This window comes from Trachypithecus francoisi, unplaced genomic scaffold (genome assembly GCF_009764315.1).
Source record: "Trachypithecus francoisi isolate TF-2019V2 unplaced genomic scaffold, Tfra_2.0 Lachesis_group16, whole genome shotgun sequence".
NCBI lineage: Eukaryota > Metazoa > Chordata > Mammalia > Primates > Cercopithecidae > Trachypithecus > Trachypithecus francoisi.
The window spans coordinates 4360379-4602469 of record NW_022681461.1 but is presented as its reverse complement, the minus strand read 5'-3'; the positions used below and the strand labels follow the sequence as shown (position 1 = coordinate 4602469).

The 242091-nt window shown below is 52.5% G+C and overlaps 4 protein-coding genes across 24 annotated transcripts; 2 read left to right on the top strand and 2 right to left on the bottom strand.

Annotated features, from left to right (window-relative positions):
- The first annotated feature begins 3650 nt into the window (after window positions 1–3650).
- Window positions 3651–17431, top strand: LOC117098322. Of its 4 annotated transcripts, none has more exons than XR_004443343.1 (2): window positions 3651–6333; window positions 10299–10600. XR_004443343.1 is itself a non-coding variant. In XM_033236727.1 (2 exons), exons 1-2 carry the CDS (start codon window positions 5866–5868, stop codon window positions 17332–17334), a joined length of 747 nt encoding a protein of 248 aa, XP_033092618.1. In that variant the 5' UTR covers window positions 3655–5865; the 3' UTR covers window positions 17335–17431. The 4 variants fall into 4 exon arrangements, 1 of the variants encoding a protein (XP_033092618.1); XR_004443341.1 differs by lacking the exon at window positions 10299–10600 and adding an exon at window positions 6767–7653 and having other exon boundaries at window positions 3655–6333; XM_033236727.1 differs by lacking the exon at window positions 10299–10600 and adding an exon at window positions 17056–17431 and having other exon boundaries at window positions 3655–6333.
- NINJ1 (ninjurin 1) lies at window positions 7150–20280 on the bottom strand. The gene is made up of 4 exons (XM_033236728.1): window positions 19849–20280; window positions 12078–12306; window positions 10595–10758; window positions 7150–7878 (listed from the first exon to the last, which is right to left on the bottom strand). Exons 1-3 carry the CDS (start codon window positions 20278–20280, stop codon window positions 10604–10606), a joined length of 816 nt encoding a protein of 271 aa, XP_033092619.1. The 3' UTR covers window positions 7150–7878; window positions 10595–10603.
- Window positions 20281–71240: 50960 nt separating this feature from the next.
- WNK2 (WNK lysine deficient protein kinase 2) lies at window positions 71241–213168 on the top strand. 18 transcript variants are annotated; one of them, XM_033236717.1, is made up of 31 exons: window positions 71241–71488; window positions 72031–72713; window positions 117637–117809; window positions 118822–119042; window positions 125590–125747; window positions 129632–129720; window positions 131115–131334; window positions 139147–139438; window positions 144096–144295; window positions 147893–148048; window positions 148531–148722; window positions 150499–151092; window positions 153339–153632; window positions 154192–154241; window positions 155085–155253; window positions 155373–155489; window positions 159162–159332; window positions 159436–159481; window positions 160040–160159; window positions 181320–182152; window positions 182511–182580; window positions 185184–185272; window positions 185366–186054; window positions 190156–190370; window positions 191375–191566; window positions 192359–192457; window positions 199026–199070; window positions 200554–200810; window positions 210121–210232; window positions 210474–210505; window positions 210629–211805. In XM_033236717.1, exons 2-31 carry the CDS (start codon window positions 72033–72035, stop codon window positions 210761–210763), a joined length of 6711 nt encoding a protein of 2236 aa, XP_033092608.1. In that variant the 5' UTR covers window positions 71241–71488; window positions 72031–72032; the 3' UTR covers window positions 210764–211805. The 18 variants fall into 18 exon arrangements, 10 of the variants coding, with proteins under 10 accessions (XP_033092608.1, XP_033092611.1, XP_033092610.1 ...); XR_004443333.1 differs by having other exon boundaries at window positions 181320–182017; window positions 185187–185272; window positions 210121–210505; window positions 210629–210744; XR_004443332.1 differs by having other exon boundaries at window positions 181320–182017; window positions 210121–210505; window positions 210629–210744.
- Window positions 210787–235064, bottom strand: CUNH9orf129 (chromosome unknown C9orf129 homolog; the record flags this gene model as incomplete). Its single annotated transcript, XM_033238794.1, has 5 exons — window positions 210787–211769; window positions 213495–213611; window positions 227450–227734; window positions 227950–228047; window positions 235003–235064. Coding segments are annotated over 4 exons (528 nt in total), but the record flags the coding sequence as incomplete, so codon positions are not given.
- Window positions 235065–242091: the final 7027 nt, after the last annotated feature.

The window sequence follows — 242091 nt, the reverse complement described above, 5'->3', positions numbered from 1 at the left end:
GGTGTGACTTGTCCCTGGAGAGTGAAGGAGGGGTCTCCAGGGACATTAACATTCTATTACTGCGTCAGCTGAAGGCAGAAAACTTCCGAGGCAGGCAGAGCACAGGCGGGTGTGTGGCCTAGGCAGGTCCTAGGTGGCCCGGCCGGAGGCGTGGAGCACACACACCTCAGGGCTGCCCTGACTCCCCAGGCCCCGTGGACGGTGTCATCCCTCAGCGAGGGCTGCCTGGCCCCAGGACCGCTGCCTTCCCTGCCCATCTGTGTGCGCTCACCGCCCTGCCCCGAGGCCCACATCAGCCAGGTCCTGAGCCCCACTGTCCTTGGACTGCCCTCCCAGCGCCCAGCTACCCCCAGCTCCATCCCTGACCAACTGGACTCAAGCCTGGGTCTGAGTCTGTGACGTCCCTGACCACCAACCAGGCCCACTCTTGCATCTGCCGCCTCCCACCTGGGGGTTGCCCCACCCTTTGAGGCTGGAGCCTGGAGGAGGGAGAATGATAGGCACCCATGTCTGGGCCTCAGCCACCCATCAGGCCCAGCCCGGCCAACCAGTTCCTGTGAGCAGCAGTGAACTAGGTCCCCAGGGAGGGGAAGGCACCCTTGGGCAGTGAGGCCCTCCTGGCTGTCCCGAGTCCCTGCTTCCACACTACATCCACAGATGGCTGTGTCCTGTGCTTCCACACCTGTGCTGTGGGTGTTCAGGCAAAAACCATGCTGCTCCCTCAGCTTGGGACTCCTTACCAGCTGTGCCCATCAACTCATCCTTCAGGAATGCCACCTCCTCCAGGAAGCCCTCATGATACCCTAGTAAGAAGAGCAGTTTCCTCCAAGCTACCCCACCTGGACATGGGATGTTGTTCTCACATTCAGAACTGTGCGGGAGCTGGTAGGAGATGCTGGGGTCGAGGGAACTCCCATGACCAAAGCTTTGGTGTGAGGGAGGGGTTGTGGGAGAGCTGGAGGCGAAATGCAGAAGGTTGTGAGGGAGTGTGAGTGAGGGAAAGAGGGGGTATGAGGGAGGGGGTGTGAGGGATGGGCTGTGGATGAGGGAGGGAGATGAAGGAAGGGGAATGACGGGGTGTGTGAAGTAGGTGAGGAAGGAGATAAGAGGGGTGAGATGGGGTGAAGAAGGGGTGAAGGAGGGGTGAGGGAGGGGTGAAGGAGGGAGGTGAAGGGGTGAGGGATAGGTGAGGAAGGAGTTGGGGGAGGGAGGGGTGAGAGGGAGCGAGGAAGAGGGTGAGGGAAGGATGAGAGAGGGTTAGGGAGAGGTAAGGGAGGGAGGGGTGAGGGAGGAGGTAATGGAGGTGATGAGGGAGGGGTGAGGGGGGATAAAGGAGTGAAAAGAGGGATAAGGAAGGGGTGAGGGAAAGGTGAGAGGGGTGAGGGTGAGGGAAGGATGAGAGAGGGGTGAAGGAGGGAGGTGGAAGTGGGTGAGGGAGAGGTGAGGGAAGGATTTGAGGGAGGAGGGAGAGAGTGAGGGAGGGATGAGGGTGGGGGTAAGGAAGGGGTGAGGGAAGGGTGTTGGGGGGCGCCTAGGATGGAACCCAGGAGTATATTTGTCACAGGTCAGCACTTGAGCTCAGAGCCCGGAAGTATAGCTGGGTCTTGCACAATCCACGGTACCGGTCTGCAAGACATGACCCTGCTGACTACAAACACAGACTGGGTTTTGGGGGTGCTGACGCGGCTTTCTTGTGCTGTTGCTTCCAGTTCTGCCGGCTCAGTGTCTTGTGACCGGGGCCAGCGGCTCCTCCGCAGAGGGCTCACAGGCGTCCTGCCCACTCAGTGCCTCTCACACCTCTGCACGAACCTGGGTCTCAGCAGCCACAGGGTTCTGGCCTTCCTTGGGTGAGCCCTGGACACCCCCCCTCACGCAGACAGGTTCAGAATCTGGGAAGGGGTCCAGCCTCTTGTGTGCCCTACTGTCCCCCGCACCTGAGGGGCACTCGGGAGATGGAGTACGAGGGGCATGCTGTTGTCACCACGGCCTGCTGGGGTCATGTCACAGCTCAGAGCCTTGGATCCCCCAGCTGTAAGGTTAGCATGAGCATGGCAGGTGAGGAACACCCACCCTCCCGCAGCCTGGCTGGGCAAGTGCTGGATGGGTTGCGGTGGGACCCCAAATCTTGATCAGATCTGAGGAGGGGACCCTAGCACTGCCTTGCAGAGGGGCGAGGGAGCGGGGGTGGGTCTCCACAGACCAGGCTGCAGCCACAGGTGTGGAGGGAGTGGGCTACACTGGCCTAAAACTGGCCTAAAGACAGCTGGTGGGAGAACCCTGCTGTCCACTGGCTGGAAGGACGAGGACGTGCTGGGCTGGGGGCCAAAGAGGCTGCAGCTGGTGGGGGTGGGGCAGCTTCCTGAGGTCACAGCAGGGCAGCAGCACCTGGAGTTAGTGTTTCCTCTAAAGTAAAGTATTTGACAGAAAGGGAAGAAAAATATGAAAGCATTCAGACCCCTAATTTTTTTTTTTTTGAGACAGAGTCTTGCTCTGTCGCCCAGGCTGGAATGCAGTGGTGCGGTCTCGGCTCACTGCAAGCTCCACCTCCCGGGTTCACGCCATTCTCCTGCCTCAGCCTCCCAAGTAGCTGGGACTACAGGCACCCGCCACCATACCCAGCATTTTTTTTTTTTTTTTTTTTTTTAGTAGAGATGGGGTTTCACCATGTTAGCGAGGATGGTCTCGATCTCCTGACCTAGTGATCCGTCCATCTCTGCCTCCCAAAGTGCTGGGATTACAGGCATGAGCCACTGCGCCTGTTTGTTTTTGTTTGTTTGTTTTTTGTCTCGCCCTGTCGCCCAGGCTGGAGTGCAGTGGTGCGATCTTGGCTCACTGCAACCTCTGCCTCCCGGGTTCAAATGATTCTCCTGCCTCAGCTTCCTCAGTAGCTGGGATTACAGGTGCCCACTACCACACACGGCTTATTTTTGTATTTTTAATAGAGACGGGGTTTCACTATGTTGGCTGGGCTGGTCTCGAACTCCTGACCTCCTGATCCGCCTGCCTTGGCCTCCCAAAGTGCTGGGATTACAGGCGTGAGCCACCGTGCCTGACTTTTTATTTTTATTTTTTTTGATACAGAAATCTCTCACTCTGTCTCCCAGGCTGTAGTGTAGTGGTGCAATCTCAGTTTGCTGCAACCTGCGCCTCCTGGGTTCAAGAAATTCTTGTGCCTCAGCCTCCTGAGTAGCTGGGATTACGGGCATGTGCCACCACACCCAGCTATTTTTTTTTTTTGTATTTTTAGTAGAAACAGGGTTTTGCCATGTTGTCCAGGCTGGTCATGAACTCCTGAGCTCAGTGATCCACCTGTCTTGGCATCCCAAAGTGCTAGGATTACAGGCATGAGCCACGGCGCCGGGCCCAGTCCTCTGATTGTTAAGAATAATGCAGTATAAAAAAAAAAAAAAAGAGGCCGGGCGCGGTGGCTCAAGCCTGTAATCCCAGCACTTTGGGAGGCCGAGACAGGCGGATCACGAGGTCAGGAGATTGAGACCATCCTGGCTAACACGGTGAAACCCCGTCTCTACTAAAAAATACAAAAAACTAGCCGGGCGAGGTGGCAGGCGCCTGTAGTCCCAGCTACTCGGGAGGCTGAGGCAGGAGAATCGCATAAACCCGGGAGGCGGAGCTTGCAGTGAGCTGAGATCCGGCCACTGCACTCCAGCCCGGGCAACAGAGCGAAACTCCATCTCAAAAAAAAAAAAAAGAATAATGCAGTGAAGAAACAAGCACTCCACTCTGATTGAACACAGGTGGAAGTGGAGGTCCCTAGGAAATGGAGGGGAAGGCTGGGCGTAGTTCTGTCACAAATGGCCAGCTCCTCAGTACACCCGGAATCATGGGCTCCTCCCTGCCTGGCCCTACCAGGCCTGGGCCCAGCACCTTGCATGGAGGCCCAGTTGCCTCCCCACTCATCTGACATGAGCTGCTGTCGTCCTTCCTCTGCGCATGTGGAAGGAATGGGCCAGGTCCTTCAACGATGAACCAGACAGGAAGCACTGCCCTGGGAGAGGGAGCCTGTAGATCCAACAAGACTTAGAAGACACTTCCAGTGCTTTTAGGTGGGCAGGCATAAGCAGTGTCAAGGACATGCACAGGGCACCTAAGCCATGAAGAGACTCGAGCGAGGGATCCCTGTAAGGGAGTGAGCGGCCGAGGCTGGGCTTCAGGCTGGCACAGCGGTACCTCTTCACCTTGGAACAACCCACTGAGATCTACACCTGCCTACGTATCTATCTTCCATCCATCATCTATCAAACTATCCAATGTCATCTATTTCTCATCTGTCATCCATCTATCAATCTTTTCATCTTTTCCATCAAATTAATACAACAGCTTCTAGCAATCATCTCTTTCTAATCATCTATCTATCCATCATCTATCTATCTATTATCTATCTAATCTATCTGACCATCCACCCATCATCCATCATCCATCCATCCGTCCGTCCATCCATCCATCCATCCGTCCATCCATGTATCTACCATGTATCTATCTAATAATCTCTCTATTATAGGAAAGAGGTTAGGAGACCCTCCCATGGCACTCTGCCCAGTTGGTCATCTCCACCTGTATGTGACTGCCCCTACCTGCTCCCACACCTCACTGCTTCCCCAACAACAGCCCAGCTCACAGGACTTGTGCACAGGCTTCCTTGTCCTCAAACCTTCTTCCCAGACTTCCGCATGGCCCCTTGCCATCATCCCAGGTCACCTACTGACCTCTCTGCCCACCCCTCCTGAGCTCCCTGTGTGTCCCTCCTTGTCCCCCCCACCACCCAACTTGGTGGGTACATCTTGTTGACTTTCCAGGTCCTTCGTGAGAACAGAGCTGAATCCACGGGCAGGACAGGCTGGAGTGGATACATCAGGTCCTAGGATCCCACAGGGGCTGTCAAACCCTCCCAGAAGCTAGCTTGGCTCTCAGCAGCTCCTGGGCCTGTTTTTTGTCTGTCCCTTGGCTGCTGTGACAGGTGCACAGGGCCTAGCACAGACAGGCAGGTGAGTGGGTTCTGCCCCAGATATTTACTGAGCACCGAGCACCTACTATATGCTGGACAGTGCTGAGGACACAAGCTGCAGGTAGGTGGTGGCATCTGGTAGGAGTGCCAGGTCAGACCAAGGATCCTTAAGTAGGAGAAGCACAGACAGGGATGCGGGTGCCAAGCCCTGCCCCGCTCCTGCAGAGCCCCTTGGCCCTTAGGAGACCCAGCGGGGAGAACACTCATTCTAGGAGTGCCCGCCCTGGACTTGGGCTGGACTCAGACACCAGCTCCAGGGGGAGAGTCCACCTGGCCACACTGTCTCTGGCAACGTGGACAGTGACTCTCGCCCAAGGCACCAAAGCATAAACTGCAATGGGGCCAAGACAGTGATCAGGGAGAGGCAGCATCAGACTGGTGAGGAAGGCCTCTGGAGCAACCTTAGAGCCAAGCCCCGGCCAGCCGATGGGGGCCTGGAAGGACGCTCTTTGGGGGCAGCAGCACAGGCTGAGGACTCAGATGGGAACCCCAGAAGCCGGGGTCAGAGCTGGTGGAGTGTTGGTGAATGAGCCTGAGAGTTGCTGGGCGGGGAGGTTGGGGGCAGCCAGCATGGGTGTCTGAGTAGGTGAGGCCACCTTGGCATGGGGACCGCAGGGGGTCAGGGTGCACATATCCAACTGGGGATGGCCCAGGGCCCAGCACAGCCATCTGGGTTTGCCCCTCCCCCTGGTGAACTTCCTTTCCTGGCCAAAGGAGGAGCTAAGACATGTGTTGGCCAACATCCGGCTGCTTGTGTGTGAGGCCAGGCACACAGGGGGCCTTCTCTCCTGCCGGCCCACACCGCAGGCCACGGCCAAAGCAGGGACCGAGTGCTGGGCGGCATGCATCTCAGTCAGCCCTGGCCACGCAACCTGTGGCCAACGTCACATCGCCTCCTCTTAGGACACATTTCGCACCCACCCTATATCTTCGCAGCTTCCTTTTCCACTCAGCACATCTCAGAACCCATTCCCGTATCAACTGCTTTTCAAACCCTCTATGGGACAAACACGATAGCGGAGAGAGCAGTGCCACGAGCTCAGCTGCTCGGCATCCACGCAGTCCACCCACTCAGTAGTTGCTGTTGTTTGCCCCGGGAGTGCTTTCGAGCAGAGCCCAGGTTAGACCCCTTCACTCAGGAGTGCTTCTGCTTTCCGTCACTTCAGCAATGGGGCTGTGCAGACCCGATGTCAGCCCAGACACAGGACTGCAGGGTGGGGGCCGCTCATCCATCCGAGGAACCGGGAGCTGGAGCCTCCCCAAGTCATGGGGCCCAGCCCAGATGGGGACAGAAGAAAAGCGATGAGGAAGTAACTGGGGGCCTTGGCAGTGCTGGAGGCCTCGCCCCTCCCCTGTGCCCCTGGAAGGCTGCTTGGAGGAGGAAAGGGCAGAGGCTGGCAGGAGATGCTCAGGTACCACAGTGGGGACACAGAAGCAGTGTGGGATGGAGGATGGGGCAGGCTGGCCCTACTCCCACCTCAGGCTACCAGATGCTCTGCATCCAGGGAGATGAGGGGCTGGGGCTGGGAGGGCCAGTGGGGAGAACAGAATGGGTAGTGGGGGGTTGGGGAAGGACAGGGGACCAAGGAAAGGAGAGTGAAGCACCAGACACTGGTGGCCCGGGAGCCAGATTTCCACTGGGTGAGGGGTCCTGTGGGGCAGGTGGGCCCTGCGAGTGCAGGGCCTGGTCCCGGCATGGCTCCCAGCTCCCCTCTGCCCAGAGAATGTCCCCGCTGATCACAGGCATCACTGGACGCCACTGTGGGGAAGCAGCAACTTCAAACTTGGCAGAGAGACCCAGGGGCAGGACCTCAAGGCCTGGCAGCAGGCGGGCAGGAAACAGTGCTGGAAACGTGAGGGGCAACACGACGCTGCTCCGCACCTGACCCTGCCTGGGTCAGAAGTCACCAGGGGCTGCTGATGCCAGTGACCTCAGACTTCCACCTCTGTGCCTCCAAACCTCACCCCAGGAGATGTCAGGAGCCAAAGAGCTCCCCAAGCCAAGATTCTGGAGAAGGCGGCCCTGGCCAGAACCGTGTGCTCCTGACGCCCCTGCAGGATAGCTGGAGAGGGGACGGGGAGGTCAAGGCCGGTCCAGCCCTGGGAACAGGGAGCTGGCACATGGAGCCTGACAAAGAGCATGGGCTTTATTGGTCATTCATGATTAGAAAAGTGGGTGCTGGGACCCCCGTGGAGGGGCTGGGCTCTGCCTGGTCACTGCTGGTGCAGGGTATATACAGGGTCTGTGGCCCTCGCAGGCCTGGCTGGCTCCCTCTTGATGGCCACCAAGCCCAGGCACTTGAGACCAGAGCCAGTGACCATTAGTAGGGCCAAAGGCAGTTCTGGCTGTGCAGAGTCCCTGGGTTAGGAAGTGGATAGAGGCTGCGGTCACCATGGCAACCCGGACAGGGCCCACGGGAGGTGGGGACGCTGGTGCTTCGCGAGAGGCAGAGACATCTCCTTGTCCTTCTGGAATGTTCTAAGACAGAGGCTGGCCCTGCTCCCTCATCCAGCCCATCCACGGACCTGCTGTGTGTCCTTGGGTGGGTCAAGACCCTTCTCTGGGCACGGGTCTCTGTGGCATCCAGTTCTGACCCTCTGGGCTATTGCGGCCAGCCTCCATGTGCCAGGAGGGAGCTGCCTCCTGGGAACAGCCGCCGAGAGACAAGAGTGGCCTCCTGCATGGCGCTTGGTCGCAGTCAGAGCAAGGGCTGGTCCGGGGACATGGTGCAGATGAGGCCGGCCTGGGCTCTGGCAGTCTGGGGAGTGCCACGTGCAGGGAGGTGGACACCTCACAGGTACGGCGGCTCCTGGGGTTGGGCAACTGAGTTGCAGGGCAGGCAGCATCCAGGGTCCTGGAAAGGAGAGAGAGGAGAGGCTCTGAGCCTGGAAGTAGAGAGAAGAGAGGCTCTGAGCCTGGAAGGAGGGAGAGGAGAGGCTCTGATCCTGGAAGGAGGGAGAGGAGAGGCTCCGGGCCTAGGCCTAGAAAGAGGGAGAGGAGAGACTCTGAGCCTGGAAGGAGGGAGATAAGAGGGTCTGAGCCTGGGAAGGAGGGAGAGGAGAGGGTCTGGGCCTGGAAGGAGACAGAGGAGAGGGTCTGGGCCTGGAAGGAGGGAGAGGAGAGGGTCTAAGCCTGGGAAGGAGGGAGAGGAGAGGGTCTGGGCCTGGAAGGAGGGAGAAGAGAAGCTCTGAGCCAGGCTGTGACCAGCCCCAAGTGTCGGGGCCATTTGGACACCCGGACTCAGGAAGGAGAAGAGCCTGATTCTGACATGAGAGGTGTCAAAGTACTCCATGCCTCAGTTTCCCCTCTGAAAATGGAATGAATATAGCATGGCTGGGTTACTGCCAGGACTTAAAGGCCTGGCCCACCATGGGGGGCTGGGGCTGGGCAGCTGTGACCATAGCCACCCACGAAGCCTGAGACCTCTCTGGCTGCTCCAGGCAGGACACACAGCAGCTGTGGCCTCCGAGCCTCTGAGGCCAGCCTTCAGGTCCACTGCTGGGTCCCCACATGGCCCACAGGCCCAGACCCTCTTCCCGGCAGGCAGATAACTGATGTTTGGGAGAGTTAGGGACTGCATTCAGCACACACAGCAGGTGGTTAATAAATGGCCTGGCCACATGCCCCAAGCCAGGGAGCAGCTGACATCTAGGTGTTCTGGAAGGGGACAAATACCAGCTGGAGGCAGCATCTCAACAGTGACTCGGACCCCACATGGGGCCACTCAGATCCGGGCCCTTTCAGAAAGGTGACTTCAGGCTCCACGGCCGGGACACTGGGGCTGGTGTGACCCCACTGGGGGAATGGCCATGGGTGTGGTAGGGGAGCATGGGTCACCATGAGCCGCAGCCACTCCTAGCTGGCCCCTGTGTGGGGAGGGGCGAGGCCGGGTGGATTCGGGGCGTTCCCAACCCAGCTGCTGGCCCCAGCACCCCACCTCTTCCTCCACTACGCCCTCTTGGGGAATTTTTTTTTTTTTTTTTCAAGACAGAGTTTCGCACTGTCGCCCGGGCTGGGGTGCAATGGCGCGATCTTGGTTCACCGCAACCTCCACCTCCCAGGTTCAAGCGATTCTCCTGCCTCACCCTCCAGAGTAGCTGGGACTACAGGCAGGCGCCATCACGCCCGGCTAATTTTGTATTTTTAGTAGAGACGGGTTTTCTCCATGTTGGTCAGGCTGGTGTCAAGCTCCCGACCTCAGGTGATCCGCTCGCCTCCGCCTCCCAAAGTGCTGGGATTCCAGGTGTGAGCCACCGCGCCCGGCCTGGGGAAATTTTTATATATCCTTGACACACAGGTGCTCTGTCCCAAGCACACTGCTCCTGTCTACTCTGCCGTGGGCCACCACTGGTGGAGAGATGGCCACCTGCCAGGAGTGCCCACCCCTCCCTTGGCAACTCACCTCCACCTCTGCTACAAACCGGAGGGGTGACCCCTAGGCCCGAAGTTGCAGGGACTGTGGTGTGTGGCCCTGGCCTGGCTGCATGGACTGTAGTGTGTGCACCATGCGGCCCTGACCATGGCTGCATCCTAGGCCTTCCTGTGGATCCTGCTCCTAGGCTGTGTCACTGGGCAGACGCTCACCCCCTCCGAGCAAGGACACAGGGAGAGGCTGTGTGTGGTGTGGGAAGTCTTCCTACATTGGGTGCCTCGTCCTGTGGGGACAGCCTCCGTCTGCATCCCGCACACAACCAGGGTCCAGCCTAGGGCAGGCAGCTAACAGGCTCTGTGAGGCCCGGCACGGGGCAGACTTGAGGAGTCACAGGGGCTCATGTGACAAGATCCTGAATCCCACCGTCCTGATCAGACTGGCACAGTGGGGTGGGCATGTCAGGCAGGCGGTTATACCAGGCCCCTTTTTCTCAGATGAGGGCTGGAAGCTTCGCCTGCTAAGTGGAGCTGATAAGGGGTGCAGAGCCCCTGACTTACCAAGAGAAGCCAGAAATCTCTGGGTTTTGGGTGTTTTTTGGAAAGAATCTCACTCTGTCGCTCAGGCTGGAGTGCAGGAGTACGATCTTAGCTCACTGCAACCTCTGCCTTCTGGGTTCAAGCGATTCTCCTGCCTCAGCCTCCTGAGTAGCTGGGACTACAGGTGTGTGCCACCACACCCGGCTACTTTTTGTATTTTTAGTAGAGACAGGGTTTCACCCTGTTGGCCAGGCTGGTCTCGAACTCCTGACCTCAAGTGATCTGCCCGCCTCAGCCTCCCAAAGTGCTGGGATTACAGGTGTAAGCCACAGAGCCTGACCCAGAAATCTTTTTTTTTTCAGACAGACGTTCTGAATACATAGAAATCTTATGTTTAAGTGAGTTCTCCAGGATGTTCAAATGGTGGCTCCTACACACATGCCATCTAAACACTGTGACCACAGGACCCCAGGTGGCCAGCACCAGTGGCAAGGCTGGCCTCAAGACAGCGGCCAGGCATTGGCCTTGTAGGTGTGGACAAGGATGCCCATAGCCTAGGAAGGTGTCCAAGGCTGGCCAGCCAGGGACTCGCCACACTGAGAGAGCCTCCGACAGCGAGCAACCCCAGGACTGCAGGCCTCGCGACCCATCTCCCAGCTCACCTGGGTGCCCTATTGCTGGGGCGCCATGTCCATCAAGGGCTTCTGGACCCCGAAGGCCGTGATGAAGATGTTGACTACCACGATGATGAACACCAGGCCCGTGGCCAGGTTGTTGAGGAAGTCCAGCTTGGCGTGCTTGGCCGGGTTGTTAAGGTCGTACTTGACTGTGGGCGAGAGAGGAGTGGATGGTGCCAAGGGCAGCCCAGACACAGCACCCCAGCCTGGGACAGTGGAAGGGGACCCACCCCAGTGGTCAAGCTGTCCTGGGACATGACAGGGCCCTCAATCGCATTTAGGATGAGTTTTGTCGCCCAGAGAAAAATACACGTTTTGCTAAAACACTGACAACAGCATCCCTGGCTTGGGCAGCCCCTTAGTCTGCGACCCCACCTTCTGTAGCCCCCGCACTTTCCTTACAGGAATTGAAGCTATGGACGCCAACCAAAGGCCAGGTTTGGGCAAACGCACGGAGCCCTCTGCGGGCCTTAATCTAGTGATTCCTGCCACAAACCGCAGTTCTATTATGATGCCTGTTCTATAGGTGAGGCCTGGGAGGTTCAGCCACTTGCCCAAGGTCATGCAGTCACAAGGAGGACCCTGGGCCCAGGAGGTGAGGACTGGCATGGCTGAGGCCATCTCATGGCATCGGTCAACAAGAACCCAGTGAAACACCTGCCCTAATGCCCACAGGCCAGGCCCTGACCCCACTCTGTGCTCTTTCAAAGTGCAGGGTGGGGCCAGGCACCGTGGTTCATACCTGTAATCCCAGCACTTTCGGAGGCTGAGACAGGAGGATCACATGAGCCCAGGAGTTTGAGACTAGCCTGGGCAGCATAGCAAGACCCCGTGTCTAACAAAAAAAAAAAAATTTAGCCGGCATGGTGGCACATAGCTGTGGTCCAGGCTACCTGGGAGGCTGAGGCAGAAGGCTCGCTTAAGCCTGGGAGGTTGAGACTGCAGTGAGCCATGATCAAGACAGGGAAAGACCCGGTTTCAAAAACAAAACAAGGCTGAGCGTGGTGACTCACGCCTGTAATCCCAGTATTTTGGGAGACTGAGGCTGTTGGATCACTTGAGCTCAAAAATTCAACCGGGCAACATGGTGTAACCTCATCTCTACAAAAAATACAAAAATCAGCGGGGCATGGTGGTGAGCGCCTGTAATCCCAGTTACTTTGGGGGCTGAGGTGGGAGGATCGCTTGAGCCCAGGAGATGGAGTTTGCAGTGAGCCGAGACTGCGCCGCTGCATTCCAGCCTGGGTGACTGTTTCAAAACACGAAACAAAACGAAACAAAAACCAAAGTGGAGGGCGTGGGGGGATGGGGTACCACTTCCTGGACTGCATGTCTGGGTGATGAGGGCCAGGGACTCGGCAGCTCCTTGAGAGCCAAGTGTGCAAGGTGGTGGGCACCTGTCCCAGGGGGTGCGAGCAGATGCCAGCAAGGCGAGCAGGTGGCCCGGCTGCCCCACCCAGGGACCTACCGAGGAAGATGAGCAGCACCCCCACACCGATCTGCAGCGCGAGGGAGATGGAGATGAGGACCACCAGGGGCACGTAGAAGGCGAAGCTGGGGCCCTGTTCCACGACAGCCTTCAGCTGGGACGCGTTGGCCATCAGCAGCGCGATGTCCAGCATGCTCTCGGCCGCGCTCTTCTTGTTGGCATAATGGTTCACATTGATGGGCCCGTGCCTCCAGCCCCAGCGGGCCGGCTGCGGGGAGGGGGATGGTCAGCAAGGTGGGTGGGGGAGGGGCAAGGGCTGCACCTGAGTTGGGCTCTGGGGGTCGCTGGGCCCTGCAGGTGAGGGCTTCCCTTGCCCCCACCCCTGGTAAGTGCTCAGTCAGAAGTGCTTATTACCCTAAGGAGAGGCTGCGAGAATGTGCTCGGTCTTTATAAAACCTCCCCTAGGAATACAGTCCAGGAGAGAACGGAAATGACATAGCAGCCCTAGTACATGCACTCTGGTTTTCCACTGGAAAGCGTTGCCCGATCCTTGCCCTCCTGCCATAGGCGCGGCTGCTCCTCCCTGCCTGCCCCTACCCGTCTGTGCCCCCGGCCTCCTCTCCCCCCGCCTCAGAGTCTGAGCTCCTGATGCCAGGAAAGGAAGTGACGTGTGGGTGGACGGATCTGTGCACACTGGCCCAGGCAAGAAACGAGTCTTCCTGGGCCGGACTTAAGGGCTGAGATCGCCCCTGCCACCTCCCAACCTCCCAGACTTGGGGCCCGACAGGCCACTCAGCCTCCAGGCCTCAGCACAGGCCTTGCAGAACTATCTGGCCATCAGCAGCAAGCCCTCACTGAGGTGGGCCACCCAGAGCCGGGCCCCCACACAGCCGAGGCTCAATAGATGCCTTGGCATACGACATACAGTGGAGCTTAGCCTCCACATTACTTCTCAGAGTGATCAAATGGGAATGCCAGTTCTGATGGAATCCTCTCTGCCTTAGGAGCCCATCTGGGAGGGGCCCCCTACAGGTCTCTTGGAGCCCCCAGTGCCTTTCCCTGTTGCCAGATACTCTCAAGCTCCAAGGCCCCACACAGAGGCCATTGCTTCCAGGACGCCTCCCAGGACTTCCCCGGCAGGACATGGCCCTCTCTCCTGCCACAGGAAGGTCCTCTCTAGCGCTGGCCCTTCATTCCAAGGCAGCCCTAAGTATCCAACCTCCTCTTTCTCTGGAGCAAGAGTCTGCCCCTCTCAAGCTGCCCTGGTGGGGCCCCTCTTCAGTCACTCAGGACAAACCTGCCAGCCCCTTGGCCCAGCCCTTTATCCGCAGGCGCCCCTGAGCTGCCAGGCCCTGGACCACAGCCTCCCAGGACTGGTCACCTGCTTGGAGGCAGCTGTGAGAACCCACTGCTGGCAGCTGACCTCCTGGGGCCTGCTCTGGGAGATACTGTTTCCAGACTCATGAAAGATGCAGGCCGGGAGGCTGGGGTGCTGCAGGGCCACAGGGAGGGGCGGACACGGGCATCCATCCAGGCCTTGACTTTCTGCAGGCTGGAAGCATGCACAATGAAAAATACATGAGGCAGCCAATACAGAACCAGCAGAGGGCAGGGGCCTTGCTTTCATGCTGTGCGTTTTCAATTTCATCTAAAATTATGTGCCCAGGAGAAAGAGACAGTGGGCGTCAGGGGACACCAGCGGGCTCTGCTGCTTACACCTGGGCCTGGGCATTCCAACAACCTGCCTTCAGCATCTGTCGCTCTCTAAGTAGCAAGTTCACGTGGACATGGGTGTGCACAGGGACAGCCGCCTTTACCTGGGCCAGCCAGCAGCCCTGTCCCTGGGGCCCTGGTGTGCTCTCGGGTCACTCCATGTATATCCCAAAGCCACTATGTGGTCTCTACTTCGCCTCTCCCACCCTGGGCCTGACGCTGCACTCCCTGGGATTCCCCGAGGCCCCAGCACAGGCAGGGCACTCACCGACTGGGAGGCTGTGTTCCTCTCCCATTCTACAGACCAGCAGATTGCAGCTCAGAGGAGGTTTGCCCAGAGCCACCTCCCAGGACTGTGTGTCCCTGTCCCACCATTGTCCACTTAGAGGCTTCCTCCCAGGCTGCCCGGGGTCTGGGTGAGGACGGCCCAGACGTAAAGGCCTGTGCCTGGCACTGAGGTCGTCTCCAGTTCTGCTCTTGCGAAGCTATCCAGCGGGTCACACCCCATCACACGTGTGCTCCGTGAGGTGCAGTGTCGAGGGGGCTGCTGGCCACAGTGGGCAGGTGCTCCTGTTTCACAAACCTCAAGTGCCAAAGTGCCTTCCTTCAAGGCCACCCTAATGCTCATCCGGGTCTCCATCCCAGGACTTGTGCTGGGAGAAGGCAGCCACGTGTAGACCATGTGAGGATTTCCACCTTCCGGGGGCATCTACACAAATATGTGCATGTTCCTAGTCACACAGGCACAAAAACACACATCCCCCAGAAAGACACACATAGGCACGTGAGACAGGTGCACACAATACAGCACACACAAATACACATGCACATACATACACAAACTACACACACACATGCATAAACAGACACACATGCCCAGGCTAACTGTGTTGGCCTCTGGGCAGGAGGAAGAATTCCCTTTTTTCTGAGGAACGTTTAAATATTTCACAGCCATGCTGTCACGAGGAAGACTCAGATCCATTAAAAAGGACCGTCCGCGCAGAGCCCCCAGCTCCCCAAGCCTCAGCTCTCAGCAACCCCAGCCACGGGGAGCCTGTGCCCCTGCTGTCCTCATGCCCACTTAAGGTGGGTAAATGGAGGCCCAGCAACGGCGGTTCCTTACCCAAAGCCACATAGCAAGTAAGGGCTATCTAGGATTTGCACCCAGGCACCGGGACTCAGAGCTCTGGTAGCTGACGCCAGTGTCCCCTTGGGGGCTGAGCTCCCAGAGGCTCCCTGCTTCCAGCTGTGTCACTTCAGGACAACTAGCCCCACTTTGTGCCTCAGTCTCCCGTGTGTACCAGCAGGCTGTGGAGCAGATGCCCTGGGATGGCCTCCAAGCCCCGAGTGGCCAGCACATGCCCTGACCACATACCCCTGCTGCTGAAGGGCACTTCCAGCCCATCCGGCCATCTGCTTCCTGTCCAACCTGCAGCTAAGGGAGCGTCTGCATGCAGGTCAAGCCCTGGCTCAGCACAGCCCAGCCCGCGGCCCTGACACAAGCTCCCCTCCGTTGGCCTCAGTCTCCCACTCCGTATATCTAGGGTTGCAGCCTGGAAGCTCCCACTCACCGAGGCAGAGGCTGTGCTCCCCTCCATTCTACAGACCAGCAGACTGCAGCTCGGAGGAGGTTTGCCCAGAGCCACCTCCCGGGACTGTGTGTGCCAAAGCATAGGGCTGCCCCAGGATACAGCGTAGCTGGCAACCACCCCGGGCAGCAGGCCACACTGGGAGTGTCATGTGGAGGGGAGGGCAGTAGGGCCGGTCTGCTTCCCTGTCCCTAACCTCGGTGCTCTGGGCCTTGGAGCCCTGGAGCTGACCACCGCACAGGAAATCCCAGGGAGGACGACCCCCCTCTCCCCCAGTCCTGGGCACTTGCCTCTATGTTGGGATGGGTCTTAGGGTGGCCGGGGGACCCAGCTACCACAGGTGAGGGAGCCCTGTGGTCCTGACCAGCCAGCAGGAGCTGCCAGGAGCTGAGCCCTGCCGAGACCTGTGCCTACAGCTTGGACGGGGCAGGAAATAAACACCCTGGTTAATATATTCCCAGGACCAGCGGGACTTCCCCAGAACCTCAGCAGCACCCGGGGCCTGGGGCCAGGCCAGATATTTTTCCTCTGAAAGTTAGGAAGGAGGCTTGGTGAGGAGGGCAGCTCTGTGCAGGGGTGTGGCTGGCTCTTCGTGCAACCTTCTGTGGACAGTCAGCCTCCCCACTGCAGGCTGCACGTGTTGGGGCTGGGCTACACGGTGGGTCCCAGGGCCACTGCAGTGAGCATCCTCAGCTCAGGCAGGAGGGGCTGGCACAGAAGTGGGATATGAACCAGGCTTGCTGCATCCACGGGCCTGGCTCTGGCCATAGCATAATGGATGCTCCGGCTCACCCAGGGCTTGGATGGGCAGAGACAGGGTCGGGGTCTGTGGGTCCACAAATGTGGTGATGCATATCATCCACCCCTTCCAAGGCCCTGTGAGAAGCAGGGCTGGAAGCTGCCACAGCACCTCCTTTACCTCCCCAGTCCTGCCTCAACACTGACCACTCTATGCCTCAGTTTCCTCATCTGTAAAATGGGTAGACAAGGATGTGGAGGCAACTGAATGGGATGGTCTCAGAGGCCCCATAGCTGGTGGAGCACATGGCAGTAGGTGGCAGGGCTGTTCTTCCTTGATGCCTGGCTCTCACTGTTTTGAAAGGCTCTGCCTCCCCAACCAACTCCACTGACTCAAAAGCAGCTGAACAGGCTCACATAACAGTCACACGGCTAAGAAAGACAGCCTGGGGCACAGGTTCTCCTGTGCTGAGCAGGACCCAGTGGGACAACAGGGATGAGGTGCCTGCCCTGGGTGCCTGGGGGGTCCTAGTCTAGACCTTGGCTGCTCGCAGCCTGTCCTGCTCACCGGCCCTAACCTTGGACTCAGCAGGCATTGGTAGACGGTGGGGGGACCTGAGAATCAGGCAACCCCTCTTCTCCCCTACCATGTGCTAGGACCTGCCTGGGGCCTCTGGCATCCCTTGTCTGACCCACCAGTAGGGGCATGAGCTGCTGTGCCCTTCCCCAGATGCCACACAGACAGGCGGGGACTGGCACTGGAGCCCTGCACCGTCTCCTACCGGCCAGCCCAGGAAGCAGGCCCCGAGAGGGTCTCCCAGCTCCACGTCTGTGTTCCTGGCAGGAAATCCCCAGCAAGATAGCAGGAAGTGCTGGGAGGCGGGGTCGCCACCGCAGCTGGGCCAAGCAGACCCACTTACTGTGGACTCAGCACTGACCAGGAGTGGCCCTGAGACCATGTTAGGATTGCCTTTCAGAACTTGGCCCAGACCTGTCAGCCTCAGGATCTGCCAGGAAAGCAGAAATGCGAAATAGAGCAAACCTCCCGCTGCGCAGCTGAGGCCATGCACGGCCCAGACGGCAGGTGTACCGGGCACAGCTACCTGCCTCCGAAGACCATGGCTCTCGGCCCAGATGTGGCCCCAGGAACCTTCAACCTGCGGGCCGTGAGGGTCAGGAAGGTGTGGCTGGCACCAGATGGCCATGGCCCAACCCAGTCCCCACCACCTCCCTGCCTTGAGACGCCCTGGGGATAACAGATTCAGGCCATTTTCACATTGAAATTGTTGTTTACTGTTCCTTCTGCTGACAGCCACAGTGAGCTGACTCAATCCCTGGACACTGATGGGGGCCCTCACAGGAAGGGCCACAGGAGCACAGGGCACACGGGGTGGGGGAGACCTGAGAGCTTCCCACGGCTGTGGCCCAACAGAGCCCACCCAGGCCGGAGTTCCACGTGCGGCTCCTCCCTGAGCCTCGGCCACCCTGGGAGGTGAGCACTTGTGCCCCATTTTACAGAAAAGGAAACTGAGACTCTCCTTGTGCCCCACGCTGGGCAAAGCACTGCCCTCTCCAGGGGTCACCACTGGGAGAGGGTCTCCATGGCAGGCAGAAGTAAGGATGAGGGCGCTGAGTGCTGGCCTGGCTCTAAGCACTTCATGTACATCAGCCACTGAGTCCTCACCACCCTCTGTGGCAGGCACCGCAATCATGCCCATTTCACAGATGAGAAACTGAGGCACAGAGTGCTGACATGATGTGCCGAAGAAACGGAGAAGCAAGGTCTTGAGGGTGGGAAGAGGAACAGGTGTGTTGGGTGGTCCTGGGCCTCCAGGCTCGGTGAGTAGAGCAGCCCTCGAAGTTTTGACCCTTCAAGAGGAAATGTGCTCATCCTCACACTGGCTCATCGCCCTTCCACAGCTCCCTGGACACCAGACCGCGATCAGGCCTGCAAGGCCCCTCCCATCGGCCTGGCTTCCCATCCCCCCACCTTCTACCCAGCCCTCATGTGCTTTGTGGTCCAGCCTCTGAGCCTTTGCTCCCGCTGTTCCCTCTGCCTAGATGCCCTTCCACACATCTCAGAGAGCCAGATCTGCCCACCCGTCTTCCCCACCCTCCAGGGCTCAGCGCCAATGTCCCCACCTCCACAGAAAGCCTTCCCTGACCACCATGCCCCGCCCCCCACAACGGGCTGCCAGCCCCTAGGGAACCCCACGCTTTGCCTTGGCCTCTCCTGCCCTGTCTGGGTTGGGCTGCTCTCCAACCGTGCGTGGTGGGGTGGGGCTGTATTTCCCTCCCTCTAGTGCCCAGAGCCAGGACAGTGATCCGGGAACAAATCCAACCCAATCTCCTCTGGGCCTCAGATGCACTCATCTCAGGAGGCACAGCCCATCCTGCTGCCCGCAGAGGTGAGCAGAGACTGCTCTGAGCGGAGGGCACTGCCCAGGCAAGGTCAAGGGTGGGGGAGCAGGAGTATCCCTCCCTTTCCAAGGCGCTTCCAAGCCACTGCCCTGTTTACTACCTGACTTGCTTTCCCCACTTCCCTGAAGGCAGGTGGGAGCCTCTGTTCTGTCTTTATAAAACCATGTCTAAAAGGCCCAGCGAGGTGCGGCAACTTCCCAGGGACACACAGCCAGAGAAGACCCCTGCCTATTGCTCCAAAATGCTCACACACTGGGGTAGAGGCAGGTCCCTGGGGCCCTGCACACCGGTCAAGTCCTGCAGTGGGACAGCTCCTCTCAGCCCTCAGTTTCCTCATCTCTAACCTAGGGACAAGTGTCCATGCAGCCCCAGGGTCATCCTATCCCGGGACTCATGGGGCCTCACCTCCCTGAACATGGCCTGTCCCCACAACACCAGTCTAGGACTGTTCACCAGCAAGTGGGCAGAATGTCTTTGCCCCCGTCTGATCCACGCCACGGAGAGGCCTGGAAAAACCCACAGGCTGTTCCCTGCCCCCATCCCTGGGGGGATTGGAAAAGGAAAGAATGTCCAAAGTAAACAAGTCATCAGAGGGCCATGCCAGGACCTTGCAACAAACACAAGGTGCTCAGTAAGTGCTGAGTCCTGGGATGAAGAATTCTGAAGCAGAACCATTGCCAGGGCCTGCCCCTGCCCACAGTCCTCCCAGGCCGGGCAGGGCAAGCTCTGGAGGGCCTGTGGGGACATACACTGAAGGTTGTGTGACGTTTCTGTTTCTCAAGGCAGGTGAGTGGAATAGGGACCACAGCGGGCCCCAAGTTCCCCCATCAAGGCACGCATCAGATTGTGTCGTCGGCGTGGGGTGACGTAAGTGTCTGCATGCCGCTGGTCTGGAGCCCGGAGGCTGTGACTCCTCTCCGCCCACGCCGGGCAAAGTGCGCTGAGGAGCCCGCACGGCGAGGCTGAAGTTAGAGGGGGCCGCGCGGGAGTCGGGGGAGGTCGGGAAAGCCGGGCGCCCGCAGTCCTTAGCCCGAGGACCTGAGCCCAGGCCCCCTCCGCCGCGCAGCCAAACGCGGGCGCTGCTTAGTAGGGCTGGGGACGCCAGCCCGCCCTGCGCCCCCACGCCCCCACATCCCCCCCACTTGCCGGGGGTGGCTGGAACTCCCGTGGGCATCGTTCTGACCCTGATAGGGCAGGAGGGACTTGGCCTGGAGCGGGACGTCCCCCACCACTCTGCAGTGCGTACGCGGCGCGCACTCGGCCGGGCGCCCACAGGTGCCCGGGGAGCCGCGGCGCCCGGAAAGGACAGGGCCGGGCAAGATCACGCAGCGGTGGGAGGAAGGTCTTACCGAGGCGTCCGGGGAGCCGGGTGTACCCGGCGGCAGGCCGCCGTTGAGCTCGTACTCCTCGGTCCCCGAGTCCATGGTGCGGCCGCCCAGGCCGCCAGGATCCGGGCCTGAGCGCGCCCGAGCCTCAACCTCAGGCTCCAGCTGCGTGCCCGCCCCCGGCCCGCCCCGCGGCGAGCGGCTGCCCCAGACTCCGCCTCCACCCGGGGCGGAACCGGGTCTAGAGGCCGTCCGCTGAGAGCGAGCGGTTCGGGGCCACTCCGACCTCTCCAGCCTGAGACGCTCCCCCGGGACCCCCCCAAGGGCGGGGGCGCGACGCCGATGGCCCCAGAGGACCCTGCGCTGCGTCTTGCTTTGAACCTCCGTCGCGGACACTTTTAATACACAAAATGAGGCCAAGAACAGACCTTTCCCTGGCCACCAGGCAAACTGCATGAAAGCTAGCGGGGGTTGCCGCTGGCGCCCACGCTGGGTTTTTCCCAGGCGGGGTTCGCTCTGGGAACCGCAGATCGCTCCAGCACAGCGCCTACTGCGCCCCTAGTAACAGCGTCAGAGAGTCCGGGGTCCCCTGACTGCGGGTCACGCGGGCACGGGGCTTCCCACTCCCTGACCTCAGGCTTTCTTGCTGGGAAATGGGGGTTATGAGGGCACAGACTCCTGAAGAGGTGGGGGGGGGGGGGGGAGGCACAAAGGGGATGAAGGTGCCCTGAGTCTCAGCCCCTCCTGCGTGATGGAGCCGTCTCTGCGTCCGGGGGCTAGAGGGAGCCTGACTTGCCCTAGGGTGGCACTCTGTGCCCAGGCTAGTCACGAGGGGCTGGGCAAAGTGTGTTGGAGCTTCCAGCCCTTGGTTCAATCGGCCCTTTTTTCCCCAGGACGTGCTGGTAAGCCTCTTCCAGGCTGGAAAGCCAGGTGAGATGCAGAGGACATTATTTCCCCTGGTGGCACTGGGCTGCAGGAGCTTGGGGTGAAGGCTGGGGTGCTGTGTCCAATCGGGCGAACCTGCCCCCGATAATTCAACATTATTTCACGTAGGTTATTTTCTATTTCCCTAAGTGTTGGCCAGTCTGAGAAATAAAGGGAAAGAGTACAAAAGAGATAAATTTTAAAGCTGGGTGCCAGGGGAGGCATCACATGTCGGCAGATTCCATGGTGCCCCCCAAGCTGCAAAATCAGCAAGTTTTTATTAGTGATTTTCAAAAGGGGGAGGAGTGTACGAATAGGGTGTAGGTCACAGAGATCACAAATATCACAAGGCAAATGGAGGCAGGGTGAGATCACAGGACACAGGGCAAAATTAAAATTGCTAATGAAGTTTAGGGCACGCATTGTCATTGATAACATCTTATCAGGAGACAGGGTTTGAGAGCAGACAACTGGTCTGACCAAAATTTACTAGGCGGGAATTTCCTGGTCCTAATAGGCCTGGGAGTACTATGGAAGACCAGGGCTTATTTCATCCCTTATCTGCAACCATAAAAGACAGACATTCCCGGAGTGGCCATTTTAGAGACCTATCCCTAGGAACACATTCTCTTTCTCAGGGCTGTTCCTCGCTGAGAAAAAGAATTCAGCGATATTTCTCCTATTTGCTTTTGAAAGAAGAGAAATATGGCTCTGTTCCTCCCGGCTCTCAGGCAGCCAGACCTAATGGTTATCTCCTTTGCTCCCTAAACATCGCTGTTGTCCTGTTCTTTTTTCAAGGTGCCCAGATTTCATATTGTTTAAACAATTTGTGCAGTTAATGCAGTCATCACGGGGTCCTGAGGTGCCATACATCCTCAACTTACAAAGATGGGATTAAGAGATTAAAGTAAAGACAGGCATAGGAAATCACAAGAGTATTGATTGGGGAAGTGATAAATGTCCATGAAATCTCCACAATTTATGTTCAGAGATTGCAGTAAAGACAGCCGTAAGAAATTATAAAAGTATTACTTTGGGGAACTAATAAATGTACATGAAATCTTCACAATTTATGATCTTCTGCCATGGCTTCAGCCAGTCCCTCTGTTTGGGGTCCCTGACTTCCCGCAACAGTGTCTTCTACTTCTGGCCTTGGCCTTACTCCCAGATCCCACTGCTTCATAGCCACCCACCCCTCCAGGACCCACCCAAGACGTGCATTCTCTCACCGTGTCTGCTGGTGCCTCCACTAAAGCCTCCAAAACAGTGAGCGGACTCTTGACCCCCCAACCTTCCTGGGGAGGTCAGATGGGGGTCACCCTTCTAGGACTCTACATCCCAGAATTGCCACTGGTAGTTATGTGGGCTCAGGCAGGTGGCTTAACCTCTCTGCATCAGCTTCCCTTTCGGTGCTATTAGCATTAAAGGAGGAGACCACCCCTCATATTGTCTTATGCCCAATTTCTGCCTCCAAAGAAAGAAAAAGTAAAAACTAAAAGGCAGAAATGAAATCCACAGGCAGACAGCCCAGCACCACCCTGGGCCTGGTAGTTAAAGATTGACTCCAGACCTAATAGGTTATATTATCTATAGATTACAGAAGTTGTATAGAAATGCACTGCGAAAATCCCTATCCTGTTGTGTTCCCATCTAATTACCGATGCATGCAGCCCCCAGTCACGTACCCCCTGCTGGCTCAATCGATCACAACCCTCTCATGTGCACCCCCTTAGAGTTGTGAGCCCGTAAAAGGGACAGGAATTGCTCACTTGGGGAGCTCGGCTCTTGAGACAGGAGTCTTGCCGATGCTCCCCGGCCGAATAAACCCCTTCCTTCTTTAACTCGGTGTCTGAGGAGTTTTGTCTGTGGCTCATCCTGCTACAGCGTAAGGCTGGGGTTTGGTCAAGGCTGTGTGAGCATGATCCCTTCTCCCTGCCTGTAAAGAAATAAGAGCAGAGAGAGGTTAGGTAGCAGTGTGCGAGATCACCATGCAAATCCTCAGGGCAGCCTGGGGCCCAGCCCAGTCTAGAGTTTCTTCCTGTAAGTGAAAGCCTGCTCCTGTGGCACCGATGGGGTCCGACAATGAACAAGAGGCACACAGACAGCTGCGTCAGTTCTTGTTTTACTGTCAGCCCTCGAAAGTGGGCATCCCCCCGAACCTGACAGGGGAGGAAACTGAGGCACAGTTGGGGAGAGCCCAGGAGGGAGCCCTCAGCACCGGAGCCCCTCCTCAGAACTCCTGAGGAGGCTGTGCTGTCCTCTAGGCCACAGCTTGCCTGCACTGTCTCCTGCCTCATTGGACGTTCCCTAAGGTTAGGTCTGCTCGGCCCTCAGGCTGCACAGGCGGCCACCCAGCCAGCATTGGAACCCAGTGCCTGCCTCGCCTGTGTGGGGCTCCCATTCTCCCCTTGATCCATGCCTCACCCCTGCTGGGGGAGGGGTGAGTTTTGTAAGTGGGGAAAATGCAAGTCACCATGAGCAACTTTTCAGGAAAAAAAGGATCTTCCACTCCACCCTGTCCAGGCCTTGCTCCTGACTCATGGGGACATCTGTGCCACCTGTGGCAGGAGGTGGGCTGGGGGCAGCACAGTGCCCAGAACACTGGCCAGATGCCAAGCGGGTCCCCACCTATTGTATGATTGAAGTGGTTGCTTGGCCTCTGTTTCTCCATCTGTTCATTTCTCAGCACTGTGCCCACCTGGGGGCCCTGGGGTTGACAGCATGTGAGGGCCACCCTGGGAGGCCAGGGGAGTTCATCCTGACCACAGCATAGTCAGCATGCGGCAGCATGGCCACCCTATTTCTAGAAGGGCAGAGGAAGGAAGGCCAGCTCAGACCCCAGGCTCCATCCGACCAGGCCGCCAGCGGGACAGGAGGTAGGAGTGTGTGGGCATGGGCAGGGCAGCAGGATTGCGCTTGTCTGGCTCCTCCCAATGGGGTCATCCCATGAAGGAGGAGCTGTTGTTGGCCCACTTCAAAGCAGAGAAACTGAGGCTCAGGCTGTCACCGTCCCAGCTCTGCCTCCGAGGGGATCTGCAGGACAGGGTCTGGCATGGTGACCCACAATGGGGATGGTTGCTGTTGTTCTCGCATAATCAGGATACTGTTGGCACACCTGAGTGTTCACCAGCAGCTGGAAATCCAGCACCATCCACACAAAAAAGTGTCTCGTGGCTCAAAACTGTAATCCCAGCACTTTGGGAGGCCGAGACGGGCGGATCAGGGGTCAGGAGATCGAGACCATCCTGGCTAACCTGGTGAAACCCCGTCTCTACTAAAAAATACAAAAAATTAGCCGGGTGCGGTGGCGGGCGCCTGTAGTCCCAGTCACTCGGGAGGCTGAGGCAGGAGAATGGTGTAAACCCGGGAGGCGGAGCTTGCAGTGAGCTGAGATCCGGCCACTGCACTCCAGCCTGGGCGACAGAGCGAGACTCCATCTCAAAAAAAAAAAAAAAAAAAGAGTGTCTCACAGTATGGGACAAATTCCTATTCTGGGGATAGTACCGGCCCATAAGGGCTCAATTCCTGGAGGGGCAGGAGGTGGGGGACCACAGAGAAAATACGGCACACCCAGAAAGGGCCCTGGGAAGGAGCCCTGAGACCTTGGAAGGCCAAGGGCGGGTGGAGAGGCCCTGAGGTGGGAGGGGTTGTGGGAGGGGTGGTGGGAGGGGTTGGTGGGCGGAGACCCCATCCTGAGAATGTTCCTTCCTTCTGGCCATGTGGCAGCTCCTGCAGTGTGCTTCATCATTCCCGCTGTTTTTTGTTTGTTTGTTTGTTTGTTTTTGTTGTTGTTTTTTTAGATGGAATCTTGCTCTGTCGCCAGGCTGGAGTGTAGTGGTGCGATCTTGGCTCACTGCAACGTCCACCTTGCAGGTTCAAGCCATCCTCCTGCCTCAGTCTCCTGAGTAGCTGGGACTACAGGTGTGGCACCACCACACCTGGCTAATTTTTGTATTTTTAGTAGAGACGGAGTTTCACCATGTTGGCCAGGCTGATCTCAAACTCCTTACCTCAGGTGATCCGCCCACCTCAGCCTCCTAAGTTGCTGGGATTACAGGCGTGAGCCACCGTGCCTGGCCCCATTCCCACCTTCTAAGAGGAAGCCAGGAGGGTCGCAGCGCCAGTGACATTGGGAAATCAGCCTCAGGGTTTGTAAACCTGCTCTGTGCTGGCCATCCAACCCTCTCCCAGCCTCAGTTTCTTCAGCTCCTGGGGCTGCTGGGAGGACGTGTGGGTGTCAGGGCTCAGGCAGGCTGCAGCGCCCCGGAGTCCCTGTGTCTGCTCTGTCATCCTCATTTGCGTAAGTAGTGTCTGTTTTCTCCACTGTGCTCAAGGCTATTTACCCAACTGTTCTCTGCTGGATCCAACCCAGGACAAGTCTTAAAGGCACAGTGTCCCCCGTGTCCCCTTCATCTACTTTTTTTTTTTTTTTTTTTTGAGATGGCGTCTCGCTCTATTGCTCAGGCTGGAGTGCAGTGGCGTGATTTCAGCTCACTGCAACCTCTGCCTGCCAGGTTCAATGATTCTCTTGCCTTAGCCTCCTGAGGAACTGGGACTATAGGCGCCCACCACCACACCCAGCTAATTTTTTTTATTTTTAGTAGAGACGGGGTTTCGCCATGTTAGCCAGGATGGTCTCGGTCTCCTGACCTTGTGATCTGCCCGTCTCAGTCTTCCAAAGTCCTTGGATTACAGGCGTGAGCCACCACGCCCGGCCCATCCACCTACTTTCAAGTTCTCCTGGAGACCATGAGTGCATGAGCTGTCCAAGACCAGTTTCCAGTTTGTAGATGCTGACCCTGAGCTGAGGGACACGCCCCCATGAGAGACACAGAGGAGGGCTGTGGCTGGGAGGAACGGGCTGGCAGGTGCTCAGGCAGAGCAGGCCCATGAGTGGGCACGCACACACAAACACTGTATATGCACGAGGGCCCCAGGCCTCCGCAGAGCCGTCCACGGGGTATTTCAGGACGCCCCTCTGGTGCCCAGGGAGGCGCGGTGCATCCCTCTCCCCATCAAAGACTGGGGGATTCTTCCGGGGCTGGTGTTGTGTTGAGTTCAGATCTTCGCCCTCTGGCTTGGGGTGCGCTTGCTCATATGTAAAGTGGGTATATGGCAAGATGGCGTGTGAGGACCATGGAGGCGTCACCTCAGCCCGCTCCTCACAGTGCCACCTCAAGCAGGTGACTCCATCCCGCTGACCAAGAATGAGACCCCAGTGGGGCAGAGGACAGGCACACCGGAGGCCTGGGCCTCCCACTCACCCACTGTCCCAGGAGCTGGGACTGAGCCCGGTCTGAGTGCCCCCCACCGCCTGCTGTGGGGAGTACCGTTGTGTCTCTCGGACCTGGGTAACATGTGGTGAAAGTACCAAGCTGTTGAAAGGTCAGTGGGTCAGACGGACCATGTTTTCACCCACAGAAAGCCTTCAGAAGCAGCCAGTCCCGGGCCGCCTCCACCTCGGAGAGGCTAGCAGGCAGGGATGCCATTTCCACATCACCAAGGGAGAAAGCGAGTTTGGCAAGGTGGCGTGGCATGCCCGAGACGACCCAGTTCTGCATGCCCGCCTGCCCGCCTGCACATGCTCTTGCTAACGTGAGTAGTGTTTGGACGAACAGAGGCAAGATGGCGCATTTCCGGGTTCTTCATCACCAACTTTTCCCATGTGCGCGAAAATGCAGCTGGCACCCGGGAAATGACATCACCAGCATGCGCCAGGTGATGTCAATCCGAAGAGACCAAGATTTCCCTGGTGGCACCTGCGGAGCCCCTCGCCCTTCCCGACACGTCCATGCCCCATCTGTTGCCCTTCCACTCCTAGAAAAGCTGCTCCCGGCAGACACACGGGGCGGGCTTCCTCAGCCCCCACCTTTGTTGGGACTGCATTAGGAACTCTGCCTGAGAGCTCTACCAGGTGACTCTCTCCGCCTCCTTTGCCGGAGGCCAACAGACTTCACCCCCATACCTTTTTCCCTGGAGCTAGATGACCAAAGAATAAATTTGCAGTTTTGCTTTTAGCCTTTCCTACTCGCTGGTTCTTTGGTGCTCGCTCTGGTGGTCTTAGAAAAACAAATCAAGTAGGACGAGGACGGAGCTGGCAGTTGGCTCAGGGCAGTGGCAACTCCCTGGAAGCCTGTGGTATTGCCAGCACCAGGCATGGCCCATCCGCTCCCCACCCACCTGAGGGAGCCGTTACCTGGCATCAGGGTGGGCTCAGAGTCTGCATTTCTATCAGGCGGTCCCCGGGGACCACAGCTCCCACCAGGTCAGTGGACAGAGCAGGGAGGTAAGGGAGGCGGGTGGGCAGCACAGCCACCCCATTTCCAGAAGGACAGGGGAAGGAAGCCCAGGCCTGTGAGGACTGGATGTGGCCATGCCATCATCCCCACACTAAAGATGGGATGGCAGAGACTCGGAGAGCCAAGGGACTCACCAAGGTCACCAGGCAGGCCTCAGTGGGAGGGGGTGCACAGCCAGGTCAAGGATGATTAGGGGCTAGGTGACAGGAGATGAGCACCACACAGGTATGACAGCCTCTCATGCTGTCCACCACAGAGGAGCAATGTGTTCAGGCTGCACAGCGAGGCACAGCTGGCCCTAGAAGGCCACATAACAGCAGAAACAAAGTGGATGTCCACCACAAGGGAGTAGCTAAGTGGATAATGGCCATCTGCATTCGGGAATGGGATGCTTCGTCTACAGAGCAAGCGAGCCCAGGCCAGGAGACGTAGAGGGGTCCAGCCGCACTGCGGGCAGAGAACAGGCAGGAGCAGGAGGCTGGCCCCGCTTCCTCTGCTGCGCCCTGACACACTGCTCTGTTCCTGCCTGTTTGTGCTTCCGTCTCTCCCACTGGGGCTCCCAGGGGCCAGGCTGGAGCTGATGCCACTTTGCATTTATGGACATCTGTGCCCAGCAAAGCTCTTGTCCCCAGCTGCCACAGCAAAGTGGCAGGGAGAGTAGTCATCCCCCACTATCTGTTCTCTTCTTCCCCCTCAGTCACAGGCTGCTGACTTTCAGCTGCACCAGTGGCTTCTCAGAATCAGAGCTTCATTTCCATCTCCCCTGCAGCTAGAGATACCCTTATGGCTACATCTGGAAATGAAAGTGCTGTGTGCAACATCAGGGAAGGGATCCTAAACAGAAGGGGTGTGCCATTCTTTATTACTTCCTCTATCCTGCGGGCTGGAAAGTGGATGTAATGGCTGGAGCTCCAATAGCCATGTTGGACCATGAGGAGACCTTGACTGTGGGAGCCTCAAATAGTGGAGCCGAAGACAGAAACAACCTGCATCCACAAAGCCTGCAGCACAGGCCCCCTGGGCTGCCCACCTCCAGACTTCTTAAGTGTAAGTAAGGAAAAAAACACAAAAAACTATCCTATTACAGAGGCTATTGTAATTTAGTTTTTTTTTCTGATAGAGCTGATGTCAATCCTACTTTGGAAAAGTGAATTACATTATGTCATTGACCAGCTTAAATCTCCCTGAAGGCTCCCCGTGACCATCCTTACCCCTGGCCCCTGCATACTGAGCCCCCACATTGCCCAACCCCCTGCCCTCCCCTCGCCCGCTCCACACTGGCCATCCCCTTCTTTTGTTCTGTTGACTTTTCTCTACCTCAGGGTCTTTGTCCTCCCCATTTCCTCCACCTGAATATCCCACGCCAGATGGCCACATGACTGGCTCCTTCCCATCGTCACCTGAGTGCAGAACATCTGTCTACACCTGGGTCAGTGCCGGCGCTTGTGTGAGTGTTGTCTGCCCTCTCCCCAGAAGGCTAGCATCTCCCCAGAAGGCTAGCATCAGTGGCAGTGGACCCAGAGGGAGGGAAACCCACTTCAAAGCCCCCAGGTGCTGCCGACCGTCCCCCACCACCCAGGTGGTTGCCCGGGGCATGGCCTGGCCACGTTCTCTTTGTCCAGCCTCCAGGCACAGTTCCCAGGCGTCCCTCTGTCCAGCCTGCTCGGCCCAGCCCATGCCCAGCAAACCACTAATGACAGGGGCCGCCCAGGCTTCTTATTCTTGGTCCTGACATCGACCGCTGACTCAGGCCACAAAGCCACGGGGCCGGAGAGCATGGGAGCAAGGATGGGCCTCTGGCGGGGCAGGTGGTCTGTGGTTTGGCAAACAGACATCCACCTGCAAATCAGATTCAGTCTGGGTACCTCTCCCTTCCTCTCCCAAGAGCCCAGGCCAAGCTCTGAGCTCCGAGCTCAGCCTCATCTGCTGGCCTTGGCCCATCCAGGGAGCCAGCTGGGCTGAAAGCCCAATCCTGGGGCTACAATTAGGTAACATCTCTTTAGTCAACTGGGTCTCAAAGCTCAGTGCCTGGCCCAGGGCTCAGTGCACAGCCATTAACGGGCCAATGTGAGCTCGTATCAGATGGTGGTGGGGCTAGTGCACCCAGCCAGCAGGTCCGGTCTCTCCTGCCTCCTCTGCCGGGGACCAAAGTCCCCCTTCTCCAAGACTGGGGCACCTCCTCCAATAAACCCCCAGATGCCCCTGAGGGCATCCTCTCTGCACACACGTGCCCCCTCACTAGGTCCACTGGGGCCCACAGGCTTCCCTTCCCACCCTCAGCTCCCTCCGTGGACTCTCCATACCCCAGGAGGTTCAGAGGGATGAACAGTAGCTGTTTCCCTCTGTTAGCACCCAACAGCCTCCAAGACATTTTCCCACCCGTCCCAGGCTGTTGGGGTGTCCAGAGCTATGAGTTATGGCTGTTTTCCTAAAAAATTTGAGGGCCAGGCACGGTGGCTCACACCTGTAATCCCAGCACTTTGGGAGGCTGAGGTAGGTGAATCACTTGAGGTCAGGAGTTGGAGACCAGCCTGGCCAACATGGCAAAACCCTGTCTCTATTAAAAACAAAAATTAGCTGGGCATACTAGCGGGTACCTGTAATCCCAGCTACTTGGGAGGCTGAGGCAGGATAATCGCTTGAACCCGGGAGGCAGAGGTTGCAGTGAGCTGAGATTGCACCACTGCACTCTAGCCTGGTGACAGAGCGAAGCTCCGTCTCAAAAAAAAAAAATTGAAAGAGTGATGAGACCGCCACCACTGAGAGGCTGAGTATGGAAATGTTACCGAAACATTTCAGGGTTCTGTCTAGGTCCAGCTTCCCACCGCACACAAAGCTAGTCACTGAGACAAGTATCGCCAAGGAAGAAGCTTTAATCAGGTACTGCAACTAAGGAGATAAGAGCTCAGTCTCAAATCTGTCTCCCTGACTGACTAGAACTAGGGGTCTACAGAGCAGGGAAAAAACGTAACAATGTGTAAGAAAACAGGAACTAGAGAAGGACAAGAAACAGTCATGGTGAATCAGGGGTCGGGCATCTCATTGTCTGGTTGTGGTGATTTATTAAAAAAAAAAAAAAAAGGAAGGTGGGGGCAGTGGCTCACACCTGTAATCCCAGTACTTTGGGAGCCTGAGGCACGTGGATCACTTGAAGTCAGGAGTTCGAGACCGGCCTGGACAACATGGCAAAACCCTGTCTGTACAAAAAAAATTAAAATGGGGCTGGGCGTGGTGGCTCATGCCTGTAATCCCAGCCCTTTGGGAGGCCGAGGTGGGCAGATTACCTGAGGTCGGGAGTTTGAGACCAGCCTGACCAATATGGAGAAACCCCATCTGTACTAAAAATACAAAATTAGCCAGGTGTGGTGGCAGGTGCCTGTAGTCCCAGATACTTGGGAGGTTGAGGCAGTAAAATCGCTTAAACCTGGGAGGCAGAGGTTGCAGTGGGCCAAGAACTCACCATCACACTCCAGCCTGGGCAACAGAGGGAGATTCCATCTCAAGAAAAAAAAAAAAAAAAAAAAAAAAAAAAAAAATATATATATATATATATGTATAGAAGAGAAAAGAAAGCCTGTCTATGAGACTATGGAGTGGGTTTGAACAGCAGTCACTGCTGAGCGCGCTGTAGCCCAGGTGTGGTGTGCATGATCTCAATATGGGGTTGTGTCCTTTCTACAGATGGGGAAACTGGGGCTCTGAGAGCTGAGATTCAAACCCACATTGCCTGAGTCCACACTGCACCCTCTGCCTACTTTGGCTGGGTGCCAGGAGCTACCTTGCAGCCAAGGCAAAGCCCTTTCCTGTCCTGCCTAGGGAATTTCAGCCCACCTCAGGCCCAAGGCTGCCCCTAGCTTCCTTGATGGAGACCTCTGAATCTCACAAGAGCCCACGGTGGGGCGGGGGCTTCAGGCTCAGGCTGTGGAAGCCTCCGGTCCCCACTCCCTCCCTGTGCTGTGGCAGGGAGGGCACAGAGGTCAGCCTGCAACTTCTGAGCACGAGCTCACACCAGTAGAACACCATCACTGCCAGCCTGGAGGGGCTTGTCTGGTCCTGTTTCTGGCTGGGCCCGTGGTTTTCAAACTTGGACGTGCCTCAGAACCCCAGGAGAGCATAGCTCACTGGGCCGAGTCCCAAGGGGCTGGTGCTGCTGGCCCAGGAACCCTACACCAAGCCACTGGGCACGGCTGTCCCTGGAAGTCCTGAGGTGGGGATGTGGGCCAGGCTGAGGACTGATGCAGGGGCACGGGTAGGGGAAGGCCTGCTTCTGAACCACTGCCCCCTGTAAGCCTGGGGTCCAGTGCCTCCCACAAACCCTCCCACTGTCCGTCAGCGTGAGGCAGGTGTCCCCCCGCTGTGGAAAAGTCAGGAGTCATCAGTGTGGCATGTTGGAAACAAACATACTGTAAACATGCCATTTTTAGTTATTTTCCTTGCATAAATCCGTGAAGGGACGACGAGGCCTAAAGAGGATTCCGTCCCAAGCCCGAGAGAGTCAGCCCACATGTTTTCATGCTAGTTGGGATCACTGTGGTCAGGCCAGGGATGTTCTCGCTGGGTCAAGTAGAGGGTTGGTGAGCACGTTCAGGCCAGCAGGAAAGCGAATGTCGCCTTCATTTTGCTCAAGGATATGTCATCAGGGGCCAGGTGCGGTGGCTCACACCTGTAATGCCACCACTTTGGGAGGCCGAGGCAGGCGCATCACTTGAGATCAGGAGTTTGAGACCAGCCTGGCCAACATGACAACACCCTCTCTCTACTAAAAATACAAAAATTAGCTGGCGTGGTGGTGCACGCCTGTAATCCCAGCTACTTGGGAGGCTAAGGCAGGAGAATTGCCTAAACTAGGGTTGGAGGTTGCAATGTGTGGAGATTTCGCCACTGCACTCCAGCCTGGGTGACAGAGTGAGACCCTGTCTCAAAAAAGAGAAAAAAAAAAAAGATATGTCATCTGGGACAATAACCTTGAAAAGCAGGGGTCCCAGATGACCTTATTTGCAGAGAATGTAACTGCAGACAGCAAGCAGTGGGCTTGACTTTCACCATGCCCTTCGTTCTCTGTCCTCTGCCCTCTGCCCTCTGCCCCAGCCACTGCTGGCCTCATCTGAAGGCCATCTGTGCCTCACGGTCTGAAAACACTGGTTTCCACAGTTGCTTCTCCTTCCAAATTTCCCTGGAATCTTGCTTTGGCGGCGAACCTCTGGTTCAATCCTTCCTTTTAACTGAAGTCTACAGGAAATATTTGGAAGTTGAAATATCCTAGTCCAAGGAAGTGGACGTGAAGTTCTGGGGACGGTGGGCTGCCAGGTAAATGGCACTGTGCAGGGGACGGCCCCTGGGACCCCCTGGTTCCTGTCAAGGGCAGGTAGGGGCCGGGCGCGGTGGCTCACGCCTATAATCCCAGCACTTTGGGAGGTCAAGGAGGGTGGATTACCTAAGGTCAGGAGTTCAAGACCAGCCTGGCCAACATGGTAAAACCCTGTCTCTACTAAAAATACAAAAATTAGCTGGGTGTGGTGGCGGGCACCTGTAATCCCAGGTACTTGGGGGACTGAGACGGGAGAATAGCTTGAACCCAGGAGGCAGAGGTTGCAGTGAGCTGAGATTGCACCACTGCACTCCAGCCTGGGTGACAGAGCGAGACTCTGTCCACACACACACACACACACACACGCACACGCAGATCAGGTATGATGTGAGGTGTGTCCTCATGGCCAGGCATGGGGTGGCTGGGGCCGGATGACCACAGGGACTTGTCCTGTGGCCACTGCTGCTCAAGAAGTGGATCGCAAGGAGCAGGGTCGCCAGACCCTTCAGTTCCCAGCTCCACATTTAAGGCAGGTCTGGCCATGAGCCAGGCCTCTGCCTGGGACCCGGGGCCTCACTGAGGCGTGGCCGCCTGTCCCGCCTGTGGGTGTTGCCTGTGCTGTGCAGAAGCCACACAGCCTCCGGGGCGGCTCCTCAGAACGCCACATTTCCTGTCTCTGGCTCTGATGGCGTCTAGGCTGGCAGGGGGCCCAGTCCCAGCAGGCCTGTTGCTGGGCAGAGCCCAGGGCCACGTGCAGTTGGGTCTGGCTGAGAGCATCTCATGGGTTGGTGAGAACCCTTCCAGCACAAAGGGGCATTTATCAGACGGGGATGGCATGTCTCGGTCTGAACACAGGAAACACAGAAATAGCCTTTCACAGAGCGCCCGCAGGGCTGGGCTCGCCTGCTGTGGAGGGTGTCGGCTTTCCAACTACTTCTCCAAGCTGTGCCACCCATCCATATTCCCCAGCGAGTTGTTCTGTCCCCGACGGCACTCCCTGAGAACGGTCCTGCTGCAACTGGAGGGAGAGAGGCAGGGAGGGGAAAGGGGAAGACTTGGGGGAGAAGGAGGAAGGGAGACAGATGGAGACAGACAGAGGGAGGGATGGAAAAAATGAGAGCGAGAGAGAGGGAGGGAGGTGGAAACGTAGGTGGTCTCCGCTGGAACAGTCTGCCTCCATGGTTCTCCGTGATGGGAATGGACTTCATGTCTCACCTGACAGCAAGGGTCTCCACAGTATGGCGTCACCTTCTTTCTCTTAGTAAGGCAAGAGCAGACAGGCACACACTCCGGGAAGTGCCGGCTGTGTCCCTGAAAATGCCTGTCTTCCCCAGCTCGTGCAGCTTTGCTTGTGTTATTTCTTCTGCCTATAATGACTCTCAAAATACCCAGACTGAAAAAGAATTAAGCCCCACTTGACACCTATAAATAATTTCTCTCATTGTGATATGCTCAAAGAAAACAATGATAGTAAGGTTTTGGAGAGGTAAGAAGCAGTCATGGTGCTAGTGCAGAGATTGAAGATTCAAAGGCTTCACTAATTACGATGTGTTTGTCGCTCACATGAAAAAAGCCTGGAGACAGGCAACCTAAGGTCAGCACGGTACCCCCATATATATATATATATTTTTTTTATTTTTTATTTTTTTTGAGATGGAGTTTCGCTCAGGCTGGAGTGCAATGGCGCAATCTCCACTTACTACAACCTCTGCCTCCCGGGTTCAAGTGATTCTCCTGCCTCAGCCTCTCAAGTAGTTGGGATTACAGGCACCCGCCGCCCCACCCAGCCAAATTTTTTTGTATTTTTAGTAGAGACAGGTTTTCATCATGTTGGCCAGGGTGGTCTCGACCTCCTGACCTCAGGTGATCCACCCACCTCAGCCTCCCATGGTGCTGGGGTTACAGGCCTGAGCCGCCGTGCCTGGCCTGTTTCTTTTGTTTTCATTTTTTGAGACGGAGTCTTGCTCTGTCTCCCAGGCTGGAGTGCAGTGAGGCAGTCTTGGCTCACTGCAACCTCTGCCTCCTGGGTTCAAGCGATTCTCTTGCTTCAGCTTCCTGAGTAGCTGGGATTACAGGTGCCCACTACCATGCCTGGCTAATTTTTGTATTTTTAGTAGACAGGGGGGTTTCACCCTGTTGGCGAGGCTGGTCTCGAACTCCTGACCTCAAGTGATTTGCCCTCCTGGGCCACCCAAAGTGCTGGGATTGCAGGCGTGAGCCACCATGCCTGGCCCCCATAATGTTACTGGGGATCCTTCTTTTCTGTTTGGCAAAGTATATAAATTCCATCCTCAAAGTAGCCTCATGGTGCACGAGGCCTGCTGGATAGCCAACCGTCACAGCAGGAGGCAGATGCTGGGAGCACAGGAGGGCTCATTTCCAGTTGTCTGTCCCCTCTTATGGAGCTTTCCAGACGACCCACTCAATTAATCCTTCTTACATTTTATTGCTACAACTATTTACAAGGTAGGCTAGGTACAGTGTCCCTCAGAATAAAATCAGAGCTCATTTGCTGTGGAACATGAGATGGGTTATCTGCATTGTCTGCCTCAGTCCGGCACCTGTAAATACAGCTGGTGGAGAGGGGCAGTGGCTAATTCTTCTGGATGGCAAAATTTAAAATATATGCCAAGAGGGATTAAAATATTCATTTCCTCTCATGTAGTCTCAAGTGTGTAACTTTATGGGTAAGAAAAGAAAATAATTCTATTGCCCAGAAATAAAAACTGTCCATGTTTTGATATTGTATCATCAGTAACAGCAGCCATGAATCTCAGAGGCAGCCAAGGGTGAGGATTTATGTCTTGCTCTTGTACCTGTGGGTTGGTTGGCATTCGGCTAATCTTGGTGGACTTGGTCCCAAGCTGTGGCCTTGCTCTGTGTGTCTCTCATTCTCCTGGGCCCACCTGGTTCTTGGGACATGTTCCTCCCATATGGAGAGTCAGAAGCTCCCAGAGAGGCAAGCGGAGCATACAAGTCAACTGATGGCGTAGTCTCAGAACTGGCCATGGATACTGCTGTCCACTTTCCATCGACCAAAGCTAGTCCAATGTTGTGGGAAAAGGTCCCTTACCCACAGTGGGAGGTGAGGGGTGTGGACACTTGCTGATTGATGACCAAAATATCCCAGGTATATACCCTTTCACACTTTCCCTATGCTTTTTAAAATAAAGACACTCTTTACCAATCAGAATCACTCTACATATTATTTTGCCGCTCAGTTATATGTACGACTATATCTTTTTATGTCATAAAAATTCTTCTGCAACATGTGACTGCTTGCAGTTCTATTTTGTGGTCATATCATGATTTATTCAACCTGATGGACATTTATCTTTTCCTTTATTTATTTATTTATTTATTTACTGAGACAGAGTTTCACTCTTGTCACCCAGGCTGGAGTGCAATGGCACGATCCCAGCTCACTGCAACCTCCACCTCCTGGGTTCAAGCGATTCTCCTGCCTCAGCCTCCCGAGTAGCTGGGATTACAGGCATGTGTCACCATACCCGGCTAATTTTGTATTTTTAGTATAGACAGGGTTTCACCATGCTGGCCTCGAACTCCTGACTTCAGGTGATCCACCTGCCTTGGACTCCCAAAGTGCTGGGATTACAGGCGTGAGCCACTGTGCCTGGCATCCTTCTTTTACTCTTCTGAAAACAATGCTATAATGACCATCCTCTCTGGTATATAAATCTCTGCACACATACTTGAATGATTTAAGAATTAATTGCCAGCCTCAAGATGGCCCACAATGATCCTTGCTTCCATATTCATAACCAGCGTAGTCTCCCTTCCCAGTAAATCAGGGAGAGTGCATGTGGCCAATAAATTCCAGCAGAGGTAGATGGTGTGTGACATCTGAGGCTGGGTCATAAAGCACATTGTGGCTTCAGACTTTCCCTTCTGGACTGCTCGTTTTGGGGGAAGCCAGTCACCATGTCATGAGGACAAAGCAGCCCTGAGGAGAACCAATCCCTTGTGGGGAGGAGCTCGGCCCCCAGTCAGCAGCTGATACCAACTTGCCATGTGTGAGTGAGTCACCTTGAAAGTGGATCTGCTGTCCCAGCCAAGCCTTCAGATGAGACCACAGCTCTGGCCAACACCTGACTGCAGCCTCATGAGAGACCCAGAGAAAGAACCATCCTGTTGAGTCTCTCTTGATTTCTTGGCCCGTAGAAATTGCTAGTGATAGTAAATGATTCTTGTTTTTTTTTTTTTTTTGAGACGGAGTCTCGCTCTGTTGCCCAGGCTGGAGTGCAGTGGCCAGATCTCAGCTCACTGCAAGCTCCGCCTCCCGGGTTTACGCCATTCTCCTGCCTCAGCCTCCCAAGTAGCTGGGACTACAGGCGCCCGCCACCTCGCCCGGCTAGTTTTTTGTATTTTTTAGTAGAGACGGGGTTTCACCGTGTTAGCCAGGATGGTCTCGATCTCCTGACCTCGTGATCCGCCCGTCTTGGCCGATTCTTGTTTTTTAAACCACTAAGTTTTAGGTTAACTTATTACACAGCAGGAATGGTAACTTAAATGGTAACTATTTTGGTCAAAAGAGGCCAGACTCTGCTACAATATCAAATAAACCACATCTTGATGGCTAATACGATAAGGCTTATTTCACCCTCACTTACGTCTGATGTGGGTAAGAGGGCTCTCCTGTTTGGCACTCAAGTCCCAGGGATAGTGGATATTTTCACCTAGAAGCAGGACACTTCTTCTCACATTCAGGTGGTGAGAAATCCATGTTATCACACCCAGCAGCATGGGGCCAAGAAACATAGTTTAGTTGTATGCCCCACAATATAACTAGATAATTTTTTAGTATTGCGTCTGCCACAGTGAATCAAGAGAAATAAAAGTGGCTACTATGTATTTGAAAAGTAAAAATTCCCAGAAGTACAGAAATGCATATTGAAACTGATTCACAGTGTTTCATTTCCTATGACATAAACAAAACTCCCTTTTTGAAATCTGAGAATACCCAAACTTCCACAATTGCTACAGGATAAACACTTCCACACACAGCTGATAGGAACAAGAATGGGCTTGACTTTTCCAGATAACAAAGTTGCAAGATTTATCAACAGCCTTTAAAATATTTATATTCCTTGACCCAAATAATTTTGCTTCTGGGAATGCATTCTAGGGAGATATTTTTTAATAAGATAAAAGCTTTATGCATAATTCACCATAGCATTATATGAAATAAGGAAAAGTTGTAGGCAACTTGGATGTATGCCAGAGAAAAGATAAATTATGGCACCTCCCTGCGATAGAATATGTGCAAGCATTACAGGAAGTACAGTGGAGCCCGTCAAAGCTGACGCTACAGCCTCACTTGGAAAAGACTGCAGAGTTGAATAATCAGCAATGATATAAATGCAGACACATAGGAAATAAACATTGAAATGTTACCAGTGGTGTCCTCTGGGTGGTGGGATGAGGTTTGCCTCCTCTGCGTCCTTGCTGTCTTTTCCCAGTTCCCCCAGGGGGCGCATGGCACATTTGTAGCCCTGCTGGTTTTTCTCTGTCCATCTGTTTATTTGTTAGATAACAAAAATGTCCTTCTTCAGAGGGTTTGCCTCTGGTGCAGTGCCATATGTACTTCCTACATTATTATCATTATTATTATTTTGAGATGGAGTCTTGCTCTGTCTCCCAGGCTGGAGTGCAGTGGTGCGATCTCTGGTCACTGCAACCTCCACCTCCTGGGCTCAAGCGATTCTCCTGCCTCAGCCTCCCGAGTAGCTGAGACTACAGGCGCCCGCCACCACACCCAGCTAATTTTGTGGAGACAGAGTTTCACCATGTTGGTGAGGCTGGTCTTGAAATCCTGACCTCAGGTGCTCCACCTGCCTCAGCCTCCCAACGTGCTGGGATTACAGGCACGAGCCACTGTGCCGGGCACAGAGGTTCCTTTTGATTCAGTGTCCTGGATCGCAAATGCAGGCAAGTGAGGTCGTAGTGGGGCCTCACAGTTGTGCCACGATGGGTCAGGAACATGGGGTCTGAGTATGGAAAACATCGAAGAGCATAGAGTTCTTGGAAAGCTTCACAGAGGAGGCCAAAAACGAGAGTGTGGAGAGAGAGAAAGAAGAGAGTAGGGAGAGGGAGGAGGAGAAAGGGTGACGGGGGCCGAGCCCACCCCATTTCTCCCCCACCCAGCACGCCTGCATGGCCTGGCTGTCCTCTAAGGCCACTGCCCACCTTCTTGCTGACTTTGCTCGGGCTGCAGTGACCATGAGCTCCCTCTAGCAAGTGGAGCTGTCCACGACCCGTCTGCCCCTGTCTGCAGTGATTGGCTTGGGCCCTTGCCACATGAGGGCTCGCTTCCGGCGGCCTTGCAACAGTTATCCTTGGCCAGGATTGGCCCCTTTCCTCTCTCCCAGTGGCCGTTGGACACGGGTGTCCAGTTTCCCAATTAGGGTGGCAGTTCTGGCTTTGGTACAGAACACATCATCACCAAAGGCCCGTAACCACCATCGTCACCCATCCCTGCACTCAGAGTTTGAGGTGGGGGCCACCCGTGGGGTGAAACACCAGCTCACAGAGGCCTTGCAGGTGGCAATACTATCTCCAGCGGCTTCTAACAGCTGCCCTCACTCCCTGGGACTCACTGCTGTCCTTGGGGTGTGGTGAAAGGCAGGGAGGAACTGCGGTCACTAGGATCTGCCTACAGGGTCTGCCCTTAACCCTGGTGTCCACAAGACCGTAGGACAGAGGAGTCAGAAGCTCTTTTCTCTGTTAAAAATTCTAACCGTATTAGAAAATAGCAGCATTTACTGCCCTCCTTTCTCCCCCTTTGTTTCTGTGAATTTGCGTTAAACATAAATGTCAATTCAAGTGGACTCCGATGATCATTTTTCTTCCTTCTCTCCTTACTGGGCTCATGTGCTGGCCCAGCTGGGGATGAGGGAGGCACCCATTCGCCCCGAGATGGGTTTCAGAAGCCACATGAGGCCTCTGTTCGTGGAGACACAGAGGTAGATGAAATGCTTGCGCTTCACCTCCGGGCCAGGTGAGAGTGAATGTTTTAAAGGCAGCATCACAACTTATCACCAAATGTGCGTCCTCCCCTCTGGTGTCCAGTCTGACCTTGGGAGATGGTGGCCCGAGAATTCATCCTTAGGTGCGCTACCAGAGTTGGTCTATAAGCTACCCATGTCCGTCCACTAGGAATGGGATGGGGCTTCATGTAACAGAAAGAAAATTTCCTCCCATCCATCACTACAGCAGACCTGGGCAGCGACTGTCTTGCTCAGAGGCTTGCTGTTGTGTGGGCCTCATCTCTGGGATGCTGTTGGCCTTCTCCTCAGGGTTGCTGCCTACTGGTCACAATAGGGCTGCTTGAGGTCCAGACAGCATGTTTGTGTGCAGTCCGAGGAGAAACAGGGAGGAGACCACAAGCCACATGGGCCCCGTTTTCTCTTGAAAGCAAAAGCCCTAAATTTCCCCAGTAGACTGCACCTTAGGTTTCAGAACCACCCTTATCTTCGAGGAAGGCTGGGAAATATGGAACTGAATTGGCCGCATCTTGACCTGTCACCTGGACTGAATATGCTGTCCCCTGGGGCAAAGAATGGATATATCCAGTATCCAGTATCCATTCTTTCATTCTTTTTTTTTTTTTTCCGAGATGGAGTTTCGCTCTCGTTGCCCAGGCTGGAGTGCAATAGCATGATCTTGGCTCACTGCAACCTCTGCATCCCAGGTTCAAGCGATTCTCCTGCCTCAGCCTCCTGAGTAGCTGGGACTACAGGCGCCCACCACCATGCCTGGCTAATTTTTGTATTTTTAATAGAGACTGGGTTTCACCATGTTGGCCAGGCTGGTCTCAAACTCCTGACTGCAGGTAGGAGTGTTACCTGCAGTCCTACTCAGAGTGCTGTGATTACAGACATGAGCCCCCTCACCCGGCCACAAAATGTTTTTGAGGCTCATCCATGTTGTTACCTGGATCAGCGGTTCTGAAGTCCTTCTCCCTGCTAACCAGCACTCCTCTGCTGGGATGCACCCCAGGGTGTTTACCCATGTACCTGGGGAATAGACATTCGGGCTGTTCAGCTTTAGTTGTTACAAATAAATCTATTCCTTAAGACACTGGTGTATAAGTACTTGTTTGAATAAAGGTTTTTATTTCTCCTGAGTAAACAGAATGAAATTTCTGGATTATATAGTAAAAGTATGTTTAGTTTTATAAGAAACTGACAGACCATTCTCCGAAGTGGCTGTGTGTTCCATTTGCTCCGTGTCCTAACACTTGATATTTTCTGGCTTTTGAGATTTTAGCCATTACAATGTGTTTGAAGTAGGAACTCATTGAAGTTTTAATTATCCCTTTCCTGGTGACTAATGGTACTGCATACAAATTCATGTTCATTAACTCTTCATATATTTTCTTTTGTGAAGTGTCTGTTCAGGTGTTTGGCTCATTTTACAATTCAGGTCCATCTAAGACATTTTTGCTTTAATTAGCTGGGCATGGTGATGCATGTCTGTAGTCCCAGGTACTCAGGAGGCTGAGGTGGGAGGATCCCTTGAGTCCAGGAGGTCAAGGCTGCATGCAGTGAGCTGTGATCGTACCATTGCACTCTAGCCTGGGCAACAGAGCAAGACAGCGTCTCTAAAAAATAATAATAAATTTCAGGTTATTCATTTTTTTTAGCATTGGCTTTTAAAAGGAGTTCTTTATATATTATGGATACTTGTTCTTTTCTTTTTTTTTTGAGACAGAGCGTTGCTCTGTTGTCCAGGCTGGAGTGAGGTGACTCGATCTTGGCTCACTGCAACCTCTGTTTCCTGGGTTCAAGCGATTCTCCTGCCTCAGCCTCCCAAGTAGCTGGGACTACAGATGTGCTCCACTATGCCCAGTTAATTTTTGTATTTTTAGTAGAGACAGGTTTCACCATATTAGTCAGGTTGATCTCAAACTCCTGACCTCAGGTGATCCACCTGCCTCAGCCTCCCAAAGTGCTGGGATTGCAGGCATGAGCCACCGTGCCTGGCCTGGATACTTATTCTTTTTCAGGTATAGTTGTAAATATTTTTTCCGGTTCTATATCTTGTCTATTATTTTCTTAGTAGTGTCTTTTGATAAGCAGAAGGTTTAAATTTTGAAGTCCAACTCACCAAATTTTACGGTTACTTCTTTTGGCATCCTGTCCAAGAGGTCTCTTTTTTCCTCTAGGGTCACTGCATCTGTTCACTACCTCTGAGCTCCAAGTCACCCTTCCGTTCCTGCTCTGGGATAACATTTCTCCCTCCCAGTGAATGCAGTGCCAGCCTTTTGCTATAGAGGGCGCTGGGGAGCACTGCATGAGGAAGGGCTCTTTTGCCAACTCCGGACTCCCACAGATGCAGGGTGGGTCCATGGTGTGGGGTGATGGTGCCTGGTGCTGGCCATGTACTACAAATGCGCATCCCCTTTTGACCCTGGCTGGTGACTACATTTCCATGCCCTCTTGATCTGGAATTCCACATGCTCCAGGCCTGCCTGCACCCAGACTTGCTGCACGCCTGGCCAGCAGGGCCCCAGTTCCACAGTGCCTGCACCCCACCAGCAGCGGCTGCAGACTAGCCTGGCCCAGGCAAACCCACGGACCTAGCAGCAGACAATAGCACATCTAGTGAGCCTCAAATACACCTTCTCTGTGGAGGCCTCCTTCCACATGGGCCTTCCTGGTGCCTCCCTTGGCCCTCGAACACCTGAGTTTTCTTGTATCTTCTCAGTGTGTTTCCTATCCCTGATGACACAGTCACAGAGTTATTCCTCTGTGTCTTCCTCTGGAAGCTTTAGGTCTATGGTCAATGTGACATGAGTTTTCTTTTGCCATTTTAACTGCTTTTTGTTTTTGAGACAGAGTCTGTCTCTGTCGCCCAGGCTGGAGTGCAATGGCGTGATCTCAGCTCACTGCAACCTCTGCCTCTCGGGTTAAAGCAATTCTTCTGCCTCAGCCTCCTGAGTAGCTGGGACAACAGGCACATACCACCATGGATAGGTAATGTTTGTATTTTTAGTAGAGATGGGGTTTTGCCGTGTTGGCCAGGCTGGCCTCAACTCCTGACCTCAGGTGATCCACCCGCCTCGGCCTCCCAAAGTGCTGGGATTACAGGCATGAGCCACCACGCCTGGCCTTAACCATGTTAAGTGTATAGTTCAGTAGTCTAAGTATATCCAGATTTATGAAACAGATCTCTAGACCTTTTTCATGATCCCAAACTGAAACTCTGTCCCCATTCAACACTGACTCCCCATTCCTCCCTCCCCCAGGCCCTAGCAGCCACCATCTGACTTTCTGTTTCTATGAATGCAGCTCCTCTGGGTGTCGCATATACATGGAATCATGCAGTATGTGTCCTTTCATGATCAAGTTATTTCATTTAGCATAGTGGCTAAATGATGAACCTCAAGGTTCATCCGTGTGTAGCATGTGCCAAAATGTCCTTCCTTGTTGAGACTGAATAACATTCCATCATATGGAGACACCACATTTTGTTTATGTGCTCGTCTGTTGCTGGACACTTGTGTTGCTTCTGTATCTTGGCTCTGTGGCTAATGCTGCTGTGAACCTGGTGTGCAGGTGAATGCAGCAGGTAGCAATAAGGAGATGACTTCCCCGTGCCTGCTCAGTGCTAACGCAGGGCAGTGAGGCTCAGGGCATGATGGGGGAAGGGTGCCAATGGAGCCGTCCAAAGCCTGCACATGGTGTTTAGGATTTAGAAGACAAGCAAACAAGTGCAGCGCGGCCTGAGACTGTGCTTTTTCTGCGCTGGTCATGCTGGGATGAACCCAAGAGGCATTAGTACTGTGCTATCCGCCTCCCTGCCTCCCCTCCATACTGTCTCTCACACGCCCCTCCCCTCTTAGTTGACCATAAACCTATTTTCACAAGTGTGCAATGTGAGAAGGGCTCTTGACTAAGTTAAGGCTCAGGCACTGGGTTTGGAAGCAGCTGAGTGCCCAACCCCGTGTGTGGGACCGCTGCCTGCGCAGAGGGGCAGCCCAGCATGGGGCCTCCGCAGAACGTCACTGCAGCCTTTGTTCACTGGCGTCTGTGGAGCCTTTTCCATTCTGGGCTGCCATCCCTTTGGCACCCAGAGGACTTTCCTGCCACCCAAACAGCAGATGGTCAGGAAATGAAGACTCACACTAACATCAACCAGAGGAAAATCTCATTCAATTGGCAGAATCTGCAGTGAGCGAAGCAGGCGGCTGGACACGTCATCTTCTTAGGGCAATGCCCTCTGCCGGTGGGACAGTAAGTGCTAGAAACCGTGGGCGCTGTGGCCTTCGAAGGCCGATGACCCACAACCAACCGCTGGGCAGGTCAGGGCTGGGGTGGTGGGACTTTTTGTCCTCCTCTGGGTCAGCTTGTCTGCCAGGCTCACAGGAATCACTGGGCTACAGGACTGGGTTCCCTTCTCCCTGCTGCAGACATGGGGTTACTGGGGGAGGCTCAGCTGGAGCACCTGCCGTGAGTCAGGCCCTGAGCGAGGGGTTCTATATACTTTGTCACTCAGGGCTAAGTGTCACTATGAGTGACACCAACCGCAAAGTACCAGTTGCTTAAACAAGACAGACATTTGTTTATTACACAAATGATGTCTGGAGGCTGTACAAGGCTGGGGTGGCAGCTCCACATTCTCCGGCACCTGTTTTCTCCTAGCTTCCCACCCTACCGTTCTCTACTTAACAGCTTCCACCTCATGACCTAAGATAGCTGCTTGAGTTCCAGTCATCAAACTTGCATCCCAGCTACCAGGAAGGAGGAAGGGAGGAAGAAAGGTGCGCTCTGACCCTCCAAGACACTTCTCAGAGCTTTCTGGACACATTCACTCACGTGTCGTGGCCAAAACTTCACCACGTGGCCACACCTAGCTACAAGGGAAGCAGGGAGATGTAGTTTCTACTCCAGGCAACCATGTTCTCAACTAAAGTTCAGGGTTTCTATGCCTGAGGAAGAAAAATAGAATGAATAGCAGAGGACACTTAGTCATCTCAGCTACACACACCTAATTTCTATAAGTTCTAGTAATATTTAAAAGTTGAAACCTTATGTATATATTTTTGTTACAGACTAACCACACAGTATGAAATTCAAAATGGTGAATGGTTAACCTTTCCTTCCTTCTCCTATCCCCAAGGTGCCCAGTGCTACCAAAGGCCATCTAGGCCAGCAGTCCTCAAAGAGGATCCCAGGACCACAGTGCCAGCATCCTTGGAAATGTGTTGGAAATGCAGATTCTCAGGCCCCGGCCTCCTCCACCCCACCGATTTAGAAGGTCTGAGGGTGAGGCCAGGAGTCTGTATTTTAGCAAGCCCAATGGAGGGGCTCTGCTGCCTGCTGAAGTCTGAGCACCCCCGGGCTGAGCAAAATCAGGCTGATACATGTAGCTGCAGGTCTCCCTGGCCCCCATCTGCACCATTCCCACACTGCTCTGCCTGAGCATTTCAGGGAACAACGTTCAGCACTGTTCGGTTTCCCTTTCCTATTTATTTATTTATTTTTATTTTATTTTATTTTTTGAGATGCAGTTTCACTTTGTTGCACAGGCTGTAGTGCAGTGGCAGGATCTCGGCTCACTGCAATCTCCACCTCCTGGGTTCAAGGGATTCTCGTGCCTCAGCCTCCTAAGTAGCTGGGACTAATTTTTGTATTTTTAGAAGAGATAGGGTTTCCCCATGTTGGCCACGCTAGTCTCAAACTCCTGGCCTCAAATGATCCGCCTGCCTCGGCCTCCCAAAGTACTGGGTTTACAAGCGTGAGCCACTGCAACTGGCCCCCACTTCCTTTTTAAACAGCTTTAGTAAGATATAATTCACATACCATACAATGCACCCGTTTAAAGTGTGCGATTCAGTGCTTTCTAGTATATCCACAGACTTGTACATCTATCACCACAATTTTAGAGCATTTTCATCATTCCTATTTATTTATTTATTTATTTATTTAGAGACAGAGTCTTGCTCTGTCGCCCAGGCTGAAGTGCAGTGGCGTGATCTTGGCTCACGGCAGCCTTCGACTCCTGGGTTCAAGCGACTCTTCGCCTCAGCCTCCCAAGTAGCTGGGACTACAGGCGCACACTACCATGCCTGGCTAATTTTTATATTTGTAGTAGAGACAGGGTTTCACCGTGTTGGCCAGGCTGGTCTCGAACTGCTGACCTCAGGTAATCTGCCCTCCTCGGCCTCCCAAAGTGCTGGGATTACAGGTGTGAGCCACCGCGCCCGGCCCCTTTTTATTTTTAATTTTGAATACTGATGTTTAACTATTTACATTTTCAAAAGGCCTCCCAGCCATGCCTGTCCCCACTGCCCCACCCAGGTAGCCATGGTTATTTATGTATTTAGGTCTTCTGTTTCCTTCTAGAATGTCTTTTTGTAGACGTGTGAAGCAAACACAAACTTAGGCTGTCTATCCACACAGATGGACGAGGGTAGGGGCCCTCCTCTCAGCCCTGCACTTTGCTTCTTTCTGTAACTCTTCTGTTTGGTAACAGAACCACTAGGTAGGCCCCTGGAGGGTCGGGGGTCACCTTGGGCAACAGGTTCTGCTTGCAGCAGGATCAGGACCACAAAGCTTCCAGTCCCTACAGTCAGACATCAGCACAGGGCTGTGGGATCCAGGAAAGTGACATCCCTTCTCCCATACTCCCCCCACAGACCCCCAACTCTAAACTCCAGAACCTGGCTCCTGGCTCCTGAGGGTCCTGCCTGGACTTCCCTATGGCTATTTTATTTTATTTTATTTTATTTGAGATAGGGTCTCACTCTGTGACCCAGGCTAGAGTACAGTGGTGCCATCTTGGCTCAATGCAACCTCCACCTCCCGGGTTCAAGCGATTCTTCTGCCTCAGTCTCCCAAGTAGCTGGGATTACAGACGTGCACCACTATACCTGGCTAATTTTTGTATTCTTAGTAGAGATGGGGTTTCACCCTGTTGCCCAGGCTGGTCTCGAACTCCTGACCTCAAGTGATCCACCCGTCTCGGTCTCCCAAAGTGCTGGGATTACAGGCGTGAGCCACCGCACTGGCCTTCCCCTATGGCTCTTGTTTGTTGTCTGTTTCCCAAGACTGTGAGCTTGCCAGGACATGGTCTCTGTTTCTCTTTACTGCCACCTGCCTGGGCTCAGCAGGGGGTCTGTGTGAGGTACATCCTCACAAACGTTTGTTGAAGGAATGAATGAATGAGTGAGTGAGTCAGTCAGTTCCTGTTCTAGAGTTTAGTAACCTTAGAACTTTGAGCACTCACTTCATTTCCTGAGCCTTGGTTTTCTCTGTTGAATGGGGACGAGAATCTTGACCTCACAGGGTGGGGGTAGCATGAAATGAGGAACGGCTGTGATCCAGTGCTGGACCTGGCAAGGGGAAATGTTTTCCTTTCCTTCCCTTCCTGGGAAAATGACAGTAGCCTTGAGCACAGATGCTGGTCTGTCAAGTTTATCACTTCTAACTCCCATGTTCTCAGAGCCCCTCATTAAGCCAGTCGGCCTTGATAACCAGCCTGCGTGGACAGGGAGGGCAGCAGGCACACCACCCAGGACTGGGACGACACGGTTGGAGATGCCTGCAGCCGCCAGCAGGGGCCGCAGCGCACCTGGGCTCTGAGAGCAGGCCTGGTGTGGGAGGGGAAAGGAGGTGACCAGGGGCCCAGAGGGGAGGGGCAGGGACTCGGCCAGAGTGTGGCAGATCTAGCTGAAAGATTGATGGCACAAGCAGCCAAAGAAAAACAATAGATCATCTGAATTTCATCAAAATTAAAAACTTGTGAAAAGACAACCCACAGAATGGGAAAAAATATTTGCAAGGATCTTATATCTGATAGGTGACCAGTATCCAGAATATAAAGAACTCTCTTTTTTTTTTTTTTTGAGACGGAGTTTCGCTCTTGTTGCCCAGGCTAGAGTACAATGGCGTGATCGCAGCTCACTGCAACCTCTGTCTCCTGGATTCAAGCGATTCTCCTGCTTCAGCCTCCCGAGTAGCTGGGATTACAGGCGCCTGCCGTCATGCCTGTCCAATTTTTTTCGTATTTTTAGTGGAGAAGGGGTTTCACCATGTTGGCCAGGCGGGTCTGGAACTCCTGACTTCAGGTGATCCCCCCCGCCTCGGCCTCCCAAAGTGCTGGGATTACAGGCGTGAGCCACCGTGCCTGGCCCATAAAGAACTCTTAAATCTCAACAACAGAAAGACAAACAGCCCAACTCACAACTGGGCAAATAATCTGAATAGACATTTCTCCAAAGAAGAGATACAAATGGAGAATGAATACGGGGAAGCTGCTTGACATCGTCAGCCACCTGAGAAAAGCATACCAAAGCCACAGCACGATTCTGCCCACAACCTCCAGCATGCCGGCGTTAAAACCAACAGGCAGGCCGGGCACAGTGGCTCATGCCTGTAATTCCAGCACTTTGGGAGGCCAAGGCAGGTGGATCACAAGGTCAGGAGTTCAAGACCACCCTGGCCAATATGGTGAAACCCCGTCTCTACTAAAAATACAAAAATTAGCTGGGTGTGGTGGCAGGTGCCTGTAGTCCCAGCTACTCAGGAGGCTGAGGCGGGAGAATCGCTTGAACCCAGGAGGCGGAGGTTGCAGTGAGCCAAGATTTCGACACTGCACCGCAGCCTGGACAATAGAGCGAGACTCGGTCTAAAACAAAACAAAACAAAACAAAAAAACAACAGGCATAGGGCAGGTGACACCCTCCAGTATGCTGGCTTTAAAACCAAAACCAACAGGCAGGGGGCAAGTGTCGGCGAGGACCTGCAGAAGCTGGAACCTCACACATTGCTGGTGGGAATGTAAAACGGTGCTGCCACAGCGGAAAATCGTTTTGGTGGTTTCTCAAAAGGTTAAACATAGAATGATCTTTTGATGGCTGGGCATGGTGGCTCACACCTATAATCTCAGCACTTTGGGAGGCCGAGGTGGGTGGATCACCTGAGGTCAGGAGTTTGAGACCAGCCTAGGCAACATGGTGAAACCCGTCTATACTGAAAATACAAAAAATTAGCTGGGTGTGGTGGTGGTGAACACCTGTAATCCCAGCTACCCAGGAGGCTGAGGCAGGAGAATCGCTTGAACCCGGGAGGTGGAGGTTGCACTAAGCCAAGATCACGCCACTGCACTCCAGCCTGGGTGACAGAGTGAGACTCCATCTCAAAAAAAAAAAAAAAAGAATTACCTTTTGACCCAGTAATTCCACTTAGGTTTGTACAAAAACACAGTAGATGAGTGTTTATTGCAGCACTGTTCACAATCACCAAGAAGTGGAGACAACTCAAATGTCTACCAGCTGGTGAATGGATGAACAAAATGTGATTTATCCATTCCGTGGAATATTATTCAGCTACAAGAAGCAATGAAGTACTGATGCAGGCTAAACACAGATGAGCCTTGGAAGCAGCTCAGATGAAAGAAGCCAGACACTGAAGGCCACATACTGTATGATTCCACTTACATGAGATGTGCCGAATTGGCAAGTCTATAGACAGGCAGTAGATTAGTGGTTGCCAGGGGCTGGGGAGGGGGTGATGGGGAGTGACTGCTAATGAGTACAGGGTTTTTAGAGGTGATGAAAATCTTCTGGACTTAGTGGTGATGGTTGCACAACTTCGTAAGTATACTAAATCACACTGAATTATATACTTTAAAAGGATGAAACTTATGCTATGTGAATTATGTCTTGGTAAACTGTTGTTCAGCTTGAGAATTTTGTAGCGGATGGTTGGGCATTTCCCTGCAACACTGGCCTCTTGGCAACCTCCAGGATGTTGTTATGCATTTCTGCCCAATTTCCAGACCTTTCGACCTTTCTAATTCATGTTCTCATTCATTCACCCCATCATTCTTTCTCTGGGCTGGAAAGTAATGGCCCATCTGGTAGTCAGCAGCATGTCCAGGGACGCACAGCTGAGGGGCCGGGCAGTGCAGGTGGGGGCAGGATGACTCACTGATCCAGGGCAGTGACATGACAGATGTGAATGCAGTGAGGCACCTCTGGGCAGACACCTGTCAGAGACGTGGGAGGGGCTTCCTGCATCCACTGGAGGTTGGACCTGACCATCCAGACTTTTTGTGTCACGTACAACTTACGCACATTTTCAAAACAATTCCAAAGTTACAAACGATATCTCTTGGTAAATTAACGTATTCAACAGAATGGCAAATTAATGTTGTGTTACAAGTGGCCCTCCTGCAAAACTACCCAAAGCTATGTCCCTTTCAGTGAGCTGCTGGCAGTGAGCTGCTGAGCCGAGATCACGCCACTGCACTCCAGCCTGGGTGACAGAGCGAGACTCCATGTCAAAAAATAAAAAATAAATTAAAAAAATAAAATAAAATTGGAGGATGATTCAGGCAGGGCTGCAAGCACAGATGAAAGTCACCAGAGAGCCCTGCAGGAACCTCTCCTCTGTGCAGAGGTGACTTTTTAGTTGGGATCTGACTGAGGAGGCAGAACCACAATTGAGTACTGAGGACAAGGGTGTCGGGAGCAGGGAGGGAGACAGATCCAGAGTCCGTGGCTGGGCTCCTGGGGTCCTCGGTGTCCTGCTCTGCCATCCAGCTTCTCCCTGGACACTCTGGCGATAGGGCAGTGGGGACAGGGAAATGGGCCCAGTTGAGTTGGGGAATGGCCAGGGCCAGGACAAGCCTTTTGCACTGCAGAGCCTCACCTTCCCCTCGGTTAGCCGCAATGATCGGACAAATTTCTGCCGCCGGGCACCGCCGGACACTAACTCTTCTCTACATCTCCAGGAGGAGGTGCCGATGTTGTTCCTGCTTTCCGGTGATGGAGATGGCGGAACCCAGGTTTGAGCCCAGTGGTGGGCAGAGAGCCTGGCCTGTCTTGGCTGTGGGAAGGTGCCATGTCCACACCATGTCACACATGAGCTGAGAGCAGGCTTGTGTTGTGGCTGAGGCTCTCCCCTTCCCACGACCAGATACTCAGAGGCTGGGAGGCCTTGTCCTGACAGCCATGCCATCATTCAGGTGTCCCCACACTCAGGACTCATGTTGGAGCTCTGGGCCCTTATAATGGGGCAGGAAGTTGCCAGTCCCTGTGTGGGCAGTTGGCAGAAAAGCAGTAAGAATGACCCCTGACCCGGCCAGGTGTGGTGACTCACTCCTCTAATCCCAGCACTTTGGGAAGCTGAGGTGGGTTGATCACCTGAGGTCAGGAGTTCAAGACCAGCCTGACCAACAGGGTGAAACCCTGTCTCTACTAAAAATACAGAAAATTAGCCAGGCATGGTGGTGGTTGCCTGTAATCCCAGCTACTCGGGAGGCTGGGGCAGGGGGATCACTTGAACCCAGGAGGAGAGGTTGCAGTGAGCCGAGATAGCACCACTGCACTCCAGCCTGGGCGATGAGAGTGAGATGCCGTCTAAAAAAAAAAGGCCCCTGACCCATGGGAAGGCTGCTGAGCCTCCCTTGTAACAAGAGACATGGAAATTACTGCTCTTCTCCTCATCTCAAAGTCAATTAGCGCTCTCGGTGGGAGAGGCCGCGGAACGGAGGCTCCCCTGCCTCAGCTGCAGGGGGTGCGAATTGGTACAGTCTCTCTTGAGTGCAATCTGACAAAAGCTATCAAAATTACAAATGCATACACTTTTCGACCCGATAACTTCACTTCTAGGAATTCATCCTACAGAGGGGCATGACACGAGCAAGTCACAAGCTCATTGCAGCCTTATGCGCAAAAGCAGAGTGGCCCGGTTACATAAACCACGATCCCTCTGACCGGGGGAGTGCCACACAGCTGTCAAGAAGAACAAGCACCCCTCCTTGTAGGCCGTATAGAAGATCTCTGAAGCATAGCGTTAGCCTGACAAGGAAGCTCTGAGGGGCGGCTTCTGCAGGCTCTTCTGGTGTGAACAAATGAGGAAATTTAAGCACCTGCACTCTTGTTTGTGTGTAAACTTCAGAAATGAGGGTTGGGGTTGTCTGCCAGTGGATCTGTGCTGGGGAATCAGGTAAGGGGTGTGAGAGAGGCTTTATCTTTTATACCTGTTTATCCTTTTTTTTTTTTTTTTGAGACAGAGTCTCACTCTATCTCTCAGGCTGGAGTGCAGTGGCATAGTTTTGGCTCACTGCAGCCTCTGCCTCCCAGGTTCAAGTGATTCTCCTTTCTCAGCCTCCTGAGTAGCTGAGATTACACACATGTGCCTCCTCATCTGGCTATGTTTTTAAATTTTTAGTAGAGATGGGTTTCTCCACGTTGGTCAGGCTGCTTTCAAACTTCCGGCCCCAAAGTGATCCACCTGCCTCGGCCTCCCAAAGTGCTGGGATTACAGGCGTGAGCCACAGTGCCTGGCCATACCTTTTCATAACAATAGTAATTAAATATCTAATGACAATAATAGTTAAAAGATTTCTCACAGCCTCTCTTGGGTCTTGGGAAAGTTTTTTTTTTTTTTTTTTTATACTGACTTTCGTTCTGTCCCCCAAGCTGTAGTACAGTGGCACAATCTCAACCTCTGCCTCCAGGGTTCAAGAAATTCTCATGTCTCAGCCACCCAAGTAGCTGGGACTACAGGCGTCTGACACCACGCCTGGCTAATTTTTGGATTTTTAGTAGAGATGGGGGTTTCAACATGTTGGCCAGGCTGGTCTTGAACTCCTGACCTCAGGTGATCTGCCCACCTCGGCCTCCCAAAGTGCTGCAATTACAGGCATGAGCCACTGCACTTGGCCTTGGGAAAGTTTTATAGCAGATGTCCAACACAGTGCATTACTTTTGTTATCTTTATATTAAAAAAAAAGGCCAGGCATGGTGGCTCACGCCTGTAATCCCAGCACTTTGGGAGGCCGAGGCAGGCGGATCATGAGGTCAGGAGATCGAGACCATCCTGGCTAACATGGTGAAACCCTGTCTCCACTAAAAATACAAAAAAATTAGCAGGGTGTGGTGGCGGGCGCCTGTAGTCCCAGCTACTCAGGAGGCTGAGGCAGGAAAATAGCGTGAACCCGGGAGGCGGAGCTTGCAGTGAGCCGAGATTGTGCCACTGCGCTCCAGCCTGGGCAACAGAGCGAGACTCTGTCTCAAAAAAAAAAAAAAAAAAAAAAACCTTTAACATTTATTTGTTGTTTGTAATTGCTAAAGTCACATGGTACAGCTGTAGCTGTCCGTCTGAAAATACCAGAAAAGCACCAAGAAAAAAAGAAATAATCGCAGATAATATTTGGTATAGTTTCTTGCAGTACTTTGTCTGAGGTCATTTCTTTCTTTGATCTTTTTTTTTTTTTTTGAGATGGAGTTTTACATTTGTTGCCCAGGCTGGAGTGCAGTGGCACAATCTCTGCTCACCGCAACCTCCACCTCCCAGGTTCAAGCAATTCTCCTGCCTTACCATCCCAAGTAGCTGGGACTACAGTTGCATGCCACCACACCTGGCTAATTTTTTGTAGTTGTGGTAGAGACGGGGTTTCACTGTGTTAGTCTGGATGGTCTCGATCTCCTGACCTCATGATCCACCCACCTTGGCCTCCCAAAGTGCTGGGATTACAGGCATGAGCCACCGCGCCTGGCCTATTTGATCTTTTAATAATTGTTCATTGAGTTTCTATGATACACCCAACTCTTGTAGTGCCAGGAACCCAGTGCTGAGTGTATCAGTGAACATTTGCTGCAGTAACAAACAATCTCAAAAATCTCAGGCACTTAGGATAACAAATATTGACCTTTCATTCAGTTTATGTGAGGGCTTTGTGACAGCTACACTCTGCTCCCTGTACCTTCCCATCCCACAGCCAGAGTAGGCAAGGAGCAGTCACCACCTGGAGGAATACAGGGGCCAAGAGAAACTGAAATCTTATCTGAAGCTGCTGCCAGTGCTGATGCACAGCCTTCTGCACTTGGGACTCTAGGCAAAGAGAGTCTCCTTGCTGCTGCTTTCAGTGGGTGAGCTGAGGAGCATTTGCCCCAGGCAGGAACAGCTGAGGACACATGACTAGGAGGAATATATAACCTCCCTACAGTGGAGGGGATAAATGAATGGCAACAACATTACGACGACCTACCTCAGGGAGCAACAATTAATCAATGTAGCACCTCTTCCAAATAAAAAGGTGAAATTGTTTTACAAGCATTTCTCCATGCCTTTCACAATTTCCTTACAACCATCCTCAGCCAGCGATTCCATCTGTTATGGAATTGGACATGTCCTGTTCTCAGCCCTAGGCCCTCTGGCCAGAACCTGTGACTGCTTTCAATCTTTTGGACCTTTTTTTTTTAATGGAGTCTCACTCTGTCACCCAGGCTGGAGTGCAATGGCACGATCTTGGCTCACTGCCACCTCCACCTCCCAGGTTCAAACGATTCTCCTGCCTCAGCCTCCTGAGGAGCTGGGACTACAGGTGCGTGCCACCACTCCCAGCTATTTTTTGTATTTTTAGTAGAGACAGGGTTTCACCATGTTGGCCAGGATTGTCTCGATCTCTTGACCTCGTGATCCACCCACCTTAGTCTCCCAAAGTGCTGGGATTACAGGCATGAGCCACCGTGCCCAGCCTAGAACTCTTGACCTCAAGTGATCTGCCCACCTCAGCCTCCCAAAGAGAGCCACTGCGCCCGACCTCTTTCGGCCTTTTGAATAACTCTTAGATAAACAACTTTATCCTTCAATCTCTGCTTTCCTTGGGGTAAATTCCTAGAAGTAGATCAAAGAGTAGGAAAATGTGAGAGACTTTTGCCAAATTGCTTTCCTGAAGGATTCTGCTGACTGGCCTGCCCACAGCAACGCAGAGGGCACCCGTCTTGCCAGCCCTCTGCCAACTCTGGACTTTATTGGAACAAGCTAAACTCATGTGTGAAGACATCTGTTTGCCTTCATTGCCTCACAGTTGTTCCCAATGAGACCACACGGTTGTCTTCTGGGTTTGTGACATTCTGTGATTCCTCCTTTCTTTTGGGAGCTTGGTCTTTACTGTGCCGATCCACATGAGTTTCGTGCATATTAAAAATGCCCTCTTACATTTCATGTCGTGTTCTCAAATCTATGGCTGCCTTCTAATCTCATTTCATATTTTTTAAATAGGTCAGATGTACCTTTTCCTTTTAAAATCTCTCCCATCCTACCCCCATTGCTCTTGTGTTCAGAGACACTCCCCAAATCTGGCCGATGCTCACAGATAACTAACTCCCTCTGGGTTGGCCGCCCAGGAGCCTAGAGACCCGGCTCTTTGGTGACCTGCTTTCTGGGGGCCCTTGGGCAGTTCTCTTTTCCTCTCTGGGCCTTGGTTTCTCCACTTGTCAAAAGAGTAGAATGTCCAGCCCAGGCATTTGAGGAGAGCCCTGGGAGAGGCTGAGGCTCCTTGCTGCCTCTCACCTCTGCAGCCAGAACACCCACTGGCTTTCTCTTTCTGACCCCTGGACTGGTCTGACCTCTGGCCTGGCCCGATGGCCACTCCTCAGCTTTAGATCCAAGACCCCCTTTCCCCCCACCCTCCGAACCCACATCATCAGAGACACGGACCAAAGCCCTGTCCAAGCCCCACAAAGCACAAGCGAAGCCTGCGCCACCCCATGTCCCGTAGCCTCGTGGGCTGCAGGGCTCTGCCCCAGCCTGGCTGTGATGACCCCGTGGGAAAACGCCCAGGGGCCCAGGCAGCTGGGGAGTAACCTGCTGCCGCCCTGCAGACATCACTCTTTTTCAGGTCTTTATTTAAAACAAAGAAGCCTTCTGGTCTCACCAAACCAATTATCTTGCAAAACAGCAATTCTTTTCTAAGATCAATATGTATTTGTTCATCAAAAGGGTCATTGCTGTGGTTTATTGATCAGTGACTTCCTTGAGCAGTTCACATAAAGCCTTTTAGAGAAACACAGGTTCCCATTCCAAAGACCACAAGAGAATGTGATTCCCTTGCAGGCATGTGCTGAGCACGGAGCTTGGGAGGACAGGGCTGGCATTTGATGGGCACTTCCTGTGTGCCAGATCATCTGGGGGTCCTCCCACGACCCTTTCCACAGCCCTATTAAGTGAGCTATTTAACAGACTAGCAAACCGAGGCCAATAGAGTAAGAGTCATGCCTGGGAACCCCTGGGAATTAGTGGAGACCTTCAAGGTGAGCCAAACAGCCTCCCCAAGATCAAGGTCATGGGAAGGTGGGACAGCTGACCTTCCCCCTTCTTCTGGGATCAACCCCTATTCCAGCACCCTGCCCTCTGTCCCCAGGTGCATGTGACCCAGTCTGCCAAATCAGAGCACTGCAGCCCTGTTCATGGTGATTGGTTTAGGGATGAGCAAATCCTTAAGTCAGCCAATAAGATTCCACTGCACGGCTTTTCCTTGACTGCAGAGACCAGGCCAAGAAGGTCATGTGGGAGCTGCTATGGTCATGGGTACCCCTCTAGGGGGAGTTGGACCAGGCATGACACCTTCATGAAAGGAAGTGGAGGCTGGGCACAGTGGCTCACGCCTGTAATCCCAGCACTTTGGGAGGCCAAGGCAGGTGGATCACCTGAGGTCAGGAGTTCGAGACCGTCCTGGCCAACATGATGAAACCTCATCTCTACTAAAAATACAAAAAATTAGCTGGTCATGGTGGTGGGTGCCTGTAATCTCAGCTACTTGGGAGGCTGAGGCAGGAGAATCACTTGAACCCAGGAGGCGGGGGTTGTGGTGAGCTGAGATCGCACCACTGCACTCCAGGCTGGGCAACAGAGTGAGACTCCGCCTCAAAAGAAAAAAAAAAAAAGAAAGAAAGGAAGTGGAGCTGAAAGAGGGAAAGGAAGCACTTGTGTGCCTGGATCAAGCCATCCCTGAAACTATTACTGCTTACCGGATTTTCCACTCTAGGAGTCAATGAATTTCCTTTTTGGCTTAAGCCAGTTTGAGCTAGCATTTTGTCACTTGCAAGCAAAAATGCTGAGATGTGCGCTAGAGGGAGGACACATACTAGAATCAGCAGTGTCTCCACATTTGAGCTCAGAGTTTTTGAGCGAAGAGAGGCTGGCCTGCAGCTGTGTGCAGGTCACTCATTAGGGGAACAGTCCAAAGGACGGCCAGGGACACACAGAGGCAGAGGCAGTGGCACCTGAAGGCAGTCAATGCAAGCAGCAGGGAGAGAAAGCAAAAAGCAAATGTGGCAAAATCTCACAGTTTTTCTTGTGGGTTTGAAACTCTTCAAAATAAAAGTTGAGCCAGGCAAGGCGGCACATCTGTAGTCCCAGCTACTCAGGAGGCTGAGGCAGGAGGATCATTTGGGCTCAGGAATTTGAGGCTATAGTGTGCTATGATGGTGCCTATGAAGAGTCACTGCACTCCAGCCTGGGTGACACAGTGACCCCCCTCTTTATATGAGACGGTGTCTCACTCTGTCGCCAGGCTATAGTGCAGTGGCATGATCTCGGCTCTCTGCAACCTCCGACTCCCTGGTTCAAGCAATTCTCCTGCCTAAGCCTCTGGAGTAGCTGGGATTACAGGCGCGCAACACCATGCCCAGCTAATTTTTGTATTTTTACTAGAGATGGGGTTTCACCATGTTGGCCAGGCTGGTCTCGATCTTCTGACCTCGTGATCCACCTGCCTCGGCCTCCAAAGTGCTGGGATTACAGGTGTGAGCCACTGTGCCTGGCTGACCCCCTCTTAAAATTCAAAAAAAAAATGAAAAGTTTAGTAAGCAAAAACAACTCCGCTGCCAATCTCATTCTGGCTGACAATGGGGAATGTCAGAGGTGCGGTGTCAGGAGCTCTGCCCCACCCTGCTGGGCACCTTTGATTCTTGGAGCTCGGCCTCCTGATCAGTGAGGCCTGGCTGAGGACCACCTGCCTCAGTTTGCACATACTCCCCAGGTACCAGCACATGACCTTGGGCGGGTGACTTCGACTTAGTGTCTCAGAGCCTGGCTTATCTGTAAACCCAACTCTGTGGGAGATCCTTCGCAGTGCACTTTCACACTCTCTCATTTTTGCCAACTCAAGAGGTAGAACCTGGCATCATGAGGACTCTCATTGTGGTTTCAATTGGCAATTTTCTCTTCATGAGCAAAGTTGCGCATTTTCATATTGAGAAGCTGTTCGTATTATTTTTCTGAGCAGAATCACAGTTCCTACTTTATAGGGTCACTGTGGGATCTTAAATCAGCACATGCACATCGGGCGTGGACCAAGCTGGTCCAGAGGGTGACAGTTATTACTATGGAGTGTTGGAGGGGCATGTCCCGTGACTGGGTGACTGCCCTGCGTCTGCCCTAGACCATCGGGCTGGGTGGCACGAAAGTTACCTGTGTGTCTGATCTATGTGGACTCTCTGTGGTCCGCACCTCACATGGGGTCTATAATCTGCCAGCACTGGGTAGGAGGTGGGAGGGGGTCATGGTGGGAGGGGGCATGCCTCACCCAGGCCTCAGCAGAATGAGCTCACAGCAAGAAGGCTTGGATCTAGGACCCGCCCCTGCCTAGGCCCCAGCACCCATGCTATGGTCCCCTCTAGGCCACTGCCCTGTGGCTGGGACTGGTGATCCTGTCAGAGACCCCCTGCAGGGGATGCCTGAGGCCAATGTACTGGCTCCAGGGAAGGCTGCAGTCCTGCCCACCCACCCTAGGAGTCAAATGCCTGGGGCCTTGCTCCTCAGACTACTGAAAAAGAGATGTGAAGATAACGCAACCCCTGCACACAATAAGATGAGCCCTACAGCAACATGAGGGAGAGACAAAAGGCAAGTCACTCATAATTAAATAGTCTGTCCTTGAGCCTATAGAGCAAGCTCTTGGGGAAGAACCCTGCCTGGGAGACCCCATGCATTTGTGACTTTCCTTAACACAAACAGTGGATGGCTGCCCCCAGCAAAGCATGGGACAGCCTGTCCCCACGGCCAAGCCTCTCAGTGCACTTTCATGCTTCCTCATTTATGCTAGACCAATAGGTAGAACCTGGCGTCATGAGGGCTCTCGCTATGATTTCAATTGACAATTTTCTTTTCATGAGCAAAGTTGCACTTTTTCCTATCTAGCAGCCATTTTTATTGTGTGTTTGTTTGTTTGTTTGTTTTGTTTTGTTTGAGATAGAGTCTCGCTCTGTCGCCCAGGCTGGAGTGCTGTGGCGTGATTTCGGCTCACTGCACCTCTGCCTCCCAGGTTCAAGCAATTCTCTTACCTCAGCCTCCGGAGTAGCTGGGATTATAGGCACACGCTGCTATGCCCGGCTCTCTCTCTCTTTTTTTTTTTTTTGTATTTTAGTAGAGACGGGGTTTCACTGTGTTACCCAGGCTGGTCTCGAATGCCTGAGCTCAGGCAACCCACCCGCCTCGGCCTCCCAAAGTGCTGGGATTACAGGTGTGAGCCACCACATCTGGCCCATTTGTATTGTTTTCCTGTTAATTCTCTACTTACATTTGTCCCTTTATTTTCTGGGTTGTCAGTCTTCTGCATTCTATTTAGTGCCACATTTTCTGGGTTTTTGTTGGTGATTTTGCTGTTTCAAATGGCTGCAGGCACTGTGCTGAAGAGCTGCCCTGTTTTTTCTTTGTTTTTTGTTTTTGTTTTTGCTTTTGTTTTTTTTGAGACGGAGTCTCGCTCTGCCGCCCAGGCTGGAGTGCAGTGGCTGGATCTCAGCTCACTGCAAGCTCCGCCTCCCAGGTTCACGCCATTCTCCTGCCTCAGCCTCCCGAGTAGCTGGGACTACAGGTGCCCGCCACCTTGCCCGGCTAATTTTTTGTATTTTTAGTAGAGACGGGGTTTCACCGTGTTAGCCAGGATGGTCTTGATCTCCTGACCTCGTGATCCACCCACCGCGGCCTCCCAAAGTGCTGGGATTATAGGCGTGAGCCACTGCGCCGGGCCTGCCCTGTGTTCTGAAGCGTAGAGAAGCTGTGATGTGCATAGGGGAGAAAAAGTGTATTAGAGAAGCTTCCATCACATGTGAGTTCTGGTGCTATCAGTTCTGGTGCTATCAGTTCTGGTGCTGTCAGTTATGGTGCTGTCAGTTATGGTGCTGTTGACTGAGGTTCCCTGTTAGCGAATCAACTGCTCATCCACAAAGAGGAGAGGAAACGTGCCGGTCTGTACATGGAGCTGATTGGAAAGTGTGTTGTGTTTTGCTGGGACACAATGGTTTGGGATTCGCTAATTCAGTGTTGGAAGAGACTACAAAGCATGACTTCCCAGATCCAAGAATCGACTGTATAAGCTGTAGATCCAGCTCCTGGATTGTGTGGCATTCTCAGAAAGCCCTCCCACTTGGATCCTCTAAGAAATGACATTGTCTTATCATCTTCTTCTTCATCTCCTAATCCTGGGTTCCGTGCCCCTTGTCTGGGCAGCTTCCCGGCTGTCCCGGGTGGATGAGGCCTCTCACGTGGTCTGTCACATGCTACAGTCATTTTCCAAGGCAAGCACTGGGCCATGTGCACAGTAGGCCATTTAATAACGGCCTCATGTCCACCCAGGCACACCTTCAGTCTGAGTGAGCCAGGCACTTCCAGGGACAGGCACAAGCAACCTGGACTGAGTCTGCTGGAAAAAAACAGAAATCAGGCAAGCAAGTTCATCAATAAGTGGAAAAAACCCTCTTCTATATTCATATGGAGAATGATGCGGCCCTTTGGGGGTTCTCAAGGGGACGTGATCGGCTCCAATTGCCAGGCTGCCTGGGGCCCCACTGGGTGCAAATTGGAAACTCTGGGCAGGAGAGACCCCTGCCAGTCCCAGGCCTGAGTCAGCTCCCCCAGCTGGGAGGACAACCTGGCCTTGGCCATGGTCAGAACCTGCCTGGACAGCAGGTGTAGACTCTGGTCCGAGGACCCCCCCAAGCCCGTTGGGTGGGGGCCGAAACTGGTGGCTGCCTAGCTCCTTCTTTCTGCTCTGTCCACACAGACTCCTGCTGGCTCTGTGGTCTTGACACACCTGTTGCTGTGTTCCCTGAACCCCTGAACCTCTGTGTCCCCCTGTGGAAACAGAGGGGAAGACCTGCGCCCAGGCAGATTGGAACAGGTGGCCATTTCTCTCTCTGTGGGCAGGCACTGCCGGCAAGGCGAGGACAAGGAAGCTGGGGGTCCAAGCCAAGGCCTGAGTTTGCCCAGAGTCAAGTGGACAGCAGTAGCCAGTTTCCCCAAGCTGCCCCAGCACACCTGATGGCCATCTCTGCAGCCTGCAAAAGCCAACACATCTGCCTCCTTTTGGGGCTGCTAAGACCTTCCCCAGGACTCTCTCACAACCAGGGATGAGGCACCTCCATTGTCCCTTTGACTAATGAGGAAACTGACATTCAGATAAATTAACAAGCCAGTTGAAGGTCATGGCCAGAGGGCGTCGCCAAGGCTGAAATCAGAGCCAGGAGCCTCCAGACCCAAGCTTTGAGCTGCGTTCAACACTCTCTGCTGAGCCCCCTCCTTCATCTCATGGTCTCTTTGGGGGTCTGTCAGCACCCCCCGTCTTAAGACACAGGCGGAACTGCCTCTTGTCTGACGTACAGACGTATGTACAAGAGCAGAAGCATTCACTGGCAGTGCTTTGGTGTATTTCCTTCCAGCGTTTCTTCCTGTGTGTTTTCACTTCACAGTATCTCTAATCATTACACAACTCCATGAAGAGCATTTAAATGGCTCGGCCTTTTTTTTTTTTTGTAGACAGAGTCTTGCTCTGTTGCCCAGGCTGGAGCTGGAGTGCAGTGGCACGATCTCAGCTCACTGCAACTTCTGCCTCCCAGGTTCAAGCGATTCTCCTGCCTCAGGTTTTCGAGTAGCTGGGATTACAGGCACCCACCACCATGCCTGGCTAACTTTTGTATTTTTAGTAGAGACGGTGTTTCACCATGTTGGCCAGGCTGGTCTTGAGCTCCTGGCCTCAAGTGATCTTACTGCCTTGGCCTCCCAAAGTGCTGGTATTACAAGTGTGAGCCACCGTGCCCGGCTCGACCATATTTGATTATGTAGGAATAGCACTGTTTCCTTAACTATATTATTCATAATGTTTTATTACAAATAATCCTTCAGTGAACATCTTTATACAACACTATCTGCATTGCTGGTAACTTTGTTAGTGTAAATTCTCCAAAAGAGAATTACTAAATTAAAGGGTCAGAACAATTTTTAGACTCTTGCTTTCAGAAAGCCTGTACCAGTCTACACAAGTGATTCGATTTAAAGGCAGCAGGGGCCGAGTATGGTGGCTCATGCCTGTAATCCCAGCACTTTGGGAGGCCAAGGCGGGTGGATCATGAGGTCAAGAGATCGAGACCATCCTGGCCAACATGGTGAAACCCTGTCTCTACTAAAAATACAAAAATTAGCTGGGCGTGGTGGTGCGTAACTGTAGTCCCAGCTACTCAGGAGGCTGAGGCAGAAGAATCCCTTTAACCTGGGAGGCGGAGCTTGCAGTGAGCCGAGATTGCGCCATTGCACTCCAACCTGGTGACAGAGCAAGACTCTGTCTCAAAAAACGAAAATCAAAACGAAAACAAAACAAAAAAGACAGCAGGTATAAGACAGTGGTTGTAGGCTGAGCTGGGGCTGGCAGGGATCGTCAGGGCCAAGGGGGAAGGCCAAATTCAGGGCCTTGGCAGGCAGTGGTTATGCTGGAGGGCAGTGAGCACACAGGGTTGGGCCTGGGGTCAACGTAGAATTAAAGGAGGGTCATGACTCAACTTTCTGTTTGTAAGAGAGGAGTCCCCAGAGAGAAGCCTCGAGGGAACCTAGGACTTGCCACAGAGGCCTGGGGACAAGCTGGATGGCAGCTGCAGGATGGAGTCATGGGCAAGTCCTCCTGGGCTCACCTCCGGGCTGCACGACCTGCTGGGTGTGGAGCTGTCATGATGGGTCCCCTCTCCATGCTGCATTTTCATCTCTGAATGCTGCCACATCCAGGGGCTCCTGAGGGTGAAACGAGAGCATTTTTGCAAAGCATTAGCTCAGCACCTAGCACACACTGAGTGCCCAAGAATGGTGGCCATTATTATCATTATTTCAGCTGTAAGACTTAACTGGGGTTTCACCACTTACTGGGCTCAGCAATTCACCTCTAGCTTCTCAGGATTCCTAGTTCCTGTTCCTGGTGCAGTTTGCCAGTGTCTGATCAGAGGAGGCTGGGAGGCAGTGATGTTCTCCATGCCCAGGGGCTGGCCCCCCTTCAGCAGGAGTCCTGGTCAGGATCTCAAATACCTGCAATCCCAGGATGTTTGAGGGGCTAAAGCAAAACAGAAAATATGACCTTTTATCTGGTGTAAGCCTAATCAAGTAAAATTAAATAATAACTCTGTAGTTAGAAGAAAAATGTTCAATCACATTCATTTGATCTGCACTCCTGTGTGGACAGCTGCACACAGATGTGTACTTGCCACAGGGGCTGTGGGGGAGATCATGTTGAGGTAGTGACATTGTGCACAACTTAAAACACTTTTTTTTTTCTTGAGGCAGAGTTTCGCTCCTGTTGCCCAGGCTGGAATGCAGTGGTGCGATCTCAGCTCAATGCAACCTCCGCCTCCCAGGTTCAAGCGATTCTCCTGTCTCAGCCTCCTGAGTAGCTGGGATTATAGGTACCTGCCATCAGAACCAGCTAATTTTTTGTATTTTTAGTAGAGACGGGGTTTCATAATGTTGGCCAGGCTGGTCTCGAACTCCTGACCTCAGGCAATCTGCCCACCTCGGCCTCCCAAAGTGCTGGGATTACAGGTGTGAGTCACTGCGCCCGGCCTAAACACTTTTGTTTGGACTTTTTCTATTTCAAAAGTTTTTTTGTTAGACAGAGTCTCACTCTGTCGGCCAGGCTTGAGTGCAGTGGTGTGATCTCAGCTCACTACAACCTCCGCCTCCCGGGTTCAAGTGATTCTCCTGCCTCAGCCTCTCGAGAAGCTTGGATTACAGAGGTGCACTACCACGCTTGGCTAATTTTTTTGTATTTTAAATAGAGACAGGGTTTCACCATGTTGGCCAGGTTGGTTTCTTTTTTTTTTTTTTTTTTTTTTTTTTTTTTTTTTTTTGAGACGGAGTCTCGCTCTGTCGCCCGGACTGGAGTGCAGTGGCCGGATCTCAGCTCACTGCAAGCTCCGCCTCCCGGGTTTACGCCATTCTCCTGCCTCAGCCTCCGGAGTAGCTGGGACTACAGGTGCCCGCCACCTCGCCCGGCTAGGTTTTTTGTATCTTTTAGTAGAGACGGGGTTTCACCGTGTTAGCCAGGATGGTCTCGATCTCCTGACCTTGTGATCCGCCCGTCTCGGCCTCCCAAAGTGCTGGGATTACAGACATGAGCCACTGCACGTGGCCTTATAATTTTTTTATAATGAATTTATGCTCTTAAAAAAATCAATCCAGGCCGGGTGCGGTGGCTCATGCCTATAATCCAAGCATGGGAGACTGAGGTGGGTGGATCATCTACCTGAGATTGGGAGTTCAAGACCAGCCAGAGCAACATGATTAAACCCCATCTCTATTAAAAATATAAAAACTTAGCCTGAAGTGGTGGCGGGGGGCTGTAATCCCAGCTACTTGGGAGACTGGGGCAGGAGAATCCCTTGAACTTAGGAGGCGGAGGTTGCAGTGGGCCAAAATCGCGTCATTGCACTCCAGTCTGGGCAACAAAATGAGACTCTGTCTCAAAAAAAAAAAAAAGAAAACAATTCAGTCCGTATATCCAGACAATGGAATATTACTTGGACCTAAAAAAAGAATCGCGGCTGGGGGTGGTGGCTCATGCCTGCAATCCCAGGACTTTGGGAGGCTGAGGTGGGTAGATCACCTGAGGTCAGGAGTTAGAAACCAGCCTGGCCAACATGGCAAAATCCCGTCTCTACTAAAAAAAATACAAAAATTAGCTGAGTGTGGTGGCAGGCGCCTGTAGTCCCAGCTACTCGGGAGGCTGAGGCAGGAGAATTGCTTGAATTCCAAGCATGGGAGGCTGAGGTGGGTGGATCATCTACCTGAGGTCAGGAGTTCAAGACCAGCCTGACCAACATTATTAAACCCCGTCTCTACTAAAAATATAAAAAATTAACCTGACGTGGCGGCAGTGAAGCAAGGTTGCAGTGAAGTGAGGCAGCACCACTACACTCCAGCCTGGGTGACAGAGGGAGACTTCACCTGAAAAAAAAAAAAAAAAGAATTGCACCATTGCACTCCAGCCTGGCAACAAAGCGAGACTCCATCTCAAAAAAAAAAAAAAAAAAAGAATCCAAAGAAATGAAATTCTGATACATGACAGAATATGAATGAACCTTGAAAACATGATGCTCCGTGAAATAATACACAAAAGGTCACACGTTGTATGATTCCATTTATGTGAAATGTCCAGAATAGGCAAATCCATAGAGACAGAAAGTGGACCAGTGGGTGCTAGGGGCTGAGGGGAGGAGGGAATGGGGAGCGTCTGCTAGCGGGGACAGGGATTCTTTCTGACGTGATGAAAATGTTCTGGAATTAGATAGAGGTGATGGTTGCACAACGCTGAATGTACTAAAAACCTCCTAATCGCACACTTTACGAGAGTGAGCTTTACGGTACATGAATTACATCTAAATAAAGCTGTTATTTAAAAATCAAAGTGTTTTGATATTTGGGAGTAAAAGAAATGTTACATAATTTTTTAAATTATTAAAAACAGAGAAATAAGGACTGTGTTCTAGAACATTGCACCTCCTCCCTCTGCCCTCCAGATCCCCATCTCTGACTCTGGTGGCCAGATGTCCCTAGCAGCAGCAGGGAAGCAGGCCAAGCCAAGTTCACCATCCCCTCCCACAGCACACCTGCTCCAGAGCTCCCTCTGGCCTTCGCCAATGGCCCCACATTCTCCCCCATCTCTCTAGGCCCCGATGTCACTCTCCCCTGTGGGCCCATGGGGGACATGTGGTAGCCTAGGCTTCGGGTCAATCAAGGAGATGTGGCCAGATTACCCCGGGAAGGTCATACCCTGAAGAAAGCAAAATCCTGACACTTCCTTGGCTTGCCCTTCACATGAAATGCTGTGCTCTGGATGTAAGCCGAAAGCAAGTGTCACCCTGGCTGGTTCTGGTCCCCAGTGAATCCAACCTTGGGTATTTCCTTGAAAATGTCAGCCTCAACTTCCTGCAAACACAGCCTCATTTCCAATTCTTGCCAGCTGTGCCCGATGATTTGTTGTGGCCACTGGGAATACGTCACGCCGGAGGATGCTGCTGGTTTTCCACCACGAACGGGCTGGCGTCAATTCAGCAATCATGGTATGTCAGTTTTTGGCCAGCTATGCCTCTTAGCTTTTCTCAGGGCTCTGTCCTCTGTCTCTGAGGGACTGGTGCCACCCAGTCCTGCACCATCAGACAGGCTACGGGTGTGTCCTCGTGCCTCAGGTGGCCACTGCCCTAGGGCTGCGGACTGCATTGCTTATTTCCTCCTGGGGGCATGGAGCCCCTCCCTCCATAGACCTTTCAGTCAACCCTGAACTCCCTGAGGCTCTGCTGGACCCTGCACCTCCAAGAACAGAGGAACAGGATTCTTTATTTTATTTTTTATATTTTCCTTTTTTTCCTTCTTTCCTTCCCTCCCTTCCTTCTCTCTCTCTCTCTCCTTCTTTCTTTCTTTCTTCTTGACAGAGCACAATCTCAGCTCACTGCAACCTCCGCCTTCCGGGTTCAAGTGACTTTCCTGCCTCAGCCTTCTGAGTAGCTGGAATTACGGGCATGAGCCACCACGCCCAGGTAATTTTTGTATTTTTAGTAGAGATGAGGTTCCACCATGTAGGCCAGGCTGATCTCAAGCTCCTTACTTCAAGTGATCCACCTGTCTCAGCCTCCCAAAGTGCTGGGATTACAAGCATGAACCACTTCACCCGGCCACAGGGTTCTTTAAATAGTGGGTACTCTGCAGCCTCTCCACCCCGCTGTGGAGCCTCCCCCAGGGGGCCAGAGCAGCGAGGCCCCCATCATCCGCCCTTTGAGCCACATGAGCTGGCTTAGCTGGCCTGACCCACAAAAACGGAATAAAAGCCTGGGTGAGTAGGACCTGCGGCCTTTTCCAGGGGCAACAGGTACCTGCGTGCCCCTCAGGGCCACCTGGGAGCCGGGTGTCAGCTCCAGGAGCCGAACTTTCACTCCTCCCCTGAGAGAAACAAGCAACCCCAAGAGGCCCATGGCATGAGGCCGCTCTCGGTGAGCACGGCAGAACGAGATTTGTGGCCAGAGAGTGAAGTGGAGGGTCTGCTCTGTTGCTCTTTCCATGCAGGTGTGCCCCCCGATGCAGGCAGCTTTTATTGAGTGCCATGGTGTGCCAGACCCTCGTAGCACGTGGAGTCTCCGCAGGACCACCTGGAAGCTTTCAAACACCTGAGGCCAGGCCCACCCCATCCCACACAGCAGAATCTCCAGGGGGTGGGGCGCACCTCAGGCCTTGGAGATGCTGCAGGGTAGCTGTGTGCAAGACTCACTCGGCGTGAGACAGGGTCATGCAGGTCTGACAGTGACTCCTACCAGCAGCTGAGATGGCCCAGCGGGTCCCACACTACAGATAGAAAAACTGAGGCCAGAGGAGCTGCGGGGGAGGTCAGGGTGACTCTGCCTTCCTCCCACAACCATGCACTCTCTTTTCCCCTGTACTTGCAGTTTTTCTTTTCTTTTCTTTTCTTTTTTTGCGACGGAGTTTTGCTCTTGTCGCCCAGGCTGGAGTGCAATGGTGTGATCTTGGCTCACTGCAACCTCTGCCTCCCAGATTCAAGCGATTCTCCTGCCTCAGCCTCCCGAGTAGCTGGGATTACAGGCGCATGCCACTGTGTGTGGCCTCTTTTGTTTTTGTTTTTTGTTTGTTTTTGTTGTTATTGTGGGACACAGTCTCACTCTGTTGCCCTGGCTGGAGTGCAGTGGCACAATCTTGGCTCACTGCAACCTCTGCCTCCTAAGTTCAAGCGATTCTTGTGCCTCAGCCTCCTGAGTAACCAGGATTACAGGCACACACCACCACACCCGGCTAATTTTTTTGTATTTTTAGTAGAGACAAGGTTTCACCATGTTGGCCAGGCTCGTCTGGATCTCCTGACCTCAGGCGATCCGCCCGCTTCGGCCTCCCGAAGTGCTGGGAATAGAAGTGCGAGCCACCGCACCTGGCCTACTTTTAGCTGTATACTCTGCCTTACCAGAACTGAGCATTACCCCAAATCTCACCTCTCCGCTACAATCGCAAACAAAGTCCTACATAGTGAAGTGTTGACTTAGGAAACTGGGGGTTGTTTTCTGATTTGTGTGTCACACTTCAGAAAATTTCTAATGCAACCCTGTTGTTGGAAGGAGACAAGTTCTTCAACCATTCATCCGTCATAGCTGAGCCAGAAGCGTTGCATCATCCCGTACCAGCCGACCTGCCTACCTCAGGCCCTACCCACCGGGAGCTTCCATCCGGCTGGTTGTCCTGAGGCTCTATGACCCACAGCACGAAGACACTGCAGCCTGGTCATGCCCTTTCCATCCTCTGACATCATCTTCCAGGAGTAGGAGCCCAAGCTTCCACAGCCCACCTGCTCCCACCTACTGCCACCTTCCTGCCACCACACACTGTCAGGCCTTTGTCCTGTCCCCATACCCCTCCTCAGGTCACAGGTCTTCCTGCATTCCCCCAAGCCACTTGCCTGGCCTCCCTGGGCTCTGCTCTTCCAGCACTGTCCTCCCCATCTGATGCTCCTACCAGGGTATCCTCCCCATGGTGTGACCCAGGGGGCATTCAGGCAAGTGGCCTGGCCACACTGGACCTGCGCACTAAATAGGTTGCCTGACTCCACTCAGAGGCAGACCTACCCCAGGGGCCAATTGTAGACTGAGCTCCTGCTGGGCATGGCCAGACCCTGCTCTTCCTTCTACCCAGTGACCCTCGACGGGCCCTGATGTGAGCAGAGGCAGTGGGGCTGGCCCCATTTCCCTTCCTCCCTTCTTTCATGAGCATTTGTTGAATGCCTTCTGTTGCCAAGACTGTTGGGCATGACCATTATGCCCATCTCACAGATGAGATGAGCAAACTGATACCATGGTCCTCTTGCTTGCTGGGGCCCAGCTCCTGGAACTGCATCTGCATGGAGCAGGTGTGTGCCTGCACGTGCCCACTGACTGGGGCAGGCTGGAGCACAGCCTGGACTTGGAAGAAACTTGTTTTACCAAAGGGGCTCCCTGGCATTGTGGAAGCTAAGGTGATAGCTGTGGGTGGAGGTCACTGCCTCCACTCTGAGGTCTTGAGAAAGTTACTTAAAGTTGAAAAGTCTCTGGGCGAGACCTCAATGTACTCATCTGTTCTAAACATCGAAGACAAATGCTGCCCCATAATCCTGGCACTTTGAGAGGCCGAGGTGGGAGGACCACTTGAGGTCAGGAGTCCAATACCAGCCTGAACAACATGGTGAAACCTCATCTCTACTAAAAATACAAAATTAGCCGGGCGTGGTGGTGGGTGCCTGTAATCCCAGCTACTCAGGAGGCTGAGGCAGGAGAATTGCTTGAACCTGGGAGGCAGAGGTTTCTGTGAGCTGAGCTGAGATCCCGCCACCGCACTCCAGCCTAGGCAACAAAGCGAAACTCCATCTCAAAAAAACAAAAACAAAAATAGAACACAAAAAGCAAACCTCCAAAAGACAAATGCTGGCATCATGACCCTGGATCATGCAGCCTCAGGACGCCCAGCAAAGCAGACTACAGTACGTACACTCCCCGTCGCAGCAGCAGGGAGATGGAAGCTCAGAGATATCTAGTGACCTGCCAAAGGGCGCATAGCCAGTGCTGTGAAGTCCTGACTTCCAAGGTCGGTCCAAGGATCCCTCAGGCTCCATCTGCCAGGATGCTGAGCTGCTCCTGAGACCAGCCTGAGATTCCTTGCAGAGGAAACTGTGACCTGTCCACTACTGACTTAGCTGTGTACTCTAATGGTCATGGGTTGGCAGAGAGAATGAGCTCCACCGTGGGAGGTGTGTAAGCAGGAATGCGTGAATTCACCCCTAAGGGCTCAGAGAGCACACAGTACTCTCTCAGGGACAGGCTGTCCCCCACTCCCCACAGCCTGGGCTGTTCCCTTGGGTGTAGCCATCTTTTCCCATGCATATCTACAAGTGTGGGTGGGCAGCAGCGAGGGGTGCTGATGAACCTTCTCCAATGCTGGCAAGTATTTTGCCCACACACTGCCAGTGTGGCCTGTTGGGAGCAGGAGGAGGCCAGATAGGTGTGTGCTGGTCTCAGAACACGCTTAGCTCTGTCCCATCCTGGTTTTCCCTTGGATAGGCTTGAACACATCCATCATGAACAGGTCTGTGGACATGGTGCCCTTCCTAGATTGACTGAATCCACAAGGAATTGGTAGCCTTTTAAGGTGGGCAAGCAGGATGACCAGCCTGCTCTGCAGGGCTGGATACTGAGGCTCAGAAAGGATCAGGACTTGCCCAAGTTCACTCAGCTGGTTAGGGGCAAGGTTAGGGGGTCTTTAGCCTCCAAAGGGAAGACAGAAAATATCCTTTTCCACCCCGACCTCTACCTGGAAGACTCCTGCCCCAGGAGGTGCAACTTAGATCCCTGTCCCTCAGGCCTCTCCGTCCTGCAGAGCTGGCATCTGCTGTTTGGCCTCCTCCTTGTGTGAGCTCTGGGCTCATGCCAGCGGACTTGAGCCCCGGAATGAACGCCTGTCTCACAAGGTAGATTGAGGATTAGATTATATAAATAACAGGCAAGTGCCAAATGCATAGCCCCACACCTAGCACACTGTTTAACCACTGGCTCTCTGGGGAGAAAAGTCCTGATTTGAAGTGTTTGCCAATTTCCATAGTGTAAATACTCCCAGCATTGCTGACTTCAGGCTACAGGGTAGCACTGCTCAACGCAGAGCTGGGAAGGCATGTGCACTGTTGCCCCTCACAAGTTAGTTTCAGCCAGTGCCAGTGTCCAGCAGGGCTCCAGGAAGTCCTGCTTCTCTGGGTAACAGTTGGCTTGGCATATTCTTCCCTCTACATTGTGAAGGTGAGATATCACCTCTGCTGGCTTTTATGCCACACGAGTTACTTTGTGCTAGGGGCTCCAGGGCCAGCAGCCCACAAGCATCTTTTCATCTCTGAAAGTGTGTGTGTATCTGATGGGGGTGTCAGCCCAGGGAGATGGGGACTGACATAAGAACACTCTGGTATCTCCCTTATGCCTCAGTTTCCTCACCTAGGATCATGGAGGCTGGGGTGAGAGTGAGGTGTTAGCTCAGGGCATTGACTGGAGCAGGGCTCAGAACTTAGCAGTATGGTTACTGACACAGGTCACCTGCTACATTATGGCCAGAGACGCCCAAGAGAGGGCTTGTCCGTGGGGGTCTAGTGGAGGAAGGAGAGAGAGATCATGGAAGACTTCTTGGGAGAGGTGGCATCTGGCAGAGGTGGGAAGGAAGAACATTTTGGGTCAAGGGGCTTCTGGAAGCCTCTCCTTATCCCATCCAAGGCATTCCAGCTCAGCCTCGGTCATGGAAGTTCTGGGATTTAGAGCATATAACTTCTGCCTTTGGCGCCTCAGTTTGCTCTAGATTGTGAAATGGGCACAATGGTCACCAGTGCCTCCCTGGGTGATGATGAGGTCCTCATGGTTCCTGGTGGTGAAGTGAGGGCAGGAAATGACATGGCTTAGCCCCAGGCTGGGCTCCTGAGGGTGGCTGTATCCCTGGTCCTTTTCTTCCTAGCCTGCCCATTCTGTCCTAGCACCGGGCCTTGAGGTCTGGCGCGCCGGGCTGCGGCGAGCTGAGGCATTGAGCCTGCTGCCTCCTCTCAGGAACAAATGGGGTCCTCTGCAGCTGACAGCCCTGCGGAGCGTTCCAAAGAACTTCAGAGGCCAGGAGCGCTAGCTCTAGCAAAGAGCCACGGATGGGATCCCAGGTAGCCGGCCCGCAGGTGGCCGCGCGCACCCGCCCGCCCGTCCGCAGCCAGGTGGGCGTGCCAGACCCAGCCCCCTGCGCCGGCCCGGGGCGGGGCGAACGGAGCCCCGCCCTCCCCGCGCGCTGGGTCGGAGCCGGTGCGGGAGCGGAGTCGCGCGAAGCCGGCAGGAGCACGCGGGAGCGCGGCCCCGCAGTGGCCCGGCCCGAGAGAGCAGCGCGCAGGAGCCGGAGCGGCGCAGCGGCCCCCACCCCAGCGCAGACCTCGCCCGGAACTCGGACCCCGGCCTCGAAGCGTGATCTCGCCCTCCTCGCAAGCCCCGGCCGCCGGGCCGCGGGCATGGACGGCGTCTGCTCGCCCTGTGAGTGCCGAGCCTCCCCCCAACGCCGCTCGCCGCCTTTGTGTGCGCGCCGCGGCGCTGCAGCCCCCTCCCCGCGCGCCCCTCCCGCGCCCAGGGCCCGCGTTCTTTGTGGAGCCGCCGCCAGGCCGGTGCCTTCCTCCCGTCCCCGGGCCTCTCTATCCCCTTTACAGCTGCCTCCGGGACAGCCTAGCAGGACCCTCCCGGGCCGGGGCTGGGCAGGGCGCGAGATCCCTCTGCCGGCCTCCGGGGCCCTCAGAGACACCCTAGCAGGTCCTCTCTCCCAGGGTTCCAGGGACACCACAGGCCGGTCCCTCTCCGCAGCCTGGGGCTGAGCGGGGCACGGACCCCTCCTCCCCAACCCGAGCCTCTGGTCCCGTCTGCAGCCCCCCTTTCCCAGGGCCCCCAGAGACGGCCCCCGCAGGCTCTCTCCGCGGTCGGGGCTGGGCAGGGCGCGGACCCGGGGCGGCGCTGTCTCATTCCGCGGCCTGGGCAGGTGCGGCAGGGCCGGCGCTCACGCGGGCCTGTGTGTGCTTGGCCCACAGAGATGGACGGCGATGGCGGCCGCCGAGACGCCCCCGGCGCGCTGATGGAGCCCGGGCGCGGCGCGGGGCCCGCGGGCATGGCGGAGCCTCGGGCGAAGGCGGCGCGGCCGGGGCCCCAGCGCTTCCTGCGGCGCAGCGTGGTAGAGTCGGACCAGGAGGAGCCGCCCGGCTTGGAGGCGGCCGAGGCACCGGGCCCGCAGCCCCCGCAGCCCCTGCAGCGCCGGGTGCTTCTGCTCTGCAAGACGCGCCGCCTCATCGCGGAGCGCGCCCGCGGACGCCCCGCCGCCCCCGCGCCCGCAGCGCCGGCCGCGCAGCCCGGAGCCCCCGGAGCCCCCACGGACGCCGGCCCCGAGCCCCTGGGCGCGCAGGAGCCCTGCCCGGACCCCATCGCAGCGGCTGTCGAAACCGCGCCTGACCCCGACGGCGGCCCCAGGGAGGAGGCGGCGGCGACCGGGAGGAAGGAGGATGAGGGGGCGGCGGAGGCGAAGCCTGAGCCCGGGCGCACACGCCGGGACGAGCCCGAAGAGGAGGAGGACGACGAGGACGATCTCAAGGCCGTGGCCACCTCTCTGGACGGCCGCTTCCTCAAGTTCGACATCGAGCTGGGCCGCGGTTCCTTCAAGACGGTCTACAAGGGGCTGGACACGGAGACCTGGGTGGAGGTGGCCTGGTGTGAGCTTCAGGTGAGGGCGCCCCAGCACGCAGGGGGCTTTCCGCAGGGTCTTTGCGCGAGTCGTCCTTGGGCCCGTCCTTGCTCCTGCGCCTGGCCTTAAGAAGCCCTGGGGGCGACGGAGCTCCATGTGTGTCGCCCTCTGTGTGGGTGGCCGGCAGGATGCGTACCAGGTGTGCGGACTGCATGTGCGGCCCGGCTGTGTCTGTGCGCAGGTTGGGGTTTGTGAGTCAGCTGGTGGCGAGGGCAGGCCTCTGGTGTGCTTTTGGTGTAAGTGTGCGCGCTGTGGGCATAGAGAGGGCCCTGGAGAGCGGGCCCCGGAGGCTGTGTCTCTTAGGCGGCTGCTTCTCCAGTCCTGATGACCTACTTTAATGACCCAGGGAGTCTGGACTGTTGTGTCTTTGCAAAACAGTGTGGAGGCTTCAAGGCCCGGTGTGTGCAGTTATAGAGTGGTTTGGGGGCTCTGAGCTGCTCATAAATTAGTACTTTCCTGTGTCCGGCAAGCTGTGGCTGCCCCAGCAGGGACACCTGCAGAGACTGCTTCTGACCCTGGGCCTGTGACCCAGAGGTGGTGCCTGGTAGAGTTCTGGGGCCGGCTGGGCAAGGCCTGGAAATGTGGTTAGTCGCCTCTGCTGTTCTGAGAACTCCATTTGTTCACAAAATGGACGTGTGAGAGGTCTTAAAACCGAGTCATGCAGAATGCGGTTGGGGGTTTTCTTGGCTGCAGAGGCTCTGGGTATGCATTTTTCATAATCCTGCCATCTCGGTGGTGTCAGCCCCAGCCCTGGAAGATTATATAAACAGCCACCCTAGCTGTCTTGGGCCAGCCTTGGAAGCAGAGGCCATGCCTGTCCAGGGGGTGTTTATAGGCCTCCCTCCTTGGAGGAGGGCAGCTGTCAGGCGTGAGCCAGTCTGGGAGAGTGCCGGCTGGAGGTGTAAATGTACTTCGTTGGCCTGTAAAGTTAGCTGGCCATCCAGTCCAGGCCTGACACGGGGCTCGGGCTAGCTGGGGCAAGCTGTGTTCTAGGGCTGCTGGCCACACTGCAGGACGCTTATATTTTTGGCTCAGAAATGGGATTCAGTTGCTATATCCTCGGGCCCCTACAGGGTGGCCTGCATGTGTGTGCAAGTCTGGCTGATTCGGTGGGTGTCGACCTGTCGTCAGCCTTTCTCCCAAGACAAAGAGCTCCAGAGACCTGCCTCTCCACCACCTCTTGGTTCTGCCTTGGAGATGTGGCTTTTCAAGGCAGGGGTCAGTGGCATTGTGTGAGGTCCTTAGGAGGGACTGAGCAGCTCCCCTCTTTCATGGTCCTGCAGGTTCCGATGGTACGGGAAAGGCGGTGGGTGGGGCAGCGGGCTGTGATCTGGGGGTCCTGGGGTGTGCTGGGCATTCCTGCTGCAAGGGAAGACAGAGAGAAGAGAGGTCCTGAAAGGGGAGATGACTCTTGATTCTGGTGAGCAGTCTTCCTGCTCTTGCCCACCGACCCGAGCACCCTCAGGTGCTGCCTCCCAGGGCTGCCTGTGCAGGCTGGCGGATGGAGCAGGGGTGCTGCTGCAGACTGGATTTGAGTTAGATCTCAGCAGCCAGAGCCTGCTGATTTGGCTGGGGCATCTCAGGCGCATGTGACTCTTGGAGCTTGTTAGTTCCCATTCCCTTTAAGGAAAGGCAAGCAGTTCTGTCTCTGGGTCTGTCTCCTGCGGGCATGGGGTGGAGCCTGGCCTCTGTCCAGGGGTCTCTTGCTCCATGACTCTAGATGGGAACAGCAACCTAGAGGTGCTTCTGGTCTGTATGCTTCTTGTCTATATGTTGATGTTCCTTGCCGGGATGTTATTGGTGCCCCAAGCTGGTGGTTTCCCTGAACCTCCCCCAGAAGAAATACCTCCAACATTTGTCCCTGGTCAATGTGTGTCATTTGGGATCAGCTCCCTCTGTCTGTGCTGATCTGAGAGGGTTTTCCATGAGAGGGAGTCTGGACCCACTTAGAATAGCCCCCTTTGCTGAGAACCTGGTGTGTTTTGGGGCTGTGCTGGAAGCCGCCTCATCACAAACTGTGAGGACTGAGGGGAACAGCCCCCAAGGTCGCCAGTGAGGAGATGGCAGGGCACTGTGGGATCAGGGGAGGAGGGTCCCTGCCTGTGTGTAGACTGGTACAGGCTGACTTTGTGCAGAGCTATTGGAGGGACTGATGCGGCTGCCTGTGTGATGTCGTGGGTGTGGGCCAGGGGCTGGTGGGCGTGTGGAACGGAAGAGGGTCGGGTGTAGGGCTGCAGGGAGATCAGGGCTGTGGGAGGGACGTTGGACTCCGCAAGGGGAGTGTGCTCCTGGGTGGGATGCGGGGTCAGGTCTCACTGAGCAGAGGGGCCACCCTGCCAGGGAAGGGCGACAGATGGCCGCTCTTTCTCTAGGTGTGTTGGCTTTGTGCCGGGAGGGGCTCTCTTAGTCCACAGTGTGGAGATGCCATCCGGCACATGACCCCAGCATTCTGGGCATGGAGAGGGTTCCTGGGAGTCACGCTTTACACAGCGGAGGGAGGGTCTAGGGAGATGTTGCCTTCAGCCAGGAGCCCTTCTTGGAATTGCTCTTGGCCTCCATCCCTTTATTCCCCTACGCCTGCAGCACCTGCAGTCTGCCCACGTGCCTGGGCTCTGTTCCCCTTCCTGCCCTCCGCAGGCTGGGGGGCCTCCCTGGAGAACTGAGAGGCGCTAGTGGGGCTCACTTGTGTTTTTCAGGGTTCCTTGCCAGACAGGGGAAATGCCTTCATGTGGACCTAGTAAGTCTGGCTTAGAGGACATCTGATTTCCTTTGATAAATTAGCGTTGGAAGAGCTCCGTAGAGAGGGTGATATTTATTTATCTCACATCTAAGGGCAGTGAGGTGTTTCACCTTCTGAATTCTCCAGGTGTGCAAAGCTGGAACATGCACTGTTTTTTGTGGGAGAAGCCATTTAAAAATACCTCCCTGTCATTCTTCTCTTGAATAAACTTTCATTCTTGGCAGCAGAACACATTACGGTAACAAAGAAGGAAGTAAAACACCAGAATCCCACCGCCTTCCTCCTTGCCCACACGTCCTGTGTTCCTGTGGCCACCTTTGGCCAGCCCTGGTTCCCCCGCAGACCCCTGTGCTGTCAGACAGGGTGTGGGGTAGCCTGGGGCTCCGTGTCGGCTCTGGGAGCATCTGCCACCTGCCATAGCCGGCTCAGCTACACTGGGGATGCCCATCTGGGTTCTGGGTCACTGGCCTGACCTTCTACAAGACCCTCCTCTAGGGGGTGGTGAGGCCACAGTACGGCACAATGAGGAGGTGCCTGGCGTGGTGCCGTGGCCACCACTTGCTCTGCCACCTTCTGTTGGGTCAGCACAACCTTGTTCCCTCCTCGTTTTGGTGTTGAACTTTTGTGACTTCCTTGCCCTTCCTGGCTACCCAGGTTGCTGGACCAACACTATTCCATGTGGCTCAGGGCTCCTGCTCTCACTTGCCTCCACCTTTGAGCTGGCCATAGGTCCCCAGGTTGAGAAAAACTAGCCAACTCAGACCCAGGGAGGCAGCCTGTTTGCCTTTCCTGGACCTTCCTGTTTCTGCTGTGTCTCCCTCGGGTACCTGGAGTAAGCTTGGTTTTCACCCCCTTTAACAACACTGACCCCTCCCTGTCAGTAGCTCCCTACTTTTGGGGACACAGGGTCTTAGGACCTCAGTGGCGATGCCTCTCAGCTGCTGTGGCAGGGCTAGAACCTGAGTTTCCCGAGTTGGTGCTGGGGCCTGCACCCAGCATGGGGGTCTTTCTACTTCATGGAGACGTGCATTCCTTGATCCTTGGCTCAGAGCACTTGCTGGGCCCTGGCAGAGCAGCGTGAGGCCTACAGAGGACTAAGGGTGGAGGTGCTGCTACTAGTTCCAGAAAGTTACAAAGTAGGTCTTGCTGCTGCTTGGTGCTGCCCAGAGGGGGCAGGAACGACGTGTCCTGCCCAGCCGGGTGTCTCAGTGTCCTGTCCATCTTTCTGGGTCTGGGAGTGGATGATGCCTGTGGAGACTCGCTGTGTAGAGCCTGTGCCAAGCGGGTGGTCCCCCCCACCATCCTCCAAGGACAGCCCAGCCACCCGACAGCCTCTGTCCTAGCCGTGAGCAGCCCCGCCAGTGCCAGTGCTGAGCTGGCCCACCGTCCCCTGCAGGTGGGATCCTTATCACCTTTCTAGGCAGGCCCTCTGCATGTCATGGGCCATGCAGCCTCCGGCCAGGGTTTGGGGCACTGGAGAGCCTGCGTGCTTTGCACCGATGGCCTCTTGTTGGAGGCCAGCCTCACCTGTTTTCAGCCCTGACCCAGCTGACATGGGGAGAAGGGGAGACAAGGGGGTGAGCTGGTGCTGAGCACAGAGGAGGTGCGTGGCACTCACTCACTGGGGCAAGACAGTCAGAAGGCTTGACCCGATTTGGCTGCTGGTCACCCCTTTTTAAAATTCTCTGAAGTGCTTAATTTTATTGGGAGAGTTGTAATTTGAAATCATTTGGATGCCAGCACTGAATTTGTTTTCCTGGGTGAGATGTTTTCTGCGCCATGCTGACCATGGTTTTGGTTTAGTTGGCAAAAAAGGCTGGCGCTAGCTGCCTGAAAGGCCTGTGCAGACGGGCTTTCCCTCCCTCCCACCAGGGCAGAAATGTGGGCACCGAGCTCTCAGTGGTGCTTCTGTCCCTGAGTGGTGGCGGCAAGGTGTGTGTCAGCAGCGATGACAGACAGCAGCCTGTGCAGGTCACCGTCATGGGGGACACGTTGAGGCTCAGGCACCACAGCTTGTTTTCTGCAGAAGCAGGTGCTTCCATGGCTCCACGGTGCCTCGTGGGCGCCTGGCTGAGCTGAATCAGGACCAGGCCGCCATGGGACTTGAGTGTAGCTGTGCTGCTCTCTGAGCCCTGGAGGGAGGACCCCAGCACTGGCTCAGATGTGTGGAGGGCCAGCCCCCACATGCTGCTCATTTGATTTGCCTTTGCCAAAGCTTGTGTTTTCTCATTCCTCATCAGCGTGTTAGGAGGTCTGCCAGGGCAGCTGGACACGCCCTCCTGCAGCACTGGAACCTTCCGTGGTGGCAGAAACATCCTGCCTCTGCATTTGTGTCCGCAGGCCCTGCGGAGTGCCTGGGATGTGGCTGGGGCAGCTGTGGGTCAGTGTTCTTATTTTTCCTCACATTAAACGTGGATGCGAATGTCCACACCTGCCCTGGCTGCTTCACGGGTCACCCGCGTCTCCAGGCTTGATCTTGGGCCTTCCTCTAGGCAGCTGCTTTTCCAGAGGATAAAACAGACCCAGGTGACCTAGAGGTGGCCTCTGGGATACCAGACAGACCCAGATGGGGACAGCTTATAGACCACCTCACAGCAAGGGAGATAAAGGGGCCGGGACACATCAGGGCTGGAGAGGCCAAGGAGGCATGAGATGGGGCCTGCTGGAGACTCCCGGGGAGGACAGGATTGGGGCACTTGGGCTGTGAGGAACCAGACTTGGTGACAGTGCCATGACCATGTCAGGCTCTGGGAAGCAAGTGGCCACCAAGTCCAGGACAAGCTCCAGGTCAGCGGGAGGATCTCGTGGGCCCTGAGAGTTGCATCCCCCCACCCCTGCCCTGTCATTTCCTGGGATAGCTGGGGGCTTACTCTCAGGTTGGGTAAAGCTTTGTTGATGGACAGCTAGACAAAAGAGATCATCAAGAGAAGGAGAGGGAGCAGACGTTCCAGAAGGTTCCAGAGGCCTTTGCCCGGGTCTCAACAGTGCAGACTTGTGTGTACATTGACTCAGTGAGCATTTGTTGAGTGTGTGTCCTGGTTCTAGGCCTGGGGCTACCGTAGTGAGCAGGACAGGTCACCGCCCTGGGAGATAGAGCCTGTGAGAGCCGGAAACGTGTTGGGCAGGTTGGGGAGCTCTGAGGGAGGCTGGAGGAGGGGCCGGAGTGGAGTAAGGTTTTAACAGGATCTCTCTGGCCACCTTGGGTACAGTTGGGGATGAGGGTAGAGGCAGGGGACTAGCAGGGAGGTGACTGCCACTGTCTAGGTGTGAGACTACAGGGCTGGTACTGGGTGGGATAGAGGCAGGGAGGGGAGAAGCATCAGATTCGGGGTGCAATTGAAGGTGGAGAGCACAGGATTTACATCAGATCTGAAGGTAGAGAAGGTAGGAATCGTCTGGGCACGGTGACTCACGCCTGTAATCCCAGCACTTCGGGAGGTTGAGACAAGTGGATCACTTGAGGTCAAGAATTCGAAACCAGCCTGGCCAACACGGTGAAACCCCGTCTCTACTAAAAATACAAAACAATTAGCCAAGTATGGTGGCGGGCGCCTGTAATCACAGCTACTTGAGAGGGTGAGGCAGGAGAATCGCTTGAACCCAGGAGGCAGAGGTTGCAGTGAGCCGAGATTGTGCCACTGCACTCCAGCCTGGTGACAGAGCAAGACTCCGTCTCAAAAAAAAAAAAAAAAAAAAAAAAAAAGGCCGGGCGTGGTGGCTCACGCCTGTAATCCCAGCACTTTGAGAGGCTGAGAGGCTGAGGTGGGCGGATCACGAGGTCAAGAGATTGAGACCATCCTGGCCAACGTGGTGAAACCCCATCTCTACTAAAAAGACAAAAATTAGCTGGGCGTGGTGGCGGACGCCTGTAGTCCCAGCTATTCGGGAAGCTGAGGCAGGAGAATGGTGTGAACCCGGGAGGTGGAGCTTGCAGTGAGCTGAGATTGCACCACTGCACTCTAGCCTGGCAACAGAGCCAGACTCCATCTCAAAAAAAAAAAAGAGAGAGAGAGAGAAAAGGTAAGTAGGAATTATGGTGGCAGCAGCTTTGGGCCTGGCAGGATGTGGCTGCTGTCCTCGTGCGGGAGGAGGAAATGTGGATTTGGGGGAAGGGTAGGCCTTGGCTTGGGATGTGCTTAATCTGAGTGCTTCGTAGGTGGCCAAGGGTGGTCCTCGTGGGATTGGGATCTCCCAGGCTGATCCTGAGTTGGGAGCCTGGGTGGGCACCCCAGGAGTGCAGGGATGGGCCAGGACTGTGTCTCAGGGGAGTCTGGAGGGAGGAGCTCATCACCGTGCCCAGAAGGGCTGCCCATGACAGGACAGGAGGGTGCTCCAGGATGCCAGCACTGTTTCAAAACATGATTAATGCAATGGGCAGCAGATTCTGAGTTTTAGGTGCTAAGACAAAATTGGGAACTCTACTGTACCTTAAAGACAACTGTCCCTTCCCTTGGGAGTTACGCTTCTTCCCACCGCTGGGCCCTGCTGGCCACCATGAGTCCACGGTCTGGGTGGGGCTGGCCAGTAGTCCGGGGCTGGCTGGGCTGGCCCCTCACCTTCCAGGACAGCTGGGACCTGCAGCCCTTCTATGCCCACAGGCATCTTGTAGGTGTCTGTTGGGGCCTGTGGCTTGGGCCTGGCTTCAGGCTGCAGCTGGAAGATACCCAAGGTGATGGCATGAAGCTTTAGGTCACCTCGTTGATGGAGAAGAACTTGACCTGGCCCAGCAGAGGTTTGGGCCGTGTGTCTGGGTCTCCCTTGTAGTCTGCCCTGGCTGTGCAGCCACGATGGGGCATCAGCATCTGCCTGCCATGATGGGAAGCGGGGTTTGGGAGCCTCGCAGCCAGGAAGGACATCACCCCAAAGGTCCCGGCCACCCTGCGCTGGTGCACACAAAATACTTCAGGGTTAGGAGGGCCCTGCCATGTTCCCAGTGTGTGGCCATGGAAAGGCACCTGTTTTTGTGAGCCTTGGTTTATTTACCCTTTTGTGCAGTGCAGATGGTGCTAGCTGCCCTCACGGCTGGGGGCACTATTGAGAGAAGTGTGTTTTACCTGAGCACACAGGGTCCTCAGGGCAGCCTCTTTTCACCCCTCTTGCTCCCTCTGCAAAATAAAGTTTGTCTCCAGTAGAGATGTGGAGAGCAAGCCGAGCCAGCAGGTGGAGGCTGGTTCCTGAGGCTGCCTGTCTACCCGCCCAGGAGCTGTGGGCACCCATGCCGCTGTTGCCTTAGCGCTTGAGCTGCCGATAAGGAAAAGGGTGTGAACAGCAGCAGCTGGGATTTTTGAAAAGCAAGCTAGGATCTGCCTCTGACCGTAGACAATTCAGGGCTGCGTTTTGGGGAATCCCAGCTGGGTGGAGAGGCCTGAGCGGGGATGCTGGAGGTTGGCAACCTGAACACTGTCTGCAAGTTTTCCTGCTTCTGAGAGTTTTCACATCCAATTCTCTTCCCTGGAGCATTGAATTCTAAGGATTTCCCAGAATACTTGATTACAACTTCTAATTTAAGTTAGCTCTCATTAAATTATATTAACTTTTTTTTAAAAGAACAGAAGAAAAGTAGTCAAGGCAGTGCAGTATTAGTGAAAGAACAGACGAGTTGATCAATGGAGTAGAATAGCAAGCCTGGAAATAGACCCTCATGAATAAAGTCAACTGATCTCTGACAAAGGAGCAAAGGCAATAAAATAGAGACAAGATCATCTTTCCAACAAATGGTGCTGGAACAACTGCACATCCACGTGCAGATAAATGATTCCAGACATAGACCTTACATCCCTTGCAAAAAATGAAATTGGCCATATGCCTAAATATAAAATCCAAAATTATAAACCTAGTTTTGGCAGTGACTTTAGATGTAACACCAAAGCCACAGTCCTTGAAATAAAATAATGATAAGCTGAACTTGATTAAAATTAAATGCTTCTGTTCTGTGAAAGACACTATCAAGAGAATGAGAAGACAGGCCACAGCTGGGGAGAAAATATTTGCAGTGACCCATCTGCTTAAGAACTGTTGTCCAAAATATACAAAGAACTCTTAAAACTCAACAATAAGAAAACAATCAGCTTAAAAAAAAAATAGGCCAAAGAGCTGAACAGATACCTCACCAAGGAAGACACACAGATGGCACATAAGCATATGAAAAGATGTTGCCCATCATAAGTCATCAGGGAATTGCAAATTAAAACAGTGAGCTCCCACTGCACACCTACTAGAATGGTCAAAATCTAGAACACTAACACCAAATACTGGTGAGGATGTGGAGTGACAGGAACTCTCATTCATTACCGGTAGGATTGCAAAATGGTACAGCTATTTTGGAAGGTCTTTTGGTAGTTTCTTATAAAACTAAACACACTCTTACTATGCAATCCAGCAACTGCGTTCCTTGGTATTTACCCAAAGGAGTTAAAAACTTAGGTCCACACAAAAACCTGCACACGGATGTTTACGGCAGCTTTATTCATAATTGCCAGAACTTGGACGCAGCCCAGATGTCCTTCAGCAGGTGAATGGATGAACACACTGTGGCACATCCAGACAATGAAATCTCATTTAGTGCTAAAAGAAATGAGCTATGAAGACACGAAAACACAGAGAGGAACCGGAAATGAATATTTAAGTGAAATAAGCCAAATCTGAGAAGGCTGCATATTGTATGATTCCAACTAGATGACATTCTGGAAAAGGCGAGAAACCATGAAGACAGTTAAAAAAAAAAAAAAAAAGGATCAGTGGTTGCCAGGGATTAGAGGAAGGGAGGGATGAAGAGGCAGATTTGCAGGACAGTGAAGCTGTTTTGTATGATACTTTACTGGTGAATACAAGTCATTATACGTTTGTGAAAACCCATAGCATGTACAGCACCCAGAGTGAACCCAAGCGTAAATGGTGGATTTTAGTTATCGTCAGTATTGGTTTATCAGTTATAACAAGTATACCACACTAATGCAAGATGTTAATAATAGGGGAACCTGTGTGTGGATGTGAGGGAGTGTATGGGAACTCTACTTTTTGCTCAATTTTCCCATAAATCTAGAATGTCTCTAAAAATAGTTGATTAATTTAAGCAACACAACAGCTACATTAAAGATGTTTGCAGAAACGGGCCGGGTGTGGTGGCTGATGCCTGTAATCCCAGCACTTTGGGAGGCCGAGGCAGGTGGATCACCTGAGGTCAGGAGTTTGAGACCAGCCTGGCCAGCATGGTGAAAACCTGTCTCTACTAAAAATACAAAAATTAGCTGGACGTGGTGGCGGGCGCCTGTAATCCTAGCTACTTGGGAGGCTGTGGCACTAGAATTGCTTGAATCCAGGAGGTGGAGCTTGCAGGGAGCCAAGATCACGCCATTTGCACTCCAGCCTGAGCGACAGAGTGAGACTTCGTCTCCAAAAAAAAAAAAAAGATGTTTGCAGAAATGAAAAAAAAATCACCCATAATCCAACTGAACACAACTGCTTTTATGTTTGAATAGGACTTTCTAGGTCTTGTTTACATGTATATATCATTTAAAAATAGAGCTGCAGTTCAAGGGTGTCACGACTTAAAATCGGTCTCTGGAGTGTCTTTAAAGCTATCGTTTTGCAAGAGGCCATGGTTCTGAGGTTCATTCCTGGTCTTAGTGCTGTTTTGAACCCTTTGTTGAGGCTGGCTGCAGAAGGGGTGCTGTCACTAGATGTGTTTGGGGAGTGGTGGGTCGGGCAGGTGTTGCTGTTAAGGAACTTCTCAGAGCCTTTACAATGCCCACTGTGTTGTGAAGCTCTTGAAGTGTGCGAGGGGGAAGGTGTTGGGCTGCGCCTTTTTTTTCTTTCATTTGACAGTTATCTTATAAGCCAAGACTGGCTCGGGGAGGGGCATAACAGGCTGACTGGTGGTGGAGGGTCACTGGGGCTCCCTCTGGCATCCACCCCCCCTCCACCCCTCACCCCTGCTTTCTGGGCACTGTGTGTGCCTGCTGTCTGCTGGGGGAGATGGGACGGTTCTCAGCTGTGAGCTGACTGTGGGAAGCAATGCTGACCTTTGATCCTACTCCGAATCGGGAATCTGGAGATGGCCAATGTGACAGTCCTGGAGGTGGCTCAGCAACATCAGCTGGGACATGGGGCTTTCTCTCTGTTTCTTCTGTCCTCATCCATGTTGGCATTTTGTCCCTAGTCTTCCTTGGCCTCATGGCTACAGTAGGGCTGCCACAGCTCCAGGCATCACAACCACATTTGATGGCGGGAAACAAATGGGTGGTTAGGTGGGGGCCAAGCAGTCAAAAGGTCAATTTCTCAAGTGGCTTTGTTCCTATTTTAATCCATAAAGAGAAATATTTAGCAGGGATTCTCTGGTCTCCTTGGTTAGCATGGGTTTGTGTGGCCCACGGTAACTGTGCGTGTATCTGGGAGAGGCTTGATCGGTTTAACAGGTTATGATCTGTTCCCTAGGGCATAGTGAGTTTCTGGGTTTCTGTTGGTCAGGAGGGGTGGCAGGCTGTGGGTGGAGCGTGCCTGCTGTATCTGTCTTGGTTACCTTGTCCCTTCAAGACCGTCAGTGTCTGTGTGTGCTGGAGCCCTCCTCTACCTGGGCCTGCAGAGAACAGCACAGCACACATGCCTGCTGCATCTGCAGGCTCCTCCCTTCCCACAGCTCCCACACCCAGGCATCTGTGGACCCTGATGATTTTCCTTCCCTCCTGAGTGGCCACCCCAGCTCCCTACCCTCTGTGCCAACCCTGGCAAAGCTTTTTCCTCTCTGCCAACAGTCTAGTTTTCATGTACCCCTAGTGTTTTGCTTTGGGAAACTTTGGAAAAACCAACAGAGAAGTTGGAGTTACCAGTTGTTGGTGTTTGCCACTGTCCTGTGTATCTGTGCCTGTGATTTCCTGACCCATTTGCTGTTCACCCCTGGGTGCTTCAGCCTGTGTCTCCTGGTAGGAACGAGGATGCTCCCACATCGCCTCCACCCCCTGCCATGCTCCAGGCACTCCAGGATAGGACCTGAGGCGCTCAGTGAGGTCTCAGATGGGTGGACTGCGCGTCCCAGGGAAGGGATCCGGGAAGTCAAGGATCGCGTGTTGTGTCTGGTTGTCATGTCAATTTCAATCCAAAACAGTCCCTCCGCCTTTTATTATTACTGTTCTTAAATCTGTCAGCGGCCGGGCGCGGTGGCTCAAGCCTGTAATCCCAGCACTTTGGGAGGCCGAGACGGGTGGATCACGAGGTCAGGAGATCGAGACCATCCTGGCTAACATGGTGAAACCCCGTCTCTACTAAAAAATACAAAAACCTAGCCGGGCGAGGTGGCGGGCGCCTGTAGTCCCAGCTACTCGGGAGGCTGAGGCAGGAGAATGGCGTAAACCCGGGAGGCGGAGCTTGCAGTGAGCTGAGATCCGGCCACTGCACTCCAGCCTGGGTGGCAGAGCAAGACTCCGTCTCAAAAAAAAAAAAAAAATCTGTCAGCATTGTCTTCTGAAGGCTTAGGGCCAGTGGTCTTGCATGGAGACCCCATCTGGATCTGTGTGGCATTTCTTTTTTTTCTTGAGGGAGTCTTGCTCTGTCTCCCAGGCTGGAGTGCAGTGGCGTGATCTCAGCTCACTGGAACCCTCTTGGGTTCAAGCGATTCTCCTGCCTCAGCCTCCTGAGTAGCTGGGATTTATAGGTGTACGTCACCATGCCCAGCTAAGTTTTGTAGTTTTAGTAGAGACACAGTTTTACCATCTTGCCCAGGTTGGTCTCGAACTCCTGACCTCAGGTGATCCGCTTGCCTTGGCCACCCAAAGTGCTGGAATTATAGGCGTCAGCCACTGTCTGGCCCTGTGTAGTGTTTCTGTACGACCGTGTGAGGTTGTGCATTCCTGGCTCGGGTGCTGCGTGTGCAGGTCAGAGCCGGCTAGGCTGTCCCTGTGGGGGACCTAGAGGAAGTCAGAGTGCTGTTATTAACACAGAAATGACCATGCTCACGTCAGTGGGGCACCCCTCTAGAGGCATATCTGCTCCCTGGGAGGGAGGTGCTGTGATTCCCCCCTCAGTAAAGCTTCCCAGTTTACTAAGGAGGAAACTGAGGTACAGGAAAATACAGGATGTTGTCCTGTACACCCAGGTAGCCAGGGGCTGAGTGGGGACCCGCACAGCCTGAGGGGTTGTGGCACAGTCTGAGGAGGGTGGACTGCAGGCTCAGGTGGTTCTGGGGTTCAGGGTCGCCCGGCTCCCTCCTCCCTTTAGGTGCCTGAGGCACCTGAGCTGGTTGAGTGGTTGATGCTACCAGGACTTGCTGTCAGCCTTGAGGGAGCTGAGCAGCTGCAGGTTCCCCAGGCAGGAGGGGCTTGCTGGCAGGAAGAGGCTGATGGGAACTCACCTGTTGCCCATCCAGCTGCTTTGTTTGGGTGGGGCCCCTCCTCAGGCTTCACAGGGCTGTGTTGTTCCTCCCACCTGCCAGCCCTGGACCAACTCTGTTGAGTTGGGGGAGGGTGCCCGGGCATTGGGTTTCATGGGGATGGGGGGGATGGCCACTGTGGAGGGGTGCTTCCTAGGGAAGATGACATGATGGACATGGAAGCCTGACAGAGGAGGAGCTGTCCACAGCCTCCGTCCTCTGACATGGCAGTTTTCACTCCGGTATGTGCTCGTTTTTTATACTCTTGGACATTTTTGCTAAGTCATGATCATAGCATCTGTGCTGATATGTGCAGTGACAGTGAATAGACCAGCCCTCCTCTGGGCCCCCACTGCCAGCCCAGCCCTAGACCTGCTGCCCCTCTGTCCAGCCCTGCCCTCTTGCCCCATTGTCCTTCCACCCCGTCCTTGCTGCCGGAGACCTGGAGTTGAGCTGGGCAGCTTTGGTGCAGTCTCAGGCTTGGGGCCTTCTCAGGTGTGAGTCAGGCCTGGGTCAGACCCACTAGTCATCCTCTCACTGGCTCGATTCGGGGTGGGTGGAGGTCTGGCTCAGTCCCAGCCTGGCCCCCTCCAGCTGGACCCAGGCTCTCACACACCCTGCATACCTCCATGCTGTCCCCTGTGACTGGAGGTCCTTGTGTGGACCTTAGACGTGTGGGCAAGTCCCCTTGCCCTCTGTGGAGTATGGCTTCTCAGCCTGGTGGTGCTGGGATCACACAGGCCTCCCAGAAGGAAGATGACCGATGCCTGGGTCTGAGTGGGCCACCTCTCTCCCATTCTGGTGGCAGCAGGACTGAGCCGAGATGCCCCTGATTTTCTTGTTTTCAGGCTTCCCCCAATGTTGAGGACAGTCCTGAGCTCTGGACCTCGTGACCTCCCACTGTAGCCCTGCCCAGGTTGGTGACTCTAGGCTACACTACTCCACCCGGTGGCGGCTGGGTTTGTGCGTCAAGGCGGTGAGAGATGCCCTGGGCCTCCTGTCTGGCCTTGTCCTGTGTCTTCAAGTTAGGCAGCCATCTTCCTGGGTCAGCCAGCTGCAAGGCTGTTGACATGTGCCCAGACAGGTCTCTTGGAATTTCTTGTCTTTAATTAAGAGGTTCGAGCAGTGTAGTGAATTTGTGTTTTGGAAGAAGCATTGAAAACACAAAGCTATGGGCCAGGCGCGGTGGCTCAAGCCTGTAATCCCAGCACTTTGGGAGGCTGAGGCAGGCGGATCACGAGGTCAGGAGATCCAGACCATCCTGGCTAACACAGTGAAACCCCGTCTCTACTAAAAATACAAAAAAATTAGCCGGGCATAGTGGCAGGCGCCTGTAGTCCCAGCTACTCAGGAGGCTGAGGCAGGAGAATGGCGTGAACCTGGGAGGCGGAGCTTGCAGTGAGCCAAGATCGCGCCACTGCACTCCAGTCTTGGTGACAGAGCAAGGCTCCATCTCAAAAAAAAAAAAAAAAAAAAAAAAGAAAAAGAAGAAGAAAAGAAAACACAAAGCTGTGGAGAAGAGCTAGGAGGGGCAACAGTTGGGCAGGTTGTGTGTGTGTCCAGGGCAGTCCCAGCCCAGTGCTCCATCCCCTCAAGGGGGGCAAGTGGTGGGCCATGCTGAGCAGGCACTGCATGGGGATGCTGCCTGGCTTAGTCTCAGCCTCCCCTGCCCTTGGCCCCACCTGGGAGTGCACACCATGAAGGGCTGCAGGAGTTAAGGTGCTGAGGGGTAGAGAAGGTCCATCAAGTGGAATTGTTGACTCTGACACCCCTGGGGACATGGATGGCTTATGGGGTGCCTCCTCAAGGCCTGGCCTTGCTCTGGCCCCTCGAGCCAGATGTCCAGGGCAGGTTTGTCTGATGGGCTGTCCAGCCTGTGTCTGTCACTGTTGCAGCAGGTCCTGGGGCAGCTGGATATGGCTGGGTGATCTTTACAGGAGGGAGGCCCGAGGCTGTCTGTGTCTGCCCAGAGGAAGGCACGTTTCTGCATGTTCCCTGGAGAGCCAGCGGTGGTGGGAGAGCCACAGTGTTGGGGAGCCCAGTTGCCGGCTGGACAATGATGGCCTATTGTCCCCTTCAGCCTCTCGTCAATTCGACGCCTACCCTGGGCTGCCAGTGCTCAGTTCCTCAGCCTGTCAGTCCCTCTGGTGCCCTTGGCTTGGTGTGGTTGGACGCAGTGAACTGGGCCTCCTCGTTTGCGGCTGAGCTTGGGGAAAACGGAGCCCAGAGGATGCCAGAGCACGGCCCTCCTGCTCTGGGTACCTCTTGGGCCTCTGGATTGGGCGGCCGAGAGGTGAGACGGCCACATGGGCTCAGGGTGTGGTGGTTATAGACGGGCTTCGTACAGACAGCCACCTGTGCCATTTGTAAAAAGAGGGTTAAAAAGGGAGGCGTGAAAGCGGATAAACTTGGCTAGGCGCATTTATGAGAAGGATGAAATAGGGTTAGCTGAGGGAAAAGGGCCAAAACCTTTAAAACAGCTATAAACGAAACAGAAGAAGATGAAAAAATACATGGAAATAGATTTTAAGATAGAAAGGGACAGGTGAGATTTTTTAAAGGTAAAGGAAAATAAAATGCTAACAGCAAGGGGCCTTGCTTTTACTGGGATGGATTCTTAGGGACAGTTAGTGTGTGTGCAGCCCCTCCCCAGTGAGGACCTAGGCGTCCCCTCACGGCAGAGGGTCCCGGTACCACCGATCTTTTGCATCCTGTGGCTGTACTCTGCCTGCTTTAGGGTCCTGCTTGAGATGAGTCTGTGCTGCTCCGGCTCTTAACACCCCCTCTGTGTGGCCGAGTGCGTTTCACTGTCTGCTTGTCTCTTGCCATCTGTGGACACCGGAGCTCTCTGGGCTGAGACTGTCCCAAGCAAGGCTGCCTAGTGTTCACACTGGGCTGGAGGAGCAGGGGGAGTGGAGACGGGTCCAGGTGGGCTGCCGACCTGGCCTTCACGGCTCGAGGCCCCTGCGTGCCTTCCTAGGTGGGGTGCTCACGCTGCATGCTCTTGGCAGCCTGGGAGGTGGAACGTGGAGAACACGTGCCTGGCCACGCGGCTCATTCTTCCTGCTGCAGAGCTTGTGGGAGCAGGGCTGGGGTGTCAGCCCGGCCTGGCCTGTTTCTAGCTCTGAGCACTGTGTGCAGAAAACTAGCGCCTAAGCCCCAGGTGAGGCGTGTCTGAGGGCTACGGACAGGTCCTGCAGGGAAGGCCCTTCCTTCCCTTCCCTGCCCAGGGTTATATGCCGGACCATGTGCCTCCCAAGTGCCCAGGACCTGCACCTCCCTCGTGTCCTGAGAAGAGCCCTTTTGGCTCATATCTGGCCTGTCTGAAATGGCCTGTCAGCCTCTGTAAATATTTGATGAAGGCAATGATAAAAAGACAAAGGCATGCTCTGTTCCCCCGAGGGGAGCGAGATGGTGACATTGGAACGTTCCGGCCCTGCTGGCCGCTTCCCTCAACTGTTTATGGATGGGGTTTAGGCAGGCCCTTTGTGTCCGCGCTCCCACTCACCGCAGGCCAGAGTGGAGCCCCTTGGGGCCTGGCAAGGCTGAGCAGAGGCAGCTGCCAACTTTCCACCTGGAAACCAGGCTGGGCCGGTGAGGGTTGCTGGCTGCACTGGAGGTCACGGGGGTCTCACGCTCTGATGCTACCTGGGACATACATAGGCCTTGGCCTCCAGGTGGGCTTAGAGAAGTGAGGGGTGACTAAGGTTTGGCGTGGGACCCTGACCAGACAAGATGGCTCTGTGCCCAGATACCACTGGGCCCTGGTGGGGCGGCCACTCAGCACGGTGCAGGCCACCCCCACTCATGCCTCACTCCATGGCTGACCCCAAGCTCCTGGCCCAGCTGCGTGTGGGGGCCTGGTATGCTTGTCAGGGCCTCTGCTGGGTTCCGTGTGCGCGCGCGCGCGTGTGTGTGTGTGTGTGTGTGTGTGTGTCTCGCCTTTGGCTTGCTTGCCGGGGAACAGGCCCGCCCCTCCGGTGCTTCCGTGGGAATGAGGAGCCCTTTGAGTTGACCTAACTAAGGGGCCACCTGTCCCGTGGGCAGTCGGCCCGGCCCTACCGGGGGAGAGGACACTTTCTGCTTGGGAGGGGCAGGAACTGCTGGGAGCCACAGCTCTCAGGGAGGGGTGGGTATTTGCACGGCTGATGGCCTTTCCACAAAAGGTTTCCGCTGTGTTTTCTCGCTGGGGGAGGGAAAATTACATGTGGGTGGGGCTGGGGCAGGTGGCGTGGTGGGGGCCGAATCAGGAGGGTTGGAAAGACCTTAGTCTCCAGTGTGATTCTGGACACTGCAGCTGGGGCTCAATGTGCCGCCCTCACTGAAGCCTCCCTGAAGCCCCTGGGGAGCTCTTCCCTGGGGTGGGAACACAGAGGCACACATAGCTTGTGCTTGCTGGACACTTGTAGCTGGAAGGCCTGCTCGGAAGGGCTAGGCTGCCTTTGCAGGGGTGGGGATTCTTGCTGGTGTAGACATCACCCTTTTTCCTGCAAGGACCACGTCTAAGGCCATTTGCAAGCCACCCAGGCTGGTTTCCACGTGGCAACCATTGGAGGAGAGAGGCCTCTGGGGTCTGTGTCCAAGTGGGTGACGCTGGAGGGTGGGGGGCACGGGATGCTCAGAGCCCCACAGGCCATGTGGGGTGGGGCAGTGATGCTTTTGCTGGAGGGGTAGGGCCCAGAGCTTTTTGGGGGGTGCTGGGAAGGTCCTTCCTGGGGGCTGCAGGTGTGACCCCAGTAGGGGAACCCCAGGTATCCTTTGCTGAACTCAGCTCCAGGACCTTGAGCTGCAGTGAGGCCCCCTGGGGCCTGGTGGGCCAGGGGTTTGGCCCAGGGAAAGATGTGGCAGTCAGGACCGTGGCTGGAGTGGACAGTGGTCTGAGCTGGGGGCATTGATGGGGGTGGTAGCAGAGGATGCAGAGGAGTGGCCACCCAGGTTGGGGAGGCGTGGCACAGGGTGGGGTAGGGGACTTGGGGGGGCGCCTGCCGAGTGAGGAGGTTTTGGGTTTTCACTGAAAGAAAAAGCAAATGAGAACAGGCAGCCCCGGGGAGCTGGGAGACCCTGGCCACAGAACAGGTTGGGAGGGAGCCTGTGAGGGTGGCTGCGGGGGCTGGGTGACGAAGGCCTAGTCCCTGCAGCCTGTGGACGTGCCACTGCACGCGGCAGAGGTGACTTTGCAGATGGGATTAAGTTAAGTATCTTGAGACTGGGAGATCGTCCTGGGCTGTCAGGGTCGGCCACATGTCGTCTTCAGGCTGTCCTAAGTGGGAGGCAGGAGCTTTTGAGACAGAGAAGGGGATGTGGGTGTGGAAGAGGGAGGAAGGGACCGTGGGACAGGGAACGAGGCATCTCCAGCTGTAAGAGAATAAAGGTGTTGTTGGAAGCCCTGTGTGTGGTAATTTGTTACTGAAGCCGGGGGAGGCGGCTGCAGCCTGATCACGGATACTGGTTACCCATGCAGCCCTGTGGACATGGTGCAGCCGGGGCCAGTCAGGTGCCCTGTGGGAGGGATGTCCTGAGGGCTTCCTAGACAAAGCTCCCTGAGCGGGGCCCGGAGGCATTGATGGGGCGGCGGGATGACATCCTTGGGAACGAGTGTCAGGGAAGGCTAGCTGGTGTGTGTATGTGGTGGGGATGAGGGTGTATTCTGGCAAGTGCTGGAGAGGAGAGGGCTGACATAAAGCCACACTGAGGAAGTGTTTTAACTGCCTGCCTGGTCAGTGGGTACTAGGGAACCACTGAAGGCTCCTGGGGGAGAGTATATGAAAACCATTCAGAGATACAGGCTTCACAGATGTCTATGAGGTGCCGGGAGTGGGAGAAGCAGAGGCAAGGACAGCCTGGGTGCTCAACATTTCTGCTGGGGAGGCAGACGAGGGCGGGCAGAAGAAATGATGGCCTCTGTCAGCTGCATGGAATGGAGAAAGTATATCAGGTTACAGCTTCCAAGAGTCAGGCAGGCCCAAGCACCTGCAGGTAGAACTGCCCGGGTTTGGAGTGGAGGCCAGAAATGCGGGGCCAGCCCTCGGGACTGTGGGCCCCAGGGGGACTCAGGGTTCTAAATATACTGGGAAGCCCCACTTTCCCCCAGCAAACTGTGGTCGGGTGCCCAAGGTGCCTGGCATGGGGGATGCTGCAGGAACAAGCTGCTGGCTCCCACTGAGGGGCAGGGATGGGGAAGGGTGCTGACTCTGAGCCATCGCGGTCTGGGTGTGCAACAGGAAGGGACAGAGTGGGTGTTTGGAGGCTCTGTGACATGGCTGACATTCAGTGTCCTGCCTGGCTCTGATGGGAATGTTGCAGCAGATTGTGAGCACTGTCCGGGGCTCAGGGAGGCTCAGAGAGTGACGGATGTCTGAGGACGCCAAGGAGGAGCATGGGTGTGTGTGGGGGGTGTGGGGACCCCCAAGCTGGGCAGGGCTTTGGGGCTGTGTGTCTGGTGGCCCTGGACTGACCCTGTTCTGCCTGGCCCTGGGTGAGGACAGAGGAGGCCTGAGGCCAGCAGGGCTGGAGAGCGTGTCATGCTGGAAGCCACAGGCCAAGAAGTGAACTGAGCTTTCAGGGGACAGCTTCAGGTCAGAGGAGGCCAGTGGATATTGGAGTTAGGCACTCTGTAATATGTTGAACGTGTTGGGCTCAGATCAGAGCTATGTTAACATCTGTGGGAGGTCCTGCTTTCCTCCATCCATTCTGGTACAGATTTTCCAGTTGAGCATACTGCCTCCTTACTCCTTCGTTTGTGGATCAGTGTTACTGGTGACTGGGAGGCTTGAGGAGCCCTGGGCTGGGACTCTGCACTTTGGTAGCACCTTACCCACTTCCTGAGCTCAGGGTGTCTGTCAGCACAGATGTGTCAGTGAGCAGACGGCCACTCTGTGGGAGGGTCAGCACCAGCCTTCATGGGGAGTGGGCAGCCTACGTGCAGGTGGGAGCCCCTGGACCCCCCAGGTCTGGAGTGGCCATTGACCCCAGTGGGTGGAGGCTGGCACTAAGGCTTAGCCCTGTCCTGGGCCCCCTTGTTCCTGGGGGCCCACCCTGCTGGCCAGCCTCGGTCATCTCCCCTACCCTGCTGGTCAGCCCCTGTCCGTCCCTACACCCTGTGCCCGGCCCCCACTCTGTCCCTTGGCCCGCCCCGCGGCCGGCTGTCTGGAGCCTGATCTCCATAGCAACAGTTGCTGCTGTGGAAGCTGGCGCCCGCTCAGCCTTATCCCGTGGGGAGGTATTTTTGGCACTGCTGAGGGATTTTATTTTATCTTTGGTGTTGACTTTTACTCTTTGAGTGACACAGACGGAGCTGGGGGCAGCCTTTGAGAAGCTTCTCTCTGGGGGACGTGGTGTTGAGGGCCTTTCTTCGTGGCCACTTGAGTGCAGGGTCCTCCGAATGTCTTTCTACTGGGGACACTGGCTCCGTGTGACGCCAGTGCCTTCTGGCAGCCTCTGGGCCAGTGGGTCTCAGGCTCCAGACATGCTGGGGGCTTTGGATGGCAAGAGGAAAACCAGGGGTGGGTTTGAGTCTCAGGTAAAGCCAGCAGTTTGGTGGGGATACCCCTGGAGGCAATTGTTGAGTGCTGGCTGTAGCCTAGACCCCGTGCGGAGCCTCGGGGTGCAATTTTATGGGATCCTCCTGCCCACAGCCCATTTTGTAGTTTAGGAAACTGATGCTGCAGAGGGTGGTGCCTGAGGGGCATGCGGGGCGCAGGGCATCGCTGATGTCTTCTCTCCTCCCTGCCAAGGCCCATGTGGACAGTCTGGAGAGCATGTCTTTTCTCTAATATGTAGGGCCCCATTTCTTTGGGGTTTGGGGCTGTTCCTTTTGAGCCCTCTGTTGCTGGTGGACAGGCCAAGGTGGGCACAGGGAGTTGCCAAGGGTCACCTGCGGTAACATGGGCATGTGGACCTAGGGTGCTGGGGGAAACCCCCACCCCTTCACCTCCCTGACCTTCGTGGCTGAGGGCACAGCATTTGGCATGCACTTGCCCTGGCTCCAGTCCCTGCCCGGGGACCCAGGAGACCCTGAGAAGCACGTGACTTGCCCCACCCTAGCCCTGGATGCACCCGGGAGTTCTGGCTGGGGGTGGGGGTAGATTTCTAGGCAGCCATATTTAGTGCCCTTGGATGGGACAACACCGTGGAGGGTGGTAGCTGCGTGACTGGGGGAGGTGGGCGGGCCTGTCCCAGGGGCCAGCACTGGGCAGACGCGTGCTTGGCCTGTCCTTGAGGTGTGAGTGTTGACCATGGGCCCCAGTGCTCCTGCTGCCATCAGGGCCCCGAGTTTGGGGGATGGACGGGAGGAGGCTGTGCCCTCTTGGGGAGGGCAGCCAGAGTCCAGGCCCAGAGTGACACTTGCTTCCCCGAGGCAGGTCTTGCCTCGTGTTTGTAGGTTTTTCTGGGGATGCACTGTGACAGCGACTGGGTGTGCAGCAGCCTGGGGTTACTGAGAGCTGGACGTGGAGAGGGGAGGCAGTGTGTTTTGTTCTGGTTCTGCCACCCCCTGGGAATGTGGAGGACTGCCTGGCCCTGTCTCTATCTGCTGAGTGCGGGGGAAGCTCCCAGCTTGGAGGGGCACCTTGGGGCTGCTTGTGATGCCCACCCCTGCCAGGCTTCCTTGGAGAGCAGAGAGGCTGCTCCCAAACGTTAATATCCTGGGGCATCCCGATGAGAGGCCAGGCCAGCTGTGCAGGAAGCTGAGACCAGAACCCCCAGGCATTGTTATTAACCCGTTATCATGGGAACGTGCAAGCAGACCGGAAAGTAGAGGATGCTTGACAAACCTCACGTTCCACCCCAGTTAGTTATCGGGGTCTCCCGTATGTCCTTTACCTTGTTCTAAAATGCTCAGGCTTGGATAGCGCTCCTAAGTTGCAGAGCCGTGGTTTGACCTGCCCCAGATCTCTGGCGGGGGGCCTTGTCCACCATTCCCCTGCAGGCAGCAGACCTTCAGCTCCCCACCAGCTCCTGAGGAGGGTGCGCATCTGTCATTCATGACTTCCCGGTCAGCGTGCAGTAGGTGTCCAGTGCATGTCCGGGGTGATCAGGCCAGCCCCTCCTTTTTTGGACCCTTCAGGAGGAGCCCAACAGGCTGGTGGAAGCTCAGGCAGAAGCATTTGGGGTTTGTGAGCTTTACAGAATTGGTAATTCTGTCTCCAGTGAGTGTATTTGGTGCAAACCCCAAAGCCATTTATAGAACAGATGCCAGAGGGAGCACTTGAGGAAATTAAACTCCATGGTAACCTCACTGTGGAAATGAAAATAGCCTCACTGTCAGTGCTCTGCTGCTGGCCTAAGTCACGGGCCAGGATCGCAGTGCCTGCAACAGGGAGGCTCGCTTGCTGCCGGCACCCACGCCCTCTCCAGGCGCTGTCTGTTTTTAGTTTTGTGAAGTTCAGTAGATTGCAAAGAATTTGGGAAATACAGGAAAGAAAAAAAAAATTCCCGTGGGTTCAGAGAGAACACAGCCACCATTCTTGTTCCCAGTTCCATTCTCATGCCTGTGGACTTGAGGGGCACAGCTTCGTGTCCCACCCCTTCCACGTGGCACCTGGATGCCTGCTCCCTTCCTCCTTGTCCAGGGGCTTCGTGACTGCCCTGAGGACCTTCATCTCCTCCCCAGGCCCTGCCTCCAGTGCCTGGCTTTTCTTGCTATTATAAATAATGCAGCAGTGACGATTCCCAGACAGAACACATAAGTATCTCAGTTTTGGTTGGTTTCCTGGAGGAGGGGACGTTCCCAGGTCCAAATTACCGGCTTTGGAGATGGGTGTCCCTTGTCACGTCACCCTGCTGGAACCGGACGTTTCCACTGAAAGTGGAGTTTTTGTGTTCATGTTGTCTACCGCCCTCTCACTTTATATTCTTCTGAGAAATATTTTGAAAACAATAGAGGTAACACGTTTTTGTAGAGAAAGGAGAACCACCCACACCCTTGTCACTCAGGCTGAAAGGGAGGCCTCATTTTTGTGTGTCCTGCCATTTGGCTGGTTTCTCTGTGTGCACGTTTTCTGTGTGATGTGTCTCCGTGTATACATGTTCTCCATTTGCATGTGTTCTGTGTGTGCATGTGTGTTCTCGGTGTGTACATGTTATGTGTATTGTGTGTGCACGTTCTGTGTGCATGTGTTTTGCACATGTGTGTGTTCGGTGTGTTCTCCATGTACACGTGTCCTGGGTGTGCGTGTTCTGCGCATGTACGTGTTCTCCATGTGCACATGTTCTGTGTGTGCATGTGTTCTGTGTGTCTGCGTGTTCTGTGTGTTTTGTGCGTGTTCTCTGTGTGTGTGCATGTGTTCTTGTGTGTGTTTTGTGTGTTTGTATGTGTTCTGTGTATTCTTTGTGTGTGTATTCGTGTGTCACTGTGTTCTATGTGTTCTTTGTGTGTCCATGTGTTCTGTGTATGTTCATGCGTCCGTGTGTTCTGTGTGGTCTTCGTGTGTGTTCTTTGTTCTGTATGTTCTTTTGTGTGTGTGTTCTTCGTGTATGTGTTCTGTGTGTTTTGTGTGTATGTTCTGTGTTTTTTGTGTGTATTTTGTGTGTGTGCATGCTGTGTGTGTGTTCTGTGTGTTCTTCGTGTGTGTGTGTTCTGTGTGTTTTGTGTGTATGTTCTGTGTTTTTTGTGTGTATTTTGTGTGTGTGCATGCTGTGTGTGTGTTCTGTGTGTTCTTCGTGTGTGTGTGTTCTGTGTGTTTTGTGTGTGTCTTCTGTGTTTTTTGTGTGTATTTTGTGTGTGTGCATGCTGTGTGTGTGTTCTGTGTGTTCTTCGTGTGTGTGTGTTCTGTGTGTTGTCTGTGTGCTCATGTCCTCTGTGTGCATGTTCTGCGGCTGTGTGTGCTTTGCTTGTGTATTCTGTGTATATGCATGTTCTTCGTGTGTGTTCTGTGAATGCGTGTGTCCTCCGTGTGTACAGGTTCTGTGAGTGTGCATTTTCTACAAGTTGTGCGTGTTGTTTGTGCATTCACATGCCTGCAGCAGAGCCCCTCCCTCTGATGGTGTCTTGGTGACCACAGCTCCGGGGGTGCTTGGTGCCCTGGCAGAGCAGCCTCATTCTTGCGATTTTCCTTTACGACCGGACCAGGATGTTGCAGCTCTCATGGGAAACTGTGGCCTGAAGATCCTTAGGAATGGCTTTTTTTCTTCCAAATGATTTCCTGGAAAAACAACTGCTGAGCAGAAGGACATAGACCTTTGAACAGGGGAATGTGGTGGTGGGGCCAGCTCCACCCCGGTAGGTGTGAGCACCTGGTGGCCTCCCTGGGGTACGGAGTCCATGGCAATCTGGCGTTGTACGGCCACAGGACAGGCCTGTGGCTCCTGAAGGCACACTGGCGCAAGGCTGGCACATGCTGGTCTCTGTGCCTGCTCCCCGCCCCTACCCACCGCATGTATAGCAGGACAGCTGTGGGCTGGGGCTGCTTGCTCACCATTGGGGTGGCCCATGGAACACCTCAGCCCTTGTGTACCTTTGAGATGGGACAGGTCTTGTAGCCTGAGGTGGACCTCAGTCCCTTCTCCCTCGTGTCCAAGACCCTGGCTGAGGCCTCAGGAACCTTAATTTGGAACATCTGGGATGATTCTGGTCTTGGTTTCTTCTTACCACTTCAGAGGGGGTTCTGTAGGGTTTTGGGTGCTGTTGAGGAGGAATACTTCAGAGGAGAAGGGGCAGCTCCCAGGGCTGTGCTTGGGTGGAAGGAACAAGCTTGCATGTGGTGGAAGGGGGCTGGCGTCTCTGAGCCAGGCCTGCTGGTGGCACTGGCTGTGTGGCCTCTCTGGGTGCCTCAGGGCAGGGTGGAGTGAGTGCTGAAAGTCACCATTGCTGATGGCCCAAGCCCGCCCTTCCCCCAGGATCCCAGGGAGATTCTCCATGTCATCCGCCAGGAAGCACGTGGGGCTGGTCTATCAGGTTCACATGGTGCCTGTGTCCCCACTTTGACTGGGGGATTGGTGGGACACCCCCACAGCATGGCCAGGGAGGAGCCCCATGCCTGTGGGCACCAAGATCACGACCTCTCTGTGGACAGGTGGAAGATGCATTTCCATGCTGTGGTGGGGACTTGGGGGTTCCCCTCTTTGGGGCCCCACTGTGAGGATGGCGGGGTTGGGCAGCAGTCCCACGGCCTGACCCTGCCCGCTTGGGTGAGCAGGGCCCATGGCTGGTGTGGCTGATCCGCCGACGGCCTCATGCACTGTCCCCACGTGAGTGACTTCCCTGCCTCTCTGCAGTAAGCGTTCCCACGCCGGGGATGTGGGCTGTGGTGCTCCTGAGATTTGGGGAGGACAGTGGGGTGTTGAGGGAGATGGGGCTGTTTGTGCTGATGGAGGGGTGAGGGATGGGCAGGGTGGGCAGGGATGGGGGACTAGGGCGTTGCTCACTGTTGGGCCCCTGCTGGATGACTAGGGGCGCTGGCCACAGTATGAGCCTGGGGCAGACCACTGGCTGCCAGGCTGTGGAGTTGGGTCAGGGGTGGCTGTCACGGGAGCGAGTGGGACCCCACTGTCTGTAGCTGCCTCTGGGCCCATTGAGCCCAGGTGCTGGGGGACTCGCCTTTCTGTGCACATGGGTGCTGGGGCACTTGAGCCTGCCCTGCATCAGCCTGGTGACCTGTGCTCTCACTCAGATCTGTCCACCTCCTGAGGCTGCTGAGATCATACCAGGCCCCTTCCTTGTGAGCCCGCAGGCTCCACTCTGCATCCCTGAGCAGGTGAGGGCTCTCTGCCCTTTTGGGCCTCAGAGTAGAGAGCGAGATGGGCAGGCCTGCTGCCTGAGGGCCGGTCTCTCCCGCTTCAGGCTCCAGGGCACCATCATGGTCATTTGTTCTCCAGATGTTTGTTGTCTCTTTTATGTCCCAGGCTGTGTGAGGCCAGCACAGACACAGACCGCTCTCGAGGGTGGTCCAGGGCTGCCATGGGAGCCCCAGGGACTTCAGTGGCTTCCAGGAGAACATGTCCCAGAGGATGTCTACCCTCATGTGCTCATATCATTCACTCATTCATTCCCTGCCTTCTTCACTGACTCATTCACTCACTCACATATTCACTCATTCATTCACTATACATTCACTCACACATTCCTTCACTCATATATTCACTCACTCATCCACTCACACATTTACTTATTTACTCACTCAGTCATCCACTCACTCAGTCATCCACTCACTCACTCATCCACTCACTCACTCATCCTCTCATCCACTCACTCATACATTTACTCATTCACTCACTCATCCACTCACTCACTCACTCATCCACTCACTCACTCACTCATCCACTCACTCACTCATCCACTCATACATTCACTCATTCACACACTTACACATTTACTAATTCACTCACTCATCCACTCACTCACTCACTCATCCACTCACTCACTCATTCACTTACTCACCCATTCAGTCATCCACTCACTCATCTACTCACTCACCCACTCATCCACTCACTCATCCACTTACTCACTCACCCACTCACTCATCCACTCACTCACTCATCCACTCACTCATCCACTCACTCACTCATCCACTCACTCACCCACTCACTCATCCACTCACTCACTCACTCATCCACTCACTCACTCACTCACTCACCTACTCATCCACCCACTCACTCATCCACCCACTCACTCATCCACTCACTCACTCATCCACTCAGTCACTCATCTACTCACTCACTCACTCATTCATTCACACACTCACACATTCACTCACTCATTTACTCATTTGCTCACCATTTAGTTATTCATCTATTCATTCATCATCTGTTCCCTCACTCATCATTCCTCACTCATTAGTTGTTTATTCACTGGCTCATTCATTCATTCACCTAATTTTAACTTCAATTGTGGGAGGTGCCCCCAGACCCTGCAGGAAATTACACGATGGAGAGATTTCATTCCCTTTCTTCCCAGGCTACTCTAGGTTTCAGCAAAGGCAGCAGCCAGCCATTGGGATAAGGATAGGTTAGTCATACAGCTGGGCTTGGTGTGGCTTGACTGCCTGGTGGAGTCACAGTGTGTGAGTGGCCCCCCAGCAGGACAGCATCCCAGAGAGGCTGGCCCCAGGCCCACCCATCTGGCTGACAGATGACTACTCACCCTGCCTGCTCAGAGGCTCCTATCTTGAGTTTTCCGGGATCAACCTGGCTGTGTTGTTTCAGCCAGGCCTTCCTCTCCTTCCCTGTGGCCCCCAGAGTGGCCTCTGGTCAGGGGCACATGATGGGGAGGCAGCCAGAGTCAGGCTGCTGAGGTTCAAGGTCCGGCTTGCCCCTTGCTAAGCTGCTGAGCCTGTCCTAGTCTCCACTTCTCTCTGTAAAATGGGAGCAGCATGGACATGCAGGGCTCATAGGACTGAGCCCTCAGGGCAGAAGTCCTGTCTCAGCATCACCTTCATGGGCCCAGTGTGTGGCTGCCCAGTAGGTCGTGACCATCGGCAGATGTTTATTTAAGGGAGAGAGAGAGAGGAAGGTGTGGAGGAAGGCGTTTCTTGATCTCTGGGTGTGAGTGAGAAAAAGATAGACTCTTCAAACTTGGGCTCCCCAGGGTATGTGGTCTTGGGATGTTTGGACTCAGAATTTTGGACTCCGCCTTGGGGCTGTTCCTACCTTTTGAATGTGAAACGTCATAGGTGGAGGTGGAGAAGTCCCCGTGGGCACCAGACCTGAGCTTTTCTAGTCTCAGTCGAGGAGGAAAGATGGCTTTCCTATCATTTGTGTATCAGCCTACTTCCAGGGAGGGGGCATCGACGGAGCCCTGAGCTCGGTGTTGTACTGTTGATCCTCTTCTGATCTTGGGAAGGGTTACAAGAGCCGTCTTCCCAGAGTAGATTGGAGCAACAAGGATGGTTGTGCTTCCGCAATGGGCAAGTCTGGGAGGCCTGGGCTCTGAAGCTGGATAGTTGAGGAGGGCAGGGTAGCAGGTGACAAGAGGGCAGGGGTGGTGGGCTCTGCGAGTTGTGTTCATTCCACCTGTCATTTTATTTCACTTTACTTCCTAATTTTTGGTCATTATTTTATCACATACTCATGTATCCATGTTGGTAATTTTTTTTTTTTTTTTGAGACGGAGTCTCGCTTTGTCGCCCAGGCTGGAGTGCAGTGGCCAGATCTCAGCTCACTGCAAGCTCCGCCTCCCGGGTTTATGCCATTCTCCTGCCTCAGCCTCCCGAGTAGCTGGGATTACAGGCGCCGCCACCTCGCCCGGCTAGTTTTTTGTATTTTTAGTAGAGACGGGGTTTCACCGTGTTAGCCAGGATGGTCTCGATCTCCTGACCTCGTGATCCGCCCGTCTCGGCCTCCCAAAGTGCTGGGATTACAGGCTTGAGCCACCGCGCCCGGCTGTCATGTTGGTAATTTTAACAACCAGTGTGTATTCTCAGATGTGGCTGCCCTGTAATTAGATGAGCTATTCATGAATCTTTGGTCAATTTTGAGTTTGCACTTACAAAGTTCTTTGTAGATTTGTTTATAAATTTTTAGTTTTAACTGGGCATGGTGGCTCATGCCTGTAATCCCAGCACTTTGGGAGGCGGAGACCGGTGGATCACCTGAGATCGGGAGTTCAAGACCAGCCCGGCCAACATGGAGAAACCCTGTCTCGACTAAAAATACAAAATTAGCCAGGCATGGTGATGCGTGCCTGTAATCCCAGCTACTCGGGAGGCTGAGGCAGGAGAATCGCTTGAACTCAGGAGGCAGAGGTTGTGGTGAGCTCCATTGCACTCCAGCCTGGGCAACAAGAGCAAAACTCCATCTCAAAAACAAAGCAAAGCAAAAATGTAGTGGTTATGCTGGAGATTACAACATGTATCCAAAGTTATTGAAGTTTAATATAAACTAACACTTTTCCCACATCATGGGCCGTGTGAGCATCTTAAGACATTTGAACTCCATTTACCCACTCCTCTTACCCACCCCTGCTTTTTGTGTACTGTTATGTAATTTAACCCCCCCGTCTTTTGTATCCCATATGCCATTATTAAATTGTTCTTTTGTATAGTTAATACTAGCAGAGAGTGACAATGACTGGTGCATTTCTCCTTTCTGTTGCTTTCTGTTCTTGTGTTTCCGTCTCATACCACTTTCCCTTTACCTGAAGTTTTCCCCTTTGTATTCCATTTAATACCCATTTGCTGCCGCTGCTATCTCTGTCTAAAAGAGTCCCTATTCTTATTTAAAGAATAATTTTGCTGGATACAGAATTTGAGATTAATAGTTTTCTTCTTCATCACTTTTTTATGTTTAAATTTTATTTATTTATTTATTTTGAGATGGAGTCTCGCTCTGTGGCCCAGGCTGCAGTGCAGTGGCACAGTCTCGGCTCACAGCAACCTCCGCCTCCCGGGTTCAAGTGATTCTCCTGCCTCAGCTTCCCAAGTAACTGGGATTAGAGGTGTGGGCCACCATGCCTGGCTAATTTTTGTATTTTTAGTAGAGACGGGGTTTCACCATGTTGGCCAGTGTGGTCTCAAACTCCTGACCTCAAGTGATCTGCCCGCTTCAGCCTTCCCACCACGCCCGGCCTCTTCATCACTTGAAGATGTTAGTCATCACTTGAAGATACATAGTCATTTTCCATGGTTTCTGTTGAGGTCAGCTGTCAGTCTACTTGAGGCCCCTTTGACGGTAGTGCCCCTCCCCCACCCTTTGCTGAGTTTAAGATACTCTCTTTGTGTTTGATTTTTAGGAGTTTTATACTATAATGTGTCCAGATGTGGCTTTCTCTGTATCTAATCTGCTTGGGGCTTTTAGCATTTCTTGAATATGTGGGTGTCTTGCTTCAATTTTAGAAGATGTGGGGGCATTATTATTATTATTATTTTAGAGATGAGGCCTTGCTTTGTCACCCAGGGTGGAGGTCACTATAGCCTAGGACCCCTGGGGTCCCATGATCTTCCGATCTCAGCCTCCTGAGTAGCTGGAACTGCAGGCATGTGCCACTATGCCTGGCTGTTTTAATTTTTTTGTGGAGGTGGGGTCTCACTATGTTGCCCAACTATGTTGCCCAAGCTGGTCACAAACTGGGATATTATTTTTATTTATTTATTTTTTTATATGCTGATTTTTGCATATTTAGTAGAGACGGTTTCATCATGTTGACCAGGCTGGTCTTGAACTCCTGACCTCAGGTGATCCCCCACCTCAGCCTCCCATAGTGCTGGGATTACAGGCGTGAGCCACTGCACCTGGCCTTATTTTAAAAATAATGTGTTGATTTCATTGTTTATACCCTCTTTTCCAGAACCTCATTTACACATAGGTTGGACTTTCTCCTTTGTCTTCTATAAGTTTTTTATTTTCTTTTTCATATGTGTTTGTCCATATTTCAGTTTGTTTATTTTACTGCCTTCCAGTTTGCTAATCTTCTTCTCACCTATGTCTAATCTGCTGTTGAACTCAATAGATGGGTTTAATTTTACTTTTTTAGTTCTAGATTTCCATTTGATTCTGATTTCATAGATTTTAGTTCTGGTGAAATGATTTGCCCTGCTATTTTTTGGACCATACTAATTTTACACTAATTTTAATTTTGCACACATTTTAAAGTCTGTGTCTGATAAGCGCAATATTTGGATCTCCTGGGAATTTGTTGTTATTGTCTATTGTTTTTCTTCTTTTATTTTTCATTATTTGGTCTCGTCTCCTGATCTTCTTGGTCCGTTTTTATTGATGTATTTAGAAATTATGGACATATTTGAGGCTCTGGATGATTTTGTCTTTCACTAGAGATTCACTTTTTACTACCTCTAGTAGGCCGCAGAATAAGAGCAAATCATCTTAGTCCAGTCTGGAATTGAACTGATTCAAAGCTGTGTTTGAGCCCCTCTGAGGGCTGGCTGGTCTGTTCTGTTTTATCTAGGCTTCTAGTATACAGCCCTCCTGGAAGGGCTAATCTGAAAGCCTGCACGTCTACCAAGGCCTCTCTTCCTTGGCAGGCTCTGGGCTCTGATTGCTGTCTTCTTGGCCCTGTTAGGCTGCCGAAGTTCTGCCCTGCTTCTCTGCTTTTTTTTTTTTGAGACAGAGTCTCGCTCTGTGGCCCAGGCTGGAGTGCAGTGACCGGATCTCAGCTCACTGCAAGCTCCGCCTCCCGGGTTTACGCCATTCTCCTGCCTCAGCCTCCCGTGTAGCTGGGACTACAGGCGCCCGCCACCTCGCCCGGCTAGTCTTTTGTATTTTTTAGTAGAGACGGGGTTTCACCGTGTTAGCCAGGATGGTCTCGATCTCCTGACCTTGTGATCGCCCGCCTCGGCATTCCAAAGTGCTGGGATTACAGGCGTGAGCCACCGCGCCCGGCCTCTTCTCTGCTTTTAATCTACTGCTTAGTGGCGATGCTCCGAGGCATTGCTGTCCTATAGAAATGTCATGTGAGCCACAAATGTGAGCCATGTGTGCAGTTTTCAGCTTAGCAGCCACTTTAAAAGTATGAAAGGAACAGGTGGAAGCCAGGCGTGGTGGGTCACATCCGTAGTCCCAGCATTTTGGGAGGCTGAGTTTGAGACCAGCCTGGGCAACATGGCAAAACCCCGTCTCTACAAAAAATACTAAAATTAGCTGGGTGTGATGCTACTGGGGAGGCCGAGGTGGGAGGATTGCTTGAGCCTGGGAGGTCGAGGCTGCAGTGAGCCATGATCACACCACTGCACTCCAGCCTAGGTGACAGAGTGAGACCCTGTATCAAAAAACAAGAAACAAAAATTAGCCAGGCGTGGTGGCGAGCACCTGTGGTATCAGCTGCTTGGGAGGCTGAGGCTGGAAAATCGCTTGAACCTGGGAGGCGAAGGTTGCGGTGAGCCAAGATCGCACCACTGCACTCCAGCCTGGGTGACAGAGACTCAGTCTCAAAAAAAAAAAAAAAAGACCTAAAAAAACAAACAGGTGGAATTAAGTATATCTAAAATATTATGTTTTTAATGTGAATCAATATAAAATTATCAATAAGATTCAAAAAAATCTTATTTATTTATTTGTTTTTATTTATTTTTTTGAAACGGAGTCTTGCTCTGTTGCCCAGGGTGGAGTGCGGTGGTGAGATCTCGGCTCACTGCAACCTCCGCCTCCTGGGTTCAAGTGATTGTCCTGCCTCAGCCTCCCAAGTAGCTGAGACTACAGGCGTGCACCCCCATGCCCAGCTAATTTGTGTATTTTTCGTAGAAACAGGGTTTCACCATGTTGGCCAGGATGGTCTTGATTTCTTGACCTCGTGATCTGCGTGCCTCGGCCTCCCAAAGTGCTGGGATTACAGTTAAGAGCCACCGCGCCAGGCCCAAAAAATCTTTTAAGAAGATACTATGTCTCTGCAACGTACTGTGCACTTACAGAACATCTCAGCCTGGACTGGCCTCATTTTAGGTGCTCATTAGCCACATGTGTAGCTGCTGTTTTGGGCTGCACAACTTTACTGGGAGAAGCAGTGCTGAGTGTGGGGTTTTCTTTTCTCCAGAAGAGTCAGAACAGTGGCATGAGGATGAGTGGTGCTGAGGTTTATCTCAGGTATAGGTGCGCTCTGCACCTGCCGTCTCGGTTGTGGTCCCCAAAGCTCTTGCTGCCAGTTCTGGGAGGTACTGAGGAGTCAGTTAATGGGATTGGGGAGCAGATGTGGGCAGGGGGGTCTAACCTCATCCTCATGCTGCTTTACACTTCCGTGGTCCTCCTGTGGCCCTGATCTCTTGCTGCTGGGGCCATCTGTTGGTGCTCCCACTCCCCTGCCAAGCAGCCTGGTGCCATTCCTGGCTGAGAGGTACACCACAGATGTTTGTGCCTGGGTGCATGTTTATTCAGCAGACATCTCGACCTGAGGCCAACACCGGCCTTGAGCCCCAGTAGCCTGGCCTTCATGATCATCTTAGTTCTTGGTGATAGCTTGGGCCACCCAGAGGCTCTGGGGAGGGAAGGAAGTGAGGCCTAGGTGACTTCATTCTGGGTGTAGGCATAGAAGACTGAGCCAGAACCAGGGCCTTGTACAGTAGCAGGCACCAGAATGCCCAGCCCTTGCTCAGTGCCCAGAGCTACAGGTCTGGGTATTTCCCTATGTTGGAGGGATGGGATGGGGGGAAGGGCCTGTCTTTGAGGGTCCACAATATTCTACAGACTGTTAGACCCTCACCCACTGCCACCTTGGGGTGCCCTGAGCCTTTGAACCCTGTGTGGGGGCAGGGCAGCCACAGGGATGACCCCAGTAGCTTGGCCTCTGCAGCTGTCTCCTCAGAATTCTGTGGGACGCCGCAGGATTCCACATGCCTTGCCCTGGGGCTGCCCTGCCTGCCCCACCCCACAGGAACTGTTCTTGATGATGGAGCTGCTAACCCTGCTGACCTGTGTCCCTGGTGCTATCCAAATCTATCTTTAGGTGTCCCTGCGGGAAGTGACCATGGGGTGGGGCTGGCCCTTTCTAGAAACCAGATACATGGTGCAGTCAGATGCAGGAGTGGCCACCTGGCCTGTGCCCACCGGGCTCCCAGTTACCTTGGGTGAGTGCCGATGTGTTCTCCTGGGGAGGAGCCAGGCCTGCAATCAGGAAAGTTTTTGGGGTGGGATGGCCCCATGGGGATTTCTCTTCCCCACTTGTGTGCCCGCTGGGCCAGCCCCATTTTCATTTCATCCTGAGGTGGTTGAACCACTTGCTCTGGTCCAAGGCTGAGGGTTCGAACAGACATTTCCCCATCAGGAAGTAATGTCAGTGTTCCCTTGAGAACAGGAAAGGCCTCCTCCTTTGGGGCTGGCCCTGCACAGTGTGTGCTGCCTGCACAGCTGCCTGTCCATGTTGTGGGGGTGTCTGGGGTTGGCCCTGCACAGTGTGTGCTGCCTGCACAGCTGCCTGTCTGTGTTGGGGGGGGTGTCTGGGGCTGGCCCTGCACAGCTGCCTGTCCATGTTGTGGGGGTGTCTGGGGCTGGCCCTGCACAGTGTGTGCTGCCTGCACAGCAGCTGCCTGTCTATGCTAGGGGGGTGTGTCTGGATTGTCTTGCTCTTGGGGCCAGGGCTGCCCCGGCTCCCTGGGGTTTGGTTGTCCTGTGTTGGCTGCACCCCTCTGCCCCAGGGACAGCTATGCTGGCTCTCCGTCTTCCCCTGCGTCCGAGGGAGAGCGGATGGGTGTGGGGAGCCTGGACGTGAGGGGTTGGCTCTCAGGACTCACACAGGGCCAGGGCAGCCTGCTGACCTCTGGCCTTGAAGAGGGGGGTGGCCACCCAGTGACACGGCACCAGGACTTGTGGCTGAGGCCAGGGGCCAGGACTGTGTCCCTCTGCCCCTCACCTGCCCGTGTCAAGCCCATCTGTAGGCAGGAGAGAAGGGCACCTGCATGTCCCTGGAGGGGAGGGGCATGGGTTCAAGCTCTCTCCCTCCCTCCAGCCTGATGGTAGGTGCCCTGGGACGAGGTGGCACTCTGACAAGGTAGGTTTCTGTCAGCCGTTTCCCCCAAATGTGAATGGTCTGTTTCCACCAATACCCCTAGTCCTATTGGTCAACATGCCGTGGGCAGGGCTGGCCACTGTCCTGGAGGGCCTGAGGCAGCCCTGGGTGATGCTGGGCTCGAGTCCCTCCTGCTCCTGTCTTTCAAAAAGTGCACACAAGGACAAATGCTCATCAGTTCTTCTGACCGCAGTAAGGATACCTGCGTCCAAAAGTGTGGATATGGACCCCAGGGAGGAAGCCCTTTCCCTTTCCCCTCAGAGACCCCCTAACTTTAAGGATGAAGTGTGGATCGTTTCCAAGTTTGTCATTGGCTTCATTTAAGGATGCCAGTCCTTGGGAAGACCGCCGTCCACAGAGGGCTGGACAGGTGTCTGCTCGGGGCAGTGTGGGCCAAGGCTTAGCCCGTCTGGGGACCCGCCGTGCTGAGAACGGGGGCGCTCAGGTGGAAGAGGCTGTGTGGGGGCTCCTTTGCTTTTATGGAGCTCTAGGTCAGCCCTGCAAACTTTAAAACTTTTATTTGGAAATAAAACACTTGTATGCCATGTGCCCAGCTCCACCTGTTGCCACCAGCTAGCTCACCTGCTTCCTTGCTTGGGCTCTGTCATTTCTGATCCAGCTGAGCGCAGGTGCAGATGGTGGCGCTGGCCTTGGTGCCCTGCCCTGGAAGCCTGGAGAGTGCAGGCGTGTCCAGGCCCCACCCTGCCTAGTGCCCGGCTCCTCTCGGCTGGGACATCACGTGGTGTCGGAGGCCTGGGACCAAAGGGGATCCCCTCTTCCTCCAGGACAGGGTTCCCTGGCTGCTGGGTTGTGGGGAGGGAGTCTTGGTTGTTTGAAGTGTTCCCCCAGGGTCTGAATGAGCATAGGTCCTGCCTGCTTGATCTGCAGTGGGCCAGGCCTCCCCTGGAGGCAGGTGCACTACCCAGAGCCCGTGAGGGTATATGCAGGGTGCATCTTACTGGCTGAGGGCTGGACACTGTGGGGGACGGGTGCTGCTATCTGCCCAGTACACAAATGGGGAACTGAGCTGAGAGGCAGGGTCAGTGCCTGAGCCTAGGTTTCACCCCGTCTCTCTGGTTGGAATAACCTTTCCTGTTCTGTCCACTCTGCCCAACACCAGTGCAGGATGGGGCATGGTAGGGAGGGGCCGAGGGTGAGGGCTGCTGTGGCAGCTGTGGTTGTGGGCAACTCCACCTGTCAGCACAGCCTTGCACCAACGCTGAGGAGACCTCCGACCTTTCCTGTTTTGTGAAGGGGGATGGGGCCCAGTGAGGTAGAGCTGATGACCCTGCAGCCCAGCCAGGAGCTGATGGGCAGAGGGACTAACTGGACGGCATGTCACAGCTGCTGTTGGGCAGAGGGTTGGGTCTCCCTGAGGCCCTAGCTGGGGAGACCTCCATGGGGTGGCCCGAGGAGGGGGCTGGGGGGCTGCCCAGCCCTGGTGAGGTTCATGTTGGAAGAAAGGACCACATCTTATCTGTGGACTCTGAGGCTTCAGGTCCCAGGAGAGGCTTTGTGGGTGTGGTGGGCCCAGGGAGTGGGCACCTTGGGAAGGCTCCTGCCTGCCTGTGCTGCCCCAGCATCAGACCACAGGTGGCCCACAGTCCTGTCAGCGGCACTCTGTCACGGTTTATTGCCTCAGGGTACCTGATGTGTCTGGGCCGCCCAGCCTGGGTCCCCCTTCTGTCCTCTTCTTTGTCTTGGCCTTTGTGGCTCCATTCTGTGGTCCTGCCCTCTTCTTGGACTGCCCACGCATTCCTGCCACATGGTGACAGCTCCACTGGCTTCCCACAGTGGCCCTGTCTCTGCTCACAATGGAGGGTAATGGGTGGGCCTGGGATGGAGAGGGCTCCTGCAGCCTGCCCTGTGACCAGGGCCCTGCGGTGGAGAGGGTGGGGCCCTGCACAGAGGGCCTGGCCCAAAACGGACCTGCTGTGCTCATGCTGGGCATGGGGGCTTCCTAACAAGCAGTTGGGTGGGGACCCCTGACCTTCCCTGGATCTCCCCTTGCTGCTGGCCCTTGTGCTGGGTGCTGGCATGGGGGGCCTGTATGGACCGGGCACCACCCCCATTGCATGTGTTCAGTAAAACCTAGAGGAGTCCCTGGCACAGCTGCCAGCTGGTCCCGGGGAAGGACAGCTGGAGTTTTGTACGTGCTCGAGCGAGCGTGGCGAGTTCGTGATAAGGCCATGGCAGACTGCCTCCACCCGTCTACTGGCTGGCAGGATCAGGCCTTCTCAGAGTTCAACATCCACACACCAGAAGGTGGACAGAGCGATGCTGGGCCTGCCTCCTTCTAGACATGATTTAAGAGTCACCCACAGACGTCCCAAGTAATTGGCACAAGAGCTCCATCTGGCTCAGTAACGGAGGCACTTTCAACAAAATTAGTTATCTCTTCGCTTTGGTCAACTATGCACTGCTAATTTATGGTAGTGATTCAGTCCTGAAGAAAATCCTGTGGGCCTTAGAGTCTTATGAACTAAGAAAAGCTAGATTCCAATAGGAACGATGTGATGGCAGGAAAGGGTGGCAGGGCAGTCAGTGGGAGGCTTTTGGGAAGAGCCACGTCGTGTCCATCAGCGCCGTGGGAATGGAGGTGTGTGTCCTGGCTGGAGCTGGAGACGTGTTTGTTCACGTGTTTAGAAACAACTGGTGAAGGGCATCAGATTGCTGACAGTTGGGTTCCATGGGAAACATTTCAAAGAACATTTTTAAAAAGTCAGTATTTATAAAATGCTGGAAATGACATCTTTTATAACTGTTTGAACCTATGATGACACATTTTACATCCCAGCTTGGGGCAGGCAGGCACCTATTTCTTTCTGTGTGTGGGTGACAGGGTGAATACCGGTGTGTATGTTGGGGGGCAGGGTGCCAGGTGGCCTTGAAGAGAGTAAAGCTCACTTGGCACCTCCCCCTTTTCCCTCTGCCCCTCCCTGCCCCCTTTCTTTGAGGCAGGGTCTTGCTCCATGGCCCAGGCTGGAGTGCAGTGGCAGGATCTTAGCTCAGCTACACCCTCTGCTTCGGGCTCAGGTGATTCTCTCATATCAGCCTCCCAAGTAACTGAGACACCAGGCGTGTGCCACCACACCCAGTTAATAATTCCTCCCTCCCTTTTCAAATACAATAGTATGATTTACAAAAGCAACCAGGGGCCAGATATTCAAGCTCCGGTTTCTGCCTCAGAGAATTATAAACTTCTTGGAGCCCTTGACAAAGAAGACTGAATGTGGGAAGAGCCCAGTGCCTCCGTCTCACCCCCACTGAGCACCTCCTTCTCCGGCTGCACTCACCCAGATGGAGGTCAGCATCTGGGACAGGTCACCGGCATCAGGGACCCTCTTCTGCGAACATTCTGGGGCCATATCAGCCTCTGTGACTCCTTGGCCACTTTTATTTGGTGGTGTCAGGAAAAATGTTCATCTTATAATGATGTTCTTTTTTTTGAGACAGAGTCTCACTCTGTCACCCACACTGGAGTGCAACGGCGTGATCTTGGCTCACTGCAACCTCCGCCTCCTGGGTTCAAGTGATTCTCTTGCCTCAGCCTCCCGAGTAGCTGGGATTACAGGCACCCACCACCATGCCTGGCTAAATTTTGTATTTTTAATAGAGATGGGGTTTCACCATGTTGGCCAGTCTGGTTCCAACTCCTGGCCTCAGGTGATCTGCCCACCTCGGCCTCCCAAAGTGCTAGGATTACAGGTGTGAGCCACCGTGCCCAGCCATGATGTTCTTTTTAAAAACATGAATTAGAGAAAACACACACTGGCGCACCTGTCAATACGGTTGTGTCATTTTGTTGCTCAAGATGAGGTTAAAGAGGGAACTTGGCTTTAAAGGAAGTGAGTTTGTTTTAAGACCAGCAGAGAATGTTGGAGGCAGCAGGTGGAAGAGCTCTGTCAGGCCTGCCCTTCGCTGGCCGGTGGTGGGTGTGTGCTGTTGATATCAAAATGGCTCCACTGAGCCCACTGACCACTCACTACAGAGCAGGCCCAGCGCCTGCCTCTTGTCCAGGTGGTGCCCTGTTGCCTGGTCCTGTAGTGACGTAAACCGCCTACTGCTCAAACATCATGCCTGCCCAGAGACGGCTTCCTCCAGGGCCCCCAGACCTGCCCATGCCTTAGGTGGGGTGGGGGGGTACCCTCCTCCCCAGGCTGCCTGAAACTGGAGCTTTTCCTCGGGGCCAGGGTTGCCCTGACTGGTAATTTCTGGCACAGTGTGTAGTTGCGTATTTATTGGTTTTCTCATCTGCTGGCTGCATTCCCATGGGGTTGTGAACAGCCCTTTCCACATACCCAGAGCCTCCGTGACTATCTGAGCAACTCCAGACAGAGCATGGGGGATGGTGTGGCTTGCTCTGCAGCAGCCATTCCTGTGCACTTGCCAAACCCTGACCTCCTGGAACCAGACCCAGACCCTCTCTCCACTTCGTGATGGAAGGGCAGGCAGGAGCCTGCTGGCCCCCAGCTTGGGTCCACTGGTTCAAATCTTCGGGACCTGGAAATAGCAGGGAGGCCCTTCCCACCAAGAGGGTGTGGGGTGTGTGGGGATGCCAGGCCTCCTGAAGCAGTGGGGACACCCTCCCGGGGGTGGAGGGGACAGAAGGGGACACATATATGGTGGAAGTCTTATGCTGTCTTCCCAGTGTGTCCCTGTGGATATCATGGCTTTTGGGTGTGAGCATTTAAGTGACAGGGAGGTGAGTCCTTGGTTAGGCCCAAGCTCTACCAGAGACCTGATGCCCTCCCATGCTGCACCTAGGGCCTCTGTCCTGGGCCAGTTCTCCGTGCATGGGACTATTGTGGACAGAGATGCGCCAGGCTTCCTTTGGTTTTGATTTATGGCCCCATGGAACTGGAGCGAGTCCCTGCAGCCCTTGTCTTCCGGGGCTCAGCCTTGCTGGTTCTGGGCACTGTCCTCTGCCCGAGTGTGTGTGGGGTTCACCTCCTGGTGGGACCCAGTTCTGCCCCTTCAAGGGGTTGGATTTTGGGGTCCTGCCTAGCTGAAAGGGGGATGCCATGGAATCCCAAGTGTGCCCCTGGTAGGTCTGACATCTCCAACCGTTGCCCACTGGGGACTGTTCTGGCAGAGTAGCTGGCCCTGAAGTGTCATAGGAGAGGGCTGCCTGTAGACACCCTGGCATGTTCAGGGCAGGAACCTCTGATGCTCTCAGTCAACACTGAAGGCAATCCCCGGAGGTTTCCCAGGTATCCTGCGGGTGCTGGGAAGGCCCGTTGGGACCAAGAATCTTCTGACCACCCTGACTGTGTGACTTGTGCAGTCCTGGAGGGGCTTTGCTGCCTGGCTTGGAGGGCGTGTCCTGCCTTGCCTGTGTGTGACCCACAGGGCCTTTTTCCTAGAGCAAATAAGAGCTGGCATTGTCCCGGAATGCCTTAAATCTGTTGTCGTCTGATTGATTTTCACCACTATGAGGGAACAAGAGCCGTGAATTTGCATAGCACTGGGAACTTGGTAGGAAGTAGATGGGTGCTCATTGACCTTACCCTCCAGTGTCTGGGAGGGAGGAGTATCATGTTGAGTGAGCAGCCAGGAGCCCCCTTGCCCCTGACTCAACACCAAACCTTGAAACACCATGTGAGCCTGGCAGGATTTGGGAATCGTTTAGGGATCAGGTGCATCTTCCTGCCATGGCTGGTTGACTGTGAGCCTTCCTAGTAGGTTAATGAATGAGTTCAGCCCACAGATGTTCATGGAGTTGCTCCTGCAATGCAGGCCAACCCGAGATCAGCAAACAAGTGATGAGGATATGGACAGGCTCTGTGGGGGGCAGCACACCCTGTAGGTGGGCTCCGGGCAGGGCTCGGAGGGGGGCACACTAACTGACCGTTAAAGTACCAAGCAGCCTGGGCGTGGTGTCTCACACCTGTAATCCCAGCACTTTTGAGAGGTCAAGGCAGGAGGATCTATTGAGCCCAGGAGTTCAAGAGCAGCCTGGGCAACATAGTGAGACCATCTCTAAAAAAAAAAAAAATTAGCCAGCGTAGTAGCATGTGCCTGTAGTCCCTGCTACTCGAAAGGCTGAGGTGGGAGGGTCACCTGAGCCCAGGAAATTGAGGCTGCAGTGAGCTATGATCACACCATGGCACTCCAGCCTGGATGACAGAGTGAGACCCTGTCTCCCCTACCATAAAAATTACCAAGCAATGTGTCATGTTGATTAAAATAGTCGTGTGGCCTGGAATATAAAATGAGATCCTCTTCCCTTCCAGGCCCACCTCTAAGAGGCACCATTGTTAACCATTTCTGACTTTCGTGTCTTAAATTTATCAACTTCAGTAGGTAACTGCTGTGAAAAACAAAGACTGTAGTGCATGCAGGGTACGCCCCCCACCTCCTGTTTTTTCTTAGTCATTTAGAATGTGAACATTTTGCTCTGAAACTACAATGAGATCTTTTACACGTTACTGTTGGTGCTAAAACACTGGCAAAAATAACTTGTGCTATAAATGATTCTTTGAGTTTCTCCTAGAATCAAGGAGTAAGCGCACTGAAAGGGAATCGTAAACGGACATGCTGTTTCCCAGAGAAGGCCTCCTGGGCGAACTGGCCTAGCTGAGCACTGCCATCTCCTCTCCAGCTTCCTTCACCCCCAGGGACCTCGAGGGTCACCCTGGGTGCATGTTCTTCTGTTGTGTTATGTTGTGTTGTGTGTTGTGGAAACATTTCTTCCAGGAACTTGTTCCACCTAGACTGCATGGGACGTTAACTTTGAGCTCCTACATGTCTGAAAATGAGTCCGGACCGCCTGGCTTCGTGTCCATTTGGCAGGGTATAGAATTCCGAGTTAGCACGTTGAGGACACTGTCCCCGCCACCTGCACCCAGTGTCTCCTTTTAGAGTCACTGCCTATCTGGGCTGTCTTTTGTGGATAGGACTTGCTTGGGGTGCTGACATTTCACTAGAACAGCCTGGAGGTGGGCTGTTCATTTACTCTGACCTGGCCTTGGTGGGCCATTTTATTCTGAATCGTTCTCTTTCCAGCTCGGGGAAATGCTATTCTACCATCTGTTTATACTTCCTGATTCCTGTTCCTAGAACCCTTTGACATAGTTTGACTTCCAGGCAGTTCTTCCATGTCTCTTAGTGTTTCTCTTCTCTTTTCTTTCTTCTACTTCTCTCATTTGGTCTTTGGATTTTTTTCCTTTTTTTGTTTTTACATATGAAAAATTGAAGGGTAATTTGTATATAATGAAACACACAGAACTTAAGTGTGCAAGTTGAGCTCTAGACAAATGCACATAGAGGTGCAGCCCACGTGTGCTGTTATGATGTGGAACATTTCTCTCTCACCCCCGACCCCAAGATCTCTTGGCTCCCACTTCTACCCACCCCAGAGGCAACCATTATTCTCATGGCATCCCCCAGATATTAGTCTGTCTTTTCCAGGGTTTCACATGAAGATGGGGTCCTACCGGACATAGTCTTTTGTTTGGCTTCTTTTGTTCAGTGCAATGCTTTTGGCCTTCCCCTCTGCTGCTGAGAGGCAGGAGTGTGCTCCTTTTCACTGCTGAGCCATGACCCCATTTGGATGGGTGCAGCACGGTTCATTCACCTGGCCCCAAACGTTTTTGTGGTTTCCAGGTGGGGCTATGATGAATTATCCTGCTTCCAATATCAAGTCCATTTTTTATGGACTTATGTTTTCCTTCCTCCCAGATGGATCCCAGGAGGGGAGTGGCTGGACACAGAGCAGGTGTGAACCCTGCCAAGCCCTCCTCTGAGGGCTGCACCACCTGAACTCCTGGCAGCAGTGTGCCAGGTGGGGCTTGCTGTTCCCCAGCCTCCCCAGCAGCTGGAAGTATCCATCTTTTTTTTTTTTTTGAGATGGAGTCTCGCTCTGCCACCCAGGCTGGAGTGCAGTGGTGCGATCTTGGCTCACTACAAGCTCCGCCTCCCGGGTTCACGCATTCTCCTGCCTCAGCCGCCCGAGTAGCTAGGACTACAGGCACCCGCCACCATGCCCAGCTAATTTTTTGTATTTTTCGGAGAGGCGGGTTTCACTGTGTTAGCCAGGCTGGTCTCGATCTCCTGACCTCATGATCTGCCCGCCTCAGTCTCCCAAAGTGCTGGAATTACAGGTGTGAGCCACCGCGCCCGGCCATATCCGTCTTTTAATGTAGCTTGTCTGGTGGATGTGGGGTGTATCTCAATGTGGTCTTTGTTGGCATTTTCCCAGTAACTGATGATGCTCAGCCTCTTTCCGTGTGCTGTTGGCCATTTCTGTGTCTTTGGTGAAGTATCTGTTCACGTGTTTATTATTGAATTTCAGGAGTTCTCTATACATTCTGGATCTGAGCCCTTTGTCAGATATATGTATTGAGAATAATTTTTCCCAGTTTGTGACTTGACTTAAATAAATAACCATTTTTTTGGAGATGGGGTCCCGCTGTGTTACCCAGGCTGGTCTCGAGCTTCTGGGCTCCAGCCATCCTCTGCCTCAGCATCCCGGGTAGCTGGGACTCAGGCGTGAGCTACTGCACCTGGCTTAAAGAGTCGTTTTTGATGAGTAGAACATTGTTTGCATTTTATTGTCTGGATTAAACATGAACTTTTTTGTACGTAATATTTCATTGGATTATGGAATATCTTATTTCTAAAACACTGAGCTTCTTAGGAAGGGCAGTCCCCATCCCTGTGTTGTTAATTTGCAAGAGCTCTTTCTCGAGTGTTTCTTTCTCAATAGAAGCTTGATTTTACTTACTTGTGTCAACTTCTTGAGTCTTTATGGGAACATTAATTAGATGTTTTTGGGAGTTGCCGTTGGTCTCTGAATTCTTTGTTTTCTGGGTTGCCCCCATCATGACAGTGGCTTCTCTGGGTATTGCCTGGCCCTGTGGTGATAGTCACCGCAAAGTGCCATACTGGAATGAAGGGGCGCATGAGGGTTCTTGCTGTGGGGAGGGGTCTGGCGGGTTGATGGAGAAAGAAGGGTCTCATGGGCGCAGCTGCATTTGGGATGTAATTTTTTTTCCCAAGATGACCCTTGTCATGATCCTGCTGCCCACTTCTCCTCTCTGCTTTGGAGTCTGGCTTGCTTGATGTTCTTTGAACCTTTCTGGAAGGATCCAGGGGTCTTGGCTTGCCTTTACTTTCACTCTGATCTCTCCCCTCATCAGTCCAGATTTACTTGCTTTCTGTCTGTTTAGAATTCCCTGGAATTTTGCTGTTCTGTGTTCAGTTATGTTTCTAGTTTCCTTCTGAAAATACACGTTTCTTTTCTGACGTTCTCATGGGAATGGTGGAACGGAGGCAGGCATTGCTCATTGGGCTCACTGGACCAAGACAAGGAGTTGATCCCGGGGGCAGGACCTCGGGTGGAGGTGAGAAGGGCGTGGCATGTGTGCAGCAGGAGGAGAGTCCTTGACTGGGCCTTTGGACATGGCTGTCACCTCCTGAGGGGAAGTTGGAAGCACATGGAACCTTCGGGACCATGCGGGCTCCCTGGATTTATTCTGAGCCCTCTGTGGAGAGAATCTATTGAAGTATTTGGGGGAAGGGAAGGGCCAGGATCCAGGGGGATTGCAGTGAGGGATAAGGTGGGAGACAGGGTGGCGAGGGATAGGTGAGCTCAGGCGGGGTGATGGGAGTCAGAGGGGAGAGGCGGAGGTTGGGCAGGCGGCGGGCGGGTGGCCGGTGCTGGGGCATGTTTGAATGTGGTGCCCGGGGTTGATGGTCCCCTTGTGGGATGGTGGGTGGAGCGGGAGTGTGGGGCATGCACCTGACCAGGGTTCCTGGGTGATGGTGGTGGTGTTTGTTTGCTGTTTTCTATTGTAAACTTAGGTCAGTGATTGGTTCTGCTGGCTTGTGTGGACACAGTGGGCCAAGGGTCTGGGGAGGTCATCTGCTGTGTCCCTCCTGCACTGGAAGGCCTGGGCTGCCCTCTGGGCTGCTGGCTGGTCAGTTTGTCTCTGCTGGGGCTTTTCACTTCCCTCCATTCTCAGCTGTTGTCTCAGTCACCTGTCCACGTCTCCTCTGTTCTAATCTACTGGGCCCTGAGCACTTCCTCCTAGTTGTGTATACATTAGAAGTAAACTGATGGTTCATTCTTTTCACAGACACGCAGAATGTGAGTGATTGTGGAGGAGGCAAAGGCCTTAGAGGTGTATTTTTGGAAGAAGTGCTCAAGTGTGGCTGTGTGGATTTACGAGACCTTTGGCTTCCTAGGATGTCTTTTTGCTGAGGTTCCTTTGTGGGGGCTGTGTCCAGGGTTGTAGGGGCCTAGGAGTCAGCAGTTATGGTGCCAGTGTCTGCGTGCCCCTCTGTTGTAGCCGCTCAGCTGCCTGTGGGTACAGAAAGGTCTGGTCCTACTGCGTGGTGCCGCTGGGATGTGACGCCGCCGTGTCCCCTCCTGTGTCCCATCTCTTGCTCACTTAGCATGTCTCTTGCCCTCTAGGACCGGAAGCTCACCAAGCTGGAGCGGCAGCGGTTCAAGGAAGAGGCTGAGATGCTGAAAGGCCTGCAGCACCCAAACATCGTGCGTTTCTATGACTTCTGGGAGTCTAGCGCCAAGGGCAAGCGGTGCATTGTGCTCGTGACCGAGCTGATGACCTCAGGGACGCTGAAGACGTAAGCTCCGCTTCCGGACGGCTGGGGCGGGTCCTGGCATGGGTGCAGGGCCACCATAGCTGGGGGTGAGGTCTTGGGCTGCTGGGGCAGTCCTGGCTGGTGCCTGTGGGAGGCTGTCCCCTCTTTCCTCTCCTGTGTGGGATGCCAGGAAGTGCTTTACCTCCCAGGGAGATGGTTGATGTGTCTGTGGTGTCTGGGCCTTGTTCCTGGCTGGGGTTCTGTTTCTGCCTGGGAGCCAGCCCGGCACATACTCAGGCTCAGGACGCAGGCTGGGCAGGGTGCACAGTGTGGACTGTGGGATTCAGAGGACATGCAGGTGGTTAGTGAGGGTTGGGGAGTGGGGAGTGGGGTGGCCACGGCAGCATGCTGCTGCTCACTAAGGCCTCAGTCTGCACTGTGGGGATGGGGGCTCCCCGCCTGGTGCTGTATCCTGGGTCCATCTGAATCGTTGGGCCCTGCAGCCTTAGGCAGGGCTTCAGTGCCCCTCAGCCAGGCAGTTTTCCTCACAGGTGGATGTGCTGCAAGGGGAGAGCCCTTTTCTCAGCTTCACCCACCACCTCCTCCTAGGGCACAGCTCAGGGCAGGCCACACAGGTGGCCAGTGGCAGGAAGAGCCCCACCCAGCCCCTGTGGTTCTGACAGGCCCTGGGGTTTCATAACCCTCACCCCCGCACCTGAGCATCTGCTGGCTGGGGCTCTGTCCTGCCTTGGGCAACTCGTAAGTCAGCCTGGCACCGTCTCCCCGTGAGGTCAAGATGGAGCTTAGTATGAGCTTTAGCAGCCAGGTCCTTGGCATGAGGGGAGCAAGAGGGTCATGAGCCCACCCTGCTGCCTGCTCAGGGGCCTGGCTCTAGGGCAGAACTGTCGGGCCTTCCCATCTCCCCCTCACTACCTGTCATGGGTGTGCGCCGTGTGCACTGGAATGGACTTCCTGAGCAGTGCTAGGTGGGGGCTTTGCTAGGGGGCCGCTGCCGGCGAGCTGCTTGGTGAGCTGTGCCTGTGCACCCCTGCAGGTACCTGAAGCGGTTCAAGGTGATGAAGCCCAAGGTTCTCCGCAGCTGGTGCCGGCAGATCCTGAAGGGCCTGCTGTTCCTGCACACGAGGACGCCGCCCATCATCCACCGAGACCTGAAATGTGACAATATTTTTATCACCGGACCAACTGGGTCTGTGAAGATTGGCGACTTGGGCCTGGCCACTCTCAAAAGAGCGTCATTTGCCAAAAGTGTGATAGGTAAACCTGCTTCTCCTCCCCAGGCCCTGGGAGCCCATGAGAAGCCGGGCAGTGTTCAGGGCTGGCGAGCATCCAGTTTTGTTCAGACCTGGTGCAGGAGACCCAGTGGGAGGAGAGTCTGGGCACGGGAGCCTCAGGCCGGGGTGTCTGGGCTACGCCGCCAAGCCTTTGGTAGCTCAGCTGGAGGGCCTGCCCACTCGTTGGATTCCCAGGCCACTTGGGCTGGGACAGCTGACTTGGCTCCCTCCCTCCCCTGCTGCCCCCGCCTTGTCCGACTCTGGCCCCAGATGGTCTTTGTGTTTCCTCCCTGGCTGTGGCTTGGGTGCCAGCTCTGATTGTCTAGCAGGGGAGGTGGGCTGGGTACCGATGCTCGCGGTATGTGTGGGCGCTGTGGGCACTCGGGAGAGGGAAGCTGCCCTGACCACAGAGGAACTTGGGAGGTTTGTAACCAGTGATGCTGGAGCTGTCTCAGTGGGCAGGGAGGGGCCACCCAGGCTGTTAGGCCCAAGACAGTGAGAACTTGGAGTATCTGGGGAATCCACATACCTGCGGAGCGGGGCACAGAGCAGGCGTTGTGCACAGGGGAGCAGGGCGCTGAGTGAGTAATTCAGTTTGTTGGGCATTTCAGGCCTCGGTGCAGACGCCCCTCCTGTGAGAAGCCTTCCCAGCCTTCTTCTGGGCTGAGATGCCCTCGACCCTGCAAGGGGACAGCTTCTTTGCAGAGAGCAGGGGTCTGCATTGTGCCATGTGCCTGGTCCCAGGTGTGCTCCTGGCACAGTGGGTGTGAAGTGTCCACTGGTCCTGGGTGGGGGTCTCCATGGGCTTTGAAAAGATGCTTGGGTGGCCGTGGTGCAGCTGTTTCTGGGGTCAGGATGATGGGAGAGCTCCAACATGTGCAGGGCAAGCAGCATGGGTCAGGGCTCAGGAAGCCCAGAGGGGACCCGATCGGATTCGATTGGGAGAGGCTCCCCGATTTTAAGACCCAGTGTGCCCCTAATGTGAGGGCAGGACAGTGAGCAGTCGATCTTGGGGCTTTGTGAATTCTTAGTTCTGCTGCATGTTTGGGGACAGACTTGGCAGGTATGGGGAAAATGAGACTCCAGAGCTGCTTTGGTTTGGGAAGTGTCTTCAGAATGTGACATCTGGGGGAGGGTGGCTGCCTAGGGGTGGCCCTGTGAACACAAAGCCTCTGGCATTCTGGGGGAGCTGAGTGGTGGGGCGTAGGGGCTGACCCAGGGTTCAATTTCCCCATCTGTGAAATGGGTGTATGGGTGAAGGGCTCCACTCCCTCCTGGAGGGGCTGAGAGCAGGGGCCCAGGACCATGGAGAGCCCATTCCCCAGGGCTTTGCGCTCTGCACACTTTCTGGGCAGATTTTGCAGATTTGGCCTCGGAAGTGGTAGGAACCCAGGTCTCAAACCCCGGGCGTGGTCGGTGGCAGGAGGGAGGCTTGGGATCTCCCACTCAGGAGTCACACTCCTGGAGGAAGAAGCACAGCCCACTGGGAAGCGGCCGCCCTGGAGAGCCCCTCGGCTTCCCCCGGCTGGGTGGCTCTGTGCCCTCTTGGAAATGAGGTTTCGAGTTGCTGGATCAGGTTGAGATGAAGGCCAGGTGTTTCCAGCAGGCACACTGGGGAGACCTTGTGACCCGCATGGTTGCCCAGCTCTGTGGGCTGTCCCTCGTCACCCCAGCTTTTGCTCAGCTGGAGTCCAGGAAGCTTTGGTTAGAGAGGCTGCAACCAGGAGTGTCCTCAGCTGCTCAGGCTCCTAGAGAATGAGGCTCTGTTAATGTGACACCCCGGGGCTCTGGGCAGTAAGGCCAATCTTCAGCAAGGGGCCAGCAGCTGGCGGGGGTGGAAGTGGGGGACTGTGGCCAGATAGGGGGTTCTCCTTAGGCCCTATTACCTAGGTGTCCCCCAGCTCCTATGAATGGGAGCCCCCAGGTCTATTTATAGGAGGCCCCCAGGCCTGTTAGTAGGGCCCCCCCGGCCTGTGAATGGTGTTGGCTTTGGCAACCCACAAGTGCTGGCCCTGGTGGTAAAGGGGTCCAACCCTCCTGGGGTCTGTGTCCTTCTGGGATGCATGGTCCTGTTGGAAGGACAGCCTCAGGCCATAGGCCCCTGTCTCCTCAGGAGGAGGGCCCTCCCTGCTCACCAATGAATGCCCTTGGGGCAGTTGGTGCTATGGGCCCCTTTCAGCTGAGGCCCTCAAGGTCTCCTCTTGCAGATAGGAGAGGAGAGCAAGTAGGCATTTGGTTTGCACTTTACATGTGGCCTGTGCGAGGGACCAGGGTCAGCTGCCAGCTTCCTAGGGCTGCTCTGGGAGGGACCTGGATACATTGAGGGAGACAGGGTCCCTGTGCCCGATGTCATTCTCATTGTGAGGGCCCCGACCATGACCCCTGGGCCTAGCCATGTGAATGAGCAGGGTCTTGCGTGCCTCGGAGGTGCCCTGCCCACCTGGGAGGGCTTCCTGGAGGAGGTGATGATGGAACCAAATCCAGTGGTGAATGAACTGAGGAGGGGCCAACGTGAACCGAGGGTGGTTATTGTAGAAAGAGCCACCGGCTGCCCTGGATGATGGGAGGAGTTGGACTGTTGAGTGGCTGTGGCCCTTTATCCAGGCCCTCTTTGCAGCGTCTAAGAAGCACTCGGGGGGCTCCAGGCAGTGGAGCTGTTGCTGCCAGCAGGTGCTGCCTGCTCACCTGCCCCACTGAGAGCCAGGGAGGTGGGTTCTGCCTGTCTGGTGAGAGGAAGGATAAGGGCCGTCTGTGTTGGTTTGGTTTTAATAGAAATGGTGAAGACAGTTAGGGCTAAGGAATCTTTTGATTTCCCTAAAGAAAGTCATTTGTCTTCCGTTACAGATCTGGAAACAAGCAAACCCTAATGCAGGGTGGTTTTCAGGGGATACAAGGTGATTTTGGCATGAGGCTGGAGTGGGTCCCTCCCTCTTATCTGGCCAGAAGCAGGGACCCCACCCTCCAGGAACCGAGACTGCCTAGTAACCACAGAGGGCTGAGCCATAGCCGCTTCTCCTTAAAAAGAAGGGCCATTCCGCCAGAGCCCGTATCTGCCTGCTGCAGGAGGGGTCTGGGGAGGGGGCTCTGTGGGGCCCACACTGCCAGTCGGCACAGGCAGGCTCTGCCCCGGCTGAGGGAGACGGAGCCCTGACATCCTGACTTTTGCACAGTTGTTTGCAGGGACTTCAGGTGCAGATGAATGTACAGAGGGGGCTGCGGGCAGGGGTGCCCCATTGGGTGGCTCTGCAGCTGATGGCTGTCCACGGAGTGGGGGGCAGTGGGTGAGACTGTCCACTGGACACACACACACACACCCATTTTTAGAATTCAGATTTAAGTGACTGCAGTTTGAGGGAAAGATAAAAAGAGTCTGAGTGCATCAGTGTCTGAGCACCAGCGTCCGAGCATGTGCAAGAGTGGGCTTCATGAGGGGGTCCCTGTGCCCCCACTCAGAGCTGCCCCTATACCTGTGACCCACCCCTCAGAGCCAGGTTGTCTGGGGCCTTGGAGTAGTTCCTACAGAGCAGCATCCTTGGTTCCTGAGGGTCTCAGAAGAGCTGGAGCCCAGGGACACTGTCACCTCTGTCAGACCCCCAGTGCTGTGCTGGCAGCCAGGCCACTGGGGTCCTTGCAGGTGCCAGAGAGTGGCTGGCTCAGCTCCTGGCTTCCTGCGCAGCAGCCCTGGGGTTGGGGCTCCCTTTAAGCTCTTTCCTGCATACAGATATGGCTGGGCTGAGGGCCTAGGATGTGGCTGTGGGGCTCCCCGTCATACCCTCCTAGCAGGAAGGAGCTTTGTAGAAGTCCTTCTCTGCAGTCACAGGGCTGGGGTATGGGTGTCATTGTGGACAACCGAGGTGCCTCTGGAGAGTGAGTGCTTCCCACCTGTGGCTTGGGGCTTTCCCCTGAGTCAGCCGTCACGTCTCCCTGTGTGCCCGCTGCCATTAGGAGGGCCTCCTTGGTGGCTGTGGCGGGTCCAGGCCCATGCAACAGACAGTGAATCCCTTCAGGTGGCTGCTAGGGGACCCCCCTGGACACATCAAGAGAGTGGGAGAGGACAGGGAGCAGGTGTTCACATTGTGGTCAGGCCAGGCTCCCAGCCACAGCTCAGGCCACTTCTCCTGTGGCCTCCCGTCTGGGGCTTTTGTGGCATTTTTGCTTCCTGCTCCAACAGGGCAGCTATTTAGTGAGAAGCTTAGGAAAGGAAAGAAACTTAAAAATATTAACTTAAAAATTATCAGTACAGGGCCTGGCACAGTAGCTCATGCCTGTAATCCTAGCACTTTAAGAGACTGAAGCAGGAGAATTGCTTAAGCTTAGGAGTTGGAGGCTAGCCTAGGCAACGTAGTGAGACCCCTGTCTCTACAAAAAAAAAAAAAAAAAAAAAGAGAAAGAAAGAAAGGGGAAGGAAGGAAAAAGAGAGGGAAAGACAAAAAAAGAAAGAAAAATAAGATAAAGAAAGAAATTAGCCCAGCGTGGTGAATACCTGTGGTCCCAGCTACTTGGGAGGCTGAGGTGGGACGATTGCTTGAGACTAGGAGGTCAAGGTTGCAGTGAGCTGTGTTCATGCCACTGCACTCAAGCCTGGGCAACAGAGCACGATCCTGTCTCAAAAAAAAAAAAAAATTGCTAGTGCAGCAAATTTTCAGTATAATCATGTGGTTAAAAAACCCAAAAGGATAAAGGTTCCCAGCACCGGGTCCCTCCACGCAGCCTCTGTTGTTTCTCATGGTTTCCTCCAGAGTTCTGTGTGCATAGACTGAAATCTAAACGACATTCTGGTCCCAATTTTTATCCAAAATGTTAACTTTAAAAAAGAGTGGCCAGGCACGGTGGCTCACACCTATAATCCCAGCACTTTGGAAGGCCAAGGCAGGCGGATCGTTCGATGTCGGGAGTGTGAGAATAGCCTGCCCAACGTGGTAAAACCCCATCTCTACTAAAAATACAAAAAAATTAACTGGGCATGGTGGTGGACGCCTGTAGTCCCAGCTACTGGGAGGCTGAAGCAGGAGAATTGCTTGAACCTGGTGGGTAGAGGTTGCAGTGAGCCAAGATCGCGCCATTCCACTCCAGCCTGGGGGACAGAGCGAGATTCCGTCTCAAAAAAAAAAAAAAAAAAGTAACACATTTTAAATTGAAATGACGGGTAAACAAAAAACATGTGCTTTTAAAACGCACTAATTAGTTAGCATGAGCTTTTAAAAAGAAACTAGAACATTTTGAAGACCTTCCCAAGTCAACAAATACCCAGACGTTAAAAACATCCATACTGAAGTCTCTAGTCGCCTTTCTTTGCATTCAGTGTGACAGACACGCACCCGGACTTGTGTTAATAAAAAGGCCTTTCCAGTTGCTGTGTTGTGAAAGCAAAAGCTTATTATAGAGAATAGAGAAACCCCAGACCAATATAAGTAAAAGAGAAATCAGCCCTCGCCCCCCACAGACGTCATCTTGCCCTGGGAGTTTGGTGTTGCATAGGTGAGGCCAGCCAGCACGTCTAACCTCATGCTCATTTTGCTCAGCCTATCATAACTTTGCCACGTCCTTAAAAATTCAGTCAAGACACTGTTTTTGCATCTCTTGTGTTTAAGAGCCACGTGCAGTTCCCTTCTTAGCAACTCTGTGGTTCTGTCAGGTGGGTACCATTTTCTTTCTTTTTTTTTTTTTTGAGACGGAGTCTTGCTCTCCCACACAGGCTGGAGTGCAGTGGCCGGATCTCAGCTCACTGCAAGCTCCGCCTCCCGGGTTTACGCCATTCTCCTGCCTCAGCCTCCCGAGTAGCTGGGACTACAGGCGCCCACCACTTCGCCCGGCTAGTTTTTTGTATTTTTTAGTAGAGACGGGGTTTCACCGTGTTAGCCAGGATGGTCTCGATCTCCTGACCTCGTGATCCGCCCGTCTCGGCCTCCCAAAGTGCTGGGATTACAGGCTTGAGCCACCGCGCCCGGCCATGGGTACCATTTTCTACCCCACCCCCATTTGGGGCGCTGTCTTCGGTGATGCTGATTGTTGTACGTGCTGCGTGATACTATTGTGGGGGTGGGCTGAGTGTACCCAGCCTTTCCCCATCTTGGGACATTTAGGGGTTTTGCGGCTTTAGGTAGCTCTGTAGTAACCCAAGTTCTTTCTGCTCCAGGGTGTCTGAACGTGGCTGCGACTGAGCCTGTGGCAGGGTCACAGCGTCCACAGGCGAGGGCGTGCTCAGGGTTTTGCCTCCTTCCAGGATCAGACCCCGTCCCCTGGGAAGTCGTAGTCTCCCAGCTTATGAGCAGGGGATGGCTCTGTCACCTGATTTCTGACTCTGGACTCCTGTGGTTCCAGGTGGAACTTTTGGAATCCCTCCATCTATAAAGCACACCTGTGTCCCAAGTGAGGGACAGGGCTGGCCCTGGGGTCCAGGTGTTCTGAGTGTGCCATGGGATGTGGAGGGGACATGGGGCTCTGGGCAGCCAAAGCTCCCGGGACACTGGCTCCAGCTCTTCCTGGGCCTGTGGCCAGCTGACCACTGCGTCTGTTGCTCCCGGGCGCAGGTACTCCCGAGTTCATGGCGCCCGAGATGTACGAGGAGCACTACGATGAGTCCGTGGACGTCTATGCCTTTGGGATGTGCATGCTGGAGATGGCCACCTCGGAGTACCCCTACTCGGAGTGCCAGAACGCGGCCCAGATCTACCGCAAGGTCACCTGTGTGAGTCCACCTGGCCCCTTGGTTAATTAATAAGGACACGGAGGCCTCGGGCCGTGCCCTGGGCTGGGCTCCATGTGCCTCTGTGAAGCCCCCCTGGCAGCTGTGTAAGGAAGGAGATTAGCCATTTTACAGAGGGGAAACTGAGGCTTAGTAGGGGGTTGGTTACTCAAGGTCTCCTACCTGAAGTGATGGTGGTGCATGGGGCGCTGTGGGCAGTGCTGAGCCATGGAGGCTGTTGCTCTCACAGCAGGGAGGTGGGGAGATTGAGGCGTGCCCAGGCCACCCATCCCCAGCGCTCACAATCTGGACTGCCCGTGGCTGCCTGCTTTCCTATCTTATTTTGAAACAATGGTTTGATTCTTTTTCAGCTAAACCAGTCACCCCTACACCAAGTGTGTCTCTAGGCAGTCGTCAGCACCGGGCAGCTGGGAACATTAATCCCTGTTTTGCTGTCGCTGTGATTTTTTTTCTTTAATCGGACGGCTTCAGCTGCATAAACAGATCTGTCTTGTCCTCCCTCTGTGGTGGCCCCACTGGGTGGAGGGAATGCAAACAGAACATCTGGAAATGGAATGGCCAGGCCGAGGCTTTCTGTGCCTGTTTTCTGCACCGTGCGTCTTGTCGTAAAGCCCAGGGGCCTGCAGAGCTGTTCCTGACACGTGGTGTCCACACTGAGGGCCCAGGCTGCCCTGCTCCCTGCAGTCCCTGCTGTCTCCACGTGCCGCCTGACTGGATGGGGCCGCGCTGCCCCTCAGTGCTGCTCTGCGGCACCGTGGCTGCTGCTGCAGGTGCACCAGGGGCTGTGGTCCTCAGCAGCTGCGCAGCCTCACCCTGACCCATCCCTCCATCCTGAGCCCTCCTTGCAGATTACTTGCATTTCTGTCCCTTGGTTGTTGTAAATCATCAGTCACTTGGTTGTTCTGATCAGGCCCCTCCTGTGTGCCCTTGAGAAAGTGGGAGGGCAGACAGAGTTCTTGACTCACTTGTGGGCCTGGGTCAGAAACTTCACAGACAGGTGCACAGTTTTCCGTGGGTGCTGGAAGGAGTAGGGACCTGCGGGCTGTGTGCAGCGACCCTCCAGGGAGGCAGGGATGGTCTGCAGCAGGAGGAAGTGGGGCGCTCCAGAGATCAAGAGCTCCATTTGCCAGGACTTGGGGTGCTGGTGTGGGATGGGAGAGCCACTGGGTTCACTGTGGAGGGTGGATGGTGGTCTGTCCCGAAGCCATCCCAAGGGGCTGGTGGTGCTCCTTGACCCTGGGGGTGTACACTACTGGACAGAGCCCTTAGGTTCTTCACTCCTGTGTTTGCCCCAGGCTGGGGCCTCCAGCAGCCTGGGCAGGTGGTCGTGCCCCCACCGTCCTCCCTGACCTTGGGAAAATTTATGTTTTATATTCTGTATATTAAGAGTCAGGTGAAGCTTTTGAAGGCTGAATCATGTTGAAGGAAGAAGAATGTAATAGTTGGTACCCTCCACTGTGTTTAAAATTTTTAAAAATTAGTCGCTCATACACCGTCTCACTCCACTTCCAACACAAAACAACCTAGCAGATTGCAAGCGGCACCTGGCCCTGCCCTGCTGCTTCTGAGGTTTGAGTCCAGTTGCAGGGCTTGCCCTCTGCTCCCTTCATGCGCAGCCATCGGCTGGGCGAGGAGCCACCATCCCTCAGGCTGTCACCTGCACCCCCCTGCAACAAAGCCGCATGGCCTGGCCCTTGGCCAGCAGCAGTGACCACAAATACTGCTTCTGCACACTCAAGGAGGAGGTGTAGGGAGGAAGCCCAGGCGTGGTTAGAAAGGCCTGGCTCTGTGGGAGGCGTCCCATCTTCCGCATCATGGCGCTGCCTCTGCCAGCCTCCTGGCACAGGGGCCCTCATGGCCCTACTTGGGAGGCTCGGTGAAGCTCTGATCAACACCTTTCCAGAGACTGACTGCTGCATTTGAGGTATTAACCCCAGTATCAAATTCTGCAGCTTAGGTGGAGGTGTGCAGTCTGTTGTGGCCAGGGTGATGGTGGCTTTGACAGACGTAGGGTGACCCAAAAGGTTCTAAATGGTAGGAGACCAGGCTCCTGGCTTCAAGCAGGGCTCGTGGCTCCGCACAAATGAGGATGAGGAAGGTCCTGGGGCAGCTGTGCTGGCTCTGCCTTGCAGGGAGTTACCTCTGTCCCGGTGCTGAGGTCTGGGCCAGTGGCAAGGATAGGAGAACGTTTGGATGACCTGGTTTTGATGTGATGACAGCTCAGGAAGGGCAGGAGAATGAGACGCTCTTGTTCCTTCCACGAATGTGTTTATGCTTGGTCAGTGCTGGGGGGACAGGGTACGAGGGACTGGGGAGCCGTGTCAGGAGGCCAAGTGCTGCAACGACGGCTGAGCAGCAGAGGGGACATCAGAGCCGGCTCAGTGCTGATTCCAGTATGGGTGGTGCAGCCTGGGGAGGGGCCCAGAATTCTATAGGAGCAGTGTTGCTGCCTCCGCCGGACCTCATGGCCTTCCAAGGGGAGACCTTGGAAGGAAACTGCAGTGGTTTCACAGAATTCTCCAATTTATTCCCTGCTCTGCTTTATCTTGCTTCATCTATGGGCATAGAGTTTCCATCAAAGTTGTGAAGTTTTCAGCCGTTATGTCTTTATGTCCCCTTACCCTTTTTGGGATTCCAGTTTTATGGATGTCCTGTGCCTATGTGACCTTGGTAGCATTCCAGATTCTGAAATGAACGGAATAGAGCCTCATTGACCATCTTTCTCTGCTGCAGCACATCTTCAGGTTCACTCGTCTTTTTCTGCAGTGTGTAATCTGCTGTCAATCTGCTGCGGTGAAGTGTTCAATTCAGATGTACTTTTCATCTTGAGTTCTATTTGGTTCTGTTTTTATCTCTCATTTTTATATGTTCATTTTCCTTTACTACTTGTATGTATCTGTAAAGAGTTTGCACCTCCCCGTTGCAGCCCCTCTGATTTGTAGGTCTCTTTCTGTTGGCTGGCTTTTCCGCAGGCTCCTGGCTCACGTTTTCTTGCATCTCAGCATTTCTAGTAATTTTTTTTTTTATTATTATTATTTTTTGAGATGGAGTCTCGCTCTGTCACCCGGGCTGGAGTGCAGTGGCCGGATCTCAGCTCACTGCAAGCTCCGCCTCCCGGGTTCACGCCATTCTCCTGCCTCAGCCTCCGGAGTAGCTGGGACTACAGGCACCCGCCACCTCGCCCGGCTAGTTTTTTGTATTTTTAGTAGAGACGGGGTTTCACCGTGTTAGCCAGGATGGTCTCAATCTCCTGACCTCGTGATCCGTCCGTCTCGGCCTCCCAAAGTGCTGGGATTACAGGCTCTAGTAATTTTTGATTGGATGCTGTACATTGTACACATCCTGACCTGTGTGAACTCTGCAAACTGCCCTGCTTCCAGCTGCCTGTGGTTCTTTGCCCGGCCCTATGGCGTTGACTGTGCACATGTGGTTTTGTGTTCTGGTCCTCCGCAAAGGCTGGAGGGGACCCAGGTGCAGATACTTCGGGCTCTTTTTTTTTTTTTTTGCTGTATGCGCTCTTCTTTCTGGAATTCTGCCTGTGGCCTCCTCAGCCTCCCTGAACTCAGCTCTATCCCTCAACTCAGGGGGACCACAGGGCTCTGCTGGGTTATGGTGCCTTGTTTGGGAGTTGCTCTGGGCAGTGAGCTGGGGCCATGGGGGATTGTGTCCCTTTCTCCCAGAGCGTGCATTTGGCGCCGCCCTGTCATCTGTTTCGCATATTTTGCCCAGTTTTCTAGTAGTTTGTGCAGGTTAAGTCCAATGCCCATGTCCTGCTGTAACTGGAAGTAGGAGCTCCTCCCACTGTGGCGGAGACCTCACCTTCAGGTGGCCGGTCGGGTCAGGTAACTCTGCTCTCTCCCTGTCAGGGTATCAAGCCGGCCAGCTTTGAGAAAGTGCACGATCCCGAAATCAAGGAGATTATTGGGGAGTGTATCTGCAAAAACAAGGAGGAAAGGTGAGTTCCCCCAAAGGGTTGGGTTCTGGGGTCCATCTCCGGCTGAACTCATTCCAGCTGGCATTGAGAACTGTGTTCTTGATGAGAAGACTTCAGGACAGACAGGCTCAGGCCAGGGTGTCTGGGGCATGTCAGCAGGGGCTGGTGGGCACGTCGGCCCTGAGTGCGTGTGGGCGATGCCAGGCCAGGAGTCCAGGCCTCACGTCCTTGTCGGTCATCTGGGAACCCGCTCCTTGGCTTTGGGGACAGTCCTGTCCTTGGCTGGCTGCTCCTCCAGGACCCAGCCTGTAGTGTCTGAGCGCCTGGGGCTTCCCCAGCCCCTGTGCTCCTCTCTGCATGACTCCCATGCCAGGGGCTCTAGGCGCGGGCCTCCCTTTGGATCCCTGACGTGTGTTTCATGGACCTGGTTGGTTGACCCTTCTCAAAAACAGCAGGCCTGGAACCGCTCCACAAAGCCGGCTCCCCACCTCCAAGCAGGGTCTGTCCTTCCCAGCCAGTCAGGCGGAAGACTGGGGGTGCTTCCGCAGCCTTCCCTCCCCCTCACACTGGAGTACACCCACCATCTGATGTGACACCCCTCAGCAGTAAGCAGAGATGGATTGTGGATACTCGGAACCACACAGGTGACTCTGGAGCACACACAGAGGAAGCCAGGCCCCGGAGTGCGTGCTGTGTGGTTCCATTCCCAGGGTAAAGGGGGTTAGGTTAGTGGTTAGGGAGGCTTCTTTGGGTGGCCAAGCCCTGCAGAGCCCGGAAGTGGTCACAATGGCAACACCCTATGGTTCACCCTCCTGGATCCCTGCATAGAGCCTTCGAGGCTGGGTCTGGCTGGGGCCCCCCGGTTCTGCAGGTCCTCTCCTGCAGCTCGCCCTCTGCCCTGCTCTCTGTCAGCTGGCCAGCATCCTGAAGGAAGCCCCCTTGAAAAGGTCACTGCTTCATAGCACTGGGCACAGGGAGCTCAGAGTGTGGGGACTCTGCCTCTGTGTCCATTTTAGACCTACCCAGGACTAACACTGAAATGTTTCAGTTGTCTTCTGGCAATCGAAAACTGGCTAGAACATCCACAGGGGCTGTACTGTATTTGCATAATGGGAGGCCTCATGTTTTTCCAAATCCTCTTTTGTATCATTGAATCTTTTATGCGCATGTTTTGTTTGTTTGTTTGTTTTTATTAATAATGACGGGGAATAAAGGAAGTCTTAAAACACTATGTGTTAATAGTAAGACCAGATTCACTGAAATCTTTCCTTCACTCCTGGGAGTGCTGAGACGTGAGGCCTGGCCTCAGGCACCTGCAGGTGTGCCTGTCCTTGCCTTGGTGTGCGTGGCCACAGGAGCCTGGGCATGGAGGTCCTGGCACCCGTGCCCCTGCCTGTCAGCTGTTCTCCCTCCAGGTACGAGATCAAGGACCTGCTGAGCCACGCCTTCTTCGCAGAGGACACGGGCGTGAGGGTGGAGCTCGCAGAGGAGGACCATGGCAGGAAGTCCACCATTGCCCTGAGGCTCTGGGTGGAAGACCCCAAGAAACTGAAGGGAAAGCCCAAGGATAATGGGGCCATAGAGTTCACCTTCGATCTGGAGAAGGAGACGCCGGATGAGGTGGCCCAAGAGATGGTAAGCGGGACTCAGATGGGGTGTGGTGGGTGCAGGTGTTCGCAGCTCATGGCTTCCAAGGATGAGAACAAAAGTGGGCTGAGGGGACTTGCTCCGGAGGGGACTGTGAGGCCAGCAGGTGTGGCGGTGCCGTCCAGGCAGGTGTGGGCAGCTGAGGTCTCACAGCCCGGTCACATCTGCCTGGGGTCTGCACAGGGGTGGCCTAAGTGGGAATCCCCTCAAGGGCACAGCACCCAGAGGATTAGCAGCTCCGAGCCAGTGCAGTGCAGGAATTCAGGGTGGGTGTGCAGAGAGCAACCCAGGACCTCTGACTTGTCAGAAAGGCCTTGCTTGCTTTGCTGGACTCTTGCTGACTTTGTGCCAACATGGTGGCTTTGCGTTTGGGATCTTTGCCTTTCCTTTTGTTTGGGGCACTGTTGTGTTGGGTTTCTGGGATCTGGGACTTTTCTTCCTAGAAGGGCGGGTGGGGGGGTACCTTTCCGCCTCTTCTCTTCCTCCTTCTCCTCCCATCATCTTCAGCTCTGTGGATGAGGAGTGGGTTGGGCTGGGCAGCAGAAGTGCCCCTTTGTGCTAGGGCGTCATCTGGGCCTCAGTGGAGGGGCACTGAGCCGGCTGGAATGAGAGGCAGAAGAGACAGAGCCACAGGCACAGGCAGAAAGGAGTGGGAGTGGGAGGAGAGGCCATGCTGGCGATGCCAGGGGGTCAGTGATGGAGTGGGACTTGTGTGGGATGTGGGGACAGGCACAGCAGGTGGGATGGATCTAGATTATTCTGACTTGATTCTCAGGTCTCTGCCATCTAGTAAAATCACCACTGCCCACATGTGCTATTAAAATATAAATTAATTAAAATTTAAAATCTACTTTCTCAGTCCCACTGGCCACATTTCAAGTGCTCAGTACCCAGTGTGGTTAGTGGTTCTTGTCTTGAGCAATGCAGGACGTTTCTGGCCTGGAATGTTCTGTGGGGCACTGCTGCCCTGGGCCGGGGGCTGTTAGAAGTTCTTGGACAAGCGGGCATTGGTCACATCCCTGCAGATAGAGCATGTTTGCTGAGCATTGGGCAGTGGATGCCAGAGAGGGACAGTGGTGGGAGCCTGGCCTGGGAGGGCCCCAGGGCCAACACTGCCTCCTGAGAACCCTCATGCAGGGCCTAGAGACAGACAGAGACGTCTTTGTTTTTGGTTACAAAACATGAACAAATGTTGACATTAAGTCAGACAACTTGATACGAAGGACAGGAATGTCTGCACCGGAACAGGTGAAAACAAAGTCACAAAGGGGAAGACCAGTGGGAACGAGAGACTGGGAAGAAGGCAGTTAGTATTGCAGGGTAAGAAAGTTGTGCATTTTCAGTGAACACCCGAGCAGAAAGAAATCCAGTGTGCTCATGGCGGAGAGCCCTCGGCTCATGTGTCCTGACCACAAAGGTGCTCGCCCTTTTTTCTGTCTTTTAAATAAGCTTTTCCCTGAATATGTGACGTCTGTTGAAAATGTCCGTCAGTCACCAGTTCCAGGCTGATGATTCTTCCCAAGCTTCACTTCTTCAGGCCGGGCTGGGTCTCAGTAAGGGGAAGTGGATCAGACCTGGAAGGGGGTTGCACAGAGGTGGGAGGGGCGGCTGCTCTGGAAGGTTCCTGCGAAGGTCTCACTCGGGTGCAGAAACTGAGGCTTGGCGGTGCCATGAAGGTGCGCGGGCCCTCAGAGCCAGGAACGCTGGGGTGCAGTGAGCTGTGTGTTTGTCACAGACAATGCTCCTCCTGGCAGCTCCTTGTCCATGGGGGTCCTGGTGTGAGGTGCATGAGGGGTTCAGTGGGCCACATGGCATAGGCTACGCCGTGAGGTCAGTGCAGGGAGCAGCGGTCTCTCGGCTGGACTTCCTGCAGCCGTGACCCCCGAGGAAGGAAGCCGGTGGAACGGGGCTGCTCCTGGGGCTGAGGGCTTTGGGCTGCATGAGCTAAGGTCCTGCTGGGGTCTTGGCACGCTTCCTACTGCTCCAGCCTCTCCACAGCTATAGGATGAGGTGCTTCGGGTGTGGACCTGAGAGCAGGGCCTCAGCACCGGGGACTTGGATTGGAGGAGATGCCTCCTCAGGCTGCCAGTGCCTCAGCCAGGGCTCTGCCTTCCCCTGCACAGTGGCCCGTGTCCTGGGCTGTGATAGCACAGTGAGGATGACTACAGCGTCCCACTGTGGGGTGACGCCCAGGCTGGCTTCTCTGTGGGGCTCCTGCAAGCTGGCTGCACCATCACCCCAGATGCTGCAAAGTGGCCACCTGTGTCCCCACCTGGCCCACTCTCATCAGGCTTGTCTGTGGTCACATCCCTGACCCAGACACAGAAGCCTCTGCTATGAGCAGATCTAATGGGGTTGATGAGCTCTGTGCTTCCTGAAGGATCTTTCATGGCTCTCCATGACTGTGTGGTGCACAGAGGTACATTTTCAAATTGAATTGCTACAAGTTTGCTGTGAATTACTTTCGGATAATTACCAGCACATCTATCCTGTGACTTCAGGTGCACCATTTCTCTGCTGATGTAATACAGCTGTCCCTTCACACATTCGATGCAAATAGCAAGTGCTGAGTGAGGTGCTGCACAGGCTGTGTACAGCCTGCAAGCTGAGGATGTTGGCTGCAGGCCAAGAACATCTTTCTGGAGGCACCTGGCTGGCCGCTTGGTGGGAGGGCTGAGGTTTTGAGAGGACAGAAGATGGCCTTGAGGGACGATGAGGATGACCTGTGGGAGTCTCACACACAAATGAGGATGAGGAAGGTCCTGGGGCAGCTGTGCTGGCTCTGCCTTGCAGGGAGTTACCTCTGTCCCGGTGCTGAGGTCTGGGCCAGTGGCAAGGATAGGAGGACGTTTGGATGACCTGGTTTTGATGTGGTGACAGCTCAGGAAGGGCAGGAGAATGAGGCGCTCTTGTTCCTTCCACGAATGTGTTTATGCTTGGTCAGTGCTGGGGGGACAGGGTACGAGGGACTGGGGAGCCGTGTCAGGAGGCCAAGTGCTGCAACGACGGCTGAGCGGCAGAGGGGACATCAGAGCCGGCTCAGTGCTGATTCCAGTATGGGTGGTGCAGCCTGGGGAGGGGCCCAGAATTCTATAGGAGCAGTGTTGCTGCCTCCACCGGACCTCATGGCCTCCTTGCCTGTCTTGGGTTCTGTCCTAAGGTGGCAAAGCCTAGAACCTGCCCTGGGCCTTGTCTAGCTGTTCCCGAGACAGGCGAGCAGGAGGAGACTCACAAGACTCCGACTCCTCCCTGCTTTTCATTCACATGGAGACTCGGCCTCCCTGGCCCCGCCCGCCTCCTGCAGGGTCATTGAGGATGCAGCTGTCCCTCCAACCTACAGCACCCGTCACCATGCAAGTCCCCACCCCAGCAGTTGGCTGAACTCTGGGGCTGTGTTCCTGTGCCAGTTCACAGCAGAGGCCCCTTGGCCCCAGCATCTTCACCCCCTTCTGCATCTTTTATATTTTCTTCATGGTGAGACGCGCCTCCTGTGAAATAGAGCATCCAAGAAGAAGGGACACGACCTGTGCTCAGCTAAAGCACAACAATAAACAGCACCCACCCCACTCTGCTAAGAACAGGGAAGGCAGCACTTCAAGAGCCGCCTGACAGCAGCTGGAAGCTACGTGCTCCCACCTTGGGTCTCACTCCCTGGAAACAGCTTGTGTGCCCCGGCAGGTCGACACTGGGTCCCTATGGGGCCTTTCCAGGTTCTAACCTCACACTCCTCCTTCCCACCCGATTTCAGACACCGGAGTCCGTCACTGGCCTCCCTGGGGTCCTGACACCAGCCCTGCCATGGGCCCGAGACTGCAGGGGCCTTGCCATGATGCAGTGAAAACAGCTTGATGTCTGTATATCTGCTGAGGCTAGAGAGACACTAGCACCTGGCTCTGAGGCCGCTCTTGTTCCTAACATCTGAGATTAGGCTGGGTGCAGTCACTCACGCCTGTCATCCCAGCACTTTGGGAGGCCGAGGCAGGAGGATTGCTTGAGCTTAGGAGGCCTTTGCCGTGAGCCATATCCTGCTGCATGACAGCAAGACCCTGTCTCAAACCAACAGAAGTCCCTGAGATGAGCAGGTGTTGGGTCTTAGAGATGTTCTGGAATCCAGATGAGACTTCCTTCTGGAAGGACCCTGAGGGTGGGAGAGCATTCGGATGGGGCAGAGCTCTCTTTCCCCTGAAGTCACCTCTCAGCAAGTTCCACTGGGCGGATGGAAGGGGCCAGATGGAGCTCCCCAGGGAGAGACAGAGGAAAGAGCGGGCTCTGTGGGGCCTGGGCCAGCTTCGATCTGGAAGGGACTCTGGGAGTCGACCCCCAAGGGGATTCCCAGCCAGCCCTCCCCTCCACCTTCGTACTCTCCTGAGAATGTGATGCACCCGTGGGGCACTCACCATGGCTGAATGTTTCCCTGTTTGGGGAAAAAAATAGAAGAAACACTTTAGAGAGGAAGGCTGGGGTGATGATGAAGACAGAGTCGCCGGGGAAAATGGGCTGCGGGCTGCGGCACCAGCAGCAAATAGTAACGGCAGCAGGAGGACGTGGCCTCGGCAGCCTCTGGTTACGTATCTGGGCCAAGGTGGGCAAGGGTGGGGCCGCGCCCTGGATATGACCCCGAGGTTACGTGGAACCTTAGGAATGGCCTCACCCACATGCTCACTAGGAGCAGAGGCCTGGGCCAAGCAGGTCTGGCAGGCTGTGCATACCTGCCCCTGGGTGCCAGTGACAGGGACACCTGCCTCGGCCTCCCTGTGAGACCCCCTAAGGTTGGAGCCCGTTCTCTGGGGCTCCCTAGAAAAGAGTCCGCTCTGGACTCTGAGCCAGAAGAGAACCTGGTGCCTCGTTTCTCCTCCTTCCCAGCTGGGCTACCCTGCTGCTGAGTGGCCTTGGGGCTGGTTTGGGGCCAGTGGCGACCCTGAGTGTGGGCGGGTCCCACTGACTGAGCTGTCAGCCTCTGTCCCACCTCACTGACCCCCCTCCCCTGCCCCACTCATGTCTCTTCTGAGTCAGGGGAGACTGACCGCAGCTGCTTTTGTTAGGGAACGTCATTCTGTGGGAAAAAATTGTCTTTTGAAACAAAGATTTTTGAATAATCACAAACACTGAAAAATTGCAAGGACACTACAAAGAACCATTTATTTTCCACAAACCGTTTGAGACTAAGTGGCTGACCTGATTCCTCTGAAGCCCTGAATACTTTCATGTCTGCTTCCTGAAACTAGGGCACGTTCTTGCATCCAGAAGTACCGTCAATCCTCAAGCCCATCCTCCCATCCTCGGGCCACTCAGGTCCCCAGTTGTCCCAGTGACACCATCACAAGGCCTCTGGGCCCCTTCTGTGCCTGACTTCCATGTCCTGTCCCTAGGGACGGGCTCAGGCATCCCTCTGTGGGTGGGTCACAGTCAGGTCTTGTGTCTCCACAGGAATCTCGTGGGAGGGGCTGAGTTTGCATGTGTTTCCCAGGGGTGCACGGCTTCACCCGCCGGTTAGGCAGATGCTGGCTCTGAGCTTGGTGCAGGGCGCCTGTGGCTTCTCTAAGTGGAGCTCCTCTCACTTTTCGCAACTGTACGTGTCTCATGGAGAACGTTTGGGCACTGGAAATATCTTGTGTGTCGCCAAGCTTCCCACTTACTTCTTTACCTCTCTGTGGCCTCACGGTTTTCTGTTTTACTCAATGGGTCCTGCTCCATGGATGAGCTGTCCCGTTGCTGCCTAGTGAGTCACTCGAAACGCCCTGGCCCCAGCCTTGGAGGTCAGGGATCAGGTGCCTGGGCTCAGGGCCCCAGTGAGGTGGGATCGGGTGTTGGCCAGGGCTGCAGTCTCAGACCCTGCCTCAGAACTCAGTTCTGTGCCAGGAGGGCCTCTGCATAGGGTCATTTGTGACATGGCTTCCCCTAGAGCAGATGATCCACAGGAAAGGGAGGGAAAGAGACTGGGTGAGGGAGCCACAGAGGAGAAACAGAGGGAGGGAGAGATGGAGGTAGAGAGGCCACACTTACCCGCCATCCCCCACCTGATACCAGCAGTGACACCTCATCCCTTCTGCCACCCCCATATGCAAAATGCATGTCAGAGTCTGTGGACTTGTCCTTCAAACCATCATTGTGTTACTGTTCATTTTGTTGCTCAAAATGCCCCAGATTTGCCAGCGGGAGGCCCTCAGCACTGGCTCCCGTGCCGTTTTGCACGTCCCTGTCACTGAGCACGTCCTCACTGTCAAGCTCATCCTGTCCTTGTCCTGCCCAGCCGTGAGCTGCTGCTTCGTGGAGCCTCACTGCGTTCCTGTCCTGGCTGAGCTCCGCGCGCTCCTTGCTGTGGGTGGTGTTGCTCCCAGGCCCTCCTGGTGAACTCAGTTCACAAGTACACGTGTCTGTGCATTTACACCACGAAGGTGTCACGAGTCTGCCTGTGCAGTCTGTCTGTGTTTATTCACGTCTGTTGTGCGCTTCACACCAACAGCTCCAATTCTCACCCAGCGAAAAGGTTCCTGTTGAAAATGTTTGCCTCTCCACTCCTGAGGAGCCTGGCGTCCACTACTCCTATATATTTTCTTGTTTGGTCACTTTTGCGGGGTCGCCAGCCTCCAGTGGTGCTGTCACCACCTCTCCTCCCCCACAGCTGTGACTCCCTCTGCGCCTGGCACTGCCCTGAAGCCAGGATGCCCTCCTGCATGGGCACCGCCGCCCTACTGCAGAGGCCTGGCTGGTCCAGCCTGACCTAGCGCGTTTAGGACTGAGGTGCTCAGGAAGGGAGGGGAAGCGCAGGTGGATTTGGAATCTTTGTTCTCCCGTGTTTTCATGTGTTTGGGATCACTACAACTGCAGCCTGGCAAGAGCAGGCGCTTCCAAAGGGATCTCTTTCATCAGAAGAAAGAAGGTAGTTACTCCACGAATATTCTCTGTGAGCTCATGATGTTTCCTGGAGACCTTGGGGCTCTTTTACAAATGCCCTCAAGGTTCTGCTTGGTAAATCAGTTTTAAAATTTGCCAGGTGGCCGGGCGTGGTGGCTCAAGCCTATAATCCCAGCACTTTGGGAGGCCGAGACGGGCGGATCACGAGGTCAGGAGATCGAGACCATCCTGGCTAACACGGTGAAACCCCGTCTCTACTAAAAAATACAAAAAACTAGCCGGGCGAGGTGGCGGGCGCCTGTAGTCCCAGCTACTCGGGAGGCTGAGGCAGGAGAATGGCGTAAACCCGGGAGGCGGAGCTTGCAGTGAGCTGAGATCCGGCCACTGCACTCCAGCCTGGGTGACAGAGAGAGACTCCGTCTCAAAAAAAAAAAAAAAATTTGCCAGGCATCAGTGCGTACCTTACTGGTCCCTAATTACAAAACGCACATCCTTCCTCCATCCACAACTCGCGTGTGGCCCCGTTCCCCATCTTTGGGCAGCCCCAGACTCAGAGACGTTTCAGGAAAATGCTAGCCCCAAAGCTCCTCGTCACCACTTCTGAGCGTAGAGACAAGCAGGAGCCCCTTCCCGTCTGCCACTAGTCCCGGGGTGGCTAGGAGCTCAGGGAGCCCTGGGGTCCGGTCGAGGGGCTGCTCTGCTTCGCTTTTGGTGCGGACTCTGCGGGAGGCAAGTCAGGCCTGCATGGTGGTGGTCTTTGCCTTGCCTGGCAAACCCCTGCCGTGCCACCTCTGAGCTGGCCCCGCGGATTTTACACTCAGTGGCAGTGGGGTGGCGAGTGTGTCCTATGTGGATGAGCCAGTGATGGGAAAGCACTTTAGGTAAGGGGTATGGGCCGGCGTGGGCTGATCCCCTGCGATGCTGACAACATGACTGCCTTTACAGATTGAGTCTGGATTCTTCCACGAGAGTGACGTCAAGATCGTGGCCAAGTCCATCCGTGACCGTGTGGCGTTGATCCAGTGGCGGCGGGAGAGGATCTGGCCTGCGCTGCAGCCCAAGGAGCAGCAGGATGTGGGCAGCCCGGACAAGAGCAGGGGTCCGCCGGTGCCCCTGCAGGTCCAGGTGACCTACCATGCACAGACTGGACAGCCCGGGCCACCAGAGCCCGAGGAGCCGGAGGCCGACCAGCACCTCCTGCCGCCTACGTTGCCGACCAGCGCCACCTCCCTGGCCTGTGAGTGCTTACGGGTGGGGTGGCCATGGGTACCCCTCCCACCTAGCCTGCAAAAACCAGCTATTGGGCAAAGAAAAATGAAGTCCTCTCCCTTTATTGGAATGCTTTGTGAGGAAGGGGGTCAGCATAGCGTCCCCTCGGAGGAGACACGGTCCAGCTCTGAGCTGTCCTCACATAGCGCGGGTGATTGCTTTAGCTGTAGGTGGTTCCCGGGAGTCCTGGCTGGGTGCCTGTGCCCCATGACAGGCTTGCCTTCTGCCAGCACCCTTGGTGCCAGGGCATGTCGTGAACTTCATAAGAGAGCAACTTTCAGGGTGGTGGGGCCAGCAGACCCAAGCACTGGGATGTCCAGGGCCTGATTCTGTGACCAGCCTGGGGCCTGCCCCCCAGCCCACCATGCAGGGTGTGGACTCTAGGTATGGGTAAGCCTCGTTTCAGGAAAGGGACTGGGGCTTTCTCAACATTTCCCAGTGATCTGTAACCAGAAGGAGATTAAGGCTCACTGAAATCCATGTTCTCAGGACAGATGGGGACAAATGGGCCCTGAGCCAGCGGGGTCTGGTACAGCCAGTTCAGTCCCACTCTCTGCTACGGATCTGTGGACTGGGGGCAGGTTGCTTAACCCGTGTGAGAATGACAGTTCTGGCCCCTTGGGGGGAATGTGAAGGCTAGGTGAGGTGGTGGCTGCGGCTGCTTGGTGGGACATCTGTCCTGGGAACAGAGTGTGCTGCTTGCTGGCTTGGCTTGTGGTTGCCACGGGGATCTGCCATCCCCAGTAGTATCTCCCTTCTAAGGCAAAACCTTTAGGACCTTTTGTATATTTTCAGCAGGGTGTTACTGATGAATTGGCAGGAATCACTTTGGATCAGCCTTCATCTAAGGCCATTTAGGGAGAACCTAGCGTCTTCTGCACATACAGCAGGAAAGTTCCTGCCTGTGCCCTCCACATCCCAAGAATTCAGCAGGGAGCTGAGGACCGAGGAACATGGCTTTGTTCATTCTGTGAATACACATGGGACAGAATGACAGAGCCAAGGGACCTGCCCGGGCCAATGTTTCAGATCATTCATGTGCAAAGACTGAAAGAGTCTGTTTAATTTATTTAATACGCACGTCCTTCATTTATCATTGAAATGGTTAGTTCTTGAAAGTAGGCTATTTAAACTCAAACAAGCAGTCATCATGTCGAGACCGTTTGCCTACTATTTATGTCACTCAAACCTGCGCAGGTTTGCTTTGGAGAATAAAATTGGTACATTATTGCTCCATTTTCTGATACATCTAAAAAATTAAAGAGCACAGACTTTTTGTAAGAAAAAATTCTTCATGTCCGACACAGCACGACACACTTTTAAATCATAATTGTGGGTTAAACAATTTCTGGGATGGGAGTTTAAAAATCTCCTTTTTTCGAACTTTGAAGAGACATAGTTTGAGGATATTTCTATATGTTTAGCTTGTGGTCAGATAGTCTAATTCAGGTTTGATCCACTGTGGGAAAATCGGATGGAGACATTGACTGACTGATGATTGCAGTTCAGGTGTGGGTGTTCTCTCTGCAGACAGGCCCACTTCCAGACTGAGAAGGATTCTGTGTGTTTTGTGCAGAGGCCATGGCCGTGCCTCTCAAAAACACTTTTTTTTTTTTTGAGACGGAGTCTTGCTCTCTTGCCCAGGCTGGAGTGCAGTGGCACGATCTCAGCTCACTGCAAGCTTTGCCTCCCGGGTTCACACCATTCTCCTGCCTCAGCCTTCCAAGTAGCTGGGACTACAGGCTCCCGCCACTATGCCCAGCTAATTTTTTTGTATTTTTAGTAGAGACGGGGTTTCACTGTGTTAGCCAGGATGGTCTCGATCTCCTGACCTTGTGATCCGCCCGCCTCAGCCTCCCAAAGTGTTGGGATTACAGGTGTGAGCCACCATGCCCAGCTAATTTTGTATTTTTAATACAAAATTTTGTATTTTAATACAAAAATAATAATACAAAACAATAAAAAAAGTAGCCTACCACACACATAGAACACACACAGGCACACATAGAACACACACAAATACATAGGCATACCTACATATGCACATACATGTGGACACTCACACATGAACACCTGCACACAGACGTGTGCCCCATGTGTGTGTACACATGCACACCCACCCTGCATGCACATGGACACATGTATGTATACATGTGAATACCCCCACAAATGTGAACACATTCACATGCACACATACATGCACACATGTCTGCACTCATACGTGAATATGCACTTGCACACTCACATCCACATGTGTGCACACATGTACACCTTATCCCCTTCTGTTTCATAATGGATAGCACCCCACATAGCCTTCTGCACCTTGCTCTCAGATGTGCCAGGTAAGAGCAGGAACCCCATAATCCAAGAAGGACCGGGTCTGTGTAACAAGATTGGCACATAGACACACGTTAGTGCATTGGAAGATGCAACAGTATGTCAGTTATTAGTTTTCCCTTGTGTTTTCTTAAACTGCCCATCAAGTGTCCTGACCAAGCGGGGCTTCCTTGGTGACTCCATTTAAGCAGCTGATGACTGTAGTAGCACATTTGCCAGTAGTTTCAAAAATGTCTTCTAAAATGTTTAATTGTGTAAGTAACCTGGAGTGCAGTGGCGCAATCTCAGCTCACTGCAACCTCTGCCTCCCAGGTTCAAGTGATTCTCCTGCATCAGCCTCCCTAGTAGCTGGGATTACAGGCATGTGCCACCATGCCTGGCTAATTTTTATATTTTTAGTAGAGACTGGGTTTTGCCCTGTTGGCCAGGTTGGTCTTGAACTCCTGACCTCAAGTGATCTGGCCACCTCAGCCTCCCAAAGTGCTGGGATTACAGGCATGAGCCACTGTGCCCGACCCATATTCACTTTATTTTTTATTTTTTTAATTAAAAAAATTTTTTTTGAGACGCAGTCTCGCTCTGTCGCCCAGGCTGGAGTGCAGTGGCGGGATCTTGGCTCACTGCAACTGCCATCTCCTGGGTTCAAGCGATTCTCCTGCCTCAGCCTCCTGAGTAGCTGGGACTACAGGTACGTGCCACCATGCCCAGCTAATTTTTTTTGTATTTTTAGTAGAGGCAGGGTTTCACTATGTTAGCCAGGCTGGTCTCAAACCCCTGACCTCGTGATCCTCCTGCCTCGGTCTCCCAAAGTGCTGGGATTACAGGCGTGAGCCACTGTGCTCAGCACATATTCACTTTAAATATGTAAAATGTGGGCTGGGCGTGGTGGCTCCTTTTGGGAGTCAAAGGTGGGTGGGTCACCTGATTCCAGGGGTTTGAGACCAGTCTGGCCTACATGGCGAAACCCCATCTCTTCAAAAGATAGAAAAATTAGCCAGGTGTGGTGGTGTATGCCTGTAGTTCTAACTACTTGGGAGGCTGAAGCAGGAGAATTGCTTGAGCCTGGGAGGTCAAGGCTGTGATCACACCACTGCACTCTAGTCCAGATGACAGTGAGACCTTGTCTCAAAAAATAAAATAAAATAAAATAAAATAAAAATAAATAAATTAATTAATTAAAAAAAAAATGCTACACATATGGTTAGAATCGCTCTGCTTGAAACTTGTTGGGTCCATACATGTTCTCCCCTTCCTCCCCATCCTCCTTTCCCCTCCCCTCTCTAAGTGGAAATGACCACTTTAGTGACCACTCAGCTCATTAACAATCAGAGCTGCCTGTCTGATTGGTTTTGCATAATTAAACCTCAGCATTTCTTATGTCTTCCTAGGTTACAATAAGTTGTATCCATTCCTGGGAAAAGTAATTTTAATCCCAAGCCAATGGGATTTCCCCTTTGTTTAAATTATAAATGGACACAATAGTCTGAAATGCAGCTCCTCGCGAAAATAGCGTGGTGTTTGTAAGTGGTAAATTCTAAAGTTTCTGTAGCTTTTGGCTTCTGGAAGCAGTAAACCCAAAGTACCGTTTCAGACAGGTTTTCGTTTTCCCCTCGGCTGGCATGACCCCACAGGTGAGGATGTTTCCAGGCACACTGGGGTCCTGTCTGCGCCGCTGCTCGCGGGCGGGTCTGTTTGGGTTTGATGGGGGCCAGGCCAGCCTGAGCCGTGTGAGGCCTCTGGGGGAGCTCAGGCCGTGGGCGCTTGGTGCCACCCCTGCCACTGCATCCACTGCACCGGGGAATGGTGGGTGCATTTCCCTCTCAAGGCCTCTCTGTGGGTGTTCGGACACCTTGGCCCCATTTTCCAGCCAAGTTAGTTCTGGTCCCATGACCTCAATCCCACACAGTGAAGACATCAGCTTTTTCTTACCTCGGACATTCCTTTGGCCTCCCAAGTCCCTTGTTCCCCTAAGAGCTGGAATGTGTGCTTGCTGCCCAGGCCATGGCGGGCTGGTTGTGGGTACCTGCCTCGTGGGAGGGTTGGCACGATATACCTGCCCTGACATCATGCTGGCCAGACGTGGGCAGTGTTGGAGTGAGGCACAGTGACAGCGTCCCAAGTATAGTTCTGTAGCAGCCAATTGTATAAATAGTATGCACGGGTTATTTATGTGATCTGGAGAAACAATCAAACTTTTATTTTGCAGAAGAAACTATGCAGATGAGCCAGTGTTTATTCATGTGATATTTGGAGATGTCCACTCTAAGTCCTGCTTTTGTCCTCCCCAGCGGACAGCACCTTCGACAGTGGCCAGGGCTCTACCGTGTACTCGGACTCGCAGAGCAGCCAGCAGAGCGTGGTGCTTGGCTCCCTTGCCGACGCAGCGCCGCCCCCGGCCCAGTGTGTGTGCAGCCCCCCTGTGAGTGAGGGGCCCGTCCTGCCGCAGAGCCTGCCCTCACTGGGGGCCTACCAGCAGCCCACAGCTGCAGTGAGTCAGAGCGCCACTCCCACCCCCTTCCCCATCCCCACTATCTGTTCTGAGGGCCCTGAGGGCTCTAAATTCTATGATGGGCTGTCCAGGCTGCACTGCACTGTGGTCAGCGTTAGAAGTGGCCTGTGGTCAGTGTCCAGTCACCCTTCCCCTGGGGAGACATTCAAAAGCCAGGCCCAGAGGAAAGCCCCGTCCTTGCTGCCACCTGCGGAAGTGCTGGCCGAGTAGCCCTGATGTTCCTGTAAAGACCTACTAGAGGCCGGGCGCGGTGGCTCAAGCCTGTAATCCCAGCACTTTGGGAGGCCGAGACGGGCGGATCATGAGGTCAGGAGATCGAGACCATCCTGGCTAACACGGTGAAACCCCATCTCTACTAAAAAATACAAAAAACTAGCCGGGCGTGGTGGCGGGCGCCTGTAGTCCCAGCTACTCAGGAGGCTGAGGCGGGAGAATGGCGTGAACCCGGGAGGCGGAGCTTGCAGTGAGCTGAGATCCGGCCACTGCACTCCAGCCTGGGCGACAGAGCAAGACTCCGTCTCAAAAAAAAAAAAAAAAAAAAAAAAAAAGACCTACTAGATAGGAAAGACACCCTATTGGAAAACAGATCCCAGGACACCCAGAGTTTGGGAGGCTGTGATAGAGCTGAGTGGTTCCCCCTGGGGGGCGGGCACAGTGATAATGGTGACACCCCACAGCCACAGTCACGATACCCATTGACTTTGCCCTGGGTCTGCGACATTATCCCAGACTGTTCCACAGATCACGGAAAAGCATCATTTGTAAGAAGGAAACCTGAGATTCCATCTCACTGCCCAGCCTCCTGAGGGGCTCCTGGCACTTCTCTCCCACATACTGTGTAGCGGTTAAAGTCAGAGCTATGAAAATAGGGCGGGGCTGAGGGGAACACCTGCAGGGAGCACATGTGGCGAAGGAGTGATGGAGCCTCGGGCTGTGACGACGCATGTGGGATGATTCCCATGGGAAAGACTAAGATGAGTGGGGTCACATTCGGCATGTATTTTTTTATTTTGATTTTTTCAAAACACTTTAGAAAGCAAAACATGGTGAAACCCCGTCTCTACTTAAAAAAAAAAAAAAAAGGCAAAACAGTTGCTCTTTGCAGTCCCAAGTGCCCAGCCACGGAGGGGTTGCCCATGAGCCCCAGGCAGTAGATTGGTACCCTCAGAGGGTAGTTTGTTTGTTTATTTATCTGAGACGGAGTCTTGCTTTGTTGCCCAGGCTGGACTGCAGTGGCACAATCTCTGCTCAGTGTAACCTCCACCTCCCGGGTTCAAGCAATTCCTCTGCCTCAGCCTCCCGAGTAGCTGGGATTACAGGCACCCGCCACCACGCCCAGCTAATATTTGTATTTTTAGTAAAGACGAAGTTTCACCGTGTTGGCCAGGCTGGTCTTGAACTGCTGACCTCAGGTGATCCTCCCTTGTCGGCCTCCCAAAGTGCTGGGATTATGGGTGTGAGCCACTGTGTCCGGCCTCTGGGGGTGGTTTATGGGGTGGGCTGTTTCACCTCCCGTGTGAGCCGAGAAGCCCAAGCAGGGGCATCACAGGTGCAGCCACTGTGTACTCTGGGCCAAGCTCCTTCTTCCCTAGCGAGCAGCTCCTGCCTGGTGCTTTGGCTATGCTGGTTGTCACTCGCACACTCAGCACTGTGGCCCGTCTTCTTGATGCCATCTGAGCGTGGGCACATGGGCTGTTCTGGCCGCCTCTGTCCTGCTGGCTGCCCTGCTGCACCCTTGCATGTGGGATTGCCCTTCCCAGGTCTGCTCAGTCAGAAGGGTGTAGAAAGGCCCTTTGGAAAAGCAGTTGAAGCTGTTTGCCGAGTCTGCCTTTGCTGACTGCAGCCCCAGCACTCATTTGCAATTTGCATTTGCAGTTTTCTTCATTTCACAAAATGAAGTGAAATACAATATTAAACAGCAGAAAGACCTCATTTAAGGAAAGGTGAGGCTGGATGTGGTGGCTTATGCTTGTAATCCCAGCATTTTGGGAGCCTGAGGCAGGAAGATCACTTGAGCCCGGGAGTTCCAGGCCAGCCTGGGCAAAAAACCAAGACCCTGTCTCTACAACAAATTAAAAAAAAAAAAAGAAAAGGCTACTTGCTGCTCCAGAGTGGTGGTTCTTGGCTTTGAGGATTGGCTGAACTGGGGCTGGACTGGAATGTTCTGCCTGGCTCTCATTCCTCCTCAGCCTAGGTTAGGGCTTCCCATGCCATGTGATGGATGCCACAGGAGGCACTCCTGGCCTGGGCTCCCACTGGTTCAAGTCCCTCTCCTGTGGCCTGGGTGATGCTGCTGGTCTCAGCAACAGCCTGGAAGCCAGGATACCTGAGCAGGGCCATCGCAGGTACAGTCACCTTGGACCAGGGGCCCGAGTCTCAATCTTCCTACCTAGTGACACAGAGACAACTTATTCAAAAAGGATGAGGCCTGGAAGGAGTCCCCAGGTGCACTGAGGGCTCTGCCTACCAGGTACCCTGTGCCTTTCCTGGGATGGTTGCCATGGTGATGTGCCTGCAGCGCCCAGTGAAGCAGGAGAAACAGCCAAGGAGAAGCAGCCGCCATGGGGCTGCCAGGCCGCTCTGGAGGCTGTTGGGAGCATGCGGCCACTTGCTCCTAGACTGCCAGGCCCTGCCCGAGCTCCTGGGCTGCGCACAGTGCTCAGAGCTGGTAGACAGATGGTCCGACCCCGTCAGGCCCATCCTCCACTCCCTGGCTTCAGGTGAATCCAGAAGCCCAGCTCTATCCCAGATACACTTGCTCCAACCACTCACACCACGCTGCCTTTCATAAAGGACCCACCGCAAAAGACAAGTGAGGAGAGCAGTTTCGGGCATGTTGTCACTCACGTGATCCAGAGAACCCCACGGGAGAGAACGTCTGTGGCAGGGTGGAGCAGCCACCATCCTCTAGCCCCGCCTGCTCCTCACATTCTCATTGTTTTGAAGTAAATCCCAGACAGCAAGACACTTCCCCTGTAAGTGATTCAGCCTCCGCCTCTGCACAATAAGGACTCTTAAGAGAACAAAGCCCAATCCCATGATTATACCAACAAATTAACAAATTCGCAGCAATTCCTCCATGGCAGCAAACACCCATTCTGAGAGCTTAGATTTCCCATTCTTTTGTGGTCTGTGTTCGCTCCGCTGCTGGACTGCCCACACGCTGTTCCAGGGCCCATTTCTCTTCATATCGTCTGTGAGTTGTGTATATGTTTTCATCTGACGTAGTCACAGTCATAGGGACCGTGCGCTCCCCCAGTTTAATGTCCTTGGGAGCCTTTCTCCAGGGTTCTGCAAAGCCTCTGTGCTGGCCTTTGTTGCAGTTGTGTAATGCTCTGTGGGGCTGGCGTGCCCGGGCGCCCCTGGGCTGGGGCCTGTGCTGTTCCTGGCCCTTCACTGCTGTGAATGATGCCCAGGGCTCCCTCACTGCTTCTGCTGTCGTGTTTCTGGGAAGAGGGACCCTGGTGGGGACCAGGCACAGGGATGACACGAGGCTACCCTGCCCCTGCCCAGGAGGGGACCTGGTGGCTGAGAGCTGCTGCTGAGTGTGGCCCTGGTGCTCTCTGCTCTCTGCAGCCTGGCCTGCCGGTGGGCTCCGTCCCAGCCCCCGCCTGCCCTCCGCCCCTCCAGCAGCACTTCCCGGATCCAGCCATGAGCTTCGCCCCTGTGCTGCCGCCGCCCAGCACCCCGCTGCCCACGGGTCCAGGCCAGCCAGCGCCCCCCGGCCAGCAGGTGAGTGTGGCACCTCCTGTGGCCACTGTCGCTCTAGGCAGGCAGTCAGCTCTGCTGGCCCCTGGGCCCAGGTCTGTGAGCACTTCCCTCAGACCCTTCGCTCACATCCTCTGTGGTTCCCCCAGGTATTCGGTGTGGCCGAGGGATGGGGGAAACTCTCGTATGTGCATGTGTATATGTGTGTGTGTACGTGTGTGTGTGCGTTTGCGTGCGTGTATAGTGTTTGCAGCACCCTGCACATGGAAGGCTCTGTTCACTCAGAACATCTCTGCAAGATCTGCTGTGCCGTGGCTCCAGGCTGACTGGAGTTATCTGAATGTGTGTATGTGTGATTGTGCAAGTGTGTGTGCAGGTATGTGTGAATGTGAGCGTGTCCGTGTACATGTGAGGTTGAAGGTCGATATCCTGTCATGTGTAACCAGTGGGGTGCGCTTGTCTGGGCAGATTGGTGGTCTAAGAGGAGCTACCTTCTCTTCTTCCAGCCTCCTCCGCTGGCCCAGCCGACACCTCTGCCGCAGGTCCTGGCCCCACAGCCTGTGGGCCCCCTCCAGCCAGTGCCCCCCCACCTGCCACCGTACCTGGCTCCAGCCTCCCAGGTGGGGGCCCCTGCTCAGCTGAAGCCCCTCCAGATGCCACAGGCGCCCCTGCAGCCGCTTGCTCAAGTCCCTCCGCAGGTACTTATAGGTTAATGGCTGCCATCAGTGGTGGTGCACGCTTTGCCAGGCTCTGGCTGGTGCACCAGGACACCCACAGAGGGGGTTGTCTGTGCATGTGACCTGTGACCTGGGGTCGGGCTGGCCAGGGAGTTGGGGCTGGGCTGGGCAGCGTGGGCTTTGTGCACAGTCATGCACCAGGAACGCTCCAGGGACCCACACAACCAGCCACGTATCCCTTGGTGGGTGGCTTGGCTGCTGTCTCCTGCCCTCCAGCCTCACCTTCTCTCCCAACCTGGCAGGCTGCTTTTGGTCCTTCCAGGCCATGACACCTCTGGGCTGTGAGTGTCAGATGGGACCCTTCAGGGAGGGCAGGCAGCCCAGCACCCCATCACCCGGCACCCTCCCAGCAACATGCCCATCTGCCCTCAGCGTACCCATGTGCCCAGGCTCATCCAGGATAGGAAAAGGCTTGTTAGCCCAAGGTTGTGGATAGCAGTCTTGAGGTGGTTGCTGGGCTGGCACAGAAAGCAGGTGAATTTGCCTCAGAGGAGCATTCTTCCTGGGGAGCTCCCCCAGGGCCGTGCGGCATGTGGTTCCTTGGAGTTCCAGAGCCAGCCTGTGGCATTGCTGACTGCAGGGAAGCCCAGCCAGCAAGGCTCGACTCACACAGCAGAAGTGACTTCTGCTGTCTCTCTCTGGGGACACTGTCCATCACTTGAGGGACCCGACTGCATGTAACTGGTGCAGAGTGATTCCGGGGCCAGGGCACCGTTGCCCAGGTAAATGGCATGGAGGATTCTAGGTGTTCCTGAGGCCTTCGGTGACCCCGACTAGAAGTGTGCTTCACTCCGAAGATGGGGCAGGCGAGTGTTCCCGTGATTCTCGAGCCCCATCTGGAAGATTCTTTTGTGTTGTCTTACCCTGCTCAGGCCCAGATGTCACCACAGGACGTTAGGCAGCTTCAGAGTCTAGTGAAATCATGATCTTGCTCGTTCAGACAGACGGGAGTTCATGTGCATTTTTGCTGCCTCTTGACTGCATGGAGGTGTAGGCCGTGACACACACCAGCATGCACGAGAAGGCTGTCAAAGATGGAAATGCTAAGTCCACGTGGCCGGGCGTCAGCCACCCCCAGGAGGCACATGCATTGCTGAGAAGTATAGGCGAGGTTTCGGGAGTCCCTGCTGTGGGAATGCTGGACAGGATAGGGGTGTCCCCGGAGCCAGCTAAGGTGGCTCAAAGATTTGCTTTCTCTGAGAACCCTCTGAGAAGTTAGGTTTCAGCTTGAATTTGTGCATGTTGCAGGGATCAGGCTAAGGTGATTTCAGATGCTCAGGGCCAGTCTGGCGGCTCTGGCAGTCCCAGCCCTTCCACATGAAAACTCTCCAGAGCTCTGAAGTCACTCCTCTATGATTCATGGCCACTGCTCCTGCTGCTCACACTATGTGCGCTGCCCCTGACTCCCTCAGAGCCCCCAGCAGGGCTGTCGCGAGTGTGGACACAGGGAGATCTCCCTGCGCTGGACCGGGGGTGATCTAGCAGGTCGTTCCCAGCCTGCCAACTTTCCTTTTCTATTTGAAGAGCTTTACATGGTTGGGATTTCTGCTTCTGTTGGGTTTATCTTTGGGTTCCCTTCAACAGCAGCTACACAAAGGTGTCTCGGAGGGAAAGGGTCATGCTGTCTTCATCCCATGTCCCCTCGTCCCCAGTGACTGTGGCTGTCCTTGCATGCAAGTGCCGTGGTCAGGGACCCTGGTTGGGGCCCACACTGACACACTTCTGTGTCTCTTTCAGATGCCCCCGATTCCTGTTGTGCCCCCCATCACGCCCCTGGCGGGAATCGACGGCCTCCCTCCGGCCCTCCCAGACCTGCCAACCGCGACCGTGCCTCCCGTGCCACCACCTCAGTATTTCTCTCCAGCCGTGATCTTGCCGAGCCTCGCTGCCCCACTCCCCGCTGCGTCCCCAGCCTTGCCTCTGCAGGCTGTGAAGCTGCCCCACCCCCCTGGGGCACCCCTGGCCGTGCCCTGCAGGACCATTGTGCCAAATGCACCGGCCACCATCCCCCTGCTGGCCGTAGCCCCACCGGGCGTGGCCGCCCTGTCTCTTCATTCTGCTGTGGCCCAGCTCCCGGCCCAACCTGTATACCCAGTGGCCTTCCCACAGATGGCACCCACCGACGTCCCTCCTTCCCCCCACCACACGGTGCAGAATATGAGGGCCACCCCTCCCCAGCCGGCACTGCCCCCACAACCTACGCTACCCCCGCAACCCACACTGCCCCCACAACCTGTGCTGCCCCCGCAGCCGGCACTGCCTGTGCGCCCTGAGCCCCTCCAGCCCCACCTTCCTGAACAAGCTGCTCCAGCTGCTGCACCAGGGAGCCAGGTAATCACCTGCTGGGCAGGGGCTCACCCTCCCAGCATCCGGGGACCCTCAGGACCCAGAGATGCAAAGGACTCTTGGCTACTCTGTCCTCCCGCTCCCTTCGCTGGGCCTGTGCTATCCCTGAGCACCTTGATTGAGGGGCAGCTGGGGGCCAGGCAAGGAGACAGCTTTGCCCGGGGTTGCCTCTCTCAGGAAGAGATGTGTGTGAGATTGAGGGAGGTGGGGGCTGGCGCCAGTGCGGGGCATCTGCGTTTCCTCCATGTTCTGAATGCTCAGGAGATGCAGGAGTCTGTGCCTGATAGGTTCTGTGTCCCTCCCTTCCCACGGCTCTATGGCCCCTGCTCTTGTGGTGTCTTTGTACCTGCCCTCACCCAGGCCCGGTCTGGCAGCCTTGGTGTGGCTGGCATTGGGGCACAGGGCGTCTGTCTGAGGTCCGCCCTTCAAAGAGCACCTTGTCAGGATGAGGCAGGGTGACAACCCCATCTTAAGGCGGGCGAGGAAGCGAGGCCAATGGTGGGGTGGGAGCTGGGGGCAGATGGCACTGCTGGCTGCAAGGGTGGTCATGGTGGGACCTGGGGCCATGTCCTGGTGTAAGGTCAGGTGGATACCTCGTGGCAGCATGCTGGCTGGCTGTGAAGGGGCGCTCTGGAACACAGGATATGCACCCCGCTGGTGGGAGGCCTTCCCACAGGGATCTACACCCCTACCCAGTCCACTCACGTTTTGGGGCTTGCAGACTATTCTGTTCCAACTTGAGTGAGGGGAGAGGGGCTGGCGTGGGAGCCTTCCCACCTGGGCATTCTCGCACCTGGGCCTCCTTACCTGGGTCCCATCCTTCCTGGCGTTTTCCCACCTGGGCCTCCTCACCTGACCTCCTCCTACCTGGCTCTGAGCCCTGTCAGTCCTGTAACTGTGGCACAGCCCTGCCTTTTGAGCCTCCGCCTCTGCAGGAAAGTGGCTGGCGTGGCCCTAACATGAAGGGGTCTGGGGTGAAGCATCCCTGGTGCCAGGTGCCCCCCAGCTCTCTTAGTGCTGAATCCAGTCTGGAGTGAGCTGCGCCACTGTGAACCGTTCCTCCTGGCCATCACTTCCTGCTGTCTTATCTCCAGAGGGCTTTGTGTGTAGAGAAGGAAGGGGTGGTACATACTGGAGAGCAGGGTGGCGTTTGATTAGACAGTGAGTGGGAAGAATCGCGTCCGTCCTGTAGCCCACCTGAGTAAGCACTGTTGGTCCCAGCAGGTTCAGTGGCAGCTCAGAGCCCGCTGGTTCACAGTCAGGTCTGTTTCTCAGAAAGCCGAGGGTCACAGCAGGGAGCAGGAGGGGGACTTTGCTGTCTGGGCCTTCCTACCTGAAGAGCCTTTCTGGCCACAGTTAGTGGCTACAGAGGGGTGCCCTGTGACATGTGAGGGTCACTGCCAGACTCAGTGGCTGACCCTGCTGTTTGGCTGGGGAAGGATCCAGAAGTCTGTTGATGAGCTGGGCTGGCCACCCCGTGGGGTCCCCTGAATGCAGCAGCTGGGGTGTATGTCCAGGAGGGAAGTGGCCACCGACCAGGCTGGGGCTTGGTATTTCTGACCCCGCCACTGGCTGCCAACAGAGGGTCTCAGGGCCAGCAGGCCCATGAATGTGGCTGTTCCTTCCAGCCCTAAGAGGTGAGAAGTTCCTCTAAATTTTCAGCCTTCTCAACTCCAAAATGGGGCAGAAGACAGAGGGTACTTGCACTTTCCAATCCATGGTTCCTCTTTCCCCGCTTGTCTTACCTTTTACTGCCAAAGAGCTTTTAGAGGGAGATGAGAATGGTGAGAAGGCCAAGCCTAAGCCGCCGTTGCCCTCCAGAAGGCGGCAGGTGTCGGTGCGCACTCTGAGGCCCTGTGCGTGCTCTGACCAGGGGGCCAGTTGGGGCAGGCTGCCGCAGGCCCCAAAGGGGTCATGGGGGCCTGGCTTTGATGCTTTGTGTGTCCTCTGACCCTTCAGCCAAGCTTGGCAGGTTCATAGAGCCCTGTTCCTGACCTTTCCACACAAATAGACTCTTCCACAGAAAGGGGCGTGAGAATGCCTATTTTTGTTTGCTTCTGCTCACTCCATCGGCTAAATGTGCTCTGAGACAGGGACTCCCCTTGGGGAGGGTGTGGACTGGAGAGGGGCGTTCCCATCTTGGCCTGGGTGTTCCCAGATACACCTGGGCACGGCCCCCTCAGTGAAGGCAGCGCCAGCCCTCACTTGCATCTTGTCCCCTGTGCCCCCAGATTCTGCTTGGCCACCCAGCTCCCTATGCTGTGGATGTCGCCGCTCAGGTGCCCACCGTGCCTGTGCCACCGGCTGCGGTCCTCTCCCCGCCTCTGCCGGAAGTGCTGCTGCCCACCGCCCCTGAGCTCCTGCCTCAGTTCCCCAGCTCCCTGGCTACGGTGTCCGTCTCTGCGCAGAGTGTGCCCACCCAGACCGCCACGCTTCTGCCACCAGCAAACCCGCCACTGCCTGGCGGGCCCGGGATCGCCAGCCCCTGCCCAGCTGTCCAGCTGACGGTGGAACCAGCCCAAGAGGTGTGTGCCCCTCCCCCCAGCTTGTCCCATGACTGGGCGGTTGCGGCCACCGGGGGTCCGCACAGTGACCTGGGGTCTTAGTCCTAGAGGTTGGGGTTGCTTGGCTCTGGGACAGTCACCCAGGCTCTGTTCTCACCTCTCCCTAGATTTCATACTTTCTGTAAGCCACATCAAGACGGAGGGTGTGATTTTTATAGACACAGGTTTAGAGGATGCTTTCCCTGGGACAGGATGCCAGAGACTGTGAAAAGCTTTCATAACACCAATGTGTCCTTTTTGACGGATGATCAAAGCGGGTTAACATTTCTGGAAAGGAAGTCGCTCCCAGCTTTTATTAATCCACTTGGGTCCAAGCGTTTCAACAAGATAAAAACCTCCATGCCTGCTCCCGTTGTGATGCCCCCCGGGTCGTACCCACCTGGCTGCAGAAGAGACAGGAGAAGGCAGGGGAGCAGGCTGGGCCCAGGAGGTGGGGAGGGAGAGCTGACTGCGCGGCTGTGCCCACGGGGAGGCAGGAGCCCGCATGACCCGTTCTCTTTTCTCTGGGTTTTTATTTCAGGAGCAGGCCTCACAGGACAAGCCGCCCGGCCTCCCGCAGAGCTGTGAGAGGTACTGTGGCCCAGCCTCGACCTCGCAGGACGGGTGTGGGGGCGCAGGCCCATACAGCCACTCAGCCTGGCTCCTGCCGCTGCTTCACCTGGAACCCACTGCAGTTAGCCCTGATGCCGTGAGGGGTTTTTGAAACCTGACCTGGTGGAGCCTCAGGGGCCTTCTCTCTGGGTCTTGCTGGCTGTTGTTGGAGTTTGGTAGCCAGAGGCCCCTGGCTGGGCTCTCGGTCCCTGCTCTGGTTTGCAGTGCTGAGAATGTTCCAGAACGGAGAGGCTATGGGCGGAGTTGGCAGTGCCCAGAGGCTAGGAGGGGGCTGGGAGGGTGGCTCCCTATGTACAAGGCTGAATCCAGCCCAGATCCTGGGTCTCCTGGCCTCCTGGGCTGTGGACAGAGGAGTTTCAGAAAATGAACTGTGTCCTTTTTTGAACTGTGACCATTTGTTCCACCCTTCTGGGGTTCTGGGCACTGCCTGTACTTGGCATTTTGCAAACTGCAAAATGAATTGGCCTCACAATAGTGGTGGATGTGTTTCTGTTGCTGTGGCACAGATGGGGAAACCGAGGCACGGGGCAGATTCACAGGTCAGGAGACTGAGAGGACCAAGGTCACGCAGCTAGTAGGAAGCCTGTGCTTCCCTCTGCCCGTGCCACTGGGGTGCAGCAGGGAGCTGGGTGAGGGCCCGGAAGCAGGCTTGGTGTATTCGCACAGGACAGGGGCTGCCCCTGTAGGTCACGAATTTGGGCCCTGGAGACTCCAGACTGTTCCGAAGAAGTTGACTTTCCCCACCATTGCCGACGTGCTGGTTGTCCTTTGGTGCCATTAATGTTCTTGGGTTTTGCTCAGCTATGGAGGTTCTGATGTCACTTCTGGAAAAGAGCTGAGTGACAGCTGCGAAGGCGCCTTTGGAGGGGGCAGGCTGGAGGGCAGGGCAGCCCGGAAACACCACCGCAGGTCCACGCGCGCGCGCTCCCGGCAGGAGAGGGCCAGCCGGCCCCGGCTTACCATCTTGAACGTGAGTGGGCGGGGCACGTGGGGGGGCGTGGCGCGCGGGGGCGTGGCGTGGGGGGGTGGGCGTGTGGTGGGTGCGCACGTGGGTGCGCGCATGGCGGGTGCTGATGGCGCCCCTTCCAGGTCTGCAACACTGGGGACAAGATGGTGGAGTGCCAGCTGGAGACGCACAACCACAAGATGGTGACCTTCAAGTTCGACTTGGATGGGGACGCACCTGATGAGATTGCCACGTATATGGTGAGGCTGAGTCTGGGTGGCTTGCCTCCTGGTGTTCCTTGGGCACGTGTGGGCCTGAGCAGAGCGCCACAGGTCACATGTCAAGCCTGGCCTTGTGTGGAGGTGTCAGTTGGCCCAGGGGCTTTTCGGGCTCTTCCCCACACTGGGCGGAAACCCCTTGGATTTGGAAGAACAACTTGAAGGATGTTCTAACCATTCTAAGATGCTGCTCCCTGAGGGCTTCCGGAGCATCTGAGCCCTTCCTCCGAATAAAAGGAAGCCTTGTGGGTAGGTTCGTTGAGTGAGGCATGGGGAGGACATCCCGGAGTCTAATGTCCTGTGGTCCTTGCTTAGAGCTTCCTCCAGCCTCGCCAGCTGGGGTGCGGGTTCTGAGCCCTGACCCATGTCCCATATCCCCTCCCAGCTCTGCCTGCATCTCCCTCTGGAGCCACCTTCTCCCTGCCTGTGCAGACCAACCTGAGTCCCTGAGCACCTTGTAGGCCTTCACAGCCCCACACCTGTTGTCCCCAGCACCTGAGCCAGGCTAGGAGTGGGGATGGTTTTCGGGCCCTCAGAAACTCTCCATCTGAAAGCACAACGAAGAAACATGGAAAGGATGCACATGTGTTCCTCAAACTGCCTGGTCCATCCATGACTGCCTCCCAGGAGGACATTCTCCCCAGACCATTATTCCTGCATGAGTGAGGTTTAGGGAGCCAGGTCCTAAAGGGGCCAGCAGCACACTGGACAGTGTTGTAGCGCTCACTCCAGATGGCCACCAAGTGCTTGAAGTGGGCCGGCATGAGTAGGGAATAGAATATTCCATTCAAGTTAATAAGATAGATTGCCCCATGTGCCTGCCTGCAGCTGCTGCATTGCACATCATCAGAAAGCTGTCCCCATTGGGCTACATCCCCTTGGCCACCCCTGCCCTGGCTTCATGAAATCCTCCTGTGGGCTTTGCAGGGGAAGCCCCTGGCTTTCTGCTCCTAGGAAGCAAGTCCTTCCCTTAGTGTCTGCTTTGCAGAGACACCTTGGACAAAGCCCTCCCAGAGCCCAGGCCCAGGGCATAGTCCCCTGCAGCGTTAGAGAAATTCTTCTGACACTTGCTACAGTGGTCAGGAAGACTTTATTCAGGACTGTGGCAATAGGCGAGAGAGAATGAGTTTAACTCCGAATGCAGCAGAGACCACAGGGGATTGGTAGCAGAGGAGCAGCGTGGTGATGGGTGGCTGGAAAATAGCTAAGAGGAGACATCATGGTTGGGGATTCTGGAGAAACTCTCATAACAGGATCCGTGCTGGGGGCAGGTGAGAGACTTTGTTGAACCTCAAAGGTGGGAGATGAGGAATATGGTCAGATACAAAGGCTGGGAATTCTTGCTACAACTGGCTTAGGCTGAAGACATGATGGGGCCTAGTCAAGCCTATTTGGAGAGTCAGAGGCGCCAGCTGTGCTTCAGTCGGGGCGGAGTCTTTGTCAGCAGCAAGCAGCTGGTTCGTCAGTGCAGCGCGAACACCAGGTCCTCCCTGGGCCGCTGAAACTGGAGAACATGTCTTCTCTCATCTTACCGTGTTTTTAACCTGTGTCTGGTATTACTTTATACACATGTGCTTCAAACAGGATCGAGTGTAATGATAAGTGCATTCCTGTGAAGTTATCACTCAGCCACCGGCTGATGCTGCGTGTGCGGCTGATGCCTCCAGCCCCTGCCTGCTGGAGCAGGAAGCCACACACGCGACATCAGCCACATGGGCCTGTGTCATATCCATTGGCCCCCTGGTTTTCAGTCTTCTTGTGTGTCTCTGGTGTGTGAGTCTTTGTGAGCTGCACACATGTAAGTCCTGCACAGTAAGCAATGTGGCTATCTTTAGCTGTGTGCTTTGTAAAAATAGCATCTTCTCAAGCCTTGTTTTTTTCACTCAGCACTCGGATACTCCTCTCATTTTATTGCTTTTTCTGTCATCTTAGTAAACCAAGTCACCTAACATACCTGTCTGAAGCAAGCATGCTACAGATACACAAATTTGGTCTGTAAAAACAGCCCAGCAGCCCTCCTCCTCATAGTCCGTTCCTATCCCAGGGACAGACTGGCTCCAGGGACTCAAGTTGAAGGCTGGGTATGTGGCCAGCGGGACAAGCTTCTGCCCGCCCTGTGGACTCTCTTCCTGTGAGCGTGAGGTACCAGCTGTCCTGAATGTCCCATCAGTGGTTAGAGGTAGCAGGCCTTGGATTCATCATTCTGACCATGACGACCTTGCCAGCCCCTTCATAAAGGTGGAACTGCAGAAGTGTCATTGAATTGGCGTGGATTCTAATGCCAGGTTTTACCTGGACCCTGTATTTTTAGATTTTTGTATTGTTTTCAAATTAATTTTATTCTCAACATACTTAAAAAGAAACATAATAGGAAAACATTTTCTAGTTGCAAAGGGGTTCTAGTTCAGTTTTGTTTAGTGAAAGTTTCACAAAATTGGAACGTTGCTTAAATTCTCGCATGTGGCACTCCAGTCACAGCTGGCTGGATGCTCCAACTTTGGCCACAGTGTATTCCTCTTAGACAACGTCGCAGTCACATGCTACACTAAATTAAGCAGTGAATCACCGAACACAGCACAAGCCAGCACTTTGTCTAGGGGTATATGCGGGTGGTGCTCCTGGGGTTGGGGTCTGGGGTGCCAGGGGAGTGTGGAGCACAGAGGAGCTCTGCTTTGCAGCCAGCTGGTTATAGTAGGGCAGATGTGTCCATCCCAGAAGGGATCTGAGACCACGGATGCCCCAGGCAGGGCCTAGAGCATCTTGGTGACTGCAGAGGTGAGCGCGTGGGAGGAGGTACCATGGCAGGAAAGGGGCAAGGTCTGGACCCCACTGGGTGGTGGCACAGGCTGAACTCTTTCATTGGTATGGCTTTATGAGATGCACAGCGTTCTCTCTGCCTGAGTGGCCAAGGATATAGCCAGAACCGGGTGTGAGCCCGGGATCACGTGCCCATTGTGAAAGTTGGGGACTTGGACGTGTCCTGAGTCCCTGGTCTGGAGGCTTTGTGGCATTCAGGCTATGGTGTGGGACCTCCTCTCAGCCATGACAGGAGCTGCTCATTTGGACATCAGGCCACGCTTGCCTGTGTGCTGGGGCCGTAGTTGAAAGTCAAAGCCTGGGGCTGGGAGAGCGGGGGGTGCACAGACTGAGAGGTGATGTGTGGCCACCCTGCTATAACCTTCCCATCTCCCTGTTGTTTTCTGTCTCCCATAACCTCCTGCTCTCAGGAGCCTTTGCCTTCAAACCCACCCTGCTTGTCTGTCATGACTGCCTGGGCACCTGTGCCCAAATGGACCCCTTCCCCTCTTCCCAGTCCCCATCCTTGGCCCCCTCCATCTTATGCACTCACCTGTTCTGCAGATGGCTGGGTCGGTCTCAGGGTCTGTAACCAGCTTCAGCTGGGGCAGGGCAGTGCTGGCCCAGGTCCCATGCTTGGCGGAGGGAGTTGCTTCTCAAGATGAGGCTGCTCTCCTCCCATCCTGGGGCCATCCATGTCACTTGCTGGGCTGTCCAGCCTCTGTCTTGGGGACCGCACCCTTTCACCATGTCTTCCCGTGGGGCCTGGTGCAGCGTAGACATCCGTCAATCTGGATGAAGACCCAGGGCGGTCTTGGCCTTGTGGGCAGTCCTCACCGGCAGTATGTCCCTTTGCAGGTGGAGCATGACTTCATCCTGCAGGCCGAGCGGGAGACGTTCATCGAGCAGATGAAGGATGTCATGGACAAGGCAGAGGACATGCTCAGTGAGGACACGGATGCTGACCGTGGCTCCGACCCAGGGACCAGCCCGCCACACCTCAGCACCTGTGCCCTGGGCGCCGGGGAGGTGAGGTTGTGAAATCCGGAGTGGGATGTGGCGAGAGTGCGGTGGCTGGGCAGGTGGGCGCTGCAGCTCAGTGAGCTCATTTCTGACCCTCCACCTCCTTCAGGAGAGCCGGCAATCCCAAACCAACACCCCCGTGTATCAGCAGAACGGTGAGTCTGCAACTTCCCTCCCTGCTTTTCAGCAGGCGTTTGATGAAAGTCCTCGCTTAGCATCTTATCAGGGGTTTGGCCATTGCATGGGGGGATTATGGAAGCATGTGGTGACCAGGGGCCCCAGTCTGGGGACAGCTGCCCCGTCCGAGGAGCTGTCATCTGCAACCAGCATCAGGCCTTCATGAATGGTGCCCTGGGCATCCCAGGAACCAAGCCTATGCCAGGGGTCCTCTTGGGAGCTTTAGGGGCTGCCAGTGAGGCACCCCAGGTCGGCTGTGCACCTCTTGCCCTCTGGTGTGAGGGAAGAGCAGGCAGAAGCCAATCACCGAGGCCTCTTTACCAAGGGGCCTGGGGAACCACCTGCTTCATGGAGGGAAGGGATAGGAATTAATGACTGGGAACAGTGTTCTCTGCCCACACCCTTCCTGGAGAAAATCCCATAAATGTAAAGGAGTTCCCCAGACCCACTGTGGCAAGTCTGGTGCAGGTGGTGGGGGTCACACCGGCCTGGAGACGCTCACTCACTCAGCGTGCTGTTTCTGTTCTGCCCTTCAGTCCTGCACACCGGGAAGAGGTGGTTCATCATCTGTCCGGTGGCTGAGCACCCTGCCCCCGAGGCCCCTGAATCTTCGCCCCCACTTCCTCTCAGCTCCCTGCCACCAGAAGCCAGCCAAGGTATGAGCAGCCCGCGCCCACACAAGCCCCTCCCTGTTTCACGTGCAGGCCTCCTTTTGTGCATGACCCAGCCGGTATGTGCACGGTGCCCGGGGCCGTGCAGGGGGCTCACCTGCCCTGTCACCCATGGCACAGAGAAGCCTGTGGGGCTGTGTTCCTATCCCTGTTTTCTGCCAAATCAGCTCAGTCAAAGCAGCCTCCAGGCTTGAGTCTGCTCTGTTACCCCACCAAGCAGGTGGCTCGCATGGCCACCCAGGTGTGTGCTGAAGATCTCCACTGTCCTTCCTTCACAGTGTTAACCTGGCAACTCCTTGCTCCTGTCCCTTTCCTCTGCGCCGCACACCTGCAGCAGACACGCCTCTGCTGATTCTGCTTGCTTTGGGGGGTGGGGTGGGAAAGTCCCTGCTGGCGCTGAGACTCTGATTTTAAAGTGTTCACACAGACGTTTATCACTGTGCATTGATCTGCACCTGCACCTGCCTGTACAGATGCCAACAAGCCTGTGCTTTGGGCTGTCAGTTAAATCTTGATGGTCCTTTGGGAGGCTGAAAATAGTCACTTGAACAAATTTAAGGTTTAATTCCCTATCAGTTGGCAGGGGAAAGTTACTGATTATATAACTTGACGTAATCTTATGGCACATTCATAAAAAATATCTGTAAATCATTTTTAATTTCATATCATGTGCTTCCAGTGACTCCCATTATCTTTGGAGATTCGTTCCCATGGGGGACAGGTCAGCCTAATAACAAAATCCAAACGAAGCAACGAGCTGAAACAAGGTGACCTCAGGTAAAAGGCTTGGGCTCAGCCTGGGCTGAGAAATCGGAGAGAAGCAGCCTTGCCTACAAGATTGAAGTTTTAAATAAGTATATGTTCGTATATTACTTCTGGGTTTTAATACATACACACCCAATTATAAGAAAAACCCTTCTAAGAGCTAATTTTTCCTGTGACGTAGGGGTGCAGGGGACACTGTGGTGTAAGTTTAGGGGACAGTATGGTTAATAGAAGTTAAACCCTCTTTCCTTCATCTATGCACTGAGTGACCTCAGGAAACCTGTTACAGCTGGTTTCTTTCTGTATTAAAAAAAAAAAAAAGGAAAAATTGGTGGCAGATCTGTTAATTTAGATTAACCATCTACTGAGAATAACCAAAAAATGATAAAAGTCATCTGTGTGAAGGCATTTGAAATCTGATCATAGTGGAGAATTATTAGGCTGGGATCCAGGGAAGGATGGAGACATAGGGACGTGAACCTAGTTTTGGCTCCTTTTCCCCAGGGAGCATCTCTCATTCCTGCAGGGGTGGATGAGAGGCTGTGTGGCTTCAGCAGCCTCAGCAGGCTAGAGAAAAGGAGCTTATAGAGTCCAGGGCCCTGAGGGTGGTGTGGTCTTGCTGAAGTGCTGTTCTGGAGAAGGAAGGACCAGCGGGAAGGAGACAGGCCTGCAGAGAGAGGAGCCCACCTCAGAGCGTCTCAGCCCCTCGTGAGGATGGTCTTGCAGTGCCATGGGTTCAGGCATGTGCACGAAAGTCCTTTCTGCAGGAAGGAATATTGTTCTGGGCCTCACGTGACTTGTATGAACAATTTTGTGAATATAATATCTGGCACATAATAAAAATGACCAAAGAGTTGGGTTCTGGGTAAGGTAGAGGGAGCACACACACTCATTTTTCTTTCCACTGAAATGCACTGTCAATCCTGGACAGATGTGGGGCATACCTGTCTGAGTACTTGGGAAAATTTTAGCAATGGGAAGATTGGGGACACACCCCAGAATTCAAAGTGCCACTGAGCTGGTGGTGAGTTGAATGTTTTCCTCTGATATTTCCTGGTTTGAACGAAGTACAGCCCAAGGACCAGAAGCAATGCTTTGGTGCAGGCAGGAAAGACTCGAGGAGAGATCCTGTAGTTCCAGCTCCCAGACCAGGAAAGGCAACTCCTAAAGCTCAGAGAAGAGAGAGAACCCCTCCCCATTGCTCACCCCCCGTCTCTTGCACCAGCACCCAGACAGTTCTGGAGGTAACAGGAGCAGCAGGTAACAGGAACATGCAGGAGCCAGAATAGTGAGAGCAGAGAACCATTCTTTATTTGAGGAAGCCAGGGCTTTAGGAGCACAGAACCAAAACCTGTCGCATTTTTTTTTCCTCTGTCCTCTTGCCACCTTGTCATTCATGGCACAGGCACAGAATTGGGTGGTTTCTGTTCAGAGGTTTGGAAAGGTGAGTCCTAGGGAACCAGGAAGTATCATGGAGAGCACAGAAAAAGAGTTTGGGAAAGTAACCCTGTAGTTGTTTATAGACTCCTGGGCTCACCCCCAACCTGTGCATGCATGCATCTGATCCTAATAGCGTGTAAGAAATTTTGGCAACTGAGCTAATGAGTAGACCTCGCCCAGGTTCCAGTACACCTGTTTCAGATGCAATTAGTACTGCGAAGGCATTAAAAGTGGAACTGACCTGTAACCACAGCCCATAGAAGGCAGGTTGCAACTTGCAGTCTGAGGCTAACTAGGTTGATTGCCTACTGAAGCAAAAATATTAACCATCATAGGGTTTGAACAAGTCTCAGGATTTCCTAATGTCATGAAAATGTTCAGAATAGAATTAGAAATAATTTGGCAAATGAAAAACCATGAAAATGTTAACTTGCCTGGAAAAAGATAGCCATGGTGCCAGTGATAAGATGATGTAGATTTTGGGATGATCTGACAAAAACTTTAAAGTAACTGTTATAAATATAACTGAAAAAGCAGTGACAAACATTCTTGAAACAAATGATAAAGTAGAAAGTATCTGCAAAGAAACAGAAGATGCAAAGAAGAAACAAATGGAATTTTTAACATTGAAAGTTAAAATACCTGAAATCGTCCAACTGGAAAACAGGGGAGAAAGATAGAAAAAAATAAACAGAGCTTCAAGGAACTGTGGAACAATAACTAAAGGGCTAACTTGTGTGTCATTAGAGTCTCAAAAGGAAAAGATGAAGAATGCGGTGCTGAAAACATATTTGAAGAAATAATGCCAAAAATTTCCCAAGTTCGTTGAAAGGCATAAGTCTACAGATTCCAGAAGCTAAACAAACCCCAAATAGGTTAAATGCAAATCAATCTGCTGAAAAGTAAAGACAGCCAGACCAAAATTATGCATTACCTAGATTGGAACAGTGATTCGAATGACTATAGATTTCTCACCAGAAAGTGTGGTGTTCAGAAGAAAGCAGCAGGCCATTTTTAAAGTGTTGAAAGAAAAAACTGTCCATTCAGAATTCTGTTTCCAGGGAAAAGACCATTCACGAATGAGGCTGAAGTAAGGCCATTCTCAAATAAAGAAAACCAAGGGAGTACATGGGCTGCACATCTACTCTAAAATTAGAATTACTAAAGATCTTCAGACAGAAAGGAAATGAGACTAGAAGAGAACCTGGAATATCCGGGCTGAAGGAAGAGCAACAGAAGTTGTACATATAATAGACTGTTCTTCTCCTCAAGTTCTTTAAAACATTTCTGACAATTGAAGTAAAAAAAAGATTATAACAATGTTTGATAGAGCTTTCAATGTATGTAGATGTAATATATAACACAACTATGATATGGCAGGTTACCTATACATTACTACATTCCAATTCAAGTGATAGACTACTAATTCTTTTTTTTTTTTTTAACCTTCCATTCCACCAGTGTGGCAAATGGAAGGTAAACTACTAATTCCAAGTAGACTGTGAAAAGTTAAGTATATATTTTGGAATTCCTAGAGCAACCACTGAAAGAATTGTACAAAAAAATGTGTATAGGCAAAATCATAATAGATAAGATGAACTAAAAAAATTCAAAGGCCAAGCGTGGTGGCTCATGCCTGTAATCCCAGCACTTTGGGAGGCCAAGGTGGGGGGATCACCTGAGGTTGGGAGTTTGAGACCAGCTTCACCAACATGGAGAAACCCCGTCTCTACTGAAAATACAAAATTAACTGGGTGTGGTGGCACATGCCTGTAGTCCCAGCTACTCAGAAGGCTGAGGCAGGAGAATCACTTGAACCTGGGAGGTGGAGGTTGCAGTAAGCTGAGATCACGCCACTGCACTCCAGCCTGGGCAACAAGAGCGAAACTCTGTCTCAAAAAAAAAAAAAATTCAAATAACCCGAAAGAGGAAATGAGAAGAGAAATAAAATAATTTTTAATTAGGCTGGGCGCGGTGGCTCAAGCCTGTAATCCCAGCACTTTGGGAGGCTGAGGCGGGCGGATCACGAGGTTAGGAGATCGAGACCATCTTGGCTAACACGGTGAAACCCCGTCTCTACTAAAAAAAAAAAAACTAGCCGGGGGAGGTGGCGGGCACCTGTAGTCCCAGCTACTTGGGAGGCTGAGGCAGGAGAATGGCGTAAACCCGGGAGGCGGAGCTTGCAGTGAGCTGAGATCTGGCCACTGCACTCCAGCCTGGGCGATAATAATAATAATAATTTTTAATTAACCCAGAAAAAAACCAGAAAACAAACAATAAAATGGCAGACCTTAATCTAAACATACTGATAATTAACCTCAAGGTAACAATTTTAACACATCAATTTAAAAAAGTGATTATGAGAATGGATTAAATGGAAAAACCAAACAACTTGAGCTAAGTATATGTTATCTACTAGAAACTTCAAATACAACAATACTGATGAACTGAAAGGTCAGAAGAAAAAGGACAATAAAAGATAGCCCGTGCAAACACAAGTCACAAGAATGCTGGATTGCCTGTGTTAATTTCTGACAAAATAGACTTCAGAGCAAAGAAATTACCAGGGTTAAAAAGAGACTTTATTTATTTATTTATTTACTTACTTACTTAGTTTTTGAGATGGAGTCTTGGTCTGTTGCCAGGCTGGAGTGCAGTGGCGTGATCTTGGCTCATTGCAACCTCTGCCTCCCTGAGTTCAGGCAATTCTGCCTCAGCCTCCCAAGTAGCTAGGACAATAGGCACACACCACCATTCCCAGCTAATTTTGTATTTTTCGTAGAGACAAGGTTTCACCATGTTGGCCAGGATGGTCTCGACTCTTGACCTCATGATCCACCTGCCTCGGCCTCCCAAAGTGCTGGGGTTACAGACGTGAGCCACCGTGCCCAGCTGACATTACATATTTATAAAGAATAAATTCATCAAAGGACATAACAGCCCTAAATGTATACACACCTAATAGCAGAGCTTCAAAACTAACAGAACTGAAAGCAGAAATAGACAAATCCACAACTATAGTTGGAGACTCCAACACTCTCAATAATAGATAGAACTAACAGACAGAAAATTAGCGAGAATATAGAAGATCTGAAAACACTATCAACTAACTTGACCTAATTGACATTTATAGAACACTCCACTCAAAAACAGAATACTTTTTTTCGAGTACGTATAGAACAATTAATATATCCTGAGTTATAAAACAAAACTTAACAAATTTAAAAGTATTGAAATTATGTCACATATGTTCTCCTATACAGTGTAATATAAAATTAAATAACACATAAATAATTTACAGGTAAGAGAAAAAGTTGGAAGGAAAGCAATTTGAAATGAACAAGAATGAAAATACAGCATAATAAATTTGTGGGATGTAGTTAAAGCAGTACTTAGAGGGAAATTTATAGCACTAAAATGCTTAGATGAGAAAAGAGGACTCAAGTCAGTAACTCAACCTTCTACCTTAGGTAGAAACAAGGAAAACCTATAGGAAAATAAATCTGAAGCAAGCATAATGAAGAAAATAAAGACAAGAGCAGAAAGCTATGATATCTAGAACAAAAATCATAGGCCAAACCCAATGAAACGAACTTATTTTTTTAGAAGTTAATAAAATGATAAACCTCTAGCAAGACTGGAAGGAAAAAACAAAATACCAATACTAAAGAAAACACATAAAAGACCAATATCAGGAATAAAAGAGGTATATTACTGTAGATAAAGGATAAAAAGATAATACTGCAATAGTCTGAATAAGCCTACAGACAGAAATTAAGCAATTTAGGTGAAAGAGACTAATTCCTCAAAAGCCGTAAACTACTAAAAGTCATCTAAGATAGAATAGATAATCTAAATAGCCCTATACCTATTTTTAAATTCATTCTTTTAATAATGAATTTGTAGTTAAAAATCTCCCCAAAAAGAATTCTCCAGGCCAAAATAGTTTCACTGGTGACCTCTGCCAGACATTTAAAAGAGATTCAACACCAATACCACTTCCACAAAATCTCTTCCAGAAAATAGAAGAGGAAAGAACACTTCCCAAATCATTTTACAAGGCCAGCACTGCCTTGATTTTAGGACCAGCCAAAGACAGTACCAAAAAAGAGAATGATAGACCAATAAGTCTCATGAACATAGAGGGCAAATATTCTCAAAATATTAGCAAGTCAAATTCAGCACTGTATTAAAAGGACAGTATGCCATGAGAAAGTGGGTATATGCTGGGAGAGCAATATTGAAGAGTCAGTCCACCATATTAATAGTCTAAAGAAGGAAGAAACATATGATCATAACAGTTGACACAGCAGAATCATTTGACTAAATACAATATCCATTTATGACAAAAATCCTCGGCAAACAAGCTAGGCACAATTGCACATGCCTATAGTTGTAGCTCCTTGGGAGGCTGAGGCAGGAGGATCACTTGAGGCCAGGAGGTCGAGGCTGCAGTGTGCTAAGATTGTGCCTGTGAATGGCCACTGCATTCCAGCCTGGGCAACATAGCAAGACCCAGGTTTCTTTAAAAAAAAAAAAATTATATATATATATATATATATAATATATATGTATAATTATATATGTATAATATATATATAATAATTCTTAGCAAACTAAGAAAATAAGGGTACTTCTTCAGTCTGATTAATGTAAAACACACACACACACACAACATAAAAACTCACTGTTTACAGCATATGAGACCAACTGTGTTCTCCCTAATATTGAGAAACAAGGCAATAATATGTTTTCACCTATCTTATTCAGCACTGAACTGTTTTAGCCAGACTTAAAGACAAGCAAGAAACAGAAGTGAAAGGTATGTGGATTAAAAAGAAAGAAATAAAACTATCTTATTTGCAGATAACATGATTTCATATGTATGTAGATGATGACATGGATTCTACAGCAACAACTCCTAGAACTAATAAGTGAGTTTAGCAATACCATAGGATACGCAGTCCTCATACAAAAATACCTCAATATTTCTGTATACTGGCAGTGAACAATTGAAAACCCAAAATTTGAAGGCTCACCATTTATAGTAGCTCCCCACAAAAGGATATACATAGATCCAAATTTAATGAAACATGCAGAATCTGTATGCTGAAAACTACAAAGTACTAATGAAATGAATCAAAGGTTACCTAACTAGAGACGCATACTGTGTTCATGGATTGGAAGACTCGACATAGTAAAACTGTCACTTCTCCCCAAATGGATCTGTAGATGCATTGCAGTGACAAACATTAAAGCAGACTACTTTTTGTAGATACTGACATTCTAAAATTTATATGGAAGTACAAAGGACATAGAAATGGCTAAAATCGTTTTGAAAATGGAGAATCAAGTTAGAGGGATCACATTACTGAATATTAAGATTACTGTGAAGTTACAGTCATCTAGACAGTATAATGGCAAAGGGATTGGTACACAGATTGGTGGAACAGAATGAGCCCAGAAATAGACCCACACAAATATGGCCATTTGATTTTTTTGAGAAAGATGCAAAAGCAATCCAAGAAAAGATAATCTTTTCAATAGATGTTGGAACAATTGGTCATCCTTATGCAGAAAAATGAACCTTTACCCTAAGCCTCACATTTTACTCAAAACTTAATTCAAAGTGGATCAAATACAAAATGCAAAAACTGTATAACTTTCACAGGGAAACACTGGAGAAAAGTCTTTTTTGATTTGTGCCAGGCAGGAGTTCTTAGACCTGACACCAAAAATATGATGTATAAAAGAAAAAATGGATACATTAGACAATGTCAAAATTAAAATATCTTGCTCTGTGAAAACTGCTGTTAAGAGACTGAAAAGACAAGCCACAGACTGGTAGCCAGTAATGGCAAATCACATATCCAACGTGGTGTCTGTGCCAGGAATGTGTAAAGAATTCTCAAAACTCAACAGTAAAACGAGCATAAAAAAAGGAGCAACTCAGCTGGGGGCAGTGGCTCACGCCTGTAATCCCAGCACTTTGGGAGTCCGAGGCGGGTGGATCATGAGGTCAGGAGTTCAAGACCAGCCTGGCCAAGATGGTGAAACCCTGTCTCTACTAAAAATACCAAAGTTAGCCGGGTGTGGTGGTGGGCGCCTGTAATCCCAGCTACTCGGGAGGCTGAGGCAGAGAATTGCTTGAACCCGGGAGGCAGAGATTGCAGTGAGCCAAGATCGCACCACTGCACTCCAGCCTGGGCGACTGAGCTAGACTCTGTCTCAAAAAAAAACAAAAAATAGCAACTCACTTGAGCAGATGACCAGACACTTCATCAAAGAGGGTATAAGGATGGCAATTAAGTCCATGAAGAGTTGTTCAATATTGTTGACTACTGGGGAAATGTAAGTTAAAGCAGCCGCAGGGAGGCATCACTGGACACCCGTTAGAATGACTAGACTGAGTACATCAAATCTGGGTGTGGCTGTGGAACAGCTGGAACTCATACATTTCTGGGGGGATGTAAAATGGTACAGCCATTCTAGAAGACAGCTAGGCAGTTTATTATAAAAGATATATTTACTATATGTCATAGCAATTTTACTCAGTTTTTACCCTAGAAAAATGAAAACTTACGTTCACTTAAACACCTACGTATGAACGATGATAGTTTTACTCATAATTACCCAATTGCCAAAACTGGAAACAACGCAGTTTTCCTGCAGTGGGTAAATAGATAAAAACTATGGTACTTTGAAAAAGCAATATATCATTGGTAAATTGATCAACATGGGTGAACCTCAAAGGCCTTAAACTGAGTGAAATAGGCCAATCTCAAAAGGCTTCGTACTGTATAATTCCATTTATAATGACATTTTTAGAAAGCTAAACTATAATAAGGAACAGGGTCAGTGCTTGCCAGAGATTAGGAGAGTGTTCCTATATAGGGAACATGCAAGGAGGTGTTTTGGGGTGATGGAATTGTTTTCTATCCTGATTGTGGTGGTAACTAAATGGATAATACATGTGTGTCCAAACTCATAGAACCCTACCCATAAAGAAAAAGTTAATGTTACTGTATGGTAAGTTTTAAAGTTCTTTTAAGTTTACATGTGTTGAAAAAGACGACCAGGCAGATAAAGAGACAGCGATGAGATAGCATAAAGGAAAAGCAGCAGAAACCATCAACCATAAAAAGGGCCCTCATACTTCTGCTTTAGCCCAAGATGGAATAATAGGCTCTAGATTTGTTTTCCTTCAGAAAACAACTTAAAAAGCATTCAAAATGTATATAACAATGTTTTTTTCAAGGCTTTGAACATCAGTCAGTGAAGGATCCAGCAAGACTGAAAAGAGTCACTACAGCTATCTCAGCCCACTGCCTTGAAAAAGTCTCTGTTCCAGAGCGGGGAAGGAAGAGCCCAGGCAGAGCTTGGGAGACTGTGGCGTGAGGAGATCAAGCTGAGAGTGTGGAGAGACCCAAATGTCAAGAATTTCCAAGGCAGAGTTCTGGAGAGGACAGAGCTGCGGAGAGAAGAGTCTGAAGATAACGGGTGATTCCCCTGGATGATTTAGCAGAACACTGTGTGTGAGGAAACTCACCCAGGCTGAGGAGTGGCCCTCCACGAAGGATCAGAGGGAGTGGACCTCGGAACTCACACAGGCCTGGGGATGCCTGTTGCTGCCAGCCAGCTGGAAAGCCTTATGATTCAAGGGGTTTTGGGTACAGTACAAAAAAGGTGCTTGCCTCAGTCCTGGAGAGTAACTAGCCCTAGACTAAGTGCCTCTCTTATCTCACCTGTCAGATCTTAAGAGCAGGATCTGAGAACATCAAATTGTTTCAAAGTAACTTCACTGCATCCCACAACACACTTCAAGAATGTTTATAGGAATACAAATTCATCCAGCACCCAATATGGTATATTTTACATCATCTGGTATCCAATCCAAATTATGAGACAGGACAACATAAGAAAAATGCTACCTTCTAAACCAAACCGTAACTGATGCAGACATTAGGATTAGCAGACAAGCACATTAAGACAATTACTATAACTGTAGTTCATATGTTCAAAAAGCTCTGGAAGTGTAATTCACCGTAGTGATCAACTAGAAAACAACAACAATTCATATGGTTGTCTCAATAAATGCAGAAAAAGCGGTTGACAAAACCCAACAATTGTAAACATCCTCAGAACACTTGGAATTGAAAGGAACTTCCTCAACCTGATGAAGGGAATATGCAGAATCCTACAGGCAGCATCGTACTTCATGGTGAACAGCCGCATCCCCGAAGATCGGGAACTGGGTGAGGATGTCTGTTCTTCCACCTCTCTTCATCCACCTGGAGCTTCTGGGCACTTCATAAGAAAAGGGCATCAAACACATCCGGGTTGAAAAGGAAGAACTAAACCCTTCTTTATTTACAGAAAACATGTTTGTGTAGAAAAACAAATGGAATCCCCATCACAACTAGAATCAATAAGTGAGCTGGGTGGTAAGATATGTGATCAATGTATGAAAAGCAGTTGTATTTCTGTATGCTAACGACAATCAAAGATTGAAATTCTAAAAAATTATCTGTGTATGGATTATTTAGGGTTAAAACCTGACAGTATGTGCAAGATCTGTACAGTGAAAACTGCAGAACAGTGCTAATGGAAATTAAAGAAGATCCAAACAAGTGCCCTATTCATGGGTCAGAAGACGCAGTATTGTTACAGTGCTCATTCTCCCTAAATTGACCTACAGAGCCAATGAGTTGCAGTCAGAAGACCAGCAGTCTTTGTAGAAACTGAGAAGCCAGCTCTGGATTTCACATGAAAACACAAAGGACATGGAAAATTGGAAACAGAACTAAATCAGATAACTAACAATGCCAGATTTCAATAATTATTATAAAATTACAGTGATCAAGACAATGTGGTATTGATGCAAAGACAACTAGGTCAACAAAATGAAATAGTCTGGAAATCAACCCACACAACCTACAGATGCTTGGTTTTTGATAAACATTTAAATGACTTTCAGGGAAGAGAGGATAATCTTTTCAGTCTTAGAACAGTTGATCATCCTTATACAAAAAAAAAAAATTTATTCATACCGCATGCTGTATACAAAAATCCACTCAAAATAGAATGGAGAACTAAATGTAACACTGAAGACTATGAAACTTATAGTAGAAGACATAGGAGAAAATTTGGGTAACCTTGGGTCAGCAGAGATTTCTAAGCTACAACATCAAAGCATGATCTGTAAAACAAAAAATTAGTAAACTGAATTCATCAAAGTTTAAACCGTCTACTCTTTGACAGACACAAAAGGAATGAAAACATAGACTAGAGACTAGGAGAAAATATTTTCCAAGCATATATGTGATAAAGGTCTTGTATCCAGATAATATCAGGAACTCTCAAAAGACAAAGGTAAGAAAATAAACGATCTAATGAAAAGGTTGGTACAGATGCTTCACCAAAGATATGTGGATGCCAAAGGGGTGTATGAAAAGATGGTTATTCAGTAGGGAAATGCAAATTAATACCACAATGAGACACCTATTAAAATAACTCAACTTTAAGAGATCACGTGTTGGCGAGGCCATGGAGGAGCTGGAACTCTTGTGCACTGTATGAAATGCTACAGCCACTTTGGAAAACAGTTTGGTAATTTCTTTTAAAAGTAAATGTGCAGATAACCATGTGATCCAGCCAGTTTACTTCTGTGTATTTAACCAAAATCAGTTAAAACAGATGCCTATACACTGCAAAGGAATGTTCATAGCAGCATTATTGATAATAGCCAAGACCTGGAAATGGCTCAGGTGTCCATCCTCCACATTTCTTGAGTTGAAATGTGCAGCTGATGAATGCTTTTGTGTTAATTTCATTTTCATTGAAATCAGATCCTTTCCCCAGGATTTGAGGCTGGGGCTTATTTTCTTCAGCACCGTGAGGACAGCACTATTCCTTGTCTACCGGCATATGTTGTCTGTACTGTGGCAGAATCTTCCAAACCTTTAAAGAACCTGTTTTTTCTCTAACATTCTTTGAATTTTTCCACCTGCCTTTGTGAAACACTTTGTGGTTTATTCATATACTTTAATGCTACTCTGCAGTAAAAAGGAATCAATTATTGATACCCATTGCAGCATGGATGATTTTCAGAATATGCTGAATGAACACAAGAAAGAATGCTTGCCATGTGACTGGATGTATGTAAAATTCTAGAAAATGCACAGTTATTTGTGGTGGCTGAAAGCAGATCAGTAGTTGGGAACAAAGGTGTGGCAGGAAAGGAGAGGGAAGAGCGAACACAAGGTTCACAAGGAAACATCCAGGAGGGTGATGACTGTGTTCATTGGATTGATTGTGATGATTTTACTTATATGCCTGTGTCAAAACTTAGATATGTGCAACTTATTGTAGCAATTACACCTAAATAAAGCTATTAAGATCCAAACAGCAGTAACAAAGCATGCCAGCAGAGGTTCCTGATGGTAGTTACCAGACTGAGAATGAAGTTTGCCTACTGCATTAAAAGAGACAAATGACTAGATTAAAATTTTTGTCAAAGAATTAGAAACTATGCCAAAAAAAAAAAAAAAAAGAGCTAAATGGAAGTTTAAATGGAAGTTGTAGAACTGAAAAATACATTAGTTAAAATTAAGACATCAGAGGATGGTTTGTACACTGCCAGAGAGAGAATCAGCAAGCTAAATAGGTAGCTCTGAAGAAACTAAAGTAAAATAAGGATAATGAAAACAGTAGAAAATAGAAAAGAGGTGCTAAGAAATATAGAGGTTACAGTGAGATGGTCAAACACATCATGTAATTGGAGTCCCAGAAAGCAAGAGAATGCGGCAAAAAAAAAAGTTTGAAGAGATAATGCAGATAATTGGAAGGCTGGAAGCCACTAATTCAAGAAACTTCCAAACTCTGTAAGTTAAAAAATAAATCCGGGCCGGGCGCGGTGGCTCAAGCCTGTAATCCCAGCACTTTGGGAGGCCGAGACGGGCGGATCACGAGGTCAGGAGATCGAGACCATCCTGGCTAATACGGTGAAATCCTGTCTCTACTTAAAAATACAAAAAAAAAATTAGCCGGGCGAGGTGGCGGGCACCTGTAGTCCCAGCTACTCGGGAGGCTGAGGCAGGAGAATGGCATAAACCCGGGAGGCGGAGCTTGCAGTGAGCTGAGATCCGGCCACTGCACTCCAGCCTGGGTGGCAGAGCAAGACTCCGTCTCAAAAAAAAAAAAAAAATCGCACTTACATATATCATAAAGTGTTGAAAACCAAAGGCACATGGGAAAATTTAAAGGATGCCAAAGAAAAAACAGGTCCTTTAAAGGTTTGGAAGCCCCTGTCTCAGTACAGACAACATATGTCAGTGGACAAGGGATAGTGCTGTCCTCGCAGTGCTGAAGGAAATAAGCCCCAACCTCAAATATTGGTGAAAGGATCTGACTTCCATGAAGATGAAATGAAGAGAAAAGCAGTCATCACCTTCACAGCTCAATTAAAGAAATACTAAAGGGAATATTTTTAGACAGAAGAACAGTGACCGCAGATGAAAGGCCAGAATGCAGGTAGGAACAAAAACCAATGGAATTATAATTGTATGAGTACATCTAAGTGCATTTTGACTGGATGTAAAAAATAATGTCTTGAGATTTAAAATGTGTGGTATGTTAAAATGCATGAAAATGGGGCATATTTATCAGGAGGCAGGAAATGCACTTAAAGGGCTCCAGGATTCCGTGTTGCCTGGGCAGAGAGCCAAATCAAGAATGCAAATGATAGTCTCTAGAGTAACCCCTGTGAGACTCGTAGAACAGCAGATAACCTCCACACTTGTGGTGGAGGGGGCAGGTGGGGAAGGAGTGTTTTAAATATGGCAAGGAAGGAAAGAAACAGAAACACTGAACATGGAGAACACATAGAAATCTTTAGTGGCCGGGCGTGGTGGCTCAAGCCTGTAATCCCAGCACTTTGGGAGGCCGAGATGGGTGGATCACGAGGTCAGGAGATCGAGACCATCCTGGCTTACACGGTGAAACCCCGTCTCTACTAAAAAATACAAAAAACTAGCCGGGCGTGGTGGCGGGCGCCTATAGTCCCAGCTACTCGGGAGGCTGAGGCAGGAGAATGGCGTGAACCCGGGAGGCGGAGCTTGCAGTGAGCTGAAGTGAGCTGAGATCCGGCCACTGCACTCCAGCCCGGGCGGCAGAGCGAGACTCCATCTCAAAAAAAAAAAAAAAAAAAAAAAAAACTTTAGTAAGATGCTAGTTTTAACCCAAGTAGATCAGTAATTAAATGTAAATGGACTAAATCTCAAATATTCTCAAAAGTGAAAAAAACCAAAACAAACTAAGACATTAAGATTATAAAATTATTAAAAGTAAAAAAAAAAATGGAAAAAGAACACACAAAATACTAACCTAGAGAAAGCTATTGTCTATATTTTTATATCAATGTAGATTTTAAGGCAAAAACGTAATGGTGAAAGAAAGACTCAGCTGGCCAGGAGGATATAATAAATTAATGTTTGCTTATGTTTAGTAATAAAGCCTCAAAATGCATAAAGTAAAAATTAACACAACTAAAACAAATGGAGCAATTTACAGTCCTCATGGGATATTTTAACTTTTGGAATAGGGAGACACTCAGTAGGGATAGAGAAAATTTCAGCCACAGAATTAGTATCTTATATATACAGGACACTGTACTCGGCAGCTGAAGAATACACGATTTTTTCATGCACACAGCATATTTTTGATTTAACCTCACGCAGACCCAAAACAAATCTCAACAAGTTTCAAAGAATGAAAATCACTTGACACATGCTTTTGATTAAAGTTGGAAGTAAACCCGAACTCATTAACTAGAAGATAACTAGAAAATATCCACATTTGATGGTTAAGCAATGCATTTACAAATATCTCATTAGGCAAAGAAGGAATTACAATGGAAACTAATAAAACATTCTGAATGATGATAAGAATGTCATGCTGATGAAAATATTACATATCAAAATTTGTGAGATGCAGTTACAGCATATTGAGCAGAAACTTTGTAGCCTTTAAATGCATATATTGGATAGGAGAAAAGTCTGATAGTAATAAAAGTATTTACTACAAAAAGTTAGCAAAACAGAAAATGGAACTGAAATAAAGGAGAAAGTAAAATAGATAAGAACATAAATTAATGACATAGTAAACAAATATACAACAGAGTATCAACAGAGCTTGGCAATGGTTCTTTGAAAAGGCTCATACCATCAGTAAGCCCCCTGTGATGAGACTGACTAAAGGAGAGGGAGAGAATACATATGTAATCAATATTAGGGATGAAAAGGTGGGGGACACTGCTACAATCCTATAAACATTAAGACAAATATAAGAATGTGAAAATTTCTTTGGATTGTGTCTTAGGGAACTACAACTTACCAAACTTATTGAAGAAGAAATAGAAAATCTGAAAAGTGCTATAAACATTAAAAAGTCAAATCAGTCATTAGAAGCCTTCTCATGTCTACCCTTCCTGGTGGCAAGATTGCTGTAACAACTCAGAGTGTATAGCCTTTCAGGTTCAAGTGCAGACAGAAAATAGAGACCCTTTTCGAAAAGTTTCATACGTCTGGCCCTGACTCCCATTCTACAGAACAAGGACACATTCTCTAAAGCAGTCATAGCTAGTGGCTGGAATCCACGCTGACTTGTGCCCAAATTGCAGGCACAGCCCTGGAGTTAAAGTAAGTGACAGTTGTTCCCAAGAGGAAATTTGGAGTGGCACTACCCAGCAAAGAAGCAAATGGATGCTGCATAGTTAAAAAAATAAAAAAACAAAAAAACAAGAAATGTTCACAGTTATGAGAAAGATGGACTCACTCAAATGTTAGGGAAGGAGAAATCATAGCTGAAGAAAAGGCAGTGAGAAAGAAATCAGGCACATAAGTTTGGACCCCTTGGCCTCCATCTAAGTGAGTGTCCACACGTACAGTTGTGTATAAGGGGAAGAAAACCTTCCTATAAGGAAAAGTTTCAACTTGATGGCTTTACCACAGATACTTAAGTAAGAAATAATTCTGATCTAACCCAACACGTCCAGAGAACAAAGAAGCTTGTTTTATCAAACTAGCATAACTTTGACACAAAAATCTGACTGAGAACATTATAAAATAGGAAGATAACAGGTCAGTCTCTCCCTCTCCCATCAGCACTTGCAAAAATACTAAACAAAATAGTAGCAAATTAAGTCTAGTGATACATGAAAAGAGTATGTATGACAAGTTACTAAGTTGCAGTGATTTCAGAATGCAAGGTTGGTTTAACTTAATTTGAATAAACAATTTATTCACTATGTCCCAATAGATGGGAAATTCTATTTTTACAAAAAAAAAAAAAAAAAAAAAAACCAGCAAATATTCTTGATGGTGAAATGTGGAATGTTTTCTCTTTGAGATGGGGAACAAGATAAGGATGCCCATTCTCACCACTTCTATTCAGTAACCTGTGTCCTAGATATTGTGGGGAGCAGTAGGGGTTGGTGGGCAGGGAAGGAAGGAAGGGGCAGAGGTAAAAAGGGAGAAAGAAAAAGAAGAGAAAGCAATAGGACTGAAGAAGCCCAGGCCCTGCCTCATGCAGCTAAATCTGGATTTCTAGGGGTAAGACCCAACCTGTAGCCCAATTTAAGAGCCAATGCCCTGACCACTTTTTGTAAGTATATATAAGGAAGTGTCATGCTGGTGTCACAATCACTTAATTTTTCTTTTGAAGAAAATGCTATTTATCTCTAAACACAGTCTTCCAAAGAAAATGTTTGCTTATTTGAGTTGATACCAACTTGAGGTTGGTGTTTTTCTATTATCTACTCCAATATCAACTACTCTGTAAATGGAAATAAATACATAATGTATGCCACATAGTAGACACTGAGCTGAACGATTGTTCTGATCAATATAATGCTATATAGTGTTACATAAAAGGTAATATTCCTTTTAGCATTACTATTTTTTGTTAAAAATTTGGACAGAACAAGATAACTCTTCTTTGACTCAGAAGCTCTAACTATAAAATTATTGGGCTAAATAGCAGTTATTTCCAAGGAATACATTTGCTAAAACTCTTTCTATTTTGAAGTAGAAATAATTGTGGCCTTTTGGTAACACTGTAATTTTACCATTTTGCCTCAATATCTAATAGTATTAACACAATTACTGTGTTAAAAAGTGATAAGGATTGGAAAGGAAGAAATAAAACTATCAGTGTTTGCTGATAACATGATTATATACATAGAGATTTAAATTTACAGATAAATTAGAATTAATAAGTTAGTGAAGTAGCTACAGACTGCAGTTATCTTTCTGTATACCAACAACAATCAGAAAATAAGGAATATTGAAAAATTCAATTTATATTAACACAAAAATGCCAAACACCAGTGTATGAGTCTGACAAAAAGTATGTAAGATCTGTATACCAAAAACTATAAAACACTGAGAGAAATTTTTAAAAGAAACGAGTAGGAAGATATGTACCATATTCATGGACTGGAAGATTCAGTATTATAAAAATTTCTTCCCAACCAGGTCTGTAGATTCAGATTCTAACGATTTCTAAATAAGCATCAACAAGCTGATTATATAACTCTTTATAGAAATGCAAAAGCCAGTCAAAACCAAGACAGCTTCTAGGGGAAGGATATCATTCTCCTAGATGTTTTGACTCATGTAAACCTGGAGTCACAGAGACAGTCTGGTCCTAGAACAAGGACAGAGACATTGAGTAATGGAGTCAAGACAGTTCAGAAGCAGGCCCACATCTTTGGACACATGGTTGACAAGAAAGGTCGGATTGCCAGACAGTGGAGACAGGATGGTCTTCTCAACAGAAGGAGCTGGGACAGTAGGGTATCCACACAGGGAGATGACCTCATACCACACACAAAACTCAGTAACAAGTGGCTTGTGAATCTCCAAGAGGGAAAACAGGAAAGTTCCTAGAAGTAATAAGAGGCAGTATCATTATGGCCTCCATGTAGAATATACATGTTCAAGTTCCACAAAATATGCAAGTGGGAAAGACTGGCTAAAATTGGTTATATTTGACTGTATTAAAATCGAGAACTGTTGTTCATCAAAAGACACCACTAATCGAGCCCACAGGCAAGTCACAGAGCGAGAGATGTCTGTAGTACAGATTGCCCCCAAACAGTTCTCTACCCAGCATCCATGAAGAACCACAAATTAAAAAGAAAAGAATGACAGCTCTGTAGAAAAGTAGGCAAGAGACTTGAACAGGTGTGCCCTGAAAGAAGATACTCAGATGGCCAGTGAACACAGGAGAAGGTACTCGATTGAATTAGATATTATCAGGAAAATGTAAATCAAAACCACACTGAGCTATCACCTCACACCTGTTAAGATGGCTGCTCTCAAAAACAAAGGACAGCAAGTATTGGCTAGGATGTGGAGATAGGGCACTTTTGTGCAGTGTGGTGTAAATTAGTAAGCCATTATGGAAAACAATGTGGACCTTCCTCAAAAAATTAAAATAGAACTACCATATGATCCATCAATCCCACTGCTGATAATTGAAAACAAGGTTTGGAAGAAATATCTGCTCTCCTGTGTTCACTGCAGCATTATTCACAATAGCCAAGATACGGAAACAACCTGAGTGTCTATCGACAGAAGAATGGATAAAGAAAACGTGATGGCCGGGCGCGGTGGCTCAAGCCTGTAATCCCAGCACTTTGGGAGGCCAAGACGGGCGGATCACGAGGTCAGGAGATCGAGACCATCCTGGCTAACACGGTGAAACCCCGTCTCTACTAAAAAATACAAAAAACTAGCCGGGCGAGGTGGCGGGCGCCTGTAGTCCCAGCTGCTCGGGAGGCTGAGGCAGGAGAATGGCGTAAACCCGGGAGGCGGAGCTTGCAGTGAGCTGAGATCCGGCCACTGCACTCCAGCCTGGGCGACAGAGTGAAACTCCATCTCAAAAAAAAAAAAAAAAAAAAAAAGAAAACGTGATGTGTTTGCACAGTGGAGTACTATTTAACCACAGAAACGAGGAAACTGCCATTTGCGACGACATGGATGAGCCTGCAGGACATTATGCTATATGAAATAAGCCAGGCACGGAAAGACTACACGATTCATTCCTCTCATATGCGGTATCTAAAACAGTCAAAGCAGAGAGCAGAACAGAAGTTGCCAGCGGCTGGAGGGAGAGGGAAACGGAGTTACCAAGTTCAGCGGACATAAAGCTTCAGTTGTATCAGCTGAGTAAGCTCTAGAGCTTTGACACACAACATAGTGCCTATAGTTAGAGTGTCGTGTTTTTTAAAAATGTGTTAAGACGGCAGATCTCATCTTCGATGTTTTTTCCACAATTAAAAACAATAGCGAACCACAATGAGACGCCATCACACGGTCCTAGGGGTGCTCAGAGGCTTCCGATGGTGGGGGCATTGACTCCGCTTGGGAAAGCAGCTTAGCACCCCTACATAAGGCTAAAGGGGATCAGCGACCAGCAGCTCCCCGCTGGCGTGTGCCTGGCGGGACACGGGCCCGCGCACACGGTGCCTCAGTTTTAGTCGTGGTCCCACCCGGCCACAGCCCAGCGAGCACCAGCACAGAATGGATGTGTGCATCGTGGTGCAGTTGTGCAAACACAACAACAAGGACACATCTCACAAACACAGGTGAGAGAGGCCAGGCACCGTAGAGTACCATTCCATTGATAGAACATGCAGCACTGGACCATGGTGTTTAGAGAGACAAACGGTAAGGTCGGAAAGAAGAGCAGTGGAGGAAATGCTTGTCAAATTAGTTTACCTTTGTTGGGCCAGGCCGGGGATGGGGGCCAAGGGAGTCTGGGGGCACAAGGGAGGGCATCAGGGCCCTAGTAAACTCCCCATTCTTACCTTTTATTTTTTAAACAGTTTTCTGTTTTCGTGTGCATTTTGTTTGTGTCTTTTAAAAAGACAAAGTGGACTGGGCATGGGGGCTCATGCCTGTAATCCCAACACTTTGGGAGGCTGAGGCCAGCGGATTGCTTGAGCCCAGGAGTTCAAGACCAGCCTGGGCAACATGGTGAAAACCAGTCTCATATGAAAAACACAAAAATTATCCAGCTGTGGTCCCAGCTACAAGGGAGGCTGAGGTGGGAGGATTGCTTGAGCCCGGGAGGCAGAGGTTGCAGTGAGGTGAGATTGCGTTACTGCACTCCAGCCTGGGTGACAGAGCCCAGACCATCTCCAAAAAAAAAAAAAAAAGGTTGGGTTGCAAGTAAGGAAAACTGGGCTTCAAGGCCAATTAAGTTTGAGAAACACTGTCCTGCCACATCTCAGATGCCCACAGTCCTTGTGAGCCTGGTGGAAGCTCTGTGAGCTCCTGCATAAGGCACTGTGAGACTTGGTTATACTGCTGGGGTTCTGGATTCCTCCCACAAGGTCACTGACCAGCCCTGGGTGCACTTCTGACCATACCAAAGACTGGGGGTCTGGATCTGAAGGCTCCAGGCTCCTGCTCACTCCTGGGCATGGAAGTGTGTACAGCTCACTACTTAAACTCTAATTTTTAAATTTCATTGAATAACTTTTGTCCAGTGCAAGATAGACAAGAGCCGTATATTTCTGGAGCTGTCCATGCGGGTGACAGACAGATGACAGGCAACAGCCGCAGCTGATGTTCACATGCTACAGAGGACACGGAAGGGTGGTGCTGGTTCAGCTGCAAGGGACACTATGGGAACAGGGACCTGGAGTTGTGAAGCTGGTGGCTCAGAGACCTGTGGGAGGGGTTACAGGAAGCAGCAGCCAGAGCTGGGCTGAGCTGCAGGCAGGCAGGAGCCTGGTGTGTCAGGAAACAGAGAAGACCAGCATGTTGGGGCCATGGCCAGGCCGTGTAAGGCATCTTTTTAGTCAGGGAAGAGACAGGTAGATAGGAACCGGAGTACCCTGGTACAAAGGCATTTTCCCCATTTCTTCTAGATCCAGCGCCCTATAAAGACCAGCTGTCCTCAAAGGAACAACCCGGCTTTCTAGCCGGTCAGCAGCTCCTGAGCCAGGCGGGCCCCAGCAACCCTCCTGGGGGACCCCCAGCCCCTTTGGCCCCCTCCTCCCCTCCTGTGACTGCTCTGCCCCAAGATGGAGCAGCTTCAGCCACCAGCACCGTGCCAGAGCCAGCATCAGGAACTGCCATCCAGGCAGGGGGTCCAGGGACCCCTCAGGGGCCGACCAGTGAGCTCGAGACTTCTCAGCCACTAGTGGAGACTCACGAGGTCCCGCTTGCTGTGCAGCCCGTCGTGGTGGGCCTAGGACCTTGCGCTCCAGCTCCAGAGGCCGCCTCAACCAGGGAGGCCAGTGCCCTAGGGGAGCCCCTGCCAGCTCCTGCACCTGAGCCCAGCCCCCACAGCGGGGCCCCACAGCCCGCCTTGGGTCAGCCCGCTCCTCTGCTTCCTGCCTCCGTGGGGGCTGTCAGCCTGGCCACTTCTCAGCTCCCAAGCCCACCCCTGGGACCCACCGTCCCCCCACAGCCACCCTCGGCCCTGGAGTCGGATGGGGAAGGGCCGCCCCCCAGGGTGGGCTTTGTGGACAGCACCATCAAGAGCCTGGACGAGAAGCTGCGGACTCTGCTGTACCAGGAGCACGTGCCCACCTCCTCAGCCTCAGCCGGGACCCCTGTGGACGTGGGTGACAGAGACTTCACCCTGGAGCCCCTGAGAGGGGACCAGCCCCGTCCAGAGGTCTGCGGGGGGGACCTGGCCCTGCCCCCAGCGCCTAATGAGGCGGTTGCAGGGCGTGCCCAGCTGCCCCAGCCCTTGGTGAGTAACTGCCTTGTCCCAGAGACACGGCCCTGGGTCAGGGGCAGGAGCCCAGGCGCGAGCCCGGGGGTGGTCAGGCATCTCGACTATGCAGAGCCACCCTCACTCAGGGCCTGTCCCTCTCTTGGTGTGCCACCCACGTGTGTCTGACTCACCCGTGCGTGTTTTGCAACAAGTGGCCCCTGTTTGGGGTCATGCTTGTGCAGCGTCAGGTGGCACAGTCCCATCCATGCACACAGAGGGGTCTGGGACAGCCCAGGGGCAGCTTGAGACGAGGGGAGTAGATTTGCAGATACAACTGCTGAGATGCTGACGTGTGAGTCTCACAGCTCTTCTCTTTTTGTGTTTCTTTCTCCAGGTGGAAAAGTCAGAACTGGCCCCCACTCGAGGGGCTGTGATGGAGCAGGGCACATCTTCGTCAGTGACAGGTAACAGCTTCCTGCTGAACCCTGCGTTCGCAAGGTGCTGCCCGGCTTCCTTGCCCCAGAACCTTCTGCATCCACATCCTCATCTTTCATCTTTTAAGGGATAAAAGCATTTCTTAAAGATCCTTTTATCTGTAAGGGATCCTTTAGCATCTAGGGTGGGGCCCAGACACAGCAGAAGGCCGTCATGATTTAATTCAAGCTTGTCCAGCCTCTGGCCCGTGAGCTGCATGTGGCCCAGGATGGCTTTGAATGGGCCCAGCACAAATTGGTAAGCTTCTTATGAGCTTTTCTTTTTCTTTTTTTTTTTTTTTTGCAATTTTTTTTAAAGCTCATCAGTTATTGTTAGTGTATTTCATGTATGGCCCAAGACAATTCTTCATCTTCCAGTGTGGCATAGGGAAGCCAAAAGACTGGATGCCCCTGACTTAGTTAAAACCTACAGAGTTCTAGAAGGAACCACATGCTAACACTCCAGAGAGAGGAAGTCCTCCGGGGAAATGGATAAAGCCCCAGTTGGTGGGTGCTGGGATGTTGCAGGGACATGTCACAGTTCCTGGACTCTCCAGTGGCTGAGGGTCTGCACACGTTCCAGTGGATCCACCCCAGCCCTTGCTTTTCTTCAGCAAGGTAACAAGATGCCCACAAAAACCCAGGCTTACTTCAGCTAAAGCAGAGCAGTGCGCTGCGGGGCACTGTGACTGCTGGGAGCGCCAGAGGCCAGGGCAATCCCTGAAGACCTGGTGCAGCGCTTTCCCTTGTGGCTCCTGGCTGCCACTGTGTCTCTGTGGAAACATCTTTGCTTTGCTTCTCATTTCATTGTCTGCCTGCCTCAGTGTCCCTTCTAAGGGAACTGGACTGATCTTGTGAGGTCTGAGCTTCCTTCTCAGCCCAGGCTTTCTTAGGGGATGGGCACAATATGAATCAGGATCCCTGTGAGCCTCCTAACGGAAATCTCAGTGCACATCAGCCGCAGGTGGGACTCTGTAGTCCCGGGCCACGTTTATTTCCAGACTTTAAGAGGGGTTGTGGCAGCTGGCACTGGGGTCAGAAGCTGTGTACTCAAGGAACTGGTGATGTTTAGCCTGAGGAAGATGAGGGACGGGGCAGAAGCAAAAGTGTCTTCGCACAAGGGTGGAAACGCTAGGTGGTGTTGGAGTGCCAGCCCTGACCATGCTGGGCTGCGTGTGGCGCTCCTCTTGCTCTGACCTCGTGCTGTGAGGTGTGTCCAGCCCATGCCGGACCGTGCTGGGCTGCGTGTGGCGCTCCTCTTGCTCTGACCTCGTGCTGTGAGGTGTGTCCAGCCCATGCCGGACCGTGCTGGGCTGCTTGTGGCGCTCCTCTTGCTCTGACCTGGTCCTGTGAGGTGTGTCCAGCCCATGCCGGACCGTGCTGGGCTGCGTGTGGCGCTCCTCTTGCTCTGACCTGGTCCTGTGAGGTGTGTCCAGCCCATGCCGGACCGTGCTGGGCTGCGTGTGGCGCTCCTCTTGCTCTGACCTCGTGCTGTGAGGTGTGTCCAGCCCATGCCGGACCGTGCTGGGCTGCGTGTGGCGCTCCTCTTGCTCTGACCTCGTGCTGTGAGGTGTGTCCAGCCCATGGGCTCCTTGGGCAGGTGAGCAAACTGAGCTTCAGTAACTTGCAAATGTTATAACTTGGACTCCGAATCCATGCTCTTTCCAAAGTGCAGAACTCATGGGGGAAGCTCCAAGGAGAGGGATTCTAGTTTGGCAGTAGTGACCTTTCCTGGCGGTTGGAGCCATTTAGAAGTGGAGAGAGTGCGTTTGACAGTGAGCCTCCTATCCCTGGAGGTGGGCACGAGGATGTGAGGAAGGGAGTCAGGTGTTGCCCACGGGTTGGGGACGCGTGATAGGGACTGGATTGGGTCTCCTTGGGAATCTGATTTGGGTGTTGTTACCTTGTGAGTTTCCAGTGGGGTGTGCAAAGAAGACACGTGTACGTGTGCGGGTGGCCCCAACCTCCCCAGAGGCTCCGTCTGCCCCGCCACCTTTCCCGCGGCCCATAGGTCTGGCTCATGCCCTGGCCTGCCCACGAGTTTCTTTTGTCACATGAGGGTCTCAGCTCAGGCGAGACCCCCATGTCAACTTGCTTGGCTTTTCTGGTTGCCTCTTCACGGCACCCCTGGGAAAGCTGGTCAGAAATAACTCCCTAGATGAAGAGTACTGAAACAGCTGCAGGTGCAGTGGGCGACAGTTTTTGAGACACCCTGGGAGCAGGGCTGGAACCCGGCCCCGTTGATCTGTGTCTGGGACCCTCTCACATCAGACGGTGGGGCGAGACAGGGTGCTGGCCTTCGGGTGCACAGAAGGCCTGGCTGCATGAGGGTGCCCGGGGCTGATGCCTCTTCTCTTGCCCAGGTTTGTTGGGCATCTGTCATAGAATGCCATGGGGCCAAGACATCGTGGTGTATTTGCGGTTCCCAAAACTGCTGTGAGCACCCACAGCTGGCTCCTCCCAGTGCCCCCTCCCATTGTCCTGCCTGGCTGGCGGCACTCCCGTGGGATCACTTTGGGCTGCTTTGGGTCCGCTGTGAGCCATCTCTGCCTCTTCCTCCTTCAACCCCAGTAACGTTTCCGATGTTCCCACAGCAGAGGCGTCTCCCAGGAGCATGCTGGGCTATGGCAGAGATGGAGGGCAGGTGGCCGCAGACTCCCGTGTGGTCCCCAGCGCCCCCCAGGTAAGGGCGACTTGGCGACCCCCTGGCTGCTTGGCAGGGTTTGCTCTGTGCTGATGTTCACGTGAAACCTCTTCATCTCCGCTTTTTCCCAAGGATGTACCTGCTTTTGTGAGACCTGCACGCATGGAGCCCACAGACAGGGATGGTGGAGTCGCTGGAGAAAGCTCAGCAGAGCCCCCTCAAAGTGGTGTGGGCATTTCCACAGCGGGTGGCCAGGCCAGCCACCCCCAGACACTCGGTGCTCGAGCTCCGGGGTCCCCTCGGAAACGTACAGAGCAGCAGGATGTCAGCTCACCAGCCAAGACTGTGGGCCGCTTCTCGGTGGTCAGCACTCAGGATGAGTGGACCCTGGCCTCCCCCCACAGCCTGAGGTACTCCGCCCCTCCCGACGTCTACCTGGACGAGGCCCCCTCCAGCCCCGATGTGAAGCTGGCGGTGCGGCGGGCACAGACGGCCTCCTCCATCGAGGTCGGCGTGGGCGAGCCCGTGTCCAGCGACTCTGGGGATGAGGGCCCTCGGGCGAGACCCCCGGTGCAGAAACAGGCGTCCCTGCCCGGGAGTGGCAGCGTGGCCGGCGACTTCGTGAAGAAGGCCACCGCCTTCCTGCAGAGGCCTTCTCGGGCCGGCTCGCTGGGCCCTGAGACACCCAGCAGGGCAGGCATGAAGGTCCCCACGATCAGCGTGACCTCCTTCCATTCCCAGTCGTCCTACATCAGCAGTGACAACGACTCGGAGCTTGAGGACGCTGACATCAAGAAGGAGCTGCAGAGTCTGCGGGAGAAGTAGGTCCTGCGGGCGGGAAGCGCCGTCCGCATCCCGGGCCATGGCACCACTTCCCGGTTGTGAGGGGACCCTGGCACCGGGGCTGAAGTCCTGGCCAAGCAGCGCCCACTTGGGGCTGCCAAGCAGGTGACAAAGGAGTGATGAAGGCTTTTGTTTTTGAGACAGTCTTGCTCTGTCACCCAACCCGGAGTGCAGTGGCGCAATCTTCGCTTGCTGCAACCTCCACCTGCCAGGTTCAGCGATTCTCCTCCCTTAGCCTCCTGAGTAGCTGGGATTATAGGCGCCTGCCACCATGCCCGGTGGATTTTTGTATTTTTAATAGAGACGGGGTTTCACCATGTTGGCCAGGCTAGTCTCAAACTCCTGACCTCAAATGATCCACCTGCCTTGGCCTCCCAAAGTGCTGGGATTTCGGGTGTGAGCCGCCAGGCCCAGCCTCCCTGTGGTTTTGAGTAGGCAGTCTCCCACTCGGAGTCCTCCGGGCTGGGCCGGCCACCACCCTGTTGTCTGCCTGGCTTCTGGCTTCTCTGGGTGCCACGCCTCCTGCTGGCCTTGGAGATGTCTTGGGGGATCACTGAGGCATGTGTCTTCCTCACTCTCTCTGCCTCTCATCTGTCTCCTTCCCTCTTTCTTCTTCTTCTCTCTCTCTCTCTCCCCACCCCTTTCATTCCTTCTCTCCCTGTCTCGCTTCCCCTCACTCTGTCTCTGCCACTCTCTATTCCTCTATGTCTCTCCTTTCTTTGTCTCTGTCCCTCTCTCCCCCTCTTTCTCTTCCTCTCTCTTTCTCCTTGTCTCTTTCCCTCATCCAGCAAATATTTATTCTGTCTTGCTGCAGCTGGGGGGTTACTGAGATGTCCTTCAGGATGGGAGGGCTGACACCAAATTCACCAGTGCCTGAAGGCACATTTGTAAGTCGCGTCCTGTTGGAAATCACAGGCTTAGGTGGGAGGAGCCATGCACATCTCCTTTCTCTCCTACGAACCCTCTCTACACAGTGTGCACAGGGGCGAAGAGACTGTCTGCCCAGGCTGCTGGGGTGGTCAGTGCCGTGCATTGAGGATATAGTGAGTGTCTGTGTGTTCGTGCAGAACTGAGGAGGGAACTGGAGCTGCTGGGAGAGGCAGGAAGCTAGGGATGGGTGGAATCACTGCTGATCTTAGAGGCATCCAGGAGGGTGGTCCCCATTGGCCACATGGCCCAACAGATACTTGGTGGAGGCCAGAGAGTGGATGGGGCCCAAGGTGGGCATGACCTAGAACCTTTTGGGATAGAGGGCAGCAGATCCTGGGCACGTTTGCTCAGCAGGAATGTCACCCTGGGGAGACAGTGGTCAGAGTCAGCAGGAACAAAGGGGAGCTGAGATGTTGCCAAGCCATAGCCCAGCTGTGGCTGCTATGAAGAGAGGCTTGTAGGGGGCAGGAAGGTGTGGATGTGAAAACACTGGGGAGAGGAGCTGCTGTAGGCTCTGAGAGCCTGTATCCTGGGTGACAGGGGCCAGGAGCCAGAGACAGAGGGTAGAGATAATGGGGTAGGGACTAGAAATGGCAGAAGTGGTTGGGAGCCAGGGGCAGGTGGGGCCTAGGAAACGGGCAGGGAGAGGACCAGAAGGAGAGAGTTCAGGAGCCTAAGAACAGGAAGGTGGATGCTGGGAGGGCCGTGGAGTCCAGGGGGAATTGGGGGCTATTTAGGAGAGGGTGGGGTAAATTTTCAGCCTCAACTGGGAATTGAGGTGACTTGGCATCTGATAGGCAGTAGCCAGCAGCTCCCCAACCTTACTTTCATTTGAACCCTCTGAATACCGAGGTGCCTGTGCCTCACTGCAGCATTTCTGCCATGAGCATTGGGGTTTCCTAGGACTCCAGGAACCCTGTGTTGAGCCCAGGCTGTGCTTTCAGACGTCCCAGGCTGCAGGGCTCTGTGGTGAGCTGCCCAGGGGCAGCTTGGAGCAGTCCAGGCACCCCCAGTGTGGGAGCCACATTGCAGTCTGGGACCATGGGAGCTGGGCCATGTGGGTGCAGCCTCGGAGCAGAGCCACCAGCCTGGATCAGCTCCAGCCTGGATAAGACGCTCCCTGCCCATGCAGCCATTCCCCAACCCTGGGGCAGTCGGCACTCTCTTGAAATAGTACTCCCTTCCAGAAGATCATCTGATGCTGTGTCTCCCTGGTGTTTGTAGGGAGAAAGCCGTTTGGAGTTTTGTTTTGTTTTTTTTTTTTTTTTTTTTAGTAGAGGAAGTCATTAAAAAAAAAAAAAAAAAAGCCTGTGTGGCGGGTGTTGAAATTCAGGAGTAAAATCAGAACTTGTTTCCTCATTTCCGACCTTGTGAACTACCTGTTTTCCTTGTCATCAAAGGAAGAGGAGGGGCACTTGGGGTGAAGGCAAGGGTTTACAGGCCTCCAGCCAGGGCCCCTGGGGTGGCCTTGGACCTTGCAGAAGCTCAGGGCACTGTGATGCAGCAGGGAGGCCCAGCTCCTCCCCTCCCCATCCTCTCCTCTCCATCCTCCCCTCACCTTCCTCCCCTCACCCTCCTCCCCTCACCTCCCTCCTCTCTCCATCCTCCCCTCTCCATCCTCCCCTCACCTTCCTCCCCTTATCTTCCTCCCCCTCCTTCCTCCCCCTCCAGCCTCCCCTCACCTTCCTCCTTTCTCCATCTTCCCCTCACTTTCCTCCCCTCTCCATCCTCAACTCACTTTCCTCCTCTCTCCATCGTCTCTTCTCCATCCTCCCCTCACCTTCCTCCCCCTCCATCCTCCCCTCTCCATCCTCCCCTCCCCTTCCTTCCCTTACCTTCCTCCCTTCTCCATCCTCCCCTCACCTTCCTCCTTTCTCCATCTTCCCCTACTTTCCTCCCCCTCCATTCTCAACTCACTTTCCTCCTCTCTCCATCCTCCCCTCTCCATCCTCCCCTCACCTTCCTCCCCTTATCTTCCTCCCCCTCCTTCCTCCCCCTCCATCCTCCCCTCACCTTCCTCCTCTCTCCATCTTCCCCTCACTTTCCTCCCGTCTCCATCCTCACTCACTTTCCTCCTCTCTCCATCGTCTCTTCTCCATCCTCCCCTCACCTTCCTCCCCCTCCATCCTCCCCCTCCATCCTCCCCTCTCCATCCTCCCCTCACCTTCCTTCCCTTACCTTCCTCCCTTCTCCATCCTCCCCTCACCTTCCTCCTTTCTCCATCTTCCCCTTACTTTCCTCCCCCTCCATTCTCAACTCACTTTCCTCCTCTCTCCATCCTCCCCTCTCCATCCTCCCCTCACCTCCCTCCCCTCTCCATCTTCAACTCACTTTCCTCCTCTCTCCAACCTTCCCTCACCTTCCTCCCCTCTCCATCTTTCCCTCTCCTTCCTCCCCTCACCAACCTCCTCTCACCATCCTCCCCTCATCTTCCTCCCCTCTCCATTCTCCCCTCACCTTCCTCCCTCCATCCTCCCCTTCCTCCCCTCACCTTCCTCCTCCTCCTCCATCCTCCCTTCTCCATCCTCCCCTCTGCATCCTCCCCTCATCTTCCTCCCCCTCCATCCTTCCCTCACCTTTCTCCCCTCTCCATTCTTCCCTCACCTTCCTCCCCTTGGCCTCCTCCCCTCCCCATCCTCTCTTCGGCCTACTCCCCTCCCCATTCTACCCCCCTACCTTCTTCCCCTCTGTTTCCTCCCCTCTGCATCCCTTGGCCTTCCACTCTGTTTCCCCCATGGAGGAAGTAACACACATTTGCCTGATAAACAGAGGCAGTCTCTGGTGCCTGGCATGCCTGGCACCTGCTGGTTTCCCCTCACCTGTGTTCGTGTTTGGGACTTTCATTGTAAGTATCAATGTAAGCGTTTTGAGTCTAGGTATTTGGAAGTTTGAGGCTCCTTAGTCTGGCCCGTGCCGTTGGGCACATCGATGCCAGAGGCCCCCCACCTTGGCACCTCCCCATTTAGATATGAACAAACAGTGTCATTTTACAGCCCCCATGTGGCTCTTTGAGTGGTCCAGGCCAAGGCACAGGCGGGGCGCCCACCCTGCACCCCATGTTCTCCCACGGCGCCTCCCTCCTGGAGCGGCTGGTGGTATTGGAAACGCCGAGGAAGCCCAGTGGCGCTCTCTCCTGTCCCCTCCTGCAGGCACCTGAAGGAGATCTCTGAGCTGCAGAGCCAGCAGAAGCAGGAGATCGAGGCTCTGTACCGCCGCCTGGGCAAGCCACTGCCTCCCAACGTGGGCTTCTTCCACACGGCGCCCCCCACTGGCCGCCGGAGGAAAACCAGCAAGAGCAAGCTGAAGGCGGGCAAGCTGCTGAACCCCCTGGTGCGGCAGCTCAAGGTCGTGGCCTCCAGCACAGGTCGGCCTCCGGGCGCAGGGCTGGGATGGGAGCGGGCCTGGGGACCCCTGAGTGAGCCTGGGAGGTAGGCTCCGTGCGGGTGTGACGCCCTCGGACCTCGAAGGCCACTCGGGGTTGTCTCCTTACTGCATCTCCTTTCCCTGGAGCAGGGGAGTCATTGCAGCATGAAGGCAGTCCTGGTTCTCTGTCCTCACGCAGAGAGAGAGGCAAGGTCCGTGAGTTGGCAGGGGCTGCTCAGCGCTGGGCCTGAGCCCTTAGGCTGCAGGCTGTGCCAGGGAAGCTCAGGCTGCCCTCCCTCACCTGCTCCTCTGCAGGGCACTGTGTGGACGGATGGCGGCTGCTTCCTTTGACCCATTTCTTGGGTGTGTGCCAGCCGAGCCGCTGTCGTTAGGGGCCGGGGAGGACGGGAGGACGGTGATGATCTCCCAGTCTTGTTAAAGGTGACACCTAGTCATGGAGTGGCACTGTCCTGGCCCCGGGCAGTCACCAGCCCACATCCCTGCATGTCAGGGCTTCCTGAGGCCTCCTGAGCAGCAGTGCAGCCTGCTTGCTGGTCGAGAGCCCTGGCACTGTGGGCTGGAGCCCCTGTGAGCCCAAGTCCCCAAGCATGCCAGGCAAGCCACCGTAAGCTCACTCTAAGCCCACAACCTTTGGGGTACACATCCATGAGTTATACCCATTACACGAATTCAGAGACAGCTCCCAGAGCCAAGGGAAGACTGAGACGAGAAGTACACAGGCCACTCTGTGCCTGGGTGTGTCTTCTGTCACTATATTTGCTCAACACAAGTCCAGCACGGTAGTGGGGGCTGGTAGAGACTGGGCACTTTCTTTGCTCTTCCCCATCACTCCTGTGTGGGAGATGTGGCCATGTGCCTGTGGTCTGCAGGAGATGTGAGCTTCCCCAAGGTCACCCAGCAACAAGCAGGCAGAACAGACTCAATCCACACAGCCCCGACCCGGCGGGCCTCATCGTGCCTGTCGCCTCTTCTCCCCCCGCCCAGGTCACTTGGCTGACTCCAGCAGAGGCCCTCCCGCTAAGGACCCTGCCCAAGCCAGTGTGGGGCTTACTGCAGACAGCACGGGCCCGAGCGGGAAGGCAGTGCAGACCCAGCAGCCCTGCTCCGTCCGGGCCTCCCTGTCTTCGGACATCTGCTCCGGCTTAGCCAGTGATGGAGGCGGAGCGCGTGGCCAAGGTGATTTCCAGCTTGCCTGTCTCCGAGCATGTGCTAGCCACGTAGGGCCTCAGTGGTGTCCCCAGGAGCACGCCCGTATTGTGTAGAGGGGTTGCGAGCTGTGGCAAAGGCTGTTGAGAGGCTTCTTTTAAAAAGGAGAAAAAAAAAAAAAAGACGTAGTCTGTGGATGACAGGAATGGAGCTGTCCCAACCACCACCAAGTCTTGCTTGTCAGCAGCTCAGGGGGAGGTGATGCTTTGCTAGAGCGGACCTTGGGGAAGTGGCTAGGACTGGGGAGGGCAGGGGACCTGGCATCCGGCCGTGTGCTCCGGCGCCAGTTCCCAGGCACTGGCTGCCCCACCCCCACCCCCACAGCGGAGCCAGATGGTGCTAAACACCGGGTCCTTCCAAAGTCCAGAGGGCCGGCTGGGGGGACGAGGGCACAGCTTTCGAGCTGGGAGTTTGGCCTTGAGGAGGAAATTCTCTCGTCAACGCTGCGTGGACAGCAGCAGCTGCTCAATAAGGTGCTCTCCTGTCCTCACCATCTCTGTCCAGAGAAATCATGGTGACCATGAAGCCGCCCCGCCCCGCCCACCCCACCCTGCCCGCCCCTCTCCGGGCTGCTTCTCTTCTGCTCTCCCGCTGCCTCCTTCCCATTACATGGTCAGTGGCTTTGGTGCTCCGGGCTGGGCTAGATGGAGCCGTGGATGTTAAGTGACGAGGCTGGTGTGGCTGTTGGTGTGGAGGAGGAATCGCAGCAACCTGTACTTGATGAGTGTCTCTTTGTTTTCTTCCCTTTATATTCATTTGCAGGCTGGACGGTTTACCACCCAACGTCTGAGAGAGTGACCTATAAGTCTAGTAGCAAACCTCGTGCTCGATTCCTCAGTGGACCCGTATCTGTGTCCATCTGTCTGTATTTGTTCTTTTGTATTTTATCACCTCCTGGCCCTTGGTTTTCTCCCCCGACCCCCTCCCTGTCTTCATTACCTTTCATACATTTCATAGGATGCCTCCCCCACCCCATTGAAGTCACCTATTGAATCTCAAAGTGGAACCCCACGAGTCGGTCCCCGGAGCGGCGGCCGCCCGCGCCTACCCCCCAGCCCCACACAGCACGTGTGCATGCTCGTGGCTGGTGCCTGGGCACGGAAAGCATGTGCAGCGGCTGGCCTGCCTTCCGCCCCGGGCACCTCTGCCCAGATGGTCTGGGGCCCTTTGCATTTTTTTCGTCACCTCATTTATTTAATTTTTTTTATGTTGGATGTAGTTTTTTTTTTCTGTTGCAATTGTGGCAAATATACATGTCCGCTGTCCCCAGTTCCAGCGACAACAAAAAGACAACCCCAACCTCCTCCAGATGCAGTGTGTGTCACGCGTGTCTGGACTGTGAAGACATGCACATAGTGAGCCTATACGGTTCTAAAGGTCACTGGAGGGCGTGGTTTCTGTACCAGGGCCAAATCCCAGCACCCAGTACCCTGCATACCCACCGCCCTGCGCCCTGCATGTGGAAATGCTGAGAGAACGTGCTCCAGTTCGGGCCTCCCCAGCCCCTCCCCACTGGAAGGGCAGGTCGGGTCCCCTCTGTCATTGCTCCTCACCCACCGCTGTCTCCAACCCAAAATAGGAGAGTGACGGCCTCCTGGGCAGCTCTTCTTTGGAGCATGCATCCTGCCGGGCCGGCTCCTTCCCTTCCTCCAGCCAGTGGGAGCACTTTCGTTGCTGTATTTTCCTGTGACCTGTGACCACAGGGATGAAGTCAATGACGCAGTTCCTCCAATCGCTACTAAGCCAGAACCCAGCCCAGCCTTCCTCAGATCCCCTGGAACACAGTTAGTGCCCAGGAACTCCATCTCCAGGAAAGGCTCAGCCTGCCTGGGGCCGTCCCAAAGCAGGCAGTTTGTTTTTCACCCTCAGGACAATCGGCCAGTGAACTAAAAGCTGTGAGATTTTTAGGCTTTTGTCTTTTTAAGAGGAAAATTAAGCTTTTTAACAATTGGATTGGATATGCTGGTTTGGGGCACGTGACTTTTTGCTTGTACAATAAAGATACATTGTACTTGTTGGGAGCCAGAGGCCATGCCCGTGGGAGGCGTCCACTGCCATCCACCCACTCCATCAGAGGTCCACGTGGGTCATCATTCTCCAGGCAGGCAGGTCGAGGACACAAGGGCCATGTAGAAATGCCAGGGCCTTCCCAGGGCTTCCCGTTCGTCTGTTTAAAAGGCTGCCCTGTTTCGGCCACCGTGTCGTCTGGGCTGTTAGTCTGTGGGTCTGGGCGGCCTGGTGTCTGGTGAGTTGCTGAGTTGAGTCTGGGGAGGGGTGGGCGCCTCCCCCCACGCCCCTGCGTCTCTGGGTCCTCTTATGGCAGCCAGCTGTGGTTCCTTCTCCGCAGCCTGTTCCCGGCCCTGCTGGCCTTGTGCCTCACTTGCTGCTCCTCTTCCGGCTCCTGCGTGTGTGGCTCGATCTGGGGCTGTCACTGGGGGCGAGGGCACCTGGGAGACTCAGTGCAGGCCGTTGCTGTCGGGTATGGCACCTACCCAGGCCCCACTTCCACCCCCGTGCTGTGTTTTGTGGTATTGCTTGTTTTCACGGCTTAGCCCCCATCAGGCAAGTCTTGGTCTTAGTCTTTTTGGGCCATAATGTCTCCCTCAATCCTCCGACACTCTGAAGTTGCTGGCCAGGGAGAGCCCAGGTGGGCCTCTGCCCTGGGCGCCTCTCAAGGCCTGTCTGGATCAGCTCCAGGCCTCTGAGGTCTCTGCCACTCTACTGGGATGTGGCTGGGACGGGCCCCTCCTGTCTCTGTGCTCCTGGGCTGTGGAGGCCGGACTTCTTGTTGAGCCATCCACTGGCACATCTGCTGCTCCTGGGTAACCCACAGGGCAGCCCAAAAGAGAAGGGAGAGCTGTGGGGTCTGTGAGGAGACCAAACACCTCCAGGGGAAAGACTGCAGGGATGCGGGCAGCCCTCTGAGCGCTGAGAGGCTGAGGACTTGGGTGGAGGCCGTGGGATTGCGCCAGGCTTGGAGGCCAGGAGGGAGGGATGCAGGCAGGGGTAGTGTGAGCAGATGGGCAGGAAGACGCTGAGGTGGGTGCGTGGAAGATGCCGAGGGGTCGGGGGTTGCGCTGCAAGTAGAGGAGGAGCGGGGTGGATGCCAAGGCACGGCTAGGGAGGGGTAGCCGGCGCAGCCTGCCCAGCCGTCGCTCCCTAGGGCCTAGGGAGAGCTTTCAGCTCACTCTCCTGGTGTGGGGCACCCCACTTCCTGGAAGAGAAAGTTCCAGGAAAACAGAATGTGTTAAATTTTGAAGTATAGAAGGATCCTGGCCTCTGTGAAGATCAGAGAAGATGAAACGGCCCCAGGCAGGGGGGTTGAGGCCAGGCGGGAGGGTGGGCTGGGGGTGCCCAGGTGGCTGTACCCAGGGATAGAGCAGGGCAGTGCAGCAGGCACCTCCAGAGGCCTGAGCTGACTCGAGGTGCAGGACAGGGAATACAGCAGTGGAGGCTGGGAGCAGCAGGTGGACAGACCCCTAGGGAGTGCAGGGCCCCTCCTTGGAACCCCTATGAGCTGGGCCCCTTGGCACAGACCTGTCACCCAGCTTGCAGATGCCCCCTTGTGGTCAGCAGATGCTCTGGGGAGCTCACATGACCTAGTGCCCCAGAGCACTTTTTTTTTTTCTTTTTGAGACAAAGTCTCACTCTGTTACCCAGACTGGAGTGCAGTGGCGAGATCTCAGCTCACTGCAACCTCCGCTTCCCTGGCTCAAGCAATCCTCCCACCTCAGCCTCCCAACGACAGGTCTGCACTACCACACCCAGCTACTTTTTTTGTGTGTTTTTAGTTGAGACAGGGTCTCACCATATTGCCTAGGCTGGTCTAGACCTCCTCGGCTCAAGCGATCCACCCACATTGGTCTCGCAAAGTGCCGGGATTATAGGCGTGAGCCACCTCCCCTGGCCCAGTGCATTCTAAGAGATGTTGCCCTTGGAGACGGGGAGGAGGGTCAGGTGCAGATGCTGAGATGGCACCTCTGGTCATGGTTCTGTTGGTTCTGCTGGTTAGAAACGGGTCCTTCTGGATCCTCCCACCTGACCGGGCAGGTGCTGGCACCCTGTAGGCCTTTCTCTCTGCATGCTAGAGCCATGGGATTTCTCTTTGGGTTTTCTCCATGTTGGCTGTTGGCTGCAGCATGTTTGGCTCAGGCACCCTCCGGTGTCACTGCACGGCCCCTTCTAGGCCTTCTCCCACCGTGGAATGCTTTCATTCCTCCTGGGGAGTGAGAGTGCATGCTCAGCGAGCCCCTTTGCAGCAGGTGTTCAGGCGGCCTCAGGGTAGAGGGCATCCAGAGAGGAGGGCCCCCACCCTGCACTGTGCCCACCAGGCCCTGACCTCTGCAGCCAGTGTGGTCAGTGCTGCGTACCACTGTGGGCTGTCTGTGGAGCAGGCCTGTGTGCGACGGGGCCGAGTGCAGTGTGGGGTCATTTAGCTCAGGGCAACATGAAAACAGCCTCAGGTCTCCCTGGGCAGAGCCAAGGCGGATCCTGCTTCCCAGTGCATGCTTTGTAGACAGTTTTTGGCTCAAGAACATGGTTGTTTAATACGTAGACACCCTAAAAGGGGCTTCGTCCCTGGATGCCCGTTTTTCTCTTGTGAAAAAGGAGCCGGTGCTGACCGTGGCGGGGGCTGACCCAGCTGAGGGCGCGTGGGAGGTTGTGGGGGGCTGAGGTGAAGCCACCAGGGCGCCCGTGATGGGAGGTGAGCTGCCCTGGCTGTCCCGTGGGCTGCTGGGCGGTATTGAGCCCTGTGAGGTGAAAAGCGAGTGTGACAGGTTGCTCAGGGACTGACCACTTTTTAGGTCCCCTGTCCCAGGCACACACCCTCAGTTTGAATCCTTCATGGTTGAGATGTCTTCTTGGCCACAGGCTGAGGGTCTGGACGGGGCACGAGCTCGGGCCACCCAGAGGCCAGGGCCGTTGACCCGAGAGCAGGCTGTTTCTGTGCCGGAGCGAATCAGGGCTGGAGTGGGGAGGGAGCCTCCGCTTGTGCCTCGGGGGCTTCAGCCAATGTGGGCTGCACAAAAGCAGGAGATGCCAAGTCCAAGAGCCGGCCCTCCTGTCTTCCTGTGTGCTGCCACTTTTACATTCTGGAAAGAAAGCAGCGGATCTCCTAACAGCTGGGATGAGGCCGCCAAGCCCCTGCCCCAGCACCACTGAGCAGTCCAGGGCCTTGGCGCTGCCTCTGCCTGGGCCTGGCTAGGGACGGAAGCCCCACAGGGAGACGGAGGTGGGCCTGGCGTCAATCAGCGGCCTCCTGAAAGTTTCCTTTGTTCTCCCATTGCTGCCTTATGGACAGGAGGTGGGGGTGCTTGTCCTGGCACAGAGCAAGTGGCAGGGGGCCAGGTGGGGGCTGTCTTCAGGTGCCATCTGCATGGTGGGCAAGTGAGGGGCAGGGCCCAATGCAGGCTGAGGCTCTGGAGAGGTGGACTAAGGAGCCACCTAAGGATGGGCAGGGCTGTCCAGAGTATGGAGAGGTCTCTGCCCCAGTCCAGTTGTCTGCAGTGAGTGGCCTTGAAAGGCTGGCACCCATCAGTTTATCCAGAGGTCTAGGAGTCGTCTGCACACTGGTCACTGGGGCCCAAGTTTAGGAAGGGCCCATGGAGGCCTCCGTGGGCCAGGGTTGCTCTCTGGCTCTGAGCAGGTACGGTGTCCTCCACACACTCCAGACCCCGGGTTCCCAGGGCGGTGAGTCAGTCCCAGCTCTGATGGTAGGTCCAGGCTCCCTCTGGTGGTTCCCAGCCGGCAGCCGGCCTGTTTGGTGTTCTTCCCAGCATGGCAACAGCCAGGCATTAGCCCTGAATGTAGAGTTCCAGCCACACCAAGAGCTACCAGATCGGCACAGCGCAGCTTTTTGAAGCACCTGGCTTAGGGCCATCTACATGGGACCATGGGCTACAGCCCCCCACAAAGCCTGCCAGGGAAACTGGTGGTCACCCAGTGCCCCTACACATTGGATCCCCCCTAGGCTGCACCATAGACTTCAGGGGCCCCTCCTACGCTACAGAAAACCAGCCATACCTCCCCTGCAAACTTCAGTGAGCCATCGAGGGGATATCAACTCTGTGTTCCTGGCAGGGTTTCATCTCAGAACAGAGCAGCCAGGGAACAGCCCTTCGAAACTGCTCACCCAGAGCCTTCTGGTCTGAATCCCTCCCGCTGGGCTCCCTCCTTTTTATTTGAACAGGAAAGTCTGCAACAGAACACCACCTCACCTTTCTTTCCCCACACTAGCTCAGGAACAGACAGAGTGGACTAAAAATACTCAGCTGAGCTAGGTTTCCAAGTCCAGGACGCACAGCTCAGGCCGAGCTCAGGCCGAGGAGCTGGACAACAGGTTGCCCACTGTGCCCCGAGGCGGGAGGCAGGGGCCTTCTGGAGAAGGCAGGCAGACGTTGCCAGGTTTTCTGAGTCCCTGGAAGATCAGAGTCGCTCCTTTTTCGGTCTCTGGGGAACAGCTCACTGCTGGGGAGGGAGTGTGCTCCTGGCAGGGGCCGTGGGCTGGAGTGTAGACAGAGCCTGCGTGCTAGTGTGGCTTTGCTGAGTGACCTTGGGGAAGTCTGAGCCTGTTCTTGCCCGTCCCAGCTCTGCCTGCCCATAAGGATAAGCGGGGATGGCCGCGCCTTCCGGCCCAGCCTGCCCTGGGGACCTTGTCCTCACCAGGCTGGGCACTGACCGGCTAGGGCGTTGCATTCAGTGTACACCAGGTGGCCTCTGGGTAGTTGGGACCAGCCAGTTTAGAGGCGGTCCCAATTACAAGAAGGCCAGAAGTGTTCCAGGCTGAGGCCTTGCCCTACCCCTTGTGGATACTGACTTCTAACGAGGCGGCAGTGTCCCCAGACATTGGGGTCAGTCCCTAGATAGAAACCCTCGGGTCCTCTACTCAACGCCTGCCGCTGACCTCATCACCTGAGGCAGCCATCTGAGATCCAGAGTTGGCCTCCAACCTGCAAAACAATGTATCTTTTTGCACTTGGAAAACCTCTGATGGGCTTCGGCAGCCAAGCCCAGCCGTGCCCGGCTCCATTCCAGAGCTCCCGTGGCCGACTCTCAGCAGGGTGTCCTGCCTCCGTCAGTGGGGCTCCCAGAAGCCCGATGTTTGAAAGCCAAGCGGTGTGCTTTGCTTTTTTCTTTTTCTTTCTCTTTTACTTTTCTTTGAATATGCTTCTAGAGACAAACACTTCTCCCTGAAGCTTGGGGGCTTGGCCCTGGCACCTCTGCCCCCTCGGCGAAGCTCGCGGGAGCCTGCACCCTCTCTCCGGGGGCTGCCCCATTTCCCCCGGCCGGGTCGGCCCTCTCTCTGAACTGCTGCCTGTGTCTGCCCCTCCCTGCACACTGACGACTTCTGCTTAGTGTGGTAGCGCGCCCCGGTGTGTGCTGCTCTGCCTAACTCTGTGGTCTTGTGTTGTTTCTTTCTCCCTTGCAGGGTCTGCCCTGAAGCGTCTCTGCCTAGGCAAAGAACACAGCAGTAGTAATTATCCGGGTTTTTTCCCCCTTTGTCCTCTCTCATCGCATGGGCTTTCTCGTGGCTAGTACACATCAGGGTTCCCGCGGCTGGGCGGGCGGGGGCCTGCCCTGTGCCTGCCCCGCGCCTGCTCCGTGCCTCTGGGCCGGGCGCGGCTCCGCTTCCGCCTGGCGGGATCGCTGCCCTCGGCTCCCCCGTGTGTCTCCGTGGCGCCTAGAGTTTGTGCGGTCTCGCCAGTTCACATCTAACGGGCTTATCCTTCCCCGGAACACCCGCAAATTGCCAATCATTAATTGGCTCCTTTTCCAAAACCGTAGGAATGAGTATTTCCTTGAAGTCCTAAAGATGAGTGCCTCCCCACGAGGAGAGATGCCAGGACTGAGTGGGTATTAGTCTCCCTGGGCCACTCACCTCCCTCTCTCTCATCTTTCTCTCTTGAAAAAAATTTTTTTTTCTTTTCTGGCTGAACTTTTCATGTAGGAATAGCTCCATGTGTGTCAAATCTCATCACTAATTTTTAATTGTCTGTGTCTGTGCTTTTTCATCGCTAGCCACTAAAGTCCACTACATTCTGGGACAGCTTGTTTGAAGAGATGGTCATTAGGTTGTTTTTCTATGCAGAAAAATTTTAAATTGGCTTATTCAAAATTGCCAGCCAGAAATTACATGTGTTGCGTGGAAAGGGTATGATTTAAAAATTTTAAAGTCTCATTTATGCTTTGAATGAAGCAGTCAAGTGCTCTGGTGTGCTACTAGTCAGCAGAGCGGCTCCCAGCTCCCTCCTGCAGCAGGGCGTTGGCCGCAGCCCATGGCAGGAGCTGGTGGGGCCTCATCAGGCAGCCCCAGGCATGGGTACCCTTTATGAATACCTTCCTCTATCGCGCTGGTCAGGACAATTTCTACGTCTGGAATTCCAAACAACCAGACCATTAAAATTCATGGGAATGCAAGTCAGGCAGCCCTGGCAGGCATTTTCCCGCGGGCCAGGGGGCCGCCTGCAGGCCAGCCAGCCGCGTGTGCTGAGCGCTCACACAGTACTCCACCGTCCCCGCGTCCTCATGTTACGGCTGAGGATGCACAGGCCAGAGAGAGCCCGAGGAACCTGACTCTAGGCACCGTGACGCCGAAGCCCAGTGTGTCTGGCTGTGCCAGGAGTTTCCTGAGCTCTCTCACACGTGAGTCTGGGGACGGGCAGCGGTGGGCACAGAGTGGATGCTGAGCAGAGGCTGCCGGCTGCTGCAGGGTCCTGTCCCCTGGCCTGGCTTCTGAGGTGGGTGATGGCCACATGGCACAGCCCATGGAAATGCCCCACCGTGTCTGACCCCGGGCAGCCAGGCCCCTTAGTCTGACCGCCTCTTGAAGCAAGGTGCTGCCTGGCCCAAGTGAGACCATTGTCTCAGCTGTCACGTAAGAACGAATGCGGCCAGCCCACTGGGGGCCTGGGCGCATGTGTGGCGTCACCAATCCTGGCCTGTGTGTGACTCCCCAGGGTCCTCCACCAGCAGCCTGGCCCCAGGTCCTGAGCCAGGCCCCCAGCCCGCCCTGCACGTCCAGGCGCAGGTGAACAACAGCAACAACAAGAAGAGCACCTTCACGGACGACCTGCACAAGCTGGTGGATGAGTGGACGAGCAAGACGGTGGGGGCCGCACAGCTGAAGCCCACGCTCAACCAGCTGAAGCAGACCCAGAAGCTGCAGGACATGGAGGCCCAGGCAGGCTGGGCTGCCCCTGGCGAGGCGCGGGCTGTGAGTGCGGGGTGGGCGGGGCGGGTGCTCCTGGGGTGGGGTAGCCTTGCCTCCAGCATTTGCTAGTGCCCTGTGTGGCAGAGGGGTGTCTAGTTAAGCTCTTCACTTTCATGATCCGAGTTCATTCTCCCCACAGCCCCAAGAACTAGGCTTCTCCACATTACAGATTGGGAGGTGAGCGACGCGCCCACAGCTCTGCAGCTGGCAGGTGGAAAGGACAGGCCAGGCCAGGCCGGGGCTGTGACTCCACAGCTCAGATACAGCAGCAGCCCCAGCCTGGGCAGCCCGAGCCCTGCACTCAGAGCAGGTGGCCCCGGTCTTGGCAGACGGGCCCACCTCTGCCTGGGTTCTGTTTGTGCCCAGGCTGGAGACCAGGGCAGCTGTGCATGTCACCCAAGTGACACCAGCCTCGGGCCGTAGCTCACACACACCTGAGCCAACGTGGGGCAGAAGTGAGGACCTGCTGTCCTAGGTTTCACACCTAACTTGTTCTGATGTCAGTGCGAGTTGGAGAAGCACCTGCTGTTTTCCAGCTTTCTGGAGGGTTTGTGGAAGACTGGTGTTATTCCTATCTCAGATATTTAGTAAAGGTCATTTGTGAAGCCATCTGGGCTGGAGTTTTGTTTTTGTATGTTTTAGCGTGGGATACTTTCCTCTATGATCTTTTACCTTAAAAATTTTCAAACACACAGAAGAGTTGAAAATTCTGCCGTGAACATCCTTAGACCCACTACGTACACTCTAATTGACATTTTTGCTGTATTTATCACACACCTATTCATTCCTTGAGGGTCCAGTTGTTATTATGGATTCCATTTCTTCTAAACTTTTAACACCATTTGGATTTTCTGTTTCGTTTTGTTAAATTCTGCCTTTCTGGCAATTGGTATCTCTCCTCTAAATTTATCTAAAATTTTAAATTAATTGCCATAAAATTATCCATAATAGCTTTTATTTTTTTCCATTTGCAGGACTTACAGTGATGTCCTGATTTCATTGCTGATGCTGGTGATTTCTGCCTCCTCTCTCTGTGCCTCCCCTTTGCTCTTTCTCTCTTTCTCTTTATGCATTCTCCTGAGGGGTGAACATTCTATTGGCCTATTCAGAGAACACATTTTGTGTTGGATAGTCTTTATTGTATGTTTCATCAATTTATTTTCTTATTTCTTGCCTTCTGTCTTGGGGTTAATTTTGTTCTGGAAAGTGTCTTAAGACATGTTCATGGATCTCTAGCCTTTCCATGATAACGCAGGCACTCAAGGGTATCAAGTGCCCACTGGTGGTTTTAGCTGCCTCCCAAAAGTGTGCAGCTTTTCATTAACTTTTGTTTGAAAATATTTTGTAATTTCTGTTGCTATTGGAAGTAAGTGTGGTGGTTCGTTTTCAGATGATCTTTTGTCAGTGTCTTTTCGTGTGGCTGCACTGTGCTAGGAGAGCCGACTCGGTGCTTTCGGTCCGTGGAGATCTTCCGGGACTGGCTTTTGACCCGGCTGTCAGTCTTTGTTGCTGTTCCAGATGCTGGAGCTGAATCTGTTTTCTTCTCTCCACACCCACACTCGCAGGCTCCACCACTGTGACTTCTGCTCTGAACCTCTCGACAGGTACACCTCCGCCAGTCTGAGTCCTCAAACTTATTCTCAGTGGAACCCCATTATTCTAGGACCAAGTCAGGAATCCTGAACACGGCCCACAGCTCTGTGAGGCTGCACCTGGAGCCTGGGCAGGCTCATCTCTGCTGCCTGGGCTCCAGCTATATCGGCATTCAGGATTAGCAGAGCTAACTGTTGTTCAGATGTTCTGCATGGCAAAAAAATATAAAACACAAAATTTACCATTTTACCCATTTTCAAACGTACAGTTCAGTGGCATGAAGTACGTTCAGAGCACTGTGCAACCATCGCCATCCATCCACTGAACCTTTTCATCTTCCCCAAGGAAACTCTGTCCGCATTAAACACTAGTTCCCGAGCCCTCTCTCTGGCACCTCTGGTTTCCCAGGCCCTGGTAGCCTCTCTCCTTCCTTCTGTCTCTATGACTTTGACAACTTGTACCTCATATAAATGGAATCATACAGTATGTGTATGATTGGTGAATGGTTTAGTTCATTTGATACAATGTTTTCAAGGTGCATCCATGTTGTAGTGTGTATCAGAACTTTTTAAAATCAGCCAGGCGTGGTTGCACATGCCTGTGGTCCCAGCCACCCGGGAGACTAAGGTGGGAGCCCAGGAGTTCGGGGCTGCAGTGAACTATGATCGCACCACTGCACTCCAGCCTGGGTGACAGAGCAAGACCCTGTCTCAAAAATAAATAAATCCAGAACACTGTGCTGCCACCACCACTGTTCATCTCCATCTCTTTCTATTGTGTGAAACTCTGTACCCATTAAATAATAACTCCCTATTGTCCCTCCCCCAGCCTCTGGCAACTTCCATTCTGCTTCTGGTCTGACTTTGACTCCTCTGTGTACCTCACAGAGTGGAGTCACACAGTATCTGTCTTTTTCCACTGGCTTATTCCACTTGGCAAAATGTCCTGCAAGGGCACCCTTGATGACATCCGTGTTGTAGCATGTCCGAATTTCCTTTCCTTTGAAGGCCGAGTGATAGTTCATTGTATCTGTGTACCACATCCATTCTCAGTGGAATCCTGCTATGGGACTGTCAGTTCTGTCAGTGGACAGCTGGGTGCCTTCCATCTTTTAGCTGTTATTAATCTGCTGTGAACATAGTATCCCTTCAAGATCCTGCTTTTATCCTTTTGGGTATAAACCCAGAAGTGGAATTGCTGGATCATATGATAATTGTATGATAGTTTTTCGAGGAACTGTTTTCAATAACAGCTATACCATTTGACATTTCCACTAACAGTGCACAAAACTTCCAGTTTCTCCACATCTGTGCCAACAGAAGATTTCCTTTCTGGGTTTTTTTGTTTTTGTTTGTTTTCTTTTTTTTTGAGACGGAGTTTTGCTCTTTGGCCCAGGCTGGAGTGCAATGGCACGATCTCGGCTCACTGTAACCTCCACCCCTCAGGTTCAAGCAATTCTCCTGCCTCCCGAGTAGCTGGGATTATAGGTGTCTGCCGCCACGGTCAGCTAATTTTTGTATTTTTAGTAGAGACGGGGTTTCACCATGTTGGTCAGGCTGGTCTTGAACTCCTGACCACAAGTGATTCACCCGCTTCAACCTCCCAAAGTGCTGGGATGACAGGCGTGAGCCACCACGCTCGGCCATCCTTTCTGGTTTTTGATGGGAGGCATCCTTTCAGCTGTGAATTGATATCTTGTGGTTTTGCTTTACATTTTCCTAAGTAGTGACATTGAGCAGCTTTTCACGTACTTATTGGCTGTTTCTGTGTCTTCCTTGAAGAAGTATTTATTGAAGTCTTCTGCCAATGTGTGAATCAGCTTGTTTTTTTTCATTGTTGTTTTAGGAATTTTCTGCATAATCCAGATATTAATCCCTTATCAGATATATGATCTGTTGGTAGTGCCTTTGGATGCACGAAAGTTTTAAAATTTGTCTTGTTTTCATTTGTAGCCTATGCCTTTAGTGTAATATCCAAGAAATCACTGCCAAATCCAATGTCGTGAAACCTTTTCCTTAAGTTTTCTATTAAGAGTTTTCTGGTTTTTGCTTTGATATTTAGAACTTTGGTCCATTTAGAGTTGATTTTTTTTTCTTCTTTTTTCCTGAGATTGTATCTCACTGTGTCGCCAGGCTGGAGTGCAGTGGCGCAATCTCAGCTCACCACAACCTCCACCTCCCGGGTTCAAGCAGTTCTCCTGCCTCAGCCTCCCAAGGAACTGGGACTACAGGTGCCCGCCACCACGCCCAGCTAATTTTTTTATTTTATTTTTAGTAGAGACGGGATTTCACCATGTTGGCCAGGATGGTCTCAATCTCTTGACCTCATGATCCGCCTGCCTCGGCTCCCAAAGTGCTAGGATAGAGTTGATTTTTGTGAGGCAAGGCAGGGCTCCACCTTCTTTTTTTGGTATGTGCATATCCAGTTTTCCCCACAGAAGTTGCTGAAAACTGCTTTCCCCCTAGAATGGTCTTGGCGCCCTTGTGGAGAGTCACTGCAGCATAAGAGTTAACCTTCATCTCTGGGCTCTCCTCTCCTGTGACTCCCGCAGTGTGTGACTCATCCACTTCATGGTGGACCACAGACCCCTCTGGCTCTGTCCACTCTGCCACCTTTTTCCTCTGTTCCTCACACAGTCATTTCAAGTGTCTCCAGCTTGCTGATTCTTTATTCTGCCTGCTCAGATCTGCCGGTGAACCCCTCTAGTGACTTTGTAAATGTCAGTTACTGTTTTCAGCTCTTCTAGTTCCACTTGGTCCCCTTCATACTTCCTGTCTGTTGACATCCTCGTTGTGTTCCTGTGTGATTTTCCTGACTTCCTGTAGTTCTGTGTGCATGGCTTCCGTGAGTTCTTTGAGCACATTTAGGATATTTGATTTAAAGCCTTTGTTTACTAAGTCCAATGTCTAGGCTTCCTTGGGGATGTTTTTGTCAGTTAAATATTTTCCTCTGAATGAATCATACCTTCCTGTTTTATTTTCTTTAGATTTTAGGTCAGTAAGTTTTTCTTTGTGTCTAAACTGCTGTTAAACCATCTATTCAGTTTTTAATTTGGGTTATTGTGTTTTTCACTTGAATTTTTTTTTTTTTGTATTAACCACATCTGCCGTATCTTTAAAAAAAAAAAATGGTTTCTAACTCTCTACCAAAAATCTCTATCTTGTATCTCCTTCACATAATATTTTTTAGTTTTTGTTTGCTCTTTGGCCTAGTTTTTCTTTATATTGCCTTGTCTTTTCTTGTGACTTTTTAAATATTGTGTGTAGAACATTGTAGTTGAAATTTTATTTGCAAAAAAAATTTGAGGTCTAATAGCAGGTTTTTCATTATTGTTTAATTTGCCTTAGAGTACCTTTTCATATTCTTATCAGCCATCTTTTAAAAAGTGACTGGTCGGCCGGGCGCGGTGGCTCAAGCCTGTAATCCCAGCACTTTGGGAGGCCGAGACGGGCGGATCATGAGGTCAGGAAATCGAGACCATCCTGGCTAACACGGTGAAACCCCGTCTCTACTAAAAAATACAAAAAATCTAGCCGGACGAGGTGGCGGGCGCCTGTAGTCCCAGCTACTCGGGAGGCTGAGGCAGGAGAATGGTGAAAGCCCAGGAGGCGGAGCTTGCAGTGAGCTGAGATCCGGCCACTGCACTCCAGCCTGGGCAACAGAGCCAGACTCCGTCTCAAAAAAAAAAAAAAAAAAAAAAAAAAGTGACTGGTCAAGGATAGTGACCATTTAAAAGTTGATTTGTTTATCTTTTTATTATTGATTTGTGCATGTTCATTATATATCTTTTGTCGTATACAAGGGGACTTCCAAAAGTTCACAGAACAATGAAATTAAAAGATAAATATAAGAAATATATGACTGGCCACGGTAGCTCACACCTGTAATCCCAGCACTTAGAGGCTGAGGTGGGTGGATTGATTGAGTCCAGCAGTTCAAGACCAGCCTTTGCAATATGGCAAAACCCCATCTCTACAAAAAATACAAAAATTAGTTGGGCTGCCGGGTGCGGTGGCTCACACCTGTAATCCCAGCACTTTGGGAGGCTGAGGCGGGTGGATCACCTGAGGTCAAGAGTTCAAGACCAACCTGGCCAACATGGTGAAACCCTGTCTCTACTAAAAGTACAGAAAAACAAAAAACAAAAAAAAGTAGCCCAGCATGGTGGTGGCTCCTGTAATCCCAGCTACTCAGGAGGCTGAGGCAGAAGAATTGCTTGAACTGGGAGACAGAAGTTGCAGTGAGCCAAGATCGTGCCATTGCACCACAGCCTGGGCGACAAGAGCAAAACTCTGTCTCAAAAAAAATAAAAATAAAAAAATAGCTGGGCATGGTGGTGCATACCTATAGTTACAGCTACTAAAGAGGCTGAGGTAGGAGGATCGCTTGAGTCCAGGTGGTCAAGGCTACAGTGAGCTGAGATGGTGCCACTGCACTCCAGCCTGGGTGACAGAGCAAGACCCTGTCAAAAAAAAAAAAAAAAAATAGCTGGGCGTGGTGGCGCATACCTATAGTTATAGCTACTAAAGAAGAAATATAAACTTTTTTCTTAACGTGAGCGCCATCAAGTTCAAGACACTTTTATGAGCAATGATGCCAGCCATTTAGTCTCTCCCTAAAGACCTAATGGTTCTGGGAATTTAACTATGGCCATTGAGTCTTTTTTATAGTATTAATTGACAAAATGGGTGCCCTTTACAGATGTCTTAAAATTAGGAAGCAAAAAGAAGTCAGAAGGAGCCAAATCAGGACTGCAGGGTACATGCCTGATGATTTCCCATGGAAACTCTTGCAAAATCAGCCTTGTTTGCTGAGAGGAAGGAGCAGGAGCACTGTCATGATGGAGATGGACTCTCTGGGGAAACTTTCCCGGGGGGTTTTGCTGAAGCTTTGGCTAACATTCCCTAAACACTCTCATACCAAGCCGATGCCACTCTTCCTTGTTACCCCTCCAGAAAGTCGGCAAGCAGAATGCCGTAAGCATCCCAAAAGCTGCTGCCACAATCTCTGCTCTTGACTGGCCCACTTTTGCTCTGATGGGACCACTTCCTGCCCTCAGCGCCATTGCCTTGACTGCACTTTGTCTTCAGGACCACACTGGGAAAAACATGTTTCATGTTGTTACAGTTCAAAGAGAGCTTCAGGATCTCCACCCCACTTGTTCAAAGTTTCCACTGACAGCTCTGCTCTTTCCCTGCGCCCGATCTCAGTGCAATGGTTTTGGCACCCACTGAGTGGAAAGTCTGCTCAACTTCCATTTTTCTGTCAGAATTGTGTAAGCTGAACCTACTGAGATGTCTGCGGTGTTGGCCACTGTTTCTGCTCTTAACCAGTGTCCTCTGCACTTACGGCTCAGACCAGATGAGTGTTTTCCTCACCAAGTGATACGGATGGCCTGCCACTGTGGGCTCTGTCTTCAGCACGGTCTCATCCCTTCTTAAAACAAGTCAACCATTTGTAAACTGCTATTTTCTTTGGGGGCATGGACCCTGTAAACTTTTCAGAAAGCATCAGTGATCTCACCATTCTTCCACCCAACACCATCCATGTGATGTTGGTTCTTGCTTGGCAGAATTCACATTATTGCGATGGAGGCTCTTTTCAAACTGAAATCTTCTCCTTCTTAGTGCCTCAGACTGCCTCCTCTTCAGACATGTTATAATGAGTTTAGTACAAGTGTATTTGGGTGCAAAGATCTTTTTTGAAAGTCATGCATAGTTTTTTCATGATATGTATTTTCCATGAACTTTTTGAAGACCCCATAATGGATAGTCTACTGATCTGTGGCTTCTGTTTTTGCTTTCTTAACATGAAATGGCAGAAATTTTAATTTTGTTTTTCCTAAAAGCTTTGCAGCTTTAGCTATTGCTTTTGGTCTGGTGAGCCATCTCAAATGAACTCTCGTGTATATTCTGATGTAGAGGTCAATCTGTTTTCTTCCTCTATGCATATCTGATCGTTCCAGTCCCTTCCTCTCCATATTGAATTGTACTGAATTGGGCAGACATTTGTCAAGTGGCCGTCGGTGTGTAGGTCCATTTCTGAATTTGCTATTTTGTTTCCTGTAGCAGTTCCCTTATTGTGGCAACACCACACTCTCTTAATGACTGACGTTTTCTAGTAAGTTTGATCTTTGCTCAGGAAAAACTTTCAGTATTGATCTTCTTTAAGAATTTCTTGGGCCGGGCGCGGTGGCTCAAGCCTGTAATCCCAGCACTTTGGGAGGCCGAGACGGGCGGATCACGAGGTGAAACCCCGTCTCTACTAAAAAATACAAAAAACTAGCCAGGCGAGGTGGCGGGCGCCTGTAGTCCCAGCTACTCGGGAGGCTGAGGCAGGAGAATGGCGTGAACCCGGGAGGCGGAGCTTGCAGTGAGCTGAGATCCGGCCACTGCACTCCAGCCTGGGTGACAGAGCGAGACTCCGTCTCAAAAAAAAAAAAAAAAAAAAGAATTTCTTGATTTTTTTCAGGTCGTTATATTTGCATATGTTTTAGGAACAGCCTGTCACTTTCTGCAGGCTAGCCCACTGGGATTTCGGTTGGGAGTGTACTCAGTCTGCCGATTAGCTGGGTGAGATTAGACATACGAACAACACGAGCATTCCTGTGAACATGGTGTCCATTTACTGGCATCTTTTTTGTTTCTCTGCAGTGTAAAGATGTTATACATCTTTCATTAAATTTATCCCTAGGTAGCTGATGTTTTGGAGTGCTATTATAAATGTTAGTTTTCTTTAAATTTCCTTTTCCAGCTTCCTGTTGCTAGAATGTAAAACTATGGTTGACTTTCATATCTCATATCCTGCGATTGTGCTAAATTTGCTATTAGTTCTAGGAATTGGTTTGTCTGTTCTTGTGGGTTTTCTGCACACAGAGTCTTATCATCTGCACAAGGCCAGTTCTCCTTCTCTCTGTCCATTCTGTGCGGATGACTCCTTTTCCTGCCCGCCTGGAGATGCCCGCTGTGTCGACTGGAAGCATGGCAGCACCTCGGGGAGGTGTTGGGCATTTTGCTGTGGGCAGGGGCTCAGCTGTTAGTTCTGTAGAGGCCCTTCCAGATGAGGAGGCCCCTCCAGCCCCTGGCTGCTGAGCATGATTTCCAGGAAGGGGTGTGGAAGTCGCCGAGTGCCCTCCGTGCACCTGTGACGAGTGCCCAGTGGGGCCCTCCCTGGAGTAGAGAGGAGTGACTCCCCGTGGCCAGCAGCCTTGCCTTCCTGGGGCACACCCCGCATACGGCTTCTCCCCGGGCCGGGAGAGTGGAAGGGCTGCCTTGCCACCACCTCCCTGCACACTTGCTTTGCCCAGGTCCTGGGGCGTTGCTCCTGCCAGCTCCTGGGTGGTTCATGCTCCTGTGAGGGCACTGAGCAGCCAAGCAGGAGGCCTTTGTGGTGGCTGAGTAGAGGCGTGTGGGGCCACTTATGCGCCCTCAGGGGCCAGGACCCACCAGTCCTCCTCCAAGGCCCGTTTTGGCTGGTGGACATCAGGTGTGTGGCCTAGAGACTATCAGGCTGCAGCTTGGGGAAGCAAGCAAGAAAGGGTGATGGTTCGTGGCCCCACACCATCATTCTGGTGTCAGCCCTGAGAGGGTCCCTGTCACCGCAGGTTCCAGGACCGCCGTCTCCTGAGGATGGAGAAACGGTGGCACCTTGGGGGCCACTAAGGGAGGCCAGCTGATTGCAGCCACGTGTACCTTCCTCTTCTCGTCTCTGTGTTTTGTAGATGACCGCACCTCGAGCAGGAGTGGGGATGCCACGTCTGCCCCCAGCGCCCGGCCCTCTGTCCACCACGGTCATTCCCGGAGCCGCCCCGGCCCTGTCTGTGCCCACACCAGGTACTGCCCTCTCCAGCCTCCCAGCCCCATCCTGTGCGCTGCCTCTGGGTCAGTACGGAGGCCTGCTCCCAGCTCCAGTGTCCTGGGGGCCCTGGGCAGGCCAGGTGGGCCAGCTGGGGGCACAGGGCAGCTGGAGTCCCCCGCAGGTGCCCGTGCTGCCGGTCTTCTTGCGGTCACCTGTGGTCAGCATGCCCGGCCCCCGGCTGCGGATCACGTAGCCTTCTGTCCTGTCCCTTGCCAGATGGTGCCCGCGGAACCGCCCGGAGAAACCAGGTGTGGTTTGGCCTCCAAGTCCCCCCCACCGCCTGCTGTGGGCACAGCGCTCAGCCGCGAGGGGGACAGCGGGCGGGCAGCAAGACTGCTTCCTTTGCGGCTTCAGACCCTGTTCGCTCCTAGGTTGCTGTGGTCCGCGCGCCGTCTCCACACCCACTTCCTATACTGGAGTCGGTGTTAGGACCTCGCCGTCACCCTGCAGAAGCACAGTGCCTTGAATGCCAGCTTTCCTGTCCCCTGATGAAAAGATGCGTTTAAAACAATTATCGGAAAAGGTTTCATTTGCAATTGGCTTGTGCATTGATAATCTTTATTTACTGTTTTAAGTTGCAGAGATGTGAATGGTTTACAGATCTGAGGCTGAAGTTCAATCTTTGGTTTTCTGTTGTAAATGCCTTTTTAAAACATTGAATTCGCTACCTTAAGTATTGAAGAGCTTCCCGTGCTAGGCGAGCCCTGCTTTGTCCTCAGTAGAGTGCCGGTTCCCTGGGCTCATCCAGGGGCTGAGAGACGGCAGGACGCCGGGGCAGGGCACACTGGTGGAGCTGCTTGCTCAGTAGGGAATGTCAGCTGCTGCACTGGGCCATGAGAAATCCGCCAGAAAACGTTAAGTGAGCAAACATGCCCTCGGCGCTAGTGGGCTGCTGTGAGGATAAGGTGTGTGTTGGGCGTAGACACTCTGGCTGCCCGCCCACCCTGTGGAGACAAGCACAGCTCCTTCAGCTGGAGAGGCTGCCCTCTCACCTGCCCACTTCCCTCCCTTCTCCATGATTTCCATGGAGGCCTGTGGCTCTGCTCACCCCTAGCACGCAGACCGCTCTCCTGTCCACCACTAAGTCTGCCCTGCGGAGGGCGGGGTCATTCTTCTCCTGGAGATTTCAGTGGGACTCGTCCCCAGCGGGCACAACACAGCCCTTGGTGGGAGGGGAAGGCCCCAGCCTCCTCCACCTCCTGCTGGAAAGCAGACTGCTTGGGACTGCCCAGCTGTGAATTGTATAGTTTCTGTACTTATTAGAACTGGGTAAATTATTTTGGTTCAAATCTATTATTCCATCAATTCAGTTAGAATTGAATTTTCTAGGTGTTATGCAGAATCTTCTGCCAGGGCACGATGCTGTCGTAAGAGATTTCTGTTCTCTGTACTGGGCCCCCTTGCCCCGTTCCTTGAGTGAAGTGGGGGCTGCCCTCACCTGTCCCCCTTGCCTGTGAATCCCTTCCTCGTACATGGTGGTCAGTGGCACGGAATCCCCAAGAGACTGTATATCTGAAGGAGAAAAATAAACACTTTTGCTCGAAAACAGTGTGAAACAACATCTTTTTCTTACCCTCTGTCCATATAAAATCCAAACTAACCAGCCTCCTAGGGAGCACAGGAGTTGGGAGCCAGTACTGGGCTCAGCTGCATCCACACCTCTGGAGGAGGGCGCTGAGGGGCTGCGGGTGCCACCGGATGCTGGGCAGGGCTGGTCCTGGCAGGGGTCTGAGAGCAGGGCATCTGGCAGGGCTGCCTGGCCCCCAACACTGCCCCCGCCAGCTGTGGCCTGGGCCTTGAGCACAGTCAGCTCTGCCGGTCGGGTTAGCTGTCTGGGCTTCCTACCACCGTGCACCTGGTTACGCTTAGCAGTGCCACAGGCTGTGCCCATGATGGAGGGAGCCAGCCTCCTGGTCAGTGAGACACACCTGCAGCCCCTGTCTCCAGGAGGCTTGGTTTGCATCACTTGCTGCAGCCCCTGTGGCCACCTTCTTTGCTCCAGGTGGGCTGAGCTCAGGGGAGGTGGGAGGTCCTTGGACGAGCTTGGGCTTGTTGAGAGGAGGACTTGGGGCTGGGGTTGCCTGGGGATCATGCAAGGGGCAGTGGCTTTCCTGGTAGGCACAGGGGCCTTAGGGAAAGTGGCCATCCAGGGTGGGGACTCATCCTGGGGGCTCAGCGCATGACGGCAGCCAGCCCCCCCGGCCTCCCACTAAAGACAGCCTCCAGCTGACTGCAGTCCCTCCTGCACATGCTGCATCGCAGGCCTCACCGTGAGCAAGCTGAGGGTCCCAGTGCCTCCTGCCCGGTCCACTGTGGGGGCTGCCTTGGCTGTGGGGCCACCTCCTCAGAGAGCTGCAGCGCCAGCCTTTGAGCTTCTGCCCGGAGGCAGGAGGAACGCTCATCCCAGAGCCTGTTTTGGGTGTTGGGGGGCAGCTGGCTCCCAGATGCTCCAGACAGTACAGGAGCTGAGCGTCTGGCTTTCTGGCAGCCGTTCAGTGTGCTGACCGGTCACACACAGAAGGGTGGCCCAGGTGACAGAGGCTGCCAGGGCTATGCTGAAGACCAGACCATCTACACAGGGTGTGGGTCACGGCAGAGCTGACGCAGCCTTCCTGTCGGCAGCTCCTGGGAGGGCGTCAGGGCCCAGCCCTCGGCGAGTTGCCAGCACCACAGCGGGCCCACAGTGAGCTGCGCGGTTTTGTTTTCCAGATCCCGAGAGTGAGAAGCCTGACTGACCCCGCCTAGACGCCAGGCCCACTTCACGCCGTCTAATGGAGAAGTGACGGACCCTCAGGGCCAGCTGCTCCTCCTGTCCAGTTCACGCTGTTTTGTAACCACTTTCTAAGCATTTTTTATTCACAATTGGAAACACAAATGTAATGCAAGAATAAAAAATATTTTGGGGCAGAAAGGACTTTGGTTTTTCAAACTCTTTCCTCTCTGGTGGCCCTCCGCCAACCAGGTGACTGGGATGTAATGGCAGTGGGGGGACATTCCCAGGACCCTGGCATGCTTAGGGCAGCCCTGTTCTCTGCAGGGCCCTGGAGGTGGCGGCCCCCGGGAGGCTGATCTCCAAGTCCCCCTGATGCCAGCTGGCATGGACTTGGGGTCCTGGGTGCCTCCTGGCCTTTGCTCACGGAGCTCCATGAGGCAGGGCCTTCCCTCTGGTCTTTGGAGGCTTGAAGCCACCCACCACCCCCACACCCACCTCCCAGGCACCCTCCTTCCAGAACTCACCTGCACTGGCAGGGACACCACCAGTGGCCTGGGGTCAGAAGCTTCTGGCTGTGGGTGGCAGGTCCGAGACCACCAGCTCCTCGGAGGGCTGCATTCCCCCCACTCCTGGGAGGGGTCCTAAGTGTGAGAAACGAGGAATGTTGGCATGGCCTCACCAAGAAAAGATGCTGTGGTAAGGTCCCCAAACCCTAGCCTGGCCAGCAGGCACAGGGGCCTTACGCTGGGTCCAGAGGTCTAGGGAGAATTTGGGGCCCCATGCATCACAATGAGAAAGCATTGCATCTTTATTGTCATTAATGTCTAACTGCAACTTAGCATTTCCTCCATTAACAGCACCTGGACTTCATCACCACTAGAAACCACAGATATTGCTGTGCCGTTTCATTTACATCCATGACACAGTGCCCTTCCCTGAGATGTAAAACTGTCCAGCCGGCTGGTAAGAGCGGTGCTGCCTGCCCGTCTCAGACATGAGTCTTCAGGGCATGGCAACGCTGCTTCCCCACAGGAGTGTCGGGGATGCCACCCCGGGGTGTGCGGGTGGCCTCGGAGCCCTGGTTCTCCGTGTGATCAGCAGGGTAGGCCTCCTCCAAGCCTCAGCTGGGAGCAGGGAAGGCACAGTGCTAGGACCATGGCTTCCCTTGGTCTTAGTTTGTGTTCTCTTCTGTTGGTGGCTCATGTGACTGGTTTTCTGTGGACCATAGTAATGCGGTTTGCCTTTTCTTTTTTTCTTTTCTTTTTTTTTTTTAATGAGACAGAGTCTTGCTGTGTTGCCCAGGCTGGAGTGCAGTGATGCAAACTCGGCTCACTGCAACCTCCGCCTCCCAGGTTCAAGGGATTCTTCTGCCTCAGCTGCCTGAGTAGTTGGGATTACAGGTGTGTGTCATCAGACCCGGCTAATTTTTGTATTTTTAGTAGAGATGGAGTTTCAGCATGTTGGCTAGGCTGGTCTCAAACTCCTGACCTCGTGATCCGCCCGCCTCAGCCTCCCAAAGTGCTAGGATTACAGGCATGAGCCACCGTGCCCGGCTGCAGTTTGCCTTTCCAAACTGCACATTTATTTTAATCATTCTCTGTAAGTGAATAATAGTGTAAACGTCAGTGGTAAAACTTGGTGGTAGTGTGGTAGTAAATAGTAGTAAAATGGTCAATGAAACGGTAATGGTCAAGCCAGCACCCTCTGGGGAGATTCTGCACAGTGCACTTCCAGGACCCTGGGGCCCCGAATCCCAGCTTCATCTGCTGCTCAGAACCGCCTAGCAGCCCTCCAGGGGTCCCAAGGCTCAGCCTCAGAATCCAAGGCTCTTGGTGTTCAGCCTCACCCACTAGACATGTCCCTGCTTCGGGCTTCACTGCTGCCGCATAGCGTGCGAGCCCGGCCTGGATTCATTCTTGACCCTCCCAGTCCCCAAACCCCCTTCCATCCAGTCTCCCCGCTGCAGCCTGCAGCCTGCTCTCCCGTCCTTTGGGTTCTATCGCACAGTCTGGGTGGATGGCTCACCAGAGCCCCAGAGACCTCAGCCCCTCGTGTAGAGTTCTCATGGGTGTTAGAGTTCTCATGTTATTTGTTATGCTTGACTTCCTGAAAGCAGGGACTTAAAATTGTTTTTTGATAGCCCCGCACCTTCCAGAACAGTCACCGAGTGAAGCTGGCGCACAGTGAATTGTGCTGATGAAGGCAGACTCTACTTTGGGCAGGTGAAGCTTCCAGTGGGAGCTTATTGGCTCTGATCACAGCATTTCCGGGATAGAAAGGACCCTGCCAGGCCCCACCTAGGACAGCAAAGGCAGCACCACGGGGGCCAGTCCAAGCTCCTCCTGCAGAGGCAAGGCAGCCAAGCCACAGCTCTGCTCTCCAGTGTCATTTTGTTCTTAGCTGACCCCAGCATCCAACCAGACTTCCAGTGTCCAGGGTGATATCTGTGCCTCATCTCCAGGCTGAACAGCTTCAGTTCTCTGAAAAGTGCTTATTACTAAAGGGCTGGTAAGGCTAGGCACAGTGACCCATGGCTGTAATCCCAGCGCTTTGGGAGGCTGAGGCAGGAGGATCGCTTGAGGCCAAGAGGTCAAGGCTGCATGCAGTGAGCCGTGATCACATCACTGCACTCCAGCCTGGGTGACAGAGTGAGACCCTGTCTCTAAAACAAACTAAAAAAAAAAAAAACGAAAAACAAAAAATAAGCCACCCAGAATCCTGTCTTCATTCATTAGAGAATGCAGTTAAGCCTGGGCCAGGACGCCCGCCTTCCAGGTGGTTAAGGGAGTTCAGCAGTGGTGACCACTCTGTACACATCGTGGTTGTGGTCCCTGAACTTGGCTTTATTAGACTTGCCCTTGAGAGGGGGCAGAAGGCCCGCATACCACAGGCATCACTGTGCTGGTGGTGCTCATGCAGTCCTGCAGAGGTGCAGAGAAGAGTCCCTCACCCTGAGAGGACACTGGGGGTCGAAGGCTGCCTGAGGCCAGGCTGAATGGGGAGGCAATGCTGTTCCATGCAACTCTGTGAAGAATCATTCATTTCTCACTAAGGTGGACAGCAGGGACCAGGGTCCTGGGCTGCAGGGGTCGAAGCCACAGCCACCTGGTTCTGCCTCCCAGTGAGGCTGTGTGGGCTGGGGCAGGAGGGCTTTGGAACCACAGCAGTTCCTAAGAGTTGATCCTTTTGAGCCCAAGCCCTCCAAATTTGATCACCAGCTCAAGGTTCTGTGAGCTTCCAGACCTGTAAATCCAACTGCCTCTTCCCTTTTCCATGCAGATCCTCAAAGTCATCTTGAAGACACTCCATGTTGTAAGACGATGTTGCTCCCAAGCTTTGTGGGGTCTTCCCAGATGTCCCAGTTTCCCAGGCTGGCATGACCAGTCACCCGGTTCATTCTCAGTCTAGGACTCAGACTCATCCTTGTCCTCTCATTTCCCAAATGTGGGCTGTGAACAGCCGAGTAGATGTTTTAGCTGAAATGTCCCCGAACCCTCTTCCATCCAGTCTCCCCACTGCACCTGCATGATCTCTTCAGAGTCAAACAATGGATGCTCCGGTCCAGCCTCCTCGCCCGGCTCTGCCCTCTCCAGGTCTTTCCTACCTGCTGCTCCCCTCATTCTGAGCCCCACCACTAGGCGGGGTCCCTTGAGCCCCAAGGGGCCCGGCTCCGTCCTCCTAGGGCCTCACAAATGCCTACTAGGGCCCCCATCCGTGCTCCAGCTTCACTTCCCCAGGCAGCCTCCCAGCTCAAGGCTGGGTCAGCCTGCTGCCCCTGTGCTCCCTTCTGAACGTGGTCTTCCCTATGGACCTCCTGCCTCACTTCTCAGAGTGTGACGATGCACGGCAGAGGCCACAGGGGATCCCATGTGTGTCCCCCTCCGTCCCCCTCCAGCCTCCCCTTGGCTGCCGGCCACCTAGGCACAGAAGTCCTGTCTGTTTCACTTCCTGTTTCCTCCTGCTCCTACGAGGGAGGTGTTCAGCCCGATTCTGTTGAATGAGTGAGTGGAGGCTGGGGAGAGGGAAGAGGGCGTGTGGATGGAGGAGGGGTGGGCAGGGAACGTGAGAGCCGCCGGATCCTGGGCAGGGTGAGGAACGAAGGTGAGGATGCAGCCCCTGGGAAAGCTCAGGTGGAGCTGGAGGAGCCTGCGGCTGCGTGGAGGGTACCAAGAGTCAGAAGCCACACTGGACAGCCCCGGTCCCCACAGGCTTACCTGTTCAGGCAGCACAGTGGGCTTAGGGACTGTTGATAGGCATGGGTTTCCCTTTTCAACCTGCTTTGAAATAAGAGCCAAGGACAGCACACCCTGTCAGGGAAACAGACAATGCTGGAAGTGGGTGACTTTGAGGAAGGTTCATACATAAGGAACTGTTTCCAAAAGTGTGGGTGTCTGGCAGGCAGTGTTGGTAGACCGAATAATGTTCCCTCAAGGGGCCCACATCTGAATGCCTGGTCCTGTGCATGTCCCCTTCACATGGCACCAGCACCCTCACTGATGGGACTTGGGACAGGATCCTCAGGTTGGGGAGAGGCCATGATAAGCCAGGCAGCATTATCCCAGGGTCCCTCCAGGCAGGAGGGAGGGGTCAGGGAAGGAAGAGTGACAGGAGCAGCAGGACCGGGAGAGCAGATGCTGAGTGGAGACTGGGAAGGGAGGACAGGGCAGCAGCCCAGGGCCTTGGGCAGCCTGGGAAGCCCAAGAAGGCAGGAGGAGCCCCCAGTAGGAGCCTGCCCTGCCCAGACCTTGACTTTCGCCCAGCAAGACTGATTCTCAGTTTTATCTTCCAGGACAGGAGGATAATAAGTTTGTGTTGCTTGAGGCTGCCAGGTTGGGGTGAGACCTGAGAGCAGCAAGAAACACACGCATGCAGGAACCTGGGGCCGTCCCCTTCTAGCCATGACTGGCTCCAGGCCTGGGGCCACCACAGGAGGGTCACGTTGGAGGAGCCCCAAGGAACAGAGCTGTGAGAGTCACCCCAGAAGAGGAGCACAGCCTGCAGCCCACGACAGAGCCAGCTGAGGCGGCCTCGCAGGAAGGAGCCGGGAGGCTCAGCGCCTGGCCCCAGCCTGCCCCTGCCCCTGGTCTCCTTCTGGGGTTCCCCGGGGGCTGGACCCCAAGGAAGCTGGCAGGACAGGAGTCCGTGTGAGCTGTACCCCGCAGCTCAGCCACAGACAACAGATGGCGAAGACAGAGCCTGGGAGTGGAAGGACAGGCTGGTCACACCGCAGACCACAGGGTCAAGAGCCGTGAGAGGCCAGGGGCCTGCGGGCTGCACCTGGGGAACGAGTTCCCCCTTCCCGAGTCTCCAGCAATGCCCTTGGAGAGGCTCCCCAGTTTTGCTCTGCTTCCGAATCCTGAGCGGAGCCTGCAAAAAACACAGATGTCCAGGCCACACCCAGCAGCATCTGAGTAAGACACGGAGGTGGGGAGGGAAGGGCCGGTGGAGGAGGCTGAAGGTGAATGCTCACTGCTGCACCTGCTTCCTCCCCACTGTCTTCCTAGCAGCTCTTTCCTGGGAGAACAACTTGCTGTCCTCACAGCATATCTGGAGACTCAGTATCTGACTTCACCATGACCATGCCCTTGACTCTGAATGGAACACATGGGTCGCGTGTCTGGAATCCATGTGTGCCCAGCATCCCATGAGCTTGGCACTAGAATGGGCTTCCGGAGAGAGAATGGCAACTGCAGGCTCTTTTGGTTCCTCCGTAAATTGGAGGGACTTGAACTTTGCCCAGGCCGGCTTGACATTCTGTTTATTCCACACAGCACAGTTCAGGAAGAGACTGAACTCGGCTAAGCCATCCTTTTGTGACCTTGTATTTGACGATTCTAACTGGAGGCTGTTAAGAGTGCGAAGCGGGAGCGCCTAACAACACGGCAGACACAGGCACCATGCGGGGAAACGCCCAGGGGCCCTTCATGACCCAGAGCCGGGGAGCCGGGCACAGGCAGAGGCTGCTGCACATCACCACACTCAGGCCACGTGCCGGCCTCAGGCTTGACAAGCTCAGGCCTTTGGTTAAAGCCTTTCTAGCACATCAATATACTTTCCATTCACAGCCTGTTCTGAAGTGAAGGGCATTCCACATGGACAACATTCACAGCAATTCTAGAGACAGGTCTTATCCTCCCTATGTCACTCCCAGTCATTGGTCCCACCTCTAAGAGGAAGACAAGTCTCTTAATACTCAACAGACAGCTTCCAAAGTTTGTCTCTCTCCTCTAAGCATCACTGGGTCTTCTTGTTCACAAGGATGCAGAACAATGTTCCAAGTACTATTAGGTTTCTGAACTTTAAGATTGTTAATTTTCAAGAAACAAATAACTATAACCACATAACTATGTATAACCAATAACTACACCTTTGATAATATTTCAACATACTCCAAAAGGAAACTTTGAGTCCATTTTACATTCAGCAAGTTAATATTAAACTATGTGGCACATCAAAAGCTTTAAATTAATAATGTGTGTTTTAAGTGTTACAAACCACGTCAAGTGTACATCTAATATACAAACCAACAACTTAAAACACTACAGTTGAGTAGGCTATGAGTTCCTTGTAGTTAAATAAATTATTACAAAGAGTATTATTATGAAAGGTATGTGCTATGCCAAGCAATAACAAGATGTAGATGTGGTCACGAGCTAGCTACAGTAAAATGAAAAGGAAAAACTGAGACCTCTTTTGTGTCATGATTTACCATAATTCTGAAGCGAAGTGTTTATGGCTGCTATGAAAATTAAAATTGATAGGGAGAAACAAAGCACCCTGAAATTTGAATGAAAATTAAAAAGAAAAAAGTATGTAAGCTGTCATACAGTATTTATGTTTTCCTAGGATGCTAGATGTTACTAAAAACTAAATCTCAAAAATATTTAAATAGTCTGAAAAATAAAGATCTATATAGACTACATTTTGGAAAACTTCAGAACATTATCAAGAATTTAGTAAAGGGTTCTTTTTATCATAACACTGATTCAACTATCTGGTCAAATCACTCATTAGTCTTCTAGGTAGTCTTTAAGAAAAGAAGTATGGGGCGCGGTGGCTCAAGCCTGTAATCCTAGCACTTTGGGAGGCCGAGACGGGCGGATCACGAGGTCAGGAGATCGAGACCATCCTGGCTAACACGGTGAAACCCCGTCTCTAGTAAAAATAAAAAAAACTAGCCGGGCGAGGTGGCGGACGCCTGTAGTCCCAGCTACTCGCGACGCTGAGGCAGGAGAATGGCGTGAACCCGCGAGGCAGAGCTTGCAGTGAGCTGAGATTTGGCCACTGCACTCCAGCCTGGGCAACAGAGCGAGACTCCGCCTCAGAAAAAAAAAAAAAAGAAAAGAAAAGAAGTATGATGGAATGTTCAATCTTCTTAAATCTACACAAGCATATTAAATTACATTAGAGTTTTTTTTTGTTGTTTTTTGGTTTTTTTTAAAAATAGAGATGGGGTTTCCCTCTGTTGCCCAGGCTGGAGTGTAGTGGTGAGATGACAGCTTGCTGAAACTTCGACCTCCCTGGCTCAAGCCATCCTCCCGCCTCAGCCTCCTGAGTAGCTGACTACAGGCTCACACCATGCTGGGCTCATTTTACTTTTTTTTTTTTTTTGAGACAGAGTCTTCCTCTGTCACCCAGGCTGGAGTGCAGTGGCACGATCTCAGCTTACTGCAACCTCCTCCTCCCAGATTCAAGCAATTCTTCCTGCCTCAGCCTCCTGAGTAGCTGAGATTACAGGTGCCTGCCATCACATTCTGCTAATTTTTGTATTTTTGGTAGAGACAGGGTTTCACCATGTTGGCCAGACTGGTCTTGAACTCCTGACATCAGGTGATCCATCCACCTTGGCCTCCCAAAGTGCTGGGATTACAGGCGTGAGCCACCATGCCTGGCCTACTTTACTTTTTGTAGACACAAGGCCTCGCTATGTTGCCCACGCTGGTCTCAAACTCTTGGCCTCAAGCAAACTGCCTACCTTGGCCTTCAAATATGTTGGGACAGATGTGAGCCACCACACCTAGCCTAGAAATGTCTTACTTGCAGAAAGGTTCTAAAATGGCTAATCAAAGATTTTGGCATACTTAAATTAGTCCAAAAGACAAAACCTATTCTTTTAAATCAGTGGATTGATGGGAGTAAGCATCACCAACCAAACAAGGAAACAACACAGATGGTGAAGCTCAGGTGACTTTTTCTTCACCTGCCCTTGTTAGATCAGCTGCTAGACGCTGATGACAAACCCCATCATTTTACAAACTTTATGATGGTCAACTACAAGCTACAAGTAAATATTCCTGGGGCTGGGTGCAGGGGCTCGCGCCTGTATTCCCACCACTTTGGGAGGCTGAGGTGGGTGGATCACTTGAGGTCAGGAGTTCGAAACTAGCCTGACCAACATGATGAAACCCCGTCTCTACAAAAAATACAGGAAAAAGTAGCTGGGTGTGGTGGCAGACGCCTGCAATCCCAGCTACTTGGGAGGCTGAGGCAGGAGAACTGCTTGAACCCGGGAAACAGGTTGCAGTGAGCCAAGATCGCACCACTGTACTTGAGCCTGGGTGACAGAGCGAGACTCAGTCTGGAAAAAAAAAAAAATTCCCCAAATTGCCTCTATTTTACCTTCACTGTTTAATTTGAGCACAGGATAGTGAAATGCCAGTCCTCTTAATCATCTATTTTGCTAATATAATGTATAAGATACATTCTACAATAAAACTTTACAGCTGCTAATATAAATAGCAGTATTCGGTTTATTCCAATTCTGAAATTAGTTCACCAAGGAAAAAAAAGAATCAGGTACAATGTAAAGAATAACTGAAAACCCAGAAATACCATATTCCCAGACATGATGTAACCACTAATCATGATTTCATATTTTATGCTATTACTTGAATAAATTTTGCTATTAGAATTTTGGAATTAAAAAAGCTTTTGATATTCATCAGAATATCAGTTAGTTGTTTGCTAACTACTTTTTCTTAAAGGTCAGTGAATTGTAAAAAGCATATTTCACAGAAAAGATAAGATGCCTTGTGTTGCACTTTAAAAATCAAATTTTGGAGTTGGAATTATACTCTTTAACTACTTTCTATGCTAGGTAATGTCACAAACTACTTTAAAAGAGTTACACATAACATATAAACATTCATGAAACACAGATTATATGTATAACACCCATGGGTGTAGAAAAATACCATTCACTCCCATTATCATATGCAATAAAAGAAATGTTTACTAACCCATTTACCAGGGCACATTTGCATTCTCTTCGCTATTGGCTCAGCCTCTTTTTAATGAATGTCCACAATTACTAAGTGATACCGTGGCAAACTCTAGTCTTCCGAGATGGCTAAGAGACAGCTAATCAGCATCACATTTTATTAATAATTCCAAAGACCATAAAAAATGTACGCTGTAGGAAATACAACTTCCAGCAAAAGCCACTTTTTCTGATGCTGCCAACCTGTGAATCAGCTGTTCTTGGAGGCACAGCTATTTAGACACGACACCCTTCCTTCAGATGATGTAATCTTAAGGAATTTAGCAATTATGTGATTTATTAACCTAAGACAGTATTTACTGACAGGACCAGACAAACTGAAAAGGCCTTCTCACCCACTCCTGGAGTCTTCCAGATTCCAGACACGCAGTGTAAGAAAACAGGTGTTGAAAGCTCTGCTGCCACTTCAAAGAGAATAATCACAACAATAAATGCAAAGGATAATGTACTAGAAACTGCGGAAATCTTAACCTCAGGTATGAAAATGTTCAGATAAAAATACTGCATGCTAATCACACAGCAACAAAAAGAAGCACTGCAGAAATGGTTGTGAAGCTTTATAAGAGCAAAAACAAATGAAGAGGGAAAACACAACCACCATTAAGAAATAAGGACAAAGAAGGCATTGAGGGAAAGAAGCACAGAAAAAAAAAGATTATCCCTGAAAGAAAATCTGTTGACTAAAAAAAAATCTGCTCTAAATACTTAATTTAAAAATTTCTATTCTAACACACTGTCCATTTGGGAGGCCTACACAAACATTTCCTTAAAAAATTAGCATGACTTCAACTATATTTTTAAAAAGCCTTGACACTTGGAAAAGACTATGATAATAATTAGAGTAACTTGTCTCACTATTTACTTAGAAATATTCTATTTAAAAGTTGACCAACAATAGGAACTTGCAATTGCACAACAGAGAAAGTAAATGAACAACATTCAGTGGCCAATGGCACGTTTCCACATCTACTAGAACATTCTGTGACTTACACCATCTACCCTGAACCATTCACCACGTCTCCATTCACGCAGTGGTTCAAATAGAGTTCCTGTGTTCATTCCACAATAAACCTCAGTAATTTACACATCACAGTAGCTGTAACCATTTGTTAACAGAAAGAGAATATATCTTCATATGTAAGATGGATTTCTTGTAGGTACAAATAGCTAGGTCTTGATTCCATCAGACAGCCTCTTTCTTTTAATTTGCATATCTACACCACTGATGTTTAATTATTGATATATGTGGATTAAGAGCTACTTACTGTATTTGTTACTGTTTTCCATTCTTTCTCCATGTCTTCCATTCTTTTTCTTCTTTCTCTTGTTTCAGTTGAGCACTTTATATGATTTTGTTTTTTCTCTTTTCAGGGGGGGCACAGGGTCTAAAGTCCAATCATTAAGTGAGTCTTACAATGAGTCTCTGGGCTGTGATCTTCACATGTGATTCTCAGTCCCTGACCCTGCTTAGCTGGGACAGGATGGCTATGGGGAGCTAGATTTGGGTGTTTCCTTTCCCTCAGATTAATTAGGTTCTCATGAAACCCAGCGGGTTAGGCTCTGGTTAGGTAGTTTCTCCTGAGAGAAAGCCTTGTTAAGAACAGAGTGTTCTGGCTGGACATGGTGGTGGACACCTGTAATCCCAGCTACTCGGGAGGCTGAGGCAGGAGAATCGCTTGAACCTGGGAGGCGGAGGTTTCAGTGAGCCAAGATCGCGCCACTGCACTCCAGCCTGGGTGACACAGCAAGACTCCATCTCAAAACAAAAAAAGAAAAAAAAAGAGTGTTCTGTCACATTTTTAAATAATTCTCTTTTCCCTTCCCTTGCCACAGGTACAAGGGATTTTTCTCCAATATTTACCATGAGAATTTGGTAGAGATCTAGCAGGTAAAATCACAAACGCATGTGGACCCCCACATCACCAGGCCCTCTGGAGTCTTTAACTCTCAGGTTTGTCCATGTTGAGCCTCCAACAATCTATCAATGACAGTTTAGGTTTCCTTGCACCCACACTGGTTCCTACAGAGGTTTCTACTCGTGTGCTTCTGCTCCACTACATACAATGCATTCAACATGCTAGAACCCTTGCAGGACACCATGAACATTGTCCCTATTTGGCAGCTGTGGACACATAAATCCAAGTCACACCTGTGCACCTGCCAGAAGCAAAGGATGCCCGTGATCAAGGGTTTGACCCCAAGTTGAATGCTAGTTTCTGACCCCGAAGCCTTCAGGAACAAGCACCCTCGTCTCCTCTGCCTTCGTTCATCTCAGGTCTAACATGTCTGTCTCTTCTTTATTATAATAAAAGTAGAAACAGATTCAAGGAAATTAAGTCACTGCTAAGTCACATAGCTTGAATCCAATCTTTTGATTATAGGGTGTACCCTGCATTCTTCATGGCATTCCATACCACAAGGATCGGAAAACACAAGCCTCTGAGCAGGTCAAATTCCAGTGGCAGAAACAAGATGCATCTCCAGAAAACAGTAAAGATACCATACCAGGGATAAAGACGATAAGCACTGCAAGAGGTCAGAGGGAGGCCAGATGCCCAGAACTCCAAAAAGCTGATCAGAACCTTCACAGACAGGTAGGAAGTGCATACCCAGAAAAGACAGGACATGCTCAGACAGTCCTACTCACTCCAAGTTCAGCTCATCCTAACAAAGATGACGATATGGTTCGGCTGTGTCCCCACCCAAATCTCATCTTGAATTGTAGCTCCCATAATTCCCATGGGTCATGTAGGTATCTAGTGGAAAGTCATTGAATGTCTTCCCTGTGCTATTCTCATGATAATGAATAAATCTTCCAAGATCTGATGGTTTATAAAGGGGAGTTCCCCTGCACATGCTCTCTTGCCTGCCATGCAAGACATGACTTTGCTCCTCCTTTGCCATCCACCATGATCGTGAGGCCTCTCCAGCCATGTGGAACTCTGAGTCAATTAAACCTCTTTCCTTTGTAAGTTACCCAGTCTTGGGTATCTCTTTATTAGCAGCATGAGAACAGACTAATATAGACAACTTGCCAAATTAGATGAGCAACTCACATTCTTCTCATTCCCTCCCCGCCGGAGGAACAAGCACCTCAACTGAGATGTGCTCTAGTCACCACCTACGTCCCCAAGTCAGCACCCTGACCTGGTTTCCACATCTCCATCACTAGCACTGAACTCTTGTTGGGGTCATAAAGCTTACTGCTTTTTGTCTTACTTCTTACCTATGTTTCAGAGTTCAGAAAGAACATTTCTCAATAAGAGGAAAACTGTATGTACAGACACTTTGATCTTGCTACCTGAGTCACATTTTACAACAAAATGCACATGTCTTAGAATTCTAGTGCATAAGGGCTTCTAAGACCATCTAGCAGTTGTTCTCAAACTTCAGTGTGCTAAAGACTGACTGAGGTGCTTATTTAAAATACAGATTTTGGGGCCCCAACCCAGAGATTCTGATTCAAAAGGGTAATCAATATATTATCTTGTTAGAGGTTAATTTAAAACTTTGAATATTCAATTGCAACTCTTCATTTTAGAGTTTTAGCATTGCACACATAGCAATAAACATTTATTAATTTTACACTTCTCTGCACATACAACAAATAAACATTTAATTTTATACTTCTTTGCCATAAACAGGGTGTGCATGCCTGGATGGCAGAGAGCCCTTCAGTAACCTCTGGCCTGGGTCAACAGACATTCGTTCCCATTTTACAGATGGACAGAGGACAGAGAGGAAAGATCACCTGCTTCAGGTGACACTCCAGGTAAGAACTGGCATGGAAACGGACAACTACATCTGTTAGATTTCTTACATCAGAAATAGATGTAACATCAACCAGCCCTGGTTATCTGCTCTGTAGAGTTCACACTAAGGAAAAGGAGACACTGACTTAAAGGAAAGACATTTTCTTTCTCTTTCTTTTCTTTTTTTTTAATATAAGACAATTTAAAGGGAGGGGAGGAATACAAATTTAAAATTTCCTTGATCAGAATTTTTTTTTCAGAGATGGAGTTTTGCTGTGTCATCCAGGCTAGAGTGCAGTGGCGTGATCTGGGCTCACTGCAGCCTCTGACTCCCAGGTTCAAGTGATTCTCCTGCCTCAGCCTCCACAGTAGCTGGGATTACAGGCGAATTCCACCACGCCTGGCTAGTTTTTATGATTTAGTAGAGATGGGGTTTCACCATGTTGGCCAAGCTGCTCTTAAACTCCTGAACTCAAGTAATCTACCTGCCACTGACTCCCAAAGTGCTGGGATTACAGGTGTGAGGCACCGCACCCAGTCTCGTCGATCAGAAACCAACTATATATTTGCGAACTCATTTACTCAAGGACACACAGTGTTATCATTATTATTATTATTTTTTTTTTTTTTGAGATGGAGTCTCACTCTGTCACCCAGGCCAGAGTGCACTGGTGACAGCTCACTTCAACCTCCACCTCCTGGGTTCAAAGTGATTCTCCTGACGCAGCCTCCTGAGTAGCTGGGACTACAGGCACATGCTACCATACCCAGCGAATTTTTGTATTTTTAGTAGAGACGGGGTTTCGCCATGTTGGCCACGCTGGTCTTGAACTCCTAACCTCAGGTGATCCACCCACCTTGGCCCCCAAAAGTGCTGGGATTACAGGCATGTGCCACCACGACCAGTCCACACAGTGTTTAAAATACTCCTCTAAGGAAACAATTCCAGCCCGGGTCTAGGCAGCTTTCTAGGGTTTTGCTTGGGCAAACAGTGTTATTTCAAAAGTGTCCTCTGACCTGCTGAGTTTAGGAGAAGGAGAGGAAATTCAGAGCTCCCTTGATCCAGGAGAAGGAGATCAGTGTTTCGGGGGTTGGCAGGCAGTTGCTGTGGTGCGTGTGAGTGGCACCACACCAGACAAATGCCCCCATGTTTGGAGCATCACACAAACCAGTTCTTGTCAAATTCCTCCCCAGAAAGGTTCCTGTGGCTCCAGGCCATGGGGCTGGGATGGTGCAGGTTTTAAATCATGGAAAACTTCAAAGAACATACCTACTCTTCCTCTCTCCTCTCTGTCCAAGGAGCCCCCGTCTGAGTACAGACTGACCATCACCCACCTGCAACCAACTACATCTTTGAGCACAACACCCGCTGGGCTGGCAGGCCAGAAGGCAGCTTCCCCAGGTCACTACCCGCCAGGAAGCACCCCGCGACCCGTGTACCACTCACTTTGTCGCCCCTCCGCTGCCCTCGTCGTTGTCGGAAGATGACGATGTAGAAGAGCCAGGGAAGTAGGCGGAATCCACGTGGTTGGGGCTGCCGCTCTGGGCCGGTTGATGGGCGACGACCGCTCATACAGCGGCGTGTGCTTCCCTTCGTGAGGAATGTTGCTGTAGCTGTTCTGCTCCGTCAGATTCTTCCCGCTCGTGTCCAACGTGAGAGGTGCTGGCTCAGAGAGGCTGTACGGGTATGGACCCTGGCCGGGGCGCCCCCTGGGCTGGGCACCTGTGGGGCCTGAAGCGAAGGGCACGGGTCACGTGCACGTGGCCAGCAGGACCCGACTCAGGTCCAGGCCGACGTTTCCCGGCTCATTTTTATTTCAACAAACACTGGCATCTATTTCACACATCAATTCAAGAGCTTAGGAACTTATTTTGGCATTCATTGAAATTCAATGCACACACCGTGTCTGAGACCAGCCACCCGACCCAGCGCAGGGAAGGCCTTACCACGGGCTTTGCTTGCAGAGAGGTCTGCGGAATGTTGAGCATCTGAGGAGGAACATGCGGCGGCACCATCCCAGGCATTCCAAACGGACCGGGTCTGGCTGCTTCACCAACACAGAAAGAAAAGAATCACACAGCGGTGAACAGAAGGCGTTTCCCAGGGCATCCTGGCGGCCAGCCCATGGCGCCAGGGATCTCACCCTCACCTGGCTCAGACTTCGACACCACCATGGGTCCCACTTCTCAGAAATCATTACAAATTGCCATTTCACCGTAAGGACAACTTAATTTTATGATGCTCGATTTGATGGACTGGGACTGGGATTCTAACTTTCCAGATCTCTCGGTGAACTTGCCGTAGTGGTTCTGCTCTCGTGCACTTCCTGAGGGCCTCGGCTGTCCCTCTGCCTGCAACTTGGTGGGGATTCTCTGTAACTCAGTCTCCCTGCTCAGGGCTGCTCCTAGCCTGAGGTCTCCATAAAACCAGAAGCCCTGGCAGGCATGAAAGGAACAAAGTCGGACCGAACAGTTTCCTTTACCTTTGTCAAGCAAGAGGACTTTTCTGTTTAAAGTATATTGCGGCTGGGCGCGGTGGCTCACGCCTGTAATCCCAGCACTTTGGGAGGCTGAGGTAGACGGATCATGAGTTCAGGGGATCAGGACCATCCTTGCTAACACAGTGAAACCTCGTCTCTACCAAAAATACAAAAAATTAGCTGGGCGTGGTGGCGGGCACCTGTAGTCCCAGCTACCTGGGAGGCTGAGGCAGGAGAATGGCATGAACCTGGGAGGCAGAGCTTGCAGTGAGCCGAGATGGCACCACTGCACTCCAGCCTGGGCAACAGAGCGAGACTCCATCTCGAAAGAAAAGAAAATTGCAACTACCATTAGGTTCTCAGCTAACTAGTGAGTTTTTTAAATATAAAAGGAATTGTTTTTCATTGTTCAGCAATTAGGTGACACACTTTAACACGTATTACAAGATGACTAATTTGGGATTCTGTGTTCTCTTAAAACCTAATTTCGTAAACCTGTCCCAATGTGTGCTGGCACGTGCTAGTCATCATTCCCACGCCACCTTGCAGAAGTGAAGAAACCTGTTTGGGAACAGAAAGCCACGCGGAGGAACCGAAGCAGGACAAGGAGCCGGGCCAGCCTGAAGCTGGGAAGGAAAGCAGGGCCTAGAAGCCTCCACACTCAACATTGCATCTGGCCTTGAGGGGTCTAAGGACAGGAAGGGAGCTCAGGGGCCACATCGGCCAACACAAGTGAATGAGTGAGTAGATGGTGCCCATAAAGGGCTGTTGCAGAGACGGCACAAGACCCGCAGTAACAAGGACCCACTGGGGCCCAAATGTCAACAGCACTTCCAAACACCACCATCAGGAAACACGAGGACATGGGACATGGATCCCTAGGAGCTGCACTCCCTCTTGGAACACTTAGGGGCTGAGCGCCTGTGATGTGTCAAGCTGAAGACTGGACTGGGGGATGCCAGGAGCCCTGAGGCGGTGTCAGTAAGACATATACTACTGAAGACACAGAGAAAATAGAAAACCTGTGTGAGACACAACAGATCCGCCAGGGGCTCGCACGGTTGCACCATCTTTTCCTTGGGTTTTTTTTTTTTTTTTTTTTGAGACAGAGTCTCGCTCTGTCACCCAGGCTGGAGTGCAGTGGCCGGATCTCAGCTCACTGCAAGCTCCGCCTCCCGGGTTCACGCCATTCTCCTGCCTCAGCCTCCCGAGTAGCTGGGACTACAGGCGTCCGCCACCTCGCCCGGCTAATTTTTTTGTATTTTTTAGTAGAGACGGGGTTTCACCGGGTTAGCCAGGATGGTCTCGATCTCCTGACCTCGTGATCCGCCCGTCTCGGCCTCCCAAAGTGCTGGGATTACAGGCTTGAGCCACCGCGCCCGGCCTCCTTGGGTTTGTTTTAACCGTGGGAGAACACCAAGCCTAACGCTTCCTGACTCCAGTTTTCCTCTTTACTCAGTAGATATGCTTCTACAACCTCTTCATCTGAACACCAGGTGATATGATTAGGCTTCAGGTCCCCACTCAAATCTCATCTTGAATTATAATCTTTATAGTACCCATAATCCCTGTGTGTCAGGGAGACAGCAGGTGGAGGTAACTGGATCATGGGGGTGGTTTTCCGATGCTGTTCTTGTGACGGTGAGTGAGTTCTCACAAGATCTGATGGTTTTGTAAGGGGCTCCTGCCCCTTTGCTCGGCACTTCTTTGTACCCCCTTGTGAAGAAAGTACCTTGCTTCTCCTTTGCTTTTGCCAGGATTGTAAGTTTCCTGAGGCCTCCCCAGCCATGCTGAACTGTGAGTCAACTAAACCTCTTTCCTTTATAAATTATACAGTCCCAGGAAAGTTTCTTTATACTAGTATGAAAATGGACTAATACAGTAGTACTGAAGAGAGTGGGGTGCAGCTATGATACCCCAAAATGTGGAAGCAACTTTGGAACTAGGTGACAGGCACAGGTTGGAACAGTTTGGAGGTCTCAGAAGAAGACAGGAAGATGTGGGGAGCTTTGGAACTTCCTAGAGCCTTGTTGAAAGCTTTTGACCAAAATGTTGATAGTGATATGGACAATGAAGTCCAGGATGAGGTGGTCTCAGATGGAGATGAAGAACTTTTTACAGCTCAGTTACCTACTTCCTCAAAAGAATCACTTACGCCTATATGCAGCTGTGTGGCTTTTGCTCTGAATTAAAATAAGATACAATTCCTAAAGGAATGGTGTTAAACTGGAACCTCTTCTTAGAACTATAGTCGGCCTTACCCCAGTCCCCATTCCTAGCCCCACCTAACAAATGCTCATCCATTACTTGGCATATTATTCTGAAACGTTATGTTAAACAAAACAAAAAAAGACTACAAAGTAAGTCTTAAAAAAAAAAAAAAACTGGCCGGGCGCGGTGGCTCAAGCCTGTAATCCCAGCACTTTGGGAGGCCGAGGCGGGCGGATCATGAGGTCAGGAGATCGAGACCATCCTGGCTAACACGGTGAAACCCCGTCTCTACTAAAAAATACAAAAAACTAGCCGGGCGAAGTGGCGGGCGCCTGTAGTCCCAGCTACTCGGGAGGCTGAGGCAGGAGAATGGCGTGAACCCGGGAGGCGGAGCTTGCAGTGAGCTGAGATCTGGCCAGTGCACTCCAGCTTGGGTGACAGAGCGAGACTCCGGCTCAAAAAAAAAAAAACTATACGGGCAAAAAAAAAAAAATTATACAGGCAGACACTGTATAATTTTCAAGTGTTACCAAAAAAAATATAGCTTTGAAAATGTTGAGTCCAAGATTAAATAAGTCAATATAATTCCTACCACCTTTAGTTTTCATCGCTTGCAAACATAGACAAGGCAAAACTTTCCAACCATTTTAAGCATGTGCAAACGGACATGTTTACTAAATCTCAATAGTCTACAGAAGATAAAAAGGCATAGAAAGGAAACTGTCATGTGACCTGTTCCCGTTACACTACAGATCCAGTGTCCAGAGAGGCAGGGTGGGGCCTGGAGCACAGTGGGAGGGCGCGGCGGCTGGCCATCCTGTAGGGAGAGGAGGACCAGCAGAGCCGGAGCCGAGCCTGGACTGAGACCAGGTGCAAGGTCGGTGCCCAGGCAGGCAAAGGATGGAGGAGCAACTCCCAAGAGCTAAGAGCCCGGGGGCAGCTGATGCTGGTCCAGAGCCTGCGGTGCTGGCCAGACCCCATGGGAAGAGCCAGGTGCCGGAGCCCAGAAGACAAGGTCTGGTGACAGGAGGAGGCAAAACCTGAGGGATGATGAGCTTGAAGAAGGCTAAGTGCAAGGCCCATGAGAAGTAAGATTATGAACTCAGTGAACAGGCACGTTCTGTGTGGCACGTGAAAGAATTCGGAACAGCGGGAAAAATTAAACCACGGAAGCAAATTTCAAGTCAACAGAAACAAGAACTTTCTAAGAACGAGAGCAGTTCAACAATGAAAAGGGTTGCTTTACTGACTGCTCGTACAAGAACATTCTACAGCAGGGAGCTGGGCTGAACTTTACTATAAGCATCACTCTCCAAATCTTTTCCATCCCTGAATGTGGATAGTGAGAGGGTAGACATCATTCAAATCCACCTGGTGCCCGAGTCTCAAGTAGCAAGTTTTACCTAAATGTATTCAGTTCCTGGGTTCAATTATTCAGTTTGAACAGAATATGTGTACTGAATGAGCAAAGTTCAAGAAGGCAGGATAGAAACATTACACCTCATTAAAGCTGGTTACAATCCTGACACCGGGAGGCTGAGGCAGTTCAGACCAGCCCAGACAACACATCAAGACCCTGTCTCTACACACTCACAAAAGCAACACAAAAAACAAACAAAAATCCCAAATCCCATTTAGGCACCGAAATGTGTTTTGTAAGTCTATGATGAAACAAGATAAATTTGTTTCTGACCATTTGTGGATTTTGGAAAAGCCCAACCTAAAAGGAAACTCGACCAGGTCTCTATTTTGAAGTCACTGGTAAACTGAACTGACATTCCTCATTTGTTACCAAACATTGAAACGTCATTAACAAACCCAACGTTAATAAACCTAAATGCATCCGCTTTGGGAAGACACATGCTGCAGTCTTTTAAATCACACAATGGCTCAAAGGAGGGTGTAGGTTCTTCCAAAACATTCGATTTTTAAGTTCAAAATAAAAATGACCTTCCAAAACGGCCACAAGATCAGGCAACCTGTGTCACTTCCTACTTCACTCTAACTACCACGAACTCACTGAAAATGGAGCGAAAGGTCGCAGAGCAGACATTGAAAGCAAAGTCCCCAGCACCAGCAGGAGAATCCAGTTTTCTACTTGGGAATTCTGGACCAGAAGTGCAAGATGAGTGGCCTTTCTACTCAAAGGGAGTAATGCCCTGACTTCCCTCTGGTACCCTTTATTCTGTCAGCCTCCAGGGCTTAACATCAATGTCATCTGCATTAGCTTTCAAGATAAAAACTGGCCGGGCGTGGTATCATGCTTGTAATCCCAGCACATTGGGAGGCTGAGACGGGTGGATCACTTGAGATCAGCAGTTTGAGACCAGTCTGGCCAACATGCTGAAACCCTGTATCTACTAAATATACAAAAATTAGCCAGGCGTACACGCCTGTAATCCCAGCTACTCAGGAGGCTGAGGCAGAAGAATCACTTGAACCCAGGAAGCGGAAGCTGCAGTGAGCCAAGATCGCACCACTGCACTACAGCCTGGATGACAGAGTGTGACTCTGTCTCAAACAACAACAACGACAACAACAAAACGGATAAAGATGAACAAGGACACATCTCAAAAAGAGCAAGTGCCGACTGGCATGTACAATACAGCCTTTAATTAAAAAGCAAAGCAATGCTATTATTAATTATCCCATAGGTATGAGGTGAGAAAATCTAAAAACATGTTCAAGGGGGCTGTGCATGACTTAGGCCTGATGTATCTCTTTTTAAATAAAAGAATGATCTCAAGCACAGGTTGCCATTTGTGTAACCTAAGTAGGTACGCCACCACTCATTCTACTGTTCCTTCTATTTTTTGTTACGTTAACAGGTTAACAACCACAAAAAAAACTTTAGTAAAAACCTAGGAAAGGACGAGTGTAGTAAGCAAAGTTATAGGACACAGTGAGGATTTAACACATTTTTAAGGAATGTCAACATTTTAAAGTTATTAGTAAAATACGGCAAAAGTGTAATATTGAATACCTGGTGAAAATAAAATTCTTTTTTAATGTTAATTTTTATTTTAAGTTCTGGGGTACATGTGCAGGATGTGCAGGTTTGTTACAAAGGTAAACATGTGCCATGGTGTTTTGCTGCACCTGTCAACCCATCACCTAGGTATTAAGCCCAGCACGCATTAGCTATTTTTCCTGATGCTCTCCCTCCCCACACCTCAACCCCCAACAGGCCGCAGTGTGTCTTGTTCCCCTCCCTGTGTCCATATGTTCTCATTGTTCAGCTCGCACTTACAGGTTAGAGCATGCGGTATTTGCTTTTCTGTTTCTGTGTTAGTTTGCTGAGGATAATGGCTTCCAGCTCTTTCCATGTCCCTGCAAAGGCCATGATCTCATTCTTTTTTTTTTTTTTTTTTTTTTTTGAGACAGGGTCTTGCTCTGTCGCTCAGGCTGGAGTGCACCAGAGCAATCTCAGCTCACTGCAGCCTCCGCCTCCCAGGTTCAAGTGATTCTCGTGCCTCAGGCTCCCGAGTAGCTGGGAATACAGGTGTGCGCCACCATGCCAGGCTAATTTTTGTATAATGTTTTTAGTAGAGACGGGGTTTTGCCATGTTGGCCAGGCAAGTCTTAAACTCCTGGCGTCAAGTGATCCTCCCACCTTGGCCTCCCAAAGTGATGGGATTACAGGCGTGAGCCACCATGCCTGACCTGATCTCATTCCTTTTTATGGCTGCATTAATATTCCATGGTGTATATGTACCACATTTTCTTTATCCAGTCTATCATTGATGGGCATTTGGGTTCAAAAGTCATAATAATAGCAAAAAACATATTATTGATGCTGACAGCAGGGATATGGCTAAATATGGCACCTCCACACTGTGGAGTATCATATCATCTCTGGAGAAAATAAAGAAGTCGTCACCAGCTTCTATAATAGGCCCCACTTATGGGTCACAGCCCCCAGGCTTGGTCAGTCCCCAACCCCCAAGGCCGTCCCTGCCCCCTGCTGAGCCTACTCCTCTGCAGGAGGCCTCGCGGGGGCTCCGCTCCTGCCCTGACCACAATAGGACAGAACGTGCACCGGATGGGTCAAGCCATCCAGCTGTCAGCCAGTCCTGGCCTGGGGCAGTGTGGGCCGCCATGTGGTCGCTCACGTTTTCACTCTTTCGTCCCTAGAGGACCTGCCTCTATCCTTTGGCCCTTGTGCTAGAGCACTCAGCTGTCTCAGGCTGTATGACTGCAGAAAATCACGTTTCAAGAGAATAAATCTGTAAGATTTTATGGTGAATGAATTTTTCAACCTCTTTGGATTACCGCAAGGTCCACGCTGATCCCAGAGGCATTTACTCACCCACGTAGTGTGGTGACTGCAGTGACGGAGGCTTGCTGGTCCCAGAATAATGTCCGCTTGCTCTGTTACATCCCACAACTGATTCTCAGGGCTTGGGGGCTGGAAAATGTTCGGCAGGAGGCAGCGGCCGCGGCGGCGCTGGGCTGTAGAGAAGGCGGCGGCGTAAGGGTCCCGCGGCGCTGGAGACTGGGGGGTGGGGGCGGAGCAGCCAAGGCAGGCTCGTGCTGGGCCCAGCGCGGGCTCCAGGCTGCGCAAGCGAGGTACCCCGGTCCCCGCCTCCGCCCCGCCTCAGCCGACGCCCCGAGCCACGGAGGGGAAAGCGGTCGCGGGCCCGGGCCTGGGCCTGTGAGCTCTGAATCCTGCGCCTTCCTGCCGCCGCCGGGCTGGGGGCCTCCAGGGGCGCGGGGAGAGAACGGGGGTATGCAGGGACGCAACGGGGGTGTGCAGGGACGCCTGGAGGTCCGCTGCCGCCTCCTCTCGGCTTCAGTCTGCAGGCAGCTCTTCCCCACCGGAGCGCGGGGCGCCCCCGGCCAGGCTCGCCTCTCCCGGCGCCCGCCTCGTTTGAAAACACGGCCTTTCCCACGCGCTTCCCGCCGGTTCCGCCCGCGCTGCGCTCTGCTCTTCGCTCCTCTGCTGGCCCTTCGCTCTCGGTGTCCCACACCATCTCCTTCCTCGTCGACGGCGTCCTCTTCTGCTCCCACCCCGGCCTCCCGCCTGCCTTCCAGCACCATCCCTTTCGGATGTCGTTCCTCACAGTGAAGTAAGCGTCAGCACCCCAAATCTACTGGGGGTCCATCAGCAGTACAGACTGGCCGGCTTTATGTGCTAGGTCGGCTCTTTAAATATATGCTTTAAACCTAACGGCCTCAAAAAAAATTGTATTATCAAACGTAGAGTGTGAAAATAACACTGAAATAATTTTTAAACTAAAAGGCTAGGCCAGGTGCGGTGGCTCACGCCTGTAATTCCAGCACTTTGGGAGGCCGAGGCAGGTGGATCACTTGAGGTCAGGAGTTCGAGACTAGCCTGGCCAACATGGTGAAACCCCTTTTCTACTAAAAATACAAAAATTAGTTGAGCATGGTCCCAGCTACTCGGGAGGCTGAGGCAGGAGAATCGTTTGAACCCGGGAGGCGGAGGTTGCAGTGAGCCGAGACTGCACCACTGCACTCCAGCCTGGGAGACTGTCTCAAAAAAAAGAAAAAAGAAAAGAAAAGAAACAGAAACAGAAAAAAAAAAAAAAGGGCTCAGCGACTGTTGGAAATCTTTTATTCGTTTTTTTCAAAAGTGCATGGCCTCTCATATCGTATTTAGCAGATGTAGGACATTTGCCCATCTTACTTGGCAAAAATGCTTCTTAAGGATTTGATAGCGGCCCAAATTCATCAGTGTTTAAGTTTTTCTAAAACCAGTTTGAAAACTTAAAAAAAAGAAGAAACGTTATATGAATAACTAGGAAGCTGTTTCGACAGTCACTGTTAAAGAGCTTTTAAAATAGGCTCCACATGTTAACGTATGAAAAGGAAGTTGCCACGCTGTCTTGTAAGGGATTATTTAGAAATTTGAGTAGTCTTAGTGTTACGTAGCTGTTTTAGGAAAAACATTCTTTTTCCATTAACAAATGTTTACAACCACTGTGATGTGAGAATTATTCAGGTTCATTGTGGGATTAACACGGAAACTCTATTTGAGCCACCACATGGATGGAGTAAATGGTTCAGAGTAGATGGGGTAAGTCACAGTATGTAACATGCCATGGACACTGAATGTTAATTCATTTACATTCTGTGTTGTGCAGCTGCAAAATTCCTGTTGTTGGCCTACTTTCATTCTTTTATGTTTTGAGGCAGAGTTTCATTCTTGTTGCCCAGGCTGAAGTGCAGTACATGACCTCAGCTCACTGAAACCTCTGCCTCCCAGGTTCAAGTGATTCTCCTGCTTTAGTATCCCAAGTAGCTGGGATTACAGGCACCTGCCACCATGCCTGGCTAATTTTTGTATTTTTAGTTGAGAGGGGGTTTCACCATGTTGGTCAGGCTGGTCTCCCTCTCCTGACCTCAGGTGATCCACCCCCGCTTGGCTTCCCAAAGTGCACCGTGCCTGGCCTAGCCTACTTTTAAATATAGCGTTTCTAAATAAATAATGAGACAAGTTATTCTAATTATTAGAACAGTCTTTTCCAAGTGTACAGGCCTTCTAAAAATATAATTGGCCAAGGTGGGTGGATCACAAGGTCGGGAGATCGAGATCATCTTGGCCAACATGGTAAAACCCCGTCTCTACTAAAAATACAGAAATTAGCCGGGTGTGGTGGCAGGCTCCTGTAGTCCCAGCTACTCAGGAGGCTGAGGCAGGAGAATCGCTTGAACCCAAGAGGCAGAGGTTGCAGTGAGCTGAGATCACGCCATTGCACTACAGGCTGGGCAACAAGAGCAAAACTCCATCTCAAAAAAATAAAAAAGAAAGAAAGAAATTGGCAGTGAGGTAGAGAAACAGCTGGATTGGTTACAGGTTGGCATTTGCCTTATTTGAACACAGTTTGAACACTTGTCAGTGTATGAGTGGTTGAAGTATGGTCAAGACTCAGCTGTTGTTACAGGCACAGACTCCTAAATGAGGTTTTCAATCTTGTCTTCCTGTTAAGCTACCTTACAGTTTGTCCACAAGAACGCAAATATGGAAGTACAGAGTCTTTCTCAGGCCATGCTTAGTTTGCTTTTACAGAAGTGGCAGCAGAGCTTTCAACACCTGTTTTCTTACACTGGGTGTCTGGAATCTGGGAAGACTCCAGGAGTGGGTGAGAAGGCCTTTTCAGTTTGTCTGGTCCTGTCAGTAAATACTGTCTTATGTTAGTAAATCACATAATTACTAAATTCCTTGAGATCACATCGTCTGAAGGAAGGGTGTCGTGTCTAAATAGCTGTGCCTCCAAGAAGAACTGATTCACAGGTTGACAAGGTCAGAAAAAGTGGCTCTTGTTGAAAGTTATTTTTGCCTACAATGTACGTTTTTTACGGTCTTTGGAATTAAAATGTGATGCTGATTGTCTCTGGGGAGTCTTGGAAGGGTACAGTTTGCCACGGTATCACTTAGTGATTGTGGACAGTCATTAAAAAGAGGCTGAGCCAGTAGGAGAAAGATTGCAAATGTGCCCTTGTAAATGGGTTAGTAAACATTTCTTTGATTGCATATGATACTGGGAGTGAATGGTATTTTTTCCACACCCATGTGTATTAGTTATACGTATAATCTATATTTCGTGACTATTTATATATTACATGTAACTCTTTTGAAGTATATTGTGACATTACCTAGCATAGAAAGTAAATAGTATAATTCTAACTCTAAAATTAAATTTTTAAAATGCAACATATGATATCTTATATTTTCTGCGAAATATGCCTTTTATAATTCACTGACCTTTAAGAAAAAGTAGTTAGCAAACAACTGATGGTATCAGAATAATAAAATTTTTTAAATTCCAAAATTCTGAAAGCAAAATTTATTCAAGTCATAGTATAAAATATAAAATCATGATTAGTGGTAAGATAATGTCTGGGAATACGGTATTTATTTCTGGATTTTCAGTCATTCTTCCCATTGTACCTGAGTCTTTTTTTTTTTCCTTGGTGAACTAATTTCAGAGTTGGAATAAACTGAATACTGCTATTTATATTAGCAGCTGTAAAGTTTTATTGTAGAATGTATCTTGTACGTTACATTAGCAAAATGGATGATTAAAAGGACTGACATTTCACTATCCTGTACTCAAACAGTGAAGGTAAAATAGAGGCTATTTGGGGAATATGTAATTGTTGTAGTTTGTAGCTGACTGTCCTATAGTTAGGAAAATGACAGAGCTTGTCATCAGTGTCTTGCAGCTGATCTAACAAGGATGGGCAAAGAAAAAGGTACCTGAACTTCACCATCTGTGTTGTTTCCTTGTTTGGTTGGTGATCTTTACTCACATCAATCCACTGGTTTTCATCTTTTGGACTAATTAATGTATGGCAATATCTTTGATTAGCCATTTTAGAACCTTTCTGCAAGTAACACATTTCTAGGCTAGGTGTGGTGGCTCATACCTATTCCAACATTTTGGGAGGCCAAAGCAGGCGGATTGCTTGAGACAAGTCTGAGCAACATAGCAAGGCCCTGTGTCTACAAAAAATGAAGTGAGTCCAGCCTGGTAATGTGACCCTGTAGTCAGGCTGAGGTGAGAGGATGGCTTGAGCCAGGTAGGTCAAAGCTACAGGGAGCTGTGATCCCACCACTGCACTCCAGCCTGGGCAACAGAGGGAAACCCTAACTCTATTTTTTAAATATTTTGATGTGATTTAATCTCTTTGTATAGATTTGACTTAAGAAGATTGGACATTCCATGTATATTCCTTTTCTTAAAGACTATCTAGAAGACTAACGAGTGATTTGACCAGATAGTTGAATTGATGTTATAAAAAGAACCCTTTACTAAATTATTGATAATGTTCTGAAGTTTTTCAAAAGTGTAATCTATATACTGTAGATCTTTATTTCTCAGACTATTTAAAGATTAAAGATTTAATTTTTAGTAACATCTAGCATACTAGTGTGAAAGGAAAACATCTTGGGCCCCCAAAATCACTAAGTTAGAGGAGAAATCCAAGCTGGGAACTGCTCAGGGCAAACCTGCCTCCCACGCTATTCAAAGTCATCTTCTGCTCACTGAGATAGATGCATATTCTGATTGCCTTCTTCAGAAAGGCTTCTCAGAAACTCCTGAGAATGCAACCATTTGTCTCTCACCTACCTGTGACCTGGAAGCCCCCTCCCTGTTTCAAGTTGTCCCTGTCTTTCTGGACAGAACCAATGTATTTCTTACATATATTGATTGACGTCTCATGTCTCCCTAAAATATATAAAACCAAGCTGTGCCCCGACTACCTTGCATACATGTTGTCAGGACTTCCTGAGGCTGTGTCACGGGCGTGTGTTCTCAACCTTGGCAAAATAAATTTTCTAAATTAACTGAGACCTGTCTCAAATTTTGGGGGCTCACATTTGGTAACCACGGAGGGATTCCGAATGGAGATGACCCTGACCTTTGGCAAATCTATCAATGCTTGGTACCAGCATGAGCTAACTTGATGACTCATACCAATAGGAAAATTTGCTGAGGTCTGAGAGCACCACCTCCAGAAAATCTCTGCTCTTCCAAAATTTGGTTGAGATCTAAAGTTTATTTTGCTGTCCAGCTCCTCTTTTTTTGGAGTTTTACTTGCTTCCAACACAAGGAAGTCAAGGTTTTCCTGCTTCCGTAAGGATGGAAGGCAGGTAACTCCTGTGTGAAGTTTGAACTTGCTTCCACAGGGAAGACGTGTTTATTTGTATTTTTTCCCTGCTTCTAGGATTGTGGAGAGCAGTCTTCAGCCTGAGACCCATCCCTAGGTAAGTAACTGAACTGGAGTTTTGTCTTGGCTAAAGTTAAGATTAACAACCAGCTGGTTTTAATTTCTCCTTACCATTAGAGTGTTCAGTGATCATATTGTTGTTGGTTTTTTTGTTGTTGTTGTTTGTTCTGGTCTGAAGTTGTTGTTTAAGAATCCTAATTCTAGTTTGGAGATGCATTCTAAAGGATCTTCTCTACTGCTCTCTCTCTCAAATTTAATCTTAATTCGGTTTGTCTGTGTGCATTTGCATAAGGAACTGAACTGTTGTTTTCATACATTAATGAGAGACTGAATTTTCTCAGCTCCAAGGAGAAAGGGCATTTACTCCTCCCAGCTGAAAGGTGCCCCTGGGTGACAGGGGGCCTCGTGGGAGTGTCTAGGAGGTTAACCCCACCATGACATGCAGCAGCCCTGCGGGGAAATCTCGCAACAAAAATTAATTTAAAAAATGGATCATCCAAGAAACTCATATAAGGGCTGATCACCCACTGTTTTGAGCCCTCTCTGAGGTCACAGACCTCTAGAGAAACAAACTGAAACATGTAAGAAGGAGGAAACGATGCAGTAGTGACACACTGTGGAGTTCAGTGCACAAGCAGCACACATAAATCCACCACCCAAAAACCCTAGGCCACAGCTCAGTTCCTTTTTTTAAGAAGAAAAAAAAAAAGCAGGAAACAAATAATCTAAGAATGAGGAGAAAACAGGAGAATGACCCCCTTTTGAGTACTCCATAGGTTTTATGGCACCTCTACTTGCCAAAGTTTATGTAAAATCAGAATAATATGGTCTTCATGCACATTTACATCAAGGAAAAATAGCCCTAAGGCCAACCTGCAAACTCTAGAGTTTCTAAGTCCTCTTTTTCTCTATTTTTTTCTTTTCTGGCTGCTCTAAATCTGCTGTTACTTTTTCTATTACGACAAAAACCACTGTTTAGATCCAACAAGTTCTTTTTGCAAGCCAGTGAATTTGTATTTATCTCATGGCTAGAAGTTCTGAAGTAAAAGCTATAGGATCGTTGTGTGTGTGTGTGTGTGGTGTGTGTGTGTGTGTGTGTATTTAAAAGGCTTTTATAATTTCTGTAATTTTATGTTTAATTGGCAATTAAATGTGTTTTAATTTCCCTCTAACACACCAAACTTTTTCTATCCATACCTTATAATATAAATTTTGCTATTTGGGCCGGGCGCGGTGGCTCAAGCCTGTAATCCCAGCACTTTGGGAGGCCGAGATGGGTGGATCACGAGGTCAGGAGATCGAGACCATCCTGGCTAACACGGTGAAACCCCGTCTCTACAAAAAATACAAAAAACTAGCCGGGCGAGGTGGCGGGCGCCTGTAGTCCCAGCTACTCGGGAGGCTGAGGCAGGAGAATGGCGTGAACCCGGGAGGCGGAGCTTGCAGTGAGCTGAGATCTGGCCACTGCACTCCAGCCTGGGTGACAGAGCAAGACTCCGTCTCAAAAAAAAAAAAAAAAAAAAAAAATTTTGCTATTTGACTTTCACCTGAGTTGCTTCCTTTAACAGGCAATTTCAAGGCTATTTAGTTGACAACTCTCCAGGGTTATGAAACAGGTTATCAAGAATCTGAAAGTCTAAAATAGGAAAAAAAGATGTTTTTATGAATCTATAAAATGTACTTCTGTTGGCATGCCTAG

Bases quoted from the DNA above. Each gene is read 5' to 3' on its own strand.
- LOC117098322 (XM_033236727.1), top strand. From the start codon at position 5,866: ATGCATCTCAGTCAGCCCTGGCCACGCAACCTGTGGCCAACGTCACAT. The intron at 6,334-17,055 runs GTAACTGGGGGC...ATTGCCTTTCAG, and splicing joins AGAAGAAAAGCGATGAGGAA to AACTTGGCCCAGACCTGTCA.
- NINJ1 (XM_033236728.1), bottom strand. From the start codon at position 20,280: ATGCAGTTTGCCTGGTGGCCAGGGAAAGGTCTGTTCTTGGCCTCATTT. The intron at 12,307-19,848 runs GTAAGACCTTCC...CCCTCCCCGCAG, and splicing joins CCGGCTCCCCGGACGCCTCG to CCGGCCCGCTGGGGCTGGAG. The intron at 10,759-12,077 runs GTAGGTCCCTGG...TCTCGCCCACAG, and splicing joins GGTGCTGCTCATCTTCCTCG to TCAAGTACGACCTTAACAAC.
- WNK2 (XM_033236717.1), top strand. From the start codon at position 72,033: ATGGACGGCGATGGCGGCCGCCGAGACGCCCCCGGCGCGCTGATGGAG. The intron at 154,242-155,084 runs GTACTGTGGCCC...GGTTTTGCTCAG, and splicing joins CTCCCGCAGAGCTGTGAGAG to CTATGGAGGTTCTGATGTCA. The intron at 159,482-160,039 runs GTGAGTCTGCAA...TCTGCCCTTCAG, and splicing joins CCCCGTGTATCAGCAGAACG to TCCTGCACACCGGGAAGAGG.